This window comes from Hippoglossus stenolepis, chromosome 13 (assembly GCF_022539355.2).
Source record: "Hippoglossus stenolepis isolate QCI-W04-F060 chromosome 13, HSTE1.2, whole genome shotgun sequence".
Taxonomy (NCBI): domain Eukaryota; kingdom Metazoa; phylum Chordata; class Actinopteri; order Pleuronectiformes; family Pleuronectidae; genus Hippoglossus; species Hippoglossus stenolepis.
The window spans coordinates 6529049-6817406 of NC_061495.1; the positions used below are offsets into that span (position 1 = coordinate 6529049).

The window sequence follows — 288358 nt, forward strand, 5'->3', positions numbered from 1 at the left end:
TATAAACAAGGATCAGAAGTTAAATAAATCTTATTTTATCTACTTTAGCTACTCGCCTTTTTTCTATTCAATAGTTTTCAATCATCCAAATATGAGAAAGGACTAAAGTAGTAAAGAAGTAAAATATCTTAACACCTCAGTAAACCACTGGCCATCACTATATGTATTTAAATGTTCTATATATATATATGTCAATCATGCAGACACGAAAAGCTGAGGGCTGTGGAGCATCAGTGTCTGTGATGAATTGTTATTGTTCTTGTACATCAGTGTCCAGTGTGTGACTGTTGTTCATGTTCTTGGACAGCTTACAGGTGATTGGCTCAAGGCGAGCACGTCAGGTTGTGACTGTGTGTGTGTGTGTGTGTGTGTGTGTGTGTGTGTGTGTGTGTGTGTGTGTGTGTGTGTGTGTGTGTGTGTGTGTGTGTGTGTGCATGTCCAGAACCAGGGCAAAAAGGGAATGGAAGAGAAATGGAACTACAAACTCAGAGGCAGAGGGGCAAATGCATCATGATACCTGTTGTAATTATATTATTGTACACTTTCCTTTTTAAGAGTGAAAGGTTGGCAAAAAACACAAAATAACAAATAAAACTAGAAGTCAAATTTATGGACTTTCAACTTGTTTAACCAGACGTGTCAATGTTGTCAGTTGGATCCTGTGCTTTGTCGTAAGGGCTCCCCCTAGAGTCTGCAGCCATAAGTTTCAGCTCTCTTAACCTTTACCACAGGTTTCAAAGATGAGCTAGAGCTGTATTTCTATAAAAAGAAACATGCAGTTACAGACTTTTTATATCTTGCAGGCGGTGATTGGCTGTATTGTCAGTCAGAACATGCTGTTCTCTTTGCTTCTCTTTCCCCTTCGTCCAGTTCAAACAAAGGTTTTCAAGAAAAGCTGCCACAGAGTCAGATATAACGTCTTTTTTTTAAGTGTGTACGTGCCCGTGAGATTTGCCTTCTTTAAATGTGAGAATAAGTTTCCGGTCTGCCATTGTGGAGTTAAGGTTATATTGTTGTTTCTGCATCCCCGTGGTGAGAGAATGTCTGACCTATGCAGAAAGACGATGGAGGGGGAGATAAAAAAAAAGAGGGGGAAATAATTAGTGTGCAAAAAGGGGAGAGAAAGGAGAAAGTTAAAATATTCAGTTTTGACTGTGAAGAGAAGTGACTCTTCTTTCAGTGGTGGGTGAAGGAGGGGGTAATGTATATTCTGCCTCATACACTGCTCTCCAAAGCCACAGCTATAGCTTGGAAATCACCAGCAGGCCTATTTATTAGGAACAATATTTTCATAGTCCCCTCATAAAAAATTCCATTCCTTGGTTCACTTTGGCGAAATGGAAGCCTTGAGTCCACAGTGTGTGAGATATTACCGTGCGCCTCGTCAAAGTGAATAATAGATGACGGGCCTGAGACTGTGGCGCTCCTGAAACCACAGGAAATCATATCCTTCTTCTTCTTCTTCTTCTTCTTCTTCTTCTTCTTCTTCTTCTTCTTCTTCTTCTTCTTCTTCACACTGCTGTTTCACAATGTTCTTCTCTCATAGAATTTTTACGCTTGTGTGTGTGTGTGTGTGTGTGTGTGTGTGTGTGTGTGTGTGTGTGTGTGTGTGTGTGTGTGTGTGTGGTGGGGTCGGTCAGTGAACTATTTAAGGGGGCAAGCATGGAGGGAGACATCACAGTGCTCTTAAATTGAATTTTCAACAGGCTGTGATTTGAGCAGGTCACAGGGCTGAAGGTGGGAGAGTGAAAAAAGAAATTGTGTGAAAGAAGAAGTGTGTGAAAGAAGGATCATGGTGGTACTGCATAGTGAATGAAAGAATTAATGAGAAAAGTCAATTGTATTTGGCACTGAGGTGTGATCGCTGTTAGAATTGCATACACACACACACACACACACACACACACACACACACACACACACACACACACACACACACACACACGCACGCACACAGAGTGAATGACCTTTCAAAGCTTGCCACATTTTGATCAAAGATGTCGTACAGAGTCTGATGATCCCTGCAGCAGCAGAATTTGTCCTGATACTCATCTATTGTAATTCTATGGCCGTGTGGCCGTGTCTTAGCGTGGCCTCTGTGTTTAAGCGTGACCTCCTGACATACAGTATACTTCAGTGACAGCCACTGCATTTTAAAGGCAGCAGCATGAATGCTAATGCTGCGACAGATCAATAGTGTTTCTGGGAGTTTGACCTTTCAAACTTCTAGAGGAAGTAAAGGTACGGTGTTTTCTGTAGGGTACATCAAGCAGACATCTTCCATTACTTTAAATACAAATATAATATGGTATTATTTGTGTTAGTCAGCAGATTGCCCCTTTTACTTATAGGTGATTCGTTCTAAACCAAATAATCAATATCTTATATCTTATGCGTTGTAAATAGGGACATGAACGAGATCAACTCCTTCTACCATTGATGCCTCAGGAAAATATCATCACACACACACACACACACACACACACACACACACACACACACACACAGCGATGGACACATGACCTGTGCGTGCCTCTCAAGAGAACAAAAGAAGTTTTGTAGATAGAAACCAGTGATCCATTCTATCCTGCTATTATTACCTCTCCCTCACTTTGTGTTTTCTCCAGCTCACCTCTTTCCTCACCCTTCTATCTTCATGCTAAACCCTCGCTAACCCGGTTAATCTGAGTTTATATCTTTGGGAATATTATTCCTCCACCTCCCCCTCTAAGAGGTGAATTTCCTCTCGGTGTGTCATTGCTTATATAACAATCTGTTCAATGCTCGTGGAATAAATCTTTAGAAAGGAGAGAGGGATCAAATGTGGAGAGAGAGAGAGAGATGTGGGATATTATGGCAGATGAATGAAATGAGAAGTGAAAAGATAAGAGATAAACAAGATGTTCTTTAGTTTCCTTGAAGGGAAAACGATAATAAACTCAAAGGCTGATGGAAACCCAAGCTTTGACGGATGAGAAAAAAAACCGACGCGTGTTTTTCTAGTTTCAAGTCTTTTTCTTTGAAGACGGTTTGTTTCCATTTGTCTTCGGAGAGAACAGTTACCATAGCCTCACTGTGACCTTTCAAACAGTTTTTCATCTTCTCCTCCTCCTCCCTTTCCTTTCCCTCTGTCATTACCCTCCTCCTACTATTCCTCCATCCGTCCTTGCATCCCTTCCTCCCCTCCATTCCCCATCTCTTTAAACGTATCCTGTCGTAATAATAATAACACCTTTTCCTCCTAAACAGTCTCACTTTCTTCTCTTTTTTTATATTAATTTCCATTTCATTCCTTTATTACTCTTGTATCGTATTCCTTCCTCAACAACTGCTCCATTACATTCAGCCTCTTCCACCTTTCTATCATCTGGTGTGCCCTTATGGAAGAAGGAGTGCGAAGTTGGGTGTGAAATGAGCCGAGCCACTAAGCCTGTGAGCCAAAGTGAGGACAGGGAAATGCTGACTGGGTAATACAATACATACAGTGAGCTGGGTACCATTAAAGTATTGTATGGTATTTAACCACATAGGGCTGTTTGTCAGTTTTTTGTGGATTTCCCACTGCCTGCAAAAATCCAGCAGTGGTGTGTCAAGTAATATCAGATGCCGCGGCAGTTTATCCAACTATTCTCTGATCTTATGTTGAATTACAGGGTGTTTTCTCCGTCTGTGACTCGGGTTTGAAAATGAATATATGCTGAAACTGCTGCTGTGTGACCAGCAGTGAGCACAGGGACTACTACCAAGTCAGAATTACAGGAAGGATGCAAGTCTCAGTTTATGGTTCGTTACCATGGCACCGCAATGACACCCAGGGTGTATATCTGGCAAGGGAGTGGGCTCAGCCGAACTCAATCTCAGTGTCTGAAGAGTGTGTGTGTGTGTGTGTGTGTGTGTGTGTGTGTGTGTGTGTGTGTGTGTGTGTGTGTGTGTGTGTGTGTGTGTGTGTGTGTGTGTGTATGAGTGTGTGTATGTGTGTGTGCAGGGTAAGGCAAGAAGGGCGGCAATGTTAGTATAATGGAAAATATGACATTTTCCCACAAATTGCCTTGAAGTCAGCAAAAATAAAATCCAGTCCTGGCAAGAAGTGGATGTCTTGTGAAGGAGAGAGGAGAGGAGAGGAGAGGAGAGGAGAGGAGATGAGAGGAGAGGAGAGGAGAGACACTGACAGAAATAAGTAGGTAAAGGCAGCAGGATTCAAAGACAAAGGGAGCAACATGGGGTAAACTCACACCCTCATCTTCCAATGGGCCTGTTTTTATGTTTCCTTGGTCAGGTCCGATGTAACCACACTGATACGTGAACCCAACCTAAAGATTGATTTAGTCTGATTAAGAAACCAATGTTGGTCTTTATGTTTTGTTTTCAGGAGAATCTGGTTGTAACAGGTGCGATGAGCTACATTATGCAGGAGTTGGACGGCTGCAAAAAAAAAAGACCTGATTTGCTATCAAGCTCTAATTGGTGCAAAAACTGAACTAATGATCGTTAAGTGGGGAATGATAGCCCCGAGCTAACTTTTCTCACTCCAGAAGGATATGATACATAATTCATGGCTAACAGCTGAGCAAATGAGGACAAAGAGAGAGAAATAAAACAAGGGGACGAGATGAAGAGGACGGAGAGGAGGAGGGGCCGATGACGCAGAAAAATATACAAATGGACAAAATGTTTCTGTGTGTGTGTGTGTGATGAGTGATGGATGCAAATGTCATGTGCATTCACGTGTGGGTGTGTAGTTTGCATTAATGTGTGTTTATGTGTTTGTGTGTGTGTGTGTGTGTGTGTGTGTGTGTGTGTGTGTGTGTGTGTGTGTGTGTGTGTGTGTGTGTGTGTGTGTGTGTGTGTGTGTGTGTGTGCGTCCTTTGGCAGGCAGCTTGGTGTGTGAAACAGTGATTGAGGCGACAGTGAGCCCGTGAGAATAGTTAGCACCAACCAGACACACACACACACACGTCGACTCGCTCACATAAACGCACACATGAAGACGTGCACACAGGAACAGCAGCTGTTGCTAATTAAAGATTCATGCTCAAATTCCTGTGAAAACTCAATGTGGCCATGAACACTGGGGACGGGAAGACAGGGAGGGGATGGAGAGAGAGAAAAGGAGAGAATGACAGACAAAGAGAAAGAGGGAGAGATGGCGAGAGGAGGATGGAAAATGATGGAGACGCAAACAAAATGAGAAGATGATTTTGCTTAAAAAGAAAAACCAAAACTTTCTCTTCGTACTTCTTAAACTATGTACAGTTGATATGAATTTAATTTCCTCTGTAAACAAAGGTTTGCCTCTGTATCACCTGACAGTGTCAAAGAGCCACATCCCTCCGGGACTGAAGCAGCACAGCAGCGACAGAGCAGCAAGCATGCAATGAAACTGTGTCTCGTGAAATCCCCACATTATTCCGACTGCGATCACAGCGACTCTAATGATGGAATCATAAACGTTGAGGTAATTTATTAATAACCTCTATAAACAGATTGTTCTGCATGTGAATATGCAGAATCTGTAGATGAGGGACACGATTGTGCGGCTGGAAGCTCCTGGTCTCTGCTTCTTGTTTGACCTGTAACATCAGCGCAGGCTTTGGCTGCAAAAGACACAGAAGTACATTGACTGAAATGCATTGGCTATCAGCTTTTAGATTTATCTGCATTAATATGTAAATAGCTGTTAATAGAGATTGGCTGAAATGTTGTCTAGACCTAAATAACCTAAAAAATTTAATCGTCATTGGACCTGTGGACTGATGTCGATTTTACACAAGCAGCTGCCGGCCGGGTGAAAACAGTTTTGACCTGACTGTCATGTTGTTGTTTTTTTGAGAGACTGAAATTTGACTCAAGTACAGATATATAGTAAGTGTATAACAAAATTTCAAAAGACTTTATGCTGATTAGATCTCATCCATGAAAAGCATCTTGATTAAGGCCCATATCAATATAGACAGAGCAGGATCCCCGAGAATACACAGTAGCTGCTGCTGGTGGTTGAATAAAGTCAGTATAGGAGGAAAATAGGGTAACAACCTGGAGATTATCTCTGTCTGTCTCTCAACAACTGGCTCATGTGATCGATTTCAAACTTCACATGTGTAAAGTTGAGGACACGGGGAAATGCAGGGTTGACTGAGAAACTTTTTGGATAAGTGGTTGTTAACAGACATCAATAGAGAAACGTTAAACGACATTCAGTAAAGGCTTGGGTGACCAACTGACAACATTTCTCAAAGAACACTGTGCGCAAAGTATGAATTATCATAAAAAAAAAAGCTGCAGCTACGAAACACACAGGATCATCTAAGGTGTGGGAGGATTTTAGACAGAGACCCGAGCTCTGCAAATTAGGCTTTGTACGGTCACTTGAAACGAAGGCATTCCGATGCACGTTGTTTAGCAGCAAGACAACACTGTTTTGTTTACTCTTGATCCGCAGCCAAGCATGATGTATTAGGATCATTAACAGATGCTAAGTTATGCACCACTAGCTATGACAACTTAATGTCACACCATGCATCATCTAACGTTCCGTATTTTTCTGTTTCCTTTCGTCTAACGGCTTCATAAGAGGGAGAAAATGGCTTAAGCTAATGTCACAGTTAAACATTTCAGGTCAAGTTCTTCAGAAAAAATACTGAAGACAAATCATTAATAATAGTTACTGATCTATTAATGGAGGACAAATTCTATATAACATATAAATGCAAGTGAGGTCTTTTTCGAATTGTGGACATTTCCATGTGACTTTGTGCATTCACCAGCTCGGGTCTATGTACCTGGATAAAATGAATATAGAATATAATGCTTTTAGTTGTGTCTAATAATGCGTATAGCTTTATTATTGGTTTAGTTGTACCGAGGCAGCAGGCAGTGTGAAATGTAACACCTGACGAGAGGGAGGCTTCATGGGTCATCAACAGCAAATAAAAATAATTTCCAAGCTCTGTCTGGAATCTCATGTGGAAACACAAACATTAAGTAGCCCATCAACACAAAGAGCAGTTAGGATGCATCGTTCAACATAAGACCCCAGTGGAGATCTGACTTGTCGTTTGTTACCAACTTGTCCCAGCGACGCCTTTGACGAACTTATGGTGGTTTTCACATTTTCACAAAAGATAGAAATGCTTATTTGAGTTTGATGTCATTTTCCCACCTAGGGGCTGATTTAACGAAATCGACAGTAATCAACACTCCAAAGACAGTTTTTTATTGTTTGATATAAATATTTCATTACATTCACCTACATTAAAGTAAAACAACATTTACCTCAAAAGCACTTTGAAATTTCCTCCTTGGCCGCAGTCTTTGTTTTGCTGAAGCAGCGGATGTAACCATAATAGCATTTTCTTGACATTTCCAGGCAATCAATAATTACATGTGCCTGGAATTCTGTGAATTGCCTAAAGTGCGAAAAGTTGTCAGAGAGACAGGGAGCCGCTGACGGATTAACTACGCAAAGCACTGAGGCTATTTAGCTTGATTCGAACACACAACAATAGTAATACAACAACATGGTGACATTTGAGAACGCTGCACTCAGAGTTATTTTTAACAATGACATTTTCCTTTTTATTCACACAAAGAGTTTGTTAATTTTATTTTACCGCTGTGGAATGAAAACATATTGATTGTTATTTAAGAAATAATGGGTTGGGGGCATTTTGAAGGTGTTTGTGTCAAAAATGTCATTATAAAGTTAAACTTGTTAACATAAGTATAGGTGAAATTGATATGCAATTATAGTAGGACTGTACACACACACACACCACACACACGCACACATACACACACACGCACACATACACACTTGCACATATTCTTCTAATGAGCTCATTTACAACCCTTTGTCTCTTCTTACAATTTCATTGTTTAAGTTGATTCACCGGTTTACAAACTGTCTTTAACTGTGAAGCAGCTGCACAAGGTGTCGAGGTTCATTTAACAGTGAATTAACTCTTTGTTTAGCACCAATGCCACAAGTAAACAAAACAGACAAAGCTCTTGTGTGGTTGCTACAGTAGAAGTCAAACAACTCTCCTCTTCACGTTCACTGTGCACAGCTACACTGCATTTGGCTGAATCCTCCAAACAACTCAAATCTAAAAAATAATCATGGTTCCCTCTTTGTAACCTGCATTAAAACACATGTTCTTCACATCTGCCAATGGCAAAAAGTAATTTTGTATTACTTTACACCCTGCACCTCATTATTTAAATGTGTGAAACACTAATTCCTCCTCTCAATGTGCATTTGCATTTCAGAATAAACAGAATAGAGCAGATGATGATTACTGCATTATTACTTTTTTATGTAAAGCACACAAACTACTGTATAAATAACCACGAGGGCAAGTTTTTAATAGACAAGCAGAACAAAGAAAGACAGAAATGAACGATTAATAATTCTATTGATCTTCTAAGAGGAAGACTATAGCTTCCTGACTAACTGCTTAATGGTGGAGAGTAAACTAAAATGAAAAAGAAACAAGTGATCATCAGACTTCCAGACGCAACCCCCCCAATAATCAAAACCTGCCTCTTCAACCCCCAAAATACATATGTGTTAAATTTAATTTAATTTAATTTAATTTGTAGCATGAACAAATAATAACTTGCTTCACCCGAATTTAAGTGAAGCTACTCTGGCTACAAGCTTGTGGGGATTTTCTGCCAAGTATGACACATAGTAATTATTTCTAAAGTACATTAAGTGGTTATTTACTGTTAAGAAATAATGGTAATTTAGGAATTATCCAGAGTAATTGAAAGTTCACCCAAAGTTACGCCCTTGTTTATCCGTAGTGACTCATAAGTCATATAATCGTGACAACAGGGTCATCAACTGCTAAGTACATTCACGAATGCAGTGCAGAGTGTGTGTGCACGTTTCATGCCGACTTCTGCTTACCTCCATTCTGAAAATGGACAATCTGTGCAAATTACTGTTGGAACTCCAATCACATTAAAGCCATTGTGTGAGCCCCGTAAAGTGATTTTTAAAATGTCATTTTGATGGTTCCCTCACTAATTTCATGGCAACATTACTAAACCCTATTTGGAGATTTGGCTGCTACAGTCTGGAGTCCTCTCCGCTCCGGCTCTGCACTTTTGTTTGATTTGTGATTTGGTTTATGAACCTGCAGGGGCTTTAATGGAAGAGACACACACTCTCTGATCCCCATTATCTACCTTCTGCTGCAAAGAGAGGCAGATAAGAGGAGGAGGAGGAGGAGGAGGAAGAGGGGAAAGAGGCTAAAAATGAGGACCAAGTCGTGGCCCTCATTATCAAATCCCATTAATGAGAGAGAGAAACAGAGTGTGGGGGCAGCAGAAGAAGAAGAGGGGGTGTTTTCCTCTTCTTTTTTCTTATATTTGAACAAGATAGAAAATAGTGGGATGTTAATGATGACCGGAGATAGTCAAAGAACAGAGAGGGAGTGATTTACCAACAAAGAGAGAGTGAGGGTTACCCACGGAGCGAGAGATAATAGGAAGAGCAGGCCAAGCCTATGATGTGTGTGTGTGCGAGTGTGTGTGTGTGTGTGTGTGTGTGTGTGTGTGTGTGTGTGTGTGTGTGTGTGAGAGAGAGAGAGGGGATGAAGGAGCCCGGTCAGCCTTCATAAGCCATTGATTTACACAATCCCAGTCACCACCTAATATTTCATCTGTGCTACATTTGCAATCTCCCATCCGCCGAGGCCATGAGCCATTACTGATAGCCGGGATCACAGCATGGTGGCCCCCTCGGAGTAATGAGATAGAGAGAGGTGGAAAGTGAGAGATGGGGCAGGCGGGGAAGGAGGTGAAAAAGGAAAAGAGTAGAGGACAAAAAGTGGGGGTGGATAATGGAAGAGTGAAGGGAGGATGAGGACTGGATGGAGGTTTCTCAATGTGCCATTATGGAGCATGAAAAGGAGAAAATCAAATGGACAAAAACATCTCGGAGATGGGCAGAGCGGGGGAGCGTGATTGAGATGGGGGGGTTGAGTGAGAGTACAGGTAGAGGGACACACAGGGGGAGATGTGGGAGGGAGATTGCTTTCCTCTAATTACAGTATGTCCCCTTTCACTGTCACAGAGACGGATATGAAGCTAATTCGAACCTCCCTTTATTTTTTTCCCTGAAAGGCGACACTCGTTTTCTTTACACCCTTTCACATGAAGCGTGTTTTTCCGTGACACCGAAAATGAACTGATGGCAGCGTCCGTCCACACAAAGGGGGACATTTTGGGGGGTTGTTATCGCCGTGACAACAACCCTCGACCTCTTTTCCTTCTCTTCTTTCAGAGGCAAAGCTCTGTCTCCTTCTCCCTTTCTTTGGTCTATACCTCTATCCGTCCATTCATCTGACTCTCATCACCCCCTCGTCTATCTTTAGATATCAGTGTTTTTCACACAGGCATAATCAGTGGCAGCTAAAAGCCCATCGTCCTGATCTATGCAGCCTCCAGTTGGTTGAATAGATCTTGAATTTCAATTGGCTGCACAATTCTGCTCATCTGGAGAGGTACCTCAGCGCATTAAGGGACCGACAGACATCAGACATGTACGATATCAGAAATGCAAATGCATATAAGGGACACCATTTCATTTATATGCTTGAATAAAGTAGGAAGCATAATCTTGACACCATACATCGGTCGCCCTGTAATTTCTTATTAAAAAACAGGGTAACTTGATGCTACAGATAACAGTCCTAATTATTCTATTCTGATCATATTTGATTAAGTCTTTCTTTCCAAATTTTCAGAAATCACACAATCTCATTGAAGGGGTAATTTCCTACTTCAAAAGCTAATTAAGCCAATCAGAGCACAAAGGACTGGCGGTAGCCATGACCCAACGTGCACTACATTTAACAACCAAGAACTGCTAACAAAGATTCATTTTAATTCCCTTTTATTGCAAGGTGATTCATTCCTACTTTGCCCCTGAGGAATATGTCTATCTGTCTGTCTGTCTGTCTGTCTGTCTGTCTATCTATCTATCTATCTATCTATCTATCTATCTATCTATCTATCTATCTATCTATCTATCTATCTATCCATCTATATTTCTAATATATTTGGGTGGTGGTAGTGACCAGCTGTTGCAGCAGAACACTGGAACAAAATTGGAGATATGGGATCTTTACTGGGCACTGGCAATGCAAACTCCTTTTTTTCCCCCCACAGCAGCCCAGTGCACCACAGAGAGCTATATAAATGAACCGCAGACTCCTAGCGAGGGATAGCCCCTCTAAACGTGCGCAGAATGAGTGGCAGGGCGCTCTGAACACGACTCCTTCTTGCCATCGCCGCAGGAACAGACGAACCCTTTACGAAGGCCTCTGATAGGCCCAGTGGGGAGGAGATTGCTCTGTCCCTGATTGGATGATTAGGGGCTGCGGGGGCTCAAATCAGCCGTTTTCAGGAAGAGAGTGGTTTGGTTAAGTGGATTTGGCACTGTGTGTAGTCTGTGTGTCCTCATTGTGTGTAAGTGTGTGTGTGTGTGTGTGTGTGTGCTCTGCTTGTGCTGTGCTTATCTCTGTGTGTACGAGGGCAGCTTTTGTAACTGTGTGTGTGTGTGTGTGTGTGTGTGTGTGTGTGTGTGTGTGTGTGTGTGTGTGTGTGTGTGTGTGTGTGTGTGTGTGTGTGTGTGTGTGCCTGTTCAGTAAAAGGTGAGTCCGGTTCAATAAGCTATGTACATTTACAAAGGAAGAGAGTGGAGACTGAAAAAACACACAAAGAAATGAGTGAGGACGGGTGCAGAGCTCTCATTAGGCGGTATGCATTTAGAAAGAAAAGGAAGTATGGAGGAGGAGAAAGGTGTGAGTGGGTCCAGGTAATGTTGGGCTGAGGCTGGATGGATGGATGGATGGATGAGGTCATAGAGTAAGAGAGGAAACAAGGATAAAAGTGTGGAAGTAAAAAATATAGAGCTAATAATGTTTGAACAAAGAACGTTATTTTAGTCAGTTGGGTACCCATGACAACTGAGAGACTGTGTGTGTGTGTGTGTGTGTGTGTGTGTGTGTGTGTGTGTGTGTGTGTGTGTGTGTGTGTGTGTGTGTGTGTGTGTGTGTGTGTGTGTGTGTGTGTTCATCTGTTCATAGACTCTTCCGCTGCAAACCGCTGTCATTACGAGCTCGTGTGATGTGAAATAGGTTTTAGAGACTTGCATGCATTTCGCAGCTGCCACAGCTGAGAGGGCTCCATCTGTGTGGACTCAGCAGGTTTTGTTCGGTTGGAACTGACGGCTGCAGCGTCGGTCCGGTCCATCAAAACCCTGCCTGTCAGGTTCCATTTTCATAATTTGAATCTGCAGAGACTCTACCTGAGAGCAACAGAGACTGAAGTAGAATAAAAACTGTCAGGGAAGCGTTCAACATGTGAAGAACAAAAGGTGTGGTACACATTTCTGTACGTTCGCAGGTTCTAAGCTTTATCGTATTACGCTTTAGATATCTGCAGAGCAATGAGCTGGTATTTCTCACTGTAAAGAATATTCCATTGTATTGTCATGCAGCAGATAAGTCCTAATTATTCCTTTCTGATTATATTTGATTAAGTCATTCTCCTCACACACTCAGAAATCACACAATCTCATTGAAGGAGTAATTTTCTACTTCAGAAGCTGATTAAGCCAATCAGAGCACAAAGGACTGGGTCTTTCGATGACCCAGCGTGCATGACTTTTAATTATCTAAAAAAAGTTTTAATTTTCTTGTCCTCTCTATGTGATGTGCTTCATCGTAATGTGGCCTAATAATGCATTAAATAGAGTCCAGCGTGAGTTTTGTGCTAAATCTTGAAGCCTTGATTAGACGGCAGTGCTGCGCTTTCATTGCAGCTTAAAAACATGGTTAAATCAGTTATCTCTATACTTATAAATACTGTAAATTAAAAAGAATGAAGAAAATACATCAACATCTCCTGATGATCACATTGTTGCTTCCTCTTCCTCTGTCGTTTATGTCCACTTGTTTTTTTTACAGCTTTATACATTTTGAAATGTTGTTATATCTGAGAAAAACATGAATAAAATGACAATTATAAGATGATTAGTGACCATAAGTTAAATTCACCATTGTCATCCAAACAGGTGATTTCCAATCTGCAACAATAAATATGCATGGCAGGTCCGACAAGCTTTTCACAGGTCAAAAAAATGTCGCATTAATAAGAGTAACGTACTAAGCACAGCCCAAAGGTCCCAAAAACCTAAAAGCACTTAAGATGAGCAGAAGTAAAGAAATAACTACCGTATTTTAATATTTTGATTTGTTTATTGTTGAGTAAAATCGTTTTGATTTATCATTATCAACAAAAATTGAATGTGATCTTGTGCCCTCAATAATTTTTTGAAAATGTGTTATTGTTTACAGCCCAGCGTGGGACCTTATCACCAAGACCTCTTGAATCTCTTTGTCTTTCCAAGTTGACAACTTCATCTGAGGCAAAGTTACGAAAAATGATGGGAACAACTGACTCGGACATTTGGGTTCTCACATACAGCCGCTCTGAAAAAGGACCGGATGTCAGTGCACGGCTGAAAACAGCTGTAGTTAGCAGGATTGTGAAATAACTACTCGACAACCTTTTATATTGAGGGTCAGGGCATGAAGAACCCAGTAAATGTTGGAATGGATCCTTGATAAATGGGCAGATCCAGAAGTTCTTCTTCACTTTCTTTAACATGGCAATATAGAGCATTATCCTTGGCTGAGATACAGACGATTTCCAAGCACCCCTCTAGTTGTTTAGTTTGTCATCTCAGCAGTAAAAGTGATACTTGCTCACTTAAACTGAGATACCTGATTATATCAAGGATTCATTGTTCCTAAAATCACCACGAGTTACACTGTGTGAGGATGGAAAGCTTAGAGGGGTGTAGAGTTTACTGAAGAACAAATCTTCCATTCTGGCGTCTTTTTCCAGGTTTACCCTTGATTTTGTCTCTGCAGATTCTAAACATGCACTTCTGGTCACTGAGATCCTGCATTTCATTGTTTTCACTGCAGAAGTCTGGATCGTGTTTGCAACACTTTGGCTTTCAGAAATGTTTTCGAATCAAATAACAGGATCATAACCTGCAGTGAAATCTTGGCCTCACTCTTTTGGTCACTATGTTCCCAACCACATGTGAGGACAGTTTTCAAAAGGGAAAACAAGAATTCCATTATTTACAGTAATTCTTTTTGCATTCTTTGTGCATGATTTATAACAAAGTGTGAATGCTATTGTAGGTCTGGGTGCACAGAGCTGCTGCTCCGTTTGAAGGTTTCCTCTCTGTTGTGTTTGTCGGTGCATGTGTTTCCGTGTATGTTTTTCTGCTTGGAGCTTTTCCGCGTGCAGGGGTGTTGGTGTGTCTGATGTGCGCGGGAGTCGGACTGTGTAATTTTCAGCTGTGTGTTGTCCTGTTCTATTGTGCAGTCAGTTTTGCACAGTAGACATCTGCTCAGTGTTTCTCTCCAGAGGGACAGTGGACGCTTTCTGTACCTACTGCTGTGATTCCACCAGCTAATGAGCCTGTCTGACAGATACATCCCAACACATAGTCATGCAGCCCTATACACGCACAGATACATTTCAGAGTAACCATATGCATGTCTAATCCCCTAAAGGACTCAGAAAACATACTTTCCCGGGGAGAAACAAACAAACACATATATTAGTCTGTATAGAACATGTTCTGCTTCATCAGCACCATCACAATAAAGCTGCAGTACACACGTGTCTAATAACTCACATGTTCAACAAACCAGTCAACTGGCTCAAGGGAAGAACGTGTCACTTAATCTGTTCGGCTGAGTCGAGCACAGCGAGAAAAGAAAAGCACTGTTGCCCTTAAGATTGTTTTGCTCTCACTCATGTGACTGTTGGAGTTTAAAGACTTGGTGTTATTAGAAAAGAGGGTATTACACACGGAGTTGTAATTTGTGTAGCTTCCTTCTGATGCTTCTAATGTAATTTAGTGAACCATTGTTGTGAAGGCGCTTGTGTTGTGATCAACGTTCCTACAGAACACAGCCTATTTATGAAAGGTTTATTAATATTGAACGTATCGCGTTTCCAAATCACACCGAATCCGACACTGAACTTCCTTTGGCCCTTAACAATACACAAGTCAAGTATGAAGCTGATAAGATGAACAGTCGTCACGATATGCGAGTCACATAGAGACAGACAAAGCCACCAGACGCTACTCAACTTCCTCCCACTATCCTCAAACAGAACAAAAATATCCTTGATAGGAACATCATCTTGTACATTTGTAGCCACTTTTTAGCTTTGTCCATGTCCTATCCACTAACATGGAGTACCTATACTACAGCCAACCACCAGGTGGTGATCGAGACAATTTGGCTTCACTTTTTCGAGCAATCATGTCATCATTTGTATATATATATATATTCTATGGGTGGACCACATTATGTCAAAATGTGGACTCATCAATCAAACCAGTTAATTTAAGGTGGTCTGGTCATCCGATTACAGTGGCTCCCCGTCGCCCCCCTGTGGACGTATTCTGGGCAGGCCTGACAGGGAAGAGATGCTGGGGCGGATCCAGAACACACTGGAGGAATTTCATGTCCCATTTGGTCTGGAAATGGCTCAGGAAGTCCCCATGGTTGAAGAAATGGATTTAATGGAAGTGTAAAGGTAATTGAGGTATATATGTAGAACTGCTACGCTAAAAGTAAATCAAGCAGACCATGGCGGTTATGTTCTGTAAAGGATGAAACCACCATCGTTTACTGCTGCAGTAAAATTCAAGTCTGAAGTTAGTGTTTGCTGCTCAAAATAAAGACTTTGCATTCAACACCAGTTAAAGTGAAAGTCAGAGAGTTACGGTAGAAGAATGTTTGAGATTTAAATCCCTGGGTGGAGTCTTAAAAGCAAAAAGAACAAAAGTTAGAAGATGCAGGTGTATTTATAAAACTCTACTACTGTTTGGATCAGTGCACGCAACTGCAAGTCATATGAAAACTTACTGAGAACCACATACAGCACGAGACTGAGATCAGCTGTTCAGTGTAGCACAGCATGGCTCAATTCCTGCAGGACCGTCCACACTAAAAATACAGGCACTCAGGCTGTTGAAATGCACTTCTGTAACAGAGGCCTTTGTTGTTGCTCGTTCACTGGATAAAATGTACTGGATGTTATTTTTCTACTGTTGCAAGACGTATCTTTCCTTGGTGTCTTCCATGCTCATGAGTGTAATGTAAAGACCGGCACACTCTGTAGAAATTGCCAGATTTCCTTAGGTTATCTTAGCCTTTGTCAGACATGTCCTCCGGGTAAAATCTGGAGAATTGGCTGCGGAGAGCGGCAAGAGTTTGGATTTCACACATTCACAAACACAGCGGGAGGTTCTCTGCACAGACATGACAGCAACAAATCCTCTGCATTATTCAGGCGAGAGGTGGAGCAGCCGGGTGCTGCAGGCAGAGACAGGAAGTGGCGTTTTCACTCCGCTGCGTGGATCACGTGATTTTCTTTACAACGCACAGACACCATCGTCAGCTCTCATCACCACAAACTCTCTTCACATCTTGTCTTCTACGTGTATGACTTCGCTTTTTCACTGAGAGATATTTGTTTTCTTTTAGTTTTTTTTAATTTTTGCGTCTGTCGCACATAAGAATCAAGAATCACATCAACCCCTCCATTCATTTCTACGGACTTTATACCAGGAGGGGAGATGGAGAAGTCTGCAGAAACTGTGGAGCCTCTGACTCTGATTTGCGTTCACACATCCTAAATACGGAGGATCTGCAGAGTTCAGTGCAGTGAGTTCAGTGTCTGAAAGCAGCTTTAGATATGCAGTAGTGGTGAGAGACTTAAAACAGCGTGGGCCACACAGTGGAAATCAACCCGTCTGACCTTTAAAGACTATGGGTCAATACAGTGTGTGGATCTGAATTGGTCGTTCTGAAAGTATTGTCCAAAGAAAGCAGAACGTTTTTGTTCTAGCAGTTGAATGTATGGAAAATACTGAATGTGAATCAAGGTGGCTGGTTAAGTCTATTGAGATAAATCAAACATGTGGCGCACATATAAAAATACTGAAATTACATCATGTGAAAATAGAATTGCTGGTGTGACAATCAAATATTTAAAGATGAGTTGTGACAGTTGATTTTTCTCTCTTTTCCAAAACATTGCCCTGAGGAGTAGGAAGGGGAGAGGTGACTGTTTTCCACTGTCACACTAATCGTCTTTACCTTTACCATATGTCATATGGTTTGTGACATTCAGGCAAGTTAGAGATGATAATAAACAAGGTCAATGCAGGCTAATGCAACCTTTACTGGGCCTCAGCAGAATTCATTACAATCTGTTTATCCCACATAAACAAACAAATATGTCATTAATTTCATTTCTTTAATTAAATGGGATTTCTGGATCATGTTCCTTTGTTTTAAACATCATAAAATATAGCGCCTTTGAATAACTGATGCATGTGTTGCCAGGCAACAAGTGGCTACACAGCTGACAGAAAGAAAAGGTACATTTCACAAAACAGGATTCGTACCCGAGCAGTTTTAATCTCTGGTTTCATCACCTGCAAAAAGTAATTTCACTGATTCATCTCAAATTGTGATTGGGGTCAATTTACAAGAACAAAGAATATGGTGCATGAATGCAACAGATTATAACTGATATGGAGAGTGGAGAGAAGGCATTTACAGACGAGACAGGACCGGGCAAAGGAGACGCTGGAAGCTGCAGGTTCTGTGTGTGGCCGTTTGATGAATTTCATTTTGTATTGTGTGCACCACTTGGGCACAATATGAAGTGACACTGAAGCTCCTGCTCAACAGGAGCCTGAGACACTTCAGTCACATGCTCATGTTCACACTTATTTCCACTTCTTCCTGAAGCTGTCCTTCAAACCACAGGCTATCTCACCTGCGTGCAACATTTTCCACCTCTCTTCTTCTTTATTCCTCCTCCCAACACTGATTTAATATGATGTCCAGATTTTTTAAAACATAAAACAGGTCCGAAATTCATTTATTTTTTAACTTTGTACTGGTTACACAATCTAATCTAAATTCTAATCCAAACCCCTGGCAGTAAACTATGGACATCTGTCGACCGTTCAGAATAAAGAGTTCTCCCTGGCCGCGGTGTAAAGCAGAGATAACTGCCATCCCATCAATAACTGTGGACACATATTGAATAACATATCTAAATTTCACAGCGCTGAGAGTTTTTTCTTCCGTGGATGAAGGAACATTTATTTTTGTCCTCTGTGAAATATAACTGGTAATGGAGGATATTAAATGCAGGCGCTGCATCAGCGCGTATGTGTGGCTGGTTGTGTCTCTCTTTCAGTGTGTGAGCGAGGGTTGGAGAGGAAGCGATGGCAAATATGTATTGGCACATATTAGTCTGACTATACCTAAGTAATAATGTTGCCACAGCAGTGGGGGGGAGCTATGGTAGAAGAGCTCACAGAAAGGAGGGTGTGAAATCTTTTTTTTTACAGCCTGATGTGGAAGAACTTGACTGGCCTGCACAGAGCGGTGTCCTCCACCTCCATCCAGCACCCTGGGGATGGGCTGGAAAACTCACGGCCCGTTTGGCCTCATCAACCTGCAGCCGACAGTCCACTGCTCTTATGCTCTTGTGGCCGAGTTGGAGCAAGTTCCTGCTGCAAGGTTTTAAAATCTTGTTGAAGTATTTCACAGAAGATGCTCAACAACCACATAAAGTTCTGGTGTCCACATGCTTCTGGACATGCTGCCTTCAGGTGGCTGAAGATATCTAACAAGGATATTGTTGCTTTCCTCCTTTTGTCTTTGTATCACTGCTGCTCTGTACATACATACCACAATACACACACATAGACATCCCCACTAGTCACCAGTCTAATCACTTCTGGTCCTTGTACACATTCTTTTTTTCACCTTCTGAGAAAATAAAAGCCATTTGAGGTGCAGGGGAAGAGAAAGGATGAAGCCCGGCTCAGTTCACTTCAGCCTCTGTTGTCTGGTTCTTAACAAAATCACAACAAGTGAGACATTTTGTACTGCGCTACATTTTAATGATAGCATAAAATATTCATACAGTATTCAACGGCTGCTGGACAAGAGATGTAAAGCTGCAAGTGGACCTCACCTCGTTAAACAACGAGTATGTTCTGTGGTTCACGTGAAACAAAGGCCTGTTTTTCCATTATTTAATAAGTATTTACTGTACAGAGACGTGAGAACCTCTCGTGACTGTGGGGAGAACTTACAGGAACGGATATGTGGTAAAGCACTGAAGGAAATGCATGACTGAAGTCGTGTAGGGAGGGTTGGACTTTATTGCATTATAACAGGCTTTATTGTATTTCTGCGAATGGGCCTCTGCAAGGAGAAGGTGAGATCTTACACTCGGCTACTGTACTCAACTCTATGGGAAGTGTGAGACAAATCAGGCTGACCAGCAGAGGCATTCACATCCAATCACGCTGAGTACATTCCATGTTGGTGGCAGTAACTAAGTAAAGCACAGAGAAATGATGACAGGACGGACTTGTGGATCAAAGGAAGAACCACAGGGAAATTCTGAACCAGGCCTGCGGTTTGAATTTGACTGTTCAATAGTGCCATCTCGTGTTGGCAGGTGGAAGCTCGGAGTAAATTCAATCTGAAAACCCAGGTTCATTAAATGTGCTTCAGCAGAGCAGGGAGCCCACAGAGGGGGGAAAGCGTACGAGCCCATTTTGAATCCCTGAATAATAGCTGAAGACACATTGATGGAAATCTACTTTGTAATATAAAGTAAGTCTAAAAATCTTCTTTGCTCCCCCCCCCCCTACCCTCTATAGTGTTATTCCATTAGCTGAAATGCGCTCTGAAAGAACCTCCATCTCCCAACATCCATCACTGATCATTATGGCATCTTAGTGTAATTGCCCTCCCCCTGTTGTGCACGCACACTCGCCAGTCCTCAATGCCAGCAGTAAAATCTCTGGTCGCGAGAGAGTGAGAGAGAGGGAGAGAGAGAGAGAGAGAGAGAGAGAGAGAGAGAGAGAGAGAGAGAGAGAGAGATATGCATACGCAGCTCATTTCCACCGCCAATCAAATTACCTGACCCAGCCGCAATACATCACTGCCAAACTGTTTATTAAACAAAAAGCCATGATTGAATTATTAATGACAGAGATTAATTAAGACCCCATGCACCACACATGCACACTCGCACACACTCACACAGACACACACCCACGCACACACTTGCAGCACACATTTAAAAGGCAGGCAGTAAGGCAAGCACACACAATTTAAATCCATAAGCCACATGCACACGCATACGGTTAAGGAGGTCATACATTCACATACACACACACACACACACAAACACAGAAATGCCATTACTCTTTTGCACACTTCTCAAGCACACAAATGGATGCACAGACACACAATAACTTACACTGTCTGCAGCCACTCCAGAGGAGAGGGACTGGGGAAGGGGCATAATCATGACCTATAACTTTCATACAATATGTGTGTAGAGTTTCCTGCTGCGTGAAGTAAAGTGAAACACCATCAACAAGAAGTTATGACATTAACAAGTTCATTGTCAGCAAACTTTTCTTAATGTCACCACAAGGGTTTGTTTATGGTGGTGCTTAGGCTGCTCTAATGGTTTGTTAGGGTGAAGCATCTGTTGCCGTTCGAGGCCGAGGTGTGCTCGTGCTCGTGCTCGTGCTCGTGCTAGTGTGTGTGCGTGTGTGTGTGTGTGTGTGTGTGTGTGTGTGTGTGTGTGTGTTATGTGTGTGAAGATTGTGTTTTTTCATTACAGTCCACTCAATGTATTAAAGCGTCACAATGTAAGATTCGGTCTCTGGTATACTTGGGCTCCCCCTACTGGTGGGATGCGTTAATCACTGCCTTAAATGCGTGTACACAGCCAAATAGTCGTGTTGACTGACAAGGTAGACATTTTACACAAATACGACTCGTGGTAGAACATTAGCATACAAGCAGTAAGCTAACAAGGTAAACAAGCACCCGACGCAGTTATCAATGTGTAATATATTCCGATATTCACTCTTTTTCGGTGTCTTACTCGTCACTTTCTCTTTTCCTCCTCTTGGTTTTCTTCGGTGCTGCCATGATGTCCACGCTGAGAATGGTGAGCTACTTGTTTCTTGTAGCTAGCTGCAGGCTCCGGCTCTGGTTGTTGACGTGTGACGTACGCTGTAGTCGTAATGTTGCAGCGTGGCACACCAGAGTTAGAGGCTTCCAGGGGGCGTCAACACAAAAATGTCATCATGTTCGTTGTAATTCAATCACATGCAGCAACTTTCTATCAATGCCGATTCTGTACAGCTATAGGGCTGAAAGAAATGTTAACTATCAGGCAGCCATATCATTTATCAGCTAGACAGAAAGAAAAACCATCCAACACATGCAGTGATGCTAACAGAAGAAGATGTCTTCATTTAATCTTTCAATGCATCTATTTGTGGAATCCACGCTTGAACTTTATTGTTGATCCATTAGGAACGCTGTCTGCTGTTACCACGGCAGCAGCTACTCCTCCCGCTTCAGCCGTGTTGATTATGACCTGAAATGAACACCTTTAATAAAAAGGATAGATGAGATAATACAAAGAAGTTCAACTTTGTGTTGTGTGAATTTGGACATACCACTGTATAGTAAAATAATTACTGTTGGACTTCAATGTACAATGGAGTGTAGTGGTTGATGTCGATGGAGGAGATGTGCAGAGGAGGTGCACGGTGGTGGGTTCCCAACATGGCTGCTCGGCCACACCACTCATTTTATGATAAGGGAGATCTGTGGCTGGATATTGGTCCCAGGGCAGAGTAGTAGACATAAAAAATACAGCAGCCATAAAGGATGGTAACGTGTCTACATGTGTCTGTGAGTGTAAAAGACAAAGGGGGGTGAATTTGCATTGTGTGTGTGTGTGTGTGTGCGTGTGTGTGTGTGTGTGTGTTTGTGTGTGCGTGTGTGTGTGTGTATGTGCATGTGCATAAAAGAAAATTGCCTGAACACGCCAAAACAATCAACCAGTGTCAGCACTTTATGGTGGAGAATACTATATCACCGTGACAACAAAGGCAGTAAAGTGCTGTATGGCACTGTAAAATGTTGTGTGATTCTGCAGTGAGATGATCGTTAGCACAGCTGGTTAATTGCCTGACCACTCCTCTCCTGACACACACACACACACACACACACGCACACTCACCGACCCAGCGCCCTGTGTGTATAGCAATGTATCGCACAAAGATACTCAGCAACAAACACACGGACACGAGAACAGTACACGTTCACAAAGTATTCCCCGAAGAGGCCATAAAGATGTTTGATGGATGAAGGAGGGAGCGAGCTCGGTATAATCAGTCAACGAGACAAGGCAGCATTCAAATGCTGCTTGTGTTCCAAGACAAATTCATCATGCTGCAATTAATTTGCAACCCTGCAGTCGCTTTATCACTTTACTGAAGCCACCCGGCACGCACTGCACCTGTAGTGTTTGTCAATATGGCCCCTGTCCCATTAAAAGAAGAGCAGGGTTGTTTTTCTTACAGTAGTGTCACCACCTGAAAGTTAAACGCATAAAAGCTGAGATGAATTATTTTGCACCCTCCCCAGAAAGCCTCGTTTTGATGCTTTCAAAGCTGCACAAATTAATATTTTACGGCAAATCTTTTCTTGAATAATGTGAAGGGTGTCACGACACAAGCAAACTCAGAAATCATCTTCATCAGTTTGACGAACCTGGCTGTGGTTTAATGATTTGTGAAGTTCCATCAACACTGATGAGTAGCAGACTTCAATAACTTCATAAAGCATTGAACTACAACCAGATTCATCACCTTTTTTGGTCCCCTGGAAACCTTTCCGATGTCGTTTTCACTATTTGCAGCGCGTTTCTGTATTTGCATGTGTTGTGAGGTTTTGCAGAGCATGTGTCGTCAAATCGATGAAGCTGTTTTCTTTATCTGCACGTGTTTTCTTAATGTGCAGTGCGTTGAGGTCTCTCGGCCACCGTATTACACCCTGAAGAGGACACCAGTGTATTGTAAAGCCAAACAACCGTTTACTCTCACATTCACATGGTCGATTTAGTGTCTCAAATCAACCTAACCCCAATCCTTTGGAATGTGGAAGGAAGTCGGAGTGCTCGGAGAATATACCCACACAGACACGGGGGAGAAAAAACTCTACAATACAAAAATATCTCTGCTTTACATTTCCCCTTAATACTATGGGGTTTAAAAGTGCTCTTCAACTAACTTCTTTTACTTTACGGCCTGCAAATCTATTATTTGGATTTGGATTGAGGCTTCTCCATCTGCATCAAGCAGCTGTTTTCAGCAAAAACTAAACAAATCTGATAAACCACCAGTATTCACCACCTGCCCAGCACCAACTAGCTGGTAAATGAACATTGTAGGATGTTATTTTTGAGCAGCTAAGGAGCCTAAGATTTCCCTCAGGAATTGGTGCAGATTAAAACAAAAGATAAAAAGGAGACTGAGAAGAGGCCAGAAATGTGACAGTAAAAAAAAAAAATCAATACAGATTTAGTAATGGCAAGCTCGAGGTTTAAAAAGTCCATGATTTAAGACAAACTTAACTCACAATGTGGAAGTGATCAGGATAAGAGGAAAGTACAGAATGTCATAAAAAGCCTTGTTGCTGGGGAAATATTTTTAGAAGCACATTAAGATTCCCATCTTTTTTGCTTGAATTTCTAACTTTTCCCTCCACATGTCATGACTCCATTGTTGCTTATTCCGAGTATGACCTAATCAGAAAATGCTGTTTACATGGCAGTGTCTTATTCAGACCACTAATAATAATTAATTGGGTTAATATTAGAATATTGGTGTCCATGTAAACATATTGTTGGCAGAAGTCTGAACTCTAATAATTGATATTTGACTGCAGAATTAATTTCCTGAACTTTTAACGTGTGATACATTTTGGCGTATACTGAATGTTTACCCGATTAAATTAATTTCAACGTTACCTCTCGTTGGCCGGTTTTAACAATCCGGTCCTCAATGATCCTTTCAGCCTCGTGCGTTGAGAGGACGTCCAACATGGCTTCCTATAGCTCGTAACACAACCCCTACGACAACACAGACGAGCACATAGACAAACAGGGCAAAGTGCTTCCATATGCCTCTGTGTGTACGTGTGTGTGAGGTCTGAACCAATTTGCAAACGGGAGAACGAGTGTCAGTCTCATAACTGGCATCTGTCAAATAACTTTCTACACAGTGCATGGTTTTCTCATACGAGAGGGGACGGAGGTATCTGTAGTACAAACAGCGGCAGTATCCTGTGACCTATAAATCAGACACTGTCTTGTGTTAACAGTAGCGGCTGAGTGAAGGCTGTGTGTGCGTGTGTGTGCGTGTGTGTGTGTGTGTGTGTGTGTGTGTGTGTGTGTGTGTGTGTGTGTGTGTGTGTGTGTGTGTGTGTGTGTGTGTGTGTGTTGTGTGTGTGTGAAGGATCATATAGATTAACCGCTGTAAGAAAAATATCACACCACCACTCTGTCGTTCATTCATGACATTCCTCTCTGCACCTCTACTCTTCATCCAAGAACAAATAACCAGTGAAATCGTCCATGTGCTCCCAGTAGGCGAAACTTTATTGAACTTGAATACAGGAAATTACAATATATATGAACACAGATACATTATGTTTCACAGTTTAATACATGATCTGCAAAGACTGAGCTTTCTCCTGAAATGATGGGTTCACTATGTGAGGATTTAACAATATAACTTTCATTTGTTAAATATAAATGTTAAACAAAGCTGACTGAACAAAACTGAGCCTTTATATTATTTGACTTTATCTTTATGTACTTTATGAAAATGAGTACTTTATTCAGCTCATACTATCACACAGAATAGAGTATTTTAATTTGCAGACATAACTGGGCCACATGGAACTTGACTGAAACAAGGTAAGTGTGCACTTTTGCTGTCCCTCACTTTGGACATTGTGTGTGTGTGTGTGTGTGTGTGACCTGCATTTTCACAGGTGATTTATGTGTGCGCAACAGGGTGTGTACGCTTGTGTGAGTGTGTGTGTGTGTGTCAGTCAGTTTACAGCCAGTCAGCACTACTACAGGCACTCACCGATAATGTGTAATGAAGGAGCATCAATAACAGCCATGAGCGACATGTCTGACAGGACAGCTTTTAATAATGGCCACTGTCAGCAGAGGCGGACGGACGGAGGGATGAACGGACAGACGGGGATGAAAGAAAGAGAGTCAAAGTTGGAGCAGGAGAAAGAGAGGGAGCAAAAAACAGGATTGTTGATACAGATACGGTTTTTAAAGAGATGATAGGGAAGGGAAATGAGAGGTGGAGGAACAGAGTAAAGGATGGATGGAGGAAAGGATGGACGGGTGGATGGAAAGATGATCCCTCCCTCCATTTGCCCATTATCATACCCACTTATCCACAGCATGGGGACCACACTGGATTCTATCCTGGTTTGCTCTCACAGGGCTTAACAACATATTCTGTCCTTAACCCTCAACAAGAGTAAGAAAAAACTATTAACAGGGGAAAAACTTACAAACCCCAGAGAGAGCCACATGTGAGGGATCCCTCTCCCAGGATGCAACAGATGCCAGATCTCATCAACCACACACAATAAAACTAAGTTGTATCTGCAACAATTTTCCCCATTGTATCCCCCCTAAATGAGTGCTTTACTTAGAAATTGTATTTATTCCATACTCTGCATCTGTGTAATATATTTTTGTTTCATGCAGTCTCCTCTGTCCCCCTCTCTTTTCTTCAAATACATGTTTCCACTTATTTTTAGAGAATACGAAATCTAAACGTACTAAAATTACATTTAAAGTTAGACTGACGTTGATCCAGTGATGATTCTATGCCGTATTGATAACTACGCTGTAAATATAGAACATTCCAATTTCCCTCATATCGTCTGTGGGAAATGACTCAGCTTTATCGAAAAGCAAAACCGAAAGCAATTAAGACCTTTCGCAGTTCATCACTGAAATTGAATTGTGTGAAATATAACCCAGTAATTATTAGCCCGCTGCTGGGCTCCTGCCAGACACCAAGATGTGTGTATTATATTTTTATTTTTAATTTGCAAATAATTGAGTAAAGAAAGAAAACGGATAGGACGATTTTAATTAGGTGAGAGCTACGTATTCTGTTTTCATGTGTGCCACGATAGTAAAGGATACCCATGGCTAAGCAAGTATAAAGTGTCTAATGAATAATACGTCTATTACCGCATTAATCAAACTAATTTCACACAAGTCTGTTTGACAGTGGGGGTTGATTCAGTATAAAAATACCGGGCGTTCTTTGGGAGCGAACTTCAATTTGGTTTCATGTTTTAATGAAAGATGCAAGTGTCTCTGCAGCAATTTCTTTTGCTTGACGGCACCGAACACTTTCTTCAGACACAATATGTGTTTGATTCATTCTGCGTTTGCGTGCATGATTGTGCAGAGAGATGATAGATGGATGGATGAAGAGAGGAAGAAACAGACAGACAGACAGGAACACGGGCAGATAAAAGCTCGTAAGTCGTCCGTCTTACTTTAAATGTAAATGGTTGTGTTGGGGATTGGTTAGAGCTTCGCTGCTAACGAGGCACGTTGGGGTGATAGATGGAGCTTTAATTCTGAAAAGGAATTGAACTACAGGCCTGGGAGACATTAGTTAAGCGGGATGACACTCTCTTCATCCATCTGTGCCTCACCGTCCTCTCTTCTCAGCTCCTCGTTCTGTCCATTCTGCCACCTTCCTTTACCATTAGTCAGACGCCATGTTCTGCATCGGCCGTCTTTCAACCCATCGCTGCCTCCTTCTTTCCGAGGGCAGCTGAAATCTGATTGGCCACTGCCCTTTTAGATACAAGTTAATCATAACTCTTTAATAACAAAATAAGTAGGTACACGCAGGTTTTTGAAATGCGGATAAACTTGCCAATGGTTATGTCCTCCTTTCCCATTGCCAGTAGAGTAGTTTGCCTTTGTGGTTTTGTCCCCAGTGCATCATGCTCAACATCAGGAGCGCAGCGACGACAGAGGCGTCGTCTCTCACCTCACTGTCCTGCCAAATTGGTCCGTTCACCCGGATCTCGTGTTTCTATCGCTGCCTTAAAACCTGTGTCTACTGCAGAGTCGTTTCACCTGGAAGTGAGTGCCGATTGAAAACATGCAGACAGAAGCCAGATGTTTATTGGGTTTTATTTTCTAAGCTTTTTGCGGAACACACTTTGCTTGAACATGGAAAACATTTCAGTGATGTGTGGCTTTGAATCAAAGCTATAGAGCTAACAGTAAACCTCCAAAAGTTTCTCACACTTCTGTTTAACTCCCATTAATAGTTAATATTTATCCAGGCTACTAACAAGGGTGTAAGGTCAATAAATGGCCAATTAATAAAATACTTAATTCCAACTAATGTCACTGTATATACATGTATTTTTACTTTTGTATTATTACATTTAAATCATCTGAGAAACCGTTTTGTTTGCAGCTCAGTCGGTCAAAATGTCCGAACACTGATACAGTCGAGGTGTGAGGGCAACCCTGCATTGTTATTCCTTTCATCGTTCCTTTCCTTGCCTCATCCCTCCTTCCCCTCATCTAGCTTTCTTTGCCATCCTCCCGCCTACAGCGCTCACCATCCATCACCCTGCCTCTGACACCGTTTCATTCCCACTGTGTACTTACGTTCCCTTCCTCCTCCCCTACAACGCATTATTCCTCACTACCAGCCCTCCGTCCGGCCGCGGAAATCCCTCCCACTCTTACACTTTTTATCGTTCCTCTTTATCTCGGCCTTACATCTTCCTCTCTTTCCCCACTCTCTGCAGCGACACACCCTGCCACCCCTGCCTCTCTGTTACACCCCAACCCCCCCGCTTTTTTTTATCGATTCTCCTCCTTTAAATCGTGCCTTGACCTGTCCTCCTCCACATCTCACGCTCACAGTTTATCAATTCATCCTGGATGGTCTGAAAAAACTGTCGCCCTGTTTGGAAGTTAAATCCTTCCTCCTGCCATTGTCTCCTCTTTTTCTCATTTCTTCTTTGTCTCATCCCTCCATCCTGGCCTCGCCTCGAAAACTGTCCTATGCGGTCAAACAAAGTACATCAGCTCCATGATAGTTCCCGTCGTACTGCAGATTCAGGCTTGATTTAGTCATAACCCAACAATCTAATCGTCTCCGCCCTCCGATCAATCCATCTTCCTCTGTTTACCTCCTGCTCCCCGGCCGTCTCCCTCCTCTTCTCTGCTCAGTGATACATATGAGCCAGCAGTGGTGTAATGATTGGTTTAAACAGGTAGTCTGTATGCATGGTGGCTCACTAAACTATACTAATGATGTGTGTGTTTGTCTGTATACCCTCTGCTGTCCTCTCTCTCTCTCTCTGTGTATGATGTGAGGCTATGCTTTCTCTATTACATTACTGAGTTCCAGTTTGATGAGTGTGTGCAGATCAGGATTTAAATATGTGTGTGTGTGTGTGTGTGTTGGTGTCTTCTCTCAGGATTAAATCAGGAGTTTATGGCTAATGGGAACACATTTGTGTGTCTGTGCTTTGACGCACCATAAAATACAAACTTCCTGTGTGTATGCACCTGTGTGTGTTTTGCATTCTTGGTATCTGGGCAAACAGATAAATATGAACAAGAAAAACTTCGAGCCTCCCTGAAATGCTATCATGTCTTCTTTAGTGTGATGCATTACTTTCAGAAACAGCATGGCAACACAGGACATTGGACATGTTCAGTGTAAACCAATGGGCTGTAGGTTTGGGTAGATGGAAATTAGGGTTTGAAGAATTTGTTCCCGCCTACTAGTGCAGCTTGAGCTCGCCGCTGAAGATGCACGTTCTCCAGGGAGTTCACGTTCTTTAAAAGTTTCCTGAGGGCTTTTTCTTTTCATTGTGTTCATCCTTGAGGATATACACGTGTGCTAAAAGCTTTTTCTTTCCACATAAACCATTTGTGAAGCTGCATGTGCTTGTAAACGTGTACAATGTGTGTGTCCTTATACTAGTGAAGGGGGAACATGTACACAAACATTTGACCATGGAGCAGCTAGTAGCCTCCACAGTGCATCTCTAAGTAATGACAGAAGAAGATATAAGAAGTTTTTTCATACACCGAAGTGTTTTGATGTTTCATTTCCTTTTGCCCGACATAAACAAATGTTTATTGTTATTATTACAATTAAATAAATCACGACTACAATATCTTTTTTCAGGATCCGTCTAGACATTTTCTTTCTTTCTTCTTTTTATTAAAGGAAAAAGAAGTTAAAGTCCAGCATTAAAATTTTAAACTCAGCAGACAAAAAGGAACAAAAACAAAAACAACCTAATTAGCAGATACAGTACATTGCGTCCCTGATTCCAAATACAAACTATGTTCACGTTGAGTAGCATCAAACATGCATATTGAGCACTACATAGCTTATCAAAGAGATCCTCCCTCCCAGTAACTCTGCAGAATGTACACTCATAACTTGCCGTTCTACTTAATACCTCCATCCATTCTTTTAAAGTGGATGAGGTGGCAGATTTCCAGTGTTGCAGAGTTATCCTGTGTCCACCTACTTCAGGTACAAGTTCATATTTATAGCCAAGCAGCTAACAAGGTTTTAAGGTCAATAAATGCCCAATCAATACAAATTTTAATACCACTTATGTCACTGAATGTATTTTTATTTTTGTATTGTTTTATGATTTCCAGTGTTGCAGATTTATCCTGAAATCCTCCTCCAACAGATTCTTATCCCAAAAGATGCAATGTAGGATTTTTCATCAGATGTAAGCCAAACATCTTATTCAAGAAATGTTTTTTACTAAATGTTAGTGAGCAACGTCGTCTCACCTAGCCCCACCTGTGACTTTAGAAATCCACATGTTACCACAGTGGGATTTGGTCACACAGTATTCCCAATGCAAAAACCTCAGGCCCAAATATAAATACAGCATTCGATGTTTTCTCCGTGCACGGAAAGTGTAAATGTTTGCCTGCAGTGAAACCAATGTTTAAATCCAATATTTCCACTGACTGCACCGGACACTGCCCTGGCTTGCACTGCGGACTTAAAGTACATTCCAGCAAGGATTAGGAGTCGAGTGGCCCCTTCTGTGGAAATGCTGGATTTCCCCTAAGGTTTGCGTATAGGGAACCCTGCGCCATTGAATCACAGAGTAATGTGGAGTTGTGAAAATGGAGCGTCGAGGTCCCGGTGGGCTACTGTCCAACGAAAGCATCTCATCTGCAACAGGTCCTGTAGGACGTCTGTATCGGCCTAAACTCATGACTGTTCATGTGTGTGTGTGTTTGAGAATGACTGAAAAAGAGAGAGAGATAAGAAAAAGAAAAACAGCTTTGTAAAAGGGCACATGCCCAAATGAAAAATGGTTCATCATCCCTAACTGTTCTTGTGAGTTTTGGATAATGATAATTATAGCTGAGTGAAGTTTCATAATCTCTCTTTATTATCAATCCATAGATTAAAGGTTAATACTCAAACATCGCTTTGCTGCAGCGTTAATGTTTCCTCTAATTTGAAATAAATGAACGTGGGAAACAAAAGGCTGGTGCTGTTCACAACATCAGCAAACAACTTGCAACTTTTTCCTCATCTAGTCCGACCCTGGCTGACAGCACTGAATGATGCAGGATTATTCTTGTTATGTGGGCTAAAGGGCACTCGCTCGCTCTGTCCTCAGAGGACGGCTGGAAAGAGGCCCAAACTCTGGTTGGCACCTGTGCATGCACATCCATGCCTTATTACTCCAGAGCATTATCCATCTTCTACTGCGGCCGTGCATCTGGGTGCTCGTCTCCGTCTCATCGGGTGAGTCGGTGAACTAGAGAGCGCTGCGGCTTCAGAGCGAGAGAAAGAGACAAAAAACTGGACGGAGAGATGAAAAATAAATGAATAACTGAGCGGATGCTTTTTTTTTTCTCGTTGAAAGTGCTTCTAAAAGAAATCAAGCTTTATAGTTCACAGTTGTTTGCTCATTTGTGTGAACCACCACCCACACACGCCTACACACAAATACACACATACAAAGTCACAAAGAGAGAGTGGAAAAGTCAGACGAAGAAAAGTCTTTTGATATTTAGCTAATTTCTAGTTTTCATATGTTGGGAAACAGCCAGTGTACAAATTTAAATATGGAAAAGCAAAGTTTTTAGCTTAAAACTACAGAGATTTGATCTTGTTACATATGAAGGGGACTTTGTTTCTCCAGCTCATTTATCTGCAAACATTAGGTGGAGTTAAGTTTTACACACTATGTTGAAAACAGTTGAGGACCAGCGGCCTCACCTGATGGTTGTCACCGTCTCTGTGCTATTCAACATTGCCACCTAGAGGTGAGGGAAAGTACAGCGACAGCGAACCTGTGGTAAATCTCCCTCTCCTCTGTTTAACCAGTCAACACACTGTGTGGAATCTGTTTTCCTTTGGCTTCAAAGGAAACAAAGGGAAAGACTGGACTTTGCAAAGCGGTCCCACTGAAAGTGTGTATGGAAGGGAGTGTGCAGAGCGTTTAAGGTGTGTGGATGTGTGTGTGTGTGTGTGTGTGTGTGTGTGTGAATACATCTTTGTCAGTCATCTTAAGCCTTCCACAGTGGTCAAGGACATGAGCAGCTATTGATTACTGTCGATATTTACAATGAGCTGTCGGGTCACGATGCTCAAATGCATACACCAGTGAGAGTGTGCAAATGGAGACGTACTACACACACACCTACACACACATACACACAAACACACACACACTACACACACACACACACACACACACACACACACACACACACACACACACACACACACACACACACACACACACACACACTCATTATTTAGTCCAGTGGTACCATAAATCAACATGTAGATCTATAAACCCACTAATTCAATACATCATGAACTCTCTCATACACACACACACACACACACACACACACACACACACACACACACACACACACACACACACACACAGACACACACACACACTGTCTATACCTGATAACATAAAATTATGTCCAGTTTCAAGATTAACTTATTCTGTGTTTACAATCAGAATCAGTCTTCATCAAACACTGTGTGTGTTTCCATCATTATCGATGACGGCGAGAGTAATATAGTTTTTCCATGTTAAAGTTAGACTCCACTTGTCCGGAGAGACGATCGATATATAAAAACTACAGATGTACAGAAAAAGAAATCCACCGACAACACACATGCATACCCACACAAAATAGAGTCCGAAGGAGAATTCCACCAGGACTATTAATGCAATATTGGCTATATCCTGTTGTGATGGCGAGTCATTTAACTGGCGGACAGGGGCACAGATGGCCCGGCCACCTCTTGGTGATGGTCTGTGACTGGCCTGATTGCTGTGTGGTCTCTGTTAGCTTGTCTCCTCGATGTTTCTCATTCATTCTCCAGCAGGCAACTTCCTCCCCATCATGGCTTTCTACTCTCTCTCTCTCTCTCTCTCTCTCTCTCTCTCTCTCTCTCTCTCTCTCTCTCTCTCTCTCTCTCTCTCTCTCTCTCTCTCTCTCTGTGTTGCCATAGCTCTTGGTGCATGAACAGGAAGAAAAAAAAAGAAAGGATGTGAGTTATTTTCATAGTTATCTCATGTCGGGTCAACAGTTGGAGCGAGGCCACTAGGCAGGGGCGTAGAGGGAATGAGTCTCGCCTTGTTTTTACGGTTCAAGAAGATGCAGTTGCTCGTGAAAAAAAGAGCTGTCAGTCTCCAAGGTTAAAACCACAACTTTAAGATGCCAGTTGGCAGAAGAAAATCAGATGATGAAACTTTATAATCTGCAAGGAAACAGTTTGCAGGATTTAGAGAGACATGAAGATGCAAGGAATAATGAGAGAGAGATGATAGGGTTATTTCTCAGACAGATTTTCAGGAAATTTCGTGTAAAAAAAAAAAGAAGAAAAACTTGAGAGGAAGCCGGACTCAGTTGGAAAGTTTCTCCTGCTTAAATAAATAAAATACATCAGTCACTCACACGGTCACTGGTGAGAACTGGGACACGAGAAACAGTAAATTCTCTATGTTTTTACAGGAGCAGCAAACCCACATGTCCGCACATCATTGTATCACGAAGGTTTCTAAAATAATATCAGCTACTGCACTGGAATATTCATTATTACTACAGATTGGAAGTACAAACTCTGTGATAAAGAAGTGATACAAGTACAAACAGGGATATTAACACTCAAGGAGACATAGATAGAGATGGAAAAGGAACAAATGAAGTCAGAATCAAACATTCACAACTAAATAAGCAACAGAATCAAAATTTAAGTTTGGAAAAAACATCCACTTTATCTTCAAGTCTCAAAACTCAAAACCTCAGCTAATCTGCTTCATCAGGTCTGTGTGATGGAAAAGGACAAATCAGTTGTATTGTCTGCTGTAACATTGACCTAATGATGATTTGGAATATGGCTGCTCCGCTTCCTGAGCTTTGTCTCTGGTGTCAGGTTCTTTCCAGCCACCTTTGACTCTGCTTTTGTTTTGAGTTCCCTCCCTGTGTCTGGCTGCTAATCAGCTGCACACACACACACACACACACACACACACACACACACACACACACACATGCACGACTCTCTAAAGTTGTCAGGACACTCATGGACATAATGCATTCCAGACTCCCTTACCCTAACCTTAATCATCACAACTAAATGCCTAACCCTTACCTTACCCTAACCCTTACCTTACCCTAACCCTGAAACGAAGTCTTAACCCTCAAACAGCCCTTTGACTTTGTGAGGACCAGCCAAAATGTCTTTACAATGATGGTATTGAACCAAAATTGGCCCTCATAACTATAGATAGACATGCACGCACACACACATCTTAGTGGGGACACTCATTGACCTCATGCATTCCCTAGCCCCTTACCATAACCCTTACCCTTAAACTAACCTAAACCTAATTCTAATTCTAACCCTAACCCTAAAACCAAGTCTAAACCCCCAAGGTGGGTCAGTCAGAAAGTGAGGTCCTCACTCCGTAGGGTGTAGTCTCAAAGTGGTCCTCACAAAGATAGCTGTACAAGAGGAGACACACACACACACACACACACACACACACACACACACACACACACACACACACACACACACCAATCATCAAGAACTGCTCAGATCGTGTCATCTCTTGCCAGCTTTGTTATCGATCACCAGCTGTAATGATCAGCAGATGCAGATGATGGCGCCACCCTCATCGATTCCCAGTGACAGTTAAAGAGCAGGGCATAATTCCCATCGATCATCAGCGACACTGTGTAAAAATTGGTTTCATCCGTATTGATTGGCAACGAAAGCATGTGGCAAAAGACGTGTGGTGGGTCCACGGCAGAGGAGCCCTCTCTCTCCCTTTGATTCATCATTCAAATGTGTGTGGCAAACGTGAACATGTGTTTTAGAGGAACTGAGGAGCCCCACGATTGACTTCACATATTTAAAAATGAGTGGTGAAACATACCGGTGTACTGGGGATATCATCTTGGACACACTGTTTGAAACAGAGCAGCACTAAGGTTTCTTTTTTCCCACTTGTGTCCATGAAAAATAAAGTGGAGCAGACAAATCAGAGCTGGCTGTTGCAATAGTCTCAGCACAAAAAAAGGTGATTTCTGGTCTTTTAACCTGAACCGTCTGGGAGTTGAACCCTGGCTGCCTCCTGGGGGATTCACGGAGAGTTTACATGTGTTGTCTCACCCTATGAATACACATTTAACCCTGAATAAACATATTACTATCATTTCCCTTTAGCTGGCCGTGATTAACATTTCAACAAGGTCTTCATTGTTGAAACATTACAGGAAATGTGCAATCAAAATTTATCGCAGCAAACCACATTGAATCCTGTGAAACTCTCCATTGTCGCTTTTCTTTTTCCTTATTCTCTCCCACTGAAACCACCACAGTGGTCAGTGTTAATGTCCCTCGGTGACTGGCTCCGTATCGATCGGAGACTGAATTAGTCCGGGGAATTGTTGCTTTAGGGTCCCAACAATATCGCTGCACCAGTTTGATTTAATGAGCTTCTGCTGGGAATGAATATTATACCTCAATTGTACAAATTACACAGTAGGTGTGTGTATGTAGCCATTGCAACATCCCTGGAATTTAGTCCTTACTGCATCCTCTATAAAATCTGACTTCATCATTTTATACTACAACTGCTCTCGTTTCATCTCATCTAGAGGAGGAAACGGGTACAGACTCATTCTGTGTGGAAAACAACCAGTAGAGGAACTTGACAACTACAAACTACGACCAGACCAGACACAAACCTGAGCAAACTTTAAGACAGCCGGCCTCAGCACACATGCAAAAGTTAGGCTATTTCAGTATATGTACAATGTTCAACATGATTGCAAAATTTGAGTTTATAAAGAATAGATGAAACACAACAAGTAAACAGGACCAGGAAGAAAGAAAAAGAAGACAACATATTCAATATTCTTCAATTTACTTGGGGTTCCAGGCTATTTTGGAATTGTATCAGTATTATTAATATCACCATTATTATTTATGTACTTCCTTCTGTATTCTTATTTGCTTTTTTTGCTGTAAAATATGTATAAAATAAAGTTATAATTATTATTACCTATTTCTTTCTGTTGTGTTTTTACGTCTGAGGAAGAGGTCACCATTGACTTCACTTGTATTGGATTTGGCTGCAACAAAGTTTACCCCTGAAACTCCAGCAGTGTTTTGTGAACTCAAACACTTCACCCACTCCTCCATCGCCATTGCGCTGAGTGGTTAATGTATGAACTTTCATTTTTAGATGAACTACCCCCCCCCCCCCCCCCATCAGGCCCAAGCTGTTGAAGCCTCACATGGAGGAGAAGGTGTAAAATAGAGCGATGCTGCCTCCTGCTGTGCAAAGCATGCACAACAGCAGCATCAACTTCCCTTAAATAATGATTAAAAAGAATATATATATATCTTTATTTCATATATATTTCATTAATAATCACTAATGATGAGAACATCTGCGCAGATGTCAGTTGTCAGATTTATTATTATTATAAATATTTCTGTTGAAAGCTCCGTCATTACTGCGTGCCCTTATAAGACAGTATCGTCTCTACCAACAAATTGATGTTCACTGTCTTACTCTGAGACCCCTGCAGTGAGCAACACAGACATAATAGTGCTCATAATCGTCACGGCAACTGAGATGATGCCTGTCACTGTGGTGACAGCGGCGTTGGGGAGGACGGCGTTGGTGAAAGTCTTGTCGTGAACATATGTGATGATGGAGAGAGCTCCTGCGAACGCCTCCTCACAGGCCGGCTGTATCTGCTCCTCTGGTAGCAGGTGGCTGAACTCACCTGGAGGAACATTAAGATATATCAAAGTATTTGGCTGAATACTATAATGAGAGCAAGTTACTGAAGTCACACTCACCTTTGTCCCTCAGCTCAAAGGTGTACGAGAACAGGATGCCCATGAGACGAGCCCAGTCCCGACTTGAACCTGAGTTTGGATCTGCAGTGACAGAAGGAACAGAGAGAGATGGAGACTGTTTGCCAGTGTACAGGAGTGCTAACGTGATACACATATTCAGGCGTTAGAATGGACACGGAATAAAAGTGATACGTAGCCGAAACACCGGTGTGAACGGAGATGCAGTTCGTTTGAAACTAAAATGTAATAGTACGGATTTAGCCAACAAAGCGAGAGACACCAAATTATTTCCCTGGCAATCAGGTCAGAGTGTGTGTGAGTCTTACACAGTATTTGTGGAGATGTTCCAACAGTGTACATCATTCCATGAATCTTCTCCATCTCTGCTGCTGCTGCCTTGCCGACTGAGACCTGCACAGCTCACACATAACGCATGAATGTCTCACCTTAAAGTCTACAACTACATTTAATAAAAATAAAAAAACACACACACACACTCACCAGTTCATTGTAGTTGGGTGCAGAGATCTCAGGGTGGCCGTATGGCATGAGAATGAGCTGCCCGGCAGAGTGGATGGTGAGGAAACACAGAGTCTGGTTAATCATCCCACCTGGAGACGGGCAGAACAAAAAAAGAGGATTAAAATCATGAAGAAGACATAAAAACATTAACCTCATCAAGGAACAGCAGCTTAGAGAGCTAAAAGCAATTCTTAAATAATGATGTCAGTGATGATTTTCATCTTTGTGTTTCATGATTTATATGTTTTCATGACATGTTATAATCAACTTACTCAGTCTTTTGGTACAGATTCAAATAAAAATACAGATCTACTGAATTTAAATGTGGTCTTATAACTGAGTGCCATTCTACTGTACTTCTAATGCAAAAGGTTGTTACCAACGAAGTCCATCACAGCTGCAGCCTCTGGCTCTGACCCTGCAGACTTCCCACAGTAGTTGTTTGCACAACTGTTAAATGACACACCAACCACTGAGGAAAGGAACAAAGAACATCAACACACTACTTGCAAGTTTAGTTTTACAATACATGAAGTTTATAGACCATTGGCTGTTTATAAGAACAGATGATGAATCTCATCTTTGAGAAAATTGTAGTTGATGTGTAATTTTTTGTCCATATCCCATCCATTAACATGGAGGAGGTGGGGGTTATGACCAATACTGCAGCCAGCCACCAGGAGGTGATCAAGATACTTTGGCCTCACTTTTGGGGAGCCGTCATGTCGTCCATCTGTATATACAGTCTATAGACAGACATCTAATGTTACTGCTGTCCAAGTCGTGTTTTACTTTGACTGTTGAACCTGTTAAACATGAGTAACTGGTTGTTACTTATTTAATTGTAATTCATTTTTATTTAATTTTGAGGAAACTATGTCAAATAACCTACTTCCCCAGTTGGCATTAAAATTCCTGTTGAGGTCCACACCATAACAGGTACTTCCCTGTGGAGGGAGGGAACGGGACTTCCTCCAGCGCCGAGTCTACATGAAAACAACACACACACACACACACACACACACACACACACACACACACACACAGTATGATGACAGTAAATATCTTTAAATGTTAAAAGGATGTTCACAGTATTGTAGAATTAACAATAGTGACATTTAAGAGGAAACTCACGCTGTCATTGGCCCAGGAGAATATATATCCATCCACATTGACTACAGGAGTAACAAAGATGTCGAGGTTCTGCAGCATCTGCTCCAGCTTCTTATTGGTTTTATATGAGTCCACAATCTGAGCAAAGGAGGAATTTAAAATACTCACAGGTCAGAGTGTCGAATGGTGAAAAACTGATGTCATTTCATCACCACACCTTTTGACCACAAGATTAAAAATTCACTTTTATACTTCCAGGTTAGTTCACCTACTTGGGAACCTTCACAACAAATAAATACTATTTGACCGCAGCCCCTGTAAAAGGTTTTGTAACTTAAATGATGTGTGCACACCTCTTTAACAAACCACTGGCAGAAGGCCGGAGCGATCCACTCTCGAGCGTGAATACCACAGTCCACCCATATCACCTTCTTCTGTCGGCCCTCGGAATTGTCAAGTCCCAGCTGGAGACACACAACACGGCACAACTTTGGGTGAACAGGTGTCATTTTAGCTGAAAATAGGTAAATGAGTTAGAAGCAGTTGAAGCAGGTTGAGTGAATGTAAATATGAATCTTTGCAGGATCTCAGTTGGGGATCAGGAGGTTAGACTTTTGATAATAAATAAATAAGACTACACGGGATTGATTTACCATCTCATGGACCACAGGACTGGACAGGGCCGGACTATTATGTCTATTGCAAGCAGAGGGCGCTGTTGCTCAGTAAAAGTTACATAGTGTTGCTTTAAGAAAACCCCACAATATAGTTCTGATGTTTACAAGTTATACTGAAAATAAAAGCACATGCAGGTAAAAGGCAAAGCTTTGAATACCTTCAGCAGTGTGATGTTTCTTCCTTCATAAGTGTGTCCATAGACAGCAGAGGAGACCAGCTCTGGGTTTCCACGCTCCACCTCCTCCATCCACCTGTAAATCTGTATTGCACTTTAATCAGTGTGACAGATTCGTTTCGATAACGGTATTTATAGTTTTCTCTGACCAAGGTCCACCTGTAATCTACAAAGACTAAAGTGCTAGTTTAAAGGGCAGCATAAAAGATATGTGACAAGGCACAACAATAATTATATAATACTATTAAAATGGGATTTAAGTCCAATTTGGAAACTAAAGATTCAGTGAGACTCTTACCTCATTCATGGAGTGATACTTGGTGTAATCATATCTCTGTGTTGACTGCAAACCCTCTGCTGAACTGTAGATATAAAAATGTATAACTATGCTTTATTGGCAACAGTAAAGAAACTTATGTCAGCACTTTATTTTACCATTAAATAGGGTTTGAGTCAGACCTAAGCACAAGAAAACACTTAACATGCAATAAATGGAAAAAAATATATTAAAATGATGTAATTTAATGTTTGAACTATAACATTAGCTCATTAATATAAACACACAAGCCTAGATAGAAAGATAACGATACATACATAAAGCTCAACTCATTTTTATCCTTTAAGTTTTTAATTTCACCTTATTTGACCTCAGACATGTATAATTACAAACACTTTATAATTTCTAATAATACATAATTGAATGTCAATGTCACATGTGAACTCACCTGAGAGAAGTTTCTGAGCAAATCATTATCAGGATCAAACCCAGGATCCAACATTTAAATGTCATCTTCATTTGTTTCTTCTCATTCAGATGTTTTCAGCTCAGTTAGAAACTTTCTGTTCCACTTCCACCTGCTGCTGCTCCAACATCACATGTCAACACGGAAACAGACGCATCCCCTCTCTCCGTACCAAACAATACCACTGGAAACCGCGGGGGGGCAGTGTAACCAACGTTTGTAGTCAGAAACTCTGGACTCTGCGCTGCCCTCTAGTGGAGGCATTGCTTAACAACCACGCCAACGTAAAGGACGTTCATTCAAATAAATTACAAACAATAAAAACTTGACAAAATCAAAGTGACACATTAAATGATATCAACAAGAGCCATTGTTAACAATAGGAAATGCAAAGTATATAATATAATACACATATGTGTACAGAAAAATAGGGGGAAAAAAGGAAATTGGATGAACAAGTGATCAATTTTGAATTAAAGTGGATTGATTTGGCTTTTTAAAGTTTGCTACATATCAAAATAATTTTATATAGTGTTATCATAATCAAATATGCTGAAAAGATGGGGGTTGTTTGTACGAAACAACATTTGACGAAGAAATACTTTACTGACATTATCAAATATGTTTTTCCCAAATATGTTTTTTCCCTCAATTTTAATAAACACATGTATATTTTCATATGTTAGAGTTGGGTTATTATGTTGAATGACTTATTTAAACACCTGGTTTTACGTTATACCAATAAAACATTCCTATTCTAAAAGAACAGAGGTAAGAATGATTAATGACTATAACAAAGTTTTGCATCTTACAATAGTAAGATGCAATTGGTAATCTTACTGTATTGGTAACATCAGTAATCATATATTTTCTCCATTTAGGTGTATTTCATATGGACTGCTCATCGTCAATTATTACACCCCCCACCCCTGTGTGTGGGTTCTATTGTATTATTAACAAAAACGAAAAACAAACAAATGAAGAAAAATATTAAATTTAATGTTTTCACATGTTAAAGTTAGGTTATTTGGTTCAGTAGAAGTTGAACAGTAGTCCATCTTAGGAGATATTAAAAAGTGCACAGTGCATATACTGCTTTTTTCTTTGTGTTATCTTCATCACCAATAACGGACTAACTGTACTTTGCACAATCCATTCTCTAGTGGTTATTTACAAGGTTTTCCCCAACCTTCCCTGATGCTTATAATATTTATAATATTCAATTCTGTTTCCTATTTTATATATATTTTTTTTTTACTTGCACAAACACAACACAGCAAATTCCTTCTATGTGTAAACCAATTTGGCAATAAACCCCCGATTCTGATTCTCACACACTCACTATGCGTCTCCTCTTGCGACAGACAATTAACAGAATTCAAAGTGCGTAATACATGATGGTCTATAACCCAGATTTATGAACTGTGCACCGTGCCTGAGTTGAGCAGCGACAGAGCTGGAAGGCCACGCCTCCGACTGCCCCAGCATTCTGCACCATCAGGAGTTGCTGAATGAATGTGCCATTCATCCCTCCGTGTTGTTGTTCTCCTGTTTGGACTCACATGGATAATGTAATTGACAGATGGCTCTCATTCAGGCCAGGATAGGCATGGAGAAGGAGAAAAGGGGGACGGCCATAACAAGTGAGGATGTCTCCTGGATTTTTTGTGCACTAGGGACGTTTGTAAATGAGGACTTGTCAGCTCTGAAATATTAAGGTTTCCTGAAGGTTCTGGAGGAAATCTGTGAGGAAAGAATATAAATCCACTGTTCAAAACTTCTTGGAAGGACCAATGGGGGCTAAATTCACCATCTGCTGCTGTCACTACTACCTGAGACACAACAGAGAGGAGAAGAATGCCATTCTGCGGTGAGAAACACCTGCCATGATGACAGAGAAACCTTCTGCCTCTCATATCCTGCTTCTGCACCAGTTATTTCCTCTGTCTTCCTCCTCAGTATTCGTACCAGGGCAGCCCCCAGACCGCCGGACCTGCTGCCCAGTGAGTCCAGTGACAATGACACAGAGGAGGAGAGTCTCTTTGGGCCGGAGACTTCGAGATGGAGCCTGTCGAGCAACAAGAGCCAGAGGGGCTCCTCTGATCCACAGTCCGGCACAAACAGAGCCCGCGGTTCTCCCCTCAGGCGAGAATCGGACAGAGAGTTACAGGCCTTTATCAGCATGAGAGACCAGGCTGACAAGGCTACAGAGGTGAGACGAGTTGTGTTGATGCTGAGGACAAAAGAAACACACACATACAAATAGACAAAAAAGCAGCATATCTGTTATTTACTACGACAAAAACAAAACATTTACAATTCCTCTTACACTGATAATCCCTTCCTAAAGAGAGATTCTTCTCTTTAGAATGAAATTAAATCTATGACACTGTTTACATTCACCACAGCTGAATGTTGCTGAGACTGACTGTGGTTTTATTGTGAAAGATAAAACTATGACTCCGGTCACTTTTCACTGTTTCATCTTTTTTTAATGGCACATTATCTATAATAATCAGATTGTCTACACCCTTTAGATTATGACTGGAATCTGGATGCATTAAATCTATAATGATGGTTTAACAATTATTATATAGTATAGAACATAGACATTAACTCGAAAACCATTTGTTGTATCAGTTTGACATATTATATTAACAGTGTGCTTTTATACTGAAATGCAACAAACACTGAAAGTCGTGGCAATTGTCTTTTATTTATGTAGGATCTAATTTTACAGATTTTAATGTAACTCCACATCATACAAAGCTTTTACATTTTTTAAATCAATTTAAAACTTCATCTATAGTCCAGTTAATGTGATATTTATTACAGACATCAGTCAGTTTATGTTATTTGTTGACTCGGTTACATTCAATCTATAAACGTTCAACTATTTTTGAACATAGCTGTAGTTTCATGTGATTCCATAATCATAAGTATCAGTAGAATTAGGGAAATTAACCAATTTAGAGACCTGGCATTTATATCTGGACAAAGATTTACTGTATTTCTATTAGTGCTGAGAGGTACCACGGTAATCCAGTCAAACGCTAATTCAGTCTTCCTTATATGTTCCAGTGCAGCTCTCTAACGACATTATCTGATAAGAGGAGACGACGTGCAGGTTGCTCTCAAAGAAGCCTTTAAGTCTCATCAGTAAATTAACTTGATCTAGACTCCAAAGTAACTTAGTTTATATTTACTGGATGTTTAAAGAGGGAAACATATGCACCATGTTGTTTGTTTTTAGATTCAATGCAAAGATCTTTTCCTTGTCATCATAACAAACGTGTGATAGGAGGTTTGCTCTAACGTGGCAGTAAAACCTTTCATCGGGGTTTATGTAGAAAGAGTACGAGACCACAGGTGTAAAGGTGGTTGAGCTTGTCCTGTTTGTGGTCGGGCATCATTCGGAAAAACACACACACGCTTTTACGTGAACCTTAACTCAACCTTAACCTTTACCAAAGACCTAATAAGCTTCTTCCTACACAGCTTCTGTCCCCAATTTGGACAAACTGTCCCCAATTAACCAGCCGTAAATCTGAAATGTGATCCCAAGGTTGGGCTATGACACGGCTACACACATGAACACACACACACACACACGATCACACACACAGAAAGAAGCAACATACTTTATTTACTTACTCAATCTGTGGCAATTCTTACACAGCAACATACTGTGCGTCGCTTATTAGCCAACAAGTTAGGACATACAGAAACTGTGTGTGTGTGTGTATGTTTGTGAGGGGAGTTGGATAATGGCATCTATAAGGACGATTTTTCTCTCCTCATTTTCACAATGCTTAGTGACTTGTCCCTCAGTATTAATATGAATAATAATATAAGTCCTGACCTTGTCTGGATTTTTGCTGACCCTGTCTGTGACTGTCATTCTGCATGTTGTATACAAACTTTACCTCCTCTTTTGACACGGTTCATGTAAACAGCATCTTCGGTTTGGTTATTCCAAATCTGGTTATTGTTATTCGAGTTACTTTATATATTTTTTAAAGGCTTTCTGCTGTTTTTAATGCATCTCCTCTTATGTTTCTTTAATACATGTCTATGTGTTTTTATGTCTGATCTGTGGGGTACAGCATTTCACCTGCATGTTTGCTAAATGTGTTTGGAAGTGACAGTAAACTGATTCTGATTCTGACATGTACACAGTGTATTCAGTATATGCGTCTCCCTTGGTGCAGTTTGTGACACAGCCTGTTTCACATCAGTTCTGTGCGTCGAAAAACCAACTAGCTCATCACAAACCATTTCCAGACAGAAAGAGAACTTTTTTTTTTTAACAAATTGAAAGACTTGGATATAAAACAAGTTTTGGAGAGACAGTTCCACGTAAGCGGGAATATTACAATATAAATTTCTTATCACTGATTTCAGTCTCTGAGGAGACAGTCTGACTATGGCGAGCATGTGACAGTCTCCACGTTGAGAATGGCTGGCGTCAGGACACAGTGGGCACATTGTGTTAATAAATGACCCTTGATAGAGATGTTGGCCAACAGCCTGGCAGGGCATTCAGGGATAATATTCACTCAACCAGTCCAGCCTGTTGGGGGACTGTGTTTAATATTAGGCCAAAAGGGTCTGTTACAATAAAAACCAATTAAGCACTGAGGGGGAAAAAACTAGCCCAGTGAACAAAGTTGGACATGACAGTTTCCCCCTGCGTCGTTCATATGTGAATGGAAATCTCGAGAAATTACCCAATTTTTTGGACCTTTTCCAGAGTTCATGTCTTTTTACAAAAGAAAGTGACACAGTCTTAAAGACCCTGCACATGCAGCTGCTTTCACTTATGCTAGCTCATCAGGGTGTTGCTCAGGTTGATCTATTATGAGGGTCAATGAGATTTTAATGAAGCAAAGTTTGAGCAGCGTCCTCAGGAGAGGTCTAATCAGACATGATAAGTTAAAACACGTGTGGGCTTTAAAGCAACGTCCTGCCTCAAAGGCTAACATGTCTTATGTGCATTGACTGTAAATAGAGATGGATGACAAGACGCTTCCATCTGTTTAACAAAAATGAAGGTAAAATATTCCAGATACGGGTGCTGCCATCTGGTTATATTCAAACTTACCAGGAAACGTAAGCACTAAAACATGCATCAAGATATAAGTGATAGCAACTAAATAAAATGATAGAAACCATCAGGAAAAAAAAAATATTAGAAGTGTATTTTGACTTTTAAGTTTGGTCCCATCCAATAACATGGATGAGTTTACAATGTATACTGTAGCCAGCCACCAAGGGGCGATCAAGGTGGTTGCATGGTTATTGACTATTCACTCTTCATCCTTCCCCAAACAAGCCCCCACTGCTTTATCCACTACTTGTATATGATATTTCTATATTCATGTGTTTACCTGTAGGAATGGGAGAAGCTGAATTATGACATACACACTTTGCGCTACGCAAAACGAGAAGTACGATCTCGATGGAAGAAAATCCTAGTGCAGCTAGGTGAGCTGCCACATCTTCATCTCCGCTTCATTCAGTTCACTCAACTCTCGTCCGTTTCTCATCTCATCTCTCTGTAAACCCCCCCCGGATCTGGTCATGTGACTCTCCATCCCTGCAGGTTATCAGTGTGAGGTGGACTCCCTGCTGTGCGTGGACAAACGGAGGTTCAGTCGAGATCAGGAGCATCACAACAGAACCACGGAACTGTTGGAACAGCTGCTCGACCACACCTCTCTGTTCCCTCCAGGGACGGGGCCCCAGAACAAATACCTCTGTGTCATGGTACACACACACACACACACACACACACACACACACACACACACACACACACACACACACACACACACACACACACACACACACACATGTTTGTACTTCTATCTTAGTGAGGACACCAATTGGCCTTATGCATTCCCTATACCCTTACCATAACCCTAACCATCCAAACTTAATGCCTGACCCTAACCCTTAACCTAAACTAAACCTAATTCTAACCCTAACCCTAAAACCAAGTCTTATCCACAAAGTGGGGGACCGGCTAAAAGGTCCTCACTTTCCCAAAATGTCCTCACTTCGTAGGTTGTAGATTCAAACTGGTCCTCACAAAGGTAGCTGTACAAGAGCACACACACACACACACACATGTCACAATATATGTTAAAACAACAGTGATGTTCTCCCGTCCTCATCTTCTTTGTCCTTCATTTCCTCCTCTCTTTACTGGTGTAAGTCTGTCGCCTCTTATTTTAATCCTTTATCTTCCTGTTCTTTATCTCCCCTCAATGTCTGTACCTGCATCTCACCTTCTTTTCCTGCATATTGCCTCCATCTCCACATTACATCAATCCACTCTGCCCTTCACTAAGCCTGTGAGTTTAGAATAGATTTTACTGCTTGTTTTTAAAAGCCTTGATCGATCAGGCTCCTACATCTGTGATCTGATTACCTCCTATGAGCCTGATCATTGCCTGAGATCCAGCAGGATGACTCGCTGTCATTTTATTGTATTTTCTTAATTATTGGTACGGTTGAAACAATTTATAGTGTTTTATCTTTTTATGTTTTGGATTGTATTACTCGCGTCATTTGTTTTATTGTAAAGCACTTTGTATCTTTGTTTTGAAAGGTGCTACACAAATAAAGTTATTATCCTTTTTATTATCTGTCTGTAGGACTGCCTGGTGTCACTGGACAGTGCTGAGGAGTTTGTCAGACTGGCCAAAGAGAAATATCCCAAGAAATGAGGCTGAGAGACAGAGACAAAAAGAAGATGATGTAACAGCTGAGAGACAGAGGGTAAAGAAAAAATATTTAAAATGTTGAGAAATGCTGCACAAAAATAAATCATCTGACACATACCTGCATGCATTTATTTCTAAATGCAAATCAATATCTGCTCTTTGATATGTTGGTTGGAATTTATTTACACTGCATATTGGTAAGTTGCACTTTTTCATTTACACCTTATAGTTTTTAAGGTTATATTTAGATGTGTTGTTTTGTACTTTGTATATAATTCTCTGTGTCACAGTATTTCTCTTTCACTAACACTTGTTCACATGGAAAAATGCAGGTGTCCCTTAGAGAAGTAATTAATTAAACAATGTAAAATGTAAAAATACTGGTTTTGTGCTTATTTGTTCTTTTTTTATTTCATTTTAAAAAGTTAAGAAATCCTCTACAAATAGGTATTTACTGTTTTATTAAATATGAGACAATCCATCAAACACAACTGATGTTAACTAATGATACTGATGAACTGTATGCTATATTTCTGTAATACTTTGGTGGTTTCTTCTTCATCTTGTCACAAATAAAGTACATTTCTCAGTCAGTGTCATTATTTGTGTTTGGCTTCATTTGAAACTGTCTTGACAGTTTTGTCCCAAAGGTGGCAGCATATACTAATGTTCCAGTGGATTAAACTCTGAACTGGAAGAAAAAACATAGTGAAACTTCTGTCTCACAGATGGGTAAAACATTTTTCCTCTATTAAACTCATACTTCTGCCCAAAATATTCAAAGGGAAATATTTGCTCTTTAAAGACTGAAGAGAGGGATAAAGCTTGAAATGCAGTATGTAGAGTGTCAGTCGCAGTGCTTCAGGATTTCAGGAGAATATAATTGAACATTAGAATGTGGTGCACATTGTTGGTAATTCAGTTATTGGTAAAACTTCACTTTCTGTGCAGAGGTCGCAGATGATACTGTCTCATCCTGGCTTTGGTTCAAATCCAATTTCTGAATCAAGTCAGGGCTGAACCGTAGACACGCTGATGGACACACACCCATCTGGGCCACTGCATCTGCGGGTTCAGAGAGTGTGAGACCGTTTTCATCCAGTCGATCCCTGTGGTATGTCGTTCACACACACACACACACACACACACACACACACACACACACACACACACACACACACACACACACACACACACACACACACACACACACACATTCATGCTGGTGCGCACATATGCACGCAGAAAGAGAGAGTTTACTCTGACCCAGATATTGTTCTCTCTAAGGCCCCTTCCCCAGTTTGGGAAACAGATGTGGACCTAAAAGAATGGGGGACGTTGGGGGAGGGGAGCGGGTACGAGGAGCGGGCCAATCGTCTGGCAGCCCTGAAAGGCATTGTGCTGCTTGCACCTTTTTCTCATTACACCACTGTGTGTGTGTGTGTGTGTGTGTGAGTGCATGTGCATTTTGGATCGTGCAATGCTGACATCATTCTCCAGAATTTCACTGAAATATCGTCCCAAAGAGAGTAAATGAGACGAGGAAGTATTAATATTTATTGGACTAAAATGTGACAGATGAGAGAAAGGAATGATTTAAGGGGATAAAAAAAAGAGAGAAAAGACAAGTATTTACTGTCACATTCTGGTTATTAATGTCCACTTAAATCTTCAGACTCTCTCCATATACCTCCCAGGAAACAGCTATTCTACTTTCCCTGTACCTTCTTTCGATCTTTGGCTTTTTTACGTGTGCTTCATTAGGAACTAAATCATACTACTTTATTTTTACTAGATTTAAAGGAAGTAGTTCAGCGCCCATTCTAAACCTGCGTGTTTGGAATGGGCGCTGTGCTTGGCCTGTGGTGATGCTGGTTGAGAACCAGTTGTTGTTGTTGTTGTTGTGCCAGTCCCAGTCGCCACGGCTACAGCGCGCCTGTTTATTCAAAATCTATCAATATTGAACATATTTAACGCTGCACTTTGGTCCCTTAACGATACACATGTCCAAGTGAAGCTGATATGATGAATGGTTCTGGACATATGTGAGTCATTTACAGACAGACAGAGATTTCTGATGGGATAGATAGTTGCCTGGGACTATAGACTATTTTCTTTCTTGTCAACAGTAGGATCAGACGATACCACTCTAATACTGTATCTGTCCTCTAAATACAAAACTACAGCAAGGAAACAGTTAACTCAAAGACTGGAAAAAGAGGGAAACACCTCAGTTCAGACCAGCCGTAACAGAATCAGTCCACCAGCATTTTAAAAAGCTAATTAAATCAGATTTAGCAGTTTGTTTGTTCATTTGTTTAAACAAAGATACATTATACAAAACAAGGAAGAAATTGAAAATAAGTAGGAATTTGATGAGAATCATCTGTCTTGATTGATTCTCGGTAAACTATATCAAATTAGATTCTATGATAAAAGAAGAAGAACTTTAGACGCTATTGTTTTGTAACGTTCACCAATTTGTGTGCATTTCTCTCTCTGCCGTCTTCCTTCACATGCTTTCCCCCACATGTCTCTTTGGTGTCTCCTGTGTGTCCAAAGACTAATAAACACTGGTGCTGAGGTAGTTTATTACAGGGACTCATGACTCATGAGGTCAGGGCCTGTCCACATATGAAGCACTTTGCCACAGTGACAAATGGTTCATGCAGATAAATGTCACAGCTTGTGGTGATGAACTGCAGAGGAACCGAAAGCATGAATCCCCCTGACTGGACTGGAAAGATGTGTAAAAGTGAACTTATACTTATTTATACTAATCATTCCAGAGACTAAACACAGTTAGAATTATTTGTCTTTTAGGCTGTGTATTCCATTAACGCACGGGAATCTCATCATACACTGAGTGATGCTGGCTTCTGGGATGTTAACTTTGGTAAAAACATTACATTAATCTGCACAAATATTCAGGGTCATCCCCCGACTTTCCCGCTACTGTTACAAGCCTGTTGACATTTTTGTTTCAGATTAAAATGTGTCTTGAATTGATTAATCATAATGACATCTGTTGGAGAGGTTGTTGTTTTTATTCTTTTCGTATCTTTTCCTCCATCAGGTCAGAATAAAATTTTGTCTGAAACTTTGGTTTATGACCAAATATTTGAGAAACGAACACCCCTTCCATCAGCCTTATCTATACTTTGTAAATCAAGATGATAAAACTTTGCTAAACATCAAAGTGCTGTTGTCACTATGAGCGTTACGGTGCGCCTGCAGCCTCAGAGATGTCAGCGTGGCTGGAGAAACTCGTGCTGTGTTCAGGGAGAAGCTGTTCATTTTCCAAGGTAACGGCTGGGGATGACAGACTGTGTCACTTTGGTTTTGTCCAACAATAGAATCACAGTTGTCATAAAAATAAAATAACAATAGACTTGAAAGATGATACACTCCTGTTCCTTTGGTTTGTAAAGGGATACTTATGACTGAATGGGATTATTTTAAACCCAGAAATGGCAGCTTATAAAAGCACCTTTTCCAGTTTTAGTTTTACTGAACCAGACAATAAGGATTAACAAGTCCATCCATCAATCTATTATCTATAATGCTCATCCTCTGAGGGTCACGGGGGAACTGGAGCCAATCCCAGCTGACACTGGGCGGTGGGCGGGGTATTTACAAGTTTTAACCCCTGTAAAAGCACCGTTTATCTCAGAGTCATTTATGATAAGACATAAATGACAACGGTGTTACACCCATGCACAAAAACATCAAAAGACACACACACACACACACACACACACACACAGAGTACGATGTGCAGCGGATGTTTAGAGAACTGAATAAATAAACCAGAGTGTGGTGTTCTGACCTGTGTGACTCCCAGCAGAGGGTCAGAAGTCAAGAGTCTGCTCAGGAAAGGCAGCTCTTATGGAGCTTTAAACTAAAACCCACCAACTGCAACTGTTATATTGCGTAAACAAGAAAGAAGGGTTAGGTTTTACACTGTGCATGACAATGCATAATGAGGCAGAATGAATTATAAAACAATATAAATCAATGTTTTTTTTTTCTTGTTAAGTTATGGCAGTTAAGTCATGTTTAAATCAACCTGGGTACTAATGTTCCGGAGCAGAGAAAAACTAGATCGATCGACAAGATTTCATTTAATTTCTTATTTAAAGCAAAGCCTGAAGTTTAAAATAACTCTCAGACACTCTGTGCATGTCCAGTGTTATTTGCTTATTAACTCAAACGGTGAGCGAGTGCTCTTTCAAAACGAATTAGAGTGAAAGATTTCTATCATGTCAATCAACACTGTTCAATCAGTCAAAATACTTAATGCACACTAGGAAATAAAGATGGAGTGTTTCACTGATAACACAGTCATGAGCAGTATGTTGTTCCTTCTACACACACACACAGACACACACTACACATATATACACATGTACATTCAACACATACACACAGCACAGATGGCTGGAGCGAGCCCTTGGGCAGGGCAGGGTGTGTTCCCCAGCATGTCTGTGGTCATCAGTGGTGCATCAGTAATTACACAAATCCACTAATGTTCCTAAAATATCCTGATTCATTCCCCCTCAAACTGAACATGATTAAAGGAGAGAAGTACTTTTCCCCCCCAGTTTTTGTCTGTGTATTGTTGCTCCTATAACTGTAGACTATTGGTTCTGCAGCTCACTGCATCTGACAACATTACTTTGTAGGTACAATGTGTTTTGATAAGACGATAAGTTTGTGAGAACTAGTGATCTGCATTAATATGAGAGCTGAGGCGTATCCAGATGCAGCTGTGTGTATGTGCAGATGTGTGTGTGTGTGTGTGTGTGTGTGTGTGTGTGTGTGTGTGTGTGTGTGTGTGTGTGTGTGTGTGTGTGTGTGTGTGTGAGTGGGCTGCAGCCGTCACTGATGTGGTTTGGGATGTTGGAGTCGTCTCACAGCTGTTGAGGCTGCGCCCCACCCGCTAACCTGCTAAGAACTCACTTCCACATGTGTGGATGTGTTCATCTCCCTATATATCCTGAATGATCCCCATCACTAAATCAACTGTTACTGTTGATTCCACATACTGCTGCTTGAGTCCTCACTAACCAGTCACTCCCTGTCTGTCAAAGCACTTACTTCAAATTACTGCTGTTTGTTTATATAGCACTAAACTATTTAGAGCCAAAATATATTTCTGATCTCCTGCTACATTACGAACCATTTAATCAAATAATGACTCATTACTTCCACTGCACTGTTACTTTCACTCTTTTTTATTTCTTATTTTATGTATTTTTTTTATTCTCGATTTGACTTTTTCCAATGAATTTTGTAATGCTTCTTTTTTGTCTTATGTTGCTTTTACAATTTGTCATGATATTGATATTTATACATTATTTTATGTAAAGCACTTTGAACTGCCTTGTTGAAATGTGCTATACAAATAAACTTGACTTGCTTTTCTGTTAATAGAAAAGTGATTGGAGTTAGTTGGTCTTGTTGCAGCTAAAAACATGATAGTATGTAAATAAATGACTGCACACATACATTTTTTGATTTATTGCTGTAGCTGCTCTCTTGAAAGCTTCACCAAAAATAAATGCTGCTAAAATCTCCCGACGAAGAGTTCGGATTCGCTGTGTTGATGAGGTTAAATCGGATGATCTTGTTATTTGGGAATGTAATTCATAAAAGATAAATGGGTAAAAGAAAGTTATAAGAGCAGTTACACAGATTTTTACAGTCATCTCAGTCTCCCCGCCCCCTCTCTCTGCCTTCCTAAGTCAGACAGTGAATCATCGCCCATTTTGATCACCTGGCTGGGTTCCTCTGTCAACACTCGTCTGATGTGCACTCATTCTACCTGACATGGAGTCTTAACCACAGAGCAGTCAGGCAGCTCAGACCCACTCATGTTCCCGATTCCTCTGACATGAATCAGAGGCTGGATCAGTCCGTCGAACTCGCACTGCTGACAAAAGAAAGAGCAGAACCTCCTCCTGTTGCAACACACACTGTGACGCTGTGTGATGTCATGTAATGATGGTGCAGATGGAAGAGTGGCTCTGCTTCTCTTTACTGAGACACTGATGGATAGAGACAAACAAATAGGGAGACATAGAAGCACATGCTGTACAAACAGTGCACAGCATGAACAGGACAGTGTTTAATACATCACTAAAACGTGTGTGTGTGTGTGTGTGTGTGTGTGTGTGTGTGTGTGTGTGTGTGTGTGTGTGTGTGTGTGTGTGTGTGTAATCCCACATAGGAATGTAAGTACAGCTGGGAGGTCAATCGAAGCAGCGAGTGTCCCATCTAAGAAATAGAAACCGTTTCTCACATGAACCTAATTCTGACTCCATGATTCTATCTACCACAGGAGAAGTGACATCATATTTTATGTCCCTTCCATTAACTGAGTTGCCATTCATGTATTTTTTTCCAATTATGATGTATTGAATTACATAAGTTTAATGAACCTGAATAACAGAGTGAAGTACAGTAAAGATTGACCATCTTGCGATGGGATCATAGCAGCCCAGACGTCTGTCGCCATGGTGACCTCCTGACCCATGACCAATCATTACTACATGGCTGTTTCTCAGTTCAGGGGCTGTATCCTTCAGACGCTGCATCCGGAGAACGACTTGTGTCACAGTGAGCCGTGTCCCTTCGAACGCACATTCAAATGTGGCTTAGACAAATGACTTCACCTAAATAGAACACGTCTGAAAAGGGCAGTAAAGTATGCAGCCCCAGAATCGGTACAATGGTCTGATTCATTTACTTTAATTAACTTTATATCGTGTAGAACTTTGTAACCTTGTTTAGATAAGTGCTATACAAATAAAGTTATTGTTATTTGTATTGTTAACTACATAAGTACTTAATGGTTATTAAATTATTACACGTGTTTTCAATACTTATGGGTCAGAGCAGCTCTTCAAACTCGACCTTCAACACCGGTAAAGTTTGGTGACCGTGTCTTTCACAGTTGTGACCCTGCCACATCGACAACATCTGTCCACAGACACATTATCACCTGCCAAAGTTCTCCAGTCCACCTCTGTGGTAGTTTCCACTACAGGAGGCGTCCAAAGGGTCACACTTTGCCATGACGACACACATATACAGACACACACAGGGTGAAAATAAGACCAACCTCGCTGCTGCAGCTGGTAACAATTGGTTTCAGACTGAACCTGCAATTTTTGTCACACTTCACCGAAGTCCCCCAAGGAAACTAACTTTTGGAATGTGCAACATGATGATGTATAATAACTACGGAAATATGTCAATGTATTGACTTTGTAACTTCTGTACCCTCCTTGCTAATTTGTTAAACCACAAATACAAAAGTATTCTTTCCTTAAACAGTTGAGCAGTAATGTTTTATTCAAAGGAAATATTACTCAAACTATAGGTGGTGGATTAATACACATTTGGTTCTCTAGTGAGAAGGTACTACACCCTAAGTAGAAATTGTGGGATTGACTCAAAATAAACTGAAGTACAGAGGAACGTGTCACAAAACGCACAAGTGTGGCTCACCAACTTATGAAATAAGTTGTGAGACCAGCTAAAGGCTAATTTTGTCAAAGACAACAGACACTTCATTGTCTATAGTGTTTAGAGGCCTTTAGTTTTTCAATGCAGTTTTGCTACAGACTGTTTCCTGGCAACAGAGGCTCTGTTATCAGCTGAATCACTGCGGTGAAGTCAGAGACTCAACTTGATTTATATCTTCGGTTAACCGTGATGCTCCGGCAGTCTGCTCGAAGCTGCCAAACATCAGTCCAGACGTCTGATCAAAGGTCTGATCATCTTTCTATACAGTCATCATTTCGTCTGAGTCTTGCTATACACTGTAAAAAGTTCCTCGCTCATGTTAGATTTGTGTTATATACTTATTTCTCACCATCCAGTTCATTCAACAGATATAATATGGATAATGTACTTGTTTTTGCCTTAAACATGTATAATACTTATTAAACTGGACTTGTGTGCCTCGATTGAATGGATAGGGGTCTGGGAAAAACAAGGTTTCTACCAATAAACTTGAGCCCTTCTCAAACCAATCAGATCCCTAGATTTTTACATCTGCTCAGGAGGTTGTGTTTTTATTGGTGGTTGTTTATATGTGAGCAGGATTACACAGAAACTGCTGGACAGAAGACCACGGAACTTGGTGGAAGGATCCAGGATCGGTGAGGGAAGAACCAATTCAATTTTGCTGTGAATCCGAATATATGCGGATCCACGATTTGTTTTTCTTTCTAAATTTTCACTGATATCCCAGGGAATAATTAATGGATCTTTCTCTGGAAAAGTCAGGCACCTCTGGGGGAGTGATATCTATGAGAGTTTGCAGTTTGATGGAGTTTATCAGTGATTTCATTGGTGTTTGTTTGTTTGTAAGCAGGCTTAAGCAAAAACTACTAAACAGATTTTTTCAATTTGTTGCCATTTTCCTTCTTATAAGTAAGATCAACTTGCACGATACAAATGGATTTAAGAGACGTTTAATTTTTTATGAAAATCTGTTAGCTAAAACCTATCTTTGGGTCATTTATGATAATGATGATGTCGATTGTACTACTCGGTATGATTATGTACTTTTTTTAGTTTTGGGGCCTTTTTGTTTGGCAATGGATCACAGTCATTGAAATAAAGGCCTGAGTCTGTGTGTGTGTGTGTGTGTGTGTGTGTGTGTGTGTGTGTGTGTGTGTGTGTGTGTGTGTGTGTGTGTGTGTGTGTGTGTGTGTTTGTATAGGTTGGAGGAGTTTTTTTGCTCAGGGACACAGGGATATGCTTCTGCCTGACTCTGCAATCTCCACTTTATGTGACTCACCGCCCAGAAATCCACTCTGGTAGGTCTACACACACACACACACAAACACACACACACACACACATATATGCAGGCAGACATGACAAATACCGGGCTTCCACCATTATGAGCTCATTGAAAAACAGCTGCCATTCGCTCAAAGAGGTCAAATGAGGGAGAAAACCTCGTATGTCTAACTGTCTGCCTGTCTTCTTATCTGCTCTTTTATTTATGTCCATACATCCCGTCTGCAACTTCTCACTGTTTAAGACGTTTGATCCACTTTGAACTCACTTTTGTAGCTGCAGCCATTAGTTCAGTTCAGCTTGATCAACAACTATAATTGAATGTAGAGTCAAATGTGAATCTACCTGGCATGACTTTAATAATAATTCATCCAAATACCTGTAGTATCAATGGAGCTAATATTAAATCTTCATTACGAAGCAATCAATTATTACTTTAATACCTTCTTCTTCTTGCATCTGTTTCAGCCTGTGATTATTATTGTGGTGAATCTGCAATATGTACAGTGCACATACTTTACAAGTTAAATAAATAAAATTACTGTCGACAGGACATTTTTCAACTGCTGAGTTTTCTTTTTGTTTGTTTGTGTGTGTGCTTGTATCTTTGCATGCATTTCAGTTGGTTAAGCATCCTATCTCCCTCAAAAACGTTGCACCTCCCTTCCCTCTGGGAGGAACACATTAGACACACACAAACATGCACACTCACACGCTCGCACACACACACACACACACACACACACACACATGCGGGATGCTGCCTTCAGTGCGGTACGGTTAAATGACAGAGCGTGAGAGCGGCAGGGTGAAGTGGATAGAAGAGTCAGCTGCTTGGACATGAAGGCAGAGAGGGAGCGATACTAAAACCACACCTCGAAGGCCATGAGGAGAACAAGTGATGAACAGATGGAAACAAAGATCTAAAAGGCTCTTACTTCATATTTATTTTTCTTTAAACCAACCTATCCAGAGTTCCTGAGGGAAACCCACGCTGCTATCACATGAAAACCCCATGACTGCCAAAGCTCCAGATCGACTCTGCGTGAACTCAAGTCGGTGAAAACATTGGTTTTTCATACGGGCTCGAGTCCGTTTGAAAACCCCCTCTAATGACAACACAGCGGAGGAGACTTTGGTTTGTTATTCCTGGCTGTGATTCATCAGGCCTCAGAAATGAAACATGACTGCATCTATAGGTCCAGAAAGAGGCTCTCACCCTCTCACTGACATCATGCTGGACTGAAACTACAGGCGGCTTTACTTTACATGTGTGCCTGGAAGTAAGATTAACATTACAATATAGTTATCGTAATGATTAATAAAAATAAAGATGACGCAGAAATATACAGTGAATCACATCTTGCTCCTTACGTTTAAATCTATATGATTACAAAATGACAGTTGCAACATATTTCCTATAAATTTTTCTCTGCACCTTCTTCAATGTGTTACAAGACCACTTCTTTTATTTGTGAAAAAGTTTGTTTAACCAACTCCCTCCCAAGGTGTAAAAGGGCTGATATGGAGGAGCAGGAGAAGGGGGAGGAGGAGGAGGAGGAGGAGGAGGAGGAGGAGGAGGAGGAGGAGGAGGAGGAGGAGGAGGAGATGGGGCAGGCGCAAGATAAAATAAGTGGAGAGATGGAGGAGGAGGGAGAGGAGGTGAGCAGAGAGGAAGTGAATCAGGATAAGATAGATGTCTGAAAAAGAGGGACAGAGGGGAAACGGAGGAGGTAAAGGATGCGAAAGACGAGTAATGGAGGGGGGGGAGGAGGAGGAGGAGGGAGTCTGATATACTGATTGTGCATGGAGGCCTTGTCTGGCAAACTTCCTGCCCTGAGACGAGGGGAGAAAGCCAATTGGGTCTCATGCTCTTTTCTTTTCTTGCTTGCTTCGAAAAAAGTTTCTCCACTTTTATTTTGCCTGTTGCCTGGTAATCATCTCGTTTCTATGTTGTATCTGGCTCATCTGAAAATGGAGTCTCGAGAGGGCTGCATGATTATTTTAGGTGAGAGCAATTATGCTCATTAGTGGCAGTTAAACCTGCAAATGTCTGTGCAAGTGTGTGCACATCTGCCTGGAGACTCTCAACAGCAAATAGTTACATATTTTTAGCGTTAAATTACAATAATGGGATATGCAGAGACATGCAGAGCTGAAAATACCTCAAAATGTGGCTCCTCCTCACGGATTGAAAAAAAAAAAATAGATTAGATTAGATGCATTCTTGTGCTAAGAATCATGCAGCGATGCTCATATAAACACAAGTGTGCTACATGCATGAATATTTGAAGGAACGAAGAAGCAAATCCTTTCATATAATGTGATGGATGCATTGGGAGTGTTTGCATGACTGATTACAGTGGGTATCGCGCTCAGATTAGGTTTCAAATGACATAATTTCTGGGTTGCGGAAACGGTTTGTCTTTGTTTGTTTATAGATGAGAGGATGAAGCCGCAGAGAGAAACAGCGGGGAGGAAAAGAAAGAAGCACGGAGGGAGAGAGAGAGAGAGAGAGAGAAACCAAGAGCAAAGGGGAGGAGACCAGTAGATTAAAAGGGAGCAAAAAGATAAAACGTGACAAATTAGGTCGACATCTGTTCCTCTCTGATGTGAGGAGACTCAATGGGGAAATCTGTTCTCGGCCTATAACCAGCTGAAGGCTAATAAGGTGCTTATCTTTACTGGCTAATGGTCAACTTGTGAAGTGATGGTGCGCGCACGCAAGCACACACACAAACAAACCTGCCTTTAATAGTCAACATAAGGAATAAACGCAAGTTGAAACTATACACAAGACACTATAATGTGTAAGTGTACGTTTGTTTGACAAGAAAAAGAGTTGAAACAAAGATTATCTTTATATTGAGTTTACTCATATTCTTCAGGACAGAGAACACAAACAGAGAACTCAGCATAAACACACATTCATTCTTGTATTAACCGGGTGTGAAACATAGTCTTTCATAAAGTTACAATAGACACACACATAAACACACACCCTTATACACACATGCGTGTTGAAGCACATTACATCCACAGAGAGCATTTTTTTATAGCATCTGTGAGACAGATCGAGTGATTAGAGGTTTCAAACGATGAATGAAAACACTGCAGGGCTCTCAGATCAACTCGGGTCATCCGGACAGGGAGGAGAGGGAAACTGCTTAAAGACGAGATGAGGAAGAGACAAGGCTTCAGACAAAAGTCAGAATAGACACGGACAATGGGAGGGAGACATGTGGTTGAAGAGACAATAGGAGGAAATGTGAAAGGTGATAAAACTTGATGTAAGCAAACCCTAGCAAAGCAAAGAAGGGGGTAAAACAGATGTTTCAGTCCACACAGCGATTCTATTAGACCATTTCTACACTATCGGCAATTTAGGGTTCAGTATCTTGCCCAAGGAAACTTCAGAATACAGACTGGAGGAGCAGAGGATCGAATCACCGACGTTCTGATTAGTGGACGGCCCGCTCTCACTGCCACAGACACCTGTAGTCACAGTAAAGTTGTGGTTGTCAGTTTAAGTTTTGATCACAAACTAATATATATATATGAACATAACATTATGCTCATTTGATTATATTATGATATATTTGCAAGCTACTGTGTTTTAGCAGAATCAATAGATAATAGATAATAGATATATGTAAATGGAAAATTATTTTTATGTTAACAAGAAAGACTGATGATTTACCCAGTGGATCAGACATCCGGGGCGTGGATGTTTCCTAAAGAGCATGAGCTAAACAGGAAAACAAAAACCATGAAAAGAGGGAAAATCGTGAGAAAGCATGTGAGCAAGCCTGGGAAAGTAGCCAGGAAAAAATAGAAGTGGGATAAGGGAGAGAAAGTAAAAATCTTTCCTGAAAATACCACTGAGCATTATGTAATTAATAGCTGTTACAGGACAAGTTGGTCTCATCTGAGTCTCCCGTACTTGCTTCTGTCCCCTGGTCTTCAACACAGAGTCAAAGAATCTCTCACCCTCGTGTTTCGACGCCCACTCCTCCCATGGCAGAGGAGAAGCTCGGAGAGGCAGCGTGTGCACCCATCTGCAAAGAGTGCTTCGAATCCTGCTGTCCCACAGTACTCGACCACACATTGATTGTTGTTGTAGTAATGTTCGTGTTCCTTAAAGTAAGAATAAAGAGAAAAAGAAGAAACTTTATATAGAGTGGAGAAACTTAATGTGGGAGACAATAAATAAAACATCTCATTAAAAGCCATTATATAAAAAAGCATTAGAAAGAGTTTTAAAAGAGGAATCTGAAGTAGCTTGTATTTTTTTTAAGTTCTTTAAGTAAGAATACTACAGCTGCTGTGTTTTGAATAAGTTGAAGATGGTTGATGTATTTCTGGGGGAGCCCTCGTACAATGAGTTACATTGATGGCTGGAGACAAAAGATAAAAAATAAATAATACACTCTTTCTGTAAACAGCTGGATGAAAGCTCAGGGTTGTGTGTTCAAGAAGAATTAGTGAAATGGTGCCATTAGGCCATGTGACGTGAGGTGATGAAGGTCAACGAGGGTAATGTGATTCAAAGAAAGCAGAAAATCCTACAGTATCCAGGAAGCCAGGTGGGGGGGGAGGTCATTTCTCTCATTTGGGTCTTGGAAACTCAACAGACAGGCCTGTGTGTGTGACTCTGATAAGCTCATTACATGTGTAGGTTCCTGTAAAGACACTGCATTCCAACAGTTAATCAATTATTACAGTAACCTGTGCCAACACTTGTCAAAGAGCTTTCTCCGCCCCCGCCCCCGCCCCCCCCTCCTGCTTCATCATTATTTTTCTCTTGTTTTGTTTTTGAGGTAAAGAAACCACAGAACAGGTCACTGGGACCGTTCATACAGACTACTTCAAGCCCACACTATTACACATCGGTGACAAATCATGTTTTGTTAATCCCCTTGTATTTCCACTGATGACCAATGTGAACAGTGTGTGTGAAATAATTCGAATAAAATTGGTGGATGAGGCCAGATGTTTTTAAGAGTGGACAGATGTTGTTTCAAAAAACAGAGTGATAAAGTTGCAATGTCTGAAGCACATGCAAATGCCAGCGCTTACGCACACGCACAGCACGCACGCGCACACACACACACACACACACACACACACACACACACACACACACACACACACACACACACACACACACACACACACACAAACATCCAGAGCAGCAGACTATGTCCATCTATGGTGGGGAAAGTGATCCAAAGTCTCCCCAATGTCATACCAAGTGGTGAATCATTGTTTTTTCCCCCCCAAGATGCATAATTCAACAACTCAACCCACTGGATACCAAAGAGAAAAGTCCTCTTTTTTGTTTCATGTCTTTTTTTAACTGCTCCAACAGAGACAAACATACAGAAAAAAAAGTTTTGTGGAGTCAAACCCAAGAGGACTTACTTGGAATCAGTGAGTGGGGTATGACTCTGAGCCACCGGCACATACTTTTCTACATTCTCTTCATTGTCTTCAGTTCATTTTTCATACTGTACCAATCACACATGTGACACAGACGGGCGTTTGTTGTTTTGATAGAATTGAATTTGGTAATCCATGGGTCACGTCTGCATTTCAAAATGCTGCCTCAGCCAAACCAAGTCCAACTACGCACATAGATCGTAAAAACAAGATGAGTGGACGCACAGGAAACAAACAGGAAAATGAATCAGGTTGTGTTGCTTAAAAAGGGACTTTTTTCAAGGTACAAAATGGAAAACAAAAACAGTTTCTTTCTTACATTCAATTTTACTTTGAAATATAAAAAGCTTACATCCACCTATTCATAACATTTAGAAGAGACAAACCTTTTTTGAGAAATAATTGGCTAAAAGAAATAATCCAATAGAAAACCAATAGACACTGGTCGGAAAAAATATTTGAAATACCACTTACTTGACATAACATTATTACAACATCCTGTGCTGGATTTTAGGGAAGCACTGGTCTGCTTTTTACGAGACACACCCAGTGTGTGAACGTGTTGGTTCAAACGGTTAAAAGCACATCGCATGATTGAGCCACGGACTGAAACTGACCAGGGCTGAACTTTTTAGACAACAGAATAAATAACCATCCATCCATCCATCATCTATACCGTTTAACCTTTGAGGGTCGCAAGGGGGCTGGAACCAATCCCAGTTTGGCACGGGGCACATCCTGGACAGGTCGCCGTATCTCAGGGCTGACACACAGAGACAAACATCCACTCTCACATTCACACCTACAGTCAATCACTCTCTGATTGAGAGTGACCCGGAGAGAACATGCTAATTTCACACATTAAGACCCCAGCCATGAATTAATAAAAAAAATTGAATGTAAATAAATAAAACTAAAACAACACAAGTGTTTTTGTATGTACTGTAAATAGCTTCCCTTTGTTTTTTTCAGTTTCCCATAGGTTGCCACAATGGCTCAAAATGGCTCTTTGTGGCTGCACTTGATCGTCACACGTATGATGAGGCGTTCGTCCCTTCTCATTTTCCTGTCTCTCATCAAGAGGGATTAATAAAGAGTGGGCTGCCCGCACCGAGCGAAACAGTCCCTCTTCTGTTCTGATAGTCGGGCAGATATGTGAGGGCAGGTCACTGCACAGCATCAAAAGACATGACCTGATTTATCGGTGCTGGTTCAGTGGACAGGTAGCACAGGAACAGAGGCTCCTCTAATAACACAGCCCGTCTTAAAGACATGAAAGGAACCCAAAGCTCCTCTTGACCTGTTCTAACACACACCACACATACACACACACACACACACACTTTCATGGTTTCATGCTTATACTTTCATGGTGTGGTAGATTTAAATCCCCCTCAATAAAGACCTGTAGGAATTCAAACTGTTAAATCCCATTCAAGCACCATGACGACCTGTTATTATATTTATACGTCCAATTATTACTGGAGTCATTCAATATTTCCATCCTGCCATCAGCCCTTCATTGTTTATGGCAAATCCAGATGTCTATTAAAGTAACTGAATACTTAAAGAGATACTGCACAATTAAATGTTTTTTTTCTGAGCTGAAAACTAATTTATAGGACTGTTTCTTCGATGAAATACATTAATGCAGGTTTAAAATGTTGACAAAATTTATAAAAAGTACACATTTATGGGTTGAGCAGGGCTGTGTGTGTGTGTGTGTGCGTGCGTGCGCGCGTGCGTGCGTGCGTACACAACACACACTACCTCTCTCTCTCCCCTCATCCCTCCCTCATTCACTGGTGCCTCTCTGTCATAACAGTACAGTTGATGTATTTTCAATACTACTGCATTGTCTATATACTGCTATAGAGCCTTCTGGAACCATGGGTGTGTGTGTGTGTGTGTGTGTGTGTGTGTGTGTGTGTGTGTGTGTGTGTGTGTGTGTGTGTGTGTGTGTGTGTGTGTGTGTGTGTGTGTGTGTGTGTGTGATGGGGGCACTTAATTAAAACTAAGGGTGAAGTTACACAGTCAATATGAACGTATGTCCATATCAATAGGTAAACATGTACACATGCATTATATAAAGGATTCCCAGAGTTAAACACTCATTGGTTAATACACACAACACACACTACCTCTCCCTCCCCCCCATCCCTTCCTCATCCACTGGTGCCTGTCTGTCATAACAGTCCAGCTGATGCATTTTCAATACTACTGCAGTGTCTATATACTGTTATAGAGCCTTCTGGAACCATGGGTGTGTGTGTGTGTGACCATGTGTATGCAATTCCCAGTCGGTTTCCATCCACTGGTTTCCACTCAGACCAAACTGACTCATGCAGGTTATGATGTAACACTCAGAATTTAGAAAGTAGTAGAAAGAAAACAAAGCTGCAATTTCACTTTAAACTCCTTTCACAGAAAAAAAGCAAGTGTGTGACATGAAGAACTGAACCAGGACAGTGATGACAATGAGATACTGGTATGGATTTTCAATATGATTAAAGAATTATTAAAATGGTAAATGGTCTGTATTTATATGGCGCTTTTCTAGTCTTGATGACCGCTCGAAGCGCTTCACAGTACAGTTTATTGCCATTCACCCATTCACACATTCATACAGTGCATCTATGGGCAGCACTTTTTATTAATATTAATGAATAATTAGTAGGATACACAAAAATCCTATAATTTCTCAATTACATTTTGTAGTACTGATCCATGCAGACAGTATGAAGATCTGTAAAAAATGCTGGTATTAATATCCAACTGTCCACCTTTTTTATGGCAGCCTGGCTGTCAGGTCTGTGGATTTGGTAAAAAGTCACATACATAATCATTACATGCCAACAAACATTATAAAACAAATACCACAACTGCTACATTGAAGAATAAAATTAACATATCTCCATCTACTTTAATAATGCATTTAAGTGGAGGAAAGTGCTTCCATGACAAAAAAGAAGAGTGGAGAATAAAACGAAGCCCAAAAAAAAAGGGGAACCAAAAGATGTTTCAGTCCATGCTGGATCCTCATCAGTGTTGTGTCGTCTTCTAACTGTTAAAAGCTCTGTGATTTCCCTTGTGGAGGCAGGATGGAAAACATGTGATGTGAGAAAGGGAAGATATCCCTCAACCTTTGGTCCCACGTCCGGAGGCAGTACAGCACACAGTGTAATGATGATACTTAACTCGGCCTCGCACAATAAGAGAAAAACACACAGTGCATGCAAATAGGATCCCGCTCGGCATCATGCACAGACACACACAGCTGCTCCCAAACATCTCCATCTTTAGTTATACAGTAGATACCTCTAATTAGAACAAGACTGCGTATGAGTCAGACGTTTGAGGGAAGTCATCATTTCCCAGCTCTCCCGACTTTCCATGCCCTCTGTGCTTAGTAACTGTTATTCTAGGATATTGTAATGACTCAACCGAACACTTTATGGTGCACGGTGCCGATGGCGGTCATTTTATTTCTCTGCTTTTCTCTTGGTCTCTATCCATCTCCCTCATTCTTTCACGTTTTTCTCTTCCCATTCATTCATTCAGTCGGCTTTTCTCCCCCCTTTTCTCCTTGAGGCTGTCGATTCTGCAATCAAATCATGACTCTGGAATTCCTCACCAGTGTTATGGGGTAACCATGGAAACCAGAATCTAAATCCCCCCCTGGTAACGAACATGAGATTTATATCTTTGTATAGTCACGACAAAACAGTCTGAGAAGTACCCACGTTTAATTTACTATAGTAGAATAAAAGAAGCGGAAAAAGTACTTCTATAAATTATACTAACTCAGAATAATTTTTATCTTATTTCTTGCATTAGTCTTGTTGGGAAACTTGCACATACACATATGCAAATGAGGATGTTAAGTATTTCCAGGTCAGACAAGGGACAACAGGGTCAGGCGGCCATTGTCTGGGCTCATGCATCTTTTAAAGACTTGGTCCATTCAACCAACATTACATGGTAACATTTTTCAATCTGCCAACATGTTAACAATCCAGTCCGACCTTCATCATTACCACAACAACCAAACACAGGAAACGCATGTTACTGAAATCGAGTCGACAATTATACCGAGAAACAACACAAAAAATAAACCAAATGTTGATGTGTGTTTCCAGACCTGCACCCAAATGGTCCCAGACCATAATGTAAACAAGTTCTCCAGCCATATATAGTCATGGCCCATCAGAAAGAGCCGTAACATTTCAGCCTGTGCACATAATTTATGAAAGTGTTGTTCCAGTGTCTGGGTCTGAAACTAAAAACAGGACATGGTTCAGATTAAAACTGGGAAACATTATTCTTTCGACATCATACAGATACTGACGTAAAGAGAAGTGAATATGAAACAAGTGAAAACGTCATCAAACTGGTGTCATCCTGAAAAGAAGGAGGGATTTTCTCCCTAAATATTACTAATGCAATCAAATAGAAGCATGGTTAAGATCGCAACATCTGACAACTGGCATTTAAATTCTACTTGTGCAATACATGCTCAATACTCAGGAAGTCATCAGTAGGGTAGAGTGCAGGTTCAAATGGAAAATGACTCAAACACAACTAATATGCATTAGTATCCGCAACATTAATGAAACATTTGCTTGTTCAAATCAACCTTTTTAATCTTAGTAATGATGTTTTTTATGAAAATTCAGAGACTTAAAAAACTCAGAAGCCAATAAATGTCAAACATCAATGCAACAGCTATAAATTATTATAAGAAAATAACTGCTTCACATAAATATACACTGACAAATCACACGTATTCTTTAAAGTATTGGGTTCACTTCCTCTCAATTAATATACACACAAACACATAAATATATATAAAACCCTGACCCAATGGAAGTTTGTCATAGTGGTACCCTACTATGTCACAAAAGGAAAGGTGCAAAAATGGCTTCTTTAAGAGGCTGTGTTGTAAATCTACTTTTTTATTAGTGACTAAAGGTGTGCGTCCAATAACTGATAGAACCACACCAATCTGTTTTAGGTTTAAAATACTTAACTCCAGAGTCTTTCCCCCACTAAAACAGAAACTATTGGAAACACTGCTGGGCTGGTTTCTGTTAGTCTGGTAACTGAGACTTTTGGAAACACTGACTCAGTCCCACACATTCATTTACTGATTGGGGTTTTATCAGTCACGATTTGACCACCAGCTGCGAATCCAAAAGCTTTGCTGAACCTTACGTTCAGTAAGTGATCCGCCCCAGTTCGATCTGAGAAAAGAAATCCCTCCTCTCAACCAACTGCTGTGTAGACTGCTTCTCATCAACACCAGCACGCGCATGGCCAGTGTACGTGAATGACCAAGCACGACTTTTTGACAGAGATTGTATTTAATATTTAATAAGTGTGGACAAAGCCGTCCAGAGTTCTCCTGGGAAAGTAGGAAGAAGAATAGAATAAAGGACACAATAGGACACATCCCAATTCACATCTGTCTGTGAGATGTACTGGCTAAAGACACAGACACACACACACACACACACACACACACACACACACACACACACACACACAAAACAACCGTCACCACCACAATGCTCCCTCGTGTATCCTCTAACTTCCTCCCCTCTAGCGAAGGCTCCCTGCGAGTGTCGACAGCCCAGTGCATTATGTTCTGTCACCAAGAGATAAACCAAATGTTGCGGCGATGACATCATGTGTGTGTTTGTTTACAGGGGGAGGGGTGGGGGGGTGAAGGGAGAGGCGGAGACCAGGACCAAATGAGAAGACATGTCGAGAAAGGTAGAGACAGACAGTGGGACACTGCAGCAGGAAAAGAGCGAGAAGGAAGCAGGATGCATTCATATAAACCCAGAATAAGCTAATTGGATCCACTGCTCGGTTTGTTTAACCCGCAGTTTCTTCACTGAACAACCAAACACTCGCAGTTTGCTGGCTGTTTGCTTTCAGGACACAGATGCTTAGTCTACAGACGAGCTTTTCAATTAACTGCAGCTTATATCTGTGTATTATTCTATGATGTTAACAGATACAGACGTCTGGTCTCATGGTTTTCACCATCCATGGTTTGATTTAGGGGAAACTCTCATGAAATATTCTTACACAGGAGAGAAAAGTTTTGAAAGCAGTGAAACTGAAGATATGAAGAAGCTCATATAAAAAAGGGATTAACAAGTAACTCATAAGGAAAGTGAGATAGATTATAGAAAAATACATTCTGACTGCGCAGGGATCCAAAAAAGTATGTAGAACACTTAATTTGCATTATTTGATATTGTGATATGGAAACACAAAAAGACAGGAAGTGCTTTCTCTATCATACATCACTCAAATCCCTGCCGGCACAGCCATCAGTGGCGCGTTGGCGTTCAGTGTCTTGCCCAAGGAAGAACTGGAGATCAAACCACCGGCCTTCTGGTTAGTGGACGACCTGCTCGACCTCCTGAGCTGCAGCCGCCCCGGTTGTGTAACTAAAGCTGAGGTCAAGATCATCTCATTTCTGTCATGTATATTACTTGCCTTTAAAACACAGCGATGAAAATAAGGAGAAAAGTTTAAATCTTGACCCGGGCCAATCCTGTCAATTTCAGAAAGTTACAAAAATGAAAGCGAATTCCCCACGTTACCATTTCTGACAATGATTTGGCTCGTGATTTTTAGACATAGAACAATGAATCAACTCATATGTTCCCACCGCCGGTGAGACCCAGAAAGCTCACATGGCACCTTAAAACAACAGCTGAATATCACGTTCCACACGTTTAAAAAGCTGCTCATTCCCGACACAAGAACGGTGGAAGTGGTGCATGAGGTGTACGTGACACACTTGGAAGTTCCCCCGTCTATCCACAAAAACTGACTGGTTGGGGAAATGTGAATCACTCAATATCTGTGGCGTTCTGCAGCGTAATGGTTTGCGGAGGTGGTTAGAGGCCATGTTGCTCTCACGCTCCCAAAACAAGTCTCCCAAAACAAGATTCTGATATCTGCCCCCTGTGAGGGGAGGGGGGCAGATATCAGAATCTCCAGGGGGGGTGTCGTGTAATCAGTTTAATTTGTTTGGTTGAATGGAGACATGAGTATTAAATATCCATGAGATCTGCATCATATATACCCCACAGCAAGTTGTAAAGGTCAAATAAAATGCACATTTAATCCCGTTCACATACACTACAAACGTATCTTGCTCTCATATGTTAAATACTTGTGAGCAACTTAATCTTAAAAGATTTAAAAGGCCACATCTGTAAACTTAACACCCGAGACAAATGTCGACAGTAGCTGCTCCAGCCGTCACTTCTAGATGCGTAGAAGAATCGCAGGACGATAACTTGAACTTCTCAGTTGCACATTGATTTACGAGACACTTCAAACCAGCTCTGAACAGTTATAAATACCGAGATGCCTTTTGAAGATACTCGGAGCTAATCCACCCATGAAAAGTGTGGAGTCTGAGCTGCTAATCACTCCATCTTTCCCTCAGACTGTGACCTCATCTCCCCGAGGAGGAGGAGAACGAGGCTGGAGGAGGAGGAGGAGGAGGAGGAGGAGGAGGAGGAGGAGGAGGGCAGAGGGGAGGCAAATCAGAAATGTTTTTGTTTCATTTTTGTGTAATTCAATATTTTCTTCCGAGTGAGGTGCATGTAAGAGAGGGGTAATGATAATCTGTCTGTCGGTGGATGTAAAAATCAAGTAAAAGCAAAAACTAACTAAATGCATGACTACACAGACTTCCACAAGCGGACAAAGGTGTAGGCGTTGCACAACTGAATGTTTAATAGGCACCTCCTCCTCCTCCTTTTCTCCCCTTCTTGCAAATGGAGGTTCCCACACGTTGCCCCACAGTGATAAAACCTCGGTAAAACCTGGTGCTCGTAAAAATCCTCAAATACTCATAAAGTTTAATAATTTCTGATTTTACTAGAAGGGATTTGCGCTTAAACGCTTAAAGTTAACAAGTGGCAACACTGGCTACACAACAGGGAAACACAAACACAATCAGAAACAAAAGTAGGACAGACAAAAGAACAACATCGCCACACAACTGAGTGTATAAAAAGACACACACACTTCCTCCCACTGTAAAAATTAATGTAAAATATCCCAAACACAGGTGCAGCTATTTGAGGCCCAAATCTATGCAGCACTGACCAGGGCGTCAAGCCGCGCCATCAAAGCCAGCCAGCAGGGGGCAAACAACACGCTTTGGCTTCACTTTTCCTGACGACTAACAAAAAGTGTTTACGCCTGTCTTCAATTTTCCATCAATCTTGTTGTGACTGTTGCAGCTCTTGACTTCATTAGGGTTTATAAATAAAAGTACAGAACAGTTCATTAAACACAGAAAAACACGAGAACAGTAAGAAGGGATGAGGGGAGGTCAGACTGAAAGACGTTTTTCTAAAACAAGGAAAATACAGAATAAATAAAGTCTGGAAAAGAATAATGGAGGTGGAGGAGAGAAAGTGAAGGAGAAACTCATCTGGGATGTTACAGTAACATTTGAGGAATCGCTGATTGTTCGATGCCGGGACGTGACACTTCACGGTGCCAAACCACAGAGAGAAACAGAAAGAAAGAAAAGATGGAATAGCAGATGAAAAACTGAAGTGAAAAAGAGGGAAACATTAGGGAGGCTTTGCAGCTGCGACCCCTGTCCACTCTCAGGATTCTGATGCAATCACGCCGTTACAGTATAATTTCCACACGTCAGCATAAAACCTCATAAACCGCCCAAATTTCTCAACTCTCCAATCACTCTCATGACCCCCCCGCTCCTTCCCTTACAGCTCCATCGGCCTGTGAGGATTATTCATGCCTCCTCCCGACTGCATCTCAAGTTGCACACTTGGAAATAATTGCAGCACTTCGCAGTGTGCTCCCCCCCTCTCAGCGTGATTTGCATTTAATAGCCAATTACCATTTAAAACCAATTGAACCATAAGAATGTTTGTATGTTTATACGTGAAGCCCACAGAAGGCAGTTAGCCTGCACAATAACCAGATAATGGCTTTTTCAGTGGGGTTTCCGTCTCAATCATCACTCGTCACATCAGCGCAGTCACATCCGTGGTTCGACCGCAGGCAAGTGATTCCAGTTTAGGGTTTAATGTAAAGCGACACAAAGGATGAAGGACTGTTTACTCGTGCATCAGTCAATTTAGAGATTTGTGGAACATGACTTGCTTCCAAAACATGTATTAATTTAGACAAGTCAAAAGAAAACGTCACAAATACACATTTAGGTTTTTATCTTTGTCTTTTTTAGAGGTGGGGAAGTTTTGGGATTCTTAGACACATCGCAATCCGGGCGTGGACGTCGATGCAGAAACAGAACTTTACTTTGTGTTTGGTGATTCACTTTAGAGTTTATGAGACATGTTTACTTGAACACATGCGCACCGAGAGCAGCGTAGTTCATCTGCTATAAACAACCAGGATCAGTGTAAGAGAGACCGAAACCATGCGGATTCATGATTCAACACCATCAATGAATAACTAAATACATGTGGTTATCAGTTTTTGTGAGGGACAGAGCCAGGAGAGACACAGACACAGACACAGACACAGACACAGACACAGACACACACGCACACACACACACACAGGGTGCAGACAGGAGAGAAACTTCTACTTGAGTTATCACACAACACTGATTTTTTTCTTTTTAACTTCATTGTTGAAGCAGAAGCGACGCCCTGCTTATCCAGGAGATTCCCACTCAGAGTCTATTTGTGTGTGAAGAATTCAATTACATATCTCTGTGAAGGTTCTTTTCTGTAAATTTGTTTTTATCTCCATTTGCCAGAAAGCCAAAGGTCAGTAGCACTTCCTCTCACACCAAACTTCATCCCACTTTTATATCTATCTATATTCTGAAGATCTTTACATAGGGATATCTTTCATGATCTATTTTATATTTTACTCCTTAAAACATGGTGACATTTTTTAGTTAAATCAAATCTAATTTTCATACCCAAATGTACATTTTCAGATAATGTGTAATACAAAAGATAATGTAAGTTATCCACTGGGAAAGTTTCAAGGTTGATATCTATTAGTTAACTTTATGTATTTGGACAAACTCAGAATCGGAACATATGATACATTCTTGCAAATAAAACTAGAAGAGGCCTCCACCCAGTGGAAGTATTGAATCTGGTGGTTAGCACTTTCAGTTAGTCATTATCTCACTACATCAAATTAATAGCACTGTGATTACCTCACATTGGAGCATGATGCAATGCCACATGTCCTTTTCCACTCCTCTGCTTCAAGGCCCTGAAGTTGACTGTCCCTCTGTCCCACAAACTCTCCGATGCTCTGTTGTCTCCACCTCTGAGTTCAAGGTCAACTCAAAAACATGATACTGTCAGTGACCCTGTGGACGGAGACACAATCAGGGAGTAAAGATGCCGTCAGCCACATATCTGATGCCCCTTTCACCTCTGTCTAACATCGACTTTCAACAAATACATCATACAGAGTGTTCTGAAGGTTTGGTGGAAGGAGAGATTCTCATTGAGAAAAGTGCTGCACATAGATGCACTGTATGAATGTGTGGGTGAAAGGGTGAATGGGTCATCAAGACTAGAAAAGCACTATATAAATACAGACCATAGACAGAAAGAAAGAAAGAAAGAAATGAAGGAAGGGAGGGAAGAAGGAAGAAAGGAAGGAAGGAAGGAGGGGAGGAAGGAAAAAGACAGAAAGAAAGAAAGAAAGGGGGGAAGGAAGAAATACATGAAGGGAGGAAGGAATGAGGAAGGAAAAAGAAAGACAGAAAGATATGAAGGAAAGAAGAAAGAAAGAAAGCCCTTAGCTTGAGGTTAACTACCACAGAGAGCTGTGTTGTATATGCACACAGATAATCAGGTTGCATTGACACTGCAGCTCTGTAACTAGAAACACATGTGGAGTCTCTCTGCTCAGAAGTGACCTTCCCTCACTTATTGAGCTGGTTTAAAACAAACTATCGGATAAAAGGTGAAAAACAGAGCTACATATACGTCCTTTTACATACAGGATTCATACTTACTGTATATACAGGAGATGAAAGTAGGCGAATCATTGAGATTTATCTGTTTGAAAAAAGAAAGAAAATCTCAGACACACTGTGTAACTGATGTGTTCTTTAAAAGAAAACATAAACTGCACAGATCGATGTCATGATGCCGCTGTTAAACCTCTGCGTGCCATAGTTTTCCTGACCCACAGAGGATAACCCACAGAGGTCTGCCCCCACATCTTACCCATGGTTTGATTCGCTTGACCAAGCCGTCTGGTGTTTAAACTCTTTGCTCTAACATATGAGCTCATGGCGTTGCAGAGGAAAATAATCATTTTTTCATCTTTGTCAGCACTGGATCACTTGTTTAAACTGGTTTAGGATGTGAAATACACATCATGTGTCAATGACAAGCCATTAAACACGCTCGCCTGATCCTTCTTTCTCAAAAGCAATTATATTTTGACCTAATCTCCATCTATTAAAAAACAAGTTCAGTCATACCCTGTAATAGTCCTTCCTTATGTTTAATGCTGCTATTTTCTGGCTGACAAACCAAAGTTAAACTCCACACAAACCCATTTGTTTCGCCACAGGAAGCAAATGTTTTATTCTGCCCCCTCGCTCGCACAGATTGGAAGTGAAGAGTTTACAGCAGTTACAGTAAATGTGTAGTTTTCAGTTTTTGTTTGACTGTATTGAAGTCATTGCATATTGTCAATAGTCTGAAGGTGACTTAAGTCATTAAAGGAAGACACCACTCATGGATTAGGTAAATAAATGTGCACTTGGGCAGAAACATTACAACATTAGGAGGTTTCTATAGAAAAATAATTCATTATTTGCCATGTTTACTGCAGAAACTGCAGCCAGGCTGGAGAAAAAGGGACAAAGAGACAGAGCTAAAAATCTCACTCTACAGTTCAGTTACTACACTAACACACACATATATCTCACTGACTTTAAAGGAACGTTTCTGAAAAATGTACAAACCTTAAACGAACCCCATGCTTCTCCCAGTATGTAATGCCTCAAAGCACAAAACAAGCCGTCACAAGAAATGTGCAAACTCGGAGATAGAGAGCTCTCCTCTTTCTCTTTCTTTATATGGTGTTAGAGACTTAAACTGGACAACCAGAAGAGTAAAAACAAGCGGACCTCTTGACTTGCATATCACAGAAGTTAAGTTTGTATCGTGGAGGGATCAGTTCAATAATCCCCCGTGGACACATAAACACTTTCCAGACATTGAAACTTTAGGCTACTGGAGATTTTCCAGACACTGACGCCATGTGACCCAATTCCTGGAGATGATTACTTGGACTGTGTAACACCTATAGGCTGATGCACTGCACAGCATCAGTGTCCTGCAGCAAGGCTGTTATTGTTTGAATGAACATGTCCAGGTCGCCTAAAACCAGGCTTTGGAACAACCTGAGGAAATAGAAAAACATAACACGTGACCACTCATGTACACTGGGTGAGTCCTGGTAAACAAGAAGGCATGCGTGTCCCTCGTAATTGATTATCCATGTCGCGTTCTACACTGGTAGCCGAGGCAGATGCTAGTTGTTTTTTTGCGGAAGGGGGGTCATGTGTTGAGCCTGACGAATCGGAGAAAGGCTACGTCCACCGAAAAGACCCAATCGGCAAACGGTTGTGAGAGTCTACATCATCGTTTGCATACATCTCAGTTCCTGCCCTTCCAGACTAAAACGCAGGCCCGGTTTTCAAACTAAAACGGGACCGAAAGCATTTCTAAACTTCTCCTTTATAGCAGCTCTAAAACTCTGGAGTAGTGTGAATACTTTTTCAAACGAAAACTTAGTAGAGTGGATGTAGCCACAGACCCTTGGGTTATTGATGCATGTTGTGAATTGGAGCAAAATGAATGTTTTACACTCGGTCAATTGTCATGTTTGAGATATCAGGAACATCTGCCCTTCTAAAAGGATCAAACAAGAAACACATGAGTGTCCTATATTCTGTAAATATGTGGTTTCACGCACAGGATAGTCACCAAATTAAGTTAAGATCGGCTTTCAGGCACACCTGGGACTCTTCATACACACTTCAAGTAGAAGGTTGCTCAAGTTACTTTCATCAGAGGGGGTTGGAGGTGTTTACTGACGGTGGGTTGAGGCAGAGCTATGTGGCCATCATGAGCCTAATCCTCATCCCTAAAGTGATTCTTCAGTTCACTTCTTCTTTTTTAAGATTCATTTTTAGAGACATTATTTAAAAAAAGTACAAAAAAGAAAGAAATCTAAGAAGCAGCACCAATAACTGTACAAAACAAATAAACCATCCTGACGTTTTCTCCAAGATTTAAAAACAACTATAACCAATTTAAAAGCATCAAGTTGCTTAAATAAGAGTTTCCCTCATGTTTTAGTCCTAAATGTTGTAAAAATACTAAGAAATCTGGGTTTTAACTTTAGCAACGATACATGAGATGGTGATGGTGACGACACGTTGGCTTGCAACTTTCCTACGTGTACAGATGTTAGAAGTGGAGTGCACTACAGTCTGTAGCTGCACTTGTGGTGTCATGTAAAAAGAAGTGTCGTAAAAGTTATGGATTCAGAATTTCTCTCAAGTTTCCAAGATGGACAAGTGCACGCCACATGTCTGTGGCTACAGCAACGTCTCCACCTTTCAGGCTCTGCTGTGGAATTTTATGCGAAACTGACTGAGGGGTTTAACAGAGACAACAATTTGATGAATTGCTGGAACAAAAGTCTGTGGGTGAATGTGATGATTGTATTTTATATTCTTGTGCTGTATTGAATCTTGAATCTTGTCATATTTATTTAAAAAAAATATTTCTATACTGATGGACCAAGGATTTTGAAATAAAGCAGAACATCTCTTGTAGTGTAGATATTTTAAAATCATCACAATTAGGGCAAAGCGAAGAAAATGATTCAATCTCAATCTCTCTTAATTCACACATCTCCCACAACTTGTTGTCCTCAGGGAAGGATTCCTGTTCACAGCAGTAAAAGCCTCTGACTTCTCAATAAATGTGCTGTAACATAAGATTCTGTGCCATAAGTCTGCTTGGTCTGATGTTTGTGATGTTGGCTTAACTCTTCACTTCACATGCATAATGTAACTTTCCTCTAAATGTGCTCAAGCTCCATGTAGGCCACTGAGAACTGTGTGATTTACTCCAAAGAAAACCCCTCTTTTTGACCCTGTTCTCAGACATATCAAACATTTGGGCCCCTGCATCTTTATCCATGTGGAGGGGGAATCAAAGTGAGCTAACGGGGCTGTTCCTCGGCGTCCTGAAGTCAAAGACACGGTGGAGTTTGTTTGCCTCCGTGTTGCAGGTCGCTTGGAAACAAACCACGTCTGGATACTGCTCTTACCTCATAGCGAGGAAATGGGTTTACGTGCGTAACCATCTTCGCGTCGTAAAAAAAAAAGTTGGTCTGCCTCGCTCCGACACGCTGCATGAGCACAGCAGCCCCGGGTCTCTTCTGTTGGACCTCCCACCTCCGGGTGAGAGCCATTCCCATTCCCACCCCCGCCCCCCCAGCCTGGTAACCTGCACACTGCCGGGGCCGCACATCAGACCGGAGAGCCGGAGAGGAGCGAAGTGGAGCAGCGGAGGCGTGCGCACTGATTCTGGGGAGGTTGGAGCGCGCACTGGAACCGAATTCACTCCGTCACTGGACCCAGTAAAAAACACCAGCTTGCAACAAGGGAGCACCTGTGGGTTCATTCTGCAGAAGTCGAGGGGTTCTGATCCTAAACAGTGATGTCCGGCAGCTCCATAGCCAGGGTGCTGGTTGCGCTCTGCATCGGGAGCGCGGTGAACTGCATGCCCAAGGGGACGCACAGGAGTCGGAGACAGGGGCAGCAGCATTCGGTCTCCTCAGTCTCTCAGGGTGAGTTTAAAATATTCATCCTCCAAGTTGTTAAACACCAGAGGTCACTTCTTATACTGAAGGATTAATAAGTGAATAGATAATGAGACATTTTTGTTGTGGAGATGGAAAACTGGACACATCTTTTGTCCCCAACTCCTGACTAGATCAGTTGATGCGTCCCTGCAACCCATGCACCTTATAGTTAATGCCTTGTGTATTGTGTTGATAATCGCCACAAAAATGATAATCAGTTGTAATCCTGAACAGCTTCTTAACTTCATCCGATGTGAAGGTTGCAAAGATCAAACCTTCTGAAAGAGGAAACATTATTCCATTTTTAAACTTGGGAAAATAAAAAGTTCCAAAAAAGATATAAGTGGCATGTGAGGTCATTAGATGTGAACAAAGAACATGCCTGGTGGGGGTGAGAGAACAGAGAAGTGTATATTATTCTCCACTGTGTGTGTGTGTGTGTGTGTGTGTGTGTGTGTGTGTGTGTGTGTGTGTGTGTGTGTGTGTGTGTGTGTGTGCAGCTGATTTATTACTCTTTAGCCTCGGGGCCCTTTGAAGTTAACTTTAACACATCCACAGTCACTTTCACAGACATCGGTGAAGTCTTGTCCCTACAATAAAGTGTGTATACCCATTTTAGGGTTTGTGTTTATTTTGGTGTGCGTTTGTCTTTTTGTCTTTCAACCCCCCTGACACTCACCAAAGAAGTTTTAGTTGTGGCTCAGGCGTTTTCCCGTGGTTGCGTTTGTCTTTCCATAGTTGAAAGAGGCCGTGGTGGGCAGGTACAGGGGTTTGTGGGGGTGTGCCGGGGTGATGTGTGTGTTTTTTCCTCCCTCACATTTTCCCTGCACTGTGTTTTGGGTGGTAAGAGCAAAGGCAGGGGAGGTTCCTATACCAGAGTCTCATCAGCTGTATGTTTTTCTCTCTCCTCTCAGACGGTTGTATAGAGAACGGCAACTTCTACAACATTAACGACCAGTGGGAGCGGCCGTATCTGGACAGCATTCTGGTCTGTACCTGCCATGGAGTCGCTGGCATCAAGTGTAAAAGCAAACCTGAGGGTGAGTTTGTCTCTGTTGCATCATCTCCCACATCGGTATTGTCTTCACTTCCCTCGTCCACACATGCAACACACACGTTTTCCGTTTGCTCTCTCTCTCTCTGCAGCAGAGGAGAGGTGCTTCGATAAAATCAACCAGCAGTACTACACCGTGGGAGCGACCTACGAGAGGCCCAAGGACGGCATGATCTGGGACTGTACCTGTATCGGATCTGGCAGGGGCAAGATCAGCTGCACCATTGCCAGTAAGTGTGTTTCTCACCACAGACCACACACCCCAGCTCACGTGTTTCATGTGTGTGTATCCCTGTCTGCCAGACTGATGCCATTAAACTGGTTAATCTCCATATTCTCTACACTGGATTAACTACTGGTGGCGTGCATGCGGCTGTTTGCAGTTATCCGGGTGGTTAGATAATTGGCTAAATGTCTGTAGAGTGTTTCTCAGTTTCTTTTCTTCCTGTGAAAACACACACACACACGTACAGGAGTCATCTCTTTATCTCCTTGTGTCTATACCCAGATCGCTGTCATGAGGGCGGGGCTTCATATAAGATCGGGGACACCTGGAAGAGACCCCACGAAACAGGAGGCTACATGTTGGAGTGTGTCTGTCTGGGTAACGGTAAAGGAGAGTGGACCTGCAAACCAGTGGGTGAGTCACTCAGACAGTCACTGACTAACAGACGACTCCACTTGGCTGATTACTGACGGATCTACTGTAGTTGTTAGACAGGAAATGTCAGAGTGTGGACGAAGTTAGAGATAAAAAGATAAAAAATTGAAATAGAATATATACAGTGTGAGCAGGAGCATATGATAAAAGATAAAATAATGTAGTGCCATCTTGCCGAACACCAGAGTTGAATAAAGAACAAAATAGAGTCGTATTTGATTGATTCAGTAGTTTTACGAGTGTGTGTTTCCTGCAGCGGAGCGTTGCTACGACAACTCGGCGGGAACATCCTACGTTGTCGGGGAGACGTGGGAGAAGCCGTACCAGGGGTGGATGGTGGTGGACTGCACCTGTCTGGGGGAGGGAAGTGGACGCATCACATGCACATCCAGGAGTAAGAAACCCTTTGTTTTACTTCCTTTTTCGTCAAATCGTCCGCTGCATACACACAAATGTTCTCCTGCTGTGTCTCTGCACACGCATCTTTGATCCTCATTTTAAAGTCAAACAGATGAGGGTCTCTACTCTTACTAAATAAGAATTGTAACTCATGATCCCAACAGCTTTTGGAGGAAATGTTGATCATATGTTTTTCTAATTGGGACCAAAACTCGAATCCTTAAAAATAAGCTGATACAACACATGATAGAAAATGTTCTTCCCTGCTGGGTTGTCGTCACATGCAAGACTTCAGGGTGGCCTCACAGGCTGTTTAGTGTAGCTCATCAATAAATTGTTATCGTGCATGTGTTCAACAAGGAACCAACAAAGACACCGCAGCACAAACACGGCAACAGCTGGTGGCCAGGAGGAATCATTCCCCCACCACCGGATGACTGCTGACTCTTACATCCCTCCTGGAGATATCCACCAAGAGAACCACAGTGCAGTCTCTATGTGTTTATAATTAATCTCAGTCGCTCTGTCCTCCCCTAGATCGCTGTAACGACCAGGATACCCAGTTGTCCTACCGCATCGGAGATACCTGGACCAAGACAGATGCCCGGGGCCACCTGCTCCAGTGTCTGTGCACAGGAAACGGCCGCGGGGAGTGGAAGTGTGAGCGACATGCCTCCCTTCACACCACCGGCCTGGGTGAGAACTGATAGCAGCCCCTGTCCCCTTTTGTGTGGAGTGAGAGACGAACCCCAGAGACAGATGCTGAGGGTGGGAGAGGGGCTGATAAAAGGTGCAGAGTGTCCACGTGTTGACGTGAGGCCGAGATGGTCCGAGGGAACGGGAGGATGAAGAGGGAGGGATGAAGCAGAGGAGAGCTGGTGGGAAAAATGTGCCTGAAGTGGCCTGAAGCGATAATGAGGTGTGAGACGCCACAGGCTGTGACCTAGGAGAGTAAAAAAAACTCAAATGGAAAGTTTCTTTTAGTGTTTTATGGTGTTTCTTACACAGGGGCACTAATTGATTGGTGATTATAGAAGCCTTTTACCAATTTAATCTCTCTTAATCTCTAGTTTGGTCAAGTTTAACTACTACATCATCACTTAAACCATCCTGATAGACTTACTAGTTTAAACTTCATCACTGGCGTATCTGACTTGATTCCCGGGTTCCGTTTTAGGCACCGGCTCTCGCGTGATCACTAACATCCAGCCTGCGGTCTACCAGCCTGCCACCGTGCTCGAGCCCCAGCACCCCCAGGACGGGCCCTGTCGGACAGATGCAGGACTCAGCTACTTCATTGGCCAGCGCTGGATGAAGAACCAGGGAGCCAAGCACATGATCTGTACCTGTCTTGGTAATGGAGTCAGCTGTGAGCAGTGGGGTAAGAGACGCTCTTTTGCTTTTCTTGAATTCAGGGAATGTAATTATTGGCACAGTCACAGACGACCCATTGAGTTTTATGATTGTAGGCTGAAGACAATTCAACAGGTGTTTTATAACAGTTTGAAGTGGTCACATCTGGATGTGTGATGTTTACCCGCTTCTTCATGCAGACGGACCAGCTCCGGTGTACGGTGGCAACTCTGGAGGTCAGCCCTGTGTGTTCCCGTTTGTCTACAAGGGCAAGACGTACCACTCCTGTACCTCTGATGGACGCAGTGAGGGACAGCTGTGGTGCTCCACCTCCTCTGACTATGAGACGGAACAGAAATATTCCTACTGTACAGAGCAGAACGGTGAGCACAGATGTTGAATATTAGTAAAAAGCGATTGATTGTGGAGGCGTGTTAAAGTGAAATTGTTTGTTCATCTTGTTTAATACAGTACTATGTACACACAGACCACAGAAACAGGAGGTGTAATGTGTTATTGTTAACGTGATAATGATAAGTTTAATTTCTTCTTCCAACAGCGATGGTGACGACACGAGGCGGTAACTCCAACGGGGCTCTGTGCCAGTTCCCCTACCTCTACAACGGCCGTAACTACACCGACTGCACAGCTGACGGACGCAGAGATGGCATGAAGTGGTGCGGCACCACCGTAGACTATGATACAGAGCAGCGCTTTGGCTTCTGTCCCATGGCTGGTGAGTGTGTGGTGACGAGAGAGGAATGGAAGGACTCAACTGTTCCAAAATGTTTCTGGACAAAATTCATTTTAGATATATGGATTGGTTATTTGTTTTTAGGGAAATTGGTTAGCAGCAATAATCACAGGGCATTTTCCACACTGCAACATTAGAAATGTCACATATATCAAATGATCATCTAACAATCAAATGTCAATGTTGTTCAAATGTTACATTTTACAGTTCAGGCCTCAACAAGAGAGACATTTTTAAAGATTAATTCATTTTAGTGCTTCAAAATAATACATTTCCACAGGTTATGAATAGAGATGGGCAATAAAATAATATCAACAACTACTGCAATTTTATCAATAACAAAATAACAAGGGTTCAGTGTTTACCCACATATTGCTTATACCTTGTTTTAACACAGTTTGAGGAGGTATCACCTTATACTTGTAAAATGTTTAAAATAGTTTGTCCTTCTCTGCTCATGAAGACGAGTTTAAAACCTTCACCCAGGAGCAATAATCAGTATTTAAACTTTCATCAAAGATAATTGTGACATCTATCGTGACAATGAACCACATCGCTCTGGCCAAGTTATTTATAACCACTTAAGTGTTTTAAGTGTATCTGCATTACTGTGGCTCTCACAGGCCTGGGAACTGCAGATCACCTCCGTTAACCTGCCATGGGGGTAACTAACGTGATTAACACAGCTAATTACAACGTCTCTCCCAGTCTTCAGTGAAATGTTTCTCCGCCCCGTCTGAATCAGGGAGTTAACACGGCCTTTGTGTTCCTCCTCTTCTCTTCTTCAACAGTGTAAACATTTGATGGGTGATATTATCCCATTTGCATAAAAGCTATTATCAGAGTGACGTTAAAAAGGAGTCCGAGCTGATGGAACAGACACGAGCTCATTTACAGTTGTTACACCTTTTATATTTAGTACAGACAAATTCACATTGAAGTCACTGTTGCCTTCTAAGAAAAGTGCTGTTGTGATGTGTGGGTGTTAATTAGGTCTCCATGGGTAACAAAAGAGGCTGAAGCCAGTAAAACACTGGGGGGTCACTGACGCTGCACTAATGTCTGTGAAGGAGTGGTGGGATGGTAATGATGACCACCAGGCTGAAAAAAAAAAAACAAGAGAACAAACAATCAAAATCTGCAGAACTTCTTTAGATGTTGATGTGTGTTGACGTCTAAATAACAGCAACAGGCTATTTCAGAAACCACACAATTATGTTGTCTATTGACCATAAGTTTATAATAGTTGCCAAAGCCACTTAATACAGGCGCAGCTGAGTGGTTGTCAACAAATGTGAGTCTCTGGCACTGCTCTCCAAACAGAGATCCTGCTATATTACTGTTTAGAAAATTACACATTTTGTAATCGGCGTCCTCTCACGTCATCTGGCTCTTGACTGTGAGGATCTTCACCTTTGAAACAATGCCACAACCTCGATGCTTTTCCGGGCATTGGTTCAGTTTAGTTACTGCATGATGTGTGCATAGTGCCAGGGCAGTTTTAACAATATCCAAAAATAGAAGGAAGAGTGGCTCTAAATTATAAAAAAAAAGAAATCCCCTCTTTTATCTGTCTACGTCAAAGCAGACTTTTGTAGACTCAAACTTTGACAGACGGAAGATAAAGGAGTCTGTTTGGCAGCGAGCTGTGAAATGTGCACGGTTCACAGTGGAAAAATCTACGCAACCTATCTGGGGTAAAGTCGTCTTTGAATTTTAGAGGGGGAACAAAGGGAGGACTGAATTTATCTGAAGAAATTATCCTTTTACGATGTTGTGAAAGATAGATAGGTGATGTTCAGGTGTTTTGCACTCCTTTGACACATGCAGATGTCTTTGTCCTGTTTTTTGAGGTTTCTGGTTATTATTCTAAGCTTGTTTCTTCAGAGTTTTCCTCAGTGCTGGGATGCACCTTTGAGCCAACACCCTGTAGTTAAAAAAAAAACGCCCCGTCAAGATTTAACAAGGACCCAAACGGTGCTCGTGCCCTGCAGCCAGAGTCCGAGCAGGTCGTGTGTCAGTGCTGCAGTCAGAGCAGCAGGGAGTCTTTGATATTGACATTGATGACTTCACACAGGGATTGTCAAAACAAACATGCTGCTTGAGATGTTAATGGTGAAGTTTAAATCTGGTGTCTGCCGGGATGGTGGGTCAGTGGTCTCCGCCTGTGAGTCAACATGCAGGGCACACCTCCGTTATGCAAACAGCACCAATTAGATCCACTGTTTTCTCTTCACCTCAAACACTCAAAGGACATAATTACTTGCATATCAGAATCTCTACAATCTCTCGCTCTGAAATCCAGCCCCATGTGTTTGCATCATCAGATCGAACACACACAGGTAGTTATAAAGCTGTTTTCCTTGATGGGGGGTGGGGGGTAGGGGGGTTATAGCTTTAGCTCCCACAGCTGTTGCCTGCAATGTCCAAACAGCCAGTTAAGTTTTAAATGACCACTTTCAGAGTCATTAAATTAGTGGTCAAAGTACCCATAGAATGTATGAACTGGTTCTAAAGAAATGAATGTAGGTTGAATTGTTAAGTTCCTTAAAACACAGTTGTTTTTCAAGTAAATGAATTAAAGTCCTAAATGCCCCTTTGTAAGTGGAACAGATTAAAGTCTAAAGCATTTTCCATGTCAGAGGAATAAAATCTCTGTTCCAGAAATGCTTAGCAGCTCTAGACAACTGGAAAAGGGTGAGGCAGTGGTGGAGCAGGTACAAAAACATTTGACTTAAAGTACAAATAAATAGACTACACATTTGAAAAATAAAAAATGTTTAGAAATATAAAACACGTGAATAATACAGTCACTTTAACTGTTTCTCACAGACTAAGGCTTTTATTTCTTTATATTTTGACCTTCAGTCTTTCACTTCACACCTCAAATATGAGGTATGAAGGACATATGCTAAGACATATGGTAACAAGGAAATGTCAAATCAGAGGAGTACATGTAGCTCAGCTGCTGTTAAATATATAAATCAGTTTAAACTTGACCATTTCTTGTCTCAAACAACGTCCAAGGATCTCGACCATCCTTCACCGTCACCTAAACACTTCCAGCTGCTGTATTTCTGCCCTATCTATACGGCCTTGATGCACGGCCATCTCACCAAGTCCAGAGGATCTTCAATTCCAGGAACCAGATGTCTGGCTCTGCTCCTGACTTAAAAAAAACTAACCTGGATGGGCCCCAAAACAGCAGATCTGCCATCTATCTCCCTCTCCACCTCCCCTCTCTCTGCGGAGGGTTCAACAGATGCGTTCAGGGGCATGCGGGCGTATCAGCTGCTCTTCCTGCTCCGACAGAAGCAGTGTCAGTCGTTTAATCTGCGCCTAATTCATAAAAACGTTTGCAAACTTTTTAAACTCGACGACGTAATTCTTAAATTCTGTTGCTGCACACAGAGATAAGCTCAGAATCTCCCCTAATATTATTATTTTCCACATGGGGGGTCTGGTCCATGTCCCTCTGCATCCAGAAGATACAGAGGCGTGTTGTTTCCTCACAGGCAGGTCTTTGCTTGTCCCCTCCGCCTTTTACAAACTTTCTCTCCCTCCTGATAAAAAGCACTCTCTCTTTTAATAACCGGGGAACGTGTGGCGAACAAACACAGTCATTCATTCACACCAGGAGACAAAACAGCTGTTTCCGACTTTTAGTCTAAATCTACGGGCGCAGGTGTTTCCGAGATGGTGGCGTCCTCTCTCTGCAGCCTTGTGTTGTAATTACAGGTGATCTACCACGGGGTGATCATTCATTATAACGTGTCTGTTTTTTATTTTGAAAATGATGCACTGCTGGTGTTGCTAGTGATGCGTTGGATGCATGTCTGTGCATGTGCATCGGATTATTTTGAATGGCGTAGTTTGGCTTGTGTTGTGTGTGAGTCTGTTGTAGTTTCCAGACAAATGTATCGAACATTTCAGGAGAATTAAAAAACAAAAAAGAAGATTTCAGAGTTCAAACTATATAAATGTTCATATGTGCATTCCTAACTGGTTTTGTCGCGTGTGTGTTCCAGCCCACGAAGAGGTGTGCACGGCAAACGAAGGGGTGATGTACCGCGTGGGAGACCAGTGGGACAAACGCCACGATGTCCTGGGTCACATGATGCGGTGTACCTGTGTCGGCAACGGCAGAGGAGAGTGGAGCTGCGTTGCTTACTCCCAGCTCAAAGGTGTGTATCTGTGTGTGTTTGTAACAGTCTTGTTAGTTGGGGCGACTGTGGCTCTGGAGGTAGAGCGGGTTGTCCACTAGCCAAAAGTGTCCTTGGGCAAGATACTGAACCCCGAAAGGCCCCTGACTGCTTTGTGTATGAGTGGCATGACCAAGAAAAGCACTGTGTATAAAAGCGCTGTGTGAATGCGACTCATGTACGTACTATAAAAAGCTCTGAGAGGTCGATAGGGCAAAGTCACACATTGACAAAAGCAGGCAAATGTCCCCAGGGTGGGTCAAAGTTCATATATATACGAATAGGTAATTTCCCATTTACCCAGAGGAACCAGAATTAATGATTGGGTGTCGTCTGTCCCGGCAGTGTTTCTGTCCACGTGTGTGGCGTCATAATTACAGAGTAATATTAGAATTCTCTGAGTGACGAGGTGAAAGGTCACGTGTCATATAATCACTCACCTGCCAAAAGGTCAGCAGTGAGCCGGCACACCTGCACTTTAAGGGGCTTCAGATGCACCTGCAGCCCGTGTATACACACACACACACACGCACGCACGCACGCACGCACGCACGCACGCACGCACGCACGCACGCACGCACGCACGCACGCACGCACGCACGCACACACAGACACACACACACAGACACACACACACACAGCGTTCAGTGGAGCAGATGTGCACAAGCGGTGCCGTGTTCAGAGGAGAGAGGTTTCTTTTTGGACGTGTTGTGCACAACGTCACATACCTTGTGTTTGTGTGTGTGTGTGGCAGACCAGTGTATTGTGGACACTCTGACCTATGAGGTGAACCAGACCTTCACCAAGCAACACGAAGAGGGATACACCATGAACTGCACCTGCTACGGACAGGGACGTGGCCGCTGGAAGTGCGACGCCATCGGTGAGTTTACCATGTTACAGGTTGACATCTTAATGGGTGTAACATGTGAAAAGTTCAAAACTAAACTGAACCTTTATGCAGTCTAAACTCCTATTTTGTTTCTATCTACTTGAACTTCGCTTATAATTTCTGTCAGATGAAACTTTGCTATTTGGACAATACATGCATTTCTAGTTCCACATGTGTAAAACCATGCTCTTATCAGTGGACCCTGTTGTGTGACCTGGTTTCATTCCCCTCTGCCCACAGATCAGTGCCAGGAGCCAGAGACCAGAGCTTTCTATAAGATTGGAGAGTCTTGGGATAAACTCATCCACGGGATCATGTACAAGTGCTACTGCTTCGGCAACGGTGTGGGAGAGCTGAGCTGTGAGCCCCAGCAGCCTTACCCTGGTAAGAAGTTAACATTTACAAACTAAATATACTTAAACAAGTTAGATTCTCTATCACAATCTTGACTATTTTCTTTTTTTGTTCCTGAAATATTTACAGTTTGGTTGTTAGGTCTTCATTTGGTTATTGAAGCTGTTGAGGCTTTGTGTCTTTGTAAAGCCATGTTTGTACAGAACTGACTACATGTTCACAGTAGATATAACACAGACACGCTGCCGATAACACTGATGGGAGGAAATTAGTTAAAGTTACAAATTGTGCTTCATTTCTTGCAGTGCAAATTGTTTGCTTAACACCTCCAAAATGAGGCCCGAGACTTTGATGTGAAGCAGACAGGGGTGGGGTGTGTGTGTGTGTGTGATTTCCTCTTTTACAAATACACCCCCCACTCAGGGGCCCTTTGTTCTTGCTGGCATGTGGTACATCCCCTGTGCTGTTTCAGCTGTACAGAACACCACACTGCAGTGTGTGTGTGTGTGTGTGTGTGTGTGTGTGTGTGTGTGTGTGTGTGTGTGTGTGTGTGTGTGTGTGTGTGTGTGTGTGTGTGTGTGTGTGTGTGTGTGTGTGTGTGTGTGTGTGTGTGTGTGTGTGTGTGTGTGTGTGTGTGTGTGTGTGTGTGTGTGTGTTAAAGCTCGTTCAGCAACAGTTTTCAAGTTTATGCATTTTTTTTCTATCGGTTTTCATGTCTTTATCACTCAGAATGGTGTCATGCTTCAGTGAAACATGTCTGTATCTAGCCATGATGGTTAAGTTACCTCATTTCTTGAAAGCAAGCCGGGCTAGATAGCATCACTGATTCCAACCTCTTTGTAAGATGGTTTGTCTCAGGCTTTTATTTCTTTGTCATTCAGCCTCCTTTCTCAATTCAACTCAAATTTCCAGGCTTTTTCCCCCTTTGGACTTCTCCACCCTTTTTGGACTTTTACAGTTGATACAACCCCTGTTAACTTATCAACTATTGCGTTTCCACTGTTGCTCTCGTGTGTTGTATTGTGTTCCAAGTCCTGCCAGTGCAGCACAACATTTAGAGCTGTTCCCATTCCTTCTCCTCCCATTCCCTCCTCGCCCCATTTCCCCCTAGTTCCTGATCAAGATTGTGGTGTGAGTTTATGATGTGTTTTGAGCAAGGAGAAAAAAACACTGTAACACATCCCATAGGACACATGCATATGCTATACATCAGTTAAAGTGCAGTCCTATGGTTTGACTAGTTTTAAGGAAAGGAACATCGAACCGTTCCTCTGTGTGTGAAGCAGGTTGACGGGAGATACAAAATGTAGGGCGCTGTTCTGCCATAAGTGGCCGTAATGGCAAACAGCTGTGAACATGCTGTGTGTGCGTGCGTGTGTGTGTGTGTGTGTGCTTAGACTTACAAAACACAGCATACTGAGATTTAAGGGCAGTGAGGAGCAGATCCAGACACCAACTTACTGAGTAAAACACCATAAAAGGTAAAAATGGCCAAACTCCGGATTCAGCCATTCAGACATTGATAAGATCTCGTAAGAAAAAAATGTTTTACCTTCTGCCACCTGCGTTATCATCTCCTTGTTTGGGTTTTAGTTTAATCTTTCGGGGCAGTTTTCTTGTTAGGATGACTCTCAATATTACTTCCCTTTACTATCACCATCTTGTCGTGCATCTACCGTCATCAAGAATGATTGTTGTGTCTAGGTTTGCAAAGTAAAGGGGGGTTTGTGCATGTATGTTTGGGCTTGGGAGTTAAACAGATGTGCATATAATGCCGGGAGAATGTGTGTGTGTGTGCGTACATGCATCCACTGCAAGCAGGCTTCCGTTTCCATGCACGTCCCACATCTGATTCTACGTAGCCCTTCCACTCGCCAGTGGCCTGTGGGTCTGTAATAGACAGTAATTGGTCCCAGATTGTTTTTGAGGTTTGCGTATCTGCGAGCGACTTCTGGTTAACCAAGCCACTTGCTCAGAAACTTGGATTACAGATCTGCTATTTGGAAAAATGGTCCGAAAACCTCAGTTCTTTATAGAAGCTACCAGTTTCTATCAGCACAGCTTATGTTCGCCAAATTACCTCTGTTTGCATTAGAGATGGTTTGATACCCTCGTTTCAGAAATGAAACGAGTACAGAGTCTGCGGCTGTGAGCTCGTGCTGATATCAGGTTTCTTCTTTTAAATCCACTCACCTGCTTGTTACTTCAACCTGCACACTCAGATATGTGAGTTGTCTGGTAAACTTTTTCCTGGAAGCTGCACAGAACCCAGGTCTGTCCAGTGCAGTCAGATGTTCATTGAGCTCCTGTCAGCTGCACAACTCACCACTGCAAGCTTTCCCAAGGAATCCACCAACAGACGTTCCCAAATGTTAAAGGCAGCTGCTAAATGTTTGGCAGCCTGCAGCGAGGCCTTGAGATCAATTAGGTATCAAAACCCGGTTTTCTACAACCTGATCATCCAACACCAACACCAACTTCATCCAACACCATAAAATGTTTTGGCGTTTTCTTGCACTTCTTCAAGGCCCTCAACAATTGTTATCCCAGCATACTTCTCGTTTTGGGTGCTTGCTGTTTCTAAAGTTGTCATATTCTCTTGCGTGATGCTTCTGCAAGTGTTTGATCAAACCAACCATATATGTCCACAATGTTTCAGGGTTTATTTGACAATGGATTCAACTGTATTAATCTATTTCGTTCCCATAGCTTTTTTTGCTATTGTATTATATATTGTAAGTGTTTTTCAAAGAAAACAAGTTTTTTATAAAAAAGACTGCTAAACCTGTCTTGTACTGAAATATCTAGTTCTATTCACAGTCCTAACAGAGGTTCGAAATAGATTTTAAGAGGCAGTTAGATAGTTTACAGTAACGTTTCTTTTTTACTGTGTAGTCAGTTTATTATGTTCATACTTACGATCAGTAAAGTGACCGTTAAATGCTGATTCACTGCACACAAACTATTCCTGCAGCAACATAATACTTCCAAGAGAACAGGGAGGTTAGGAACATGGTGAAATAGAGAAGGTTGCAGAGCAGAGAAAGTAGAGATGCTGGAATCTCACAGGGACGTGCTGGTTTTTCCCCCTCACTCCTTCTGTGTTCTGCTCAGGGAACAAGCTGCTGCACATTTAGTGATACTCAGTGTAAAGATGGGTTATGTAAAAGTGCAGGTTTTTTGGGACATTTCAAATGATTTGTCACTGTGTTGGAGTTAAGTTATTCTACATTTAAAAGCACTAATTCCTTTCGCGCCATCCATAATATCGCTCTCTGACCAGTACAACAGTGAGACTGGTTTGCTTACACCTCTGTCTGTGTTTCTCTCCCTCTCTCTCTCTCTCTCGCTCTCAGGTGGTCAACGTCCTGTTCAGGTGCTCATAACAGAATCTGGAAACCAGCCCAACTCGCACCCCATTCAGTGGAATGCTCCACAGTCTGCTCACATCAGTCAGTACATCCTCAAGTGGAGGGCGGTGAGTTTTCTGATCGTGCATCACAGTTTACAAAGACCTGACTTCTCCTCTTAACCAATCTCTCTTGGCCTGGTTTTTTGATATCTAATATTTAACTTCTTTGAAAGACCCTCACTTCTCCTTTTCTAACGACCCTCATCCCATTTTACAGAAAAACACCCACACCCCGTGGAGGGAGGTGATGATCCCTGGCCATCTGAACTCCTACACCATCTCTGGACTGAAGCCCGGCATCACCTACGAGGGTCAGCTGGTCAGCGTTCTGCGGTTTGGACAGCGAGAGGTCACGCGCTTTGACTTCACCACCACATATGGATCACGTGAGTGGGGCCGAGCTGCAAAACACACTGATTGTGCGACAGTATTAACCGTGTCCACATCACTCAGCTGCTTTTTTCCATGTTGGCCTTCGAGGCGCGGATGTTTTTCTTCTGCACGTCATTGCAAAAATGTTTGTCTAACCTCATCCACTGTTGCTGGTTTGCAAAATTTGGAAGATGATACTGTAAACCGGGGTCTGGGGAAGTGCTTGCAACACCATAAAAGCACAATCTTTTCTTCTATTATTCTTTAATTCTGTTTGGTTCCTGGAAGTCCTCTGTGAGATAAGTTTCCTGGACAGTCTTGTCTGGTAGCCAACTCTTGTTTTCCATATGTGTGTCCCCCTGTAGTGGCTACATCACAAGGGGAGACCACCCAGCTTCCGCCTGTGATCGACATCTCCGAGTCGGTGACGGAAATTACCTCCAGCAGCTTTGTCGTCTCCTGGGTCTCCGCCTCCGACACAGTCTCTGGTTTCCGAGTGGAGTATGAGCTCAGTGAGCAGGGGCATAGCACAGGACAACCCATGGTGTTAGGTAACTGCAGATACATACATGTGCATAGCATCAAATATATGTGTGTTGTTGCATTTATTTAGCTGCTGATGCTTGAGTTGTTTTATAATAATGTGTTTTTTTCCCTTAGATCTTCCACGTTCAGCTTCCTCAGTGAACATTCATGAGCTTCTTCCTGGGAGGAAATACACTGTCAACGTCTATGAGGTCACAGATACTGGAAATGACAACCTCATTCTTACTACTTCACAAATCACCGGTGAGACGATGCGCACACACACTCTTTCCTCTTTCCTCTTATTTCTTATTCCCGTCCACGTGTCTTCTCGGCTGTTTTTCCCCTTCCTCATCTAAGGCACAAGAATTACTGCGGCTAGACTGAAATACAGTTTTGCATCTGCAATCAATCGAGTTAACGATGTGCCAGCGAGTGTAAATCAAGGGATCCAAGAAAAAAATAAACTGCGGCTATAATTTTCCTTCCAGTACCTTACACCTCATTTGTTCCACAGCTCCTGATGCTCCTGTTGAGCATGAAGTGGAGGAGGTGGGAGAAACCTCCATTGTGATCAGCTGGGATAAACCACTGGCTCCCATCACAGGTTAGTTACGTCAATATCGTCAGTTGCAGCCAAAAATCGATCACCTCCCTGTGGCCAATTTGAACCTCTGCCTGCACTCGATGAATTTTACGGTCTCCTCCTGCACGCAGGTTATCGAGTCGTCTACACGCCGTCACTGGAAGGTGAGAGCACGGAGCTGAATCTGCCCGACACGGCGACGTCCGTGACCCTGAGCGACCTCCGACCTGGGAAGCTGTACAACATCAGCATCTACGCCGTGGAGGACAGCCTGGAGAGCGAGCCTATCTTTGTGCAGGTCAACACCGCAGGAGATCCAACGCCAGGTAAACGATGTGTGCAAAGGCCGACAACTAATCTGTGTATCTTTTATTGTGAGTTTGTGATTGTGACTGAATGTGAGAAATAGAGAGATTGTCGAGCAAAGTCTTTCGAACAGTGGGAAGGGTTTCTGGAGAAGTCTCTTTTATATTTTTTATGTTTTTATTCGTACTTACAATGTCTGTGTATCTAGTGGTATTGACTAAAATTTACCAAAACAACTGTCTTGGTTCAAAGAGATTAGAATTTACATTTGCTGGCCCTTAATATGTGAGATGAAAAGATTAATAAGCTTTGGGACATGGGTCCCTTCTTTTGTCCAAGTAGGATTTGTTGTGCAGGGACCACAAATCTGCCAATGTTTTGATTTTGATCCTTAAACATCCCCCCTTAGCTCCAGCTGTATGTTCATATGACGTTTAGTTGAAGTTCTCCCTCCAAAATCAACCTGCGAGTCGTCTTGTGGCATATTTAGCGATTCTTTATGGAGAAGTTTCAATTCTCAATACTAGAAGTCAAGAGAGTTTTCTAATGGAAAGTGAAGTCATTGAGTTCACAGCTGCTGTGCTCTAATTCTGCTCAGCTGTAGTTATGTAAAACAGTGTCCGTCTGCCAGGTCGAAACATGCTGTTGGGTCGGTCAAGCAGATGCTGGAAAAGTGTGTGTGTGTGTGCTTGTTTGTACAGTACAATGGAATACATGCAAATAACCTAGTTCAGAGTAGGTGATGGTATATTTGGAGTAAATCTCCCTCTCTGTGGCAGACGTATACAAGTTGTCAGAGCTGCACTTGCCACAGGATCGTTATTTCATTCAGTGGTGGAGGTAGTACTCAAACATTCTACTGAAGTGAAAGTACAAATAAATTGACAAAAAATGTACTTGAGTAAAAGTACACATTATGCTTGAGTAAAAATTAAGTAGGTACTTGCTTTGTACTTTGACAAAAAAGCTGAGATATATTTGAACTAGGGATAGTATCAAAACATTATGCTGTTATCTAAACTTAAACTTAATTTTATGCTGTGGTGAGTTATGGGCCCTTCCCTCATGCAGTTAAGAAACATGCGTTTCCACAGAACCGCCAAGTTTATTTCTAACAGCTGCAGGAGAGTTATTCCAGCTATTCAGTGATAAACCAGTGGGGTTTAGACGAACTCAGTACTGAAATGAATCTACTACAGATGCATGTTTGGTTAAGCCAGAGAAAGGAAAGCGCATTAATACACATGAATTATGGGTTAACCATACACACTGGGTGAGCAGCGTTCATTGGGATTTATGGGATGTCATGTTTGGACATATTATCTGTTGATAAATGCTGTACGTGATTGCTTTTGCGTCTCTGATCTGCCAAAATACACTGACTCTACAATATCATTAGAACTTCTGAGTAAAATCTAAATGGAGATTAAAGAAAGACTTCGGTTTCCTGTCCACAGAGGAAGTGATTTCTCCGACAGACCTGCAGTTCTTCGAGGTGACCGATAAAAAGATCGTGCTGACCTGGACCGGCCCGGGCACTGACGTCTCGGGTTACCGCGTCACCGCCGTCCCACTTGACGAGTCCGGCTCCCCTCAGAGGGAGATGACTCTGCCTGTCAGTCAAAACTCCTACATCGAAGTGACACACCTACAGCCGGGAACGCTGTACCGCTTCAACGTCTACACCATTCACAACGGAGAGGAAAGTTTGCCTCTGATTGGCGAGCAAACTACCAGTGAGTCCAACAGAGAATACACACACACCAATCCGTTAACTACAAACGTGTGATGTGCCTTGGAAAATGGTTGTGTTTTGTGTAAAATTTTATTTTTATCAAACTCTCCCACATCTAACAGTGTTTATCAATGTTTCTCTTGTTAGAGCCTGATGCTCCCACAGAGATCCACTTCACCAACGTGACCGAGGACAGTGCCGTCATGCTGTGGTTCGCCCCCAGAGCCACAATCAGCGGCTACCGTCTCTTCCTCACCGCCGAGGGCTCCAATCCCAAGCAGCTGCGCCTGCCTGCTCGCCTCTCTCAGTACACCCTCCTCAACCTGGGGCCGGACACCGAGTACATCGTCACGCTGCACGGCGAGCAAGACACCACGCTGGGGGAAGGACAGATCGCTGTGTTTACCACGAGTGAGTATCTGATATAAAAATGAGTATTAAGTTACATGCCCAAAATGCGCTTTTATTATGGGTCCGATACCTATCGAAGGAAGTAAACAATTTCTGATGAAGATATTGGCAATGATTCCTCAGATGTCTCTTTCAAACCCTTATGACAAAGAAATGTAATAGAGCATAACTGTGACTGCCCACCTTCAGAACAGCTCTGGTTCTGGAAGTACGTTTCACATTTATTTTCTCAATTGACATTTCATAAAATCCTTACAGGAAAGAGTTTAAAGCCTGAGACCAGGCCGACCGGCTACGAGATCAGTCGTGACCATAAAACAATTAATTATTTTAAGAGTGAAGGAACTATTTTACTTCCAGTGACACACTGTTAATCTCTATTTAGGCTTGATATTTGACAGTTTAACCATAGTAGTTATGAAAGTTAACTACAAATATAAAGAAAACACACATAGATATTGGAACAACTTAAAATGAACAATTTCTCTGTATTGTTTATTCTGCAAGATAAACGTTTTCATATCGGCCGATAGATCGATCGGATTCTAATAGAATCAGTTGCATGAAAATAAAGTAGCAATCTTCTGAATGTGCATCTACTATGTAAATGTACTACACCGAAACTGAACCTGACCCACTTGTGCTCTCTGTGTGTTTGCAGCTCCACCAATGGGCAACGCTCCTCAATTCAGCACTGATGTGACTGACACCTCCATCATAATATCCTGGAATCCAGTTCCCAAGATTGGATACAAGGTACGTTCTCTTCTTATACATAACATACACATTTGTAATGTACATATACATGTAGACTGTACTGTGTGATTGTTCTTATATACAGTATTCCCCTGTGTTTGCTGTTAGTAGCACATCACTTACTTCTGTGTTGGGCCCCTTTGGAGTTTGCTGATATGGGAACTAGGCTCAGGCCTCGAGGATAAATGTGATTGGTCAAAATATGTCACACCAGAGATGAGAATGTTCCGCCGGCCTCCATGGTCTTGGGAAAACATTGACCTCCGACCCTTACCTCCTACCCGCCCCGTCCCCTTCCTGTGTCCCTCCGTCTCTCTGACTCTCGTGTTCATTTCTTTCTCAGCTGACAGTACGTCCCAGTCAGGGCGGAGAAGCCCCCAGAGACGTGACCTCTGACTCAGGGAGCATTTACGTTTCCGGCCTGACACCCGGCGTGGAGTACACCTACAGTGTCCAGCCTGTCATCAACGGCCACGAGCAGGGAACGCCAATCACACGCCGTGTTGTCACGCGTAAATATAACTTTTATTCCTCCCATGCCACATTTTCAATCTGCCTTTCCTTTTGTTTTTCTCCTCCCCTGACTCCTCTTCCTCCTCTTCCTCTCCAGCTCTGTCTCCTCCCACTGATCTCAACCTGGAGTCTAACCCCAACACTGGCGAGCTCACTGTGCTATGGAGTGGAGCCAGTACACCAGGTACACACACACACACACACACACACACACACACACACACACACACACACACACACACACACACACACACACACACACACACACACACACACACACACACACGCTTGTACACAAACAAATGTGCATACCAAGACACTCAAATAAATTATACATAATCAAACTACAGCTAAATGTCGCTCATGTCTCCCCCTCAAGACATCACTGGCTACAGAGTGATGTGCACTCCGACCAATGGGCAGCAAGGAAACAGCGTGGAGGAGTTCGTGGAGGCGGGACAGAACTCGTGCACCTTGGAGAACCTCAGTCCTGGAGTGGAGTACAACGTCAGTGTTGTGACGGTGAAGGATGATATGGAGAGCACCCCCGTATCGACCATCATTACACCAGGTGAGATGTGAATGAGAACAATGGCTGATCAATGACAATGGATTATGAATTACAAGGAAAAGATACTGAGTTTTATGAGTTCCTACGTGAACAGGTAAGACCAAGATGTTGTTTACAGAAGCAACTTCTTTCAACAGATAATAGATCTGTTAGCATTGCTGCTCTAACTCATCACCAACCAGCTAATGGAAAAAGGAAAACAGCTCTGCGACTGTTTTGCAACATTATTGCTTTATTTCCTTGGTATATATTTTAAGAGAAATTCAATGGAGAAGATTCATTGAATAACTAGTAGCTAAAATCTCACTAAATAGTAATATATACCAGGAAAAGCAGCTTTATAGACCTTCACTCTTCCATAGTTGTGATATATTGAATATATAAACCTAATGGAAGAGAAGAGTTGTCCTCGCCTCTTTTAACCACTGCTTCCACGTGTTGCCTCTAACCCCTTTCCTTCCACTTTTGCCTCTGTGTTTGGTGTTCCGTCTTCTCTCTCTCTTTCTCTCCTCTCCCCCTCCTTCCACACGCTCTCTCCACTTACCCAGAAGTCCCGCAGCTGACAGATCTCAGCTTCCAGGACGTGAGCGACACCACCATCAGCCTGCGCTGGTCGCCGCTCAACACCACAGCCATCACCGGTTACAGGATCACGGTGGTGGCGGCTGGCGAGAGCGTGCCCATCTTTGAGGACATGGTGCAGGCGACCACGGGCCAATACACCGTCTATGGACTGGAGCCGGGCATCGACTACGACTTCAGTGTGATCACGGTGACGGAGAACGGCGAGAGCGAGCCCACCACGGTCACGCAGCATACCTGTAAGATCCAAAACTCCCCAACTCTCATTGTCGTTAGTTATGATCAGCTGTACCCAACTGTGTGTTTGTTGTGTGATTTGTGTTGTCTGTGAGTGAGCACGCTGTGTTTGCAGAGGGTATATCATTTAATATGATTCTAATAAACCCCAATACATGGCTCTTAGGTCAAACGTTGAAAGTTGCTGATGTAATTACTCTGCATGCTGCGTTACCAGTTTAATAATCCTCAGTCTGTGTGTGTGTGTGTGTGTGTGTGTGTGTGTGTGTGTGTGTGTGTGTGTGTGTGTTGTTGTGTGTTGTTGTGTGTGTGTAACATCTGGTTTTAGTTGAGGGGATTTATCCCACTGAGGCAATTTTGCCCCTAATGCAAACACTGCTTGTTCTCTCACTTTTAAGATGTCGTAAATCTTCAGACACACATTTACACACAGACACACACACACACATTTACACACACACAACACACACACACACACACACACACACACACACACACACACACACACACACACACACACACACACACACACACACACACAAAGCAGACTCCCTTTTTAAGGATGATAATATTTTTCTCTTCTAGTTATTTCATTTTTTTCTTTGATAACATTTTGAATCATTTTGCTCTCTCCTCTCTTCAGCTGTACCTGCCCCCACCGATCTGCAGTTCGGCGAGGTCGGGCCTGACAGTATTGAAGTCACATGGGTCACTCCCGTCGTCCCAAACTCTGCTGACATCAACAGCTTCCTCATCAGGTACGACAAGAAATGCCCTCAATATTATTTTAAATATCAGATTCAGATGTCCTCTCGAACGGATGTCGATTTTTAGTAGGAAAAAGTTCATCCACATATAATTCTTCCTATTTATTCAGGTATCACCCCATTGACGATGAAGATGATATTACAGAGACCAGTGCTGGAGGCCGGGATAACAACGTGGTGCTGAGGAGTAAGTTATTGGACAAAACAAAGTATTGACCTCGATGTTCAAATACAAAAACAGACGACTACATTTGTGTTTATTTCCTGTCCACTCTGCACAGACTTGCTGCCTAACACAGAGTATCTGGTCAGCGTGGTGTGTGTTTATGAGCAGAGAGAGAGTTCGCCTGTTGTCGGCACCCAGAAAACAAGTGAGTTGTGCTCTTCAGATTTGGTAATGAGATAATATCGGTCCAGAAATTCCCCTCTGGTATCTAAGAAACAGATGAGAACATATCTTCTGAATATTTTCCCTTGCATCTCCAGCTCTGGATTCACCGGTGGGCCTGCGTTTCTCTGAGATCTTCACCAATTCCTTCACCGTCCACTGGCTCGCTCCCCAGAGCAAAATCACCGGTTACCGTATCCGCTACCAGATGGTCACCGGCGGGAGGTCAAAGGACGAGAGGCTGCCCCCCTCCAGGAACCACTTCACCCTGACAGGCCTCGCTTCAGACACTGAGTACCTGGTCAACATCTTCGCAGTCAGCGGGACCCAGGAGAGCCGGCCGCTCGATGGGAAACAGAAGACAAGTATGAAACCTCGATTTAATGCTTGACTTATGCCACTTATTCACCATTTTATCATCTATTATGATGTTAACGTGTGTCTTTTTATGTCTCTCTCTCTCCAGTTTCTGATGCTCCCACAGACCTGGAAGTGCTAGACTCCAGCCCCACCAGTATCACTGTACGCTGGGACGCCCCTCCTGTCACTGTGCGGTACTACAGGATCACCCACGGAGAGACAGGTGAGCTATAACATGATACAATCCAATGTAATACGATCTGATTAAATATGATACGATACGATTTTAATATGATACGATACGAGATACTTTGTTTAGCCCTCACTCTCAAGTTCTTAATAGTTGCTGTAGTTTCTTTCCATTTCCAGTTAAGATTCCTGTTACCTGTTCATCAGTCTACAGACTTTTAAAAGGCAGTTCTGTTTTCTTTACCATTGCTCATCTTTATCCAGGAGGTCACAGTAACCCCAAGGAGTTCACAGTACCTGGCTCTCAGTTCACCGCCAAAATCTCTGACCTTACGCCTGGTACCGACTACACCGTCACTGTCTATGCTGTGACTGGTAGAGGAGACAGCCCCGCATCCAGCACTCCGATCTATGTCACACACAAAACAGGTATACACAAACACATCATGGATGCAAAACAGCGTTTCACCCATTTCTAGCAATGAGGCAGTTTCCTTATGTTTCCGCTCTTCCTCCTCTCATCATCTCTCCTGTCTCCTCTACTAGGTGTCGACTCCCCCTCTGGAATGGAGGTGACAGGGTTGGATGACAACAGTGTCACGGTGAGGTGGAGCCCCGCCCAGGGCCCCATCAAGGGGTACAGGGTAACTGGGGTCCCCAGAAATGGACAGGGGCCATCTTTTACTGAGGTGGTGGCTCCAGGTATGTTCTCTCTCCCACAAATTACACTTAGATTTTCACTGCAGGAAAAATGTAATCTATGTTGTTTTTTTAAATCCTTGTTTTCACATTCTTCTATTTTTCTTCTCTTTTCCAGATCAGACAGAGATGACTTTCTCAGGCCTGATGCCCACAGTGGAGTACGTTTTGAGTGTGTACGCTCTCGGACAAGATGGAGAGAGCTCTCCACTGGTGGTGAACGCTATAACAAGTGAGGGTTTACATTCTCTAGAGAGATATTAATGGAATATTGTTTTTCCGAGCTTTGACAAATAGGAAAACAACCTAACGTCTCCCCTACTCACCTCTGCCTTTGACCCACTCTCTTCACCTTTAGACGTCGATCGTCCCAAAGACCTGAGCTTCTCAGACATCGACTCCACCTCCCTGCGAATCACCTGGGACAGTCCAGAGGGAGTTGTTACTTCTTACCGCATCTTGTACTCAAGTCCGGAGGAGGGTGAGCGAGAGCTGCGTCCTGCCCCCCGAGGTGATGCAGAGTCCACTGTCATCTACGGTCTGCAACCTGGCACTGAATACACTGTGAAGGTCATCGCCCTGCATGAAGACACCGCCAGCACCCCAGTGGTTGGGACACAAGCTACAGGTACAACTAATAAGTACTAAATGTTAACTTAAAATAATGAAATAAGGATCGAGACAGATTAGAAAAGGTCAAAAATAAAATTGTATAAAAGTGTAAAATCTTTTATTCTTACTTGACTGTTTCCCTCTAACCATCTTTTACTTCTCTGTCCTCCCCCAGCCATCTCACCCCCCACCGACCTCCAGTCCTCCCAGGTTGGCCCCACCTCTTTCACAATACGCTGGGCTGTGCCGGGTCAGGAGAACCGACTGAGCGGCCTCAAGGGCCTCACAGGCTACCGTGTGGTGGTGAACCCAAAGAACAAGAGCGGACCGACCAAAGAGATCAACCTGGCCCCAGACGCCACTCAGGCACACATCTCTGGGCTCATGGTGAGTGTGGGTCTGTGAAGGGGAGGGAAGGACCCTGGTTCTTTCTCATCTATTAAACAGAAGGGATCAGTGAGTGTCACTGTGGAGCTGAACTAAGGACATCTAGCCAATAGCCAAACAAAATATTCACTGGTTGATTATGTTTTGATACATTTCAGGTATTCACAAGTTGATTTTATGAAATCACATTTAACTTCATTACATACAGATTTTTCTTTGGTTTTGCAATAAATTGCATAGACTCCTAAAAAATCAATCCCCTTAATGTGCCTGATTTTATTAGATCAAGATCCAGGAATTAATTCTGCTAGAAATCATTGAAAATGCTGCAAAACACCTGATCTTACAATGTTAAAGAAAGTGGAAAAATCTAAATTAACTGTGTTCTTCCCTGGGTCATGTCCCCTCCCTGCACAATTTTGTTTTTGTGTAATCTTGTAAACTGACAAACAAGCAAACACAGATGAATACATAAACTCCTTGGGGGAGGTAAAAAATACAATCTTCACCTACTGTAAAGTTCCAGCCTCAGCTTTCATACAGTACCCTCTAATACACCTGAGACATGCAGTGACAAACACACACGTGGAGGCATGAAAACATCATCGCTCACAGGCATAAAAGTAATACATAGGCAGGCTGATACATGTGGATCCAAACGTGTAAACATGCACAAACAGTGATGATTGTGGCAGCAGCAGCAGCCGGGACACTGCAACTCAATTCTGTGGAGATTGTGCAACATGTCTTATGTCTTATTTTCTCTTTTCCTCCGTCTCCATTAGATTGCAACTACGTATGAGGTCAATGTTTACGCCCTGAAAAACTCTCTGACCAGCAGACCAGTCCAAGTGGAGGTCTCCACTTTGGAGAGTGAGTCTCTAACTCAAACATTTACGCATAGTTGTCATACAGGAAGACACTGAGATAGCATTGTTGATCCTTAAACTTTTTTCATTATTGTTATAAGCAAAAAACAATCCCGTATACACACTCTTTCTTTCCTCGTTTTGTTCATTGCCTTCTCACTCTCCTCATCTTCCTCATCTTCCTGAAGACATCAGCCCACCTCGCCGCGTGCGTATCTCCGACGTTAACGACTCCTCCATCACTCTGAACTGGCGCTCCAAGACAGAAACCATCTCCGGCTTCCTGGTCGAGGCCACACCCACATCCTCCACGTCAGGCTACGTACCCATCCAAAGGACCATCGGCCCCGACTCGCGCTCGTTCTCTATTACAGGTACACGGGCCGTGAGAATGTAAACACACAAAGCATAAACCGGCAGGTGTCAGGCGTCGCTGTTACTACACACAGTCCCTCATTGATTTTTTTTCTGTGTCTCTATTTCAGGTCTGGAGCCTGGCACTAGTTACAAGATCAACATCTACACTCTGAAAGGGAATGGACGCAGCCCCCCTCTCACACTCACCGCCACCACAGGTACCCATCAAACCCTGCCCTGCAGTCTCAGCCCCATTTTGGAGAGTGGCAGATGTTATATAACACTTAAGTATTTGGTGTGATTAGCGTTGAGTGTGGTATCTGCTGATTATCCAGAACGTCTGCCCAAACATGTTTTTGAAAGAGTTGTTAAAAGTATTTACTTCAATGTCTGTCTCCTTCCAGCCAAACCTTTGGTCATCCCGCCCACCAACATCCGCTTCACCTCCCTGAACCCGAGCAGCATCTCTTTCACCTGGGAGCCGTCCCGCAGCCTGGGGGTCACTGGGTACTACGTCACCTACGAGGAGGCCGGGGGTTTGCCTCGAGAAGTCATCCCCAGGCCCCACGCAGGCCAAACCTACGCCATAGTCAGTGGTGAGTGCAGAGCTTGACACAGATCCACGGGATACACAGTACATGCAGATACATTGATTTTAAAATGTGACGAATAAGAAATAAACCCACTGATAACTGTAATTACTGTTTGGTCACAGGTCTGAAACCAGGAACAGAGTATGTCATTAAGATCGTTGCACTGCAGAACGCTTTGAGAAGCACGCCTCTAGTGGGCAAAGCCAGAACACGTAAGTACAACTGTTAGCATTAATGGTGGGTTCCTCGGTTTGAGTGTGAATTGCTCTTGTGTTAAGATATTAAAAGTCAAAATGTAGTTTCTTATTTTGTAGAAATGGATTAAAAACTGTACCTTTCAGCTTAAATCATGACATTCTGAAGTTGTTCAGTCCAACTGTGGCTGAGGAATAAAACAAAAGGAACAGCTATTCAGACTTTCCAACAAACTGTTGATAAAACCATGAAATCAAAGTTTAATCAGAAACAGGAATACTTCATTGTTCCCCAGAGGGAATTTGGTATTGTACTGACTAAAATAAATAGTTCCAGTTTTTTTTAAAGCAAACAGAACTCTCTCAACCAGGCTTCAAAGTATTAACTGTTAAATTACAGCAAGTTAAGACAATGGAAAAAGCGAATGAGTCAGAAAATATACGGTGCGAAGCAGGCACATGCACACTACCCATTATAATGCTGTATTTATATGATAAAATACATCATCACATTAAAATAGCAATGATTATTTCTGTTAACAAAAACTTTCTTAGTCTATATCACTTTCTACAGCTCTTGTAGTTCTAGAGTTATGCTATACTGCCCCCTGCTGTATTGTGCTTTTGTCCTCAGGCCCAAATGCTCTGCAGATAAACTGCTGTAAGTGTCAGATTCAGGTCATTATAGTGTTATCATAGCCAAGTTACAGCTTTCAGAGTGTGAGGAGCAATGCATGAAAATTATGTTAATACAAATTTTAATATCAGTCTGTTTCTATGGTCCGAATTCACCAACTGCATTTTTAATCCAACATTTCTGATGGAATCTGGTTTTCCCTCATGAGTGTTACATTAAACCAGATGGACATTCCTCCTCTAGTTGTAACACAGTGGAAATACAATAATTTCTGCTTTGCCTTGCTGACTGCTAACAGCTGGCATACATGTGTCTGTTGTCCAATCAGAGCCAGCCACAGATCATCAGCTATTGGTCCCTGAGCTGCCTCAGCTTCCTGTTCCTTACCGACCCAACACAGACATGCTGGATGTTCCTGAGACCTTCACTGACCAGATGTAAGAACCTGTACATTCATGCTGCAACCTGAAATTGTTTACTAGGCTTAGGAATGACAAATCTATTATACCTCTGTAATTACAAAATGTTTTTTAATCATGCTTTACCCCCTTTTTTTAAATTCCTAATCATCTTTCTTCTTCTTTCTCCTTTTTCTGTGTCCAGTTTCAACTCCAACCACGTGCACTTGGCTGGCACCAGTGGTCAATACCAGCCAGGCCAGCAGGGCCAGCACATCTACACAGAGTTCCAGAACCTAGGCCCCAATAATGGACTTAATGTCCCCTACACGGGACCCAAAGAGGGCCAGAGACCCACTCTCAGAGAGCCCCTCATCTATATTCCTGTAGCAGGCCCTGACGGGAACAGAGTGCCAGTGGTCAAGGTGTGTGAGCCTGAAATGATCTGATGTAAATCTGATCTTATGTAAATCTGAGAAATATAACATTTTGCAGGGTAGCTAATATATTAGCTGTTGAATCTTTTATTAAACTGTCTTAGTGATGTTATGATCTCACGCTGTCCGTACGCTGTGTGTTCGATGTCGTAGGTGAGCGACGGTCCTCTGCCTGGTCTCGCATTCGGTTTCCCCGACAACGAGACAGATCGGCCCCAGGAAGCAAAGACAATCACAGCCATCTCCTGGCAGCCCATTCCTCAGACCTCAGAGTATGAGGTGTCCTGTAATCCCATTACTCACATGGAGGAGCAGGGCTTCCAGGTACACACACCCACACACACACGCACACACACGCGCACACACACACGCTCATGTATTTACTGCTGGAAATGTAAAGACCCCTCGTTAACTTTGTCCTCCTCCACATAGATGCGTCTTCCTGGCACGTCTAACAGCGCCACAATGATTGGCCTGACCTCTGGAGCGTCCTACAATGTGGTGGTGGAGGCCATGAGGGGCGGGGCTAAAGAGAAGGTTCTGGAGGAAGTCGTGACCGTTGGCAATGCTGGTACAGTTGTCCACACAAGGAGAATTTCTCTTTCAGCACAATAAGCTTGACTTTCACACATAAAAAAAATCTTACCATGAATAGTATGAATTTTAATATATGTTTGTTTCAATGACGTGATAACTGTAGAATAAGGTAAACAACATCATCTAGTCCTTTCTAAACGTGTTTTTCTTCCCTCCCTTAGTTCCAGGTGACGTTCCCATTACCGCCAACCGGGACGTGTGTTACGACACGTTCACACACACCTATCACGAGTTGGGCTCCGAGTGGGAGCGCATGTCTGACACCGGTTTCAAGCTGTGGTGCCGCTGTCTCGGCCTGAGCAGTGGTCATTTTAGGTGTGATTCATCCAGTGAGTGGCTTAATAACACCAACCCTGCATGCTTCGCAAAAACACCCAACTGCACAACATGGAATTAGAAGTGAAATAATTCTATGGGATTTACACAAAAGGAATTTATAAGAGGGAATTATAAAATGTCCAAAGACTTTCTTAACGAGCATTAAGTCATAAGATGGACTAATTAAATACTTTATTTATTAATGAGCAAATTTACACTATACATATTATAAATTCCTTAACTATTGTGGTGTTAAAGACATAGAATTTGTCAGTTCTATGTGCAACAACATGCAGTAATACGATCTCAGTGTGGGCAACCAGACGATTTTCTACATGAATACGTTGTGGAGAAAAAAGATTTCTGTGCAATGTATTACATGTTTCAACCCGTTAAACTGCTTCATGTTTACTGAAGCAGTTGTGTCGGTGGTTTGCTCACACTGGCGTAATTGCTATGTCTCTATAATATTATACATATGTGCGTATGTGTGACCCTGCCTTGAGGGGAAGCTAAGCTTAGCGAAATAGCTAACCTGAGTCTCAGTTTTTTTTGTATTGTCTTCATAGCTAACACGACAATACCAGAAACTGAGCTCATCATCATTCACCAGCGATGGTTTTAGGACATCACACTGTCTGTCCGTCTCTGTTTATCTCCAACTGCGAGAACATGCGAATTCAAGTGGAAACCAGTGAAACTCAGACTGTGACTGTCCTTGAGTTTGTCTTTTATCTGCTGTCTGAAATGTATTTTGCACAGGGAAGATGAATTCCCTTTTTCTGAACCTGCTTGTGTTTTATAGACACTGTAATGTTGACTGTGCTGTGTGGAAATCAGTGTTGTGAATATGTCACTGCAGTGTGAAGGGGACAAGTTTGAACTTTGCTCTTTACCCAAACTGATGAACGTTTCTCACATGTTCACACCCCTTCCCTCATTTTATCCATTCTTTGCTCTATTCTTTATCTCCAATTTATTACCTATCTCCTCACTTCTACATCTCTTCCTCATGTATTTCTATCTTCGCTCCCTCGCTTCCTTCGCACTCTCTCCCCCCTCTTTCATTCCCTCTCCCTGCTTCTTCTCCTCATCCAGAGTGGTGTCACGACAACGGCAACAACTATCGCATCGGAGAAAAGTGGGATCGCCAAGTGGAAAATGGTCACATGATGAGCTGCACCTGCATGGGAAATGGCAAGGGAGAATTCAAGTGTGAACCCCGTAAGTGAACACACGACACGCTACGTATCCCTGCTGACAATAACTTCTCCCCGGTTCACACTGAACACACCCTCTGGTTTACATTAACTTACTCCACTCTTAATGTTACGCTTTATTTTTAACTCAAACTTCTAGATCTCCAGCAGGCGACAGCACAATTTCAATATGTATCTTTCCTTCCTGCAGATGAGTCGACATGTTACGACGATGGAAAAATGTACCATGTGGGAAACCAGTGGCAGAAAGAATATATGGGTGCCATCTGTACCTGTACCTGCTATGGAGGACAACAGGTGGGTAACACACTGTGCATGTGTGCAGTTTTTTTGAGCGCACAAACCTCCTCTATGCTGCTTTCGGGATAATGTGGAAAGTATTGGCAGAAACACTGGTTGTCTGCGTCTCTGTGCATTCAGTTGTGTAGCACGATGGAAACCATGTGCCCTGAGTGTTTGTGTGTGTGCATCTCTCTGTAGGGCTGGCGTTGTGAGAACTGCAGAAGACCAGGACCACAGACGGATATAGACGCTGACCTCCTGCAACCTGTCAGCTCAGATGCCTTCGACCGGTACAGAGAAAATGCTCTACGCAAACTGGTCAGTGGCTCACTTTGAATTTGACCTTTAATATGGTGACTTCATCTCTTCCTTTCGTTGCATTTTCATTCTGCAAAATATTGTAGATTGAGAAAAAAAGCTAATTTATATTGATATTTAGTCAGAGATCAGCACAATCATGTTTGTACATTTAGGCCTTAGGCGACGAGTCCATTAATCACAGTCGATTTTTATATTTCTGACCCTTAATGTGTTTGTTATTAACATTAATTGTATTATAATAAATTAAATAATTAAATTTCGTCACTCTCTTTTACAAAAAGTAAATGTTACTGTAAATCCAGTCAAAACTAATCCTCTCCTCGTCTCCTTTCCTTCTCTTCTGGCCCCTCCCTCTTTCCTGCCGTGCAGAACATCCAGTGTCCGATCGAATGCTTGAGGCCCGAGCTGCTCGCAGATGCTCTCAGCCCCACAGAGTAGAGACGGGCGGTGTGTGAGTGAATGAGGAAGACGCGAGACCCCTTTCAGGATGGAAGCCTCCTCCTGCTGTCATGTAAAGACCTCTCCATTAGACCTGTGCCTGAAAGCCCCCCCACCACCACCACCACTAAATTGTAGTGCCTTAACAAAGACTTTTCAACACCAACCACTGTGCCTGTCCAAAGACCTTTACAACTTTTCATGTTCTTCACCAAAAACATGGATTTCTTCATCACAAGTCTATCAGCGCACACAAGTCCTGCTGCTTTATCACCTCAGACCCAAACTCACCACACACACACACACACACACACACACACACACACACACACACACACACACACACACACTCCAGATGCAGTATTGTATTTTTACCTTTGCATTGGTACTTTTTTGACTTCTTTTGATTTCAGAACATTCCATCACAATTCTCTTCCTTTTGGAACACACCAGTACAAACCTCCATCCCTGATGATACCTGTAGTGTCTTGATGTACTTCCCACAATTTATGAGTCTTTTTGTGACTAACGTGTACGCAGAAGACATTAAGGTAGTAATAATCATACATATTTGTAAACTGCATTTTGTGGGTCCTTACACATTTCCAAAACCAGGAGAGAGTTGTTTTGCAAAACTTTACATTTCATATATTTGCCTTGTTGCCCGGAACTATTGTTACAGCTCCTGTCTCAACTCGTTTGACCTCGACAGACATGAACGTTGATCAGATTCTCAATGAAATTCATCCGGCAGTTTGTATTCTTTATAGTGAAGAGGGTTACAGTTGTAAAAGTGTCCCGTCTCTCTTGATATGAGCAGATCAACTGGTCACCAATAACTCTCTCTGATTTACAAATTAAAACTTCAAACCTTCTTAAAAAGAGAAGCACTGTTACCTTTGAGTGTGTGTGTTTAAAAACATTGCCTTGTAGCACGTCTACAATCTATAGAGCCAAAGCTGACTGACCAAAAGTTAGACTCTTGCTTAAAAAATGAATGGGGAAGAAAAAAAAAATCACCATTATTTCCAAGTGAAATGCATTTTAATTACATAAATGTTTGTATTTTTTTATTTATCCCTTTTTATTCAGGCATTTTGTTCAATGCTATTTTGGGGTGTACACTTTATTTTTTGATTTAACATGTTTTTATATTGTTGGTGCCAAACTCTGAACTACTGTGGATTGAATCTTTTTAATAAAAATCCAAGACAATTCTTTTTGGTTTTCTTTCTCTCTGGGAGGGTAAAAATTGGTTGGGGGGTGCTCATGCACACCCATGATATAAGGAGCATATAGACAGCACTGGTAAAACCTTATCACATAAAGTCATTGATGGTCAACTGCCCCAGCAACTTGCTGGCCCCAATGGTTACGATCAATTTCATTATTAGTGGTTAAACATTATGCAAAGTTGAGCTTTGGAATGATTCAATAATGCCAATCACAGAATAGAATAAAATAGAATAGAATAGGAAGCTTACTGTTAATGTACAAGGAAAGCAACACAACTAGAGGTGCTACTGCTGAAAGTCTACAAATCTATATGAAAAACAAGTTTAAAATCAGACAAAAGACAAACTAATAAGTAGAGACTAATAAATATGTTAAAATAGAGGAGTACATGCCTATTTGTTGTTGCACAGATTGGAACTATAACAGTGGGGAGAAGATAATGAGTGAATTGTTATTTTCTATCTGTCAACAGAGGAGAGTCTTAGTCTAATGTACATGCAAAACCAAAAGGCTTGAAATACAGTAGAGACATTTTAGCTTTATACCAAATGGGAGGGAAACAGATTGCAGTGTATCAGCATAAGTCAGGACAACATGCCCTTTATCCTCATGCGATACAGACTATCAAGGTTCACTTTGTCACAACACCACAGACAGGAGGGCAAACAGAGCACTCCTTGGTCAACAGTTTGTGAAACGCAACTGACGGCAGCCACATCTAATCTAATCTCCTAATGGACAGAGGTGTTTCAAAGACGTGATCTTAATCAGTGAGGTGTCGTAGTAGCTGAAGGATCGGAGAGGATAAACTGTACAAATCTGGAGGGTTTACTTTTATTCTGAAAAAAAGAGAATACCGGACATGACATCACTTATGCTTCTCTCCTTCAGAATAAATGGCGTAAAATAGTAAACGTATAAAGGACAACAGACCCAATGAAATTATGAAGTTGTTAAATCCAATAAATGATTTCACAACTGGTTTAGATGGTTAATTAATGAACAATTTGAGTACATTTTTAAGCAAAACTGTCTTAAGCAAAAGGATCAGTCGTGCCATCTTTACTTTTTTTTCTTGTTGTTGTTGTTGTTGTTTGTGCCCCCCCTTACAGTTCAGTAGCATTAGCAGTTTTCTGTGTGATGCTTGTCACATAATAAATTAAAGCTGTTCAATGAAATAGTTTACAACAAATGACCACAATGTAAAAAATTGTTGTTAATATTTTTTTTAAGGCTATCTGTCTTATTTTTGTTCTGGCTTGTTTTGTTCTCTGTCTTTTTATTCCCATGTATTTGGTAAAACACTTTGTAACATTGTTTAAATAAGTGCAATAGAAATACAGTTTTATAATTATTATAATAACACTAATTAGTATCTGTAGTAGTAGTAGTAGTAGTTGTACAAGTTAAAATTAGGTTTATTATCATACAGTTTTACACAGAGTCGCTCTGGACCACATCTTAAATATGGTAGTGTAGTGATGTACATTTCTAACAAACGGTGTAACAATAACATTTAGTACATCTAGGTTATTTACAGGGAACCTCGGATTTAGGGGTCTGAATAAAATATTCACTTCAGTATGTCGACATCCTCCAAAAATCACGGTGCTCTTATTCTGAAAATAACCCGAGCGGAAGTGTTGAAATTGTTGCTGCTGCTGAGGAAGCGAAGCTCGGGACACACACAAGTTAGAGAGAGAGAGGGAAAGAGAGAGAGCGTGAGAGAGAGAGAGAGAGAGAGAGAGAGAGAGAGAGAGAGAGAGATCTGCTGTTGTCAATAGGCGAGAAGATGGCGAACATGTGCATCGACAGTCTGATCCTGAAGCTGCACGACGTGAATGCGGTGAAGTTCGGGGAGTACAAGCTGAAGAGCGGCATGATGACCCCCATCTACATCGACCTGCGGGTGCTGGTGTCCCATCCTGCTCTCATGAACCAGGTACACACGTGCTGCTGCTGCTGCTGCTCCATGACTTTACATCGTGTTTCCATAACGCGACACACACTGTGGTTCCTCCCGCTGCTCCACGGCTGCCTGAAGAAAACCTGTTCTTGTATCTGTGTTGATATCCGCCCTGGAAGTTATAATTAGAGCACACGTGGCTGTTTACCAGCTCAACTCGCTGGTGCACTTCTGTTGAAACTCTGGTCAGGAATGATGACACCTTCATTACCCGATCCCCTTATAAATAGATGTACTTGAAGGATTCTGCAGCTATTGGTTAATGCAAGACTTAATATGCCTTTTTAAAGGTTCAGTGTGTAGAATTTAGTGACATCTAGTGGTGGAGTTGCATGTTGCAGCTGAATACCCCTCACCTCACCCTCCCTTTCCAAACATGAGAGAGAACCTGTGGTAGCTTCAGTTGTCATAAAAACTCAAAGGTGTTTAGTTTGTCAAGTCTGGGCTACTGTAAAACAAACATGGCGACCTCCGTAGAGAGGACCCACTTTAATTGTAAATATAAAGTATTTAAGTATAAAGGGCCCATTTTAGGGTAAAGAAAACCACAATTTAGATAAAACATACTAGTGAAAAGGGCTATTGCACTGACATTCTCCAAGCTGACTCAATAAACTAGTAACTCTGTATTTATGATCGAGCTCAACCTGCCATAATGAGAATGTATTGGATGAACCTAAAAGCCAATAAAAGGTTCCACTAAAGAACCAGATTTGTTGTTGAGTTTGTCACCATGTGAGGTCTGAGCGTAATATATCCAGTTTATGGAGTTTAAACATGATCATGAAATGCATTGGACCTCGAAAGAAGGTACATTAGATGTGTCTATGTCCCTTGATTGTTACATTCTGACCTTTTTGTTGCTGTAAACCTTGTTTTACTTTCAGGTGTCAAGTCTCATCTACCAGCGAGTGGAAGAAGAGGGTCTGCAGTTTGACTCGGTGTGCGGGGTTCCGTACACGGCCCTGCCTATTGCCACGATTATCTGCTCCAGACATGAACTGCCCATGCTCATCAGACGAAAGGAGGCCAAGGACTACGGTGGGTGCTGAGAGGAAAGGACAGAATCAATGGACCCGGGTTTTAAAAGGTCCAGTGTGTAGGATTTAGGGGGATCAAGCCAAGTAAGGGGTATTCTAATGAGTGTAAAATGCAAGTTCTCTGCTAGATAGGTGACCAACTCAAAGTTCATAATAGTGACTGCTAAGCTTGCACATGTTCTTCTTCTAGGGACCAGGCGTATGGTGGAGGGGTCGTATCGTGAGGGGGACACATGTCTGATCATCGAGGACACCGTGACCAGCGGCTCCAGCATCATGGAGACTTCTGAAGTCCTCTACAAAGAGGGACTCAAGGTTCAGTATCCAAATACAGTGGTGATGATGTTCCAGTGATGGTCCCGATTAAAAGTGATTGATCACTGCAATGGCTGTAGAAGTACAGAGATGATTTGACTTGTGGCTCGGAGAGTGTGATTTTTCTAATATTTGCTTGATTTGTCAAGGTGACAGATGCCATCGTCCTCATGGACAGAGAGCAAGGTGCCGTGGAGATGTTGGCGTCTCGGGGAATCCACCTCCATCCCATCATCTCCATGTTCAAGCTGCTCAACGTGCTGCTGGCAGCCGAACGCATCGACGCCCAAACTGCCCAGAGCGTCCGCGAGTTTATCCTGGACAACAACACTTTCAGGTACAGTTATTACAGCAGCTTTTCCCTTTTTAGTGACACACATTTGCGGGTTTGTGTTTTTTGATGCATACTTTTGATGCATGCCCCTTCCAGGCCCAAGGAAGAGAACGGCAATGGCGCTCCTGCCACCAAGAAGCCGTGTGTGGAGCAGAACCTGGAGATGAGCTACGCAGACAGAGCCAAGCTGCCAAGTAACTAAAGCTGCTTTCAGGCCTGCGCTGACCTCCAGACATTTTCCTTAGATTATCTGTCCCAGCCAGTTGTTCTAGACCAGCCATTCTCAAACTTATTGCCGCGGCCCAATTTAAAAACTGAAAAATGTGTGCGGCCCACCCACACCTTTAATCACAACTATATGATCCACACACAGGACTAGAATCATACATATTATTAATTTTATAGCAAAAATAATTGTATATGAACGCAGGCATATGCAGTGCAAATCCAATAACATCCACATTTAAGCGTAACAATTTGCAAAGCAACCAATGTAAAAAAACATGAAGTGCAAATAGTGTATTGTTAAAAATATATTCTTACTGTTTGTAGAACAGAGCACAACAAGAATATCTGGGAGAAGAAAAACACATTTGAGGCGTAACCAAATATACTTAATGCTCTCTCAGCGTATTTTTAAAAGATGCTCGAGGCTTGGATAAATATTGTCCATGTTTAGTTTCTAAATGGCGGCGGCGCACTTTACATGGTCCCAGGGTCTTGTTAGCTAGCATCTCAGCGCACAGCACACACACACACACAGGCTTGGGGGTTGTCCTCTGGGCCAGCAACAGGTCCTCACTTGAGTCCTTTCTGCGAGTCCTCTTTTTAGTTTTGAATCATTCAGTTTGACTTTCTGATTCCCCTTCATCATCAGCAGCTTTCCTCTGCTCCATCTTGCTCGACCCAGCACACAACAAAGTTCTCCCTCACCTATGATTCCCCCGCTAAGGATGCGTTCAAGTGTTAATGCGACGGTCAGCAAAAACAATGACACCTGCTATATAGGTCAGATAAAATAAGAACAACGTGGAATTTATATCTCATGTCTTTGTTTCATTACCTGTGATGATTACTTTTTTAAAAATCAATCATAAATGTTTGGTGGTAATCAACGCTTACTTACAAATCTGAAACTTTTTTATCTATTTATTTTCTGATGACCTCTCACGGCCCACCAGGGGACCGCGGCCCACACTTTGGGAATGACTGTTCTAGACATTTTCCTGAACTGTTGGTGCTAGTGCCTCAGTATACAGCAGGAAAGTTTCCGGAAACTTCAAAGCGATCGAGTGCTGGAGAAATACAAACATCTCAGAATGAAAAAGAGGACAGATAAAGATGCCAACTTGGAAAGACCAGGGTATTCGAGAGCTTTTGTCAATAAGGGCCGATGCAAGCATTGATGTGCTGTAAACTAAAACGCATTCAGCAGCAGATTTTTAGATCTGTATGACAAGCTAAATATAATTGACGATATGTCAGTATTTAATTTGGAAATGTTATGCTACTCAATATTGCATTGTGACATAAATCTCTTCCTCTACTCCCCCCCGCAGACATTCACCCTCTGGCATCAAAGCTGCTGAAGCTCATGGAGGACAAACGGTCGAACCTCTGCGTGTCGGCAGACGTGACCAGCAGCCAGGAGCTTCTCCAGCTGGCCGACTCTTTGGGTCCCAAGATCTGCGTGCTGAAGACACATGTCGACATCCTCGAGGTAAAGGAGTGGAACCGCTCTGTTGCAAAGGAGAACTTTGTCAAGACAAATGCACTGATCGTGTCATGTCTGCTGGCAGGACTACACAGCGGACTGCAGCCAGAAGCTGCAGGAGTTGGCGGAGAAACACAACTTCCTCATCTTTGAAGACCGCAAATTTGCAGACATTGGGAACACGGTCAAGCATCAATACCAAGGTTAGAAGATTTAGTGAAGTTTGGTATGAATCTGTATGCGGCTTATTCATAAAATGTCACAAAATGTTTATCTCGTTAATGTTTAAGTTGCTTTACAGTGTGCTTGTGTTTCCCTGTCTACCAGGTGGTTTGTACCAGATCTCATCTTGGTCCCACATTGTGAATGCTCACGCGGTGCCGGGGCCCGGTGTGGTGAAGGGTCTGAGTGCTGTAGGAAAGAGTCTGGGCCGAGGCTGTTTGCTCATAGCGCAGATGAGCTCCCAGGGTTCACTGGCCACTGGAGAATACACACAGGCCGTGGTACGCGTGTTTCTCCGTATGTTGTCCATCTCCTGTAGCTACAGGTTATCGGTGGTTAACTCTGTTCTCTGTGCTCACAGCTGAAGATGGCAGAGGAGCAGTCCGACTTTGTGATCGGCTTCATCTGCAGCTCCAAGGTCGGCACCAGGCCGGAGTTCATCCACATGACTCCCGGGGTGCAGATGCAGGCTGGAGGTGAACTGACACTTTTTCATCAGACCAATAATTTTTTTCAACCTTTTGGTTTCATTTGAGTTTGGAAACTACACTGGTTGGCAGACATACAATTCTGGTTTCTGTGTTGTAACTCATCTTTAACAGCAGGTGGTGCTATAGCACAAGAAATAGCATCTGGATTTTCTTGCCAGTGCACAACAACCTGTCCCTCCCGCTCTACTCCTCTTCAGTCATGCATCCCATCTCTCCGGGTCTCTCTCCTCATACAGGTGACGGGTTGGGCCAGCAGTACACCACCCCAGAGGAAGTTATCCACAGCAAGGCCTCTGACATCATCATCGTGGGACGGGGTGTCCTGGAGGCTCCCGATAGGCTGAAAGCTGCCGAGTCGTACAGAAAGTCGGGTTGGGATGCTTACACAAAGCGACTGGGTCCGAGCGGCCAATAGGAGAACGGGAGTAGTGTCATCATTACGCCTCCTGTAAAACTTAAATAACAACTCTAATAATTAGCTATGCAGATGACCTGGGATTATTTTTATTTTTTTTACATAGTTCACATAGAGCAGGGTGCACATGATTGTTTCCATAGAAACATGCATGTACACTTTCACATTTACATGCAAAATAAACTGTTCCTACACAAACAGCAGAGATGTTTGGGATCAGACGCTTTACTGTTAAATATGCTGTCGTTCCATCCTGTCCTTTTAAATAAGCTGCTTTACGTGTGTTTTTCTGATTCCCTCCAATTCATCCGCTGCAAAACCCGACCTGACATCTGATCAGCTGAGGGAACGTCTGACCAGGTTCAATCCAGATTCAGCAAAATGCTTCAATTTGAGGATAAAATGTGTTTTAATTAATTTTTATCTTGTTAATTAGAAAATATACCAATGTATCAGTCCAGGTGTCTTTCCCTCCACAAAGATCACCACTTCCAGTGACGCTTTTCTTTTTCAATAGCACACAATTCCTGTGTGTGCTCTGTGTAGAATTGCTGAAATATTACACTAAATTTTGGTAGTACAAATGAGGGTGTGTATGGGAACTGCTTGTTAACGGTTGTTTAATAATTCCGTTGAAAGTTTGGAGCTTTGTTTTTTTTTATAGCACACAATCGAGCGTCTTTTGTACTTTGGAGTTGCTGAAGCTGTATTTTCCACATCACAGACACAAATCTGTGCTAGTTACAGTCTTTCATTTTCAGTTCTAGCTCGTCAGTATTAAGTTGATTTAAGGGCTTGAGCGTGTTTCTGTAATGGATGCCGGGGTTTTCAACAACAAACCCTAATCTTGACTTAATATTTTTTTGAAAAATGCAAAGTTGTGAATTTTATAGGTCAACAACAGAAATGATGGCGTGTGGTTTACTCTGTCGAGAACATGACGGAACCATCTGCTTCACAAGAGTTCAGCCTTTTCCATCAGTTTTGATTATTGCCTGTATGATCAGGTTATTCCCTCTGATTACTGTGAATCGCTAAACAAGAGAAATCTGACTGGAGCCAGATTCATAACTGACACAATTAACTCCACTGCCGTCCATGCTGCTCAGTAAAAGAAGTTTAGTTAAGGCAGTAATTTTTCTCAGGTGACTCGCAGATCAGAGAGCTGACAGAACAAGTTTGGAAGAAGTTTGCCCACTGTTATTTACTCTCTCCAAAAAGATAAGTTGATAAACAGGAAAGAACTGCCAACACTTTGACCCCTCCCCCTTGGAAAGACTTTGCAAACTGAGACCTGAGGCTGCAACTGTTGTGAATTTAGACCTAATGAGAATGCAGTGAAAACGGTTTGTGGTTTTCTGCTTCATTCAATGGATAAATATGAAGTTTCCTCTCTTACAGAGGCTTATAGTTTGGGTTTTCATGCCATAAAGTTTCAGACTTATAGTTTGGGTTTTCGTGCCACTAAGTTTCCAAAAAGAAGATGCAGTGACTTTTTTTTGTAAAATGAACTCAATAAAAACTTGTTTCAACATTGTTTCATATTCAATTCTAAATGATGCTCACCTGTCAATCGTGTATCGTACTTAACTCGATGTACAGTAAGTCTGGATTCTGGATAAATGTCCGAGCTGAGCTGTGGATTATAAGTGAAGGAATCTCTTCATGATTTCACCTGACTTTAAAGTGACTCGGCTAAAATAAAATTCACGTTTGAAGGAATCATAAACTTATTAACTTGCTTAAGTGCACAAATACTGTTCATTTGAATCTTGAGGCTCGGTTTTGTTGGTTTTGAGTTATGAAATGTGAAATAATGCAAATTTGTACGAAATCAAATATCATTTACATTTCTAAACCTTTCTAAAACAATAATTAAAAAAAGTAAAATATGCAATTTAATTTTATATAATACATTTTATATATTTTTTTCTATTCAGATAACTGTCTTCATATTCTATCTTAATTTATTTTCTCTTGCATTCTCTTCATTGTGCTGCTGTAAGATTGTGAGACAGATTTTTTAAAACTATCCAAACCAAAGCAAGAGATGTGAAAATAAACTAACTTGCAGTCCTTTGTATTTTTAATTCATCCTTCAAAACCAGGATCCTACATTTCCCATGATGCATCTCTGATCTTAAGCCCTCCTCTGCCTGGGAAATGCTCACATTTTTTTTAAGTATAGGGTTTCTGTCATTTAAATCATTTAAAATAAACATGATAACATTTCCCATACTTGAATGAAGTTCCTGCACAGTCACAAAAGACAATGCACAATTAAGCTGAGTGATACTAACACGGTTTATGAACCGACGTGTCTATTTGGATGAATGATCCTTTTAAATTTAAGATAATCATTAAAAACATCAATCTGAGACATATAATTAAATTCATGTATATTGTCTTTAGTCTAGCTCCAACCAAAAAACGTTATATATTTTTTTAAATTACAGGATAGGTCAGTTTTTTCTCAAGGCCAATTTTTCCTCCAGTAAAAGATTAAGTTTTAACCTCAAATATTCCTCCTCCACATCATTCCACACCTTTACCCCCAAAAAGAGTTGTTGGGCAGGCAGGGTGCGCCAGAGCCACCCAGCAGCGCAGTCATTTGCAAGGTATATGATATGGAAATGATGCCCCAGCAGGAGGTGAATGGGACAAATGGAGTCGACAGGTAGCTACGTTACAATGAGGCTTTTTTCTTTTTTTTACAGGCACAAAGGTCAGACACGTTGCCTGGCACAGGAGAGGAGGAAGGATGGCGCGGAGACAAATTTAAAGTCGTGTGTGTGTGTGTGTGTGTGTGTGTGTGTGTGTGGCGAGAGAGGGAGAGACTGCATCTCCGACACACACACACACACACACACACACACACCCTCCCCCCTCTATGTCAATATTGGATCAGAGTAACGCACCGTGCGACAGGTGTCTGTGCGCGCCCTGAGGATCCACTCTCTCTCTCTCTCTCTCTCTCTCTCTCTCTCTCTCTCTCCCCCTGTTTTCATGCAGGAGGGTGGAGAAAGAGAGAGAGAGAGAGAGAGAGAGCATGTAGAGGTATAAAAGTGTATACCTGTCACACACAGCACACATTCAGTGCGCGTAAAAGCTGAGCCAAACCTGACCAAGGTTGCGCACGTTGACCTTTTCTATATCTTTGCATCCTCTCAAGGTAAGTTAAATACTTTTTCACCTCAGAGTCGCTGTCTTTACTTTGACTTGTTGTGTCCTAACTTTTCTGAATCTTCCTCCCAAAGGTTCCCTGACGCCAGGAGGAACCAGCTGTTACGCGCTGGGGTGGGGTGGGGGGGGCTCTCTCCCCCCCTCTCTGTCTCCAGGACCCTCGTCTCACCCTCTGTGACTTTTTTCCATGTCTGTATTTGCTTCACGTTGAGCCTCACGTACAATACCTGAAGATGAAGTTTTGTTCGTTCGGCTCGCGTTACGCAGGTACGGGTTGGCAACTGGAAAAAAAGCGCAAGGATGGTTTTGGTCCTGGGAGACGATCACTGCTCTTAAAGCACTGTCAAGCCTCAATTTATACACAAAGGATGGAGGAAAGAAAGTTTGATGGTCTTTGTTCTCACTGGTTTTGAGTGTATTTAAATGAAGGGCGTCTGATAGGTGAGGCCAGATGCTGCAGCCAACACCAGGGATCCAAAGTCTTTAAATGAAGAACAGATGATGAACTAAAATCTTCGAACACATTTCGAAGAAAGTACACGAGCGGTGAAGTCTGCTCCATGTAAGACAACTCAACAACAGCACAGTGTCAGTACCTGAAGCTCCAGGTGTGTGTGGAACATTTCCCTGAGGTGACCTTATTTGCATACAGGTGGCTTCATGCAATGCGCCACAGAGAGACATGGCAGCCGTGGACCAACAGTCAGTCACAATCATTCACCTGCAGGAAAAGAAACACGATTAAAACGTTTGAATTATTAAAAAACAGCAGATTCTTTTTGAATAGTGCGTGTGGATTAAAGTAAGAAAAGAGCAAAGCAGGTGAATTCAGAGATATTATCAAGGCAGGAAGTTTCAGCTTGTATTTTCTTGTTTTTTCTGAAAACATATATATATAAAGTGAGCCTGACTACCAGTCACACATGAATCCATATGTCTGTGTAAAACCTGTCTGCTCATCTCACCCATGACATCATCACCACTGATAAACCTGTAACTGCCGTTGGGAAAGCGTCCAAGTGAAGGTCTGTCTTTGTTTAGTTTTTATTCTGTGTCTATTTGAACTGCAGCTGGACGATGTCATATCGTACGCAGGCTGCTGAGGAGATTGATATTTACAATGGTATATGGGTGATAATCCGCATCTCCCTTTTTGCTAATCATTTTTTCCCATTGGCACATTCATGATGACACTGTGTATTTTCCACTGGGGGCCTATTCATTACTGTCCATCTCCTACGTCATGAGCTGAGGCTGCAGGCGATCACCGGGGAGCAGAGCGATGGGCTTAATGGGACTTTATGTTAATCATTAACTAAACATTAAGCACACAGCAGACATCTGATATGTGCCATCTGTCATTTCAGACGCTATAAGATGTAGTATTCAGCCATCGTGCTTTTACCATCCATTACTTTGATTGTTTCTTATGTTAAAGATCACATATGCCTTGAAGTTTCTGATTTGAATTTACACTCATGTCTTTTCTTTTTATCCAACAGCCAATGAGGGTTTATGTTTTCATACCTTACGAAAATAAACCTACCTATTTTTATTTGTTTTCAAATGGTCAAACTAATTCACTTTCACACAGTTTCACCTACACAATCCTGCAGAAACATGACAATGACATGCAGTGTAACACACAAAGTGCCAAAACACACTAAATACATCCTTTCTTTGAATATCCTTACTTTGTTTTTTTGTTTTTAATTAATTTAATGAGATATCCCATTAAATATCTTCCTTTGAATCCTTTGAAGTTGAAATGTGTCTCTACACTTCATCTAACAAGTTATATTATGCAATTAAAAGTATTTATGAATGGCGCCTTCGTGGTATTTCGATGTTTTTGAAACTGTGATAGTAAAAAACATGAAAGGTAATTATGTTGCCCCGTAGTGAAGCACGTCCACCTGCCAGGGAGATAAGTCTTGGTCAAGCTGAAATTTGATTCACATTTTTTCTTCACCTCTTGGTCCCCTGTGCAGACAAAGCCCTTCACGTTCTCTCCACTCGTTCTTTTCTTTTACTAAAACATCTCATGTAGGCATTATCACCTCACAAAAGACATTATGACAAAGCCAGTCCTGCATGTCTCTCTTTACCTGAGAGCCTATTTGCCTCTGCTAGAAGCTCTAGTCAATATTTGTTAAAAGCCAGAGGAGAGGAAAGCTCACGCTCCTTAGTATCCTGGTTACCTCGCTCCAAATTGAACCGACTGTCCCAACTGGTCCTGCTGCTGCACCCTCCCTTCCATGCAGCTCCAGGAGCGGCATTATTTGTTTAGGATTCGACGTGGAGGCTTAAGCACCTGCTTTTTTACCCGTGTCAGTGAAAGAAAGGGTCTGAATGAGGACATTTGTTTCAGGAGACCGTTTGAATCACCGAGTCATGTTTGACACACATGGAACAGGTGGGAAAACCCAAACTGAATTCTATCTAGTAAAGGCTTTTCAATGCAAACATGAGACACAGCACAACGATATCAAATATAATGGGGATTGTTTTAAAGCACATATTATGCCCCAGAAACTCTTATGCAATATTCTATTTACTTAATATTGTCATTCAGTTTCATCACATTATAATTGTACCGCTCTATCTATTGGCTGTGTGTTTATCCCAGAAGAGTGTTCCATCCCTCTGGTGCTGTTCTTGACTGTTCTCCTGTTTTTTCATCCGTTGAGTAAAACGTTTAAGAAACGAGAGAAGCACTGACAGAGGGGGGGATGTGGGAATAAAATCCTCATGTACAAACCTGGCCTCCCCCCATATGCCCCAGCTGTGACCCTATCTGAGGTCTGCTGTGCAGGGCCGTACTGTATCAGCATCATTAAGAGCGCACTTTGTATCCGTACAGCAGGGAAGATGATTACATTTGTGGTGCCTGCCAAACTTGTTCGCTGTAAATGGTGCAGCAAGTGTTTCCCAGAGGGTGTGTGTCTGTGTGTGTGTGTGTGTGTGTGTGTGTGTGTGTGTGTGTGTGTGTGTGCTGCCTGTAGGCTATGTGCTGTTTCCTCTGACAGTTACTGATAATGAAGACTCATGCAAATGGCCGAGGCCTGCTCTCACTCCTGGTTGGCCAAACTCTTTTCCTTTGCTCTCCCACTTCATGATGTTTCACTGAGGGTTACTGGTAAAAGTTGTAAAATTCCGTACTTAAACACTCAAATTTCCCTTTTTGGTGACTACCCTGTTAATCAGAACATCCCCTACATCCCCCAACTGTAGTGTGTGTGTGTGTGTTTGTGTGTGTTTGTGTCTTCACCAGCAGAAGATACAAGCAATGACAATCAGTAATAATCCACATTTTCTCTCTCTTTGTTTCATGGAGGTGAATCCAGCTGCCTGTGAGTCAGCGCAGGGATCAGTGAGGGCGAATGGACGTGGTCCGAGCAAGAGACCTGCTTGCATCATCCTTACCTGGATTAGTCGCCATGGTAATCTTCCACCTGAAGGAGGGCATTTATTCAGTGTGTGTCAGTGGATGTGTATTTATGGTGTGTGTTTGTGTGCGTGTCCAGGTGCAGTCACTGACTATTCAAATGACTCTCGCTGACCCAGAAAACAAGGCTCTCTGTGCAGTGTTGTTTGCATCCATCGTGCACTGCTACCTATTTATACAATAACTAAATATATAATATCAAATATGTAATTTTACTGAATCCTCCATCACTTCCATACTTTATATGCATTGAGAAGTAAAGATAATTGCTTATTTTATGATTTTTCTTTGCATTTTAACTGTTTTATCGAAGGAACAGACACATATCATCATTCTCTGCACACCAGAACATCCCCAGGATTAATATTTTCTTTGCTGAAACTCACTTAAAACTGTAATCCGCCAATGGCATACTGTATTTACATGCATATAAACATGTGTATGTGGAACAGTAGGCTGCACCCGGTCCGATGACACTATCTAATGTCCTGAGGCTGTTACACGACCTACAATAAAAAGATGCAGACTAACTCCTGATCACGCTGCAGCTATTTCCCAAGGTGTCTGATAAACTCCATCTTCATGTTAGCTGATACTCTTCACACATAGCGACGGTATTTACCTGTTTAACTTTCATCCACACCTGAGTTTTATACTTTATTTGTCATCCTGGCTGTGACTGACTTCTAAAACCTGAGCTGAAGAAGATTTCGTTGCAGTTGTCTCCAGAGTTTAAAGCTTACAACTGGACTTGATGGTTCAAATGAAAAGTATTTGAATCGTAACATGAGCAGTAAGAAGAGATGAATGGAATTTCTTTTTTCAAACAGCCAGATAAGGATTCAAAGTAGTACTGAACTATCTTTGTACAAGTTCACTGTACCTGACACATGCAAATCTCCCCAGGCTGTATTTAACAGGGAAATAAGGTGTCCATTGAGTGTGTGTGTGCGTGTGTGTGTGTGTGTGTGTGTGTGTGTGTGTGTGTGTGTGTGTGTGTGTGTGTGTGTGTGTTTGTGTGTGTGTGTGTGTGTGTGTGTGTGTGTGTGTTTGTGTGTGTGTGTGTGTGTGTGTGTGTGTGTGTGTGTGTGTGTGTGTGTGTGTGTGTGTGTGTGTGTGTGTGTCTAGGAGTAATGATCAACAGCTTCTTATCAGACTTGCTGAAGAAAGATGAAATAATTTGAAACACACACACACACACAAAGAAACATACATGTACACTCACACACACATGAATACATATACACACACTTACCTATTTGTATGTACTGCACATATGCTAACTTGGTCGCTCAGGTATTGGAGCATGAATACACACTAATACGACATCTGTGTCTTTATGCGCATGTTGTCTCACCTGCCCATCACCTGCTCTGAGGACAGGCAGGTTGACAACACACACACACACACACACACACACACACACACACACACACACACACACACACAAAGGGAAGGACAATGAATGGGTTAACAGAAGAGCAAACAGCTCACACATGCCCACAGGTGGGAGCCCTCAATCCCCACCCCCCACCTACACACACACACAGACACACACACAAATATTATACACAATGCCCCTCTAACATGTTGTGTTAATATTCATCTGAATGTTAGTTTCAATCCTCAGCAAGTCAGAGCCACAGGTTGGTGAGTGAATGTGAAGTCACTTATATGTTAACACACTAAACTGAACAGGCCTTATTTAAAGGCCTCTGCCATCGTGAGTGTAATAAATATCTGCGCCACTAGATGTCACCAATGATGAAGGAAAGTGAGTCACTGGTGTACAGCGTTTATTGCTCGACTCGACATCACAGATTGTTTAAACACTGATGTAGTGAAAACTCATAAAACCTGCAAGAGGAAATAACAGAGTCAGAACTAAACAGGACGAGTGGGACATGGAAAGGCTCATTTTTATTTATTTTACTCCAGAACTAAGAGTTTAATTGTTTTCTAGAGCAGTAGAGATATATTATTTTGACAGTGCTCACTAACCGTCATATGTACGAGTATGATTTTTCTTTAGACAATTTCATTATGTTTTATAATTACAATTTTATTATATATTTCATTTATTATAGAAATGAAAACATGTATCAGAATTAGTGTTTTCATTTTGGCTTCACACAAAGACTCAGAAACAAATAACAGAAAGAGAATAAGCACACAAAAGACTTATATAACACATGATTGTGAGTAGGATTTAAAACGTGATAGTGTACCGTTCTCAGCCATTGTTTCCAAACATGTAACAAAGGAAAATCTATAATCAAACAGAACTGGAAGCCCTGACAATAAAATGTAAAACCCAGACGCTGGAGCCCGGAGCGGCTTCTATAATCACAGGTCTGTTAATCAAGTGACTAACACTGGGCATTATTGAACTTCTTTATATTATTTGCTGCCCTTTGATGGACTGATGACCTGTCCTGGGTGTTTCCCAACTCTCACCCAGTGTCAGCTGGGATTGGCTCCGGCATGATGATAATAAGATAATGGATGAATGGATTGTTATTTGTCCTCTTCGAAGCTGCACAGGCTCCAACTATTTAAGTTATATGATCAAAAAATGACATAGGACTCAAGTAGAAAAATATATGGGTTGTCCTTTCATCCAGTTTTTGTTGATTTCCCATTTTAAAAATCTATTTATATTCAAATCTGATGGTTATTCTGCTAGATCCTTCCACATAAATACATCTTAATGTTTCCAATATACTAGAGTACTGCTGTCGTAGGAAGAATGAGTAACCAAAGCTACAGAGCAAACCATGTCTTTGCTCCCATTTGGATTCTGATGCTTCATATTTCTGTATAGTAGCCAGAGGTGTGGGGACATAAATGATTGTAGACCAAGTTTCCCAGTTAGTCAAGAGCTACTACAACCACTGAAGATTTTATTTCATCCTTCTGACTCTTTCAAGATCAACCACTGAGAAAAAAGAAATGAAAAGGATGCCCTCAATATCACCACATGGTAAAGGATTTGGGCCCTTTTCCCACCTCCAGTTCAGGATCCAGTTTACCAACAGCCCAGGGAGCGAGTGAGAGAGGGGATCAGCTCCCAGAATGTGTCTATTATCCTGCCACACCAATCAAACTGTTGTGTCAGTGCGTTGCCATTGTATAGTCCTGGGTCAGGTTGCCACTGAGCATGGCTGCCATATTGATGACTAAGTCAGTTTGGGGCTCTGAGGACAATGGTGCTCTGGAGCCTCCACAAAGCGCCAGGCTAATGCTGCCCATTCAGCTGGGCCGGTCAGCTGCTGAGTGTGCAAGGCTGCCGGGCAAATGGAGTGGCGTGGGTCCAGGGGGCCCGGCCCTATAAAAACGAGGGTGAGGGTCTCTCCCCCGACATTGATTATACCGGCTCTGTCCCACCTCAGTACTGTCTGTAAGTATATCAACACACTGCCTCAGAGAAACCGCAGTCAGGGCACAGCTCTGTGGGTGGAGCCCCACAGCCACAGAGATGCTGCTGCACATTGTGTATTTAATATGTAGACTTCTGTGGATGACCTTTAAATGAGGCTTGATTTGCTGAGAGTAAAAAAACATGGCTTATAGCTGCTATTTTTAAGACGATGCCTCATTGGTATGCTTGTGTCTGGCCTATAAACAGAATGCAAACAGTTTTTACTTTAAAAATCTAAAAAAGGCTTGACTGAAGAGGGTTTGAAACTCTTTGTGAACATTGTGAAAATTAGAGACTTCCGATCGTGCTTTTCGTGCTTTTCTAGCTGTGGCGGTTTGCTGTTGTGGCATTTGTTTTCTGTGCAGCTGCTACAATTCAGTTACGAGGTGTAATTTACAGGCAAGGTTGTGCTTGACAGAATCTCCTCGACTGAAACCGAGAGAAACCCGTGAAATGGAAAAAATGATGAATGAGTGGAATTTTTCACTTCTATAGTGACACCTTGGAGCAAGAGACCTTAACAGAAATGTTTGCCTAGAGTAAAGGAACAATAACATAGGCCTTCTGTTAACAGAAATACAGTACGGGGCGGGTGAATTTTATGTTTTTAATATTTATCTTTTTTCTTGATGCTAAAATACAAAGATTGAAGTTGATTTTTATAGACACTGGAATAAGCTTGTTGGATCAGAAGTCATGTTTCTTGTATCTGTCCCATCAGGATGAGGACACTCAGGATGATTTTAATACACTTTCCTCAACATTTTTGATGCTAGAACTACTCAGGACAGGTCTTTTGGTTTTATCTAATTTGATTTCATCTCTTTAATGTTTTTTAAACCCTCCATCTTCTTCTTCAGATAGTAACCCCCAAAGGGAGAAGCAGCAGCCATGAACACTCAACAGATGGAGCAGATGGGCCAGTTCAAGATCACAGTCTGGGAGGAGGAGAACTTCCAGGGCAAGCGCTGCGAGTTCATGCTGGAGTGCCAGAACATCATGGAGAGGGGCTTCGTTAAGATCCGCTCCATCAAGGTTGAGAACGGACCGTAAGTCGACATTGTTCTTTTTCCTCTGGTTCTCCTGCCTCTCCTTTTATTCTCCCCTCTTTATTTAAAGTGCTTGTGTTCTGAAAATCTCTTTACTCTCATCTCTCTTCTGGTTTGTTGGTCATTATGTGTAAATTATCCAGTGTCTGTGTTGTATTTACAGTATCTAAGTTAAGGATGAGGCCAGATTTGAAATTTGAAAATAATACGATTTATTCCTGGATTTGCTCCGTAAAGATTTTTTCATCTTTATCCAAAACAACAATTTCTTACCTTCATAACAAAGGTGACAAATTGGTCTGAAGTCTTGCTCATATACTTTATTCCTTAAAATCTGTAGTTAACCAAGAACCATACAACATCATGTAATAAAACCACATTGTTTATTTATCTCATAATTCTCATTTTATGTGGTTGAAAAAGTTTAATTAAAATATTCACGACCCAACTCCGATGATCAAGTAGACAAAGCCGAATTTGAAAAAAAAGCCATAAATTACAGCCAACAGTGTTATTACATCGCTAGTTGGGGCATTTATGGTTTTGCATGTGTGTGTGCATGCACCCGAGTGTGACCCCTGTTGTGATATGAGTTGGCTGCGTGCAGCTGCTGGCTGTGAGCCACACAGTCTGACTGACTGACAATCAGATAAAAAGGCCTGGGTGCAGCAGCAGCAGCAGCAGCGGCAGCAGTAGAGGAGGAGGCAGGAGCAGCACTATCTAATGTTTGCTTTGTGCTCCCAGGGACAACAGAAGCTGCGTGCTGTTTTCACTCATGGGCGTTGGACTCTATTGTTTAACCAAACTGACAGTTTCAATGTAGCTGCACTTAAATTACCTGGTTTTTAATGGTTCAAAGTAAGATCCTGTGTGTTTTGGGGGAGATTTACTTGTTTCAGTTTCAATGTTTGTGTCTCTGGCATTACGTCCTCTGAACACATGTAAGTTTAACACCTCTATCCTCATCCCTATCCTCCAGTTGGGTGGGTTATGAGTACCCAGAGTTCCAGGGACAGCAGTTTATCCTGGAGAAGGGAGACTACCCTCGCTACGAGGCCTGGAGTGGAAACAGCAGCTACAGAACCGAGCACATGCTTTCCTTCAGACCCATCAAGTGCGCTGTAAGTTCCTTTTCTTCCAAACTACTCTACACTTCCCTGCCCCTCCCTCCACCACATGACCCAGCAGCCAAACCCTCTTAAAACCAGCTGCACTACATGAACCAAACCCTTCCTGGCCTTAATTTAGGCCAGATATACTTTATTGACAATCAATGAACCAGCACGATCTACCACACATTCAACATCTCACCCAACTCGCCTTACAATTACATTTAAATATTCACATCAGTTACTTCACCAACAGCTCCCCTGACAGTGGCTGGACCATCACAACTGTGCTCTGTTCTCTTCCTCTGCAGAACCACAGCGACAGCAAGGTGACCCTGTACGAGTGTGAGGACTTCCAGGGCCGCAAGTTTGAGATGTGCGACGACTACCCCTCCCTACAGGCCATGGGCTGGTGCAGCAAGGAGGTGCCCTCCATCAAAGTCAACTCGGGAGCGTAAGTCATGCGTCCTCATCTCTGTTTGTTGGTCCATTTTGTAACCGTATATATTTCATCTCCACTCGACTTTTCAAATATTCTACTGTAAAAAATATGGTTGGAGCTGTTAAAATAGAGCATGTTGAAACAGGTCAATCTATCTTGACTGGGTGTAATATGGAGAGAACATTAAAAATACAGATAAATAAAATGATAAATGTTTAAAGTCTGATTGGACAAGCTAAAGCTTCTCCAGCTAACTGATCTTCTCTTGTAAACAGTCTTGTAATTTGACTGAATCTATTGAAATCATTCATTAAATGGCTGTTTGTAGCCAAAAGATGGATGAATGGATGGATGGATAAATGACTGTTTAAATCCCACACTGACCTTATCGCTCACCCCATCTCTTTGTGCGTCTCTCTCCCTGCAGCTGGGTGGCCTACCAGTTCCCTGGTTACCGTGGCTACCAGTACATCCTGGAGAGAGACAGACACCAAGGCGAGTACAGAAACTACAATGAGTTCAGCACCCAGGCTCACACCAACCAGGTGCAGTCCATTCGCAGGATCCAGCACTAAGCCTTCCCTCTGCCTGCCTGACCCCCCCGCCTGAATAAAAAGAAATTGAAAAACTCTCCCCGAACCCTTTCCTCTACCTGAGCCCCGGAGAGACAGACCACTGTCACAGACCTGTAGATGGACTAACTCTCCCTCATTCTGTGGCTCTGCATGTATGGATATCTAAGTATTTCTACCACCAAGCTAAAGCATGTTCTTGAAATAGGAAATAAAGGCTTTTCTGAAAAACTAGAGACTGTCAGTATTTCATTTTTTCCCCCACAATGATCTTTATCAACCCACCTAAATAAGGCTCAGACAAACTGCAATAATTGGCTTTAAACTTGTCAGTTTGTTCCTTGGTTAATGACGGTACGTCGTACTGCAGGCGCACAACCACAGCGAAATCTGTGCCCATATCTCTTTCAGCCCAAAGAACCAGGCGGTTATCAGACATAGGTTTATGCTTTGTATTTATTTGAAAGAAATATTTAGGCCTATAGTGAACCTTCATGGAAATGAGTGGACTCTGTTAGGCTTTAGGATGTGCAATATTGTTCTTGTCAGACTGTATTCTTATTTCCAATAAACAAGAGCACAACATCACATTTGTTTCTACTGTTTGTTCTTCAACTGTTTCGGGCACAATTTGCTAATAAGTTGACGAATATAGGATGTATGACTTTATGCAAAGCACCGTATGACCTTTGGTGGCTGGTAGTTATATGCGACCAAGACATTTAGATTTTTTCCACTGAAGAAATTAATAGATACATACAAATTTTGAGTAAAATCATCTATTTAAAGACATAATTAATTCAAATTCTCCGGCCCTTGCTATGTTGATGTGGCAAACGCTCTGCGCAGCATTGACCATTAAAACAAAGGCACAGAGTTCAATATATTATATATTTATGTATATTAAATACAACAGCCAAATCATGGGAAAGGAAGGTAACACAAGCATGGATACAAAGATAAGTTCAATGCCAGAAATAAAATCTGTAGAAAAGAAAATACACACAAGGCATTAAGTAAACTAAAGATTTACATTACCAGAATCATATGGGACAGACTCAAAAGCAAGATAAAAAAAAGTAGCACTTTAAATTAGATTTAAAATGATCAATAGTAGGACGAGACCTGATGTGGAAAGGAAAGACTTTTCAAGAGCTTCTAGTTTTACTGTGTAAACACCCCAGAGGCCTGAATAAGTTCCTCCAGCTGCTTCATGGTGTCACATGCACAAATGCAGCCGACTTTATTTAAACTGTTTAATCATTCTATGAGCATCTTAGAATTTAGAATGCCTTTATTGTCGTGTCACTCTGAGTGGTAACAAAACGTAGCATCATTCAGAACAGAGCAAAGCCACTGAGTTTTATCCCAATGGGCCAGAAGGGAAACAAAGCATCACCCATAATGAAAGTTAGGGATGTATGCACTGTACTAGTTCCTGTTTGAACAAGGGGCCTGTCTGACAACTCACTATGAGGAAAGACATTACCTTAAATACACTCATAAAGAAGTTTACATGTTCACAATAACGTTTCCTCAAAAGATGTGCAACACAATCACAAAGCTTATACTATTGACTGCTCTACGATGATACTTCTTAATGCGGCCTGTGAAAAACATCTTCAAGATGCCAACTTACCAGGATTTACTTAGTGACGGTGCATTTCTCAGATAATTCAATGTTGAGAGTCTGAAATCTAAAAAAGCCAAACTCTTTACGTCTGGGCTTGATTGAACAGTGACTCATTGGCAGAGTTAATGACTTTAATATTGTTATGCAGCACATTGCTTAGTCAGGGGAAAGCCATGGATCCTGACCCCGGGTCACAAAGGTGGAGATGCAGGTGAGATGAGGAGAAGCAGGTTAGTCAGGTGAGAAGTTCTCAGATGCAAACTACAACAAATATTTATGGCACTTGTGATTTACAAATGAACATGTGGTCCATTTATTTTGAGGATTTGATTCAGCACCGCAACCTGGCACATAACAAAAGCTCCTCATATGAGTTCGAGTTGCTTAGCATTTGTTTGTTTATTCTTATGTGGGGCCATGATGTTTATCTTGGAGTCGCGCGCCGGGATCCTGGAGTGTGTTTACCTGTGCACACACTCCTCCTGCCCGTCCAGGACATGGGATTCCGTGTTACACACCCACGAGCCTGCACCGTCTCACAGTCCCACACCCAAAAGACCAGGATCTTTAAATAAATGTGTAACCATGCACACACACCTTTCTCAAATATACATTCCTGTGGAGCCTGATTAAAGAGGCTGCACTCTGGTCTTGTTGAGAAGTGAGACTTGACTGGTGCAGTTGCAGGCTGGGGCTCTTTGGCTGCACAGGTGCAAGGTAGGTTTGAGACTACAGAGGAATTTTGGAACCAAATCTTGATGACAGCTCTTTTTAGTAGGTTATTACTCTATTGATTATTGATCTACTACTGCTTTAATTTACTAACTACTTTGATACCAGGTAAAGCAACTGGATCAAACACTTCTAAATCATGTTTTAAGTGGATACTAATATGCTTTTGAGTGCAGGTTACCTTTAATGCTGTCTTAATGCCAATAAGGTCAAACTATCGCCCAGACATGTGTTGTTGTGCTTTTTCGTTTTTCTTCCTGTGGATATCTGGCCTCCTGATGATCCCTGCAGATAAATATTTATCCATATTTATCTACCACTCTGTGCTGGGATATACAGTCTTGTTTTCGAGGCTTGTTTTAAGTTGCCTGCGACTTGTACACGGACTCAGGCAGCTAAAGCAAGTCTGGGACGCCACAGACACACCTACAAACCACATCGCCCGAGGAGCCGCAGCCACGTGACGAATGGAAAATCCAGTTGTTTGTTTTAGTTCAGGAAGAAGGAACATGGGAAATATATTGTTTAATCTGTATTTACCACCAAAGCAAGCTTTTGAGGACTGAGAGGAAAACCCCAATCCAATACTCATACGTAGCCTGATACAATCTTATACTGACTCACCTATGGTCTAGTGAGTTTTTTTCTACTGTGTGTGTGTGTGTGTGTGGGTGTGTGTGTACGTGTGTATTTGTTCATATCTGAGCTCAGTCAGGTGACATTCAGATGATAAATGATTAGAGGACCATTCACTTCCCGTTGAGTCAACACAGAAAGCTACAATATATGTTTTTCATTTAAGGGTAAAGTTAAGAATTGATGCATTTCTGTTGGGCAATGTCATATTTTGAAAATTGTTTAGTTTTCTTTTTCAAGGGAAGTATCTGAAAGTGAATTCATGTGTTTACATTGCACAGAGCGGCACAAACCAGGTTTTTGTTTTTATCCCTGCAGCTGACTCTCTCATGTCTCTGTACAGGACGAGGACAAGACACCAAACCACTGCAGGAATGCACATGTACGAGTGTCAGTGTGTTTAGATCATTTTTAGACCATTTAAAAAGGATTTAATTGGCCTTCGTGTATCGATTAGATCATTTTTAGTGTTGTGACAATGACACACGGGAAAGACAGAGGTGACATGGATGGACAAGCCTCTATCATCCAGTAATTGTTTTACATGCTTCTATATTAAACATATCTTTTGTTTGATACTTTGATCAATGGTTTCACAGCGATGCTTTGACCTAGAATAGCAGTTTTCAAAATAAAAGTCCTTAGAATGTCACAGTCTAGGCCTGATTGATCATATGCTGCTTGAGATCTGCATGGGTTGAACTCATATGTGTGATATTTATTAATAAAAGACATGTTAATGAAATGTAATCAATGTAATGTATGTGTACTGTCCACAGTATTAACACCTGTGTCAATAAAACTTTTGAAATGTTTTGCATATCTGTGTGAATTGTGAAGCAAGACTTCATCTGTCACCTTTAAAATATCAGAATATACTAGATTCTATAAACACCGTGTAATCTACAGTCCAAACCAGACTTACAGGACCAGAGCCCATAGTGTTTGCACAGCCCATTGCTTCTATAAAAAAAAAACAGCAGAAGAAGAAAAATCTGAGTGGACATGATAAGATCAGTGAGCATCAGGGACCATGGTTTTAAAGTTACAACCTCATTAGCCTTCAGATACAGGCTATATAACCTTAAACCCACAAACAGAAGGTCCAGGGGTGGGGGGGTGGCTGAAATGTTCTTGTTTTCTCATGTGCACTGGAGCATGTATCTCCAGGTAAATGTTCTTTTTCCCAACATGAAATAGGTCTTTGTTGTTTGCCAGGAGGTAAAGAGGCGGAAAAGTGAGGAGGATCTGAACTGGTTTCCATGTCAAACACTTCAATTCACCATAGAGACTCAGATCTTAACGTGGAAACTTTATTAAACTGTGATGGCGGATTGATAAGGGCCGAATTTCTATCGGCCCTCTTTTTATTGTGGGCACCAGGCGGGCTGACAGAGGTAAATTGCTCTTTTAATTAAAGCAATGCACCAGGGGAAATTGCTGTCTGAATATTGTCTCAGAGATGGGGGCCAGTGACAGTTGCCTGGAAACTTCAATCTGTCCACCCGCGTTTATTCCAGATCACAGTTATGAGATAAAGTTTAATAAAAATCGTTTCCTCCGCCGCCGACGAAATGAAATCCAACCCTTTCTGAACAAGTGAACACAATGAGACAGGACTGCGGAGGAAACCTCATGTTCAGCATGTATCTCTCAGGTTGGTCATTTAGTCCCTTAAAGACTCATAGAAACATGTTGCGGGGGGGTGTTTTTAAACTCTTTCTGCGGGTCCTGCGGGTCCTGCGGGGCGGTGCGGCTCCGTCTCCCTGCGGCGGCGTCGCATTGTTCGGGTTCAATCTGAACGCCCGTCTGCTCTTTTGTCGGAAATCGGAAATCCTTTTTCCTGGACGCGTTTCCTGGCTCCTCCGCAGAGGACCCCGCGGAGACGACACGCTTCACGCGTCAGTCCGACACCGCTGCCGGGACACTATTAGGACTTTTCTTATCTCAACTTTAAGCGGAAATTTTGTGATGTTTAACTTTGAATTTTTTATTTTTTATTTTTTGGGGGGGGATCATGTTTTTTCACTGGGGCTGGTTAATTATACAGCCAACCCATAATATTCTATAACAGCGACTGAAACCTTTTGTTATTATTATCATCAATATCATTTCTTTGAAAACAGATTTAAAGAGTATTTTTATTTGAAGTTTATTTGAGTTTTTTTGCGCATTAGAATAAATGACAGTCTTAGAAATAAATCTGGACACAAGTGGATTTATTTTCTTTCCCCAGCAAAGCAGGCCTGTTCCTGAACGCGTCTTCTCTTCTATGTGATACATTATAAACAGGAAGGATTAGGCACCTGATGATGAGGAGGGTGCTGATGGTGATGATGACGATTTGTGTGGTTTGATTTCAGATCCAACAGAAACTCTGTTGAAAGAAAGCAAAGGGACATCATGGGGTCCAATAAACACAGGAGTACAAAAAGGTAAGAGACTGGATCATGTCATATCACAGAGGGGTTTACCGTTATGTTTCATTATTGAATTTAATTTAGAACCTTACAGATCTCCGGCATTGTATTTGAAAATGTTAAATAATAATAATAGCTAATAAATTAATAATCTAACAGCAGTCATATTTTTTTATTTTAACCATTTGGTCATATCAACTAAACTGACTTAGGCCCTAAATATCGGAGGAATAAATATCGTTCACCCTGTTAATAATACAGAACATATCATAATCGTATTTAGCTATTAAAGGTTCATTTTATTTTATTTGTGTTTCTGTAAAAGCTCCATAATAAATCACACACATTCTGAATTCATGGTCCGAGTTTGAAGCCGCCGTAGTATTTGCTTCTAGCACATTGGTCAAATAGACACAGATCAAATAAAAGGAAATGTAAATATTAATAAAACAGATTTTGTGCGTTAAGATTAAATACATTTACACTGATTTATTAAGCAGACGATGTGATGGGGTGCAGATATTAAACGGGCATTAACCTCGGAAAAGCCAAAATAAAGCAGTTCATAACGTTTTTAAATCAAAAATAATAAATGAGTGAGACAAATATTTGACAAAATGTAAACGGCTGTTGAAAAGTCCTTACCTTATATTTCAAATTGGTATTGTGAATAAATAATTTTGAATAATACCAAGATGTTGATATTTATCCGAGAACATAAAGCAAATTCATTAGTTTTAGACGCATTAAAATATTAAATGTCACAAATGATTTATCTAAAATCTTGAAAAATACAAATGTACAGTTTTTAATTATGTCTCCAAATGTCTGTAGCACATATCCGATAAATCTGCAATTTGCTTTGTCTGTATATCACCATGTTAATAATTGACCAGATGATAATAAAGTCTAAAGTGATATAAATCCCTCACACTGCTTTGCACAGATACTACTGGTGCTAAATCAATGATTATCTCATGGTTTCAGGATATATCTTTATTTAATATATTGTTATATGATGCCTTTATGGTATTTGTCGTCCAGGCAGCGGGCAGATCCAGCTGTGGCAGTTCCTGCTGGAGCTGCTCTCCGACAGCACCAACATGTCGTGCATCGCCTGGGAGGGAACCAACGGCGAGTTCAAGCTCATCGACCCGGACGAGGTGGCGCGGCGCTGGGGGGAGCGCAAGAGCAAACCCAACATGAACTACGACAAGCTGAGCCGTGCGCTGCGCTACTACTACGACAAGAACATCATGACCAAAGTGCACGGCAAGCGGTACGCGTACAAGTTCGACTTCCACGGCCTGGCGCAGGTGTGCCAGCCCTCCACCACGGAGCAGGCCATCTACAAGTTCCAGGGCAACTTCTCCCCGATCCCCTTCTCCGGGATTTCCAAACTGAACCTCATGGCTCCCGGCGTGGGGCCGTCGGGTTTCTCCTACTGGCCCGGCTCCCCGACCACGGCCCTGTACCACAGCCACAACCTGCAGCCCCCGGGGCCCTTCGGCACCGTGTCCCCGTCCCACATCAGCTGCGTCAACAACATCAACAGCCTGAGTAACATCAACAACCACTACAACTGACGTTTACTGCGCCTTCTAGACTCACTGGAAGGATACCGACGGCACGAGTGACGCGCAGCAGCGAACGAGAGAGGGGGGGTGTGCAGGAAGACTGCAGGTGAAAATATGATGTGGGCGAAATACATTTGGTTTTTAAAAAGGACACGCGTGGGCTGTTTTTAAAGGTGTGATTTTGGCCAATAGACGATGCAGTTGTGTGTTATCATGAAAATTAGACAGGAAATATTCTCACCCAATTTTAATCTATACAGGCCAAACTGGGCCAACACAAATTCTCCCCGACTAACCAGTAAAATCCATCAAGGAGGCGCCTAAATTACGCGTCTTAATTTAATAATTACATTAATTAATTGGATTTTTAATCCATAAACAGCCCACGTGTTGGATTTTTTCCAATTTCATCCAAAATCTGTGAAATGTAATCGTGGATAAATAAATGTTTTCGTGTGGAAGAGCAGTTTTTCCAAATGAACAAATGACAGAACATTATTTAAGAGGGTAGTTAAATTTATATTAGTTCTTCTTCTCCTTTTCGGTTCCTTTGCTCCGTCTCTTTCCTTCTTTGAGGTCCGGGTCTGTTTTTCTCTACAGATGATTGTGGGAGCAAAACATATCAGCTATTCCTGGACTACTGGCGCCATCGTGTGGTTTCATGAAATAACCAAACGCTTGCTGGACTTAATAATTTTCACTTTTACTAAATCTCACCACCACCACCACCACTGTTATCATCTTAACCAGTCGACTCCACAATATATTGTTTCTTTAATACAGAAATTAGATCACAAATCCAACTTCACTCACTTGCAATAAAAATAAAAGGCCTTCACAGGTGTAGAGTCGTAATTTGTGTGACAAAAGTGACTAGTAAGAGAAACTGTGAATCCTCTGTACATACTGTCGGGTGCGGACAGGCTCAGGCGGTCGCTGCTTTCTAGTGATTTTGAAGTGAATTCCAGTGCATCCATTGTCATGAGCTCCTTCTGTAGCTATAGAGCAACTGTACCAATGAAAAACAAATGAAGTGAATAAAGATAGATTGTTATGATCAAGCCTCTTTGTGTGTCTGAATTGTGCCTCAGTGAACACTTTGCTTCATCACCAAAACACCACCGTGCCAGAAGACACTGCAGACGGGTTCAACGTGGCACAACAACCCCCTCCAGATGTATAACTTTAATTTGATTGTATGATAAAGCAGTGCAAACATTGTATATATAGTGTCTAGAAATAGTGTATATACAGAGATTATTTATTCATTCATTTTAATATGGGATTTTCCCTTATATCCAGATTCTTATCGTCCAGTGAGTCATGACAGTCTCTGTTATAGGGACGGTTGACTCAACTGTGAGAATGTTACAGCAGCATCATTAATTCATTATATTTATATGTAATAACCTGAAATAACTGGAAGAACAAAAGATACGACTGACGATGCTCAGTCTCAAGCTCCGTCCTGGGGCACATAGCAAAAACATTTGAGATTTGAATTTGCTCCAGTTAAAACTGGATGATTTTACAAGGTTACTAGTCAAAGTATTTTTTACAGAGCAGTATCTGTTTGTTCAGGACTGGAGAATTTAATCTGAAAAGGTAAATCTAAAAACCCAATAGCATTAGAAAGCCCTAGGTTGACTTGAAGCAGAATCAAATTCAGGTTTGCTGTATTTTTTTAGTCACTACTCTTTATCATACTTGTGTTTTTGTACCTTTCTGTGTAATAGTTTGCTGAAGCTCTTGTAGCACAAAGCTGTGCCACACTGTGACACTGACTGTTGTTATCCACACGGGGGCGCCACACCTCTCCCAACAACAGTGCCCCGTTTACATAACTCGGTGACAACAATGTTGGTCTATAATAGAACACAGAGGCGTCTGCAGAGAGCAGATTAACCCAAAACCTCTTTCTGTGACAGTACAGGAGAGATTTAAACTGTGTGTGTGTGTGTGTGCGTGTGTGAGAGAGAGAGGGTAACACTTATTCACCACAGTAGTGTTTGTGTGTGTGTGTCCTGCATATTAAAATGAAAGAAATGGGGTTGCTATTGACAACTGAATCTCTCTCTCTCTCACACACACACACACACACACACACACACACACACACACACACACACACACACACACACACACACACACACACACACACACACACACACACACACACTTGTCTCTCTATAGTTGTGAGGACACTCCTCACCCTAACCTAAACCTGATTCTAACCCTGAACCTAAAACCAAGTCTTAACCCTCAACAAGGCCTTTGAATTTGTGAGGACCAGGCAAAATGTCCTCACAATGATGGTATTGAACCAAAATTGGCCCTTATAAGTATAGATAGACATGCACACACACACACACACTCTCACACCCAGATATCCTGTTCTGAGTATCCTGATGTGTTGATCACACCTTGCACACGCTGCACCTTCCTGGAAACACTGCAGGGATTGATTGAGTCACTTCCGAAAACATTGTAATTGCCACTGCTTCTCTCTGCCACTAATCTGCCGGGACTATTGTCGCTGTTCAGCATCACTCATCCGCTCTTCTTCTTCTTCTCCTTGCGTAACAGACTAGGTGGGTGTTTTCCCTGCGAGCCACAGGATTAACAGTGTGAATGCAGAACATAGAGGAGGAGCAGGGACAAAACATGAGCAGGAGAAAGAAGCAGGAGGAAAAGCAGAGAACATCTCTGTACTCTTGTTTCTTAGTAGTATAAAGGCATTTTGTATACATTATAAAGTCTTCAACATGGCAGTTCTGAGCGTTCTAATCTGAACTCCTTGTTTGAATATATTCACATATAGACTTTTCCAAAGCAAGCCCTGAATTTGAACATTTTTCAATGTGTTTTTGTACCAGTCTGGCTGCCGGTGATTTCCCTTGGTGTCAACATGATGCAAAAATCACATTAAATAAATTAAAACTGTTTAAAGTAGCTAATCACAAGAACAAGTAGAAATATTCACTATTTGACAAACTAATATTATCATTATACGACGTGTTGTTAAAAGGACGCATTCAGGTGATGGTGGGAGGCTCCGATATCTGAGACTATTGTTGCATTTACAAGCTATGAGCGATGCTGTTGGGAAATCAAACTATAATGAATTTAAGACAAAATTAACATGATGAGAAAAGAAATCATGAATTTCCTCAAACCTCAGAGAACATGAATATGAGCCTGAGGAGAGAAAACAAGAGATTCTGTCAGACAACGTGGAGAAAGAATCAATGAAGGGTGAATTCAGGTAACGTGGGACAGTTCAGCTTCAGGCTGTTTATCTCCTGTTCATAATCTAGTCAACATGACTTCATGGGAATGATGTCACAGAAAGGGGCGGGGCAAACGTCAATAAGAGGCCCCCCCTTGGAGTTGCATGACAAGGTCAATGACGTCCGATCCTGACAAGATAATTGTTAAGGATATAAATCTGTCGTAAATAAGACAATGTTCCTAATTTTTAATCAGATTATGTTCGTGATGCATTCAAGCAACACAATCTGCATTGAGTTGTTTAAAATGTGTATTTGTCAGGAATAGGGGAAAAGCGGGACCCGAAAATAAGGGAAAAATAAAACTATAAAAGAACAAGATACAAAAGCAAACAAAGTCCAAAACACTAGATTAACAGAAACACACTGGAAAACAGAAAATACTAAACAGAAAAACCATTAGGAGCACTGGGAACAAGAAGACACTGGGAACATGACAGCATAAGACGATAACGAGTGAAAGAGGAAGTGACATATACACAAGGGAGGCGGGGCTAATAGGATGAAGACTAAAGAGAGTTTGTTGTGAGGATAGCCGACACCGGTGTCGATGGGGTGTCAACAAAACCATGTGATCTCTGCAGCGGAGTTATTACGTGATGTACAGCCTCTGTATATTTTGATGCAGAATAATAAGCAGAAAAACTAAGTAAACATACCTTAGTTAAGTAGATACATAGCCTGTCAGTGTCTTTCAAAATAATATAATTAAATCTAATAAAAGGATAGTGCTGCGGAGAATGTGTGTTTTCCAGCTAAAATACAAAGGAATAAAATATAAATAGATTTTTTTTTTACATATAAATGTTTGGTTTTCATCATTTTGATTGTGGACCAAACATCAGCCACAGCGCTGGTTGTCTGTTTATTCAAAGTTTATTAAAAAGAAATCACAACAGTCACAAAAACTGCTCTTCAATCGGCCTTTGAATAAACATGTGTGTAGCTGATAAGAAGAACAGTTCTTGAGATATAAGTCACATACTGACAGAGCTTTCTGGAATCACTAGACAGAGGAAAGGTCACTGTTATTGATAGATCGTTTTTTTATTTTCTAACACATACAGGTAGATGGAGGGGAGGGGAGGGAGGGGAGGAAGAGGAGGGTAAGGGGAGGAGGGGGGTGTGTAAGGGAGTGGGGGAGCTGGGATGAGGGGATGATTGACAGGGCAGAGGGAGAGAAAGGATGGGAGAGGAGATTAGGAGGGTTTGAAGTTGAAGAGAAAACAGGGAACCTCCTCCTCGCCGTCCCCTCATTCCTCTCCTTCTCTCTCTTCCTTTCTTTCTTTTTCATCTTCTCCTCCTTCTTCCTTTCTTTCTTTTCATCTCCTCCTTCTTCCTTTCTTTCTTCTCCATCTTCTCCTCCTTCTCGCTCTTCTTCCTTTCTTTCTTCTCCTCTTTCTCCTTCTTGACCCTCTCCTTGTAGCTGTCGGTCTTCAAGACCTGTTCCTGAAAACACAGAGACAACATAGGTTTCACTCTTTTCTTTTTCAAAGTCTGAATCGGAAACAAATCAACAATCCAATATTATTCAATCAGAATGAGTTGGTGTAACGTACCTGAAGCACAATGTTCTGCTGGATCAGGAGTTTGATGGCGTCCTCCAGCTTGATTTCCTTTTCTAGGGACTCCTCTTGCTCGGTGGACCACCTTTCATCTAAGTCTCTCATTTTTTTTTGCAGCTCCTCTATTTCCTCGGACCTGCCCTCACTTTTGAGGATATAGTACTGCAGTTTGTCCTGTTGGAGCTTCAGGTCTGCATTCAAGGAGACGACCTCATCCTCTTTTACTTTAAAGAGGGAGACGACCTCTTCCTCTTTTACTTTAAAGCTCATGTTCATGTTCCTGAGCTCGTTCTCCAGCTCCTTCTTTTTGGCTTTTTCAGACTCCACGAGCTGAATCAAGCTGGTCAGGTCGTCTCTGGACTTCAACAGATGTGAGACAGAATACTCCAACTTCTCGACCATCTTCTTCCTCTCTTCTCCCCAGGAAATATTTTTCATGGTGATCTGCTTTTTGAGAGCAGCGTTTTCAGCCCTCAGCTTCTCCAGCCGTTGGTTTTCAGCCTCCAGGTCTTTCACCCGGGCGTTTTCAGCCTTCAGCAAGGCATTTTCAGCCTCCAGTCGGCCGTTCAGTACCTCCAGCTCCTTCAGCCAGGCGTTTTCAGCCTCCAGCTCCTTCAGACGGGCGCTTTCAGCCTCCAGCTCCTTCAGACGGGCGTTTTCAGCCACCAGCTCCTGGTTCTCCCTCTGCGAGTCCTGGAGGGCTCGGCGGAGCCTTTTCTTCATGCTGCACTTGTGTTGCTCATCTCCTGAGCTGATCCTCTCCATGTCGATTAACAGGTGCTGCAGTGTAGCAAGAAGGTTTCTGTAGAGTACTTTCTTCTGTAGCTGTGTACAAAAGTTTTTGTAGAGTATTCTCTTGTCTTGTGATGGTCGAAAGTCACTGGAGAGAAGTTTCTCGTGTGTCTGATGTTGGCTCACGGTCGTCGTGTCTGGTTCCACTGACAAATGTTTCTCTTAAATAGGTGAGCTAATTTGCTATGATCTGTTTCATTCTACACTAGTATGACTTTGAAGTTGATCAAAGGAGGATTCCTGTCAAAGGAGGATTCCTTTGATAGGAATCCTCCTTTGATAAGCCAGAGATACACAAGGCACATTATTTCAAAATAAAACAGGAAGCAGAGAACTCAGGGGGAAACAACTGAACACAAACCTTAACACAAGGACACACAGGTAAAAGTCAATAAACCAAAGAGTCCATCAAACAGAACCACAATATTCTTTCATGCTTAAAAAGTTCAGAGTCACAGCAGCAGAATCATGACAGTTTTAATTTTTCAAAAAATGCTCAGCTGTCCCAGTTTATCAAACATGATTGATAGTGTTGTGTGCTGTTGGATGAATTTTAGTAGATGTATAAAACTGTGATATACCTTTTAAATTAATTTTGTAGCTTCTTCATTTGCGCTAGGGTTCTTTATGAAAAAAATATGACTTTTACATGTTAATAAGAATTTATGACATTTCTATGAATACTATACATTTTCTTATTCAGCTTTTTTTTCCTTTTTTACAATGCTTTTTGAAAAATTGGATTACTGAGCTCAGAGTGCATAAAGCAAAGTGATTTAAGCTTTTTTTCAAGTGTAATACAAGTGTCCCAGATTACAAAGTGACCTGTCCCAGATTACCAAAACAGATTATCCTAATTTCATCAACTTTCACCTTTTAAAAATATAATCAGTCCCTTTAAAGACAATATTTTCTTTTTAATCTGAATTGTCACTGTAAAGAAATCTACCTTTAAATGCACCAGACACTTGTACAGTTGTTTTTGACTTAACTCGGCCATATGTTTTGCTCATAGGTCTCCTTATTGTATATTGCTTGTTTCTTGTTTTATAACCTTACAATTTATTGATTAAATTGACTGTTTTTGAGAAAGTTATAATATGTTGATCTAATGTGTAAAACAGATTTTGGAAGAAGTCACAGAAGTCAAAAATGGTAAAGAATCTCCCAGATTACCCAAATTCACCACTAAAGAGGAAAACTTAATAATTTTGTTTCATGTTATATTCCAAACACATTTTTCTAAAATTCAATCTTTTATTGTGTTTCCTCAAGTTTCATTATATTCAGACAGGTGTCTATGAATCACACATATCTGTGAAAGAAACGTTCCCACCGGCCCAACAGTGCACATCGTCATTATTATTAGGACGCAGGGTGTGAGGCAGTCAGTGGGTTTTATGCGAAGTGTTAAAGTCAGTGAGTCATTCCTCCACCAGGGGAGAGTGGTAACGAGGTCTCGGCTAAATTAGAGTGCAAACACCTACACGGTGCTGAAATAGACTTGAGAATGACAGGTGGAGAGAAAGAGGTGTGGATGAAGGAGAGAGAGACTCAGAGAGGGAAGAGCAGTTTTGAACCTTTTATCGTACACACCCACATGTCTGGGTATAGATCTACATTCTGTCAGATAAAATCACACAAAATAAATCTGTAATCATGCTCAAAAAATCCTCTCTAGAGTTTGACCATGATATTTGTCTGTATTAATTCATCATCCGTCATGAGTCTGATATTAAAAAATCATTATACCACTAATTTTGAGGCAAAAACTCCCCATCAGAATATTATGACCTCATCATTATTGATACAGTGATGGGTTTTCAGCATTATTTACCTCAAAATATCTGGGTTTTTACCAATTTTACCCTCGGAAATGACATGCTGCACTACAATAAAGTAAAGCAGAGCAAAGTTAGTGAGCTTTTAGTAGAGATATGTACAGGCATAATCTCCAATCAGTGCCATCTGAGATTTCTCACTATAAAACTGATTCATTTTCACTCATTTACAAGCTCTCTGGATACGTCTGAATATATACGTGTGAAAATGGTTTGAAAAAATAATATAAATATAGTCAAGTTATAGCAAGTGAAAAGCAAGAGTCACCTATAGCCTCTCTTCTATGACACCAACACATGTTTGCAATTTAAAGTAGAACTTAGCAGTTGTGACAAATATCAAAGCTTGAGAAAAAAAACAGAAATACAGTAATGCTGTGCTTGAAATATTAATTTGTCAATTTAGATAATGGTCTGGGCTCGGAGCACCGCTTTACTTCAAAACCCAAGGTCGGACTTTATCTGTTACATAAAACTGAATGGATAAATAATCATGCAGATTCATGCAGCGTGAAATGATTCACTGACAAATAAAGCAGAGAAAATGAGAATGAACATTTAGTAGGTGTGTGTGGTCAATGACAAATATGGAGTGAATGAAGCGTCTGTGTTTGAGTTTCTCAGCGGAACCAGATTTCATCCTGCTAAGTGGTGACCAACGACCTCTCACTTACAACTCAACACAGAGGTAATCTAGTTAAAGAGATTAGCAGTGTGGTCATATAGCAGGAGGACAGCAGAATAGACATAATCCCCACACAGCGTTCCCTCAGTTGTTCCAGATTGGGTCCTTTTTACGACCCGGATGAGGTTGACAAATGTTAGGTCGGAGAGAATCCCTTTTCAACATTGCTTCAGATTCTTTACATGAGTAGAAGTACCAATAGATTAATGTATACAAAAAGTCCATTACAATTAAAAGTTATGTTAATAAAATCCCACTCCAGGAAAAGTACATATATTATGAGCTAATTGGACAAATACCAAGGACTGGTTCTGCAATAAACGTCCAATGTGATTAATATTTTACTATATATGACGTTGTTAGATTATTAATACAGATAAATCAATGTGTTTGCTGGTCAAGGTGGAGCTAGTTTTAACTACTTTAGTATCTCTACCAAGGAGGTTGTGTGCTCATCCCTGTTGGTTTATGTGTTGGATTGTAGAAGATTGCACAAAAACAACCGGGCGGATTTCCACGAAAGTTAATGGAAGGATGTAGTATTGGTCAGGGAAGAACCTGTTTAATTTTGGTGAGGCAGATCCAGGAATTTCTTCTCACTTTCTTCAACATTGCGAGATTTTTTTAACATTTTCATTCAATATATCAATCATGGTAAAATTGTATAGCCAATATTCAGCTATATTTAGCTAAACCAAATCTGTTTCTATTTGTAGGACTTTGTATGAAATCAACCATTGCTCTGTGAGGGACCACAAGACCAAAATTATTGAAATCTATGCTTTATATTTCATAAACCTATCGTATTTTTCATTTAATATCTCATTTGGAAAGGTGGCAAAAAAAACTAAAGCTGTCAAATAAATGTGACGGAGTGAAGTGGAGTGAAGGTTGCAATCTCGTAACTGTCAATCACAGTGGCTGTCAATGAGTCGTAGTGTACAGCACTTTGATTGGCTGTTAAGACTAGAAAAGTGCTATGTAAATGCAGCCCAGTCCATTTACAACCCATATAAAACAAACACCAGACAACATAACTGTGGCATTACTAAGTGACCTAAATAAATCACTGTATTATGTAATAGAAAATCAAAGTGTCATTTTCTGTTTCTGCAGCCAAACATCACTTACCGTTTTCCTAAAGTTGTTAAATCGTATCCTGTATTCAAGGAACCTGCAGCGTGAGATAACATTTCACAAACACTGCTGTGCATGTCTTCAGCTTAGTTAATGTGTTGTGCAGCGCCGCAGCCCACGCTCTCCGCCCCGTACAGCTCACTTTGTCCAGCTCTCATTCACTTACCTACCCGTTACTATAGAGACACGGCCGGGAAGAATGCAGAAGGCAGGCTGGCAGACAGATATTCAAGAGACCTGGGTTGAATCTTAATAATGAAGCGAAGGCTGGCAAACACTGCACTAGGAGGTTGTTACATAACGCTGCTGCCGCTGCTGGATTCTGTCACAAAGAATCAACCTGTAAAGGATAAAACACTCAGCAAAAGATATGACAAGAAGGGTTTGTTGTCCTTTGTGTTGTAATTCCCTTCACGTGCGACTTCACAGGTCAGAAGAGACAATGCTGTGATGCAATGCAAGATTAGAGTTTAACAAATGGATAAAGTAACACGGGGACTTCAGCTGCAGGCAACAAGCCGGACATTCACGTAGAAATGTGACACACTGTTTTTACAATATGTGTTTTTCTTTCAGAAGTAATAGTAATATAAAAATGTGAGGTTATACAAATGTATGAATATTGTTGAGGAACTTCTGACCATCCTCACACACATATTACTTCTGTACACCACAGATTCCACAGATTCTCCCTTTTATCTCTCCAAGCAGTGCCAAAGGTCAAGTGATAGGTAAAAGACCAACCAACAGTGCATTGTAGTGTCTACGCGGAGGGACTTTTATATCTAACTCAGATGCTCCAGACAGACACTTCAACTCCCACCAACTCTAACTCTTTTGTGTATTTCACCAGTTGCAAGACATAACGACACAGCGTGATTTAGGAATGCAGGCTTTAGGCTTAACTATCCAATAAGATGCAACCACCTACATGTAACATAGAGAGTGACGGCAATACTAGCCATTCATCGATGTGCTGTTGGAATGGGTGACGCAGGGTGAAGGAGATATACTGGGATGCTGTGGGAGACATCTTTAGACTTGGGTGGTTGACATTTGCTCATGTTAGTCTGTTAGCGTTTGTACATTGTTCCACCTTCTGGTCTCCTTGATGCATCAAGTCTACGTTAGAACCTTCTGCATAAGACATCAGCTGCTGTTCTCCTTTCACCAGCTTCCAGAAAACATCCATAACAAATATGTGTGACTTTAAGGTTTTAGTTAAGGACAGCGTTACGACTTGATGGTGCCAAGGATTCACCTTTTGTTTTAGATAGGTCAGAATGATCAAATTAATTATGGATGGATGGATGGATACTTTTCATCAGACTGGTGTTTGATTGCAGCAAAAGGAATAAAAGGAGACCTGTCTGTGTGTCCCCTCTCCATCCCTCTGTCCTCTCATCCGTCTCATTTTGTTTATGTCTCCGTCCCTGCTCCACTTTCTCACCAGTCTCTCCACCCCACCTACTTTTCAAACTGTTTCCCTCCTGATCCCTTTGTGTCCTGATTTTCTTTTTTTTCCCCGGCCAATTCTGTCCGCATCCCTCCATTTTAGCTCTCTAAATAGATAGTGTATGTCCCCGTTAGACCAACACACACACACACACACACACACACACACACACACACACACACACACACACACACACACACACACACACACACACACACACACACACAGAGGGAGGGAGAGAGAGAGAGAGGTAGAGAGATAGGTAGAAAGAGAGAGGGAGACAGAGAGAGAGAGTCACAGACAGTTCTGAGACTGCAGCAGATTCTAACCAATCACATGAAGGAACCCTCCAGCCCATGTGGCTTATTCATAAAACCAGGAGGAAAGCCTTGTCAATCTGGCTCCATTCTGTCATTCAGTAAATCATCCACAGATCCGAGGGGAAGCTTCTGCACCTTCAATGATGTTGTAAATGCATTTCAAGTACGGTTTTTATTATATACAAAATGAATGCATATTTATATATTTCTTCCACATCTCAGTAAATCATTATCCAAAGTGCAGCAAAGGAGTGCAGGCAGATTCCCTTGTACAAATTACTTTGTTACTGTTTAGTGTTCCCATTTCAGTACATGGCCTCAATCAGAATACCCAGGGCTCACACGGACGAGAAGCCAAAAATACCCTTTAAATGTGTCAGCAGGCGTCGCCGTCCTCAGCGTGCAGCACAGCTAATTCATCTGCAACACACTATGGGATGTAATGTAGCTGTTTTCACAGATTAGTCATATGCCCGTCCTCCCGGTGGTATATAACGATTCGCCTCGGTAAACTTTTCCATGTATTTATAACCCTATCTTGTGAGTTTTAGTTTCGTGGCAACCAATGAAGTCCCTGGCGTTTTTCGGTCTCATGGCAACCTCATGGCGAGCATATTTGTCATCGACTTATTTCTATTGCATAAGCGGGTCCCAAGGGCTCCCTTCAAAATCAAGGATTAGTGGGCGGTATCAGTCGATAAGAGGCTGTCATGGTAATTACAGCTTCAGCAAATGGCAAGATCTGTACAAACATGGCGCCCAAGCGTGTGTGCATGTGTGTCAGCGGACACGCACACAAACAGCCGGACAAAGTGTTCAAAAGAGAGACCAGAGATTCTACATAAGTTTGGATTTATTTCATCAGGGTCACCATGAACATTCACTGTATAGGCCTTTTATTTAACATATAGAGGGAGTGAATGCGACTGTGGCACAACACCACAGACAACACACACACATCTAGATATTGTTCTCCATACGACGTATAGGAAAAATGAACTGTACAAAAGATCTATGTCACAGATGAGCGTCCTACAGCAAGACTCTGTGACAGTATTACTGCAAAACTTAAAATGGCAAACACTGCAGCACCCGAAAAGAAAACATCGGTACATGGACATTATGTTATACCGCTGTGCAAAAAAAAAAACATCGAGGGTTTGATCACAGCTGTGCAAAATAGCAGCATTTATATTCCACTTTTCCAAAACAATGAATTCACAACACAACATCACAATGAGCACTATTAGAATGACCGTAATACTGAATACTAACTGTCACGTTTGCCCCACGATTTTGGTTTCAGAGTCTGATTGAAATGACTTTTTTTTTTTAGCTTATAGAAACTGCAACGACACCCGTGTGCGAATGCTTCTGAATGAGATTTTCACAGTCAGTATTTACATGATGAGGGAACCATCCTTCCAAGAACATGAATCCAGCAAACCGAGGCTCACAGCACAGATTTACAGAACAGGGCAAAAATACTGTTTGACCATAAAGCGCTATTTTTTTGTTGTTGTTGTAATGCTTGGACTACAGTACATCATATGCAGCCACCTTCAGAACAGAGAAAATAAATAAAAAATAAAACAGCAAATTTAACACCTGGGATATGTACATGTAAACCATATAGTTTCAGGCCATGACATTTGACAGTTGGCACGTAGGGGATTTTAAAAATCCTCCTGGAAAAAACACGATATATTCCATTCACTCTAGTTGACCTCTGCAATTTACTGCAAAGCAATACATCACAGCAGCCAACAGGTATTGAGAAGCAATACTCAACAGAGGCCTCGTGTTGATTATGTTGCTGTATGTGGGCATCTACCGGCCCGTTTAGTGCAGTTTATCACATTCTACAGGGGGAAGATACTCCCTTTACTCGTTTTTACATTTCTGCTCAACTTACACCAGCAGCCCATTGCATGTACATTACTACAGTATCACATAGGTAGGCGGGAAAACAAGTTATATTCATTCACAATTACGTTGCCGTTACGACAAAATTTGGTGTCACACGAGAAGGAGATGAAATCAGCCCGGTGTTAAAATAGCATGGCGGTCTTCTGCAGGATGGAAGCGTTTAACATCCACTCAAGGTTAACAAATGGAAACAAGCTTTTTTTTTTTTTTTTAAGTAGAGAGAATATCTACAGATGTACAAAGTGTTTCTTCCTCTCGAGGAATCATGCTTCTGTTATCTGTTGCATGTTTAACAGCTTTAACTACCACTGCAGGCTGTGCACGGCGCATGTATACTGTATACCTCTGCAAGGCTTAGGCTTATGTGCTAAAGATGCACTGGGATGAATGGGAGCTGTTCTTAAGCCACGCTCAGCTCTGTTGTGGAAAAGTGAGCAGGAGGTGGTGGTGGTGGTGGTGGTGGGGGGGGGCGGCTGCACAGGTCAGCACCTCGGACAGCTCCGCCTCTCCAGCTCCCCTTCACGGATCTATTCTGCCTGGAGCCTCACCTCACTGCGACATCCGCTCACCGACAACCAGCAAGTGGGCTAATCGTGAAGGAATCGGAGGGGGTTTGAGTGTTTGTACCTGCGAAGTCAATCCCTGTGCGTGTCGCAAGGGACAAGACCAAAAAAAAAGAGAGGACAATATACCACTGGCATGCATTAATGAGATCTCCTACACTGTAGCCTAAACACCACACTGACGTGGTTGATCATGAGATATTCAGCCCCCAGGCGAGAAGCCCCTCAGTCCTTTGATTCAAAGCCACCGTCGCGTGGTTTTTGCAAAAAAACATTCATCATCTTTTTTCTTTTTTTTTAATGAAATAAAAAAACCACCAGAGTCTTGTTTGTTCCCACGTCAGCGATCCAGGTTCGCCTCGCCGCTGGTGTCTCGCTGGTTTTTGAGGTCCTGGAAGACCTCGGTGAAAAAGTGCGGGTCCGCATTGAGCTGCAGCATTTTGGCACTCATCCTGTTGATGATCCGCAGCGACGTCTGCCAGAACACGTCCTTGTTCGAGTCGATCATGAACGGCTTCAGCGGGTAGGAGATCTCGTTGCCCATGTAGGAGTAGGCGAGGTAGAGGCAAGTCTGGAAGGTGCCCTGCAGCTCGGCGGGGCAGGCGACGCTGTCCGCGATCGCGTCCTCGCACAGCAGGTACACGAACACCACGTTGGCCGGCGTGATGAAGCCCTGGTCCTGCCAGCCCTGGAGCAAAAGAGTCCGGTCGATGTTGCGGAACCAGAGGATCACCTCCCCGCTGTTGAGCTCCTTCAGTTTGTAACACCTGCGGCACATGAAGTCCCCCAGGCAGCGCAGCAGCTCCCCGGTGGACGCCTGGATGACGATGCGCCTCGGGGACACCAGGGACAGGCTGCTGGGCTGCTTCTGCACCGAGGAGAGCCTCCCGTTCTGGGTGGCGGCGTCATTGTTGAGCGTGGGTACCGTGGGCACCGGGACGGGGATGGGCGCTTTGGGTTTCCTCTCCTCGTTTTGGTGCGTTTTCCTGATGTTCTCGCTGTTGAGCTGGGCCACCTGGTTGCGCGGGATTTCGCGCGTGGCCACCGGGTTCGGCGTCACCTTCTTGGCGCTCTTCTTGGCCGAGTTGGACACCAGCTTCTTCCAGGAGAGGGACACGAACATGGAGTGCCGCTTGATGCTCTTGTCGGCCTTTTCTCCCGCGACCTCCGAGTCCATGATCGACGCCTTCTTGGACGCGGGGGATATGGAGAGGACGGTGCCCATGTCTGCAGAGGAGGGAGCCGCGGTGTTGTGACGGATGCCGCAGCAGCAACAGCGCAGGATCTTCTGCAGGGTGAGAGGCGGTGGAGAAGAGTCACGACGACGATGGGGACTCCATTTACGCGTTTACCTCAGCCCGTGTGATCGCTGGAGGAGGCTGGAGCTGGCTCTTCTGTCGCGGAGGAAGTTGTATTCCAGCAGATGCTCAGTCGGCGCCACGGGGGACGCTGCGACACGATCCTGTGGCTGCAGACAAAACCAAGATTAGTCGCACTGAGTAAATTCACTGGTTTGAACGAACCAGCGAGTGCAGCCCAGTGACTGACAGCCGAGTCGGCCAATGAAGAAGCCGATCAATGATCCAATCACTAGGGGTGTTGTTTTTAGGGCTAAGCTGCCATAAATAGCCTATTAGCAGGTAACCTGCAAGGCTCAGGTCCTTTTCTTACTAGTCCAGTTACTTTGGGACAGTGCTATCTATAAACTATACCGTCTTTACTATCAGAAACATGGGCTCATATACTGACCAACATTTATGAATAATGTGTTGAGGTTATATTCTGTGAGTTTGTTTTCATTATTTCCTACTTGTTTAATTCGTTATAGGCCACGGGAAGACTTATCCTGGTCAATTTCCTCTTTGAGGAGAAATGTAACAGTTACTTCCTATTTCAGCATCAAAATCCAACTCTGTGCAAACTTGATTTAAAATATTTCCTACACTGTCATGTGTTTGATGCCAGACAGGTTGGGTCATGTTTTAAAGACAACACATCACCTATATCAAGGGAGTCCATGTTTATTTCCACACCCGCATGTCCCAGGAAACACGGTTCATCCAATTACCTGAAGCAGATCAAGCCCTCATCCAAGCTACGTGACTACTGTCTGATCTTTTCATCCAGCTGGAAATGGCAGATACAAATAGCACAGACCGTCACCTGAAGTTAGTGGCCCATGGACTTATTTGTGAGGCTTTAGCCTATATACAGATGAGTATAAGGGAGAAGCCTTTATAGCCTTTTACGACCCTTAATATTTATAGGTGTGACAGTATTTGTCTCTACTTGTGTTTGACCTCATGTCAGCTTGGATAGTTTTGAAGCCAGTGGGTACAATGTCAACCTTTGCTCTATTGTTTACACTTAATAACCACAAAACACACAGTACAAATGCCATAAAACAATATTACAGTTAGAGCAATTTGAATGGCATTGCGGGTAAAGTGCATGATACAGTTCTGTACTTTTGGAAATTTAAAATACTAGTTAAGACATTTGCGGTGGTGCTGTAAGTTCAGCACAAACAACAGATGACATGGGTAAATGTGAAATAAGATCCCGCAGCAATTACAAAGTACTGTTTAAAGTAGACTGTATAAGCTTCTGTTGATAAAACATGATATTTAGATGAGGATATTACAATGCAAACACATACATCTGGGTACAAAGAGGACAAATATGCTCATCTGGATCCAGTCAAATCCTGTGTTATGCTTTACTGGTTTAGTGTGGAGGAGATTAAACATTTTCCACGTCTCCTGAAAGAGATAAAAAACAAATCTTAATTTACATAATCCTCTATACAGCTGTTGCTCCACCCATCATTGTCATCACATTCACAAATCCTCATCATCATCAATGTTAACTTAACAACCCCAATTTAAATACTATAATTGTCATCTCCACCATCATAGCTGAATAACAATGACAATCAAACTCATCAATGAATAGTCTAATGCATCTGATGAAATGGTCAAAGCAACTGTGTCGAAATCAAAGGCAAGTAGTAGTAAGTAAGAAGATCTGAATTCAGCTAAATGAAGACAACAATGTTCTAAAACTGCTGAGAGTGCTGCCCATTTCTCACAGACTCGTTTGATCACACCAACGTTTGATCAAACACACGGCGATCACAAGAAACACTTTCATCACAAATCAAACAAAACGCAACAGGATGTGACAGCTGAATAACCTTGATGTGTTCAAATAAAGCTTAAAGCCTCTGTGGCAGTAACATAACTACCTAGATACCAACTATACATGTATGTTAAAAACCACAGGACTGCTGAAGAATCAAGTGTGTCAACAGTTCCTTCAGCTTTTCCTTCATTTTTCTAACATTTGTCTGTCACTTTTATACACATTTCAATATATATCACGGTTAAATAATTTTGCAAATGGCAAGTTATACAGTTAAGTGCCTCACATACATGTTTTGAATATGAGAGGGACTACATATCACTGACCAAATGAGGTAAAGCATTTGGAATTGTAAATGTCAGGTCAATTTAAGTTGTGATAACTTATTTGTGGGCCACTAAGGGGCAGCAGCTGTAAATGTATCATGGATTTGTTTGTCTGAATCGAAGCTATTTTCTGTTTTGGTCTCTACCAACTCCTGATACAATGTATGGGTCTTAATGCCACCTATTTTCAATATAGCTCATTTTAAAGATAGAGATAAATAGAGCTGAGAGGGGCTGCAGAGCTGGGAGATGTTCTCTGTGGTTTCATCACTATGAGTTCATACTTTCTTTCAGAGCCATTTGATCGGTGATTTCTATAAATACACAGATTAATGCAGTTTTGGTACCAAACTAAACACCACAATACTGCTGTATGAAATCTATATCTATCCATATTGTACAACAGTTAAACACAGTGTATATAATATATTTATTTGCTTATCAACTGCTGACTGAGCCGAAAAGGAAAAAGTGCAAAACATCATCAAAACATTTCAGCTTCATTTGCATTTTCTGGATTATGCAGCAAGATTGTTCTGTGGATGACAGTCAGGAAGTTCTCTCTCCATTCGTTGGGGTGAGTTTGCCTCTTAGTGGTCTTTTAGTGTAACTACAGCAGCTGCCATATCTTCCTCTGTCTTCTGCACCACCCATGTTCCATTTTAACCTGATCTGATCATAACACATTCTGAAATCGCAAACTTTCACAAAGTGGAGACACATGAAATCTTAGATTAAAAGACAACTATCAGCATAACAACATTATGACATGTTTTTACTCCTAATTGACTTTGAAATAATCGTTCTTCTTATTTTAAAAACATCTTCTTAAACACTTGTTTTCTCTCGCTTTTAGTCCAGTTGTGAAGTTGTGTAGACTTTGAGTTAAATTACACAGTTCCCATTAATTTTTATATTGATTTTATCTTCAGAAAAAGAAATGTACACAGGATCATGTTTGTATGATTTGAACTTGATCTACATTTTTTCCCCCAAGCAGCAGACATGCACTGTAAAAGTTGAAAAGTATGTACAGATTTTCAAAGTTGACTAAACCATTTTATTTTGAAGTCAAAATGTACCACATTAATTAAACTGTTTCAGAATCTGTTTATGCCTTTCATGATTTACCAGCCCTGGACAGAGAGTGATGTCTTTTCAACCCAACCAGTCAATCTGTGAACTTGAGGTGGACAAGTCACAAGTGGACCACTGGAGGGCAGCCACATCCTGTCGACTGCAAATCAACCCAGATGGTGAGGAAATATTTGTCATGTGGGGCCTTGTGGTGACACCTGCTGTCAGCGGGCGTCTTCGCCACCTCGTCCCAAACATTTAATTACTTTTAGTGAAGCTGTGGAATGACATATCAGAATGACTGAAGAGAGGAGGAGGAGCGGAGGTTTCCAAGACCTCTGACTAATATTAGCTGTAGTGACAGAATCCCCCCGTCAACTAACTGAGGGTCTGCCAACAGGACAGTGGGAGTGAGGAGTCAGGGAGACAGGGGTGGAGGATAGAGCCCACAGCTCAGACAGGAGAAAGATAGTGCACTGATTTAAAAATGTCCTGTGTTTCAGTGTTTGTCTATATTGGACAGACATATAACGGACATGCAGATGTGACAAATATTGTTGAATTGTCAACTTAATTCTGCATTAAAATGCAGTTTGCAACAGTTTCTTCCCACAGGCTATAAAACTGCTTGATTCTCTCAGAAGCTGCATATTAAAGACTTTTATGTTTAAACCATAGTATTTATTTATGCCTATTATTATGTATTTGTTTTATATTGTTAAATTGTGTTGAAATAATTTTAACTCAGGTACTCGGTTGCTCTTTATGAGTATTGCACTTGTCCATACAACAGCTTGTGTTGTCTCTTAACTATTTGTGCGCACAGGTTTTATTGTATGTTTTCCAGATATGGCTGGAATGACACAAATAAACTTGAAACTTGACAACTTGATATTTTTGAGACGGTGCTTATTTAGTTACTTCAGAGTTCTTTGTCATTAAGTGTTAATGCAGTTTTCTGTATCTGCTCTATTTTAGCACTTTACATTGTCGAGACAAATATCTAATCTTTGGCATAAGAAGAGAAAGTAGTGATTCTTCTTTGACTCTGGGAGAAATACAAATTGTTTGTGGCCTGTAAGTTAAAGATCTGAAAAAAAATCAGTTTAAACAGTCACATTATGGGGACTTCTCTTTCTTATGGGGACAAAAAGCAACTCCCCATAATGTAAATAAAATTCTAAGGTGAAGACATGTTTTAAGGTGAGGTTAAGGTTAGGGTTAGGGTTTGGCAACTATGGTTAAGGTTAGAGTAAGTCTCCAGGAAACCAATGTAATATCCTCTGAAGTCATAGAGACACAGCTGTGTGTGTGTGTGTGTTTGTTTGTGTGTGTGTGTGTGTGTGTGTGTGTGTGTGTGTGTGTGTGTGTGTGTGTGTGTGTGTGTGTGTGTGTTTGTGTGTGTGTGTGTGTGTGTGCGCGTGTGTGTGTGTGTGATGAAGCAGCAGTAAAGGTATCAGGTGTCTTGTCGTCTTATCGAAGACGTGTCTGTCAGAGCCGGTGGGAGGGATTAGCGCGGCCGACACAGGCAGGTGGAGACAAAATACAATCTACAGAGAGAAGGGAGCTAGAGAGAGGCAGGTGGGATCTCTCTCACACACACACACACACACACACACACACACACACACACACACACACACACAAACAGGTGGGTCACTGTGAATGTCACAGACAGGGCTGCCTCTCCTCCTCTTGTCTGCAGCTGCATGGCCATGAGGTTGCTGATAATGCTGCACACACACACACTTGCCAGATATTCACATACTTTCCCATCCACGACAAAGCAGGATTGTTAACACCAGTGAATGGGGCACTTATATCCAAGTCATCCTCTCATTGAGAAATATGCAACTAGTCTCAACGGCTCTGAGGAGGAAGCTCCTTTTATTACGACTCTCTTTCATAAATATACATTTACACATTAGGATTTACATTTGTGTAAATTTACCTCAAGCCCTGTGATGTTGTCTGAGTGATTCTCATGAAATCTGCCTCTTCAAGTAAACAAAGCTACATAGTTACTGATGAAACTTTTCGACAGTGCATAATTGTCTGTATTTACTTTTAAGTGCAGTTGAAATTGGCATCACCAGCTTCATTTATACTGCTTTAATATTAACACAATAGTCAATAACTTATATCCTTAATAACCTTAAATCAAAAGTAATAATCACAATGATAATAATGAAATTTTGCATGATGAACATGGATTAATTTGATACTTAAGTCGACCTACAGTTTACTCTCTGTTATACCTTTACTTAAACTAAAAGTAATATTAAAATTAAATCAATTCAAGGCATATTTCAAACATCATTATTTTTACAGCTTAACACAAATGTGGAAGATTTTTTAAAAAAGTTGGAAAAGAGAAATGTTTCAGTGAAAAATATTGTAGATGTCATATTCTGCAGCCACAAGAGATCTGCTATTGACTGATTTTTGACTCGACTTTTATTTTTCCTGATTTATCAATGTTATCGACACGATTTGTCATATACCATTTGACATGATATACCATATTACATCATTTACACATAATTTATACCATCTGCGATGCAGTGGCTGTCAAAGCTGGAGTGGCCACCCTGCTCAGGCACATGTAACCTGCCACGACACAAAGGAAGCATCTGGTGCTAAACAAGCCCATCTGCTGCTTCCTATTGAATTATGCAACAAAAGACAAAAAGATGAGCGATATCAGAAGAAGGCTTCAGAGCTGCACCGATTCAATCAAACACAGCCAGGTGATCAAAGGCTGCGATCTCTCCCTCTCACACACACAAACACAGTTACTGGTGGATGCATGTAAATATAAAATCCGCCGGCAGTCCTCTGCACTGTTGTGGCTCACTGCTATAATTACAACAAGGGGGATGATAAGCATTTGAATGCTTTGATGTTTCTTATCTGGGGACATGCACACAGGCAAGGCTCAGTCCCTCATGCACTCTCAAGCAAGCTCAAGCATGGAACTTGATTTTAAATTCTAGACATCAGAAAAAGTGGTTGGAACAAGGAGACAAAGAATGAATACACAAAATAAAATCATGATCGTGTCGATGATGTTTACAGCCCGAGATTTTGTGAGGATTCTGTGAGATGAGGTGACATACCCTGCACACCCACCAGGCTGCGCCCTTGCACGGAAGTTCACCAACGTTTTGTCATGAGGCCAATCAGCAGTGTGAGTGTGTCAATAGATGTGTGTGTGTGTCCCTTTGCACTTAAGTGTGCGCATGAGCAGATGTGCATTTAGACATGGTTTATCCTCAATCCTCAGACAGAGGTCACACATCATAATAGGGCCCAAGTGCTGTTGATAAAATCAAGACAGACACACACACACACACACACACACACACACACACACACACACACACACACACACACACACACACACACACACACACACACACACACACACCGCTCTCTGCTTGTCATCAACCCCTGCCTTTGATGGCATGCTGTCTGGTCCTACCAGCCCCTCTTTGTTCTTCCAAAATAAACCCCTCTTGAATCCCATTCTCGCCTTTTCCTTTCCTGTCTGGAAACCCCTGTCACAAAAATGAAGTTAAAATAACATCTCCAGCAAGTGGAAATGATTTACAGGTCTTTGAATAAATATAAATTTTCCTACAACCTGTCCAAAAAGGATTTATTTATGTTGAGCTGTATCAGTCCCACAGAGCCATGCCAAACGATGATCATTTTCAGAGAGAAACTACACGTCTCGTCTTGAAAAGTCCCATTAAATGCTTTCCTTTTGTTCATAAAGGTAAATTAGACCCAAAGCAAGATAAAGCTCTTTCCGCCCACACCCTAGTTTCCCTTCGGCTGAATGGTGCGGTAAAGATGTCGAGGTTCACACGCAGGTTCAAATCCAATCTGTTTCTCAGTTGGAAAGGACTGTTTACACAGTAGGGAGATTCCTGCTCCGTAGGAACCGAGTGTGGAGGCTTTGATGCTCAACAGGAGCTACTGAAGGAGAGCAGGAGGAAGACGGAGAGAGTGCTGCTGCAGAGAGGCAGAGATTAAAGTGATGATGACTTGGAGTAACCTCCGATTGCTCCTCATGGAAGGATCATGAAATATGGGGAACAGATGTTTTATGTTTTTGTCTGTGGGCTTATCGTGCCCACAGGGCAGAGCCACTGTGATCTGTCCTGGTTTCTGTGGCATTTCTTCGGAAATTTTATTTCAAACAGATTGAAAGAGAATACGCACTGAATGTGTTTAGGTAAATGTCATTGAAAAGATAAGGGCTCACCACACAAAGTAACTTATTTGTCAAGTTGCAGGTGCGAGTCTTGCTCACAAACCTGCAAAACCATTATCTCTCCCAGACAAAGAAATTACTCTAAATGTCTATTATAACTGCAACAAAACACAACTTTCAATGCAAACAGGCCCTTCCAGCCTCTGGCGGTTGTATTTACTCCGAGCCAGAGATCAGGGCGAGCTCCAGCATTGAGCCAAAGCGGCTGTCCACTTGGCTGATACGTTTCAATCAGCTGGTGGCTATCTAACTTCCCCTCCCTCCCACATCCTCCTCCACATTTCTCTCCTTCCCACCACGGCATGGGCACAAAGTGATACGCACACACACACACATGGTTAAATGCTGTGTGTCTGTAAATGCGGATTATAATGGAAAACCCCCCAAAACCAAACTGGTGTGTAACCTGTCAGGATAAGGATCAGCTGAGGAGCGATGCACGGATGCACAAACTTTGGTTTCAGTGGGATTTCTAGAGATTACATTTGTTTTAATCAGAGGGATGTAAAGTACAGATGAAGTCGTGAAAATGCGAAGACAAGATGACATAAAGTAAAGTAAAAACTGACTCTGCCTGGGTCCTTAACTCATATTGGAGACATGAGATCCAGAACATACTTCAAGGACCCCATCTCCCTGGAAGAGTTGAAGGGAGGCTGTAAAAAAATCTGTCTGTTGCATATGTGATCTTAAGCAAAATAAAATGACTTGAAGATTGAAAAAACACTAACCACATATGTAACTGAGTACATTTACTCCAGTACCATACTCCTACTATATCTGAGTTAGTACTTCTCTTGATATTTCCCTTTGCTTTATCATTTTACTCTACTTCAATGGTTCCGTGGCAAATACTGGACATTGTACTTCACTGTATTCATTTGACGATGAAGCTATGTGTTACTCTGCGAGATTAAATGTTTTACATATATTAACGAACTTACAAGATATGATGCATTGCTGTAGAAGTTCTTCATTGCAGGTATTAAAACTGAAATTGGCTTCAACAAATGCTTTTGACGAATCAATGCATTAGTATTGAGAATCCAATACAGAAAAGAGCCCCCAAGGTCATTTTCAATACAGAGTGTACTTCTCTTTTTGATCATTTAAGTACATTTTGTTGATAACACCAATATGATTTTTGAAGTATTCCTACAATAAGACTTTTACTTGCAATTAATTATTTATCCCGGGTGAATCATGGGAAGTCCCCTGGCAGTCGAGGCCTCTACAACATGAGTAAGGGATTGTTCAAGGCAAGCCTGAGCCAGCCCTACCTGTTATCAAAAAGGAAAGTATTAAGCATTCTCTTGTGGAGGGTGTTTGCCTCAGAGAATCAAACTGTAAACATGGTTCCACAGGAGAGAAGTGCGATAACATCAATGGACGAAAATGTCCCAGTGATTACTGAGTATATTGTATAACCATAGTAAATCGTTACATAATGTCTATCTGCAGGTCATATGTTCTTCAGAGGTGCTTGAAATTTAGTTCTGTTCAGTTTCCTCAGATTTCATCGATCAGAATAATTGAGTGTCATCTGCATAGCATTTGAAGTCCATGAAGTATACCCTAATAATATTGTTTAAAAGAAACATGTATAAGGTGAATGTAATTGGTCCAAGCACAGAACCGTGTGGAACTCTGGATCAAATTTTTGCATACATCGAGGATTCACTATGAGCAAGCTAAGACAGATCCGATAGATAGGACCAGCTCAGTCTGGTTCCTTTTGTAGATATCGTCCTAGTCTCTGTAACGGGATGTTATGTTCAATGGCGTTGAATTCAGCAGTAAGGCAACATTCACTAGTGCTGTCTCTGTGATAAAAGGCACTTAAAGATGACTGAAGTGAAGTTTAGACATCGCTCTAAACACCAGAATCAAAAACATTTTAAAAAGTAGAATAACAACTGATTTGAAGAACTGTGCCCTATAGCTACATATTGATCATAGCACTGTTGAGCAATGGGAAACACTTCAAGGAGATCAAGGAGACATTAGATGAAGACATCAGTGAAATTAGTTGGTGAAGTCTGATGAGAAAAACTGTTTTAAAAAAGTTGTGTCCAGTCCTGTATGAAGATAAATGCTGTTTGAGGGCCTTGATGGATATTGTCATTAGCCTACATATGCTCATCAAGTCATTAGTACTGAGCAATATAAAAATACAAGACTCAATAGAGCCACAGCTCTCTGTCAGCCTGGCTGCAGCATAGTAAAGACACCAAGGGTTTTGTCTGTTGATGCTGTAACAGGCTGTACTGGGATGACAGCCTTCCTATAGGTTTTAAGTCTATCTTGCCAGAATACACAGGATTCTTGCAGTTTGGCGAAATGTAAAAGGGCAGTTTTAGTCTCTTTTTCTGTCCATATTGATCCATATGTTGGTGATAGTGTCCTCGTACCCAACAACAGAGGGCAGCATTGCATCTTTGTGCTCCCTTCTCTTTTCTCCCGCTCTTAAAGCTGGAACACATGACATCAACCCCTGCGTTCTCCCCCTGTGAGTTACCAGAGTCCTCACCCAGGGGTAAGGAGTCATCCAAGGAAAACAAACCAGAGCAACCAAAAGGCTCTATTACTGGAATGTGGGTTTGCTACACCCACAGCGATCTGCCATCTCCTCAACAGGTGCTGAAAACATGTGGAGGACAGTTTTCATTAGTTTGATTATACTCATAAACTTTTCAATGTTGCTTTGCAGGTTTTTTTTCAAATTGGCTGTCACCACATATTTATATACATGGGAGAATATATGAGCTTTTAAAGCTCCTGTGTGGTCAAGGACTTGGCCTGCTTATAGTCTATCTGTGCAGCAGACGAGAAAACAGAGAAGCCCCCCCAACAACAGCAGCGATTTTATTATTCCAGATATCAAAACACATCTCAAGGATGAGAATCATCTAAAAAAACTACATTCAACAAACTGTATCTGCATGAAAAGTCCTTTGCTCCAATCCTTTTTCATTTGTTGTTCTTGTGCAGTAGCGTCACATGTCACACGGTAGGCGGCAGCAGCACGGCCGAGCTTCGCAGACAGATCACACGGCTACTGCTAATGTGGATCTTGTTATTGCAAGGGCACCCAGAGGAGCATTTCAGCCCTAGAGTGGGCCTCCCCTCGCTGGGCCGCTATCGTCCCACATCAGCCCAGCGCTCCTTGATGTGGTTTGGGAGGACATGACGGGGCTGAGCAGGGCCCGAAGTGATCAGTCGCACAGTAACATCTGAAACCCATTTCCCCACAATTAAAGAGAGAGAGAAACTATCAGGACCAAACATCGCCCCGTTTCCACGGCATCGAGTCAAACATTTGCATGTGTGTGTGTGTGTGTGTGTGTGTGTGTGTGTGTGTGTGTGTGTGTGTGTGTGTGTGTGTGTGTGTGTGTGTGTGTGTGTGTGAGAGAGAGAGACAGAGATGTACCTCCCCACCACAATCACTCACAGACACACACACACACACACACACACTTCTTTTCCCACCCTAAACAGTGACAGAGCATTTCCAAATGTGTTTACTTAGAAAGAAAACCACTTGCCACCCAAAAAAAAAACGAGGAATATCCAGACTAATACAGATGGACAAATAAATAGGGAGGATGACAAAAAGAGCCAAGAGAGGGGGATTCAGAAAGGTGATGTCAGGTCAGGTTCTCTTCACACACCTGTGCTGCAACGCCACAGACAGAAAACATGAGAACTAACTCAGGATATGTGATTAGATAGTGTCTGTCCTGTGTGTGTGTGTGTGTGTGTGTGTGTGTGTGTGTGTGTGTGTGTGTGTGTGTGTGTGTGTGTGTGTGTGTGTGTGTGTGTGTGTGTGTGTGTGTGTGTGTGTGTACATTAACAGGCTATGCGTGTTGAGTTGCTCCGTCTGGATGCTCATCGGACATCAAACACAATAAAGCAGCGACTGGAATGGAGCTGATTTTTATCTCCAAATGTAATCAAAGCAATTCAACCCACTAAAACACGGGCACATGCTCCCTCACCGCTCTCCACACACACACACGTCCACACATCTTCTCCTACTCCAAACCCTGAGTAAAGGCCACACTCTTCCACCCCCTCTCTCAGTGCCTCCTCCCTGGTTCAGCTCATTGGTCATGATGTGCTCGCCATGTCCTTGGCCCAGGATGTACGGCACAGTCACAGAGTGCTGCTCTTTGCTGTGGTATCAGTGGTCGGCCATTTTACAAACATCCTCAGAGAGAACCTGTCAGTGAAGTTCCTATCCAGTCGAGCCAAGAACTGCAGCTTCCCATGACCCTCAGCTTTCATGGGCTGGGTCGACCCACGGCGAACCCCAGAGATGACCTTTTGGAACAGCCCGAGGTTTTTGATCAGTTTGTCTGTTATGAATGAGGCATGAATATGATAATATCAGGCCACGTAAAGAGCTACTTATCATGCTCTCTGGTTTTTTTTAGGTTAAGTAGCCTTGCGCTCTCTGATAGTTTTTGGCTGCAGTGGCTTTCCATAATGACCTGGGCTCCCTGCGAGTGTGTGTGTGTGCGGGTCGGAGAGACAGAGGCAGAAAGAAGAAGCTGTATGTGTGAGGCACAGAAACACAGATGAGCTTTAGGATAACTTTAACTTCTTGATCAGTGAAATGTGGATGATATCTGACACCGAGCAGAGAGTAAATGTCACCGAGTGGTCAGAGAAAAGCGGCCAAAGATCATTTTGGGTGCAGGGATTTTGGATCAGAGATAGGATTCTTTGACAGATTCAGACTTTGTAAGTTGCTCGAACCAAAGATATCTTTGAAAGCATCAGACCTGGTTAAATGTGAATTAGCACATATACAGTAACTGTAGCGCTGTGTGTATGGAGAGTATGTGCATGTCTGGTCATACATGTTCCTGGACCAGCAATGTTTTGTTGGCTCTCACAAGGTAGTAAACACCTTCAGATAGAAGAATCTGATAGGAAAACCACCAAGGCCCAACAGTCCCCTTATAAAACCACATTGGAATCACACCCTGATCTGGATCAACTGTCCCCCCACTCCACAAAATTTCACGGAAGTCATTCTAGTAGTTTTTGCAGTTATCCTACAAACAAACAAACAATTGTACAAATACATGACCTGAGGTTATGGGCCAATGAAACGCGAGGAGGTTAAGAGGACAAATAAAAAGACTGACAGAGAAGGACGTGAAGAGAGGGACGCAGAGATTAACCAGAGCCCGATTTGAAGAAGCAGACAATTTAGAGAGCACTAAGCAAGAAGGAGAGACAACGCAGACAACGGTGTCAGAGCCAAATCATCGTTAGATTCTTCACCAAAGCATAATGAGTGTGCAGGCGTGTCCAGGAGCGAGCAGCACTTTCACTGGCGTCTCCATGAAAACAGCATCACAGACAGAGACATTCCTCAACCCCTTCACCTTTTGTAACTTGGCAACAACCAACCATCGTCTCCCATCGTCTTCCTGGAGAGCAGGACAAACGTGACATCAATTTGTGGCCAGAAAAAAAAAAAAAAAAAGCAAATCCAAACTAATCTGCTCCGGGTTTGGATTATGAGGTTTGTTTGAACTGCTCAATGTATACAGGTCTGACGTTTTAGGGGATAATTAAGATATGCTGTGAGATTCGGTGACACAACCACATCCTCATACCGATGCAGAAATATCCCAACGCTGCATGCTCGAACAAACACGAAAGCTCCGAAAACATACACCGAGTTTCAGAGTAATTGTTTGACGTCCTTGGAAGCACACTGACACTCCGCTGTCTTGCCAAGAGTTTGATGAAAAGATTCAGGGGAGGGGTTGACAATTTTTTTTTAAATGTGTTGATAATAATAATGATAAATTAATGATATATGACAAAACTATTAAATTGATTAACACCTTTTAGCCACCAGGTGTAAATGCATTGCTATTTTTATGCATATAAATCATTCCCCTGCTGAGAACCGCACCGAAGGCAACCAATAAATTCCACCCAGGCGTTGTGCAGCCTGTGCATACAACTGACAATTACAATTGCACACTGAGCTGGCAGTTCACTGGGTACACTAAGATGAGACCAGCACAGTCTAATACGGCAGTAAATCAACTCTATGTGAGGCGTATAATGTCGGAATTGTTTTCCAGAGATGTTGAAGTCACTGTGTGATAATTCTGTAATGTGTGTGTGTGTGTGTGTGTGTGTGTGTGTGTGTGTGTGTGTGTGTGTGTGTGTGTGGTGCAATCAAGTCATTCAGCCCATACTTATGGAATGAAGATGGACAAAATAATAGAAATACCCACAATACCACAGCGCATTCCGTGCTGGTTAAAAAAAACAAAACAACTAACTTAGCTTCAATTAGCTTCAATCAATCGCACACATTACTTTTTATTTTATTTATCACTGTGCAATAATAATTTTCTCATTACAACTTTATTCATAGAGCCCTTTTAAATACAAAGTACAAAGTGCTACACATCAAGAAAACAAATACAGAATACAGAAGGATGTATATAAGTAATAATAATAATAGTTACAACAATAATAATAATAATAATAATAGAGATAAAAGTCCAATAAAAGCCTGGCACCCCATGTAAATTCAGGAATATGCCTTCTGAGAAAAGTCGAGACCTAAAAGAAGACGCTGTCTCAGACAGTCTCATTTCTTTGGGAATCCTTCCAGAGCCTCGGGGCCCTGATGGCGAACTCTCTCTCCCCCTCAGTGACAGCAGAGACTCGCCCGAAGATCGCAAGCTGCATAGATGTAAATAAGGATTTAAAAGATGTAGCTCGGGGGCCAGGCCATGAAGAGCCTTAAAAGTAAGGAATGAAATTATAAAATCAATCCAAAAACAATATGGGAGCCGATATAAAAAATTATGAAACAGATGTAATGTGATCATATCTCTTCTAGTTAAAACGCAAGCTGCAGTATAGTTTGAGGGTTTTTTCTGAGTAAGACCAGAGAAAAGACTGTTGCATTAATCAAGGCATGAGGTCATAAAAGCTTGTATGATGTCATTCAATGTATGTGCATTACAGTTATACTGTAACACTGCATCTCACATCCCACTGCACATGTTTTTCACATAGTTAGTTGTGTTTATATTGTATTTTTTGTGCATTTATTGTGTATTTCAATATTTACTCTTTGCTATAAAATTTCCAAAGTGGGACCAATAAAGATTTATATTTTATCTTAACTTATCTTGTTTTATCTTAATTAGTGATTCAAAGCTACAAACAGTATTACATAAATGATCTTTTTTAGATTGTGCTTACGTTACATTATCTTGCATAACTATATTGTTTTTGATGTTCCACCTTTGCAGAGGGGCCTCTTCTGCAGAGTCATATGAAACAGATTTACCTGACTGCAGCGGGGAGAGGAACAGAGAGTTCGAGACAGCGCGGTAACACGGGGGTGAGGAGGGGAGAGAGCGGGAGAAAAGAAAAGGGTGAGAGAAGATCCTCTGAGGGCAGCGGCTCTGGTTTCATCCAACCACTGACGCTGACTGGCAGCCATGTCAAAAGCTAAGAAGTCAAACGATGCTGATTCTCAAGTTCATCTTCGGGGCACGTCAAAGTAAAGCTTATTACACATGATGTTGGAGGGCCAGGAATGTGCAAACACGGTAATTTGCGTACACAAACACACGTACGCAGATGCACACACGCACACACACACACACTCACACACACGTAAATGTGCAGCCACGCACAACTATGTACTCGTGCTTGTGACATGTACGCATGTACACACACACTGTACTTTGTCATAACGTCTCGACTGTCAGTATTTAATGAGCGGTAGAAACTTTCAGATTTATCATCCACACAGAGAGTGGATTAATATAATTACTGCTAAGACATCACCATGTGGAGCTTATCTCTGTGATATAGAGTGAGAACGTCAGGCTCAGACCTGTGTTAGGACACTTGGCTCATAGGTTACTGATCATACCACAGGAGGAAGAATCACATGTCCTCATTTTCCTCTTTATGTGAGGTCCCATATGATCATGCCAGGTTCAAATCTTCAGTTAGGCTGCTTCCATCTCTGCCTTCTTTTTAAGCCGATGATTTGGTTTAACAGCTGAATGAATTCTGTGGTCAGTAACCGTGAAAAACTAGATATTCTGCAGAACTGTTTTATGTTTGGTGCTCTGTTCTATCCACATTCACTCCCCAACGAAGTGAAAAGCACTTTTTGTTTTGGCCGGTGTTTCTAGACGGAAACCACCATCCCAAAGCACTTATTAAAAGGAATAATTGAATGATTTAATTTGACTGTTTTGTCTGAGGCACTACATGTGGTGGCTGTGGCTCAGGAGGTAGAGCGGGTTGTCCACCAACCAGAAGGTCGGTGGTTCGGGCGAAACACTGAACCCCAAATTGCCTCTGACGGCCGCTCTGGAAACGTGTGTGTAAATGGGTGAATGTGACTTGCAGTGAAAAGCGCTATGTAATCCATTTACCATATGCATATGTATATGAATGTGTATATGCTCACATGGTTTGGATTGACATGCTATATATATATATTTAAATGCTTTTTATTTAAACAAATGGTTTAAATTTAAAGTCCAAAAGATCAGTGCCAAAGCACATCTGATTTTATTCAGTGCCTTCATTTAGCTGTTACTTTTCCCCATGATTTCCTGTGGTCAATTTGTTGCGGCATGACAACAGTTATTCTCTACTTAATAATCTAGAGCGACATTATTTTAGCAGTGGCATCCTCAACGTAGTCATTAATTAGCCATATTTATAATACAATATTTATATAGTTGCAGTGTTATGAGCTGGTTGTCCTAGGCAACATCCAGAGAGACAAACATTGAGTGTGTGTGTTACTGTAAGTTAACATTTCACTGCTGCAGCTTTGTATTAAAAACATTTACCTAATAAAAACAAGTTGACTTTCTTTATAGTTTTTTATACCTTCTTTAAATGTATATGATGATGTGTGTTTGTCAGTGAATGTGGCATGTTCCTCTATCATTTATTGAAAATGCATCAAAACAGTGGTATAGTTTGGGGCAGCAGATCATTTGAGATGTTGCAGGAGCAGGAGTCAGTGAAAGAGCTGCAGGCAACAGGCGGAACTCCTCAGTCAGACTCTTCACTGTGCCCTGATGTTTGCAGATTAATGTGTGCAGGATCAAATCAGATCATAGCTGCTCACAGACTGATGGAAAAAGGCCAGTTATTCCCCGACTACCTCATTGACACATAGTTTGTGACATGTAGTATTAATCTGCTTTTACCACCATTACTACACGTGCCGCCAAATAAACCAGGACTGAAAGCCACTCAAAGTAAAGACAGACCTTTTCTTCAGTGTGTGGCAGGCTGTGGTACATTAGTACCATCTATCTTACTTCTTATCCTCCTCAGGGCCAGCAGTAGCCTCTTCTTCAGTAAGAGTAAATAAATACTTATTCAATTATATATCATGGATTGTGTGTGTATTGCCTTTGTTTCAGATTTCAATATACTGCATCTTGTCACTACAGATTTATTTTTATTTTGATGGCCTCAAAAAAGTCTTAGTAAATCTTTCACCGTGAAAAAAAATGCTCAAACATTTAATACTGCACTTTTTGAAAATAATAATAATTCATTAAATATTATTATTATTATAATTTTTATTATTATGTCTGAGAGAACAGCTTATCACTTGTATTCAAAATACTAAAGCGCATATACACACCGGATATACTAATTTCAGAAGAGAGAGACAGCAGGTAAGAGCACACACACACACACACACACACACACACACACACACACACACACACAGATAGGAAATAAAACACCAACCTGTGGAGCCCTTTTACTTTTAGCACGTGCTCTGTCACGCTGAGATCGTTTTTCACCATGACTTTAATGTGAATTGCTTAAGTCTCAGCATCGCTGCTGAGGCAACTGGACGTGTTCATGAACACAGAGAGGGACCGGGGAGAGGGATGGGAGTGTGTGTGTGTGTGTGTGTGTGTGTGTGTGTGTGGGCTGCACCACAAATGTTTCCTTTAAATTTCCAATGGCATTAACTCATTTAAAACATTTACCAAAGTACTGAATGGGGGAAAAAAGTTCACATGCCGAAAACATTTAGCTGTTTCCATTCAAAACGCTCCATTGTTTTATACAACATGAAATCCAATTACTTTTAAAAGAGAGATTTCCGATCAGTTTCACAGCTGGAACACCAGTTGATAATCTTGTTCTTGTTTTAATGTCTGATGAACATGTCTATAACCAGTGAAGTGGGAACCTTCTGGAACTCACTGGTCTTTGCCTGGACATGTCACTCTCTGTCCTGACCGCTGAGGTGTAATGCTCCTCAATGGCCTGTAGAGGGAGCCGCGCCCTACGCTCTTGCACCGACTCCCCTTTGTACCACAGCTGGCTGCAACACCTGCTCTCCAGATGTGTTCTTCCGCCAGAGAGGAAAACGAGCTTGACTTTCAAACTCTGTGGCTTTTTTAGTAAGCATCTCTCTCTCTCTCTCTCTCTCTCTCTCTCTCTCTCTCTCTCTCTCTCTCTCTCTCTCACACACACACACCCCCACACAGCCTTCTTTGTGAACTCTCCTCACCTCTCTCACCTCTTGCCTTGTGTCTCTCTCTCTCTCAGCCCTTCTTTTCCAAGCCCTGACTGTTTAAACAAGCCTTTATTATGCCAGAGCTCCTGGAAGTGAAGGTGAGGTGAGGGAACTGAAACACCACCTGGTGACTGGGAGCCAGAGACACAAGGGAACCTCTTCACTTCACTCCCATTACGCCATCCCCTCCCACATGCCCTCTCCATGCTCGATTGAGCCCTTTAAACCGACATTGATGATGTATTTATAGTCAATGCCTCTTTTATACACTTCAACACCTTAGTGAACTGCGGCTAAAAATTGTGTAATTGGTATATTTTTCTTTGGGGGGGATGAGAAGAAGGGAGGGACTTACCACATGTGAAATTGTTTATGAGTCACATAATGATTCAGAGAGAAAATTAGTCGTAGCTTGAACAATGGATGAAGTGCAACATGTGGATTTTTTGTCGAGCAGGCGAAACGTAATAATGACTTTTAGCGGCGGTTGGTGAAGTGTGCCTGTGATTGCAGGCTGACGGAGTGCAAATCCTTTGTCCTCGCCCGCAATTATCCCTGGTGCGTTTCCATCTGCACACATGTGGCCCTGCGTTTTGAAGAGAGTTACTAATCCTGTAGCCCTGTCAGAGCGAGGAGGGCGAGGGATGGGCGAGGAGAGGAGAGGAGAGGAGAGGAGAGGAGAGGAGAGGAGAGGAGGACAGGAAGGCGAAGACCGAGCAACAAGAGAGGGCTCAGCTGATGTTGGAAAGCGCCGCAATGATTTCTCTAAAGGCCTTTCAGGAAAAAATGCACCCTCATATTTTAGCGACATAACAAGAATACGTTTGAGAAAAGCAAGTCACTCAAAAGTGTTTCAACAGATGTTGATGCTCCTTAGTTTCTGTTGCATTTTTGGAATGTGTCACCAGATTCGTAGATATTAAACACAAATAATGGAGTTCAAGCTTGTATGGATATTTTTCTCTTATTTACACCACCACAAATGGCACACATATAAAGGAAAGCAGGAATGGCCAAAGAGGAAGGCCAGGTCTTTAATATTTAGGAGAGGGAAGCCACAGGGAGGGTGTTTCCCTCTGGCCCAGGGGCCGCTGCTGTGGTGGCCGCTGCCTGCCTGCCGGGGCCGCCTGTTAGCAACGGTGTTTGATCCCGAGAGCCCGGGATCTCTGGAAAAGCTGAACTCCATTCGCCTGGGTTGGTTGGCTCCTGGAAGCAGAACAGTCGAGTCAGCAGCGGATTGGCCCCGATTCTGTGCAGCTGCTCGCTGAGTGAACACCACGAGAACCGCTCGGGGAACCGCTCGAGGAACCGCCACAGCACCGCACGGAGAACCTCGACATGTGTCATAGCCACAATTTACAGAGCCGTGTGTTGTGAAACAGATATATGATACCACGACACTTAACAAAGTTATTTTGGAAATGGTGTATAAACTTCTACCGACTACGAGCGGGGTTGAAGCAATGTGGAGTTTCTCATTAAAACAAGGTCTCTGCTTTAATTCATATGCAGTGGCAGTGATCTTAATTTATTTGTGATGTTTTGCCGTAAGGTCTTTACAAACAATGCAGGAACTCTTATACCCACACGTGCACAGTACTCCTAGCCCTCCACTGTAATATGTATTGCATGTGCACACACAGGGACGCCATTGCTCACTGAGAAGCTGGATGTAGTCATGCTTTATGTGACTGTTCTTTGGTTTTTATTCACTGTGGATGACTAATGCTCCTCAGTATCACTGGTCTGTGGTGATACGTTCAAGAGCTCAGAGTAAATCACAGTTAGTCATGAAACAGTCTTTCTCTATATATCGGTGATTTGTGACTGTACGTATATACAATACACTGTATACAGTTACTGTGCACAGTGCTCTGTGTGTGTGTGTGTGTGTGTGTGTGTGTGTACAGAGTCACAACAAGAGGATACAACTGGAAAATGAGTCAATCTGAGTCTTTAAAAAGTCACTTGCTAAAAATACTAACAATAAATATAATAGTTTTTTATAAAGAATTTTGTCAGCTTTTTTTGAAGTACACTATGTGCTAGACAAAAAGCAATTTAAAAAATATATTGAATGATGTGTGGTTGAGAAACAAAGCTATAAGAGCTAACAGTAAAACAAAACATGATTCATATGCACTTTACTGGGAACTGGGAATTGTGCACGGATGTGAGACTCATGATTGGCCCCACTTGATTTAGAAAAACCCTCCATCCACCACTGCTGTGCTGATTCCTCACAGAGATGCTGCTGAGCACATGTTGTCGAACACAACCAATAAGAAATACACAAAGAGAGACATATTCCCAGGATGAGTGACAGTGATGGTGGTGAACCATTCAGGGTTTAGCCAGGCAGCTGTTCCTAGTATCTGGAGCAAATATTCCCAAGCCGTCGTCATGGCACACAAATAGATAATGATCGGTATGGCCAGATCGGCCAATCAAAAATCCAACTGCACACACACACACACACACACACACACACACACACACACAAACACACCACAAACACAGACACACACACACACACACACACAGTTCCCAGATTTTCTTGGTGATGCATGGAGCTTCTTGTCCCCGTCGCCATGTGTTGAGGAATCGCAGAGGGCGACCACATCAGGGTCTTTGGCCCCACCCTGCTCACCAGCAAGAGCAACAAACACACAGACAAACACACACACACGCACACACACACACACACACACCCACATGCCTTAGTGAGACTTTTCTTCCACAAATGTCACACGATAAACACAAACATGCAAGTACGACACACTGACCAGACTCACATGTGCACTGTTTTCTAGTGTATATGTGCAAATACCCTCCCAGACCACATAAACACACACACATACACAAACAGATGTGTGCTCAGCCTGACCAGAGGCATGTGGAACCATGCAGGGGTTCAAACCAATAGTGTTTTTCCAGCTAAGACATTTTTCCCGTTGAATCTGGTTGATGTTACTGTGGTTTTGGTTGGTTTTTTCGAAATTTTGGGGATATCTAAAAAATGCCGTGGGAAAGGAATGCACTGAGAATTGGAATCATGATCAGAGGCGAATGTTAAATACGTTAAATACAATTTTTCCAATGTTTGGTGAAGATTGTTTTGTATAAGCTGCAGCTGCTGGAGATGTCGTACTGTGGTTGTCTTGACTCAGTGACAGAATGTGATGTGGGACTCCACATATTTAACTTTATAATCTTATAATCAGTAACACTGTGTAATTCACAGCTTTGATATATTATGTAATACAGAGCCCCAATAATAAGACAATAATTTGCTTCAGGAACTGCAGGATTTGTTAATGAGCTCAGCATAATGTTTTAAAATTATGCTACCTGTCTAACCCAGTATTTCTTTCTAGTCCGAGCATCTTCATCTTCCATCCTGCCCCTCGTACTTTGGCCTTTAAAGGAACATGATGATTCTGTATCACATTCAGCTTCTGCACGTGTTGGAAGCACCTGAAATTCAGAATCCTGAAGCCTCGCGTCCTCTTCAGATTCCCAGGCCCTGAACTCATTTCATGAAGAGTGATGGTGACCCTCTTTGACCCCCACAGGTGACCTGCAGGGGTCATGCCTATTAGAGTGGTTATAAACTCTTTCTGGTATTCTTTCTGTCTGTAATTAAAGCAATAAATTACCTGCTGATGGTGGCAGGGTGTTAATGGGGGCTTTGTGGGGCTAATAACATGCAGGTGCGGCCTTTGGGCAGATGTGCAGAGATGTCTTATTGACAGTGGTGTTCATACATAGAGGAAACCGTACATGCAGGGGTTAGTTCATTTAACTGTGACAGGCACATGCACGTGTCCATCTCACACTGAAGTGAATGAAGCTCCATAGAGTGCATATTTCTTAGATGAGCTATATTCCTTATCGCTTAATAAATCCTTAATGAATGATGATAAAATAAAAACATCCTCTAAATAATCTAAATCCTTGATAAATAATTATTAAATGGAAATATTGAAATAGTAAGTATTCATTTAAATCTTTACTCTATTACCTCTGCGGAAGTTGTGTTTTCACCCTTCTCAGTTTGTTTGTAATCACAAACTACTTGACGGATTTCCACGTAACTTGGTGTAAGGATGAGTGAGGAAAGTACCAATTTAATTTTGGTGAGGATCTGGATCAGGGGGGTGGACATTTATTCATTAACATTGTGAGAAAGTCAGTATTTCAACATTTTCCTTGATTTATCAGAGAATAATTTGCGGATCTTGATAAAAAAAAATCTGACATCTTTAGGACACTGATATTTATGTGTGTGTGTAATTTTGTGCAGATCCAAACAAGAATCTGGATCTAGTGAATTTAAATGTGTTTTTCATAAGGAGGCTGTTGGGCCTTGGCGGAGATACGTGCTCTACTGAGTCCCACAGTTACACAGTGTGTAGTGCAGAGTACGGGAAAGAAAGAAAGACAGAGCTGGATTCAAATACACAACCCCTGTAGGACAGGTTGCTGATTATTTATAATAAAAGAAAATGACCACAACTTGATGAATGATAATATTATTTGCAAAATATTTGTTAACATTACCATAAACACATTCTTTACTCTTGAAATCAGTATAATTCTTGCATGTTTATATAGAATGTGACGACATGCATGTGTGTGTTGTATATAGTTGTTATTGTAATTATCGCACCTTCCTGAATATATTGTGGTATCCATCGGCTGGCAGCTCTCCAGGAACAAAGCCTGATGGAGGCTGAATTGTGAGAGTGAAGTAATCATTGACTTCATGGAAATATTGACCGAGTTGTCGAAGTCTCACCCCTCAGTCTGGACCTCTTGTCTGCTCGATAAAACATTCCCATGATACACCATGTGCACACACACACACACTCACACACACACACACACACACACAGACATGATCACACTCTCGTCTCTGTCTTGTACGGTTGCTATGGCGGCGCATGGCCGGGATTTCGACTGTAACCAACCATTACACAGATTCAAGACCAAGAAACATCATGATAACCAGTGACGGTATATTTCAGAGACAGAGGACTTTGTTCTTCTTTCCAGCGCAGTTCAAAATAACACGGGCAAATGAGAAAAGATGGGAATTACGCTCTCGATGGCTGGTTCACTGCTGTTTTGTTTTACTCCGGCTTTAGTGCAAAAAAACGTCTTTTTCAGTTTGGGGCCTGAACGAGATGTTGTGATTCTCTCAGCGCTACGAGTGTCAAAATAAGATGTGAAATGAGCCTTGGAACCTGAAACACAAAATAACGTGATTATGTTCGCCTTCCATCACAGGATTAAACGTCTGCATTAGGAACTGGAAAAGCAATTTTCAGTTTTCATTGTGAGTCAAATCTCTATTTAGAGATTCAAAACAACACTGGATAAGCACATGATTACAAGTAGGAACGTTGAGACCACTTAGCACGAGGATCAGCAACCTCCCTCCCGAGAAAACTGTGGAAACTGAAAGCAAATGTAAACACCAATCCGCCAGTGGAACATCACATCCAAGATTTCAACATATTTCTTTTGTTACATATTCCTTCTATTTTATCACTTTTTTGCACATTGAACGAATTGTTTGCGTTCCAACACGATGTTCTCACATCACATCAGCAGTCACCTCTAGGGAAAGTGTCGTTGTTATGAGAACTTTTAATTTTTAGGAATAAAACTTCCATTGATCCAAAGTCAACAATGAGTGGAGTAAGACATACAAAGGGAAAGTTGGAGGACACACTGACGTAGGAGCGTGGGTTCTCTGCGTTTTTTTTCCAGATGATGAAAGCACGGCCAGATTGAGACTGTTATCTCAATCAGAAGCTCTAAGTTTATCAGGTCTGTGTTTGTAAAAACCAGAGATCCTCCCACCATCCCGATCATCTGGATACAGTTGACTCATTACAGCCTGTGTGTGTGAACGAGGGGGATGTTCCTGGTGATACGGCATCAGAGTGACCTTTTATTTTCTCAGTCCGTCCGATCTCATGGAGCCACACAAGGAGCTTGTGACTACACGAAACAACAACGCTCCCATCGGGGCAGGTGGGACCTCGTCTGACCTTTGACCCTCACTTGGTGAGTGGCTCTCGAGCGGTGACTCAACGCAGACGCACACAAACACTTACCGTAACTCGAGGCTCTCGTTCCCATAACATTTTTAAATAAAGGAGACAGCTTGCAACTGTGTGTGTAGCTGCTGGAAGTTGTTGGCGGTCGTGGAGCAGCTGCTGGAGTTTTTACTGGAAAGACTAATGAAAATCACCTGGTTTCAAATATCCATACATCAAGAGCACTTTATGATAACACGAGATGATCCTCACTAAAGAGCAGCTCTGGGGGAGAGTTTACAGAGTCGCAGCCTCTCTACAAAAATGCCTGTAATTTCCCCTGCAGTGAAAAGAGTGAGTGTGTTATCTTTTCTTACCAGATTAGTAATCCCAGCAGAGAAAATGGCTCAATTAACATAACGATGGATATTATGCATGTTATGACTGTGCGTTTGAAGTGTTGACTTCATGCAAATGTGTGTGTCCATGTAAGTGGACACACGTGTGTATCTGTGAGCACAAGTGTGTGTGTGTGTGAATGTGGCTCATTTAACAAATGAAAAGTACTCATTCACCTGATATGGGAGTCAACCCCACCCTATTATTTAGCTCCAGCACATAGCCTGCCCCCCTCAGTGCGGGTGAGTACTAACCTCTTCATCTAATGACTCCCATGTCATTACTTAGTCTGCCCCAGGAATCAAAGACTTCATCCCACATGCGGAGCAATTTACGGTCATTGCAGACATCTTAACGGCCAGGGAGATTTATACTGGGGACACTGTGTAAATTTTATTGGAAAAAAATATATATAAAAACAGCGGTGATTGGTCGATCAGTAAATAAAACAGATGTTGAAGAGGATTTGTTTTTTTTCACACGGTTCCCTTGAGTCTCAATCTGGCACCTATATTTGGGAAATACAGTCTCATCGTGTGACACAAACCCATTGAATCATAGAGAACATGTGGTGACCCACCAGACACAGGCTGTGACTCATTCTGGATCCTGTGTAGTGGCTTAGCAACCAGTGGGATATCTGGTTCTTCTGTTTCTTTGCTTTTAAAAAGGGAATATCTAAAAATTGTAAATCTATATAATTTAATGGAATCCACATGCTTGCCTCAACAAATGTCTTCTTTGTGTGGTTGACATGTCTTATGCAACAGACCCGTTCGACCTATTTATTTACATACTTATATAGGATAATGGATGACATAGCTCAAGGAGTTACTCAGGTCTTGTAGTTATGCTTTATGTATTTTAATTTTAAAACAATCAAATTCCAATAATTGCTCTTGTATTTAATGCATCTACCTTGAAAAAAAAGTACACTTAATAGTGAGTTTCACTGGAAGCTAAATTTAGTGATTTCATATTTACTAAGTCATTGCATGAGTCACACTTATAATGGTCTTCTTAACTGATATTACACATTTTCAAAGTTCCTGTTTGAGTAGCAGAAATAACTTTGTGGTAAAAACGGAACATTGCTCATGATCAATTTGGTCATAAACTGTAAATCTAATGGAATTGCATTAAAAGTTTCTAATAAAGTAAACACATGGAGATGCTGGTAACACACAAATTCAACAAAGCCAAACCTAAGAACAACAACTGTGAACATTCGCTGTGATCACTGTTTCCTGCACAAAGGTGTATATGTAGGGAACACTTGCAGAAAGATAAATTGAAACCCACAAAAAAGGATCCATCGCTCCCCAAAAGGTTGTGCTGATGTGTAACTATACAGATGAGCAGGTCTGAAGGTGAATGTACTTATGTTTATTTTATATTTCCATGTTTATTACTCATGTATTACACAATGTCCTTTGCCATCGGAATTATGTGCAACAGAAAAATGGTCTTCAAATTCGCTTTAATTGAAACATTAAGGATTGTTATGGATTCATCATAAATCAACATCCCTAACATTTGATATGGGCTTGTAATACAAAGTAATGTGTTATTATTATTATCTCAAATATTGTGAAATGCAACCGTTCAATCCATCCTTTTTGTTGGGCTTTGTAAAACAGCCAGGAACCTCTTCTAAAATTTTTTTTAAAAGATTTCTCCTGGAGCTCTTCATTTTCCTCCCCAGTGGCTCCAACTGCTACTGATTAACAACATCCTGAATGTTGTGCGTGTGTGTGTGTGTGTGTGTGTGTGTGTGTGCGTGCGTGCGTGCGTGCGTGTGTGTGTGCGTGTGTGTGTGTGTGTGTGTGGTGTGTGTGTTCGGGAAAAGGTTTTGGTATGGGGTGACAAGCGGACTGCTTTGATCTCACCATCACCTCCCATGACCAGACGCACATGGGGCTGTAAGTATATGTGTGTGTGTGTGTGTGTGTGTGTGTGTCTGTGTGTGTGTGTCTGTGTGAGTGTATGGTACTATGTATACAGTATGATCCATTTGAATGGAACGTGAATGAAAGTCCCATACATGACGTGAACATGTGTGATTACAGCTGAGGCAGACTCATCCCATTCCCCCTTCCCAATGTTATGTTCGCTGGAAGGGGAAGATTGAAGCCAGGTAACACGTGTGATCCAACAAGACGTTTTCAAAACATCATGCTGCAGAGCTCCTTCCTGCTATTCACATCAAAAATCACAAAACCCTCAAAGTAAAGTATAATCAAAGCAACTCTTGGCATCAAAGAAACAGTGGTAGAAATTTAACAAGACCATAGATCATAACCTTGTGTATGATTTGACCAGTAAAGGCACTGTGTAAAATTGAGGATGTAGTCAAAACACGTCATGGAACCACAATACCAATTTACAGATGAATGACATCATTGCATTGTATTTGCACATTGATTAACTCTGACATTACATGGATAGAGAGCCGGGGGTTGAGTTTCTTTAATGTTAAAGTGATTAAAGTCCAGTTTGATTGATTTTAAAGTTTGCGTTTAAACGTACAGCTCCTCCGGGTCATGTCTAGGTAAGTTCAGGGCTGCAGTGCATGTGTGAAAGCAGTTTTTATCGGTCACAGAGTGCACAGCCCAGTCTGAGTAGTGAACTGTTGCCCTCTGCCACTCGCAGAGTAAACACAAAGTGAGGTGTGACTCTGTTCTGTGGAAAACAGCTAGGATTTGTCAGAAGATTTGGCACTGGGTGCGTTTTCCAATAGTAGAAATAGAAAGCATCCAGCTGAGAGACTCCGAAAACTTGGCCAGCCGAAACAATGGTGTAACTACAGTCGGTCTGCACTCACGTGAGTTCTGTGAGTCCTATCAAGTGTTTCTCATGGTTCAGTGCGTCCAGCAACACACTTCAGCTCCCTGATGCATTGTAAACGTCGCCCTCAATGTCGCTCGATGCTGCTGGAATGTGGAATCGTCTCCAAAGCACAGCTGCTTTATGGGTTTAATGACATACACATGGTTCTGAGGCCTGGATTTTATGTTGTCGAGAACATATACGAAAAAAAATACATGTATTCTGTCCTTACGCAATTCGTGAATCTCAACATGGTGCTACACTCGTGAAGTGAGTCCTGGGTCCAAGTTTCTCATATCCAGAATAAAATCTACAGGCCATTTAATGCATTTAACACATCAGTCCCCTCCTCCATGAGCAGAGGGTGGTGGTGATGCACATGAAGATTTTTTGCCAAGCACAGAAAATGATCCAAGAAGAATTAGTAATGTGACTTAGCAGTTTAGTCACAACCTTAGATGTATGAAGGAGAACCCTGTTCAAAGATGGTGTCCCATTGATTCCTGGGGAAGTTACTCAATGGGCCTCCAGTGTCTTTATGTCGATTGAGAACATGTGCGTCCATCTTAGCTTCCTGCACACATGAAGGGGACAAAATAATCGAATCATATATAACTTTCCAAATGTTATTGGTCTGAATGGATTAAAGTCTCGTCATAAATCATTTCAGTGCATTTGAGACGCTGAGAAAAATGCATTCATTCTTTTACAGCTGTGCTTTTTCTAATGATTTTGGACGGGGGCAGAGTGCATTACTTGATGCTGACATAAGAGCGTGGCTATTACATTAACATGTTCAGTCTCCCTGCCCACTGAAGTAAATAGCCTGTTCGTATACTGGAGCTATTAGCGACTGGACACCCATCCCAAGTGCATCGGGATCCATCGGGAGCCGTTGCCACTCATTGGGACTCGTCCAACCATCAGGCTGGGTTCAAACAACATTTTTAAAATGATATTCAGTTTTAGGGTGAGTTTGGCCACATTGCCTGGATTATCTACTAGATTTTCAACACTGCACAGGTCTGTAATTGGTGAAAGAATCAGGCTCAGGTCGGGTTCAAACACAAAAAAAGTTCGGGTCTGGCTGGATTACTTTTCTCTCGGACAGAAATTGTGGCCCAAGCTGCACTTGAGAAGAGAATGAGGAGAAGAGAGGCTTGATTGAAATATTGTTATATTTCACAGAGTGGAAGACTACAGTGCAGTGCCACCAACCAGAAAGTAGTTCTCCCATTTCAATCATAATGACAATTTTAGGCTTCCGTCAGAGACTGTTTGTTGCCACCGCCAACCAATGGGGATGCAGACCATATGACAGATATTACTCCACTTTCTTTATATAGACCTAACCCAGCCTGGCCCTGCCCAAAGCTTTCCTCGCCGCCCCAAACCTGAGGAGTAGAAGAGAGGGAAGCAGAGAGAAAGAGGGAGAAATACATTAGGAGAGTAATTAATGAACAAAAACGTTTCTGAAAATGACATAGTTGCTAAAGATGGAAGATAAGGGGGAGATCAGAGAAAGGGGAAAGACAGGCAGATTGAATCTGGATCTGCACTCCATAGAGGAGGAAACCACAGAGAAACCCTCTGCGGCCAAAGCATCCATCATCCTCATGTTACTGCGATGGGAAGAGATTGCTGACCTCACCAGCAGATGTGCAGCCTGCAAGCTGGGCTGGGCTGCACGGCCACGATTGGGCAGGGAAGAGGCGGGCTGTTGAATTTACATGGACATTCCCATCCGAGTTCTTGTTTTGGTCATTTCTCCCCGTATATTTCTTATGCTTATAAATAAGTGGTCATTGTACTGGCACACTGGAGATTTAATGGTCATTTTTGTGTATAAACAAATAGATGGTTAGTTCACTGATGGAGCCAATGGACATGTTGTGTTGTAATATACGCTGGTTTGCATTTTATATTTGCAAAATTAAAGATCTACTGTGAACATGTATGACGATAGTGATGCAGGAGGATGTCGGGGATCTTCCAGGTGCATGTGGCCAAACAGGTAGAACCGGAGTCACAAGATCTCCTCTCCACCATGTGGATACCTGTCTGGAGCGAGAGAGAGATTACATAAAAGCAAAAGGGAAAACTCAGGAAGAAAATCATACACATGAGGGGTGAGAGACTTAAAGACAACATGCATATAAGCTAAAGAAAGAGAGAAATGGAAGAAGAGAAGCGGCGTCTCTTGGACGACAGAGATGCGCCGATGTGTATATTCTGTGCCAGAGGACACAAGACTGTGTCCTAAACCATAACTAAAGCCAACACAAAGACGAGCAACTTATTAAAACAGTGCATATCAGCTTCAGCCATTTCTTTAAGTACCACAATGAAGAAGTTTCATCGGCCTGTAATGACATATTGTCCATAAATACTTGGTTCCATGCTTCTCTATGGATGTTTACACCGGAAAAAAATATTTCCGCTGTTTCCGCCATGTCAAAACGATCAGCTGTGTACCGATCCAGAGTGTCAACATCCAACGGCGTGTCCACACAGGAGGCGTTGCATTGTTTTTCAGACGTTGTGTCACCAGGTAAGCTTCCACCTTAATCAGTCCAGATGCCAACACAGGCTGTAACAGCTCATGTTTCATTTGCGCTTTGCACGCATTGGCACAACCACTTTGATGTGTTTATTTTTAGACGAGAGTGAACCAACCACATGTGGTGGTAACCTATAAATATATTTATTCAGTATATAATTTCCGCTATGGGTACTTAATTTTTGATATTTCACCATATTAAAACATTCATTCATGAAATTAGAGTCATGTATTCTTGGTGTGCAAAAATAAACTTAATATTAGTGAATATTGAATCAGTTTTTACAGATATTTTTTTCAATTTCAAACCAGACTTTGAATAAATGGCAACAAAACTTGTCAATTCAAATATTAAATATCGAAATATCAAAACTAGAATGGGTCCAAAAGTCTCCTTACATTCAATCAAGCGGCACCAAATTTCACACACTAATAGAACTCAGTCTCTTGAAGATGCTTGATTGTTTTCATCAAGATCGATGAATTATTCCCTGAGAAAACAGGGAAAATGGTTTCTTCCTTGAGCCAAACAGCATCCTTCCACCAAGTTTCATGCTCTGCCCAGTTTTTCTTGTAATCTTTCTTACAAACAAACAAACCTATAAAAACCAACCAACAAAGTGTCAGGGGTGAAAACACAACCTTCTGGGAGGAGTTCATTATTTGTTCAGGTTTCATCTCTCTGTGCTTTTGCACTTTTCCTTCAACCTCGCCCTCGTCTCCTCATCTGCTGTGTTCCCATCCTATACCTGCATTGTCACTACTACGTTTTCCCTTCTTTTGCTTTTTTTCCACTTCACCTTCCAGATATTTCCATCCCTTCATTTCCCTCTCGTCTCTTGATCCCACCGCTTGCTCTATCTCTCACTTCCCATATACTGGAAAGTCCCATGAGTTGTGCAGTAGCACCAGGAGCTGGAGCAGCAGTGTTTGGGTCACACTGGTGAGGGAAAGGCACGCCACTGGCAGCTGGCCGACCACATGAGAGGACTTTGGTGTTTGCATGTGTGTATGCGCATGTATGTGTGCGCTTGCATGTGTGTGAGTGCATGCATGTGTGTACAATAATAAGAGCCCTGCTGCCTGTCAGCCACAAGGCAGCAGCTGCTCGGGCCCACAGATTAGAGGCTTGCACTGCACTGGATGCCCTTAGTGAGTGGTTAGAAGGATGGATGGATGGATGGATGGATGGATGGATGGATGGATGGATGGATGGATGGATGAATGAAGGCAATGTTTCATCTTACTGGGGGAATATCAGAAGACCGGCCTGTCGTCTGAGTAAAACTTTGGAATGAGGAGCATCTTGTTAGGTTATATTTTATGTTTCACAAATAATGAAATAGTCAATCTTGTGGCACATAAGCAAAGAAGCTGTGTCTATTCTGATGAATGAACCATGTGGACATGGGGGGGAATTGTACCTTTGTGGACGAGGTAGTGTAACTTTTTCTCAATAAATTCCAACTTTTTTCTTGCAATATTACAGCCCAGTTCTTCAAAATGAGCCAAAACTCTGTTGTATTATCAGTTGTAGCTTGGATAGATATTAAGATGATGTTGAGTGTTTAATATTTAGTGTGAATTATTTCCGCCTGGCTCATTTGAAAATAGCTACCTGCAAATCAGCACCTGATGGCTCGACAATAAAAGTCAAACCATGTAGAAAGCCTGCATATAAACAAGCAGCACTGAGCTGAATTATTATGTCGAGCTCGTCAGATGTGTTATTTTTTTACTACGTTAAACTTAAAGAGCAGGAGTGAGAAAAGCTAAACTTTACGACTGTGGTGAACTGTAGTGAGAAGGTGTGTCATTAATGTTTGTGTTTTCCCTGAAATACAGCTGCAACAGGAACAGTCCATCACCGGCATTGTAAAAGTGTCACTCGGAAGTTGTTCTCACCAGAGGAATAACAGTGGGCCGTTGCTCATTTGTTGAAATACTTACGATGCCGGACTGTTATGACTTTGCACTGCGAGTGTCCTCCTGCAGTCACTGGAATAATCTTTATCGACTGTCAGTAGCAAGGGTCAAAGTCTTCACACTGCAACGCTGCTGAATAAAAATGTCACAGAGCTGTGAAGAAGGTCGGAGTTCAGACCGTAGCTGTAACTAACCTGGATGACAATGATGATGTTGCAAATCATTTTCTGATGTAAAAGTAACCGTTAAGCTTGGAGAGGAGAAAACAAGAGCTATAAATATATTCACATACCAAATTTATTCTGTTTTTACTGTTGTGATTGTAAAGGGCTTTGTCCTGTGGTATCTCAGAATGCATGAAGAGCAGAATGTAATCAATTGAATGGCTCAACCCATAGACTTTAAATCCAGTTCAATTCAGTGTTATTATTATAGCGGCAAATCACAATACACATGAGCTCAATTCACTTGACATAGTATGGTCGACACTTTGCAATATTATGGAAAAACCCTCCCTTTGTTGTTGTTACCTTCTCTGTAGGTAACAACAAGTTCTCTCAAGTGAAGTTATTTATCGATGTAGTTTATAGGCCCATTAACAATTCATGCATTTTATGTTTATTGCTTCACACATTTTCAGCTAATGACTTCATTAGACCTGCTTGTAAACGTAACTTATCCCACTTACTGTTTGAAGTCAGTTGATTTAATCTCTCTGTTTAATCTATATTCCAGCCTGACACAGAAACGCAAACAAATTGTAATTTCATCTAAAAGAGTTGGTGCCAAATCACTAAAGCACGGCACAGAAGCTCGGTAATAGACTTCCTGTACACGCATACCTGTATAATTGGCTCTTGGGAGCACTTCAGTTCCCCCAGGTCAAAAATAAATGCAGGTCTAATTAAGAATCCACCTTCAGGGATAACTCGTCAATATTTCTTTAATAATCTAAGACAGCGGGTTAGTGTAGGTCATTAAAAGGTTTGAGCATTTCTACAATAATAAATCTTATCCCAATGCTGCTACAATCAAGTATAGAAATTGTTAGGAACAAAAAACATAATTTCCTATTCTCACTTTCCTTTGATGACATAGTACTGAAGAGATATCTCAAAATAAAAGCTGCCCCTTTGGCTCACTTAATTATATTTCATTAATTATCTGAAGTAGCTGCATCTCTACCTGCATCTCAAATCCCCTCTAGCTGCTCCTCTGCAGCAACATTTTCGTCTATTCAAACTGAATTTAGCTCAATGGCCATTATCACGAAGACCTATATAAAGGAGTATGTGTCTGTCGTCCATCCCACCTGCGCATGAATTCAGTTTTAGGGTGGAATTCCCCCTCGGGTGAGTCCCATCAGTCATATGCCGGTCAGGTATCCCCCCTTGATCCTCTGTTGTGGTTCCTCTGGGTGAGATGAAGGCTATCGCTGTGACTCTGGGAGGCAGGCGCACTCTTAAATGCTCCCCCTTTGTGTCTGATCCACCTGATCTCTTTGTTCCCTACACTCTGGCACACGCATACAGTACCTGAATGGAAACACGCAAACATCAATGAGTGAACGCAAGTACCTGTGAGCGCATATGCTGACCCACACACACCAACACACACACGCACACACATAGTTTCTTAATGCCTGTAAGAGTATACTCTTTATGTCATAGCTCCAATTAAAGCGTAGCCATCCAGATGTCTGGTGTGTGTGTCATTGTGTTGGGGCAGATCACGTAAGATGAATGCTAACTGGCTACATCAGAGGGTGATTCTGAATTCCCTCTCACACGTCATCCAACCAGAAGGTGTGATCATGTCAGCGGTAGAGCGGTGGTGAGACACCAGCAGTGGCTGCCTCATACGAGAAGGAATGCTGTTCATAAGACATCTGGCGCAGTTAAGGATGCAGCCCGGTCAAATATTATGTCATCGTGTTCAGGTGCTGGCGATGACAGGGGGAGTGTTTCATGCACCTCGTTCTACACTCGGCACAACACTGACATAAAGTGCCTCACTCGCTCTGACACATTGCACATGCACACGATAAAGCACATGTGTAATTTGACTCATGACATGATTTCAGAAACATATTTTCATAGAAATAACAGTAATGTTAAGTCATTGTGGTGACTGCAAGAACATAGTAAAATACCCATGCCTACGATTACACATCTTGAGCTTGAGGTTTCATGTTAGTGATGATAAAATGTTGTTTTTTGTGACAAATTAAAAAACATTTTGTTTTACAGGCAAAGATGTGCAAAGGGTAAAGGTTATTACTACACTGTAAAATTTGATTTTTATTTTTAAAAAATCTAAGAAACAGATTGGCTTGAAAAAGTTGATTAAACTTAACTATTACTTTTAACGTTATATCTACTTGTTAGTGTCACTTAAAACTTGGTTGTCATTTGTTGATCCAAATTATAAATGGCTAGAAATTGTAAAGCACATTAGTTTGATGGATACTGCCTGAAAAATCAAACAATACACTGAATGACTTTCATCGTGATCCTTGAGGACATTACTTTCATAATGATACTGTGATAGATTTGTCAATGGCAAGAGACTCAAGCAGAGAGAGTCTTGTGCCCATAGCTTCACTCATGGTACCAACCTTCATGCTTTACAATAGCAACAGTACCGCCACTAATGAAAGACCTGAAATATCACTGGAATGTACCAAGTAAAATCTATAATGTCTTAGAACACACTTTCACATGTCTACAACACTCGTAGCATCCTGGTGGCTCTGCACATCTCTCCTCAACACGCTAGGACACCAACTTTGGATGGTTCCTGTGCTGCTCTGCTGCACATGTGCACCACTGACCTCTCATTTACTGCAGGAATAAAAGTCAAGTTTATCCAAGTGAATGTAGTTTTATACTCAAATTACATGAGTTGGATCAACTGAATTCAGTAGCATCATTTTCATCTCTTTTTAATATGATTTCTGTGGCTGTAATGACATTTATGGTGACTAATCTCAACTGAAGGCCACAGAAAGCAGGTTTCTTAGAAGCAGAGAAAAAGCATTGCCACATTTAGCCCCCTTTTATGTTGACATTAATAACCATCATTAATCAGCTTCATTATTAAGATAAGAGCTTAATAGAAAAGTGTATGAGGGGTACATGCACCTATATATATATATATATATATATATATATGCAACCACACTCACAGGCACATACACACACACGCCCTTAGCATGGGCAGGTCTGAACACTGTGGCAGCAGTGAAGCCTTGGCACTCCCCTTCTGACATGTTCAAATCTGTCCTCATCACTGATTCTCCCCTTAATCTGCACCGGATCACGTCTGTCACATCAAAAGGTGAAGGGAGGGTGGCAGAAGAACAAATGGTGCATTCTGGGTGTTCCTCTGTAATTTATCTAGTTATTTACTAATATGTGGTCAAAAATAAAGCACCTCTGGGTTTAAGTGGAAGAGCCGAGCGCAGCATCTTCATCCAGAAGGGGTGATGGGGCAGTGGGGTGGTGGAATGGGGGGGGATGGGCTGTGACATGAAACGAGCTATGAGCTCCAGTCACACCTGTATGAAGCAGAAGGTGAAAGTGTTGGGCTACATTCCTCATACTCTTCCCTTTACTTAAAGTTATGTTAAGGAGACCAGTGAAAAAGTGAGTTTATTTGAACCTCAATCACTTGTGACGGACACAGATAATTTACTATATTTCTCTGTCATAGAGGTTTGGAAATAAGTCAAGCCGGTGTGTGTGGGTGTGTAAGCGTGACAGAAATAAATAATGAGTATGAGTACACAACAAGTAAAATAAGTTCAGGTGATCCAGCCTGTTCCTGGCATATCTGCCCATGTTGTGCCACATTCTGCAGACAGCATTGCCCTGCGGGATCATGGGAGAGAGAAAGGAGGGATGGACAGGACGGAAGAATGCAAGGAATGAAGGGTGAGCTCAGCCCGACAGGTCTGTGCAGCGACAGCATAGGCAGTGAACTCTAAGAAAGGTATTAGAAATGGCCTGGGGACACATCTTTCCCTTTGCCTCCGCACAAAGAACTTGCTACTGATAAAACTACATCTAATCAACTCACACACCCATTCCTCCGCACTCACCTCCCTGATGTTAGCTGTCAGAGAGTGAGACAAGTAACGCGTCCATGTGTCTCAGTACAACTGGATCGATTAGTTAGTTAGATTTAGTGGTCTTTTTCCTTTTACACTAGATGTTGCTGACCTCAGGACTCAAGAAACCTTGTGACTACGTCTGATTTCTCAAATACTTTAGTGCTGGTTTTAGAGGAGACCAAAAACGTAGCGACTTTGAGTTCAGACTCACATGTCTATTTATTCTTTCCCCTCGATTTTTACTGTCAGGACATGAAGGAAAATTCATTAGTTTCTTCCAAGTTCTCATCAAGGCGACAGCTGAGAACAGTTTTGGTAATGACCATGATTGAGATCAAGGTCATGAAGTTGGTCAAGACTTTAACCGTCATTGCGACGGATAACTGGAATTCTTCTACACTGTTGAATCTGAAGCAAAACTCTTACAGTATTACAGTATACCGACTATATGTCTTTAAATGGTCATTTGATTTGTCAGTGACCAGTGAAGTAAGTTAATAAAATGTGAGGATTTAGAATGCTATAATCACCAAGCAAAACACCCACATGTAGCCTATTGTCTATTTGCATTGTCATTAATGAAGTAATGAAGGTACTTAGTATTAATTTTAATCATTTGATGTGAAACAGAGAATATCAACAAGACTAAAAATAAGAATTTACTCACAAATCAAGTATTGTGGCTTCCCACTGGTTTTCAGATGTGTCTGTAGAACCATACACACCCTCTCTCTGATGCTAGTCTGGTTCAAGACCGTGGGTTGCAATCCATCATGGGTCACTTCAAGAAAAGAAGAAGGTAGGAGGTGGAGAGGAGAAGAGACATAAAACAACCCTCTGAAAAGCTGAAGATTAAAGGGAACACTGCTTGTCCCTCGTTGTGCTATTAATGCCCAAATTACTAATTATGCTGTCTCAGATGTTTTTAAGTCTTGGTTGATGTTGCAGCAATTTAACTTGTTTGGGGCAGATAACTGATCAAAGCAGAACACCCGCCTCGGTCGTAAAAGGGGAAGGTTGAAGTCCTTGCAACTATGAGCGGAGAAAAACCAAGAGAGAGAGAGAGAAATGCTTTAACATGGAACCTATGATGAGTGTGAGACAGTGTCACGCAAAGTAAAGTTGAGTTTTAGTCCAGTCACATTGATTCTAAAAGTTTTATAAGTGAAGTGATTTAGATTTTTACAAGTTACCCCAAATTCAGATCACGCACTGTGCACAGTGGGGGGTTTAATGGGAATTATCCATCATGTTTAAACCTGGAAATCAATTGGAGCCATTCTGACTATTCGAACGGGCTAATTAGTGAAAATATGTGAAATGCATCTATACCAAAACAGCCTCAGGGCAAGAAGCATGGCCTTTCTAGCACTTTCCAAATAAACATATTACACAAGTAATTGCAGAAATTAGAAGGTTAACTTTGGTCGCTAACTACAAAGGAATCTACTTTTGGAGCAGCTTGCTGTGTAATAACTAAGCTAGCTAACTATTCAAAGGCTGATTCTTTCATATATACTATGACTCTGTTTCAAGATGTCAACTTTACAAGAATGTCCTGTAAAATCTCCCAGGTCTGGTATAAATTGGCCCCTATCTTTGGAGCAAGGATTTCCGTGACGTGAGACAACAGGAACATCATCAGATTCCTGAGGTACGTCGTCTTGGCACATTACTATGTCGCCTTTCTGCCTTTGCCTCCAATTTGTTATCTTTCCACGTCCATTTGGTTCAACAGTTAGTATTATATGGATGAACGATGATTATGCCTTTAATCAATACTGTATTTCCTGCACTGTATGTGAAGGTTGGCGCTTTGGATGGGAAAGAGTTTCCAGCAGACCCAGAGAATGCGTGACAGATGAGGAAAGAAAAGAACGCAAAGATAAACCTGACATAAATGGCACATTAAGTACATTCCTTTGTTTGGGGGCAATAATCAAGATATCACACATTATCAGTCTTTGCCCAAGTCATTTCCTATGAAGTTCACCTTCAGCCAAGTACAGTCCAAACACCTTCAAACACTTTGCTGTCTTCCACTTTCCACTCTTTGAATCAGTGGAGCCTCTTCGTGAGGAAAACTGTCGGTCCGGAGGGGGTTAGACCTCTTCCATATATAGCTGTTCTTATGAGGACATGTTTGACCCTCGCTGATCAATATTTTAGGAAATTGCTCCTTGTGTCAGTCCCCATCTCCCAAGATGACAAGGACGCAATCATGGTATGTGTGTGTGTGTGCGTGTGTGGGTGTGTAAGGCTTGAGTTAAAGTGAATCCGTCAGCAGGCCCATAGCATTTCTCTCCGGCATCTCCTTCCCTGTCAGGCTTCAAGAAAGTGGAACTCAAATCCAGTGAAGCAAGTGTCAACTTAGGTCGAGTGGAACATGTTGCAAATGGTGTTAAAAGCATGTACTTGTTGGCCTCCGCTCTCAATAATTTATGTGTGGAGGCCCACAAAAAAAATGATCCCTGTTTCCTCTTTGATCCTTCCCTGGTGGAGGAGGGCATGAATTAGTAACACAGATCAAACTGCTGTGTTAGCGCAGATCAAGTATTTGTAAAGAAGCTGAAAGGACTTTATACAAGAGAGGCCCTATGAGATAATGTGGATGTGCCTTGCATGTTCCCTGTTCCTGTCACATTAAACTTTCATTTGGAATAGAGCAATTCTACAAGGTATATGAATGATGAATTAGTTATCCAAAGGCGAGACCTATCTTTAGGTCAGAAATGTAAGAGCTTTAAAAAGCTGTCTTTTTAAAGTTTTAGGTGACATATCTGCAACTACAAAAAAATACAGAGCACGTACTGTAGTCCTCAATCTTCTGCAGAATGCTCTTCAACTTAATTTGAGACCAGTGAACAAATCAGTCAACAATGAATCATTTCAAACAGATTTAACCTTAGAGGGTTGGTCTGCTTCAGCTAATTGGATTAAAGTATCCACTTGTGTGGTCTTCTCTGATCTACACTCAACTAGGGCATCTATGCTGATGTGGAACATCTAAAATGGCAGTCAGCAACTGCAATTCTCGTTGGAGTGGCTGGTCATGAGCTGTCTCATATGAGTATGAGTGAGTCATGCAATACATAAGAACCTACTAGCTAACGCCTTCATAACTTGGCTACTGTCTTATCTAGTCACGTTAACATGACTGGTCCCGGAAAGTGAAGCCAAAGCCTCTTGATCGCCACCTGATGGCTGGCTGCAGTATAAGTCATAAACCCCTCCTCCTCCGTGTTAGTGGATGGGACATTGGTCAAACAGAAAAGTCAACGTTCAAATTGTTCCATTAGGATAATTTCTCTCATTTCAGGTTGTTCTTATCAAACTGATATTTGTTAAAGTGTGTTCCCGGTAGGTTTGATTTTAATTAGTTATTCAATGCTATAAAAATAGGGCGGTCGAGCACATGTATCGGCCGAAATGTGGCTGATGGGAGAGATCGTATCCAGGATATTCTGGTTTCATTTCTGGAGAGTGGTAGGCAGTGGAGGTGTTTCATGGAATTCGGTTCAGCAGTTTCTGAGAAATGGTGCTGACAAACAGACTGACAGACATTCATTGAAAATAAATCCTGAAGCTCTTTCTCTTGTTGATTGCCAACAAGACTGATTTAGTTTCTTCTTTGTCCCTCAAGGTTTTGTTTTGTTGTTGGTTATCAGCCTCTACCTCTTCTCTCTCTCTCTGTATTAAAGCCATGTGCAATTTGGTCCATACTGCCACCTCCTGACAATACTTCTCAGCCTAGTTCAATCCCACCAAAACCTTGTTGAAAGAAATGCCCCCTTATATATATGTTTGTTTTCTTTTTCTCTTTCTGCAACATTTCGAAAGTTAGCCTCAAATGCACATGTGGCATGCACACTCAGCAAGTGTGGATTACTGTGATGATAAACTGTTCAATATTATCCTCTTGAGTTTACTTGTAGGGACTGGTCCACACAAATGTTCTTTTCAACCCACCCTTGAGGGAGAAGGCAAGGAGAACATTTATTTCTCATCAAGCTTGTAGCAGCTGGCAGCCGGTCTGTCTCATTATCTTCAGTTTCCTACATATCTTTCTTTCCATCCGTGATATTGCAATGTTTTTCTAACTCATCTGTAAACTTTACTTGGCCATCTTTTCTGTCTCTGCACCTTATTCCTTTACAAGAGAGAGAGAGCGTTTGCTTAATCCCCTGCAGCGATGCACCTAGTTAGTCTTTTTGTTTGGCCCGTGTTGTGTTTAAACAAACTTACCTCAGGTAACTGATGACACAGCTCAGGGCCTCAGTGTTTAAACGTCAAGAAGGACAGACAACAGCCACACAAATACACGGTATGCTCAAAGTGCAGAGATATACTCTGTACTGCTTTTACAAATACACATTCACAGAAATGGGAAAATTTTGTGCTGGGCAGCTCACCAGGCCATTTTCCTTTTGACCCAAAGATTGACATAATACTAGAAAGTTAAAATGGCAGAAAACGCAATTCTCGCAATGTTACAGAAAGGGAAAAGAATAAAAATAAATTCCGGATCTTCTGGACCAAAATTTTATGGGTTTTCCTAAACCACATCTTTCCACCAAGTTTCAAAGTAAGCTTTCCAGTAGTTTTTGTGTAATGCTGCTAACTAACAGCCAAACAAACCTCCTTAGCAGAGGTTATAATTGTAACCGATAGTTTCTGCTATAACTATATAGTACACATGTAGCTTCCACTTTTTTCTGCAACAAGAATTTTTATAAATGAATAAATTTTTGCACATAACCGACCTGGATCATTGTTTCAGTCCAACCCTGTTCTGAGCAGGGATTCAATGTTGCTTGTCTCTAGGAACATGCAACAGTGATGCCTTTAATTGGTTTTTAATTGGAGCTATTATTATCAGACATCTCACAGTGGCTCAGGTTGAGATTAATGAATTGTTGACAATTTGGTATGCAGCGTCAAAAACCAAACTTGTCAGGGTCCCAAATAAATTTCAACATGCAGTCGATTTGCGAGGTACTGCGGTGGTTCTACAAGTCAAAACACTTGTGAACGAGGGTTATTTACGTGCACAGCGAGGGTCCGCTGAGGCGTCACTGCTAAACAGCCTGACCTCGTCCATGAAATCATTACAGAATGTTTAACAGGACTAGCTAGTTCATGCAAAAAAGGATCCCAACATAATAAATCTCAATCAGCAGCATAGTGTTGTTTCAGGTCATATCTGGAGTCACTGCGAACCTGCTCTCGATCAAAATAACAGCCACTGTTCAAATGAACCAAACGCACAAGTCCAGGCCTGACATTCGCAAGTCATGAGCTAATCACGTGAAGATTAATGCTTTTTTGTTTTCTTTTGAGTAATCTAATATTGAACAAGTATTTATCAAGGATCATAATATCTGTTGAGGCGCTGAGGAGTTATGTGATCATTTCGCGTTTGTTTTTTTCCACGTGAGGAGAAATCATTAAAGCAGGAGAGAGAGAGAGAGAGAGAGAGCAGAGCGTTCTCATTAATTTATGTCCGTACTTCTTTACTTCTCGGCTGAACTTTGATTTGGCTGCCGACGAGGAGCCCAGCAGGGACGTCGGAGCAGAAGTTGCACAACCTCGACTTGGGTCCATTGTCAATACATAATGTGAGAATACATAAACTCACCCCTGTCACTTAAATGTGTGCGCGCCCCCACAAAGAGAAACACACATGCTCGCATAAACAAACGCACACATGCCGTTTCACACATGGTGTGTTGCCGCCGTAAGTACGCGTCCGCACATAAACTATTTATACCTGTAGAGAGGGAGATGAAGAGAGTGTGTTCACTTACATCAGCGCACTGAAAGATGCACCGTGCATGCTGAACTCAACGTACAGATGGTTCCAGTAGAGAGAAGGGGGGGGGGGGAAGAAAGCTAATTTTTTTGTACCCCCCCTCCCTGAATGTTCGCAGTATGTCCGGATAAGAATAGAACCGCATAACTCTGAAATAGTACCTTTTTTTTTTTTTACTGCACATCTGTTTACTTTGAAAGTGTATCTCTTGCATTCTTACACTTGACTTGGTGACTTCATAACTTCCCCCCGGGCACAGAATATATAAGTGAGTCAGGACACTCAGCCGGGTTTCTCTCTGCACGCAAGCAGCAACTGGTGACAGAGGGATGTGAGCGGCGCTGGTCTGGGTATGTGTTCAGCTTGCCCGAAGAAAGTTATTACTATAATAACTTAAAGTATTTCAACGATGGTTCTTTTTTTGAAGGGTTTTCCAATCCAATCCAATCTTGAATACATCCTTCACAGGATTTATGTTCTTTAGATATATTAGCTGAGGTTTTAAAGACCTTTATATTTTTGTTATTTGCAACAATTGACATGTGCGACCCAGTATTTACCTGAATCATATTATATATTACTTTTAAATATTTTAGCTCATAACCACATACATATGGAAAACAATTTAATTTCAAATTTGCAAAGCATAGGATTTTTGGAGTTTATACACATATACAGTAGCCTATGAAATGTATCTAATATACTATACACTGTATATGTGTATAAAGTAACGTAAGTAATGCCATCTTTCTCTTGGTCTGAGCTTGGAGGATACGAATTTGGAACAGAAAGCATCCATTAATCAGAGTTTATTAGTCAGCGAAGGCCAAAATGAACTGTGGCGTTGCATTGTCTCAGAGATTTTCAAAGTGTGAGGTGTTCCTTCCCAGTGGGTTATGGGGAAGGCAAGGAGGGAGACTGGTGAGGCACAGATGAGGTGTGAGGCCATTTGCGCAACTTGCTTTGGAATCAATTAATTTGTCTCAGTCACAACTTACTCATGACACAAACATTTTTTTTATAGACACTGGATTTAATTTTCCCTGGAAACTATCATGAATCAACGTGTAAAAACTTGATTTAGTCATAGACATAACGGTATCGTTCTGACTAAACAACTTACCTGAAAATCAGCACATTGTCAAGTCATTGTTCTCCAGTGAATGAATTCCACATGAATTCAATGGAAGCCGATTCACCACAAAACAAACAGGAAGCGGTTCTCTTACCAAATCCACTGGTTCCATGTATTTTATTATTCATCACATTAAAGCCCCTTTTTCAATATTATGGTCTTTCTTTAATTGTCTTACAAATATTAAGTTATCCACAAAAATAAAATAACTTAGATAATAACCATATTAAAACATAAAAAAATACGAACATACATTACATTTAAGACATGAAAAAAGAAAATGCATATAATAGATATTTTTCCCAGAGTTTTTCCTGGACACAGTTCTGTATGTGCAAACTACTTATCAGAATCAAAATAATCTGTTGCACTGGAAGCATCATCATCCCCCCCCCTCTGCTTATAACACTTAAAACATATCTGCTTGAAATAAATTACACCGTCTGATAAGGAGCCTCACTCAAAAATAAAAATATGATCTTCAACATGTGCACAGGCAGAAATCCTTATCAACCTAATCTTAATTATATACCTTTAAAGTTGATGACAAAACATCTCCGTCGTGCACGTTGAAGAAATGTGAAGGAGGTGAGTGTAGATATAACACAGGGAGCTTTCAGTGTCACACACACAGCACATTGCATCACAACACGTCGGATGTTTACAGTGCGAGGAGCTGAACGCCTGTTCACGTGCACTCAGTTTCCCGAGGCACTTTTAATGTATTGTACATATTTTTGTGCAGCATCAATATGTTTTTTATTTACAATGCCGTTCAGATCGTGCTCAAGATGAAAGCTGTATGTGTTGAATTAATTGTCTTCTGTGCACTCGGTGTACTCTTGACAGGCCTCTTACGTTAGATACCACACACAGACACACACACACTACACATGGTGCTTTTTGGGAGGTCTGGAAAACAAATGTATGAGCTTGGGTCACAAAAGGTTGATTGTTAGATGGATTCTCATAGTGTAGAGGAATATAGTGCTTGTTTTTACTCTATTGAAAGTGAATTCTATGCAAACATCTTCCATATATAGAAAAGGAAATTCTTTCAGATGTCATGGTCTGACATGAGGAGTCCCAGGGGGCGAGTTTCACATCAGTTTTTCATCATTGCTGTAATGCCCTCCTTTCCAGAGTGGCCATCAATTATTATTAAAGTTTTGCTCTTTCAATGCAATCTTCTAATTTATGAATGCTGACATTCACACTAAACAGTCCAGTTTTCCCTGGGAATTGAATTTCTCATTTCTCCCTTTTTTCGACCAAACTGCGTGGATGTATTTATTGGAGGTTTATGACTGATACACACCTGAGCCAGACAAACCCCCTGATGTCATCTATATAACATGATATCTGCTATAAAACACAGAAAAAGTAACTGCCCCTTGAACAAGGCACTAAATCCTTAAGTGCTCCAAGTGTGTTGTGCTGTGTGACAAATCCCGTGCATTGTGAATCCTTGTGTGTGTAAAGCTCTATGTTTGTCCCTGTATGTTGTAGATGGAGACAGCAAATGCTAAATGTTAATGCTGTAAGTTATTATATAGACAATGGAGGGATTACTGTTTGAGTTGTGATGTGGTTGAAAACCCTTTTAGATGCCCTCCCCCATTTTTAAACTTTCACGGGCTGCAGACATCAGCCGTTCCACCTTAAATATCTCTGGCGCTATGAAGCAATATTATTTTCTTTCTGCATGCAATCTACCGCTTACGCTCGACTTCCTCTCTGCCTACCTGAATCGCACGCAGCTGAATGTCAGTCAACATTAAGAGTTTGTTGTTTTTCAGGGCTCAGATCTCATGTCCTGGACTTTTCAGATACTCATCTGATATAATTGTGTCCCTTTGTCTCAAGAGGAAGGCAGTAAACGTCCAAGCTCTCTGAGATGTGGCAGCTTTACACATACCCTGCATGTGCACAACCCACACGCACGTCTATCTTTCTGCTGGCTCAACTGCTTCACATGCACTGTCCTCGCTCTTCTGGAAAACAGCAGTCCACCGCAAAAAAGGAACGGGGGTACAAATATTACAGTCATATTCCCCTTTCAAATGAAAAGTCTCGGTTTTAAAATGTCTCTTTGTCCTTGTTTTCTTTATGTAGTCTTTTTTGACGTGTATTTCTTCATTTGCAGACACTGACCCACTCTGTTATCCTGCACTCTTCGCAGACCACGTAGCAGCACCAGTGAAACTTGCAGTTGCAGCGTTCGCTCCGTGTCTGCTGCAGGATATTGTGTCCTCTGCCGCAGCACAGACTCTCGCAGTTGTCCATGCCGGGACTGGTCTTGTTGCAGATCCGGCCCTGCGTGCCGGTCGAGTCCGACCCCAGGTCCCGCTCGCAGAAGTCCGGCGACTTCTCAAAGTAGACCAGCTCGTTGACGCTCGGCCGCCGCCGATGTGTGTGGTGGTGGTGATGGTGGTTGTTCTGATGATGGTGGTGGTTGTGGTGGTTGTGGTGGCTGTGATGGTTATGGTGGTTGTTGTGGTTGTTGTGGTGGGAGTGGTCGAGCTGCCCCGTGTTCCGGTTGTGCGCTTTGATAAGTGTGGCGACGTGGAAGCGCTCTTTGAGGATTGAGCCCACCACACGGAACTCCGGGGTGACTTGCCAGCAGGTCTTTAGCTGGCAGCTGCCCGACGTGCCGTGGCACTTGCATTTCCTTCTCATGTGGTCAAGCACCACCTGCGAAAATCAGAGACGGATACAGACAAAAAAGAAAGAGTGGGATGAAGCGAGGGAAGGAGCAGAGGCGAGGGAGTCAAAGGAGGAAGGGGGGGGGGAGAAAATGAGAAGGATTAATAACTTTCTTGATCACTGGTTGCATTTGAAGTTTAATATATACAAGTGCCGTGTGTTGCAGAGTGCATCTCATATTTCATACAGTGAATACCGGCTTTACTTTTTACTTTTTTTTTTTCATTTGCTTGTTCTTATAAGCAAGCGACTGCTCCACTGTGAACTGAGAGACACACAATGCCCTGAAGAAATTGGTCCCACATTTCAAAAGCCAGGTGGTCCGACTCCGAGCCAGTTTGTCAAACACACTGATATCAAATAACACAGATGGATGCAGGTATTACCCAAACAGAAGTGATTGTCATTATTCATATTTTGGCAGCAGGGAACGACCCCCGAGCTTGACCCACATGTAATGGCACATTAGGCATCGGAGCATTGCAGTATTTACATACTTTAAATATTATGGTTTAATGCTGGATGGAACGATATGGAAAATCCACATTGTTTTGTTTTAGTTTATATTTAAGGACATGAAAGAATGAATGAAAGACATTTCTACACACAAGTTGGGCTTGTACTTCTAAATGTTCACTGTCGACACTGATATAAGAAAAAACTACACCACGCACACTAAAATTCTTATAGAGGGCATTTTAAAAGTTTTTTTTTACAGTACATTTGGATGCATAAACAAGCACAGACACAAAGTATCCTGCTAGAGCACGAGCAACACTGCAGGACCTCCCCACCCTCCGTCTGTGGCACACACACACACACACACACACACACACACACACACCAGACACACACACACACACACATAAACACTGGTACATCCCACATCGCATAAATCCTGTCCTGTAATGTTCCTCAAGGCTCTGCATGTGTGTACACATGTACATGTGTTTGTGCCTGTTTATCAGTCATCACCCGTTCTAAACTTTAGGATTCAATTACCTACAGGAACCTAAGGCCACCCAGATCACTGACAGATGCTGATGCCGCTGCTGCAGCCCCTATCAACACGTACACACACACAAACCCTCTGACATACAGGCACATACACATGCAGCACTCATACACAGTTAAACACATTCCACGCATGTGACAATGATGCTTATATCCATGGACACACACAAAATATGACCCACGCACTTATTCTAACTCAAAACTAGTTCAGTGCCCGCTCTAAACCTGCCTGTTCAGAATGGGCTTGGCCTGTGGTAAGGCTGCAGCTTCCTCTCTGAAACCGTAAAAGTGACCTGCGGTAATAAAGCTGTGACAAATAAAGACCGACAGCAAGAGTCATTCCTCAGAACTGTAAAGCTGCACCCTGTTCACCTGTTTATTCAGAGTTAATTAGTATTGAATGAATCCCGTGTCCAGATTGCACCAAATTTGTCACAGCACTTCTTTGGGCCCTAAAGAATACACATGCCTAGCGTGGAGCCGATAAGATGAGCAGCTCTTGAGATATGCCAGCCACATACAGACAGACAGGGATTTAAGAATTTTCTTGAGGAGGGTTTTTTTTTTTATGGTATGTGGCTGTATAGAGTTGTAAAGATGAAAAACAACCAGAGACTAAATAGATCTGTCATGAAACTGCAGCACTTTCAATTTTGATTAATGTAAAAATGGTATTCTTCACTTCCAGTATCCTTGTACCGACTCCACCTGTCAAACAGGGGAACTGTATCGTTTCCTTTAACTAGTGGAATGAATGAGCGTAAAGGTGGATGAGTCAACGAAGGTGTGATAAATTGACTCATCTGTTTGGAATGAACAAGTGAAGAGCACAGCAGAAGAAGAAGAAAACCCTCCTGTTTGCCACGGAGCCAAAGATAACAAGGATCAGGGATAGTTTACAAGAAATAAAACATTAAAGTTTAATAAAAAAATCCAGTTACTGTTGCATCCATCTAGAGCTGTAAAAAGAAATACTGTGTAGTGCTTTTGTAAATATTGTTCTCTTACATATTTAGACACGTATTTGTACGTATATACATTTGGACATATGTTTATGTGCACTTATGACAATTTAATGTTAGAAACTGTTGCTGCAGATTTAAATCAACATTTTTTTAGTCATCACTGCATGTTTTGTTCATAATGTGTGTACAGGGAACAGAAAGTGAATAAAAAGTATGCATTTTGTAAAAAAACAAACATGGTTCCTGTGTAATTGCGTTGAAAAAGAAAGTTTAAAGAAACTGTGACCGGTGGTGAGGAGATAGCTACTACAGAGGCAGTAAGACTTTATAGTAAACAACACGATAATAGCTCAAACAGCACTTGCACTGGGTTCAGATTGCAGCGTTCGGCTCAGTTTTACATAAAGGCAGAGGCAACCCCAGAATCACAAACGCACTGGCCTTAAACACACAGCGGAGTCTGTAATCATAAAATGCTCTAACCTAAACCTTAAGGAGACAAACTGACCTAAGAGTCATAATTGCATCCACATTGCTACTGTGTGACGGTACTTTCACAACAGGATCAAGGTTTCAAACGGGAGTAAAACAACAGAAAACAGCTAGAAAGCGGTATTTCTAATGACAGATGTGTCATTGTAGGGTACAAATGAATAAAATAAAAAGAGAGGCAGCGTGTCTCAAACTGTTTTAACAATGTTCTTTGCAAACTCCCTCAAAACGATTGCTTTCCAGTCGTACAGCACATCTGGCTTCCATACCTAATGTTCAGAAAGCACCATAATTTAATTCAACATTTGCTAAATCCCTCCTCAAAACATCAGTTGTCCAGTCTCAGTTTGGCAACCACAGATAGGCATAGGTTTGGATTTCTCCATCCACGTGCCAGCAATGTGTAGAGGGCTGGAGTGCCATCAAAGCTCGACCTTTAAAGAGTTTGGGGGGGATGGAGTCTTAGTTTTTGCATAAATAAAACTACAGAAAAAGTACAAAATCTGTCAAATCTTACATTAGCTTACGTAGCTATGACGTAGCAATGATTTCAGGAAGGTAGACTTAATAGTTGCTGGACAGGAATGAAAATACAGCCATTGTTTCTACTAATTGAGTTTGAGTCTATGTAAGAATATGTGTCACTTTATGTGTTAAGTTCAAACTAGCTGTACAAGTCCAGGATGCTTTAGGGGGCTTGGCTAAACGAAACCTTTCCCACAAGTTTATGTGTCGCTATAAAATGAAAATGCTGCATCCTAGACGTTTGATTTCTTCTGTCAGACCCAGACAATTGGGTTTACAGCTTGTTGTTGCTCAACATTAGTCAAACCGGTTAACCGCTGACAAGGCACAGCAGTTAACATTAGAATGAACGTTTGACACATCTGCCAAAATTCACCATCACGGAAATACTGGGCACAGCTCGGTGGCCAGGTTCTAAAACTTCGACAAAAGTACTCAACTCCAAGTGAAGTGTAGTTCTCGTGTGTGTGTGTGTGTTTGTGTCAAATCTCCGTCTGACGTGCAGTTGAAAATCAAACAGGTATAATCCAGACCCTTAACTGGTAATAGGAAATAGGGAAGCTGTCTGCTCTTGCTATATTAGAAGTGGTCTGTCAGTATGATATGTGAAGGGCTGATCCACCTGACAAAGGAGCCAGTTAAGAACATTTTGTGCATGTTCGAGCCTGACCGATATGGACTTTTGGGGCTGATGCCGATATGAGGTAGTTTAAAAAAAATTCCATTCCACCAAATCTCATTGATTTGCAGCTCAGTGGCTGCCTCGGTCAGGGGCCCCAATGCCGCTGATGCAGGCCTCATTTTAGCTCCTTTTGCTCAGCCTTTCACACTCGGGGCCACAGTGTAATAACGATCTGTCTGAATTGCCATTGGCACCACTGTAGCTCTGAATTGGTTCATCACATATCTTGTGCAGCAGATCCTTCTCTGTTATGCTTGACAATCCTCTTCCTCCAGTGCTCCTCTCTTTTGTGGGGTCCCACAGACATAATACTGATTTCAATCGTTATGTGAACTGGAGTAGACTGTATGTACGGTAACAATACCCTCGTACCACTGATTCGTTATCTTATCGTGTCTATTATGTCTTGCCTTAATTAAACGTGCTGTCCAGTTATTCCCTGCAGTTGAAATAATTCAAATCAGAAACAGCTCTAATAACAGCACTGACTCGTTTAGTCTGGATGTCATCTGTTACTTTTATCCGTCTCTGTTTTCCTTTCTTTTCACAATTACTTTTAACTGTTATTTCAGGTATTGTTTTATTTGTTGTCTTTGAATTTTCTTTATTCGTCTCTAAGGATATAAGACTTCCAGACGACCTTTCAATGGTATTTTCCCGAACTCAGGCTGGATAAATAATCACATGAAAGGATTGTGATTTTCCGCTTTCTTCCTGCTCCTTCACATCAGTACCTAAGGCTATGGGGCGTGTAATAAAGACAAGAGAGCGAGAGAGAGAAAAGACAGAAAAATACCGTGTGTCTGTCTCTTAGTTTTTTACGATATCTGACTTGACGACTGTGTAGAAAAGGAAGCAAACTGACGCATTGTGATTTATTGCTGCCCTCTGTAGATGTTGAGATTTAGCCTTAAGGACGTGGGGGGCAGGTGGTCAGGGTGGTGCAGCTGATGGGGGGTGTATTGTGAAAAAAGGTGTGAGGGGGAGAGGAAAGGAAAGGAGAGAGGAAACGCGGATGACAGGAGGAGGAGATGATCTTTGGATTATCTCTTTGCGGCCTCTCCAACACTTGATACTACAAACGCTGTGTGTGTGTGTGTGTGTGTGTGTGTGTGTGTGTGTGTGTGTGTGTGTGTGTTATCACAAATCACGTGTACGTCTAGCCTGTTCTCCTTCAGTCATCATGTCCTGCTGCTATGAATCTAGATGTCATCGCAATCAGCATGTAACCTGCCATCATCTGAGATTTCTGTGACAATGTAATATACATGAGCCACCAGCTATAAAAAGCTTGCATGAAAAGAACACCTTGTGCAACACACTTTCTTTGAGCTGCGCTGTTATTATGTGGAGAATCAATTGGGGCCTGGAGTCCCCCCTTTGAGAAGAGTAAAATAGGTCACTGTGTTAAACAGTAAGTATTTGTTTTAAAAACATGCGTAACTGGATATAAAGATGGAAACCTGCTAATAGTGGCAATTCCGTTGACTTATGACGCCATGGCGCACACCGCATGTACACAACAGTGATCTAAATGCTTCAAAGTCAACGGTGGACCACAGCTAGGGACCAACATCTGGCGAGTTTTAATGAGTGAGACAGAGGCGTCCATAAAACAACCCCAGACAGAGATCAAATAGGACATGTTGGTGGCAGATTAGGTCTGCAGGCTACATAATACAGTAGACTGGGGGGGGGAGGGAAATACAACATGTCGAGTGGAGCAGAGCAGACTACCGTGCAGTGGAGTGGAGGTTTGAAGTAAACTAAAGTTTAGATAAAGGTACTAGAGTTGTTCCACCAGCCAGTAGAACCAGAAAAGTTGCAGTTGTGTGTATTTGACAACAGGAACAACTGTATCCTCACTTATGGTCCTAATCTTCACGACCTCTGCCAAGGAGGTTATGTTTTTGTCTGCATCTGTCTGTCAGTTTGCAGCTATACACAAAAACTACTGGATGGATTACCAGAACACTTGGTGGAAGGAGGCAGCACGGGTCAGGGAAGAACCCATTAAAGCTGGTGCAGATTCAAATCAGGGGAGATCCAGGCATTTTCTATACCTTTTTATAAAAATGCGATATAGGTAGAATTTCTTTCATCATTTTCGTAGATTTCTCGGGAGAATAATTCATGGATATCGATGAGAAAAATGATGCTTGCAGTTGGTGCAGGTCCCAATACAAATCTGGATCTAGCGAATTTCAATGTGGTTTCATAAGAGGAATGTTGGGCCTCGGTGGAGGTTGTTGTTTGTTTTTTGTACATCTCATTGTGAAGCCACTGCTTGACAGGTTGTTATTTTTGTGATTAAAACAAATGTTTCTTTTCCTCTTTTAAATGTTCACTACGTCTGTCAGGGTTCTTGCACACATTTAGTCCGTTTAGCAATACTCGGTTACTCCAGTCATTTGTTCTTAAACATACAAACTCAACGAGGTGGTTTTTTCATTTGTTGCATGCAAGTGGTGGGTTCAGCTCCGTCATAATGAAAGCTGTGACGCAGGACTACAGTTACCAGTTAGACCTGATGGGGCGCTTTATTCTGTCATCCTGACCAAATATTGAAATTTGGCTGAGTCACTACTGAGTCTGTGGTAATGAAGGAGTCGATGATGACTTACAGCAATTTCTTTTTTTGGAGAGGGAAAGTCCTGTGGCACGACATAAACAACGGAGAGAAGAAACAGCCAGCGAGGGACTGATGTGCCTGCGAGACGTTTTATGAGGAATCCAACAGCACATTAAAAAAAGGGTATTTCATTGTTCTCCCTGCTGTGAAATGTATGATCCCACCCTCGGTTGATCACATGCAAGATGCGGAGGCTGTAATAGTTTGTTAGTTAATGTAAAATACTTTCCTATTGGTCTCAGTGTAATCCACATTAATGTTTTGCAGTATGCGACGTAAGTAAATACGTTTACACGCTCTCCAGAGGCACAGGAGTCGAGCAACTTGACTTCCAGCCTCGTTGCACCACAACTTGTGCCGTATTGTCGGATTTGTTTGGTTAATTGAATTTAATCGCGGGCCAATCCCTGTGTCATCACCTCTTTTGGGAAAATCCTAATCTGGTGTCTGTGTGTCCCGCAGTCGACCCTTTCCCGCTGAAGAGCGGCCCGCTCGACTGCGTGCTGCCTCGTGTTCGCCAGTTCAAAGACAATCTGCTAAAGGGCCTTTAAAGCCGAGCAGAAAGCCAGGGCGATATCAAAGCACACAAACAAATCCCACAGCCGCACATTAAGCCCAGACATCACTTTAAACAAATCAAACGCCTCGCTTCAAAGGAACAATTACGCGTACACAGACAAATACACACACGCGCACATGCAAACACAATGACATGTAATTACTGAGTAAATGCATAACTGGGGTATACAGGGAGACGCATTAGAATGTGAGTGTGCATGTGTGCAGTATTTACTCACTGTTAATGTCCACAGCTCTCATTTAGAGACTGTAATAAAATGTTATTACCAGCATAAGCACTTCCACCTGCTGCTTTTACTGTGAAACATTTGCCTCCGTGTACGTTTGCGAGAGTGTGTGTGAGTAAAAGAGAAAGAGAGTTGTAGAGATAGAGAGAGTGTGTGTGTGTGTGTGTGCACATGTTGGTGCGCGTGCTGTGTGTGGTGGGTCACATCAAATGCTCGGCCTCTGTACTGTCAGGACTCAGGAATGCCGCGCACACCACTGATGATATAAACCGGCCTCTGAGGAACGCTGCACTAACCCTGCACTAATATGTTGCTATTTTTTGATCAAACACACTTTGCTTTTTCGTGTGGGTTATGAGTCAATGAACGAACGTGAATGGGATCTCCAGAGCAGTTTATCACCGCTTAAGGGTTAAATTAGACATAAAAGGATCTGCAGGGGTCCCACTATTGCCAGTTTGGATCAAGTTTAGAGGGGGGGTGGCACTCAAATCCAGTATGGTTTGACTAAAAACTTGTAAAGTATGTTCAGTGGTCTGGTGGAGCCATATTGTGCCTTAAAACGCAGAGTATAAGTTGCCTCAACTGTCTGGAAACATCAGGTGGGAGTGGCAGAGGTGCTTTATCAGCTGCTGCAGTCTAGAGGCTTATACATCAGAGATTAGGAACAACTAGCTACCATCATATCAAACCGCACTGGATCATCAGCTCATTGTTGGAGTAGGAGCAGTAAGAGGTTTGTACCTGGATGTCAGTCGCCGAAAGCAGTATTTCCATTTCCATGTTGTGTTGTCCGCCACCTGATTTAACAATGCAGGTCCACTGCAGCCCACTATACTGCAGCACCTTCACTTAATCCCATATTTGTGGTAATCCAATCATATCTGAAGGATTCACTTTGAGTCCATTTTCAGTTGCACTGTAAAACACATCATGTTTTGAATGACAGACACTCTCATTGCGGTTTCATTGTATCTTTGAAGTGTCGGATCACCTCACATTTCCTGCTGTACAACTTCCCCATTGTGATGATAATCAAGAGTCAAGTGCCATCACGAACAAATCCCTTGGAAATGATTTGGATAGACTCGAGGCAAACGTCTCCAATGTGCAGATGATTACCCGTAGGTCTATTAAACAGTTGAGTTGAACCGTATAGTTTCCTTCCTGATGCGTGCCACACCGTCTCTTTTTACTCCCCTGAAGTTAGACCCTGATGGTAAATTGAAATTACGCTTGCCAGCCAGCACTGTCGCCACTTGCCTAATAAACAGACAGGATTGAACAGAACCTCAGCGTGGCTTGCATGGCTCGGAGCTGCGCAACTAGAACACAAGCGGCCGTGCCAAAGCATTTGCTTTGAGGTGTGCTCTCTAAACGATTGAGAAAAACGCTCAGAAGAAAAAAATAAGAAAAAAAAAACTTGGCTGAGAAGTTTACTGCCTCGGTGGAGTGTCTCCATGTGATGAGCTCGACACTTTAAACATGAAGTCAAGCCTTTAAAACTCTGCTTTATGAACTGCTGCACAGTAGTGCGTTTGGGTTCACTGCAACAACACGTTGGAAAGTGGCATTTTGCATCCTCTCGGAAAAACCAGTGCAGATATTGGATTACTTGATTTATGGACATCATCAAGTCATATCAAAATAAATGTATTTTTCCTGTTCACTCAAATTAATCTTATTTTGCGTGTAAACAAGCAGCCTGAGCTTTACATATGCTGATGATGCCGCTGACACCATGTGTAAATAAACCTCCCCTCATCATAAAGGTCTTGTGGCTCCTCAGAATACAGTATTATTTCTGTAATCAGCCCCGCTGGAGAGAGGAGTCGGTGGAGGCCTGAGCAGGCGAGGGGGAGCGAGGGAAGGAAGGGCGAATCTCTTTCTACTTTCCGCCGCGGCGTTTGAAGTCTAAAATCTTTTGCAGGGTTTTAAACATCTGTTTCCAAACTGCCAGCAGCCACTAATTAGGGCTAAAAACAAGACGGGACGTCGTGAGAACCCTGGGGTGGGCATGAGGCGACATGCACGCCCCGCGAAAGAAAAAAAAAAGCCCCACCACATTCCTCTAGCCTAAAGACTACTTCGCTGAAAAAAAGGGGGTGGGGGGCGTAGGGGCTGGAGGGAGGAGCAGGGTGGTGGGAGGTTTGGGGGAGAAGAGACACGGGAAGGGCCGGCATTATTTTTGAGGCCGCCACCTGTCAGTGTGTTTTCTGTTTGATTGTGTGGGCCGTGTGTGTGTGTGTGTAGGTGTGTGTGTGTGTGTGTGTGTGTGTGTGTGTGTGTGTGTGTGTGTGTGTGTGTGTTGCGTGGTCTTAAAGGAGCTTTGTTGTGGCTGTCTCTACTATTTGAAGTCCTCAAGGTGCCTGGTATTTTACAGCAACTCCACAATGACTCATAGTGAGTTTTCTTTCTGTCTCTTCCTCCTTTTCCTCGGCCCTTCCTTGCCACTCTCTCTCTCTCTTCTCTTCCTCTCTCCATCTATCTCGTCTCTATCGCTCTGTACATTACACTCGTTGGTGGTGATGATCTCCAACCTGTGGTGAGATGTAACAAGTCCCTAAGACCCCTCATGCAGTTCCAAACGCTCTCACAGCCCCTGATTTCATGGCCTTAAACCCCATGAAACACGTCCATTAAGCTCATATTGTCATTTAAAAATAGCACAGGGGGTTGGACCTTTCTCACCATTACAGCTGAGTGTTTGAAGAGGTCCCCCCTCCCCCCCGTGTAACAGAGACATATAACCAGATGTATCAGATAAGCGAGCAGGTCAAACACTGTAGCTTTGAACCCTACCGGGGTCATCCGGGGTCGTCAGGCTTGTGTCAGAATGCGAAAGGTAAAGGATCACTGGGTGTCGTTTCGCCTCTGCTGGTTAGAACCAGCAACTCTGCCAAGAACAAGGTATCGGCTCTTTGATGTTGATGACTCGGAGTCAAAGTTTCTTTCTGTTGTTTGATGGATGCCTCTGCTCGCTTGGCTGGAAACAGGCCGTCTGGCACAGTGAAGGCAAAATTTATTGTGAGGAACCTGAGAGCCAATATTTAGCCTTTCTAAATATCATTCTGCAAAAGATCAAACTGTAAATTAAAATGAAGCTGAGTGGTGCCAGTTATAGTTTGTTTTCTTAGAGCGACTGCTGTACTTCTTAAAGTCTGAACGGCCTGATTACATGTTCGGATTTTTGAACGATTTTCTCTGGGGCACTTCACCTGCCAAAAGACTGTCGCTGTCTTGGTTTCATAAGCTTGTTTATGATATATAAACGTAATTAATATCAATATTGATTAATTAGATTTGTGTCTGTTTCTGAAAGTTAACCTCCTCTAGCTATCTATCGAATTTTCTTTAGTTCCTATAGTCACGTTGCCAACTGACTTCTGAAACTGTAATTATTGAATAAGATGTCTGCGTCACATCATATCATTTAATGACTGGTGTATGTTGCTAGTAAAATGAGTCACTTAAAATCGGGCTAAATGACAAATTGGTATCTATGTCATTGTTCCATTCAACAAACAGTGATTGATCTATGACCATCATTTTAACAGCTATTTATAGTCCCTTCCAATTTCTTTATATGTGAAACCCAGGAATTAGCCTCAGACTTTCCATCCCACACCTACTCACAGGACGAGCGATTTCTGCATCCTATCCATTGGCCTTGCAACTGTATATACTTCTGCAAATAGGCACGCTGACAGGGAAAAGAAAAAGCAGGATCACATTTGGGATGTTATGAATGTACGAGTGTATTTGTGATTATTGGGGCGCATGTTGCCTCAGGATTTTGACAGAGTAAAGACAACATACACGAGGCCTCACTGTGATCCTGTATGTGATCGAGTTTCATAATCATACCGACTCCAGCCACACTAAAAGAGACAAATTAGTCACTTTCCTTGGCTCGTGAACTAATCACTGCTGATGTCATATCGGCTCCGAACCAAAGTTTACTCCCCACGTCCACATCAGTGATTGGGATTTATGTGAGCGGCTCTACCAGCGCAGCTCCTGCAGGGAGGCCGGCGGCTCTTGAGCTCATCTGACGCACCCCGCATTTGTGTTGTGTCTCCATAATCAAGGAAACCAGAAGTAAACTGATCGAGAGATACAGGCCCAAATTACTCCCGAGGAAACGGGGAACAATGAGCAAGTTACGGTCGCTTCTCCTCCGCTCCGCCACGGAGCTGGACATCGTCAAGGACTATCACCGTCATGGACATCTTTCTGTTGCGTTGCTCGAGGCAAAAGACGTTTGGAACTATTTAGTGAAAAGAGGTCTAGACTACACAGAGACGAATATCGAATGTTTATAAAAAAATATAGGAGCCTTTAAGTATTTTAGCCTGGCATTAATAACATAAACAGCCTTGATGTAAAATACAATTCTCTGTATGTTTTATTATCATAGGGGTGAGAGTGAAATCACCCTGTTTGACATCCTGGCTCATCTGACACTGATTGACACAACACAGCCAGCGCATCTTAACAAAACAATGTTAGTCTAAAGTGACAACTTCCTGTCAGAGGACGACTTATTTGACAGTGTCCTTCTGAGGGATGGAGACTTTACAGGAGTTTCCCTGAAGACACAACCAATCGAGAAATTCATATGTAACGTGCTAAAGAATACAGCACAACATATACAACATAACTATCGTGCTAAACTTAATTCCTCTCAAATTCAGCTTAGATCCTATTAATTGTTTCCCCTGTCATTGTTAATGAAGACGCAGATAGTGGGAGGGGATAGTTCTTATGGCTTCTGAAAGATGACATGCCAGCACCGACTGAATAAATCTGATAATAATTAAAAACATTTGTTGTAGTAGTAAAAAACATTTAAGCCCCCCCCATCCACCGAGCCAAAGCTTCCTTTCAGTTCCCAAAATGAATGTTTTCAAAATATCACTCAAACACTCACCATAACATTTTCACATCACACTGTGAAATATCAAGTGGAGTGGAAAGTATAAAGTTACTCCAGACATACTGTGTGTATTAAAGTAATCCCCGAGGCAAGACTAACACATACGAGAAGAATCAGACTGGAAATTCCCCCAGTGGCCACCTTCACCGATACACTATCTGTGTTCTGCACTGGGAGACTGTAAACTGAACTGTACAGTAACCTCAACTCCCTCTGTGTGTGTGTGTGTGTGTGTGTGTGTGTGTGTGTGTGTGTGTGTGTGTGTGTGTGTGTGTGTATTCATGGTCTCTCTGTTCTCTCTCTCCCATTTATTTCCTCTCAACGCAACCGGTCAAGGCCTCTATGAGTCCAGCTCTTTCAGAGGCAGTGTCTGAGGTTACATCCATACGACAAAGTTTTTGTTTGAAAACGCATCAACTCTGCTGGCGTCCACAGAGTTTCAGAGCTGCTAAAACAGAGAAGTGTGCACTGCTGGGTCTTCTCGATCACAACGTAGCCATAGCAGATTCGTCAGGCTCCTATCACATGCCCCCCCTTTCCAGAGGAAAACAACCAGAATCAGCCTCGGCTACCAATGTAGAGCGCAACATGGATAATCAACTGCAAGTGTTGCTGACCCTGATACAACTGTTTACAAGTGTAGAAGATGAGCTGTTATCCGAGCAGTCTGCGACAATTCCCATGTCCACCGGCACACGCATGACCAGTGTACATGAGTGGTCATGTGATAAGTGTTTTCAGGCGTGTTTGTCTTGACATTCTGTATGTGATGAACGAAAAACTGAAAATTGTCACTCTTTTTGATAGTTTTCAATTTAAAAAAGTCAAAACTGAAGCAACAGAAACCTGGAGCCCAAACACCAGCTGTTCAGAAGTTATAACACAACCCATACTTGGTGTCACAGGATTTTGCTAATGGTTCTCAAAGTGGTTTGACTTTCTCACTCACTGGTTATGCCAATAAACGACTAAATGACAAGTAATCATTTAAGTTAGAGGATTACAGGATCCGTCCCTCTCTCTATAAACTGTACTACTTTCTCTGAAACACGTCATCTCAACCCAAGCACCATGTTTTTGCATGACATGGGGTTCCATCGTTTGAGTAAAATGCACTGGATGTGTAATATTAAGTATAATATTAAATATTAACCAAGCATGTATCCGCGCAGCAGTTAGATAACCTGCATGCCGAACATTCCAGTATAGACACTGGTCCCTGAGGTAAAGAAATCCCAGGGAAAGCATTAAAATGCAGGATCTCAACATGTAGAAACAGTCATACTAACAAACAGACTCACCTGTCTCCCAACTCTATTATTGTGCAGCCTCATCCGGGCATGGATGTCTTTGTTGGTCTCCCGAGCATCCAGGAAGTCACGTGAGAACTTCTCCCCGAATTCCACATCGGGGCTGCAGCCGCCCCACTCCCAGGAGTCCTGGGGTCCCGGCAGGTCGGCGGGGAAGTGCTCCATGACGCCATGCACCATACCCTTCCCACGGTGGATGGCCTCCAGCTGCAAGCGGTGCAGTTTGATACGAAAGGCTTCCTCGTCGCCGCGGCGCTTCTCATCGCAGCCGCATGCCTTCAGCTTGCCCATGGAGCAGGCGTTGGCCACAGCGTGCACCACGCCCGCTGCTGCGATTGCGTACGCAAAGGCGCTCTCTCTAAAGCCTGTAGGCGAGGGTGGAGACGATAGTGGTGTTAATATAGAGCTGGACGCTGAGGTTGAAGTGTCACAATCAGGAAAGTTTAAGAAAAGAAACGGTCATAACACGGCTTTGATGACTGAAGTTACTGTCTCTGAACTGACACAGGGCTTCACAGCTATGCCAAAAATGACATATGAGGACTGACTGATTGGCTTGAGGACCGTGTCAGTATTTGGGAATGTGCCTCGCCGCTTTTAAGAAGCCGCCGTGGAAGTGTCCAGAGTGCTATGAGATGGAGCTTGTGCAAAATGTTAAAAACCTTTTCGATAACCTGCAGGCAGAACATACCAATGCATGTGTGTCATGAACCTGTCAGGTGAAATGAGAAGATTACCAGGTAAAAGCATGATGGAGGGAGACGTCTGCAGAGGACTCGGACTGTGGTGCTGTTTGCATGTTTTTCAGCTGTGGTCGATTCTTCTATTTTAAACCCAAATAGAATCCGAAGAGCAACAGAACTATTTAAATTTCCTCGTTAAAGTTGAGTTGTAAAATGTGCCGAATAACTTTAAGATGTGAAGTGACTTTCCCATCCATAAAAGTCGGTTTAACAGCAGCTAAGCGTGCGAGATGAAGGAATCTCTTCATTTTTCTGTTTGCAACTTTGCATGTTTAGTCGATACATGCTCAGTAAAGCTGTCGTAAAAGAGTTAAGGATGCACACAGGCATTTATTTGCACACCCTAAGTCCCCGGATAATTGTGTCAGTCTAATCCGATTTGACTGTTTTTATTTGTCAATTAGTTCATTCTTTTAAACAATGCTTTATTAAACTGCCAGACTTTTGAACGGGGTTTGGCGAGATGGTCAGGGTTACAGGGACATTCACGGAACAAGCACCACGTTAGCCCTGTAAGCTAACCTGTGCTAACAACAGATCTGCAATGTGCAACAAAAGCCAGATGTTATATGCCATATCATATTAGTTGCTGTGAGCTGCAGAAGGCAGAAGATAATGCATCGTCGTAAAATCCTTAATGCACGATGCTCCTGCGATGTAAAAATCTAAAAAGTACACAAATGTTAGTGGCCAATTACGTGCCAACACCCAGAAGTTCAGTGCACATTCTAATGTTGCGCAGGAAAAGCTGCAGCGTCAAGTGTCTAGACTGTCAACATGACGAAGGAGAAATTAGCGTGTGCCAGGTATCAGGTTTCCATCACTGCCAATTGGAGCCAGAACCAATTAAAACCTGTATCGTTGACACAGGTTTTAATCGACCTGGGAGTTAAAACGGATTCTCTCCATTCATCGCAGACAAAAGCTTGATGTCAGTGGGTGTTAGAGGGATAATTGACCAGTGGACAAGGGGCTTCAGACTCATCCTGAATCTAGGTCCACAGACGGCAGCCCTGATATCAACAGTGCATATGTCCAATCTCATAAAACCAAGTGAAACATCTGAGACTGTATCTGTGGAGCAGCTGAAAATGAACAAATCCTCATCGCTCCCGTCAGACGACTCACATTCTCTTACTAAACTCAACCCTGTCTCCTTCTGTCTGTGCCACTGCTTCTATACAAGACCTTTATGTGTGAAACTCTGCACTGCATTAACCATCACATAGGCCTGGAACCACATTGAATGCATTTCGAGCCTCTGTCAAACTCCCCTAATCCATGGGTGGATTCAGGGATCCCTGGCAGAGACTTGGGATCAAATGAATGAGTTTTTTCCTTTTGTTTGTTTTTGTCATATCAATATCTTGCAATGACCCATGGACCTGTACTTTACTGTATTTTACATGCACGTGTTTAGCTCAGACAGACTGAATTACGCCGCACTGAAGCGTTTGCCTTCTAATCACTTCAGACTGGCTCAGCCTGCAAGAGGTGGTTAAATGACTGTGTGCGTGTAATAACTCTATATGATGTGGGACAGCTGTTGCCTTTACAGCGAAACACATCTTTTTCTTGCTTGAGAAAGTCGTACTTACATGCGGCACATGTAATGAGCAACTCCACCGCAACCCATCTGTAATTCAGAAGACCAATGTTGCAGATCTCCTCTCTTACACACACATAGTGTAAAAACACTGACACATGCACCCTATCCACATATTTCTATTATTAAATAAAATCAATGAATCTGAATATCGAAGGATGAACACCAGCATTTGCTCTCGTAGCCTCTGCCGTGTTTGTTGTTGGAGATATTAACTGCCTGCGGGCAAGGCACCCTCAGGTTCTATAAAAGAAGCCCCACTGGGCCGTCACTTACTGGTGTAGAAAACAGTGAAGATTATACTGGAAACTTGTAAAGAAGACATGAAAAGAAACCACTTAGGGTTTTATAGCACAAGGCTTGAAGGGGAAATGATTCAGGCTGGCTGCTGGAGTCAAATAAAAAGCCAATAACTGGAACTGCCCCATTTTTTTTAGCAATGTTTGATGTCACTTCATTATTTATATATTCAAGTAAACGTGATGCTAGTTTGTTTCTCTGTGAGATATGATGTAACATTTCACGCATTTGCATTCGTGTTGGAATTGTTTGCTTTTGTGACACTGGAAAAAACTTTCAGAGGCTGAAGAATCACTATGTGAAACAGACAATTATCCACAGACCAACTGTCTGTAGTTCCCCAAAGCAACTCATATTCATCAGAAGTTGTACGTGTCACTTTGACTATAAAGCTTGTGTCACTCCATTATCCTACAGTATGAGGGTCAGAAGACAAAGTTTAGAATTTACCAAACGTATTGTCACTTTCTTAGTGATCACTGCCATGCTCGGCTTGACCTTTCTCAAAAGAAAGCTGCATTCCTGGTGCAGAACTTGTGCCCTTTGAAGCAAAACTACAGCAAGTCCACATTCAAACTGACTTTTGTCCAGGAGTGAAAGGAAAACTTAAAGGAGGAAGGAATCTGTCTACGAATGACTTTCTTGTCTTAAGTTGTACATGTATAATCTGTGCAGGATGAAAAAGTAAGAAGTAAGCAGATCAGATGAAGGCTGACATTATACTGTGAGTCACGTTTCAACAACCTGCCTTCAAAAAGTCATAAGCCAATTATAATCATTGACATGCTTTCAACGTTTAAAGGACCGGTGTGCATAATGTTTAGTGGCCCCTAGTGGTGAGACTGCAGATTGCAATCAACTGAATACCCCCTCCTCGCACCCCTCCCTTCAAAGCGTGTTGGAGAATCTGCAGCAAACACCACTTTTTGGTTTGTCCATTCGGGGCTTCTGTAGAAAGATGGAAGAGGACCTGCTTCTAGTGTAGATTTAAAGGACTTAGTTGGAAATAGCAAAAAACACACGTCAGCTATTAATTTAAGTTGATTATATGCCAATAAAAGCATAATTGAAACATTACATTCAATTTCTACCAATACATCCCTTAAATCCAGGAGCAACATTTATATCGAGTCCTGTTTCTACCAACCTGACAAATATGAAATCATCAAAATAGCTTCATGCTGCATTTAAAAAGCAGGGAGACAGCGAGGCTACCTTAAAATACCGGAGTCGAGGTAAACTGTAAAGTCCTGAGATAAATCTGCTAACTCTATAACACAGAAGTAACAATTTGATACGGTGTCATTATATAAAAAAAGAGTTATTATTGCAGCTTGAATGTTCAACTTCTGATTATATGTTTGGTTTGATACAAGAAAAAAAAATGCACATACACAATCTCTGAGATTGCACCGACTACATATATAATTTGACTCACTCACGCCCACTCTGCCCCTCTCCCCCCCCCCACTGACTTACACAAGGAGGGGGAAGAGAGAGGGATGGCACTTAGGCACATCCTCATACTTAGAAAGCCTGTTTTAGCTCCAGCCCCGCTCCGAGCCGGGCTCCCCGACTCAGGCCCCCGGAAGACTGGGAACAAATCAATCTAACAAATAATTCACCGGCTGCGCCACGCCCGGCTGAACTGATGGCAGAGGAAGTGGCAAAATGAATTAAAGATTCAAAGGAAACTGTCACTTTGTGTTACGGAAACCGACTAAACAGGTTTCTGCTTTTGCCTCGAGAGTTGGGAAAGTGCTGAGAGCAAATTCACAAGCACTTGCACTGGCAAGGGAAGTAAAAGCATTAGGAGCAGCCCGGCGAGGGAGGAAACAGACACAGACACAGAAGGAGAGGGAGATTCTCCTATTTCTGTCTATCCATGTCTCGCCTGACGTCCTCTTTAGCCCAGTTTTTTATGCAAGCTAAACGCGAACGAACAGAGGCCCATAAATTTTATTACAGACCATCAGCTGAGAGATCCGTGGCAGCGCCAGAGAGGATCCAAGCAGCTTCTGATGTAGAAACATTTGACACCAAAACAAACACTGAAACGTGAAGCACTTGATAGCCCCCTCAGTTTCCCAAGGATTATTCAGGTGTAGACACGGCTCCGCTGGCTTTTTAAAAAACAGCAGATACATATTTCTGATAGCAGATGATCCGTCAAGCAGAAACAGAAGCTTTGCTATTCATACTCCGTGTGAGACGGGATTGTTTATTTTCTCTATGGGCAGTTGCACCAGAAAACTTGCACTGATCACCACAATTCCGCCTAATCCACAACTGTAAATACGTCTCAATTAAAGCGCTGCCAGTAGCTGCACGCCGTAATGGCTGCAGCATGTTTACTCGCATCCATTTTTCAGCTTCTGTGGAGCGGAATGTATCAACATGTAACAGATGAATCATCCGATTTAAAGAGGTTGTTTATGTCAGTGGTTTGGAGTTTCTGCACCCGGGGCAAACCAGGGATGCCAGACAACCAGCAACTGCCTCTGCTAATAATGACAAACAGCCTCTCAATGAGTCAGTGAGGAGTGAAAGTTACGGAGGTGTGTAAGCTCATTGCGTTGTTAAGAGTTTTTTTCTTTCGTTCTTTGATAACCTTCTGTGGTGGTAACAGGATTGAGGGAGATAAAACTAGAGTTTAATGATTACACCGCATGCAGATTAAGGAGAAGATACATTAATGGAAACACCCCTCGAGGACAAAGCCGATCAATTTAATGAGTTAGTATTTTTTTAGGATTGAGGGATCTATAAACATTTCATTAAGAGTTTAACTTTTTGAAAGTTGTTAGTACACTTTTTATAACAAATATTGAAAACCTCTACTGACAGTTTGCTATTATAAATTATCAAAGCAATGGCCGAGCTAAGTTAAATGTAGCTGAGTGATAATATCAATAATTTTATTATAAAATAAAAGTTTTTGCTTTAGAAGTCTTATAATATAATTTTTTTAATATTTTCTGCCTCCTCATTGTGCAACTCAACTCAAGATTCAAACTACAACCTCCTCAGTGTGTCGTTCGTCTACCCAGGTGCTCAGGCCACTAAGAAATTGATGCCCTTTTCCAGTCAATAACCTGGGACGAGTCCGTCCGAAAGGCTTCCCATCTTTAAAGATCCTCTTTCATCCTTTGTGGCTGACTTGCAAAGCTCCGATCACTACAAAGCCTCAGAGGAAACCGATCTGTGGGAGGGTTTGGTAATCTGTAGGTGACTAACTGCTTTTGAAGTTACCTGCTCCTTTGTACGGGTTTGTTGAGGAGACACAGCGCGGTGGTTAGACTGTACACACCGGCCTGCTGGTCACTACACATAACCTGACCACGTGGAGGAGCTTATTGTTGTGAGACAGCATTGAAGAGTTGTCAGTTCAGGGTAAAATGATCTCTTTTTAAAGCCATGTTTAAAGAATAACGGTATAATATCAATATCCTTTTGTTTAGGACGTGTATCTTTGTGGTGGCTTATCTTTCTAAGCCTTTCCTTTCAGGGTGTTCTATTAAAGTATGTTTTAGAATAACAACCACAGCCTATTTGAAGACCAAACTTTTGATCTTAATAGTTTTTTTCCAGCAGGTAGCCTGTGGTGACAGCTCCCTTCACGACCTCTAAGACAAATATACATTTTCTGTATTTATTTATTTGTAACTTTTAGAACTTGGAAAGTTTCGTTACCGCAACTTTTCATGACCGGGATGTAAAATGCCCACAAAACAAAATACACAAATTGAACTGAAATGACACATGAGTGTATTCTGTGCTGTGTTTTGTATGGTGACCATGTAGCTGACCTCTTTTAAAGACTATGCTGTCGTAGGGTATTTTGTTCCGAGTTTCCAGACTGGAGCAGTTCCAGCGGTGCCCTCTGAACTGGTGCTGGCACTCGTGGATGGCGATCTGGATTCCCTGGATCGCTGAGGCCGTCACGTCTGGGTTGCGCATGCACACGTCCAGTTGGCGCCGCGTCAGACCCGGGAGTGTCAGACACACCGTGTTGGCGTTCAGGATTGGGTCAATGTTGGGGAGCTTCAGGCCCAGGATTTCATTGGAGTCTACCCTGCATGGAGCACACAGGTCTGGTTATTGACAAGACAAAGATACAACTTCCTTTTATCACTGTTCAGTCCCTTTTTGTTGCTAACACGAGTCCAGTTAGAACTGGTAAAATTTCCGTTCACGCTCCATGGGCGTCACAGCGACACTCAGTTCCCACAGTACCAGACAGGCGCCCGGACTTGATGATCCCCAAGTGCAGTTGATTGCTGTAAAAACCTCAACAATACACGTGATGTGGGTTAACACTTGTAAAACCATCTCCAGATGCTGACGGAAGGGGAAATGCACTATTTGTTGTTCTTTGCTTTTGAGACGGATTCACTTTTACGATCGTGTAAAACTGTTGCCAAAATAACAGTGGATGAAAAAAAAAACAATGGCTCTTACATCCTGAGGCTGAGTTTACAGGAGAGTTGTCTTATTTGAGGGTTTCTGACATTGTAAAGGCACAATTAAATGTGAATTTAAACATATAAGATGAACCATGAATGTTTGCTTTTAGTAGTAATTCCAGGGCCAATAACGGTCATAGTGTACAAGCGTTCATCACAGATCTTTTTCTAGTGTTTATATTACATACTGTTCCCTATTTTTATATTTTTATTTTGTTATATTTATGCTTAGGCACAAACAGCAAATTCCTTGTAAGTGTAAACCTACTTGGCAATAAATAAAAGAAATTCTGATTTTGATTCTAATTCAGTTTTGTCTCCTGGCCATGACTTTGATATTAGCTTGACTGAGCATGATAAGAGTTACAAAGCAGAATAAGAGAGTTGTGATTGTGAACGAGGATTTTCGATCCAAAGTTCCTCTAAGTTCTTGTAACAGTTTTACCTGCAGCAAATTATCCGCCTCACAAAATCTTCTGAGTAACTTTTACAGCTGTTAGATTTGTGTGTGTGTGTGTGTGTGTGTGTGTGTCTTTCCTCAGCTGTCTCCTGCCCCTGCTGCAGATCAATCATGTGAAACACAGTAATTCAGCAGGCAGCAGTCAAAGCCCCTTTTCTTCTTCACAGAGAAACAGTAAGAGCAGTAACAAGGAAAACACAGGCTGCTCTGATGATGGCTTCAGAGCTGAGAGGTGCACAGCTTTTCTTTTTCATTGTCATTACACAGTAAAACACAGGTTGCGTGTCCCAGTGGTTGTGTGACTGGGAAACACACAGGCTCACATGCAGGCGTGGAGCGTGCATGCACGCGGCTGCGGGCAAACACACATCTGTATGCACACCCTGCACACCCACACGCAAATACCCAGGTGTGAGGAGGCGTGTGCAGTAACACAAACACAAAATACACACACAGCTGCAGCACATTTGCATGACAACTTCTACCCGGTTTTGTCAAAGTGTATATATTTTCTGCACATTTCTATTCTGCAAGTGTCCACATCAGAGAAACCAGACTCAAACTCTCACTAATCACCTCCTGCAAAAAGCACCCAGCCTTGGACATGAGTCAGAAAATCAAAGATACAACTTGCTGTGGCATCAAATGCTCAGTTGCACGGTTGCTGCCCTACTTGTCAGCAAAGCGTTTTGAACCGTGTGATTCCAGTTCAGTTTCTGTCACTACCTGTTGTGTTTCCTGATTTGAGATAAGACCTGTTTCAACAACTCTTTCCAAATATAGATTATTAACTGGCAACATTGTTCGGGGAGTGAAAGAGCAGATGATTGGGAATGAATAATAAAACTAAAGATAAAGGCTGATGATTCATTTGTTTTAATTACTTTTTAAATGTTGTAAAGGTTAATACCACGTGAGGAACAAGTGTGACTCATTTGACATTTACTCACATGAAAGAAAATTGACTTTCATGAAGTTTAATTTGATTATCCAATTTCTTGAATCAAAATCAAAAGAATAGAAGAACACAGAGTGAGAAAATGTGGAGTTACATATATTCTTTAAGTGTATCACAGATTTTTAGCTTTGATTCAAACATCCAGTATTTATTCCAACTCACCTTTTATCCAGGAGACAGATAACCAGCAGGACGCACGTTATTCGGAGGACTGGCTGTTCCATTCTGTGCCTTTCAATTATTAAAAAACAAACAGGAAAAAAATAAAAAGTTTAAAAAATAAAAAATAAAAAAAAGCAATAGCTTAAAAGTCCAATATTCCGCTTCGGAGTTTAGAAGAGGACACAGTGGGAGAGGAGGGGGGCTCGGGTCTGGTCCGGCTTAAAGTTGGCGCTGGACTTGACAGCTCCGTGTGCCGTGCGTCCAGATGTGCCAGCCAGAGGCGGGATACTCATTCAAGAAAAAGTTTCATCCAGCACCTCTCGGCTACACTGAATGGAGGAGGCTGCTGCTGTGAAGTGTCTGGGGGGGGGGAAGTGCAGTCTCGTCTTTCTCTCACACACACACATCCGTACACATCCCGGTATCTCCGCCACACGAGGACTTTGCATTGGTTTTTACATCCGAGGGAAAGAGAGAGAGAGAGGGAGAGAGAGAGAGCCGGCGGATCCAGGATGGGCGCTCCTACATGAAGTCTGCCTGACTAGTGATTGTTCGGTAGTCTCTCCTCCAAACTTGCTGCAGTTAGCGCTGCGCCAGCCCACTTTTTGGTTTTGCGTCACTCCGGCAGTAGGAGCGCGCACCGAGGGAGGTCAAGTGGCTCGTTAGCGCAGGATAGAGATCCTCTCGGATAAGAAACACTTTGCGTGCGCCCTCTGTGAGGGAAGGAAGTTTTATATCCACTGCAGGAGCGATGCTGAGGAGGAGGAGGAGGCTGGTGGTGGTGATGAGCAAGAGGAGGAGGAAAGGGTTTGAACTGAGGATTGTAGATTTGGTGGAAGTTAAGATGACGATGATGAAGAGGAGGACATGATGATGCATGCAATAAAAGGTGATTTATGAGGATGAGATGGATTGCACAAAGAAGATTGTAGGTTTAACCGTGATCATCTTTACTTCAGCCTTTAATGAATTAAACTTCACCCTTATAAGTTTTACAAGTATAGAAACCTTTTAACATATCAAGGCTTATTTCACCCACTACTTTGACTTGAAAAGGCAGCTCTTCTAACTTTAGGGGATTCAAAAAAAGAGACATTTATTTATAGATTCATTTTCTTTAAGCTCATAGACCAGACGGACGCCATGTCTCCACTTCCTCAGACTATCCAGAAATGAAGCCAAATTGTCATCATGATGTTTTTATAGCGTCAAATAAAGCACTTGAACAAACATCAGCGTGGTAAGAACAACCTAAAATGACAGAAAGCATCTTTTGAGAAAAAATGATTTGACGTGTCCTCTAGATTTTCTTGTTTGGTCCATGACCCATCCACCAACATGGAGGAGGCGGCACTTTTGGTCTATACCAGCAGGTGACGAAGGAAACACTTCATCCTCACTTTTGGGGAGAAAGGTTACTTCTTCAGATCCAACAAAGCTCTTCTAGTGGCTTCAGACACTCTAACACTTTTTACAATTTTTTTTATTATCTATATTACAACAGAATGTGTATCGGAGGAGGATTTGCAGGGTTTTCTGTCAACAAGAAGACCTTATTGTCCTCTGTAAGAAAAGGGTTGTAAAGAAATCGGCGCTGGTTAAAATTGTCAGCCGAAGTTCTCGTTACTCTCTAACCTTCCCTGTGTGTCACGGCCTTTAATCTTCCGATATAAACGGCTACAGAGTCAAACAAAAAAGTCTCCATTGTTGATGGAGACCACATGATATCACTCATCTCAGTGCTTTATGAGTAGCTTAGAATAAAGATTTCAGAAACCACAAATAAAAAGGTTTCTTCCCCCGCCACCAGTGGAGGGACGCGAGCATTCTGCCAGCATGGAGTCACCAGAGTAGTAAAACACTACACGAGTTCAGCATTCAGACGCAATTAAGTTGCCGTACACAAATTTAGAAGATCAGGGAAACAATACCACATCAAGTTCTCCTCGAGGGATTTATCGCAGCACCCTGATCTGGAAGATTTGGCTGGGACGACAACTTTGTGCTTAATTATTTCAAGGCCTGTGAGGAGAGCAGGCTTGTTAGAAGATTTATTGGCTTTTCTGACTTTGTGTTGAGTTCTGCAGTTGGGACGCGTCGCACTCTGTCATTCCCGTCTTTCTGCGTCTCTTGCTGTCATCGCGACTAATAAAAACGTGACCGACCGAATCACAGTTCCTTGGAAATGTGACTCATGTGTCGCTCCCCTCACTCCACTCGGAGGATCAAACACGGAGGAGATCACGAGTGGCCCTGTGAAGTGATCCTGCAAACCAAACTATGAAAATATGATAAAAGTGGGTTTCTAAATTAAATGTTAAAAGCAGAAAAGGTTAATGGTAAGTCCATGGAGATAATTATTGCAAATGAATACAAATAAATTAAATAGCTGGTGCGTTTAGGTCAAGGTGTTCTTTCTGCCTCTTTTCATTTCCACACGGACTGTTAACCTGTGTGAAACCTACAAGTGACACCAGGAGACTTCGGGCCCCAAAATCCTGTCCCTCGCCCACAGGTTCTGCAGATTCACATGCAGAATTGAGAGTTGAATCCATATCTAGTCCCACGCCTTGCTCTGTTGAGTACACCCAGAGGCGTTTTACTGCTACAGCTGACTGACATGTTTATCGACTTGATTCTTTTGTGCTATCTGTGAGCGAGCTGTTTATTGTGTGAAACTGGTTTATGCAACTTTTAATAAACAGCTGCCACTGCGCCCGTACGTGGCACTTAACACATGATTGTAATACAGGAGGGGAAAATGTATGAATGTGCAGTGTGTCTACTTTATTCTAACCTTTAATTTATTTTTGACAAATCAAAGTCATAATTATTTACTGTGCAGAGTAAGTAAAACCCTTGAGAAAGTAAATCCAAAATAAATTGGGGTGTTCTGAAATGGCGAGGGGAATTTGTAACTTTTACTTTTATCTTTATCATCGTTAAATCTTCATTTTGAAATAAAGACAAAAACATGATGATTAACCCTTTTTTGAGTCATGGTGGTTAAAGCAAATATCTCGGGCCACATTAAACCACAGCAGTTTTCAATGGAGCGTTGAACTTGCAAAACATATCAGGGATAATGACCTTTGGGCCCCCGTCTTTTTTGTTTTTTTTAATTTGAATGACAAATGTAAGGCCCCAGCAGGCGACATATATATACATTACATATTCACGCTGTCGACCTATTGCACATTATTCATCGTGAAAAAGGATATCTTGCACAAACGTGTGCACAGGCTGACACATAATAACACACACAACTTCCATCGGGTCTGCAGGCCTCTGCCAAAGAGTTAGGTCTGCTGTCTTTGTGCTTCTCCTCTTCTCTCTCTCTCTCTCCCTCACACACACACACACACAGACACACACACACACATTACCCTTTAATTGTTTTTCATTCTTCACCGGAGAGTGTGTTCCTGTTCAGTTACATTCGTTAAAAATGATGTGGGAAACATTTCCCCGCTGGTCTCAGATCAACTCAACTCCTGTGTCTAGAGACTTTAGGACTTTATTTTCGTTAAATGCTCGTGCCAGGTTCATTTCATAGTCCCCTATTTTGAGCCTAAAGGTTTTTGTTTCAACACGATTTTCCTGCAGCCCTTGAAGCCTTTATTATTTTTATCTCGCACCGCTCACACCCACTCGCTCTGCAACACGAAATGTGAACCTGCTGAACGTTTAATTCAATAATAAACTAAAACATGGAGTTTTCCCAATAGTGCCGGTATTTTTGTGGAGTTGCACTGTCTGGTTCAATTGAAACTTTATTGTCCTGCAGGGAGAGACACGGCCGAGCAAAGTTTTCACAGTCGTGGCGAGTGCCATGTAAACACATTATGTCATACTGTATTTGTGAATATATAGTCTATGGTCTTGTGCCGTCACACCATTAACTTTTAGTGTGGTATCACGGAACAGCAGTGATTTACCACTACAGTGAAATACATAAATATATATGACTTTTTTCTGTGGTCTTTTCTGTTTGTCTTCTGTCAGCTCCAATTTTTTTTTTACAGGTTTTTAAGCTCACATGAGGCTTAAGGCCTTAACACAGTAAGTGTTAAAACTGGATTTGTCATGTAGCCTTTGCCTGAGGCTCAACATAAAGTCTCCTACACCAAAACCCGCAGTCAGACATGCACTGAACTCCAGACAGTTTCCTGAGGTCTTCCAGAGGGGCTGTGTGTGAGTATGCAAATGTCTGAATGAGCCCATGTGAGGATACTGCAGAGAATACAGAAAATGTCTAGAAAATTCACAGAATGAGTGAAAGAAGTTAAAATAATACAGATATATCAGTATACGAAGACAACGAGATTCGAGAGCTTTTATTGATGAGGGCAGATGACATTGTTAATGTGCTGTAAACAAAAACACGTGATTTCTGCAGCAGAACTTATACATTATGCTTTACACATGTTCTGACATTTTCCTGATACTTTGAGCATCTGACCAGGACAAAGGCCCCAAAATGTCCGAGCCCACCTTTAATTATCATGTGACCTTCCTCTGCAATAAATACTAAATGTTTTCCCATCCCTCTTGTACTATGCAAATTAAAGAGCGATATTTATTGAAGTGACCCTCAAAATTATTGAGATGCACTTATATGCTTAATACTCACTGTATTCATACCAAGAGTTAGCCTGGACGAGAAGATCAATACCATTCTCGAGTCTGCATGCTCAATACGGAGCAGGAGGAAACAGGTTAGCTTCCAAGGCTTTGTCGAGGCCTCTTGGTTCTATTTAACCGCCAGATTATTTCCTTCCTGTTAACTCCGAAGTTCAGCTGCATTGCCGCTTTCATGCTTGGGCGACAACCATGGTAACCCCTTGGTCTGATTACGTCGGTCATATACTTGTAAAGTTAAAATTGGAGAAGTTCGTCCATTACTGCCCTTAACACTGCAGAGGGCTCCCATTGTGCCATGACCTTGTGCTTTTTTATACAGTGCATGCGCTTCCATTAGTTTCGGTCCGACCTCCCTTTATTGCCGTGGACTTCTGACGATTGACCTCACTGTTGCAGAAATAGCAGAGCGGGTGTCATGGTTACGTTCACCATTTAATGCACGCGCGGGGACCATCGGGAACCCAAAACCACTGTTGCTCTCGACCTGGGATCTCATACGTCCCAAATTAAGTAGAAGGTACGGTGATAGGATTTACGATTGGAGGTCAGAAATAATTACAGCATGCAGTCATTTAAAGATAGCTTGTGGCCATTTTGCAAAAATCCCTCATCTTCTCTCTCTCTCTCTCTCTCTCTGTGTTTCCCCCCCCCTTACCTTGGCCTTTCTTTACCTCACTCTCTCTCTTTCAGCACACGGGCCGACAACACTGGGACACTACACTGTGCCGTATATATTAACTGACAGGAGTTATGTTTGTCACACTCTCTCTCACCGCGTCTCCCGGTGAAGGGAGTTCACGCGAAGTTCACGTTTCTTGGAGAGTTTTGGCCCGGGCCGACGAAAATAAGCAAAGCGGAGGAGAGCGCGGCGGAGCAGAGGTTAGTCAATTACAAGGCTCGACACTAGTAACTAACTTCTAACAAGCAAATCCTTGGCTCCGTCTGTGTGTGTTTGCCCGTGTGTGTGTGTTTGTGCGAGCGTGTGTGTTTGTGCGAGCGTGCGGGACGGGGAGAGGAGAAAAGTGGCGCGGGTGCACAGGGGCTGTCAATGAGAACGGGTGTTTGTGTGTTTTTGCATGCAGGGACACATGTTTTTTTGTGAGGGATCTTGTGTGAAATGTGGGGAGCAGGACAAACAGTGCAAAAGGAAGGGACAGATGTGCAATTACACCACAGGGAGCCTGGGACAAATGACAGGGCTGCCTGTTAAACAATCAGCATGGAAGATCGATTGGCCTCAGTGATGGAAGTGCTGGTCTGGAAAGGAGAAAGTTAAGAAGAGAATGTGTATGAAAGCATTTTTGCTCGTCCCCCCCGAAACTTGGTTTCCTTCCCTCCTTCCTCCGAGTCTTTTAGACTGAAGCAACAATACGACACTGTGTGGCTCCATATCTTACAGCACAAGCGGGACATCGCTCACTATGACTACCACTTTGTTATTCTCTCACGCACTGTGTCGCCAATCACTTCATCTCATTTTATCTCAGAAATCTGAAAAACACACACACCCACACATGCTCGGCTGTGCCACGGATCAAATGCTCGCCGTACCTTCCTGTGCCAGTAACACATGGATGTTATTAGAACTGTCACAAAGTTGTTTATCGGTGTAATGCGCTGTCTCTGTGTTGCAATCCCCGAGTCGAGACTGCGGCGTGGTTCTAATCAATTAACCCATCTTTGCAGGAGACTTGAAACATCCCGGGGCTGTGAGAACTGGCTTTATTTTGGATGATCCCGAGATGATGCACAGAGGACACACGCCAGAGGAGGGGAAACTTCACTGAGGATCCTTTTAAACAAAACAGTGGGGATGCTAAACTTCCTTGTGTTTTTTTGTCCTCTGGTGATTGGAAAAGAAAATAGTTCCCAGGTTGTATTTTTTGGGAAAGGGACAAGGTGAAAGTCGTTTTTTATGAGCTCAGTTCAACTAAAGTTTTGAGCAGTAATTGTGGATTTCAAAAACAGCTCAGATTGGGATTTTTAAAAGATCACAATAATGAATTATAATAATAATTTCTTAGAATTTGCTGTATTTTCTCATTCTGCTCATTTTATTCTTCAATGTAGCCACTTATGCAGTCAGGTGTTTATTTCACCAAACACCTTTTTTGGCTCATGAAAGCTGTTTGGGGCTCAGTGTCACACCATGTGGTGATGTGTGGTATGACGTCCTGGATTTGAGCCCAGTCCGTGACCTTTGCCGAACCTCGTCCCTCACATGGTTTGAACTGACCACTGTCTCTTCAGCTGAAAGGAAAACATTCAAATCGTGCTTTCAACTTTCAACTCCACCTGCCGCCTCTTGGTATTGTATCAAAAATCTAAATCACATGAAATCAAAAATGTTAAAACGTGAGGAATGTGTCTCGGGGAGAGTCTGGGAAAAGTAGGAGCATTGGGGCAGAAAATCAAGCTGCTCTTACAAATACCATACGGAATGCATATATGTATGAATTTACAAACACACACACACACACACACACACACACACACACACACACACACACACACACACACACACACACACACACACTCACCAAGTCTGTTCGTTTACAGGGATTGAAAGTGCTTGTTTTCCTCATCGCTGCACTTACCTCTGAGTATCTCTTATTAGGGATGATTAGGCTACAACATGTCTGCATGACATTGTTTACTCAAAACGTTTGTAAGTCTAAGTGTGTGTGTGTGTGTGTGTGTGTGTGTGTGTGTGTGTGTGTGTGTGTGTGTGTGTGTGTGTGTGTGTGTGTGTGTGTGTGTGTGTGTAACTCTACTCTGGAAGTATGCAAGGTAGCGGGCCCAGCCAATCCAAGAATGTGTTTACAAAGCCTTATCGCAGAACAGTCGGATAAAACTATATGTGTAACTTAGCTCAAAATGTCAATAGAAAATCTCTCCTCCTCTGTCTGATACTTGTGAAAGTGGACATACACACACTCACTGTAACATAAGCAAACATGGTGTAAATATTGTACACTTGGCTGCTTTGGCAGAAGAGTTGAGGGGATTGAAGCCAGTTCTGGGTTTTCTGCCATGTTTCGTTTTAATCCATTATGTCATGATTTCATATATGCTATGTTTAAATTCTTGGTTTATTTCTGTTAACTTCAATTCTCTTTCTTTTATATGTAATATTCTTTTTTTGGTTGTCATTGTTATGATTAGTCCTCTCAGTGCAGTGTGCCATGCCTGGTGGGGTGTAGCGTGACAGTTTATCAACTTTCTGCTACAAGGACGCCATCTTGTGTTGACACACAGAAGTGAAAGGCCACTGTCATTGACACTGAGAATGAATACCACCACTTATGCGCAATATTACTCTGTTTTATATACTATCGTGTATTTTTCCCAACATATTCATGTTCATTTGCAATACTCCACATTTATTTACTTTATTACTACTATCATTAGTTTTTACTGCCACTTTTGTTTAGTATTACGCTAATTATTTATATTATTTTCATTTCTATTGTTATTTCTAATTTGCAAAGGTTCTGCATTTACTACATATACAGTTTATATTTTAATTTTCATTCATAATACAGTTTATTTTATTTATCTTTATTTTCACAGATATTTTGTAGACTTAATATTCAGGAGCGAGCTGTTACAAGAATTTCTTATCTTATCTTATCTTATCTTATCTTATCTTATCAAATCATATCTTATCTTATCTTTTTTAATCTGATCTTATCTTATTCGAAAGTCTGTGGCATAAAGTATTGTCCAAACAGATATACCTGGCAAACCTTAAATGAAAGCAGCTTGTAAAACTGTGTTAGTGTCATTAAATGACCACTTTATTGGTGTAGTACTGTGTTCGAACACTGTAGCAGCCACTTGCAGCTGAAGTTGGCACCTGTGTCGAGTGCCGCTTGCTCAGCCTCCTCTTAGAGAAGCAGGCAAATAGCAAAGATGCTTCACAAACTGCAGCACAAGTTGCCGGTGCACATGTGCATGCACTTTAGCGAGCACGTCGTCTGCTTCCCATCAAGGCATCCCACGACTCTTGTTGCACAAACAGCCCCTGTTTATTGTCTCTGTCCCAAAGAGAAAGAAACCTGCCCCGTCTTCACACAGGAACAGATACGGAGCCAAAGCAGCCACAGTAGACAGCAGGCCCCCTCCGTCTCCCACCAACACCTCTCGCAGCCATGTTTTCACAACCCGAGATAACAGAGAAGAAGAGGATGGGGGGTGCAGGGACAAACGGTTACGGTCTGGAGTTTGATGAATTACAAAATCGCTATATGTGTGTGTGTGTGTGTTTGAATGTGTGTGTGTGTGTGGGGTCAGCTTGACGTTTATCCACCCATCCACCCGTTTCTCCCGATTGATGCGAAGACGACAGGTTCCCAGAGCAAAAGAAAGTTTTTTCTAATACCTTATTTTTCTCAAGGAGTGGGATAACTTTGCCAAAAATACAATTTATGATGAATCTTCTCTCACTGGGCCTTTATCTGCACTGCAATTTATCAGGCTCAGCCCTCGCCTCGTGTTCAGGGCGACTCCAGTAACTCCTGATGTGTTTTGTCGTACTGTACATGAAGGGTCCCGAGGCAACGCCGCACCTAAAAGCCACGAGATGCATTGATGTGCACAAAATGGACTTTTAAATCCCCGAGCACCAGCAGCACCTAGTTGGGTGGGCTGTGGAAGTAAGGCAGCAGCTGAGCCATCACCTCCAGGGCCTGCATTAGCTCATAAAGATCCCTGTCTTTCCCAAACACCCTGAGCCCGGGTCCAGGTTGGGCCTGCGTGTGTGTTTGCGAGGAGGCCCACTAATGTGAGAGTGTGTGCGTGGCTCTGGGAAGCTTGATGGATGATACTTTTAGTGCATAATTCACCCTGTAAAAAAGAAGTGAGATTGCTTCATTTCACGGTTTGTATTAAACAAGTTTCTCTCTGTCTGTCTCCCCCGCTTCTGTAATTACAGTCATTGGTATCAGATGAAACCCCACACAGAGCTGATCTCTGGATGTGCCCTTTGTGTAAGCAACATCTCACTGCGAGATGGATCGAGGATCGGAGGAGAGTTCACACAAATGGAAAGGCATTATAGTGTCGGGTTACCTAAGTTTTCTCTCTCTGTCCCCTCAGCCCCTGCCTCCTTTCCTTTTTCTCTATTTGTTAATATTCCCTCCCTTTACTCTTATTTCTGTAAAAAAACGGCGCCTCTTATTTCTCCTGTTTTGCATCTCCTGTTGTTTTTAACATAGAAGCAGAGGGCCACCAACACTCCACTGCAGGAGATAAGACATGGAGGCACTCTATTTATCTGACTGATCTACGGAAATGACTGTCTGCAGCGTAACACTATCGAGCCTTTTACAGTGGCAACCCTTCATTAATGCTTTGTGGGAGGCTGTGTGTGTGTGTGTGTGTGTGTGTGTGTGTGTGTGTGTGTGTGTGTGTGTGTGTGTGTGTGTGTGTGTGTGTGTGTGTGTGTGTGTGTGTGAGAATGCAACAGTCAGCGTAGGTGGAGACACAACTCATCTCTGGTGGGGACGACGCTGCATTCCTCAGGCACTATTTCTCTCTCGGAGGGACACATGGAAAAACACACCCGTTCTAACCTGGCCGTGCACTCCAACAGACACACACACACACACACACACACATGCACTGACTGACAAAGACAGACACATGCTGCCACATGCACACAGATGTCGACAGGCAGATCTATTTATACCGGTGCTACAGTAAATCTATCCGCTCACTTGTCTATTTTCTCTGGCTTTGCCCATGCAGCACTGAATACCTGCTCAGCCTAAAGACGAGTAGGAGAGGAGAGGAGAGGAGAGGAGAGGAGAGGAGAGGAGAGGAGAGGAGACGAGAGGAGAGGAGAGGAGAGGAGAGGAAAGGAGAGGCTGGGGGAGACAGGAGGAGACGAGGCATTTCCTCGTCCTCCTTGGCCTTTACCTCTCCATGTCTTCCACACAACTGCTGGCCTGACTGCTGAGAACCACTGTGCAACAAATTCCAGGAAAATAAGAACTTGTGTCAACTTGTGCAGCTCAAACTAATACAGGCCACCCCCCTTTCTACAGCATAAATACCTCAAAACAACACCACTCTTTTTTTTTTTGCGACAAAAGGAATTGAAAGAATCTAATCAAGGCAGAGGCGCATAAAGAATCCAGTCTGGTGAAAATTATCCCCGAGGTGAAAACCTTACACTTCAGACAGTGTGTGAAATACTCCTCGGGAACTTCTGGAGGAAAGCCAGAAAGGAAAAGTGACATAAGATGTGATTAAAATGATTCTGTTAATGTTTAAATTTAAATGTTGTAATTCGTTTTAACAGGTTGAAAACTCGGTGTCGTATTTAGTTTTGGTTTGAATAATAGGTTTTGTCAGGATTGGGCCACATTCAAAGTACAAAGTAACAAATACACTCACTGTTACACAAAAACATGTATGAAAGGGGAAATATGTACATATGTCTCGGTCTTTTATGAGGATCTTTATTTTATAAAATCTATATTTTTTAGCTCCTGAAATATAAAAATGGTTGCAAAGTGCAGTGTCTCATCACTTCATGTCTCATACGGGTCAGGTCCTGCAAACAGAAACAGAAAGTTGAACAAAAACCTGAATGAATACAAAAAGAACAAGGAAATCTATAGCATGAAATGACAAACCCCATTTAAATATATGACAACGGATGAATTCTGTGACATTTGCTCCACAAAATGTGTTGAATTGTGTATCTGTCATTGATTTGTGTCCTTATTACCACATTTGTTATAGGAATGTATTTATGACCGTCTCCCATTGGCTACATTAGGTGTCTTTTTCCACTAAATCTAGTCAATCTGACACAGGCATCACCTCACAGACAATAAGCACAGAGTGACTTGAGTGTAATTTTATTCAAGGAGAAGGACAAAGGTCACAGCAACACAACTGCATGAGATCATGAGCTGTAAGGTCGCCTCGGGCCGTGTGTCATTATGATAAAAGCTGCAGCGACGATAATAAACTGAAACCCAAGTCATCAAGATTGGAAAAAGATTTATTGTTCTGCCAGAATAAAAAAAAAAAATGATATTGCTCAATCCACATCGCTAATGATAAAATGTACATTACTCATCTGGGTGTTACTGGTATATTTACTTTATAGGACTTCTGTGCTGTCTAACTGCAAAATATGAAAATTGGGGCATTTTTCGTATACAAACGTTCATCTCTGCTGAAAAGTGGGTGAAGATAAAATCACAATAGTCTATAAATGTGCAGAACCTTAAGAGGACAAAGTGACTGCTGACACAAACAGTCGGATAACAAAGTGGACACAGCAGAATAACGGTCCACGATAAAGGTGGTGATTTCATTTTGGCCCGAACAAGGATACTGTGGGAAGATCAGGCAAATCCGCAACATGACACATAACCAACGAGATGATTCTGAATCCTCAAGGGTAAAATATAATCCTGTCCCTGAACGCTCACCCGAAACACAAACAGCAAGATGAATGCAAGCGATGCAGTATTATAGTTCAGTATATGTCGCTGTACATCGTCTGGTAATAAAACTCTCGTGTAAATGAGATGACATGATAGGTTTATGGGGGAAAAAACACTCCCCCCTGGAAATCAACCACAGATAAAAAAAGATCTTGTCTGCCTCGCCCAGAGACAGAGAGTCACGGAGCCGTGTGCTTTTAATAACCAACACAATGCAGTTTAACGTCAGACAGCAACTTACAGATATATATATATATATATATTTAAAAGGAACTGTCCACTGAAGGGTACGGTGATAACTGGCCTACCTGCACAGACGCATGGTCAATGGACTGCATTTGTATAGCACTTCTCTAGACTGTGAACCACTCAAAGTGCTTTACAATGTGCGTCTCACTCACCCACTCACACACACACTCATTCAAGGACACTTCAACACGCTCAACACAATCAAACCGGGAACCTTCCGATTGCTATAGACGACCACACGTGGACACACACAACACACACACACACACACACACACACCTATCGAATGAGAGCCAACATCCAAAGTGCATTATTACATCAGCCCTGTATGTCATAACAGATAAACAAAAAACACATCATATACATTTTTCTCGATTACCGAACATCTTGTCAACACAGGTTTTTCTCCTTTGGTGAACAAGGAACAGCCGACTCCCAAAAAAAAAGGTTTTATTGCCAAACAATTACTGAGGAAGTCCATGGCAGCCGTCACATGCAAAGTGCTTCTGAGAGAGAGATGGAGGTGAGTAGTCTTGTCATCATATCTATATATAAATAACAGTCTTTGCTGACAGGCCGAGTCCACACCTGCAAAAACCAAAAGTGTTGACACTATTCTTCAAATTGGATAATGTGATACCGTTTCCCTTTGTTTGGTGCATTTTTTTTTTGTTTTTATGTAGTAGCAGAAAGAAAGTCAAGACCAGCATCTTTCCTTTTTTGGGGTTTGGTGTTGCTATAGTTACATTGACTGTAACTGAGACACTGCTTCTGTACTATCAACAGTTTGCAAGATTTTTTGGAATGATAAAATACGGAGTTGCAGCTACACTGGTGGTGAACAGGCAGAAATCAATGATCTGTTACTTTTCTGGGATGCTACAGCATAGACTAATAGATACCAGTACGTGCACGACTTTTTAAAACCATGGTACTAACTGTTTTCATAGGGAAATGCACAATTAAATGAGGCGGATCAATGACACGCTGGTTGAACTTGTGGAAGGAGGAGAAGGCAGCTGATCATGTCTAGTTCCTCCTTTCATCGACCTTCCTCTTTCATTTAGATGGAAAACACATATTTTCACATTCTTTGGTCCTTTTTCATAAACAAGAAAAATAAAAAATAGGTAGTTCTGAAAAGAAACGTTTCTTTATTTGACTTCTTGTTGTCCATCTTTCCATTGGTGCCGTGTGGTTGTGTTGACCTTCTGCACCTTCCAGCAGCTCATGTCTTTCTGGAAGTCAAACACTATCTGAAAGTTAATTTTGGGGGCATTTTCTGATTGAAACTGGTGCAAAAAACCCAAATCCTTCTTTCACACTGTAGCCAAACTAAAGCACGCACCTCAAAAAGTAACAGAAGTCACTATAATTAACTACGTCTGACAACTCTCAAACCTCAGTTCATCAGTGGCAGAGACTGAGCTCTTTCCGGACCAGGCACTTCTTGCACTGGACCACGCAACACCAGTGGAAACGACACAGGCAGTTCTCCTCAAACACCACTGTCTCCTCCCGGTAGCCGCGCTCGCAGCACAGCAGGTCACAGCCGCTGATGTCCATGGCCGTGCTGTTGCACATGCGGCCTCGTGTCCCCAGCGAGCCTGTTTTCCGATTCGCCAGGCAGAAATCGGGCGACTCGTCTGAGTAGATCAGGTCCTGCTTGTCCGGCGGCTTTATGTTCTGGCCCACGGGAATCAGGGTCTTGCCGTCGTTGCCTCCCATCACCTTGGAGGCCCCGTTGAAGCGCTCCAGCAGACGGTCGCCTACTTCGCGGAAATGAGGCATCTTTTTCCAGCACGTGCGCAAGGTGCAGGAGCCCGACAGTCCGTGGCATTTGCACTCTGTCCGCATGTAGAGCTTCACCGCCTGGGAAGGAAAAGGGTGGAGGGGGAGCACGGGTGAGGGGATTTGCGTGGGGGAGAGGTGACGGAGGGGGGGGCAAACAGGTGGAAATAAAGAATGGAGAGAGAGAGAGAGAGAGAGAGGGTTGATCAAACTGAAAAAAACAGGGGCAAAGACCCTTTTAACCTCGTACCCTCAAGTGAAGAAGAACTGTTCTTGACAAATGGGTCCTAAAGAAGTAATTTATTAGTATGTTTTTATGATACATCACAGACAAAGCCACCGGATCACACGCACACACACACACACACACACACACACACACACACACACACACACACACACACACACACACACACACACACACACACACACGTGCACACACTCAAACACACACTGATAGATAGGTAAGATAAAAGCAGACGCTATTCAGAAGGAATTTAACTCCACAACCCCCCCTCTCCCTCCACGTTGCCTCTGGCCTTCCTACATCTAACAAGCCTTGACAACAGATCATTCACTTATACTGCACATAATTAACCCATCACACACGCTCACACGCACACACGCACACACATATACACACACACACACACACCTGCCCATGCACCCACACACAGACACACACATATTTGCAAAGTGTGCGTACAAGTAGACGTGCATGCATGGACGATCTCCCAAATCCTCCTCTCTCTCTCTCTCTCTTCCTCTCTACCTGCCTTTGACCCCGACTCAAGTGAACTTTATAACTCGGTGTTTCGCTCGTACGTCTGTCAACATTTCTGCAGGTGGCTGCAGCGAGCTTGACATCAACAAAACACTCACAGCCAAAACCAAATGGGATCTTGGAGCAAAAACTATAAATTTTCGGCGCAAACACGATAATTAACTTAATCTGAGTTGCTACTTTATCCCCCCCATTCTTTCGGTAGCTTGTCGTGCCTATAACTCATCCAGGGTTCGAACGAGCTACAAAGAGGAACTTTAAACTTGAACAGGGGCTTTGGAAACATTAGAAGCTACCTGCCTCGGAGGCTTGAAAACAAAATGTGTGGCACGCTCTTGTTTTTGTGTTTCAGAAACCTGATTCTTGTCAGAATATCGGCTTACGGCGCTACACAGATCTGGCCGGGAGCGATGTCTTTCTCTTTCTTGCATGTTTGTGGAATGAAAAGTATTCCAGAGGGCACGCAGCCGCTCTGGTGCTAATATGAAGGGAAACATCAGCCCTGGGTTGAGCACAGTTGTAGTGGAATGAATAGTTTTAATGCTGTTACATTAATGTTTATGATGAATTTATTCTTAACTCGACCAATTCAAAATATTAATGCAAAAGAAAAACAGACACACTCTGGAATTCCTTTCTCTTACCAGCCGCCCGGCCTCATTGTTGTGCAGGTCAATGAGCGTCCGGATGTCGCTCTTGCCTCTCCTCCTCTTGGCGTCCATAAACTGTTTTGACTTTTCATAACCAAACTCCACATCATCTCCGCAGCCCCCCCATTCCCACTTGACTCCATCACCAGGGGCGGAGGAGGAGGAGGAGGAGGAGGACGAGGGCGAGAGCGGCCTCGGCGGGGCCCTGTTCCTGGTGGCCTCACAGCCGCACTGCAGGAGGTCGCCCATGCTGCAGGCCTGGGTCACGGCGTGGGTCACCCCGGCCGCCGTTATGGCATAAACAAAGGCTGTCTCCCGGATATCTGCAGTGAGAGAGACATATAAGAGAAGGGTTTAATCTTTAACAAATATAATTACTTAAGTGATACACCTGCATTGGAAGTTAAAACAGGCCGGAGCCAAAATTCAAAACTGAGGATTGGAACCAGCTTTCACTCATTTAATAACTTCATCATTTCAGTTAATGCACTTCATTAAAATTGCAGGTCAAAAACTTGAAAACATTCAACATCCTCATTATGACACAGTGACAGTACATCTCCATGATACATACGCACACATTTCACCACATCACACCCAGACATCTGTTGACTTTTTTCACTGACACATGGGGGGGTGTTTGTATTTGATCATCCCGCGTGTCCTCCACAATCAATCGAGGGATAACAACTAGGAAAAAGAGAGAGCGGCCCCGAGTGCAAGAAGCTTGTTTCCATCCATCTATTCATCCAGGCATGTGTCCCACCATCCAGCCCGTCAATATCTCAGCTACATGGAACAGGATAAAAGCACCTTTGTCTCACTCCTGGTCCATTACTGCAATCTCAAGCGTCACTGGATTTGTAGTGCTGAGAGGATGGCTAATTCTCTCTCTCTCATGCACAAACACACACACACACACACATGCAGTCTCACACTCGTACACTCATATACACACCACAGCTGCTGGTTTATTTTGGGCACCGAGCTTAACCCTCCTGGCAAAAGGCACGTCCTGCCACAACTGCAAATTGATCATCTGTCCTCGCCGGTGGCTTCAGCACGGCTCTCAGCCTCAGCTCAACACATCTTTGTTCTCAGTTATAGCTGCTATTGTCATTCGCTTGACAGAAGGAAAAAAAGAAATAATCTAAAAGAGACCTGCTGGGCTGAAACAAGAGAACGCCCTCCATCATTTTCTTTTTAACAAGGATGCGCTCAGGAGTGGCATTCTAATGAATTCACTTTGCTGTCGTTACTGTTTGTGTTACTGTCACCACAAACTTTCTTGATGAAAAATCTTTAAGACAGTAGATCTATGAGAAATCTAAAAACTTCCAGAGTCTTAAAATCTTTTTAAACCTCTGTGTTTAGTCACTTGGATTAAATTTTACGTTGCTCTAACAACTGAAGATGATTTCCCCTTTGACTCAACACTGTCCTGCTGCCATGAAAGAGCCGGCCTGTACAACAAGTGGCCTGCAGTCTGGAAACGGCCCTTTTGGAAATTTCTATCGCCCGCAAGACTATGGTCTGCTAATCAGGCTGATATGTGTGTTGAATAATAAAACTACAACATCTCTGAGCAGCCTCGTTTTATCTGCTCCTGTTCCTTATTCGCCTGCGGACCCCCTTTAGCTGCTTAGTTCCCCACTGGCTGATTACCCATATCTTTCTGGATGGAAAGCTCTGTCTGAGCTACTTCAATTCAATGAATCCTTTTTCACTATAATCATCTTGTTTTATATATTTGTGGGTGTGGCGCTGTCACAAAAAACACTTGAGTATTTTGGGGTGGAATGTGACATTTTGCACATCTGCATCAGTCCTTCATCATAGAATTCCTACTATTTGTACAGACTGATGGCTGCTGGAATTGATCATAATAATGCATATCACTAGTTTATACCATGTAGTAATATATCTACTGATATAAGAATTCTTTGTTGACAGTAGTTGACTAATATTCTGTGTGGCACCAGAACCCCCAGTGATTTTACGATTTGGCCCACTTGCTATTAAAGTTGAATAACTCTATCCTAGAACATTGAGTGCATGCTGCTGTAAATAGTCCCTCAAAACGCACCATTTTATTCCTGTTTGAATAACACTTGCTAAAAACTGGATATTACTGAGCCTTTTTAAAAGAGGAGACGTGCAATTGAGTGTGACATGTTTAAAGATTTGCATCTTAAGCAGACAAAGACAAAAAGAAGACATAAAACAAATGTATTAGGGCGAGTGAAGAGTGAAGAACAGCCACTTATTCAGCCAGTGTGTGTGTGTGTGTGTGTGTGTGTGTGTGTGTGTGTGTGTGTGTGTGTGTGTGTGTATGTGTGTGTGTGTGTGTGTGGAGACTGAGCAGAGGACTTTTTTTTCTAAAGAGCTGGAAGGCGGTGAGCGTGCAGTCACCACCGTCAACACTGCCAACTCCATATCGCATGATTCAGAGAATGGGATTCATTAGGAATGGTAACACACACGCACGCACACACACACACACACATGCACGCACACACACACACACACACACACACACACACACACACACACACACACACACACACACAGAGGGGATGGCGTGCGACAAAACCTGCACACCCCAGCACGCCGCGATATCAATACCAGCTGTGCACCCCAACACCCAGAGATGTCTCTAATGCAGGCAAATTTGTGCAAGTTTGTGTGCGTGCATGTGAATTGGAATGTGCGTTTGAGAAGAACTGGTTTATGTAGATATCAAACATTTATGACATTTCACAAATACTCCGTTTGTTTAATGTTTTTTATCTTGTGGTTTACGTTTGTTTAGGTTTGGCTCTGACTGATGCCAGGCTAAACTGTGTAAGTGACTCTCTACAACCGTGTGTGTGTGTGTGTGTGTGTGTCTGTACTTATTCTCATATCACGGTGGGGACTTTGAAGTGACACTAATCATGGTGTTACTTTGGAGACACAATTTGGGTCTCCATGGGTTGTGCTCTTTTAGGGACTTAAGTCAATGATGTGTGTGTGTGTGTTTGTGTGTGTGTGTGTGTGTGTGTGTGTGTGTGTGTGTGTGTGTGTGTGTGTGTGTGTGTGTGTGTGTGTGTGTGTGTGTGTGTGTGTCTGTGTGTACGCGCACAGGCCCAAAAAGACCACACCTCTCTGCTGCTGCCGCTGCTCAGCAGAAAAGATTTTCAGTAGGAGCGACCCACTGGAACCGAGATGTGTCACCTTTAAAACATCCCTGGAGTTATTCAGAGACACGTGTGTAAAACATCAGCACACAAGTCATTATTAGAACAATGTGGTGATAATAACATAAGCTGTGTCCAAACAAGCCGGGAGCCTCTCCAGATGTCCTCAGATGAACTGGTGCGACACAGCATTTCATAAAGGAGACCTGCATGAGGGAAGTGTCACTTGACATATATTTAATTTTTTTTTCCCCCTGCTGACTTGGAGCAAAAATAAGATCCTAGGAGAAGTGAACAGAGAAAGACGACAGAACCAAACCAACAGAGCAGAGGGTTAAAAAAGAGAGACAGAGAAAATCAAAAGTATTGTTATGTGTAAAAGAAGCAAGATCAAAAATCTGATGATTTAAATGCCCTGTTTCATATTTTCCTCGGAGACATGAATTCCAAGTAAATTCTCTGCCACGGCCGGTGTCTGGGCCTGTCTATGTCTGCTTCCAATTCCAGAAGGCCCTTCTGCAAGAATTAGCACATACTCTTTTAATGGTTTGACTTTTAGGCCAAGATACGAGGGAGGTCTGGTTCATCTGCCGACACCCGCAGCGACCGATGATCACATCAGGTGCTGTCTAGTCAAATTCCCAAGTCAAGAGACAAGGGGGGCAGTTTAATCTCAGGTGTAGAAATCCACAAACTGCAATATTAATAGATTGATTTTACTGAATATGATCTGTCTTTTTGTGCATTAGAAACATAAATCTATTTGCATTCACATGTATTAAGTCACCTGTTACCTGCATGGGGAAGAGGTTGTGGCGATCTGGGATTGGTTCCAGCCCCCCTGACCCTCAAAGGATAAAAGTTATGAAAGCAACTGCTCACAAATGGGACTAAAACAAACAGAGTTCTACAGAAAGTGATGCACAGGTGTTGAAACCAGCCCATGGTAGCTCCCTTATCTCACCGCTACCAAAACACAACATCCTGTCATTTATTGTTTTATGTATTTAGACTCGATCAGCACTTTATGTGCAACACCCCCGGTGTGCTTGCCAGGTTTGGCATGCTTCCATTATCAGGTATGGGAGACTCACCTATTCACACTGTCAATCACACAGTGGGCTATAGTAGTTCCTCTCCATTTCTTATAATTGCCAGTTACATATAGAACAGGAAAACACAATGTGTGTGAAGCTGTAAACATGTGTATACATGTCTATATACATGTGTGTCTACCTTTGATCAACATTACAGAGAAATCTCTGAAGTTTATGATTAATAACTGGTTTAATTAATGTGCAACCATTGTACGGCCCAGAGCGAAAGTTCTTGTTAATTCAACAGCAGTGCGGTGTTACACACACACACACGAGCAGACACACACACAGACACACACACACACATTCATACACACAATCTCACTTTCAAAAGAAAAGCCGCAGCATCCCTTATGTGATTACCAGCATTGCTGTATGCTGGCTGGCTCGCACTGCCAGGCATGACTGCTCCAGGCTGTGTGTGTTATTTAAACAGAGCAGAGATCAAGCAGAAGATGATAATAGCTACCACTTAATGACAAGAAACCACAAATTCAACTGTGTTTCGGAGCCAACTGTGCCTGAAAGGTTCATGTCCAGAGGAGGGAACATTTTGATTCTGAGGCATAATAAGTTGTCTTCCTTGTGTCGACATGTTCATTCATTCACACATGTGAGTTTCAGAATGTTGTGAAATCCTCTAAAACCCCTATTATACCAACACACACGCAGACACACACGTAGACACACACGTGTATCTACGTGTGTGTCTGTGTGTGTTTGTGTGTGTGTGTGTGTTTATTTGCCATGCAGGTGGATAGAAATATATATATATATATATATATACATATAATGTATCCATTATCATGTTCGTCATCCAAAACAAAAAAATGAAATACTCGGACACACACAATCACACACACTTATACACACACTTATACACACACTTATGCACACACAGATATGGTGAGAGTGAAGACATATGAGGTGGGAAATGTGTGTATGTGTGTGTGTGTGTGTGTGTGTGTGTGTGTGTGTTTGTTTTGCATGTGGCTAGATAAACAATATATCCATTATCATGTTAATCATCCAAAACAAGGAATGTGATACAGGCACATGCATAAACACACACACATTTGTGCACACAAAGTCACATACACATGATAGTCTTCACACACACACACACACACACACACACACACACACACACACACACACACACACACACACACACACACACACACACACACACACACACACACACACACACACACACACACACACACACACACACACACATGCTTGTTAGCTGTACAGTCATAAAAAACGGAATCACTTGTACTTATCTTCTTCCTCAACTGACAAGCTACAGTACACAGTCTGTTCCTCAGTCAGACACACACGTTGACACACAGCAGTGCACCCGCGCCACACAGCGAGTCCCATCTTCTGGGGGAACACGCGGCACAACACAAGTGCAGCCAGGTTTATGTTTGAATAATGGCTGAAAATTGCCTGATAGCCTGGAGATATTTCTCCAGAGTGGAGACAGAAAAAAAGGTGGTGCAGCCAGTGTTGGTTGTTCTCCAGACCCAAACACCCTGTGGCTTTGTTTTCACCGCGGAGTTCGGAGGCGTGTGTCACTGAATAACCCCGTCCCCAGTGCACAATGAAACATCCTGTGTCTGCCCGCCACCCGCATGGACACACAGATGGATAATCAGACAGCGGACTGCATCTGTTCTCGTCAGGATTGTCTCATTGCTCCACAAAGAAAAGCTTTTGTCGTCAGAATAATTGTCTATAATCACATAAAACCCCAAACAGAGGTCAATGAGGTTAAGTAAAGCACTTAAAGAGAGAGTCCATTAAACACAAAGGCACTTTAATTTGTGACGTTTACTGGTAGTTCATGATAAACAGGCATTAAGAGCAGATCCAGGTAATTGAGGACAAGACTTCAAAACAGAGAGGCACTTTGGCCTCCCGTGTAGACAGGCTGGAATTTATGATTAATTGCTAGTCTGTCTCCTACTGGTAGATTCTTGCCCTCCTTCCCTCTGTCTCACTCTTCCCCTCTTTCTCAATCTATCTTTCTGTCTTCATTCTTTTTTCTCTCCTTTGTTTCTCTGCCCGAGACACTGGCAACACTGGTACAGTCATGAATTCAGATGAGATAAGAGACAAAACAACATGCATTTAAAACATGTCAGCTTCAGCTACATGAGTTACCGACAAACGTAGACCTACTGTCGAAATCCCCAAAAGATGCTCAGGTCTCAGGGTTTGATTGCAGGGACCCGATTTTTGTCTTTGTCCCAACGAAAAGCAATAATCTTACCACCTCGCTAATGTTAAACGTCATCGGTGCAATGCACTGATATATTTGAAAAAGTAATATATTGCTAAGTTGACCACCACCTGATATATCATTTTTCTCCTTTTCATGGATCTGAACGTGTCGTGTTAAAAGGCTGCGGCTGGTCAATCCGAGGGGAAGCAGCATGTTTTGGATGATCACCCATTAAAGATAATTCAGGGATCTTGGATTCAGGGGCTAGCTCCAAGTTATAGACATGTGCGGATGCGTGTGGAAACTCCACCTTCTTCCGCCTCAATCAGTTCAATCAGTTTCCTCTCTCCTCTTGTTACAGTTATTTTACTATTGTTAAGTTAAGCTTTCAGGGATGGTGCTGCGGTAACAAGGTCCCACCAATACACGTCTCAGCAGTCAATGATGTTTCATTAAATTTTGATAGCATCAAATGACTGAAACCATCCTTGAAAAAAAAACGTATACTTTGACTTTTTAGTTTGGCTTATGTCCCATCCACTAGCATGGAGGAGGCAGGGTTGATAACCTACACTGCGGCCAGCCACCAGGGGGCCTTTGAGACACTTTGGCTTCACTAATCAGAAATGTATCCATTCGGTTTAGTAACAATTGTTTGAAGTACACACACATCGGCATAGAAACCACACTGCCAACTAGTGTCTAGGTGGGGTAATTGCAGAACGAACCAATTGTATAAATGCTCACGATAGTGGAGGCTACTCGCGTAAGCTCTAAATACCCAGTTTTAGAACTTAGCAGTATGTGATCTGTGAACTAGAAGTTCTTCAAGACCCAAGTTCCTGGGTTGTGCCAACTTTGGCCCGAGGGCAGAACACCAAGTCTCCCCTGTGCTTCCTGACTATGGTCCGGCCGGTTAGCCTGGGTAGGTCGACAACAGGGAGATTGGAAAATACAAGGTTCTGCATTGTCACTGGAGTGTGTCACCATCACTTATAAAGTGATTTTTAGAGTTGTATGGTTGTTGCTCTGCTTGTCTGAGTGTTTTACTTCCATATGGAAACTTGGAATCTTGTTTGCCTGCGTTGAAGTCGAGAATCCATCACAAATCTTCAAAAATGTTTTTTTCAATACTTTGTTGTGGCCTTATTAAGACTTATTGAGTTATAATATTAGTTATTGCCTGTTTGTTGACTAAACACACATGAAAGTCCTCTGTATTACCACTCCAACAGGACACAGGCAGTTCTCTATGAATCTAATCATATGAGAGAAAATCCAACACAGTAATTGCAAAAGACCCAGCGCTGACCCAGCATCAGTTATATTACAGACTTCAAAGAGCGGCAGGAAGATGTCAGGAGATCTTAGGAGAGATGTTAAGATGTTAGTTGATCATTTCAAGCGTGCCCGATCTGATGAAGACGAGAGTCAGTCAAGTGTGAATACGTCTGGTCTGAAATACAACAGCTGCCCTTGTCTGTTGAGCTGCCATTAGACAGGGATCTGACCTCAAGTTGACGTAAGGCCGCCGGCTGCGGTCATGAGGTCATGGGTTCAGATCCTTCGGCAGTCGCAGTTGGAAAAATGAGGACATGACAATTTTTATTTGAATGCGTTTTTTATGCATGGGCTCAAAATCATGTGAAATAGTTTTGGTCGAACTGGTGGAGAGAGCAATGATGGTTATGGGAATTCATTTCTCTTCCATCAGATCAGATCGGATCGTTTAGATCGGCGGTCAGAAATCTGAGAGTCACATGCTGTGGTTTTCACTTTTTCACCGAATCCAAAAAACCAATGTGACTTGTTGAAAGGAATATTTTGGGATATGCTAGTTTTTCCACCTCTATTAACTAGTTACTCTTTTTAATTTCTTTTTAAATTATTGTTTTTTTGAATGCCCTGTATATTTTATGTAATGCACATTTGCACAATTGCCTTGTTGTTGAAATGTGATATACAAATAAACTTGTACACATATATATTAATATGCTGCAAAACCACAGATCAGCATATTTCTTGAGATATAATATGTTAATTAATGAGTTTTATAGGTGCTAGTTTGTGTTTCCTTTTGGACAGAACCACGAGCTGCTTCCACGTTTGCACTCTTTCCTCTAAACAAGCGAACAAGTTGGTGGCTGCAGCTTTATACTGAAGGGATGGACGAGCAAGAAACACAAGGAGCAAAGCGCAGATAGGAAAGGGAACGACACAAAGCTTTCATAGCATCAAGACTGCATTCGTCATTTACTCACCTTGCTGCAGTATTTTGCCGAAGTATTTGTTGTGGCTCGTGCAGTTCCACCGGCGGTACCTGAACTGGTACTGGCACTCCCGCACGCCGAGCCTGGCCCCCTTGGCCACCTCGCTGACGATCTCCGGCTGAGTCTGGCACAGCTCGGCCTGCTTTCCCGCCAGACGCTTCGCCTTCCTGCAGATACTGTTGGGGTCCATCACCAGCGGACTGCCCACCGCCCTACCAAAGCATAAACAATGTAAAACGAAGGGAAGAGAACAATTGTAGAGTGAAAAACGATAACTCGAGCAACACCTGTTCAAACCAAAATCGCACAGTAAACAATGTGGCCGCGCTCATCAGCAGCCGCAAACCAACATTTTTCTGTTTTTTCCCCCTGTGGCTGCTGTGCCTGCCAACTCTTCCCACCACATCTCAGCGACAATGTGCTCCTGGAACAGGAACATGGGAGACAAGGGAGCAGAGTTTCCCAGAGGCATCTCCTCACATCCTCCGTCACATTCACAGACTTGGAAGAAGTGTGTGGTCCTCACAGAGTTGGAAGGCACACAGTTGGAAGCCTCTTAGCCGACAGGCCGTTTACAGTCGATCTTGACGTTAAGTTGATTTTGGTAAACCAGAGGGCCGACTTTCTAGATTCCACATGATACAGCTCCTCTGGAGATTTTTGCCGAAGTTAAGAACCTCACTGCTGAAACCACACAACCGGGCCTCCTTATGGACTTCCCAGATTAAACCCATCGCAATGAAAAGTATACATATTATATTACAGTAAATCAGTATTTAATTGCGTAGCAAGATAAATCAAGCCTGCCTCGTGTACTTCAAATATTTAAAACATAAAAAATACATGTACGCATATCTTGCATTTGATCGATACAGACTGCGGACCTCCTCAGCAGCTTTGACAGATGAGTGTATATAATAAAGATAAATAGTTTATTCAAACTCTTAACGGGAAAGAGAGGCTTGGCTTGACCACTTTGAAGCGACGCCACTGTGGCCCGTTTAGTGTCATAATGTGAGAGGTTTACAATATGCCTTCATTTCCATTCTTTCCGTAACAAACAGCCATTTGTCAAGTCTGTAATTAGGTAGTTATGCGCGTTCAACTTTCCTCACACCCTTTTTTTTTTTATTTGCTCCGTCACATCTGCTGAGAATCAGCGACTTTTAGGCCATAACTGATCCACAACTTTAAGTGGAATTGGAGTCTGAGGGGAACGCAGAGCGAGAGAAAGCCAGAGCGAGAGAAAGCCAGAGCCCCATAGGTTCTCATTCAGCCTTGTGTCTGTTAATCCCACTCGCTGGTGTCTTTCAACTGCTTCGAGAGCTTGTTTTAAGAAGCAGAACAAACACTCCTGTGCGTCCCCTCTCCTGCACGGGGCTCCGACACCGAGCACACACATGCACGTTCATCCTCGCACACTCCATCCCTGTGTTTTGGAAGTTTCGAAACAATCTATTTTTATTGTAATTAGCCTATTTATATGGAAGACTCACATGCCAGCAAATGATTGAATGGAAACATAATTCATAGGGAATCTTGCGTCAGTCTCTTCGCCAGTAACAGCACGGAAAGTATTACCCAGAAGCAAACAAACACTGTTGCCCACCAGAGTTTACGTAAATGACAATGGAAGAGAGCGTAGATTACAGTTATGGTTTCCTTGTAATCCGTTTTGATAATTCCACTTGTCTGAAGGAGTGGAGCTTCCTAATTCCACATAATCAGCCTTGATAGCTGGTGTTTAGTGTGTATAATCTTCAAATTATCTTAAAAATATTAAACGTACTTGGTCATTGTGCTTTATCCACACTCCAAGGAAACCCACTGTTTCCAGGATAAATGACAGTGTATTGACAACATTGCTATGGAAACAATGTTGTATTCTCAATACAGGTGTTCTCTCTCTCTCTCTCTCTCTCTCTCTTTCACTCTCTCTCTCTCTGTGTGTGTGTGTGTGTGTGTGTGTGTGTGTGTGTGTGTGTGTGTGTGTGTGTGTGTGTGTGTGTGTGTGTGTGTGTGTGTGTGTGTGTGTGTGTGTGTGGTTCAGGTCTTACTCATGTTGTGGGGACCTAAATTAGTTTACATGGGGACTTGTCTTCAAAAAATATAGGCAGATAGGAGGAAATTAATATAAGTAAGTGTTAAGTGTGTAACCATGGAGACATGACTGTATGTGTGGGGTGTGTGTGTGTATATGTGTGAAGGGGGGTGTAGTCACACAGATAATTAGATCATACAGACAGTCTGTACCTGTTGATTAGCAGGTACACGCACAATACTTAGCAAAACACACTCCCTCTCAACAACCACTTATTATCTACCCATTTCCATCAGGAAGTGTCTGGGTATACATACGCATGTGTGTGCGTAAGTGTGTGGGTGTGTGTGTTAGAGAGAGAGATCGAGGGAAAGTAAAACTGATGTCAACGCATGCAAGTGTCATTTCTATGTAGTCTTCAAATTTTATGGACGTGAGAAAGAGAATCGCCTTGTATCTGCGGTTCTGTATGTGTGTGTGTGTGTGTGTGTGTGTGTGTGTGTGTGTGTGTGTGTGTGTGTGTGTGTGTGTGTGTGTGTGTGTGTCTGTGCGTGTGTATCTGCCAGCGGCATCTCTGGGAAGCCAGCTCTGTCAGCAGCTCACAAAAGCCAGCCTGGCTGTTTTATAATGGGAGGTGTAGAGTTGTAAAACTAGTGAACGTACAGGATGGAGTTTTGTTCGGAGACCCGTGTTGCTGTCTGAAAGTGAGAGGCGGAGACAATTATCACAAAAGAAAAATACTCCTCAGTGAACTGGTGACAGAGACCCAGTGAGACTGCAGCTGGTGGAAAAGCAGATGTACCAGTAACTGTACAAGTTTAGAAATGAGGCACAGTGAGGATGGGAATGGGAATGTGGGCGTGAAGCTGAAAGCAAAGTGAACTCGGGTGGAAAAGCATATCGCTGGATATATACCCAAAAATGGGGGGCATCCATTGGATGATGGGATGAGTGAAGGTGCCGCTGCATTCTTGCCCTTGTTTGGAGAGAGAGACATGTGAGGTACACTGATAGAGCAGAATCATTTGTCATGGATTCAAAACTGTGTGTTGTAGTGTTTCCAACATGCTGCATATTCTCCAACTTTCTTTTAAAATACCATCGTTCAGTCAGGACCATCTAAGTATTTTTGTACCATTCTTTAACTTATTTGTTCTGTTTTTTGTTGTTATTGTTGTTTTTGTTTATGCATATTTCTATGTAAGTACACTGAGAGAAATTTAAAACCAGATTAAATATACCTGTAAATAAAGATAATAAAGGCGATTCTAATTCTGATCCTGAAAAACTGCTGCTGGGAGAAGTTGTAAACTGTGTGCAACTTCTTCTTCTTCTGCAGTCCCCGTGAAAGTGAAACTACTTTAATGTGCACTGACCCTATTGTATCATATACAGATCAATGTGACAGTCTTATAGTTCAAATAATTAGATATAGATGCTTCACGTTCAAACTACTTGCACACGCACACACAATCTTGCATGCACACACTTCTCCGAGCAGGTGCATTAGCTACAGCGCAGGCCTGCACACAGATAAAGGCTCACATCCACTTGTGCGAGAAGGAACTTCAAAGTCAGACAGTAATCAGATCCTTCCCATGTGAGGTGGCACTGTTCCTCAGCCCGTCATGTATGGTACAGATAACAGATAATGCACCAACGAGGATGTGCAGGCAGTGATTTTATCAGGAGGTTTAAGGAAACATTTCTCTCGGGTGAAAAGTTTTTGGTAATGATAAAGTGCGAACGTAGAGATAGAGGTTCGTGCAGTCAGAGATAAAAGACGACTGATATCAGCTGTTATCACCCGCAACAACTTAACAGCTTCTCCAATCGAGAACTACTTTACCTTGTGGTTCCTCTTAATTGCTTAAAAAAAGTAAACACGATCTTATCGGTTTGGTTTCACAATTGTTTAAAGAGGTCGTTCATAACACACTGGAGCTGGAAAATGGAGAAAACAAGCGGTTTCAAATTAATATGTTATAAATAGACGCCTTATTCTGTGTTTTCTGGGCCCAGAGGTGGGTCAGAAAGAGATTAAACACTGGTGCGCGACCTCAGGTTTCATAAAGGATCTCACGGCACCATAGATAAAGTGCTGTACTGTACGGGACCCTTCTTTTTTTTCACTCCGCCCACGAATGAGTGAATTTCATCCCTCCTTAATCCCTCAAGTATGCCGGAGATGAAGACAGTCACGACAAGCGCGAGTCTGAGACGCCAGCGTGCGAGAGAGAAAAAGAAAAAGGATCAAATGGAGACAGCTCGGGAGAGATGGAGAAAAAATGAGTGGGTGGGGGGAGGTTTGACTGTGCGATAGGGAGAAATAATGAGATACAAAGAGATAAGCAAGGTGATGATGAAATGGGGAAGAAAATAAAAACATATGTAAAATGTGTCTCCACTGCCAAACTCATTTCGGAGATGGATGGGAACAAATTTAGGATCCTTGCCACGCGGCGTCCCTGTGCGGAGAGCGTGGGGGGGTCAGAGTGTCATCAACAACAGCTCCTCTGTTTCCCTGACCCCGCAGCCCAGGACACGTTGATCACTTTCAAACATGTCCTGTTGTGTTTCGTCGTGTAGAACAAGGGGGTTTAAGTGCAATGGAATTCTGTTGCAATAAAACATTTCACAACTCATAATTCGCAGCGCACCCAATTTAAACAGTGGCAATAAAGTGTGACCTGCAGGAAACCGACGCTAAACCAATTTCACATAAGAAAACCATCCAGAGTTTGTTCCGTTGTAATAACAGCGACACACCCAACGGCACTGGCGGCCAAAAGATGAAAACTGTTTTATATCAACAGACGTGTGCATGTGACAAGGAGGGGTTTGAAAGGTGCAGGGATGAGCTCAGCACTCGATATGTAATGTGGAGAAAACGAGTTGTTATGAAGGCTGGTGTGAGGGAAAACAGTAGCCTGCATCGTACATGGAACTGAATACTTAGTAACTTAGTTACTGAAGCAAAGGGGGGGAGTTGCAACCTGTCGTTTTTATCTAAAGTTTTTGATTTTATTTTAAATGTACAATATTTAACTTTGGCCGCGAGGGGTCCCTCAATTGGAATAGACCCGGTGTGATGATGTCATGAAGGAGTGTGGGATCATGGGAGTTGTTGTCTTTAACACCATTGCCAATGAAAATCTAAAGGGGGTTCACACAGATTAGCTAATAATATTTAAGTTTCATTCACGTTACGAACCATTGCAAGTGACCAGTACAAACAGTGGAGGGAGAAAACAGCCGACTGACTAAGTAGCTAGCAATGTTAAGCAGAGACAATCAAAGCCAACGGTAAAGAGGATATGATGCAAATAAAAGGCAAACCAAAAAGAAACTTCCTGTTACCTTGAATAAAATTGTGGATAATGTAAGTATGCAAGTCATTAAAATATATGCACTTAGGCATTTTAAGTAATTTTTTGTGAAGAATTGATTTCATATTTTATCTTTAAGATGAACTTACAAACATTATTTAAAAGTTTAGAAAGTTGTGGTACATAAGCTACTGAAAGAGATTTCTGATTTACCCCTGATCTGATCTGATTGACCTCACCACCTCCGGAGAGAGTCACAACGGAAGTAGCAGAAACCAGTGAACACTTGCAACAGTCCTCTCCAGGCTCTTCAGGCTCAGAGATGCTTGCTACTGCCTTTAGCGCTGATGTCTGTCAGTAAGTTTGTCAGTAAGTTTGTAAAAGTTGAAAGATGTAGATTAGATTAAGGTTGTCGTGCCAATGACAGGAAATTGAAGGGTCATTTTCGCTGTTGGGTATTTTTTATATCAATACAACAAAAATATATGTGGCCGTACATTTTTACTAAATGTTTTGTGTACCATGGACAAAAAAAACTATTTCAGCTGGAACTAAATCAAGCATGAGCCTTTGGAATTAATCATTTGTCCTGTTGTTTGATGGGAATCTTTGCTTACTCACTGTTGAAGGCCGCATTACAAATGAGAACAGGTAAAACAAAACTGAAAGTTTCTGATTTATTTTGAATTACATGAGCCATAAGAAAAACAGGAAAAGACTCAAAACTCCAGACAGCAGCAGCAATACTTTACGTAGAAATCCTCCAGGACCATAATATTGAAAGTTATCATAAAGCCATGTTACTTTGCCAGTTCTTCCTTTATATGAGATATTTCTTTGATTATTTCTTGCTCTCTGCCCTGTATATATTTGGCACAGTAATTATTTGTAGCGTCAATGTCTACAAAGTTGCACGATTGCACAAAATACACACATACACACACAAACACATTTAATTTAGTTCCCTACCTGGTGCCAAACCCACATCGTTGCCATTTAATCTTTATCTGTGCCCATCTCCCTGGACCTGATTAAACATCTAGCTTTTCAGACTCGGAGTGGAGCGGACAAGATAAGATCTGTTACAGCGAAACCCTCCTCTGGTGATGATGGCAGTGAGCGTGTGCGTGTGTACATATACGTTTCCCTCCGTGTGCGACTGAACGTGTGCTTCTTTTTTTTAAAACATCTCTGAGTGCATGTTGAACAGATTAACCAGCATCCATGGATCAAGATGTATTTGTACTGACATACACATAAACACACAAAGGAGCGAACTTCAGCACACAGACACACTGGGTTTGTGTGTGCGTGTGTGTGTGTGTGTGTGCACCTGTGGGCCTGTGACACGCTCCAGACAGGCTGTGTGCCAAACTGGGGCTCTGTGACACACACACACACACACACACACACATACACAAAGTGCGGTTGGCCCTGCTAAGCACTGCAGTCAAAACCAGTATAAGAGAGCAAAGGCATTCCTCACTCCTCGGAGTCTGTGCTCTCTGCTCTCAGGCCAAATGATTAGAGCGCTCTAATCAGCAGAGGCTCTGAAAGGACAGCTATCTCCCCGCATTTCATCTCTTCCACTTTCTGCCCCTCTCTCTCTCTCTTCCTTCAGCGACAACCTATCTGCAGTGATAGGTATTTTCCCTCAAAAGACAAGTAGGACTAAAGACAGGCAGAGATAGAGACATTCAAGAGGAGCGAGCATGAGACTGAGGAGGAGAGATGTACGCTGGTATGTCCAGCAGCTTTCAACAGAGAGCATCATTGTCCTGGCAGACATGGGAGCAACCCGCAGGTGTGGGTGCTGTTGTGTGTGCGTGAGAGAGCGCGCGCGCGTGGATGTGTGCGCTTGGGTGTCTGGGCGAGCGAGCGGGTATAAGCCAGCAAGTGAGTGAGTGAAAGAAGATGAGCACGTATGCCAATGGGGATAAAAAAGAAAGTCGATGATTTCTGAATCTCTTCATGCATCGTAAAAATAAAAGTCCTGTAGTGTGTGCTGCCAAAGCAATAGGGATATTACAGAATGGGAATTGTTCTCTCAAATAAGCTCATATACAAGTTAAGCTCCATAAACTATGAAAAAGTAAAATTTTATTTACCCTCTTTTCTGATTGTTCTTATTCTATATGAATATAAAAAGCTAATCAAGGTATAAGGTTCATACAAATTCAGTGCTTTACATTTATTGTATTTATTTTGAACATTTGTTATTAAAGATCCCTTTTTTTTTTCACTTACATGCTTTTATGGAAATGTTTTAAAATGAAAAACCGAACCTGTTGTTTTTTTTTATCATAAATTATAATTTCAGTTGGTTTAAACTCTATCAGCACAACACGACAGGGTTTTTAACAGATTTAGTCAAATTGAATGAGTGTTTGACGGCAGGGTAATAAAACAGTGATCCCTCTGGGGAAAGAGTTTTTCCCTCTCTCCCTCCACAGCCGGGTGGAAGCACAACTCAGCAACAGATCATCGCCCTCTGGTTAATTTGATTTAGTTCGTCCATTTGAAAATGCTTCTTCTTCTCCCCGTTGGCTCATCGTCCACACTGCTCCTAGTGTTTTTCACAACACATACAGGATCCTCGTAAAAAAAAAATGCTCTCCGGTGCGGATACATCTGAAAACAACTGCCTTGCATTTTTTGGGTGGACGGGAAAAACAAGTTTTTGGACAGTGATGACATAACAGACAGGCAGTAACGTTAACTGACCCATCAGTAATTTCTCGTTTTAAAGGTCAATATGCATAATCTCACAGTACAATCATTGTCTGGTATCCATGAGAATTTATTCAACGACTTTGCAATAACCAAATTGGGATGTGATCAGTGTTGGAGTTTGTAGCATTTTTAAGCCGAGATCACACAAAGAGAGAGGATCAACCAGCGGAGACTCAGCAGAGTAACCAGGCTGTGTGTCCCTCTCTCAAACAGATGTGGAGAGACATCATCTGAAGCTGCCAGTTCATCTCCCAGTCATACAAGGACGCACTGTAGAGTCGACTGTGACACTGCATCCCACATTGACCTTGACTGGGCTGCGAATGAACAGTGGGAGGATTCGCCGGGGGAAAAAAAACAAAGCTTCACATTCAAACACTGCCACTTTGCAGAAAAAGTGTGTGTGCGCGTGCGTGTGTGCGGTGTGTGTGTGTGTGTGTGTGTGTGTGTGTGTAAGGGAGAGAGAGAGAGAGAAAGAGAGAGAAAGATGAGGACAGAAACACTGGATGTTGTCTAATGAAACACTGCACATGAGACAACGAAAGCACTTCACAGACAGACAGACAGACAGACAGACAGACAGACAGACAGAGACCCACATGTTATCAGCAGATCTGCATGGGCTGTCTGTCTGTCTGTCTGTCTGTCTGTCTGTCCGACTGTCACACACACCTTGCGGAGCTGAGCCTATATGGATTGTTTTATGATGACATATCCACTGCGCCTAGAGGGCCACCTGACATTCCTCACTCTGAACCCCCCCCCCCCACCCCACACACACACACACACACACACACACACACACACACACACACACACACACACACACACACCATCAACACCATCTCCCTCTCCTCTCCGTATTACTGCAGGCGATGAGCAGCAGACACCTCTCTCTCTCTCTCTCTCCCTTCTCTCCTCTGTGTTTCTCTGTCTCCTCTGTCCTATTTCAGGCTGTTCTTCCAACACCTTACCCCTCATAATGATGCAGCATAATAATGAACTGCTTCACACTGCAATTACACCCACATCCTCCAATCCAACTGTGACCTGTGGGGGAATATTTCAATGGCATCCATGGGTCCAGGCCTCTTGCATTTTGTTATCAATTATGAGTTAATTATAGGTTAAAGGAATGTTTACAATTTGTTTAACTATTTAATTCAATATTAGGGGGGAAATATTAATAGTATTAGTATTATTTAGGTGAAAAACCGTAGCTGTGAATAGAAAACATGATTACGCACCATGTTTACGCGCAGGAATGAAATAAAACTAAGTGGTCTGAGATCATTTAAAAATCCAAGTTTGACAGGAGAGCCTCAACACACGTGGTGAACATGCGGGACACTTACCACCACAGTCCGATGATGTTGACCGGACAGAGCAGGATGAAGAACAGGGCCAGCTGGATCCGCGATAGGCGAATAACAGTCATGTTGAGCGCTGCAAATCCTCAATGAGATTCCCCAGCAAAAAGTTTGAAGTGACTCAGCTCAGCCAACAGAGAGTTGGGTCACATCTGAATTACATAGGAGGCTCTTGTTTTGCGGCGGTACGACTCAGCAAAATGTCACTGGAAGCGCAAACAAGGTTCATCATCCAACTTCTCGTCTGTCCGGCGCATCTTAACGCGCAGCAAAGTCGGCGAGGAGGCTGCAGAAGAGACGTCCACTTTCAAAAGGTGTGGTTAACCTCCTCATTGTCGTTGTGCTGTAATCTGTCGCGGTATTTTACATGTTTCCACCGGCGGTCAGAGGAGGAGAGAGAGAAGTGCCAAAGCAGGAAAGTTCTTTGAGTACGAAAAAAGCGCACGGAACGACTCTGGCTGTGAGGACACCCGGACCCTCTTCTCTGTTTTTAAACAATGAAATTACATAAAAGACTAAGAAGAAGAGCACCGATGCTTCCCAAATACATACAAGAAACCGTGGTGTGTGTGTGGTGCTGTTGGATTTTGCTCCTTCTCTGCGCACTCCGAAGTGACGCACGGATGAACTTTGCTGGAGAGGCGGTCTGCGGTGCGCGCCGGCTGCAGGTAGGTGTCTGCAGTGTGCCACCAGTCTGTGGGCCGATGTGTTTTCTTTGGATGATAATGGGAGGGAAAAAATGCGCTCCTCTTCCTCTTCCACCTTGGTGTGACGTCGCTCCGGGCGCAGCGAAATCCTCGCTGTCACTCATGAGGGGAGAGAGAGAAAGAAACCGCAATTAGCTGCAGGAGGACCCGGCGCAGAGCTGAGAGCAGAGAGAGGGTAAACACACACACACACACACACACACACACACACACACACACACACACACACACACACACAGAGAGAGAGAGAGAGAGAGAGAGAGAGAGAGAGAGAGAGAGAGAGAGAGAGAGAGAGAGAGAGAGAGAGAGAGAGAGAGAGAGAGAGAGACTGTGCCATACAGTGTTTATGGTGGACCCGAAATAAGAGCTTATGGAATGAGGTGATGTCAGTACAGGTGTGGTAGCAGCTCTCTGATACCGTGTTTGTGCCAAGAGACTGGCACGATCTGACGACTCCATCTGGATGGGAGGTTTCATCATGTCACATTGTTTTCTAACGCACCGTTTATACGCATTGCTACAAAGTGAAAACTGTTGTTCCTTTACGCACAACAAAATTGCAAAAGTTTACCAGCTGCACCCCAGAGAATTAACTTAAAAAGTGTGTGTGTTTGTGTGTTTGTGTGTGTGCGTGTGGACTTTTATCACCTGCCTGGCCAAGGGCATGTATCCACTGAAATCCAACACCATTGTACTGTAGTGGGCCATAAAAGCCCTGACACCCAACTTTGTTTCACTGCAGTGATGCAATCAATCACAAGTGTAACACAAGGCGAACTCAACCAGTCAACTACCACTGTCTTTCACTAAGACCCTAACAGTTCCATTTACTAACGCACAAATACACGTAATTGCGGATTTAACTGTCACCAATGACACTCCTTCCCTCAAGCTAATACCGACCGTGAGCCCTGACGTCAGGCTGGCGGAGAAAAGTCCTGACTTCTCGAGTTTGACACAAAGCTTTGATGAGAACAAAGTCATATTTTATGTCATAGAAGTGGAACATCTGAAGAGTAAGTTCTGCCCAAAGTATGGCCCGGAGTGGCAGGATTCATTTATTCGTCCAAACTTTTCATCCGATGAAATATTTGTGTGTCAGTGCCTTATGAAAAGTTTCAAAACCACTTGAGGCAAATTCATTAAAAACCACGTAGCCCACATAGCAAAATAGTTTTGGCCCAGATTTGGCCCTCATCCCACATACGGCCCACATACCACAGGGAATGATGATACTCGAGTGGTCCGCTCCTTTTTGCCAGATCTGGGCCACAAGTAAACCATAGCAACGCGTCATATCAACCAAAGGTGGCTAAAGGTGGCCTGAATTAGTTTTGTGCTATTTGGTCCATATTCACCATTTACCACATGGGCCACTTTAGGTTCAGATCCAGATTACACCTCGCCGAGAGCACCGCATGTTAGCCAATAATGGCCCCTATTTGTTTTTTGGATATTTGGGCAACTTCAGGCTCACATCCATTTCATTCGGGGGCCACAAGAAGTGTTGCATCATTGCCTGAAGTGGCCCACATCTCTATGCTATCTCGAGTCCATATAACTCATCTATATCCTTCTTGACATTGCAGCAGTTTAATGAACACTAATGTCGGTGTTAAATCATTGTGTTTAAGAGCTGATAACCCATTTTCCCCCAACTTTCTATCAAACATGATCTCCATTGATTTATGTTCGGCATGAACAACAACTTGTACAGACTGGAAGCTCACTCGAGGTGATCCGTCACATTTACTTTCATGCTTTTGTTTGGTCAGAGTGTAATGGGGTGGTAATGTGTTCTGACACGAGGAGAAGATGCATTCATGGGCTGTTCAAATATACATGTCTCCCTGTAAATTACAGACATACAATTTCTGTGTCTCTTTATGATGCAAGAAGGGAACATATTTTCACAGTCTTGTTCTGACATCCATGTTTTTTGTCTTGTTTGATTTCCCGACAACCTGGCTTGCCAATGTGACGCTGTTGTTGAGCCAAATGTCAAGTCTCAAGCGCATGAATCAACCGATGCTATTTAAACAGTAGCTGCACTGATGCAGATTCATGCAGGTATAGTTTTGGCCTCATCTCCTCATATTGACAGCTTGTCAAGCTTTGCAAACATTGTGTGTCTGCTTAGTATCAATGTCGACTCTCAGAGATCTTCAGCTACAGGGGTTGACATTGACGTTACATCTGTTGAATTAGATCTGTACCTGCCTGATTCAGGTTGTTTCTGGAAGTCAGAATCTCTAAAACGTATGCATTTGGAGGATTAATAAAAATAAAATCTAAAACACGATCACTTAAGGAGTCTGGGCTCCTGGAACAAGCGGAGGAAGTGCTCACGTATAAAAATCTAACAGTTTTCTGTTGTAATTTTTGACATTTCAGTTAGGATGACTGGTTATAGAAGATGCAGGTATAAATGTAAACCTTTCACACATCACTTCATCCACACTGGTGTGACTGGGACCCACCATGACCAGTTCCTGACCCTCAATAGTTTTCAGTAAAGGGTGATTCCTCTTTTAAACTAGAGAAAGGATAAGACACATGCCCCTTTATGATCACATTGGATTTGAAGGATTTCTGCATTAATAAAATGATTATAATTTGATTGACCATATTCGTACTACGTTATCCAGCTTTCTGACAGAGGCTTTGCTCCTCTGTGCTTCCATTGAGCCACTCAAGCTTCACCAAGTTCAATTCTATTTCATCTTTGCAGCACTGATCTCAGATGATGAGACATTTCTGTTCTGTTCTTCTTAACCCATCCAGGTCAGCTTGGGTCCAACACAGAAAGTCTGGTTGTCTTGTTATTGGTTCTTTCTGAATCCACCATATTGTGTAGTTTTCACATCTAGTGGTGAAACTAATAGATGTACCTCAGAAGTGATGTTTGCAGTATCTGCTCTTCCTCCAGATGTGTCCAGGGTCTCTAAGTTCACTGTTGCTACACAGACATAACGCACTGATGAATACATTTTTACTTGATTGAAAAATGATCCTTAAAAGTAATAAATAACAGTAATATTCAAATTCATGCTCCTATTTGTAAATTTGTAATCTTGAATTTTCTTTCTCTTTCTCTCCACAACTATTGACCCATTTCTTTCTGTTGCACACGTCATGTGCTCGAAACAAAACAAGGTGAATAATTAACACTCTGCGCCTGAGACAGAACACACAGCGATGTTCTAACAAAGAAAGCTGAACTCTGTGGAGTTTGGCTGCATTTGTTCCCGCGTTGATATGTGAACCCGCACCAGCTGCAACAAACGTAGAACATTATGAGAATTGAGTTATCTCAATATACTATAAATAACCGCAGCATAGTTGAGAGCAAAAACACGACACTTGAAATAGGCCTTGTGCCGGCTGTTCTCTCTCCCCACATCTATCTTTCAGCCACCTTACGCTCTCTTTTCCTCCCCTATACGTCTCACTATTCCCCAGTTTCTCCCTCGTCCTGTCCCTCTCTCCGCTGGATGAGTGTGTTTTGTTAGGGAGGGCTGATTCTTCATACTTGGCTGAGGCTTTACGGACAATAAAGATCTGATTTCAAAGTCCGGCAGGGTGTTGGGCCTGGGGTCTTGGCTCACAGCTTTAGTTGCCTGCTGGGAGGAGACGCTGCACAGCCCCTAACCAGATGGCCATCAGCCCACTTACATTAGATTCATATTGTACATTATGTGCATTGTTCGGATTCTTGCCTGCGAGCAGCCCCGTACTTCACCACCTTGGTGTCAGTGAGCTGCAGCTCTGTCAAGCATGTATTGTCTGTTGTATTTGCTGTAAAAAAAGAAGGGAAAAACCACTATCAAAGATAAACAAAGTGCATATAGAGTTTGCAGAGAAAACATTGATATTCTGCAGCCGACTCTCAAAGCTCCTCGAATGCACTCGAAACAGACAACACTTTAATTTCTGGAAGCTTGGCAAAGATAAGCTTAGTGTGGTGACCAACTTTATGCCATTAATTTAAGTTATAATACTAAAATGAGTTGAAACCAGGTGACTGTCAGAAACAGTACAAACATGCACTGTGTTCTTTGGCAAAAAGGAACAAGTGATTTGAGCGAAATGGGCTAAAACCATCACTGTGCTCCTCCACAAGGTTTACGCTCTCCTCTCCGGCCGACATTGCTAGAAGCAAAAGATTCAGTGCCTTGCTCAAAGACACTTCCGCAGGACAGATGTTCGCCAACACAGGAGCTGGAACCAGGGTTTTGCTGGTTTGAGCGTGGTCTCTCCATCCTCCCTCTCCCCGGTTCCCATGATGACGATGATCCAACGTTGACCTTAAAAGCCTCTGTGATCCACCGGAGTTCCCTTACTTGTTTATTCCATGACTGTTACATTTTAATCATCACATGGCTCAGAGTGGAGATGTGTGACGTGTCCCTCCAGCTTTTCTAATACATCTGCAGGGACTCGGTTCAGAGTTGTAAAAAGAGAACGCCCTGATAAATACAGGAGCTTCACTCAGCGCAGCCAACAGTGCATTTTTCAGTCATTAAACATATAATATTGGTTTTGCTCTTCATGACATTTTGCAGCTGAGGAAATTCGACAAACGACAAAGGCCCCGTGCGTCAGACTTTTAAAAATATAATTCCTTTGGCGTCCTTAAACTGCAGCACTCTGTGAAAGGGCAAGTTGAGTCAAACGCAGCTAATTTCACGCTGCTTCACACTGGTACAATTATACACAATCTCACCTGCAGAGTAAAGTGTACATGCTGTTGCGGTACAGTTTAGGTCTGTTAGTGTTAAAGCCAACATTTGATAAAATGGTGAATATTTAGTTTCAAGAATTTCCTCATTATTAGATTTAATAACAACAATGGCAATATTTTTATAGCTGTAATGCCATGTCGGTTGTTTCACTTTGGCCCATGATGGACATTTCTGGGGCATTCATGGTCCACAGAGGATGAATCATACCGACTTTGCTACTAGTGCCATCATAGGTTAGTGCAAAAATCAATGTAGTGGTTAGCCCTGTTGCAAGAAGGTTGCCGGTGTGAATCAGCTTCCCTCACGACACTCAAGAGGATAAGCAATACAGATAAAAGCTGTGTCTTAACTCAGGGGCTGAATCCTTCTTTGGACGCGGTCAACCCGACCCAAGAAGACGACCTCCTTCGTGGGCGGCATAGGCCGCAAAGGCCGAACCGAAATGAGAGGATCTGGTCTACAGAGGATTCCCATTATCGGCCTCACCAGCTTCACGCCCTTTTTGCCGTTGCCTTGCAATAGAGCTGAAGTTGGACATGATGACACATTTTTAAGACCAATTTTCCTTTTAACGCGCACTGTTAGAGTTGAAGTGAGTTGAAGCGTGATACTCAAGAATTAGATGACTTGTCACTTGTCACCACTAGCTCTTTAAAAAAAGATTTGTCACTGAAGTGCAATGAATCCTCGGATAGGTCGGGCCGGGAGGGATCCACCCATTGGAGCCGTCATTTCTCGGTTGTTGGAAGGACGCATTTGTCAGCTGCATTTGAAGAAGCCTTAAAAATTGGATAGCCTATGGTCTTCAAATGCAGCTTCTGAAGGATGCAGACCCTGAATGTAGCCAAAGCTAATGGATGGATGGTACAGAAACCCATGATGCCCAGCAGTTTAATCATAGTAACATTTATCAACCCCTACTGTTTTCCTCTAATGACACCAGGAGGTTAAAGTTTTCATGTATCCATCTCAACATCTACTAGATTAACATATAAATCCATGGTTCCTACATGAGGAATAATAATGTCCAATCCCCCATCTCTGTGTTACAGAGGAGACTGGTATGTGCTGGAAGACCATATCATACTGTAGACTGTGTAATTATGTATTGGAAACTCTCATGTGAGAAGGCTTATCTATACAAACAAAAACACTAGTTAAACAATCACTTGCAATAACTTGTGGTTTCCCCTTGGGTCTGTCATTGATTGAACTGAAGGAGCATTGGTCTGGGTTATGAAGTGTTCTCTCTCCCTCTCTCCTCCAACCAGGAAAAGCTAACAGGCCTAACCCCTGTCCCGCCACACCTATCACACACACGCTGCACACACATTCCCCTTCTCACACTGCTTTCATCTGGGTGTGAAATGGATTCCTACTGTCTGCCAGAATGCACCACCTATCTCTGGATGTGATTCTCTTTCGCCCTCTTTATCCTCTGTTTTCCTTTCTTTGCCTGTACCACACGTGCGCCCCTTTTGTTTCCCTGCCTCGCCCACACTGCACAACACACATTCCCAGGCGATTATTATCAAAAATTAGATTAGAAATCCCATCGGGGCTAATATTTTATATGACAACCTAAATTAGATCCAAATCAGAAACACATGAGGGCCCGAACCTTTTTAAAACAAACCACAGTCATCCCAGGAATCCCCAGGAGAAAGGCATGTTCATAAAATTCCTCCATAACTGGCACACACACACTTAAAGTGTGTGAGAGATTGTAGTATGAAATATTGATACCTCTCGCTGCCACATGATTTTACATGTCCAGAAGACGAAAGTCTGTTTTCAGAGAGGAAGGAACTGAAGTTATGCAAAATGATGGTCTTGTCACAGCAAGTAATGAAAGTAAACCCCGTTCCAGGAAACTGCCTCTCAACGAGAATGGCTGCAATCTGTCAACAAAAGCTACATAACGCGGTGTGATTCAGTTATATCCTGCTTTTTCTCCCGCGTAGGCCCGGCCCACTGTCAGCTCTGTGACCCGAGCTTAATTGGACACATATTATTTGGACCGTAACAATCTGCAGACGCTTGAAACCGACCAGATGACCCGTTATCTGGGAGGATAAATGGTAACCCCGCAAAGAGCCGATGATAAGGAGTTAAACTCCAAGGTTCCAGCGAACCAGCTACAGATCGTTTCTCAGTGAGATCTGACTTACAGCACTGGAATTGCCAGAGGAATTTGAATTGTTCAAGAATCTCCTCCTGCGGTGCCATATTTGTACACAGGCAGAGAGGAGGGGAGAAAACACTTAAGTACGTTGTGTCTTTGCACAGTTGGCAAGTTTTGATGTGACTGCTCCGTGACCTCTGCTCACAGAATAACTTCATTGCTTTTTAAATTCAGAACCAAATTTAAAATAAAAAACCTGGAAAGACATTTACATTCTTAGTTCACAAGTTACATTGTGACAATGTAGAGAGCAGGTGGAGCCAAAATGCAGGAGCGAGGCAGGAGGCAGGTCCAATTAAAGTCAAACTGAATTTATTCAAAACACAGAACAGGGAGCAGGGAGCAGGAAACAAAAGGCAAACTTAAACTGTTCAGAAAAAACAAGGCAGAATGACGGAGACACAACAGACGACTCGACAAAGACAGAAGTGAGGACTTTATCACAAACTGAACTGATGACAAACTGGAGACAGGTGGCACAGGACAAACAGGTGAGACAAATCAAGGCCACAAAACTGGAGGGAAACACACAAAGGCAGGAAGTAAACACACGAGGGAGATCAGAACTTCAAAGTAAAACAGGAAACACAGAATGAACAACTCAAATCTAAACACAAGGAAACACAGGTGAAAGTCAAATAAACAAAATAGTCCATAATCAGAAAGTGTCCAACAAAATAAATCCTAAAAACTCTTTATCTAGGAGTTCAGAGCCTGGAGGCATGACACACATTTACGAGATAAATCCTAAAGCTGCACAAAGTGCTTGAGTTTATGGTGAATAACAACAAGCTGCTTTTGCTTAAGTTGTGTACAAGTTGTGATATTTCCATTTCATATTGCTGTATCATGTTACACCACAACATTTCAGTTGAACACCAACAGCTCTATGGAGAGATGCTCAAGAGAGGGACCCTCCTCTGTTTGTTAAGCCGTGTGACGTCTTCCAAAAGATTTATGATATTCCAGAGGTTGCGGTAATGCACGGCAGAGACGCAGCAATGCACCAGCAAACCAATAAAACATGGATGTAAAACATGCAGGATTCAAAAGTGTGAGAGGATCAGCTCTGCAAATGTTTTACAAGGGAAAAAACATGTTGTGGCCATTTTTTGTAGATCATTAAATTAGATATCATGGGTACACATAGGATTCATCATATGATACCATTCCATACCCTACCCTACCCTACCACGACCGAGATCAATGGAAAGCCCAGTAACTAGGTGCCCATCAATGTGACAATAATAATATAATTACCACAATCCTCAGTGCAACCATCTTCCTAATCAACAATAAAACCATCATCTTCATCATCATCATCATCATCATCATCATCATCATCATCATCATCATCATCATCATCATCATCACCATCATTGTATATTCCACCACTGCCCAGGCCGAGTTTTTTGGCAGTCTGACCTTTAATGTGTGTGATTAACAAAAGAAGCTGTTCTAGGTGGCACGTAGGCTGTGACCCATTCAGTGGTTTTTTTTTACAGTGTATGACATCAACCCCTCTGAGGCTAATGAGCCTTTTTAAACTAAAGCAGACGTGACAGAGTTTATGAAAACATAATGAGTCTTTTATTGATTCAATATAAGTTTTGATCTTAACCCGGTGCTGAAGCAGTGGCGTGCTGCTGGATAACCACTTTAACATCTGTCACGTTTCAAACACTCAAGTGTCGACACAATGATCCGGCACACTTTCCTAATTTCTCAGTTAAGTCGCCCAGTTGGAATTAGTTATTTTTAATCCAAATCACTTGGGCCAGACGGGGAGACAGCCGCTGAGCTTTTGATTATTAGATTAGATTAGGCCAAAGGAAGATGTGGTGTTGTTCTCACACACTGTGTTTGTGGGTACACAGCATAGATCAATGTGTGTGTGTGTGTGTTTCCGACAAACTTGTTTTAATGTCCATTGTCTAAAGCAAATTCAAAAGGTGTATTTAACTCTAGAAAGGTATTTTTGAATTTGCGTTGCTTGAAACCATGAATATTTGGTTGAGGAAGTCATGGTGTTTATTTAAAGACTTACTACAGCAACAAAAATGTAAATATTTCCATTGGGTGCTTTATAAGAAATCAAATCAGATATCATTTTTTTCCTCATTCTTTCACTTCCCTCACACACGCAGACACACACACACGCACACAGTGACTATTCAGTGTGATTCATCAGCATTACCGGCAGAACAGTAACTTTATTATAACAGATCTTATCTAAGTCTGCCCTGCTCACCATTTGAAAGCCCTGGGTATTTTTACTCTTTCTTCTCCGTCCAGCTCATGTCCAGAGGGCTGGTGGTGTTGTTTGCAAAGAGATAGAGGGGGACCAGATGGGTAACATACACACACACACACACACACACACACACACACACACACACACACACACACACACAGATGGTCTTGGAGATAGAAGGAGGTGACTTCTGGATCAACCCTCATACACTCTGTGTCTCACCAGCCACACACACTCAGAACAGATTTTTTTCTTTTTTATAGAAGCACATACTGATATTGACCTTTTTACTCTCTAATATCAGAATTTCTACTCGTAAAAAACTTGTTTATGTTTCAGGAACATTTTTTTTGCTCGTAGAACAACAGTTTTAAAACACTTAAAAATGAGCTGTGACCTTGATTCCAACTTAACTTATATAATCAACTCAAGGGAAAAACATGTCAAAAACCCCTCAAACTTTATATTTTTTATTTTAGATAAAAGCTTCTTTATCAGTGAAACATAAAGTTGTAATTTTCAGTGATTTGAATGGGAGCGACTCATTACAGTATATTACCCTCATCGTGCTGCTCTACCTGTCTGTCTGTTTAGGATGCACATGGTTAATGCTGTTTCTCAGTCATTACTGAAGCATCCCCACACATAGCTTGTTTCCTCTGTTAAATGTGGATGAAATGAAGCTCAGCTGTGACTTCAGTCAATATGAGCTGTGAGGCAGCCCAGTTTCTTTGTAAATACCACCATCTTGTGGTGGCTGTTCAAAACTAAGCACTGATTCTACAGCATTATATAAGTTAAACGTGGTAAAGTTCCAATTGCAATTCACACTTAAGGGGAAATAACATAAAGCCAAGAGACAACAAATGCTTTATCCTACATTTAATTATAAGTTTAGCTGCATTAACACTTGTGTGAAATCACAAGTTGATGTACAACAAACATTAAAACAGTTTTATGACTCAATCATTGGTGTAAAGAGATGAACACCAGCGCTGTAACTGTTCGACTGACAGATTTATATCCCTGCAGTATACGTTTTTTGTCTTTTTTCATTTATATAAAAGAGCATGAAAATATTGAAATTTCAACTCCAACAATATAATATAAAAATCTAATAAATTAAAACATTTTACAAACTTTTATATTTTATACCAACAAAGAGCAACTCTTTGGTTTCACCTCCGTGGTATGGACACCAGTCTGGAATGGCACGGCTCGGCAAAATCAAGAAGCAGGTGAGATATTGTGTTATACAAATAAAAGTTGTTATGATATATATATTTATATATACACACACACACACACACTCACACACATAGCGACCAGCCTGCAGTATGCACTTTGACCGCATGGCGGCAGCACATGTAAACACATGGGTCGCTTACACAACGCATCATGGATGTTACCAAACGCTGAGGGTGAGTTCGGTAACATGCTGCTGCTCCTCCACACAACCCCGCTGCCTCTCTGACGGTAAGTCCGGCACACTTCACTGTATTCATGCGCTGAAGTCGCTTTACGCACAGGTTTACTTCAGATAACATGATTTAAACCTGTGTTTTCATTGTCAAGTTGCTGTCATCCAGTTTTCACGTGCATCTGCTTCTTCTTCTTCTTCTGCGATGTGTTATAGTTTTCCTGCATCTTTGTTTTACTGCAGCTGATGTGTTGACGTTGCAAAGTGAACCACACGGTGCGTAAAGGTCCCTGACGACGTCTGTCCTTGTCTCATGCAGGAAGTCACTGTTACGTCACATAAACAACAATGAAGTCAGTCTCCTGCCTCTCCTCGTCAGTGAGAGCTGCGTGTCATCACACCTCGGCGTGCTCCTTACTGAGTCCCTCTCTGGTTCGTCACAGTTCAGGGGGAAGATGCGCCAATGTGCCCGGCAGAGGTGTAGTGGTGCAACAACCTCGCGTAACGGCGGTGCGTCCTTATCACAGCATGTACGTGAACTTAGCGGTCGCGAGTGCAGCCCCTGTCCCCACCCCAGTGCCTCTGCCGGCGAGAGGAGACGACGTGCACCAGGTTGTAAGACGCACGCCCCCTGCAGCCGCTCCTCACCTGTCTCCATACAGACCCCACATCAAACAACAGGGCAGTGCTGCAGCAGGAGTCAGCATCCAGTCTCTGTTTGAAGGGGATGTGATCCCCGAGCTGTGCTCCAGACTGGCAGACTCCCCCAGCAAGGACAGGGCAGAGGGACTGGCCACTTTACTTGGATCATGTGCTGAGTTTGGCTTGGGAGCCCAGAGCCCTGTCGTCCAGCGGCTGATACAAGAGTGCCTGCGTCTCCTCTGCAACGGGGACATCGGGGTGGCACAGCTCTGCCACCTGGGCGAGGTGGCCCACAACCTGGAGGGCCGCCAGTCAGCGGTGGTGACAGAGGTCCTGAACTCCATAGGTGCGGCTGTAGAAGAGGATGCTGTGTCTCCTGATGAGGCCGTCAGGGTCTACTCCCTCCTGGCTCTGTGCTACGACCCTGCCAGCCAGCGGCAGACGTCCATGCTGTCCACTTTGCACAGACACACACAGAGGCTGGTGCACCGACTGAAAGCCAGTCAAGTCAGTGAAGTCCTGCAGTCCCTGCTGAAGTTACAGCAGAGACAGGTAGGAAGAGCAGCTGCTGCTCAGTTTATTTCTCATTTCAGCTTCTACTGACACATTTCTGAACATCACAAGCTCATTTAGATTCACCCTATAATTGTTTTGAATGAAATGATCTTTTATTTTACTTTACACATCCGAAATCTATACATACAGTATCTGTTGTAAGTGAAGTGTTAGGAGAGGACATAAGACTGATGATAACATTTTGTTTCCACAGAACATTTCCCTGGTGCTGAGGCTGATTCACAGGGCATCGCAGCTCTTCAGTGTTTTCAGCGACGATGAAATAATGAAGGTTCTCTCTGCCCTGATGATCCTGGGACAGCATCATGCAGAGCTCCTGGCTGCTATGGAGAAACACCTGCCAGGTGGGACTGACTTGGGTTCATTGGTTGTTTGACTCTGATAATGTTTCATTCTTCAAGTCTTTTTTCGTTTTAGTCACAAATATGTGTGTCCTTTCTGTGGCACAAAAATGTAAGAAGGGGCAAAACATTAATCATGAAGTGCTGGGCCTTGTGTGTGTGTGTTTGTGTGTGTGTTTGTTTTAGGGAGGCTGGGAGAGTGCGATCCAGAGCTGATCAGTACCGTCATGGAGTATTGTCTACAAATGAGGTGCCGCTCCGAGCCGATCTTTGAGGCTGTGGCTGAGAACTTTGTGCGTCATGCCGAGAGACACACAACTCTTCAGATAGCCAAGCAGACGGTCGCCATGGGGAGACTCAACTACCTGCCTCAGGTGCTGAACAAACCCAAACCCCACTTGAATGCATATCTCACTAGCTGCTTATCTTATTGGGTTCGTAAGTTCAACATGTCTTCGTCTACGTCCTTGGATAAACTACAGCAGAGGGCTTAGAAATTAACTCTAAATGAAGATGTATCATTGATGCATCGTGTGCAAGATGATTCAGAGAACTCAGTTTTTTAAATAACTGACACATAAATTCATATTCTCTCCTAAAGTTAAGGCCAACACCTCAGTTTTACATCACTAGAGAAGAAGAGTACGTTCTAATGTATCTCCCCTTCACCCTCAGTGTTCCAGTCAGATGTTCCAGAAGCTTGAGAGCATTCTATCAACAAGGTTTTCCCAGTTCCAGCCTCGCTCGCTGATAGAGGTGCTGCACGCCTGCATCCACCTGGAACGCTTCCCACTCAACTACACATCCATAGTCTTCAGTCCCTACTTCCTGCAGAGGCTGCAAGGTAACGACAGGGCTCGTATGAGAGAGACACTCTGTCACATGTCAGGACAAACATTCACATACACACTGTCTGTATATGTTCATAGTATTTGTACTAAGTTTAGTGGAGTACAAATCATAGTTGTTTTACTGTTTTCATAGAAAAATGCCATAAAAGCTACTGATTTACAGCATGTGGCTGTTTAGCATGTCTGTGTATGTAATGTGATGTACGTGTAGTGTGTATGTAATGTAATTTGTATGTCATGTAGTGTGTATGTAATGGGTAAATGTGTGTGAGGTAACCTGTCCTTGTCCGTCCCACAGCACAGGGGGACCCACTGGACAGGAAGGCACTGGCACAACTGACACAGCTCCATCTCTCCACCTCATTAGAGTGTAAACACTACTGGGTGAGCATCACACAACTTAAGAAGGGTTCTCTATGGGTCCTATCCACTAAGATTACATTGCTGAATTAATAATAAGCAATGGAGTTTCATGTTGTTAAAAGATTGAGTCAGATAAGTGATAATTTTCCTCGATGTCGTCTTCATCAGGGTCCCAAACTGCCCTCCTTCCTCCATGTGAAGAGGTTCTCCTCTGTGGACCAGGCCTTTGAGACACCGATGGACAGTCTCATGTACAAACTCGTCAGAGGGCCACTCAGACGGCTGCTGGGGGGGAAGTTCTACTCAACCACAATCGTAACTCCAAGTGGATACACTATAGGTAAAAACGGCTTTATTGGAACATTTTAAGGTGAATCTCTTTAAGATTCAAAACTAATGAACAAAGTGGCTCATGACGCCAGTAGCTAACCTGAATAAACCACATGTTCCTTGTTGTTACTGGTGTACTCATGGATATGGTTTTGTTTCACTCTTCTTCCCAAGATGTGGAGATATGCCTGGATGAGGACGGGTATGTTCTGCCTCTTCCTCAGTGGGATCGCACTGACAGGAGGTAGGAGACTGGCTACAAGGCCCAACATAAATTCAATCAAGCCACACAAAATTGCACACACATATGCCTGATTTCTTTTCTTCAAGATCCAGGAATGATTCCCTGGGAAATTGGTTAAAATATATAAAAAAACCTGATCTTGCAATGTCACAGAAAGTGAAAATAAATTCCTTAATCTGCCTCTTTTTGCATCTGTCCATCAAAGTTTGTGGAAATTGGAAATTCAGTAGATTTTGCATAATCCTACTTACAAATAAACAAACAGACGGGGGCGAAAACATAACTTCCATGGTGCAGATAATAAGATATTAAGACTATAAGACATCCATATCCAAGCACAGCCCTCAAAGCACAAGCAGTGCAGTTGATGGATGGATGATATCATTATTTTGTTTCTGTGCAGGATGGCTCTGTGTTTAGACGGTAAAGGCCGTTTCTGCAGCAACACACAGCACCTGCTGGGGAAGGAAGCCACAAAGAGGAGACACCTCCGCAGGATGGGCTATGAGGTGGTGCAGGTATGTGTTCATCACCAAACTGGGCTGTATTTTTACATATTTAACTTATTCATCCATAAACATCCTCATTTTTCGTCTCCACTCATCAACAACCTCTGTTCTTCTCTAACAGATCCCTCACTTTGAACTGGAGAAGCTGAGAACTCAGAAGGAGCAGATCCAATATCTACAAAACAAGATCTTTCCCACTATTTTCAAGTTCAACCGCTGATGTCAGTCACCTCACAAGCTCAGTGCAGCTTCAACCAGAGCTTCTTCACTGACTTTAAATGGTTGATGTGTAACTGTACCAATCAACCAGCCTTGCACAGAACGGGACAGAAACATCAAGAAGATACAAGTTTTAGCGTGAAATGGCTTCAACTCATTGGATTTAAAAGCCCAATAACCCAGATATAATGTAACTGAGTGATCTATTTTTTATTTCTTCCCATGTGCCCTTAGTTTTTGTCATTTTATGAAACAAGCTGCCTTATTTTGAGCATCAAAGTAAAAAGAGTCTACAAGGTATCTTGTATCAAAGCTGTCTTACTGAGTGAAAGCAGAGGCTGGATATGTGTCATTTTCCTCAATCAAAAGACTTTAAATAAAGATGAAGATGAATAAAATCCTAACCCAGCTCTTAACAGTGTGAGCAGCTGGAAAACTACCTCCCTGAGCATATGAGTGACTGTACATCTTTGATTTGCACCTTATGACTGAGTGTAGCATTCATGTTATGAGTAATGCTTCCTGACCTAACCACCAATTCAAGGAGCAAAATCTTTGACAAATAATTCTTGATTATTTATGTTCTGCTATGACTTAATTATGTTGTTCAATGGACGTATTGTGTAAATATTGTGAAACATTGTTGTTGCTTCTATATTTTTCTTGGCCCTGTTGTACTGTTTGCACCTGTTTTTGTTGGGGCAAAAAAAACGAGTATGAAATGATTAAACTCAAAATGAGACGTACATGAGATGTACAAATCTGTGACAAGGAATATGCTTTATTTTGATGTATGAAGGTGGAACATAAATTGCCTCACTTCATGTTTTGGATCCATGGTTTCATTTCAGAGATAAACTGTCATAAAAATAGGTAATGGGTAACCGTGGCAGCTATTTATCAGACTGAATGAGAGCAGCACTGAGAAACACTGGAATCATATATCTCAATTATTTTAGGTAGTGGAGGAATAAATGGATGTTTGCAGCATGTTGTTGGCAGCACTGCAAACAGTGATCTACTAGTATACTACTACTAGTGATATACTAGTATACAGTAGATCACTGTCGGGTCTGTGGGTTAATGATGATATTTCAGCAGTGAAGTGGTCTTGCTGATTTGTGGCTCCTGTTGTTCTGCTGGCAAGACGCCGTGTAGAAGCAGCTCGTGCTTGAGTTCTTAGGCAGGCTCTCGCGTCGCTGCCTTTTGGAAGGTTTTAGCAGTCTTCTTCAGGCAGGCCTGCTTGATGGTTGGAAGAGCTTGGTTAGGGAGCGGCATCTACGCCTCCTGGAGAGGTGATAAGAAAGAGAGAGAACCCACTTCTCTTCCTGGAGAAGTCAGAAAAGAGGGGGAACTGGGCTTTTATTGGCCTGGTGACGTCATGGTGACCAATAGTGGATAAAAGTTGTGTCCAGGGGCAGGTTTTACACCGAGGTGTGAAGATGAAGCACCCTGGGAGACCGAGTTCTGGAAGCTCTACTTTGTGTCCAGAGCAAAGAAGACATGTGGTCAGGCTTTGGCTACACGTGTAGGCCCAACTTTTGTTCACAAATAGTATGTCCCAACAGGATTGTGGGAAAAAAATAACGATTTCAATGAAAACAATAAACAGACGGGTCTCTAGGGTGTTGGGTAGATGGTGAAACTAAGTCCCCACTGTTTCCCTTTAGCTGTTCTCCTCAAACGTGGCTCTGGACGTCCTCCCAGTCCTAATGAAACACACATAATATTTAACTTCTGATTCATGCAAACAAATCATGGAAAGAAGTAGCGCCGCCAGAGCTACTGCAAGTGTGTGTGTGTGTGCACAATGAGTCGGTCTTCACCTGGTGGAAACAGGTGGCGAGATAACGGAGCGTGGGTGTTCTGTGAGACCAAGCTCTCCTCTGACAGCTTCCATCATCATGTTCTGGAAGGTGTTCAGCAAAACATCTCTGCTCACGTCCACAGGCGCACGTTCAGTGTGTTGTTTGTCCCGTGTTCCGAGCAGTGTCGTCCCTGCCCTGTCCACCGTGCCGCGCTGTTCATTCAGGCAGGGAGAAGATGGGGGGCAGTGAGAGGGAGTCGTTTCTGCCGGCTGGTAGTCGACGGGCTTGCAGGCCACAGTGAACAGAGACTGAGCGAAGGCTGAATCATCGACTATGTTCCTGGAAAAGGAAGAGGGAGGGAAATACATTAATAAACGTTATGCTCGCCCCATCTGTCCAATTTGGTCTTGGATTTGTTGAACTTTACAGGAGTATAAATTTGATAATAATGAGGACTGTCGTGTTTTGACCTGTATAAAGAGCCTGTGTACATGAGCTCTTATTGCTTACGGCTATACCACTCTGGACACATATGATCTCGGAAGCTAAGCAGAGTCGGGCCTGGTTAGTACTTGGATGGGAGACCAACTAGGAATACCTGGTACTGTAAGCATCTTATTTAATCTCAAATCAGCAAAGGATGCTGCTGCTTCTCTAGTTCAGATGACAGGATAGAACAACTTAATTGATGTTTGAATCAATAACGGGTACAAACCAGCTTCTAGCTTACATAAATAATTATGCTTTACCAGACTGTGAGTAAAGAGAATAATTCTTTTAGCGTGATCAAGGTGTTACCATAGCAGAGTGGTGAGAATGTGCACAAAGGTGTCCTTCTCTGGGCTGTGTGATGGCGGGGGCAGCGTACCAGAAGTACTTTCAGGTTTCTGGGGCTCAACTGACTGGAGGCACCTGAGGAGGACACCGGAGACAAAAAAATGATTAGGTCAGCATATATAAAAAGATTTCTGAATGAAATATATTCCGGGTTTTTCTTGGTGATTTAAGCCTGTACAGTCAAAGATGTTACCTATGAAGCTTATTGAGCTGGTCAGGAAAGCGTGTGTTATACTCCAGGAGCCCATGGGAGTGTGCTGTAACCTCCAGATGCAACAGAACAGGCTGAGGTGGTTCGGGCTGCCTCGGTATTTTTGCCATTTCTTGCTGTGCCCGCCGCTCGACTCTCGAACACATTGCACCCGCTGTTTCACAACCTCTACTGGCACAGATAGGAGGAAGAGTCTGGAGGGGAGAGAACATTCCACATAACATTCGTGACATTTGTTTGTTCTGCATGTCGGTGAATTAAATTGATTAGTATGATATTCATACACAGGGCAGGAAATGAAGGGCACCTTATATTTCCTGAATGGTGACTCTTTCCTTAATGACGCTGCCACAGGCTCCTGTAACAAGACAAAGAAAACCGTGACTACACCGAGGAAGGCTGTTACATCATTGACATTTTGAAGAACAACCTTATGGATCAGATCTCTTTGGCTTACTGAAAGCTTCTGGTCAGTGATGGTGAATTCATCTCGCTCTTTCCGTCTCTCTTCCTCCAAATGCTGCAGATCTTTTTGATATCGCGTCAGTGCGACTTCCTGAAAAGCCTGAGGTGGACGGGAGAGGAACAAACTGGTCATCTTGGAAAATGTGACTTAAAACTATAGTGTTCCAAAAAAAGTTCACAAATGTAACACTTATTCAGCTTGATGCAACTTTACATCCTCACTCTTATTACTGTGGTACCTGACAGATGAGATCCGGTTGATAAACAGTGGGGAACTTGGTGGAAATGAAGGTGACAACACAAAGATTAACCTCCCCTGGACTCAGAATGCCTCGCTCTGGACGGATCTGCAGAACCTGACACAACATACACACTCAGACCTCGTCAGTCCCTTATGCTCAAGTCACCGGACACATTTATACAAAAGCTTATTTTTATGTCAGTCTTTTCAAGCTAATCATAGAAAGAAAAGATGACATCACTGCTATATGACACATACATGGCTCTCAGGAGTAATACAAGAACGGTGTAAGTGCTCATTTCTTGCTGACTAGGTCTAACTTACACAGATACATAAACGATTATACACAGGCTCCAAATGGAGGAATTCTTCCTGTACCTGCTGGTTGCCCTGCTGGGGAAGGTCCCATGTGTAGTGGACAGTGTCTGTGCGAGACACATTGGTGAGGAAGAGGGTTCTTGAGGCTTGTGAGCAGACAGGGACGTCGCCCAGTGAGACACTGTCTGCAGACAGAAAAACCAACTACACCACACACACACACACACACACACACACACACACACACACACACACACACACACACAGATGATGATGATGATGATACAATGAGGGACAAACTGGTGGCAATGAGCAGAATCCAATTGATTTGAAATTAAAACATGATTTGAGGGATTTTCATAATCAAACAGCTCCGTGGAGGAAAGTGGGCAGAGTCGTATTTAACTGTTCAGAGTGGCTCTCACCTGTCCTGGGAACGGCAGCCTCTGGACACAGGGCGCAGATTCCTTAGTATCACTGCAGTTTAATGTGTTTGAGGAGCCCAGTGTTGGAGTATCAAACCCACATCCCTCAAACCTCACCAGTGTCGAGTCCCCATCCTGGATGTGGATAGGGACGTCCATCTAATGATACACAAATTGGAAACAATCAAAATTGCAAATGGAGATTGGACATTCAGGGACATTGTGGGCTGAAAACCAAAAAGTAGAAACACTGTGGTGTCTAGATATTTTCTTGATATTACAATATTTGGTGCCTACAGTTAAAGCTGGATAAACCACGACAGCAGTTTTGAAGGGACACTAGTAACAGGACAACAGAGAGCAGACCCAGTGCGACTCACATGGTACATCTTAGCCTCCAGTGGAGAAAAGATCCATTCCAGCACGGCCGTCTTCCCAGCAGGGACCTCTCCCTCGGGACTGAGGCAGCGCAGCACTGGATGGTTAAAGTTGTCGATCTGTAGCTGCGACAGCACAGCGGTGTCCACTTCATAATGGACTGGCACTGAGCCCGCATTGTATATTACATACCCCTGCAGGACAGACACAGATTTAAAAAAGCAGAGACACTTTGGTTTTTCTCTAGATGTTTACAGAAGATTCAATTGTAATATCAACAAGCATTAGACTACAGAAACAAATATATTTGAGCTGCAGGTTAAGTAGCTGGAGAAACCTGTGGAAGCTGTTCAACTGAATATAAGTTAATACATAAATATTGTAGCTATTAACCATAATGTAACATGTTTTTTAGTTCACAGTGAACAGGCCACTCATATGGACTTAATGTGAGAGAGATTGGACACACACCTGCCTCGGGGGACTGCAGTCTCCAATAGTCATAGAGGTGAAGACGTGTCTTTTGAAGGCAAAGTGGAGATACGGTCTGTCTCTCTCCACTGTCACCCCCTGTAGGTTGAGCTGTGAAAACACAAGTATATGAAGTTAAAACTACGAAGAGTTCACCATCCATAGTAAATTAAGTTACTACTTTTCTACGACAGCTAAAGGACTAAAATAACTAAAAAAGCAGCACCAATACTGCAACAGAAGATAAAGAATAAATGTCACAAAGGACTTGATTTAAAATGTGATAATATCATTAATGTCAAACAATGGTACTGGTGTGTTGTTGGGGTTGAATAACTGTAAGCCCCATGCACAGTTATCTAGAGTTGTGTCTCACCAAGATCTCTCTGCCATTACAGAGTTTTAACACAACAGCAAACCGATTCGTCCCAACCAAGTCATGACTGTGAAGGAAAAGGTAACAATTATTTTGATATCACATAACTAGTGTCATTCCTAATACATAGAAGAGATGCATTCGTCTAAAAAGACATATTTTGATCACTTTATAGGGAATTTTTGTCAGAGTCAAAATAATTCAATAAATGCAGTAAAGCATAATTGTTGTTGCCGATGTTACCAAACCACTCAACAGTCTGAGCCATGTCTTGTTCTTCAATCTCTTACCTGTAGCTGAAGAGTACTGCCCTCTGCTGGCCAGGCTGCAAAGTTGCAGAACGAGGAGAAATGCTGAACAGACGGTTATTTTGAACCTGTTGAAAAGATTAAAAAGATTAAGAGATATTTGAGCTTTGTTGCTGTATTTTGTAAGTAAAAATATCTGCGCCTCAATTAATTTTAATCAAAAAAGTGATATTTAATATTCAGAAAACTGCCTTCTTGTACCTACCTTCATCTGGGACAGCTCAGTGCTGCTGAACACTCCTGTCTCTGCCCAGTAGTCCAACTCTATCTGCTGGTCCTCTGGAAACAAGAACGCCCTGATAGTGAAGAGCAAGAGCCGTGAATTATTCAACCAGGGGTCATTGGGACAGAGATTTGTAGAAAACCTATTAAAATGACCACTAACAAACTCTGATTCACAGTCACCAGGAGTATGCAGGAAGCTAACTCTGTTACACTGCATACATTTAATTATTTTTTACAAACATGACAATCATTTTAAATGCAGATATCTTTCATTGTGGATGACTGTGTCCTCTGGAGTCTGTGGTTTGCTCACTCACCAGTCGACAGGGACGGAACCAGGGTTGTGAAACATCAGCCTAAAGGTTGAGGGCTCTGAACTAATGGGAGCGGCACTGAAGTTGAAATCCAACATGGCTTTGGTGAAGGTGGAAGGACCACTGCGTAGACTGGGGATCAGAAGAGGAAACAAAGCAATGTAGACACCATAACATGACAATGTACTGTATGTACGAGATTTATATTCTACTAAAAGTAATCCAAGAAATTTGTTTTACTGTTGTTTATTATATTTTATTTTATTTAAGTCAAATTAACAGACAACTTCAGTGTTTCTTCCACATTCTGCTCCTAACCTGTGCTTGGTGGGGGTTCTATAAATGAGTTCTGCAGAGGAGGTGTTGGACAGCAGGTGCATGTTGAGGCTGTCCAATGAGAACAGTTTCCAGAGATGCATCTTGCTGAGTGTGCCCAAACTCCCACCACCGCACACATCAGTCACCTGCAGTGTGGGGAACACACCCTTCGCTCGCACTTCACACACGGCCTTTGGACGGGTTGACACTAACCCTGAGAGGAGAGATGAACACAGGAAGGGAGGAAGCAGTAAGTATGAATAAATAATAGGAAGCACATGCAGGATATATTCAGGTCTGTAGAGTTAATGTTTGAGTGTCTTCTATCTACCACTGGCTTCCGTTGTCTGGTAGCTGATCTTCCACAAGTACTGGCCTCGTCTGTGTGGTCTGAACGTAGATTGAAGCAGCATCGTGCAGCGTGAGGCGATGATTCCTCTCTCACAGTCCAGCTGTAGAGCTAAAGGGGACAAATGTATTTAGTGTGAATCAGTGGTTCAACTTCTGTCTTAGTCCTGGTCAGCACTCTTTTTGTTACACCTACGCCAGAGAGGCTCAACAATAAGGACGTCTCATTAACCTTTCCAACTACTTGACGATGGACAGCATGCATGTACACAAATTGAACCCAAAAATAAATGAGAATACCACATGGCTCAGTCTCAGGATCAGAAACGAGTTCCTCATCCTGAAGTGTCTGCTGCACCGAGAGTTGAAAGGACACAGAACAGGGGCTGTTGTTCACCAGAGGAATTTCAAATGACCGGTAATTTCCAACGAGCGTCTCCTCCACATCCAGGACGGCTTTTTCTGCCTGGTGAGGAAACAAACATGCACACGCTGCTTGGTTCTGTTCTCTTCAAGGACAATTCATGTTCCAAATGTGAGCTGAACACCTATTTTAATTTTTACCTCGGCCAAGGAGGTTATGCTTTCACCCCTGTTTGTTCCTTTGTTTGTTTGCAAGTAAGATTGTACAAAAATAAGATCCCAGAATTGATTTACTTACTTTAACATTTCGAGCGCATTTTTCTATATTGTCACCGTTTTCTCAGACAATAATTCATGAATTTTTAAGATTTTTTTTTTAGGGAACTGATATCTATGAGTGTGGGAAATTTGGTGCAGCCTGATTGAAGGTAAGGGGACTGTTGGGCCTTGGTGGAGGTTTATTCTCTACTGATTGCCATTCTAGTTTTGAAAATTGATGTGCAATAACAATACATACAAAAGCATAAAACTACAAAAACAACAATGACAGTCCTACCTCTATGAAGCCTTTGGAGCCCATTCCCTCCACTGTAAGTGTGAGGAGGGACTTGTTTGCTCCATCAGTCCGGCTCGGCCAGAAGGTGAGAATAGGTTTGAGTGTGTATGTTTTCTTTGCCAGCGGACTGAAGGACCATGTCTGGATCTGTAATAAAAATTAAAGAAGAAAACTGCTCAGTAAATGTTTTCAAAAAGTTGCAAAGTACTGTCTCCCTGCACCGTATCTTTGATTCTCTCAGTCTCTCACCAATATCTCATTGGGATGCAGTTCACCAGAATCTGGTTCAACAGAGATAAGCTCTTGGTTCTGCTCTTGAATGCTCCATTGGAACCTATCGTGAAGGACAATCAAAGACATCCAGCTGTAGATTAATGATGCTGGGATAAATCCAAACTACAAACAATACATTGACAAATGCCAGAAATAACGGACCAGACTAACAGCTCCAAAAAACCAACCGTAGAGGTAGACGGCTGAGATTCCTGATGTGGTGGGAGCGTTGTGTTCGTGAGCCCACAGCTGTTGGCTGAAAATATAAACTGCCATCTCCTTCCAGAGACACACACAGCTTCTCCACCACACTCACAACTGTCAGCTCCTAAAGGTGATGGAGACAAAGGCACACAGATGGATAAACCTGCAACAAGTGTGATTATCAGCGGTATTGTGAGTCTCAGTGGGAACCTCTGTATCCCTATGAAGTGTAGTAAGTACCTTAGTGGGTCTGTGCTGAGCTGCATTGAGCTGCAGCTGTAAACAGAAACCTTGTTTGGGACTCTCTCGTGTGGGAGTCGTTCTGAGGGTGAAGATTTGGTGAAGCCCAGGTTGGATCAGACCACAGTGTGGAACAACAGACACTGATTCTGCCAGGGCAGGGTTGGAGCTGAGGTCCAGACAGAAAGTGAGGGGCAGTTCTCCACAGTTCTGGAGAAGAGCCGTCTGATAAGAAACAGCACTTATGCCTGGAAAGACCTATAATGAAGAACAAGCCAGAGTAGTGTTACAAAGTCCTTCTGTATTGATTTTATGGTATAGTTTTAGTTGGACAAATAAAAATACACAGAAAAAGATGAGAAGGGGTACTGTAATACTTCTCACCACTTGAGGGGGCTTCAGAGAGCAGCATGGGATGAAGTGTTCTTTGCCAGGATGAAAGGAGTGGCCGATGACTCTCACTGTCACACACCATGGCGGACACAGCACTCGCTCACCGATGTGATGATCATCCTGGAGCATCAAGATTGTGAGGGCAAAACATAAGTCAAACTTTAAAGAACACAGTTTTTTGACATATAAACTCAAAAAAGCATCTTTGCTTGTTATGATCGAAATTTACTGTAGTATAGAATATATATTTTTTCCGTACCATTTTATAGAATGCAAAGCACTCCAGTTGCGCTCCGTGAAAAGCGTTGAGCTGCTTGGGGTCATAGGTCACTCTGAATGAGGTGGACTTCAGTGGAGCCAGGTCACATGATGAGGGAGAGACAGTGAATTGAGAGTCTTGGGCATCAGTCCACACCAGGCTGGAAGAGAAACCAGGCCGAGCACGGAAAACCGTAAAACAGTTATTCTCAGTCAAGTTTCACACAGATAAAAAATATGTATGTTGGTAATGTAATATTTAGAAGCCACAGTCCGAGGCAGGAAGTCGTACCTGAGCTTCCCCCTTGTGTAGTTGGTGATGGAGACAGACTGAGAAGTAGCGGATGAAGTTGACAAGAAGGAGGAGGACATTTTGTGATTAAATAGCAGCTCTCTTGGCGACACAGACACGTGTGGAGACGATGAAGAACTGGAGGAGAGGGGATCAATGCACCCCAAGCAAGACTGGTAGAATTCCTCCATGGGAGTTTTGAGCACAACAGCAGAACTGTCTGGCCTCTGATTTGGCTGCAAGAAGACGACACAGAGAGCGAGTCAGAGTCACAGAGACACGAATAAACCTGCACTGTGCCCTCTACAAGTGACATCTGTAACTTTAAGACATTTAAATACACACATCTGCATATCTGTCAGTGGCACTTTACCTCCTCCAGGGTGCAGTGTTGATCCTGCTGATCTACACTAGGTTCTTGCTCCATGGCACAGAGAGTGTCTGTTGGGCTCTGTCTGCGGTACCAGTGAAACTTGTACAAAACCAGGTGTTCAGGTTTCAGTATGGCTGGTTTCTGGAGCTCTGAGTGGCAGGTTCCAATCAGGTCAAGAAACAGAGGGTCCTAGAGGGAGGATTAGGTAGATAGAGAGGTGGTCTTGATTATTTGTCTGTCTGTGTTCTGAGTGTATACAGCTGCATGTTGGTTCTTACCCGGTGCAGTATGACACACGCCACTCTCCTGTGGTGTGCGATGGGCTGTGTGGGCCTGTAGACTGCCGTCAGAGTGGTTTGGCTGTGTGGCTGAACAGTGCCACTTGCAGGCTGGATACTGAACACACTATTCCCACTACAGTCAAGGTCCCATTGGTACACGGCCTCGACAGGAGAAGAATTAACCAGCTCCACTGTTTGTATGCCTGCTTCTCCGTCCTCAACGCAGCCAAAGTCCAACACAGAGGTGGACAATGAAAGTTTAGGACCTATAGTGACAAAATTAAATATGTTTATTCATTTGTATGTACTTCTAAGTTCTGTGTTTAAAATGCTCTTCCTGTTTGATTTTTAAGAAGTTAAAGTATACGCCTGTGTGGCACACGTTTATCTGTCTTTTCTAAACAATGTATTTTTTCGATTGTGTATGTGTGTGCCTTATTGTGGGTCCCTTACCTATACAGCTTCCAGTGAGTTTAAGCTGGTCTTCATTAAGTGCCCCTCTGCATTTCAGAGATAGGTACTCAACCGAAACAGTATCCACCACAGCAGGAGAAAAGGTGACTGTAGCTCGTAGGGATCCACCGGGCGCCACTTCACCCCCGGTGACATCACAGATGAATTCTGACCCCAACAAAGGCACCCCGCCAGGTAGACGTGACAGAGAGAAAGATGAGGTTACCTGGACAAGGGAGTAAAAGAAGGGAAGAGGGGGGGTTGAAGGTCACAAAGTGTGGACACTGGATGCATTGGTGCATCTGTGTGTGCTACTCACAGCAGAGGGGTTGAAGATATCAAAGTGTTTCTGCAAACTTTGGCCGATAGCCACAGAACCAAAGTGCACCACTGGAGCCCCCTGTTCTTTCTCCTCTTTGGCCGCAGGATTTCTCAGCTGAAGATATGGGTATTTGGCTAAAAGAAGAGGCAAGACAAATTCCTAGTGAGCAAGTATTCATTCCTGCATCCCAAGTGGTTCACATATTGTCAACATATTAAAAATGAAGCTGTAAGTACAACTATGGAACATGTGTCTTTGCTCAAATTTGTTATATTGTAATGTAAATTTACTTAATAACGTCTTAGTTTATGCTTACAGCAGACATTTCCAACTAGGGTACAACTCGACATAAACTTGATGGTGCACCCACTGTCTAGCATGTGAGCCCATTGTCTATTCATGTCTTGCAGAAGCTGATCCTGAGGTCACCTGAACTCTTTAGTGACCTTTGCTGCACTCTGGTTGAACTGTGTTTATCCTTTGTTCGAAGAACTCAGCTGACTGACAAAACACCCTCAGCATACATAACACTATTTCCTCTCGTACACATTCAGGATGCAGCCTATAAGTCACAACTTGTCTCGGAATCTCGTTTATTGACCAATTTCCACCACGATAGATACAAGGCATTTTCATAAACATGCAGGTCTTGTTTGTTTTATCAATTTTACATTACTGGTGCAACCAACCAGCCATCGCATTGAAATCAAGCTGCAGTCTAATGCATAGATTTCGGTTGTGGATGAAGCAATTACATTTATGTCACAAATTGTGCTCCCAAGTATTTGTTTAGGTAAAGATGATATAGTTTGTGTTTTACACATCTACCTCTGTTGTCAAAGATAGTAAGTTCAATTCATAACCTTTCAAATCCATTCAACCACACACACCAAGATCTATGCATCTATTATACATATCAAGTCCTGTCTGGGCTACTAGTTAAAATACCTAATCCCTGCAGCAGCACGGTGCAGCAGCTCTCTTCCTTGTCCTCTTCCTCTCCAAACCTGCAGGAAGCCTGTTGCCGGTGCACCAGTGCCTCTTGTGGCCGGAACACCACAGTGATGTGACACTCCTGACCAGGCTTCAACAGGCCGTGGTCAGGGCTCAACTGGAACGGTGCACCACACGCCCACTGGAAGGAAGTCTGGAGTTTACTGGGAGAAGAGGAGTATGCAGAAAATGGGTAAGACACAAAATAAGAAGAGCAGAGTAAGGGATTAATGTAAAAGAGAAAAGTAAAGTTCTAAGTTTCCCCAAACACACACATATCTACATACATGTTAATATACGCGTACGTACCTTGCATTTTTGAGTGGGAAAGTGATATGTGAGGAGTGCTGAACAGCACAAAGTGGCAGCAGCACAGAGTCAGGAACCTCTAAGGCAAGACGGGGAATGGGGGCCCGGAGGCGTACTACCACGCTGCCCTCTTTACTCTGAAACCCAATGCTGTCCTCATAGTCATACTGTCCGGGAAAGTTGAACAGAAAAAACAGACAGAAGTCATGAAATGGACATTGAGATCATTGAACATCCTTGATGGTGAGCCGACAAAGTTGATTATGAGGTCTGCGATTTAAGAATATAAGGTATAATTCATTGGATTTCAAAGTCCTGTAGCACATCATATTCAGAATATATGTGAGTTTAAGTGGTGTTAAATTTGGTAAATTACCCTCTGTAGTGGTCTAAAGGTGATAAGGATGGAGAAAGACATCCCTGGGCTGAGAAAGATTATCTGGGGACAGAGGATGGTGAAGAACTTGGACTCCGGAGGCCTGTAAGGGGAAAAAACGGGTTTGTGTTAGCCAGTGGATTCCAATCAAATCTCTAGTGTTCACATTATCTTCACAGCACATAATACATGTGTCTGTGTGAAGCTTATATGTGTATACATGGGTGTGTCTGTGTGCGTTTGTGAAACCTCAGGTGTAGCCTCTGTATCTTATTATGAGTGTTCTTTAACACTAATGTTTTGGTGAAGTCTTTTCCCAGGTCCCAGTCCTCCCAGAGCAGCTCTGGCCTCGTTTCCAACCCTAAGAAGCCGATTCTTCTGCTGGAAATACGTCGCTGGCGCTCCCCTCCCTGTTGTCTGTGGTGATTCCTAGGATCCTGCCAGGTGGGGAATGCAAAACGTTTGAATTTTGGAAAAATAAAAGTGATAAACGACTTGTTATAAAGACTCATAGTATAATAGATGAAATAAAGTAAGTATGTAATGCTCACTGTAGAGCTCAAACATCCATTATATTGTGGAACCGACCAGTAGGAATGGATGAGATCACACACAAATAAATCTGCATATTTTGTGCCTATGTTCCATTACGTCAGCAACAACTGATGATTAATGCACAAATGAACATGTCAGTGTTATTACAGTGCTGGCGAGTACACACTGGCTATTGAGAAACGCTGTAGCCCTCCTGTTTAAGGACATTTAAAATAGACAAATATTTACTTCATTTATGATGCACATTTATGGTCCATATTCCCTAAAATTGTCCCTGTAGTAGCAACCTACCTATTTATTTATTTTATTATATAAGTAATAAATAGACAGAGAGGAAAGACAAAGACAGATTTATGATAAATCAACTGTAGTGGCTCATTGGAGGGAAACAAAGTGATCAAATATAAAACGCAGGTTCAGATTAACTTGAATAAACATCTGGTACAAAGTTATTAAAGATGCCAAACAGCTTCTCTTCAGTTACCTTGGTGTCCTCTCCGGCGGTGGGGGGGTGCCGTGGTGCACCTGAACCCTGGAGGTCTGGACCTCGAGCCTCGGCCAACATGCCTGTGAAGAGAGACGAGACACTGACACATCTACTCATCAGACAACATGGAGCTCAGCTGTCAGCGTCGTCCTGACGGTTACTGTGGTAAGCGTTTGTAACTTTACACAAACTAACGTCACTGGAAACAGCTGGTCTCACGCACTGACTCGTTCTTACCTTCTTTCAAACGTCAAACAATAAAGTCTGACAACTTCGTTTCTGCTTTTCAACACGAAACCACCGATAGCAACAGGTGCTCAGTGAGGGGCAAGCTCAAGTCGTGGCAGCGGTAGCTCGTAGAGACACTTCCGGTGTCAACATAAACTGCCACTGGTGTGAAAAGGCAGCTGCCTTTGAGGCCACGCTGTTTAAAGACAGCTGCCTTTGATGCAATGCTGTTTGGCATCTGCTTCTGCTGCCACACTGTTTGGAGGCAGTGTCAGTGATGGTGACTGTTAATAATATGGGCCACAGAGCTGCAATAACAGACACAGCAGGTTTTACATGTGTCAAAGATGGCAAAGGTATTGTAGTAAGGACTGGGTTAAAGTGACTTTGATATTAAAAAATCTTTGAAGTTCACAAGGCATTATTTGGCTAATGCTACATTAATAACAGCTTCTCACCATCATCATTTCAGACAGAGGAGTTAAGTCATAACAAATTTGAGTCTGTTTATGTAACTCATTGAAAAGAAAGCCTGGTTCCAGTTTCAGTCATTAAGCATCATGTTCCATTGACTATAGGCTACATAAATATACATGTGGAAATACAGGAATGTACAGATGGTAATGCAGCGAAGTTTCCACTTGTCACAATAATATAAAGTAAGTAAACGTTCACAAACTGGTCCCAGTCTCCCTGAGTAAGTCACAAACAGAGGTAGTTACCCGCGGCAGCTGCCTTTACAAATCAGTGGCAGTTTCTGTTGCCACCGGAAGTGCCTCTACGAGCTGCTGCTGCTGCCACGATTTGAGCTCGCTGTTTATGTTTGACGGCCATTGCGTTTCCCTGGCAACGAGTAGTGTCCGTCGCTATAGTGACGACTGCAGCCGCGGAGGGACATTCGCGAAAAGGCTTTCAGAAAAAAAACACTAAACTATTTACCAAGATTTACAGGTTGTGTGAGTTGTTGAGAAACTGTGATGGGATGTACAAGACTCAGGAAGTGTCCCAGGAACCAGGAGGTAGGCTAATCCTTACCAATCAATTAAAATAAAATAAAATACATTTATGAATTACACACATTGTCATTCACTTTCACAGTCTGAACTATTTAGACTCAAAAACACACTCATGATATCAAATTTATTTTTTTTTAAACAATCCCCTTCACAAAAACCTCTAGTGTTGCACAGGTGAAATATATTAAATTCTATCATTTTAAATTAACTTGACAACACCATGCGTAATATAAGAGTAGTTTACAAAATACAGGGAAATTGCCTTATCAACAGTAAACGTCATTTTCCATACAGTACATGCAAGCATTTCCGTGTGTGTGTGTGTGTGTGTGTGTGTGTGTGTGTGTGTGTGTGTGTGTGTGTGTGTGTGTGTGTGTGTGTCTTCAACTAAATATAGCATGCAGTTTCACAGATAATACAAAACAAAGAGCTCGATATTAATAAACACAAATCCATGACCATATAGCCATAAAAAAAGTACAACAATAACCTGAGTAGCATTTTTCTTGTCATACCAATTATAATGCCATAAAACTTTACCTTAGTATTGCCTGTAAATCCAAGTCAATATTAGTCAAATATGTGTCCAGTATTTGTAACAGACCAGGAAGCCCTGATAACAATGTAACACTGACACTCCTTACAACAGCTCCAAGTAAAGTTTTACGTCTTTTCAACCTCTCCCTTCCATAAAAGTGCCGCCACCCCCTATTCATACATTATCAGTACATGTACATTCATGTATTAATGGGTTTATTGCAGTTTACAGCTTTTGTTTGTAAAACACAGGCAAATCATGCACACCATAAACCTATTGGAAATATTTTTGATTCTGAAGTCTCATAAGTGGCCACTGAACCATTAAATCTCCAGGTGCACAAAGACGGCGTCATCCCGGTTTGATTTCATCAGCCTAAGTGCAGATGTCAACGTCCTTTTCTGCTATATCAGGAGCGACAGATAAAAATATGTTTCTATGGGTCAGGCTGTAAAAAATGAATGATCCTTTCCATGCGAACCATGTTTGTGCTCCTGATTGCATTGTGTATTGTCTTCTCAAGAGTAATAAACATAAAAACACATGCAATAAAAGCATGCAGGACTTCAACGCTATGGGAAAACCCCACTTCTCGTTCTTGGGCCTCCCTCCTCCAGCTCCTCCTGTGAATAAGTGCTGTATTTCCCTGTTCCTCCTACGGCGTGCCTCATGAAACCTGCAGATCCTGCCCTCAGCACCTCCATCTCCTCTTTTTCATCATCATCCTCCCCTTCTAGCTCTTCTTCATCTTCAAGGCTGGAGCTGTGCGAGTCCCCCTGAGGCTTTGCACTGTGCATATCCATCCCATTTCTCTCCGCATCAGTCAGTGGGGAAGTCAGGGCTGCTTGTTCCTTGGCTTTGCGGCTTCTCTTCCACTTCATACGTCTGTTCTGGAACCAGATCTTAACCTGGTGGAAGAAAACAAGATTAAGAACATTAAGAATGGTGGAGAGTAAGCTTGAACATATCCTGGGGGACACTGGAGATCACACTTGAGTTCATATTTAGGTCTATTAAACTGTTGTTTCATCAAAGTCGCATAAAACATTAGCACTATTTTCCCACTTTCCCCCTGTGCCCATATATGTGATGGATGAAATATTGGTGTTCAAATGCCCTTATAAGGGAAATGAGTGAGCTGGAAGTTGTGCATTGTAATAAAACCATCATCTGGTGAACTTCAGTTTATTTTAGGAGAGAAACAATAAGCCTTCGTTGAGGTGCCAACAGATCTTGTCTTAGCTGGACAGCAAAAGCCAGATGTGTTTTTTTTTAAATAAAACTAATATAATGGGAAGGATGGAAACCAGGGTTTTTCTATTTTTGCATTTTCCTAAATTTAGCTGCAAGAATCCAATGTTTACTCTTATTCACAGCCTTATGGTGTGTGTGTGTGTGTGTGTGTGTGTGTGTGTGTGTGTGTGTGTGTGTGTGTGTGTGTGTGTGTGTGTGTGTGTGTGTGTGTGTGTGTGTGTGTGTGTGTGTGTGTGTGTGTGTGTGTGTGTTTGTGGCTCACCTGAGTCTCAGTCAGCATTAGCGAAGTGGCCACCTCGAAGCGTTTAGGCCTGGACAGGTACTTGTTGAGCTTGAACTGGTTTTCTAATTGCAGCAGCTGCTGACTGGTGAACGCTGTCCTGGGCCTCCGACACTTCCCCAACAAACCTGCCTGGCCTGGAACTGAGAGGGGCGGAAAACAGAGGGTGGCAGTTATTCTATGTACTTATCATTATTTGCATTTTTTTATTATCACCTGTTTCTATAAGAACACGATAGTCATTTTACTGTTGTGATGAATTGTGGGCCTATAAGAGAAAGAGGCCTGCAGCAGCCTGTCGGTGGAAGTAAGTAAAAAGAAGGAACATATCTGGACCACAACACCTCACACTGTTCCAGTTTGTTTTCCAGTTCATTGTTTGGATGCCACAGGCCTACCCACCTACCTACCTGCCTGTCTGTCTTCCTGCCTGTCTATCTGTGTTCGTTAACATTTATTGCCCTGATGTGAGGTCGTGGTGAGAGGATATTGCTTTGAAGGAGTAATAAACCATCGCAGAGGTCCATTACCTTAATGAAAACACCATAAATGTTATCAATTGATTAAGTGGTAGGTCTACGTCAAGTGTTACCTTTGTCATAAATGTTGCACGTTATTTTTACGAGAGAGATTGTCCTTAAGCGACACAGCAGCTCAATGTCACGGTTCTTTGGACACCAAGATCTAAACACAGGTATTAAAGGAGGCCTTAAAACATGAACATGAACGTGTTGGTGGCCAACTTGTAACAACTGGACAGAAACTTGTCAAAAGAAACAACAACAAAAAAACATGTATAGTCTTGGTGCAATTTAAAGAAATTAATTTAAATGGAAACATGAATCAAATGATCTGTTTTATTTTAATCAGGTCTAACGTGAAATGTAGCTCCTGTATCCTGATTTTTAAAGATCTTTGGGTCAAATAGCCATTAAGACTTAACTTATATTTTAAGGAATTTCTTAATGAATTGGATGAAAAGAAAAAGCAGCTTCATCCAAATAAAAAAGACGCTGCATATAGATTTAGTATATATTTATCATATAGGCCTAATCATTCTATAACATACTATTTACTATATATAACCTGATATATTAAATTTCCTTTTTTAATTTGATGTAAATTTATACATATTATCTTGACATTAATGCTGTAGTTTCTCACCTCCATATTCTCCAAATCTGGGAATCATGAACCCGGCTCTGATCCAGGGCTCCAGCGGCAGAGTCCCCGTCATGCTGGCCCCCTTGTGCTGCTCCGCGTACGGCTGCATCAGCTGCGTAAAGCCGGGGTATATGAAGGCGGGGTGCTGGCCTCCGAAGGCCGCCAGAGGGTACATGGAGCCCGGGTGCATTCCGAAGAGACCCCCTTGGTGCAGAGCAGTGAATCCCGGCTGGGACAAATTGAAGAGCTGGGATTTGTGCAGGAGTCCCGGGGGAGCTGGAGAGGAGTTGATCGGGTTTGGATGCGGGGAGGGCGTCTCGGAGCCGCGGGTTGACCGCGGACTGTCGCCGGGGCTCCTGCTGTACAAGCCCGGGGACGCACCGTCGCTGTCCGTCCTCTGCTCCGCGTCGTGCGCCAGCAGCGCGTCAATGCAAAAGTTCCTGGATTTCTCCATGATGGAAGTCACTGCGTCCAAAGAAATCTCCACCGAACAGCTGAGGTTAATCTACCAGAAACTGATCTTTTGTTATTGTATATGCAAAATATTAAGTGGACTCAAGAAATAAACTTTAAACTCTATCTCTAGTTTCTGTGTGAGCTTTGGAAGTTTGGTTAAACCTCTATCATCACTCCTCTCCCCTGAAGAAATGTCTTCTGTCTGACCCACTCCACTTCTGCCATGCGAGTAGAAAACACCACACACACACACACACACACACACACACACACACACACACACACACACACACACACACACACACACACACACACACACACACACACACACAGTGTACTGGAAAACCCTCAATAGAGCTATAAAGTCTGCTCCCCTGTGATTGGCCACAGCCCTGCAGGACAGGGGCTGGGTGTAGCCTATTCTTTCTACTCAAGGCTTAATCCATGGAGCTCCAATATACTTAAAGTATAGTACAATAGCAACAAAAGATATATATATTATTGTACGGAAATTGTAGTCATATTAGAATCCTGCAGGGGGTTTAGAGGTAATACTTCTACAATATTTTCTTGCACACTTACAGTCTTATTTAGTGTATGACTAATGTGTGATTCTTTATTTCTTGCCTGCTCTTTTACTTTCTGTCTCTCTGTTATCTTACTGACCTGCCACAGGTGTGATTAAGTTTGAGCTTTCTCACACTGCCTATCTATGTTCACAAGCATGTCGTTCACACTCAGACAGACATTTTACAACTATATCGCCTTAATTACGTCATCTCACTTTAGGGACACAATGAAATTCATCATTTTACAACTAAGTGTTCATTAGGTTTTTATGGCCTGCTAAGGTTGACAGAAACCCTGCAGCTCTTATCGCTGGTTTGCTGCTATTATGGCTCATCACCACACCACGGAGCAGATAACGGAGCAGTAAACTGACAGAGAGCAAACTTATTCTCCCTGCTCGCAGAACCGTACAGCCGCACAAACAAAGTACGACCGGGTGACACAAAACCCACACAGCTTATATACATTTCAGATAAATTACTTGCAACAGTGCATTTTACAGCCAAAGATATATACAAATGTATGTAAATTTAAATACACTTACATCTGCTGTACCATCATTTTACAGGCTTTGTAGGTCTAATGCACAACTTTGTATTGCTTCAGCTATTTATCTCTAAATCTGTATTCATATTTGGCTTCTATACTCTGCCTCGGTTACTAGTGTTATATTATCAATATCTCCATTAGCACTATCATCTATCTATCTATCTATCTATCTATCTATCTATCTATCTATCTATCTATCTATCTATCTATCTATCATCAGGTGGACCTTTTCAGCCCATGTATACATTTTACACTACAATAGGCCTTTACACGCTTCTGCCACAGTTTGGTGATTTCCTGCAGAACTGATAAGAGACAGACACAGTCCTGGGAAAAAAAACCTGCTCTCACTTCAAAGACAAACACGGCAACACCTGCTGAACTACCCAACATATAAACTTAATGGCCAATGGGTGTGTGTGTGTGTAGGCATGTGTGTGACCATCAAAGTAAATGATTATCGGAGTACAATGATATGAAGGTTTTCAGATATTAGTGATTAAATCAGCATAGTTCTCCATCTTATAGAAGAGAGAAGGTTGTAACACTTATAGTCTAATGAGCTAATGTAGTGAAATAAATGCTGATATCGTCTCTTTTCCGCTTTTGACTCACACAGACACACGTACGTAATCGCCTGTGATGTTCTATGTTTAGGACGCACGCAGGTTACTAATTTACAAGGTACGTCATCAGTCATCACTATGACTCACAGTATTCCTTACATTATTTTATCGTGTCTATATTTTATTACTGTTTGTTTTGTTTTTTATTTTCAATCAAATCTATTTAGCTGTTACCTCCTGTGCGTAAATGACGTTTAATCGTTCCCCCCTGTCTGAAGTGAAAACATCTTTTTTTAGGATGTGTCATTCTGTTTTAAACAGGAAACTGGACTTTAACTGTTGTTGTGCAGCACAGAGTCTATAACTGTATATAACCTTAACCTTATAACCCTAGCTATAACCTTACAGCCTCTGCATATTTTCTCTTATAAATAAAGTTTTATTTTGTTTTTTTAAACGGTTATAGCTTCTCCTTCACATCTTTCCTTGACCTTGTTTTCCATCAAGGTCAAGGAATTAGTGGTCAGGAAAGGAGAACATTTTGACTTTCCGACCGCTGCCGAAGTTTCAAGTCCTACTCACATGAAGCTTTTGTGATTATTTTTCAGTCAGTCCTTCGACAGGATTAAATGACAGGTCAACAATTCTTAATTTCTACGTGACGATATTAATGATAAAGTAAATGTCATGGTTGTTGGTGATTAGGTTATTAGTCTTATTGCCTGCACCAGATGAGCCACAGTAAAAAAAAGAAACAGAGTTTGTAAAAGCCTGCTGTAAAATAATTAGCACTCTGTGATCTGTTCTCCATTAGATAAGGGAGAGAGGGATATATCACACCGTTTAATAAAGTTTATACAATATGTCACGCCAACGACGGTGTAGCCGAGCGCAAGTATCACATCATTTGAGATAAGGTCCTGAAGATAAAGACAAAGCACACGGCATTTGAAATTTCACACCACTGGGAGAGATTAGGCCCGGTGATATAACGTAATTGTGATTTATGATCAGATTAACAGCCCTTAACAAAAAGAGTCTTTGTGTCCATATAACCCACTCACACAGCATTTATCTATCACCGAAGCGATAGCAGTCATAAGTCGATACTTTGAACGGTAATATAGTCTGGTGAGAGGATGGAACGATCAGGTGAGGGAGGTGGACCTGTCCATGTTTGGTCTGGTTGATTTTTCAACCAGACCAAACATGGACAGCCACTGTTGATCGATGACGTGTGAAGACGTTAATCACCGGGTGGGTGTAGCACTACATTTCATACACCAGTAATAATATTGATAAATTTTATCTATGTAGCACATTTCAAAACACAGTTACAAGATGCCCAGGAAACATTTAAAAAGAAAATTTGAGATCACACAGCAATGGAGCAAAGATACAGAAATAAAGGAGATGAGAAAAGAGTGAGAACAAGATGAGATTAAACCGTATAAAATGATTAAAATAGATAAGCACACCTACACCGATTTTAAATATTATCCTTGTCTTTGGGAACAAGGTTTCAATAGAGGCTAAATAAACGCAACAACCCTAACCCGCAACTCCTTACCCCAACCTGTTTGATAAGTAATCTCAGGTGTAGGTCTACTGTATTGAGAGCCACTGGGGAACAGAAACCCCCTTTGATGAGTTCCCACAAAAACACGTCATATTACACGAATACAGAGCAGCGTTTCAACTCGGGTTCCCTTCATGTGCTAAACAGAGCTGGGGAACACAGGAGCCTTTATCGTGTTCCCATATGTGACATATAAATCTAAGGAAGGACCCTGGGAACATGGGAAAGACCCCCTCACATGTGGAGTAACAAACTGAACAAGAATGCAGTTTTCACATCGTGAATGCTGCGGGAAAGGTGAGTTGCGAGTGTCCTGTAATCGCAAGTTTCCGGTTTAAGCTACCTAAGACACAAAAGTATGCATGGCCCTCAAACAGGCCCACAGACAAGAGTTAGTCTGGGAGACACAGAACAAGGCCCTCGCTCCTCTCTCCCCTCAGCTGTAAAAGAACCATTCATGTTGCCTCTATTCATACACAAATGTAAAAAGAGGTTAAGCCAGTGGGCGACGTCTGTCAGCCCACCACAGTTAGGAGGTGAAAAGGTTGACTCCACTCCAGCATTGTGCACACAGGGATATTAAGGTAGATTTTAAATCAATTAAATGTTTTTATTTACTGTTGAGGCAATGCCAGCTTCCAAAAGCAGTCTTTTCTGTTTGTAAGATTACACACTGGAGATCCAGGATATTTTTTTCATTGTCTTTAACACTGTGAGATGGAGCGTTTTATTTTTCAACATAATCAATGAGAATAATCAATGGATCTTGATAAAAAAACACATCAGACATATTTAGGGCACTGAAATTAATGAGTGTGTGCAATTTGGTGCAGCTTGATGAAATCTAAGGGACTGTTGGACCTTGGCTGTGGCCGAGAGACATTCGTTTGTTTGCTGTTCAGCAGGATTACAGAAAAACTACTTAACCGATTTCCATGAAACTTGGTTGAAGAATATTCGTCTCTTTTCTTCACTTTCTTTACCTTATGGATTTCTCAGAGAACAATTTATGGAACTTTATGCAACAAAACAGGCGTGTTTAGGGGACTGACATCTATGAGTGTGTTCAGTTTGATGCAGATCCAAATAAAAATCCAGGTCTAGTGAATCTAAATGTGATTTCATAAGAGGCTATTGGGCCCTTGGCAGTGGAATGCACTCTGTGTTATTTATATTGTTTGAGGGGTTTGTTTTCAACACGATGCAGATTACAAGGGCCAGTGCAAGAGTAATGCAGAATATGACAATGCATCCCAGGA

The 288358-nt window shown here is 42.2% G+C and overlaps 12 protein-coding genes, 1 long non-coding RNA gene and 1 pseudogene across 18 annotated transcripts; 7 read left to right on the top strand and 7 right to left on the bottom strand.

The window, feature by feature from the left end:
• Positions 1 to 36146: 36146 nt before the first annotated feature.
• Positions 36147 to 39874, bottom strand: LOC118120243 (carboxypeptidase O). The gene is made up of 11 exons (XM_035175016.2): positions 39704 to 39874; positions 39277 to 39340; positions 38961 to 39062; positions 38479 to 38589; positions 38147 to 38263; positions 37905 to 37998; positions 37392 to 37484; positions 36992 to 37101; positions 36817 to 36901; positions 36491 to 36571; positions 36147 to 36414 (listed from the first exon to the last, which is right to left on the bottom strand). Exons 1-11 carry the CDS (start codon positions 39772 to 39774, stop codon positions 36194 to 36196), a joined length of 1149 nt encoding a protein of 382 aa, XP_035030907.1. The 5' UTR covers positions 39775 to 39874; the 3' UTR covers positions 36147 to 36193.
• A 1351-nt stretch (positions 39875 to 41225) lies between these two features.
• On the top strand, positions 41226 to 47051 carry LOC118120199 (melanoregulin). The gene is made up of 5 exons (XM_035174962.1): positions 41226 to 41591; positions 41681 to 41933; positions 45118 to 45208; positions 45327 to 45490; positions 46384 to 47051. Exons 1-5 carry the CDS (start codon positions 41515 to 41517, stop codon positions 46453 to 46455), a joined length of 657 nt encoding a protein of 218 aa, XP_035030853.1. The 5' UTR covers positions 41226 to 41514; the 3' UTR covers positions 46456 to 47051.
• Positions 47052 to 58126: 11075 nt separating this feature from the next.
• On the bottom strand, positions 58127 to 75227 carry LOC118120539. Of its 3 annotated transcripts, none has more exons than XR_004698222.2 (6): positions 75094 to 75227; positions 71747 to 71789; positions 70931 to 71089; positions 59263 to 59409; positions 58973 to 59020; positions 58127 to 58767 (listed from the first exon to the last, which is right to left on the bottom strand). It is a non-coding gene; the product is annotated as an uncharacterized LOC118120539 (long non-coding RNA). The 3 variants fall into 3 exon arrangements; XR_004698221.2 differs by having other exon boundaries at positions 59216 to 59409; XR_004698220.2 differs by having other exon boundaries at positions 58973 to 59409.
• Positions 75228 to 75262: 35 nt separating this feature from the next.
• On the top strand, positions 75263 to 106585 carry fn1a (fibronectin 1a). The gene is made up of 49 exons (XM_035175594.2): positions 75263 to 75615; positions 76545 to 76670; positions 76777 to 76914; positions 77193 to 77324; positions 77602 to 77739; positions 78282 to 78440; positions 78922 to 79125; positions 79298 to 79480; positions 79657 to 79833; positions 83880 to 84035; positions 84808 to 84936; positions 85186 to 85329; positions 88656 to 88777; positions 88929 to 89097; positions 89449 to 89634; positions 89744 to 89872; positions 90126 to 90215; positions 90326 to 90520; positions 91958 to 92236; positions 92383 to 92646; positions 93308 to 93402; positions 93746 to 93914; positions 94013 to 94099; positions 94295 to 94486; positions 95035 to 95307; positions 95949 to 96063; positions 96183 to 96259; positions 96354 to 96443; positions 96559 to 96825; positions 96927 to 97043; positions 97274 to 97438; positions 97556 to 97711; positions 97827 to 97940; positions 98067 to 98336; positions 98496 to 98707; positions 99493 to 99580; positions 99765 to 99950; positions 100062 to 100151; positions 100338 to 100529; positions 100649 to 100738; positions 101686 to 101794; positions 101961 to 102180; positions 102346 to 102516; positions 102625 to 102763; positions 102951 to 103118; positions 104206 to 104331; positions 104518 to 104624; positions 104808 to 104927; positions 105300 to 106585. Exons 1-49 carry the CDS (start codon positions 75486 to 75488, stop codon positions 105366 to 105368), a joined length of 7524 nt encoding a protein of 2507 aa, XP_035031485.2. The 5' UTR covers positions 75263 to 75485; the 3' UTR covers positions 105369 to 106585.
• A 1668-nt stretch (positions 106586 to 108253) lies between these two features.
• On the top strand, positions 108254 to 114633 carry umps (uridine monophosphate synthetase). 2 transcript variants are annotated; one of them, XM_035175596.2, is made up of 10 exons: positions 108254 to 108546; positions 109458 to 109611; positions 109801 to 109925; positions 110075 to 110262; positions 110356 to 110453; positions 111819 to 111979; positions 112059 to 112176; positions 112301 to 112476; positions 112557 to 112671; positions 112798 to 114633. In XM_035175596.2, exons 1-10 carry the CDS (start codon positions 108397 to 108399, stop codon positions 113028 to 113030), a joined length of 1518 nt encoding a protein of 505 aa, XP_035031487.1. In that variant the 5' UTR covers positions 108254 to 108396; the 3' UTR covers positions 113031 to 114633. The 2 variants fall into 2 exon arrangements, with proteins under 2 accessions (XP_035031487.1, XP_035031488.1); XM_035175597.2 differs by having other exon boundaries at positions 108258 to 108546; positions 112923 to 114633.
• Positions 114634 to 118045: 3412 nt separating this feature from the next.
• Positions 118046 to 126559, top strand: cryba2b (crystallin, beta A2b). Of its 2 annotated transcripts, none has more exons than XM_035173737.2 (5): positions 118046 to 119727; positions 124014 to 124202; positions 125182 to 125323; positions 125623 to 125765; positions 126181 to 126559. In XM_035173737.2, exons 2-5 carry the CDS (start codon positions 124045 to 124047, stop codon positions 126326 to 126328), a joined length of 591 nt encoding a protein of 196 aa, XP_035029628.1. In that variant the 5' UTR covers positions 118046 to 119727; positions 124014 to 124044; the 3' UTR covers positions 126329 to 126559. The 2 variants fall into 2 exon arrangements, with proteins under 2 accessions (XP_035029628.1, XP_035029627.1); XM_035173736.2 differs by lacking the exon at positions 118046 to 119727 and adding an exon at positions 122980 to 123132.
• A 4172-nt stretch (positions 126560 to 130731) lies between these two features.
• Positions 130732 to 134380, top strand: fev (FEV transcription factor, ETS family member). The gene is made up of 3 exons (XM_035173844.2): positions 130732 to 130983; positions 131690 to 131761; positions 132791 to 134380. The coding sequence occupies exons 1-3, from the start codon at positions 130935 to 130937 to the stop codon at positions 133330 to 133332; spliced, it is 663 nt and encodes a 220-aa protein (XP_035029735.1). The 5' UTR covers positions 130732 to 130934; the 3' UTR covers positions 133333 to 134380.
• Positions 134381 to 145244: 10864 nt separating this feature from the next.
• Positions 145245 to 148427, bottom strand: LOC118119605 (cyclin-dependent kinase 5 activator 1). The gene has a single exon (XM_035173687.2). It carries the CDS (start codon positions 148124 to 148126, stop codon positions 147242 to 147244), a length of 885 nt encoding a protein of 294 aa, XP_035029578.1. The 5' UTR covers positions 148127 to 148427; the 3' UTR covers positions 145245 to 147241.
• A 42795-nt stretch (positions 148428 to 191222) lies between these two features.
• Positions 191223 to 216573, bottom strand: wnt10a (wingless-type MMTV integration site family, member 10a). Its single transcript, XM_035175655.2, has 4 exons — positions 215904 to 216573; positions 213667 to 213932; positions 207200 to 207573; positions 191223 to 193831 (listed from the first exon to the last, which is right to left on the bottom strand). The coding sequence occupies exons 1-4, from the start codon at positions 215963 to 215965 to the stop codon at positions 193274 to 193276; spliced, it is 1260 nt and encodes a 419-aa protein (XP_035031546.1). The 5' UTR covers positions 215966 to 216573; the 3' UTR covers positions 191223 to 193273.
• A 10974-nt stretch (positions 216574 to 227547) lies between these two features.
• On the bottom strand, positions 227548 to 250616 carry wnt6b (wingless-type MMTV integration site family, member 6b). The gene is made up of 4 exons (XM_035175090.2): positions 249728 to 250616; positions 240261 to 240481; positions 231485 to 231813; positions 227548 to 230137 (listed from the first exon to the last, which is right to left on the bottom strand). The coding sequence occupies exons 1-4, from the start codon at positions 249808 to 249810 to the stop codon at positions 229676 to 229678; spliced, it is 1095 nt and encodes a 364-aa protein (XP_035030981.2). The 5' UTR covers positions 249811 to 250616; the 3' UTR covers positions 227548 to 229675.
• Positions 250617 to 260959: 10343 nt separating this feature from the next.
• LOC118120290 (FAST kinase domain-containing protein 3, mitochondrial) lies at positions 260960 to 265896 on the top strand. Of its 2 annotated transcripts, none has more exons than XM_035175088.2 (10): positions 260960 to 261109; positions 261297 to 262247; positions 262465 to 262615; positions 262799 to 262986; positions 263288 to 263456; positions 263762 to 263847; positions 263995 to 264166; positions 264331 to 264400; positions 264804 to 264918; positions 265031 to 265896. In XM_035175088.2, exons 2-10 carry the CDS (start codon positions 261402 to 261404, stop codon positions 265127 to 265129), a joined length of 1896 nt encoding a protein of 631 aa, XP_035030979.2. In that variant the 5' UTR covers positions 260960 to 261109; positions 261297 to 261401; the 3' UTR covers positions 265130 to 265896. The 2 variants fall into 2 exon arrangements, with proteins under 2 accessions (XP_035030979.2, XP_035030977.2); XM_035175086.2 differs by having other exon boundaries at positions 261373 to 262247.
• Positions 265896 to 279257, bottom strand: cfap65 (cilia and flagella associated protein 65). Its single transcript, XM_035175085.2, has 35 exons — positions 279137 to 279257; positions 278897 to 278979; positions 278107 to 278294; positions 277858 to 277960; positions 277482 to 277648; positions 277128 to 277336; positions 276177 to 276313; positions 275858 to 276083; positions 275402 to 275670; positions 275124 to 275312; positions 274751 to 274986; positions 274460 to 274619; positions 274192 to 274320; positions 273808 to 274065; positions 273552 to 273691; positions 273340 to 273424; positions 273091 to 273237; positions 272472 to 272637; positions 272155 to 272283; positions 271824 to 272037; positions 271509 to 271637; positions 271172 to 271262; positions 270949 to 271034; positions 270659 to 270725; positions 270283 to 270393; positions 269814 to 270005; positions 269434 to 269592; positions 269069 to 269212; positions 268689 to 268805; positions 268442 to 268549; positions 268292 to 268342; positions 267967 to 268178; positions 267735 to 267848; positions 266955 to 267275; positions 265896 to 266837 (listed from the first exon to the last, which is right to left on the bottom strand). Exons 2-35 carry the CDS (start codon positions 278975 to 278977, stop codon positions 266795 to 266797), a joined length of 5178 nt encoding a protein of 1725 aa, XP_035030976.2. The 5' UTR covers positions 278978 to 278979; positions 279137 to 279257; the 3' UTR covers positions 265896 to 266794.
• LOC118120585 lies at positions 267441 to 267549 on the top strand (annotated as a pseudogene).
• A 1242-nt stretch (positions 279258 to 280499) lies between the features above and the next one.
• Positions 280500 to 284002, bottom strand: LOC118120292 (motor neuron and pancreas homeobox protein 1-like). The gene is made up of 3 exons (XM_035175091.2): positions 283380 to 284002; positions 282198 to 282358; positions 280500 to 281589 (listed from the first exon to the last, which is right to left on the bottom strand). The coding sequence occupies exons 1-3, from the start codon at positions 283831 to 283833 to the stop codon at positions 281254 to 281256; spliced, it is 951 nt and encodes a 316-aa protein (XP_035030982.1). The 5' UTR covers positions 283834 to 284002; the 3' UTR covers positions 280500 to 281253.
• Positions 284003 to 288358: the final 4356 nt, after the last annotated feature.

Coding starts and splice junctions, on each gene's coding strand:
- umps (XM_035175596.2), top strand. CDS start 108,397: ATGGCGAACATGTGCATCGACAGTCTGATCCTGAAGCTGCACGACGTG. Junction 108,547..109,457: donor ATCCTGCTCTCATGAACCAG/GTACACACGTGC, acceptor TTTTACTTTCAG/GTGTCAAGTCTCATCTACCA. Junction 110,263..110,355: donor CTGGACAACAACACTTTCAG/GTACAGTTATTA, acceptor TGCCCCTTCCAG/GCCCAAGGAAGAGAACGGCA.
- fev (XM_035173844.2), top strand. CDS start 130,935: ATGAGACAGGACTGCGGAGGAAACCTCATGTTCAGCATGTATCTCTCA. Junction 130,984..131,689: donor GTTCAGCATGTATCTCTCAG/GTTGGTCATTTA, acceptor GTTTGATTTCAG/ATCCAACAGAAACTCTGTTG. Junction 131,762..132,790: donor AAACACAGGAGTACAAAAAG/GTAAGAGACTGG, acceptor TTTGTCGTCCAG/GCAGCGGGCAGATCCAGCTG.
- fn1a (XM_035175594.2), top strand. CDS start 75,486: ATGTCCGGCAGCTCCATAGCCAGGGTGCTGGTTGCGCTCTGCATCGGG. Junction 92,647..93,307: donor GATCGCTGTGTTTACCACGA/GTGAGTATCTGA, acceptor GTGTGTTTGCAG/CTCCACCAATGGGCAACGCT. Junction 104,332..104,517: donor AGAATTCAAGTGTGAACCCC/GTAAGTGAACAC, acceptor TCCTTCCTGCAG/ATGAGTCGACATGTTACGAC.
- LOC118120292 (XM_035175091.2), bottom strand. CDS start 283,833: ATGGAGAAATCCAGGAACTTTTGCATTGACGCGCTGCTGGCGCACGAC. Junction 282,359..283,379: donor CAGATTTGGAGAATATGGAG/GTGAGAAACTAC, acceptor CGCCCCTCTCAG/TTCCAGGCCAGGCAGGTTTG. Junction 281,590..282,197: donor TAATGCTGACTGAGACTCAG/GTGAGCCACAAA, acceptor TTCTTCCACCAG/GTTAAGATCTGGTTCCAGAA.
- LOC118120290 (XM_035175088.2), top strand. CDS start 261,402: ATGAAGTCAGTCTCCTGCCTCTCCTCGTCAGTGAGAGCTGCGTGTCAT. Junction 264,167..264,330: donor TCCAAGTGGATACACTATAG/GTAAAAACGGCT, acceptor CTTCTTCCCAAG/ATGTGGAGATATGCCTGGAT. Junction 264,919..265,030: donor TGGGCTATGAGGTGGTGCAG/GTATGTGTTCAT, acceptor CTTCTCTAACAG/ATCCCTCACTTTGAACTGGA.
- LOC118119605 (XM_035173687.2), bottom strand. CDS start 148,126: ATGGGCACCGTCCTCTCCATATCCCCCGCGTCCAAGAAGGCGTCGATC.
- LOC118120243 (XM_035175016.2), bottom strand. CDS start 39,774: ATGAAGATGACATTTAAATGTTGGATCCTGGGTTTGATCCTGATAATG. Junction 39,063..39,276: donor AGTATCACTCCATGAATGAG/GTAAGAGTCTCA, acceptor AGTGCAATACAG/ATTTACAGGTGGATGGAGGA. Junction 37,102..37,391: donor AGCTGTGATGGACTTCGTTG/GTAACAACCTTT, acceptor GCCCGTCTCCAG/GTGGGATGATTAACCAGACT.
- wnt6b (XM_035175090.2), bottom strand. CDS start 249,810: ATGACTGTTATTCGCCTATCGCGGATCCAGCTGGCCCTGTTCTTCATC. Junction 231,814..240,260: donor CGGCAAAATACTGCAGCAAG/GTGAGTAAATGA, acceptor CTCTCACTGCAG/ATATCCGGGAGACAGCCTTT. Junction 230,138..231,484: donor ACAATGAGGCCGGGCGGCTG/GTAAGAGAAAGG, acceptor TTTCCTTCCCAG/GCGGTGAAGCTCTACATGCG.
- LOC118120199 (XM_035174962.1), top strand. CDS start 41,515: ATGGGGGCTAAATTCACCATCTGCTGCTGTCACTACTACCTGAGACAC. Junction 41,592..41,680: donor GAGAAGAATGCCATTCTGCG/GTGAGAAACACC, acceptor CTTCCTCCTCAG/TATTCGTACCAGGGCAGCCC. Junction 45,491..46,383: donor ACAAATACCTCTGTGTCATG/GTACACACACAC, acceptor ATCTGTCTGTAG/GACTGCCTGGTGTCACTGGA.
- cfap65 (XM_035175085.2), bottom strand. CDS start 278,977: ATGTTGGCCGAGGCTCGAGGTCCAGACCTCCAGGGTTCAGGTGCACCA. Junction 278,295..278,896: donor CCGCCGGAGAGGACACCAAG/GTAACTGAAGAG, acceptor CCCACCTGGCAG/GATCCTAGGAATCACCACAG. Junction 277,649..277,857: donor CCTTTAGACCACTACAGAGG/GTAATTTACCAA, acceptor TTTCCCGGACAG/TATGACTATGAGGACAGCAT.
- wnt10a (XM_035175655.2), bottom strand. CDS start 215,965: ATGGAACAGCCAGTCCTCCGAATAACGTGCGTCCTGCTGGTTATCTGT. Junction 213,933..215,903: donor ATCTGTCTCCTGGATAAAAG/GTGAGTTGGAAT, acceptor TGCTCCATGCAG/GGTAGACTCCAATGAAATCC. Junction 193,832..207,199: donor ATAATAGAGTTGGGAGACAG/GTGAGTCTGTTT, acceptor TGATTTTCGCAG/GTGGTGCTTGACCACATGAG.
- cryba2b (XM_035173737.2), top strand. CDS start 124,045: ATGAACACTCAACAGATGGAGCAGATGGGCCAGTTCAAGATCACAGTC. Junction 125,324..125,622: donor TCAGACCCATCAAGTGCGCT/GTAAGTTCCTTT, acceptor CTTCCTCTGCAG/AACCACAGCGACAGCAAGGT. Junction 125,766..126,180: donor ATCAAAGTCAACTCGGGAGC/GTAAGTCATGCG, acceptor CTCTCCCTGCAG/CTGGGTGGCCTACCAGTTCC.